The sequence below is a fragment of the Neopsephotus bourkii genome, unplaced genomic scaffold (assembly GCF_033783945.1).
Source record: "Neopsephotus bourkii isolate Nb327-2 ecotype Australia unplaced genomic scaffold, CSIRO-AGI_Nbou_v1 NB_1749, whole genome shotgun sequence".
Lineage (NCBI taxonomy): Eukaryota > Metazoa > Chordata > Aves > Psittaciformes > Psittacidae > Neopsephotus > Neopsephotus bourkii.
The window spans coordinates 3,518,005-3,776,665 of record NW_026902223.1 but is presented as its reverse complement, the minus strand read 5'-3'; the positions used below and the strand labels follow the sequence as shown (position 1 = coordinate 3,776,665).

The window sequence follows — 258,661 nt, the reverse complement described above, 5'->3', positions numbered from 1 at the left end:
CAAAAATTACCTGCTACCGAACCAGCGAGGCCAGGAAACACACCGTGCCAGAGGAACTCTTATTTTATCCTCGTTTCCCAATTTGCAGCAGACTGAGAAAGAAAAGAAATATCTCTGTCAAAAGGTTGGTTCCCCATTAATGGTCTGTGCAATAAATTACAGCCTTACCACTGCTTTCACCCTTCACTTAATTGCTCTTGCTTCCTAAAACGGTTAATAACGAGATTACAACATTTGCACTGGGTTAGATGGATGTTGGCCTTAGCTAGGCAGGTTTCTTCAGCCACCCCATGGATTAATTTGGCCATGTCACTTTGTTCCTCTTTAACAACTTCAGTTCAAATTAAAACACAACGAATCCCTCAAAACCTTTCAGGCTCCCTTCATTTCACACCAGTGTTCAGGTTTATGACACTTTATGCGGTGATGAGACAAAAATTAATTTATTTACTAGCTGACATTTAGTGGGATGTGTGTGCAGCATTCAAATTGCTCCAAACTAGCTAATGTTAAAAGTTAAATATAGAGCTACAGCTCAGGCAGGGGCCCTGTTACTCTAAGCATTGTATAGGTGGTAGGTAGTAGGTTTTGCTGTCTAGTTCAGAAGTAGGTGCAAGTAGCACTCATCCTGCTTTTCTCTTTACATTTCAGGGACAATTCAGTGCTGTTTTATCAGACGGCATCTTGGAGTTCTTCAAGGCCCCTAGCTGGCTGGTTTTAAAACCAGGATTCCTGCCTGTGGCTGTAAAACCAGAGGTACTGACAGTGGCCAGCACCCACCACAACCTGCTCCAGCAAGGAAAGGTCTGAGCTCACCAAATGGAGTGCCAGAACATTCAAGCCGTTGGATATCCAAGCCGTAAACTTGGCAGCCTTGAGTCTCTACAACCTGAAGGAACCCAACAAGAAGCTGCACTGTGTGAGCATCACTGCATCACCTTTATTTATCCTGCAATCTTTTAATTAAAAAGAACATAATTAAAATATATATGAAAGTGTATTCAATCATCTAGCACAGGCTTCTTTTCCTAGCTGTCACTGTATATAGGCAGACCTTTGAATCATTACACAAAGATGATGTTAGTGTTTCCAAAGGCTGAGGATAAGATAACGACTGGTTTCTTAACAACAGGTTTTCCCTACAGGAACAGGGACTGTGGCTGATGATTTGGTTTTAGCTGTGTTAAACCATAAACAATTCACTGGAATTTCTGAAGCTCTTCCTGCCCTGCATTTGCACCTGACTTGGACAACATGTGGCCTTAAAGGCTTGACCTCAAGAGGAATATTTTTGCACCTAAATTTAGGTGCTCAGCAGAAGCTTCTTCCATAGAGGGGTATGTGCTGAGCAGAGGCTGGAGCCAGCCACTGGGAAAAACTGGGCACAAGCTGTGACTGACCAGGTTACCTGCCTCTGAGCTTTGTGGCACATACGGGAATCCTCTTCTAAAGGCAAGTCTCAGTCAGATGGAAGATGGAAAAAGGAAAAATCTCTGCATTTTTGAGAGAATCTCTTCCACCCATCCTACAAAAAAGACAAGAGAATAAAGTAATGCATGTTTACTTTTAACATTTCAGGATCCAACATAAATATGCAGTCATTCTGAGGAACAACAGGCCTGCAGGTTCTAGAAATAGGTATCTGTAGTCAGGAGCTGCTTTTGAAAAAAATTACTTTAATCACTTGGAATATGTGAGGCAGACATTTAAATGCCTTTTAAAAGCAGGCTGTAAAATAAAAAGTAATATTTCTCTCCCAGAGCTGCTGTGAGGCTCAGTTCATTTCTCTCTAATGCCCCCATCAGAATTTCACAGCTCAGGACAGTTTAAAGCTTGTGCTTTTGTGGGTAGAGAATATTACACAAGATTTGGGCTTCCAAATAATTTCCACAAACCTCTCATTGCCATCAGATCTCCTGGGGAAGACCTGAGAACTGCAGGACAGACCTGCTTGCAATTTAATGCTGAGAAGCTTTAGAATGAATGAGGCAGCAGCTGTGCCTGAACGTGTGAATCCTGGCATACGTGGTCCTGTGTGCATGTCTGAGAACAGCTTTACTGTTGTTTGTTTCTTATCTGTATAATATTAAACGCAATGGAAAGATGCTTACCACAAAAAAAAAACAAAAAAACAAGTCCCCCAGGCCACTCAATGCGTGCAGCAACCCAGCAAGCACTTGCATGGCCAGCGTTTCCCAGTGGGCTCCAGCTGGTTCTGACTATGGGTACCGAGGAGAGCATGAGCTTCTTGAATGCCACACTCCTTCCTGTGCTTGTGTGCCTACCTTCTGCTTATCAGACACTGCAGCAATAGTATCCCCAGCACCTCCCAGTTCTTCCCCTGCCCAATGGTTCACTGCTGCCTTTGGACCTGAGTTCAGTAAGTTGCACATCTTGGCCTCCAACCCATCACTTCTCCCCACCAGCTGAGCCCAGTTGCTGATCAGCAGTGCTTCTGCATGGCTTCTCGCTGGCACAAAGGAGCACAGCCAGGTCATACTCTCCTTGGGTATATGGGCCTAGCTTCAGCTTGACTTCTAAAAGCCCCTGGGACCTTCAAGGGGTTGGACTAGATGATCTCTTCAGGTCCCTTCCAACCCTTGGGATTCTGTGATTCTGTGATTCTGTAAAGCACAGCACTGCCCAGAATACACAAGAAGCTCTGAGCATTTGTTGCTTCCTGTGCTAAAGCACATGATTCTGTGGGGGGGGTTTTTTTGTATTGCTGCTTCATTTTTAAAGCTGAGCTGAAGATAGATCCTCTCCTCCTCAATTGTCCTTGTGATCTTCCTCTTTCCCTTTGTCCTTTATTTTATTTTTAATTTACTAAAGGTTTCTAGATTGCCAAGTATCTGTGGAGAAACAGCTACACGCTACTCAGAAAAGACACATTTCTAGAGCTGGGGAGGTTCTAACTTCCACCTATCTCTCTGCAGCTGTGGGCTGAGCTGCTGGGCAGCAGCACAGCCTCTCTTGTGGCTGCCCAAGTGGCTGTCAAGTGGTTTCACAGAACACGCTAAAGCAAGGTCAGCAGGGCATGCAGAGCTAGAGCCGTGCTGCTGAGGTGTCACCCAGAGGCAGACCTGTTCCCAGGGAAGGTGCTTTGCAATGCAGCCTAGGTCAAACACTGAATGCTGTGAATTCACACTGGTTTCCCCATACCTGCAAAAAACCTTCCTGATGCTTCTCACACAGGCCCATCTCCCCCCCCCCAGCACTGAACCCACATAGGGAAAATGGCTGCTGCATACCTACAGCAGCGATGCCATCCATCCCTGAGGAAGAGGTAAGTCTGTCTGCCCTGCAGAACAGCCACGTGCACGCTGCCAAAGTCACATGAAGGTTGTGAGAGCTGGTGTCTGTATTTCAGTGTACCTGGCAAAGGCACAAAACTCTAAAAGCCTGAAATCTGATCTGCACATGATGGAGAAGTCAATACCCCTCGCTCCACAGAGACCTCTGTGAGTTAGAATATGTGCTGGCTGAGTGCTGGAGTACTTCAGACCACAACTGTGACAAAATACAAAGCTGGGGGAAGGTACTGGGGATACACTGGCACTAGTCTACATTTTGTCTCCGCATGCATTACACCAGAAGTCCTTGACAATAACATCAGATGCTACAGACAACTTTCTATTAATCAGGAAAAGCAAAGGACAAAATAAACACCACATCCTGACCTTTCAGCTGCGAACTCATTCACCTATTTTAAATCTGCAAGTAAATTTAGTACTCATGATACAGAACAGCTGAAGCTACATATTTAAACGAGGCACATACACTGCAACTTTTCCACATGCACAGCTCTACCACAGGAACGTTAACACCAGCCAGCAGTACCCATCTGCTCTTGCCTGGACAGATGCTAAGGTTCCACACGGATGTTCCTAATTTAACTGGTTAGTAAGGTGAAAAGAGCATTGACTATAGACTAGAACCAAACAGCAACCTTCAGATCCAGAACTCCAACTGTCCAACATTCAGCAGGAGCTAGGTCCATAAAGTTCTTCTGAGGGGAGAAGCAGGTCATCTATAATGATTTTACTTTCCCTTCACAGGGGAAGTCAGAAATATTAATGACAAGTGTGACTTGAGAGTGGTTAGTGAAGTTACACTGGAGTCCTGCATGAGTGCTGTTACTCAGAATTAAAGTGGTCTTCATTTGATTTAGCTTTCTTCAGTTTCAGAGTGAAGTACTCTAAACCCAATTAACAGCACTTAATTCTGAATATAAATATCTGCGTGGGGTTTAACAGGATTTAACTAATCTATTTTAAGAGATAATTCAGGTAGGGTTTCCTGAATGTCCCCCTTTGAGGAAAGACTCACATCAATAGATTTAATGGGAATCGTTCCTGGATCATGCTGGCATGAGGTCTAAACATCACCACCATAAAAATAGCAATCTTGCTCGGGTGTCCTTGTTCTGAGAGGGTTAACATTTGATCCAGAGCTGAATGTATACCTGGTAAAACAGAATCAGAAATTGCAGCATGAAGTGAATTCTTAGTTACAAAAGAGGGATAGAACACCGAAGAGACTTTGCTTTCTCAACTGAGATGGAGAACTGGCATAGATGGATGCCCTTTCCCATGTTCTGAAGGTGCAACATGCATTGTTTTCATAAGGCTGATCCCATTTAGGCTGTTGTGCAGATATAGACAGTGTAATTTAAAATCTGGACTTTGCTAAAACCTTCATTTACATGAACTTTGCCATGGTGTCAGGAACTGCAATCTCTGTAACAGTAATTAGTAACCTTTAACTGAGCAGCAGCATCACTGTGGCCCATATCCACATGTCATAGAATAAACAAACCCAAGTGTCTATGCCAGTCAGTCCAACACTTTGGAATAAAACAAGTGGCAATGTCTACTTTTAAACAGGGCAAGTCAGACACTGAGCTTTGCTGAGGAGACCAGGCTTAAACAATGGGAACACAAAGGTGCAGTTACACCCTGGAACAAACAAGAGCACAACTCTGAAAGCAAACACAGGACTGACATTTTCCCATGTTAAAGAACTGCCTCTGACAGAGCATTAACTGCTTGTCTGTTCACACAGAACAATCACAGCCAAGATTCAACCCTGCCTTCCTCTCCCTACAACCAAGCAAACACCAGTGACAGCTCCATGCTGGCCCATTTCTGTACCAGATTTGGACCCAGCCTCCAAAGCCAAACGTTCTCAGTGCCCCCCCCCCCCAACTGAATTCTTGTTCTGGACTTCGTAATTTCCTTCCCTCCAATAATATTAACTGTACACCACTCTAGGATAAGATCTCAGCTCAGAGATGTATTAAATACAATCTCACTGCGATAATCATTCAGGTGGCTAAATAAGGTATCTATGCTCCTTAGACTATGTAATTATAGGTAGTGAAAAGGACCAGGCAGCTCCAAAGGGCAGTTCCTAATAGGACTCTCAGTACTAGAGAGCAGGGTAGCCTCTTAGCTCAGACATCCAAGGCAGATGTCTAACATCAGGCATTAAGAATCCTCTGCTCAGCCTCACTTTGTGATTTTAGTGACCAGGTGCATAATTCAGTCTCCAAATAAGCCCTGACCCTTCTGCTCAGCTTCCAGAGTCATCTTACATTGCTACCTACTGCAGATAGAATCACACTGTGCAGGGCAACATCTGTCTTCATATGACCTTGGTTTCCTTCACATAGAGGAGCTGCTCCCTGTTGGTTTAAGAATGAGTCATGTCCTGTTCAGAGTATCATTAAATCTTTCAACTAAACATTGCTCAGTAATCTTTCACACCAGAATCCCCGAGTCAAAATTCCAAGTACTGATAGATAACGTCATATATTTTTCACATAAATCCAGTGAGATTCAGTAAGGAATCTGATAAGTACATGCACAGTCTGCTCTGGGAAAAAAAAGTAAACTAAACCCAGTCTTAAGGTTTTAGAACATCAAATCCAGATTCCAGACAATATTAAAACCTTCCAGATCTGAGTGCGACTCACCAGTCACTGCTGCCTTCTACTGCATTGAGACAGAGAATTCATCTGGATATTCAAAGCCTTCCAAAACTTGCATGTTTTAAAAATAGCAAAATTTATTTCTTTTGAAGGATAGGCTTGCTGCAGCTATTTAGGAACCTCTTACTGAACTCAGATGGATCCTGAATCTCCCCTGGGGACGGTTTAGATGTCAGTATTCATTCATTAAGAGCCTGGAAACTATCCAGGAAAATATTGCAAGAAAACACACCATCTCCGGGATTTCTCTCTATTTCTTCCTTTCTTAAGCAGGACTTTCTGTACAGTTCTCTACAAATAAATCCAAGGTTAAATATGATAAGTAGGGCAAGGAACACAGAGAAATTCAACCAGTATTAGCAATGCATACAGCTTATTGATCAACAGGGTATTTCACAGCGTGCAAACATCCAGCCCCTGATCCCACACCTGAGGTCCCAGGACAGAAAGCTGGTGCTAGGCATCACCTACACACGGTGAGCTCCGGAACGGTGCCACCAACATGGCAATTCACCCTTGCTTTGCCACCCAAAACTCCATCTGTGAAAATGCGCAACAGAGAGGCAGGGGCAGGCACTCTGGAATTTGGGCAGTGAGAATCTCACCAGGCCCCAATTCCATCACATATTGCTGTTCCTCACAGACAATTTGTGTGCAAAGTCTTACTCTTCATCAGCACAGGGACACATGCAGAGTATCCAACCCCAATGCCATCCAGACAGTGCTCAGACAAAAGCATATGACCCCAACAGGATTAATGTTGGCTTTCACTGGATATTCTTTTGTATAAGGAACAAACACACTCTCGTGCAGAAGCAGGCAGCTGAAACAGGCAAAAGGGCAAACCTGGAGAAGCTGATGCATTCAAGGTTTCTTCCTGCTGAAAAATGTTGAGCTTTGAAGATGTGGGGGGGAGGGCAGTGCTCGGAGCAACTGTGTGCTCCTGTGGTCTGACAGGAGCAGCCTGCTCTCAAAACCAGGCAGAACCAGGTAAACTCTGCAAGAATGACCTTGAGAAAAAAGGCTGGTGGAGTGCTTCTGAGGAAAGTGCAGGCTGAAAGGCCTGAAATTGCATGCAAAGTGTCTCCTATTGTCTGAATCCTCCTCGCTTCAAGGAAACAGAATTTTGTACTTTCTTTGTAAATAAAAGGGCTGCATCAGAGCACCTGAGTGATCAATTTGCCTGCTATTAGAAACCATCTACTGGGCCTAAAACCACCTAAGTGCTTTGGTCAAAGACAGGGTATAAAAGCTCCATTCATTTCCTCATGGAAAGGGAACAAATTCATCCTTTTGCAATGGCACAGCACTTGAAAAGTCAAGGATGCATGAAGTGTGATTGCTCTGATTTACAAGGTGCATGTCCACAGCACAGGGAACATGTGCTGTGGGCATGATGGCTGCTCACACCCCTTTGCCCTCAACCTTGCCTTTCACAGACACAAGTACAAAGTAGGCATGAAGCAGCCACCAAGTAAAACCCGTGATTTTTGTGATGGTGGAAATGGCTCCAGAAAACGCAGCAATTAGGAGAATCAGTTGGTGTGAGCATACAGCCCTATCCATGTTTGTATGTGATGAAGAAAACACAGATGTGACCTTTGTCAGCCACCCGGTGCACTAATTAGTGTCAGAGATAATAACCGTTAAACATTAAAATCTGACCTATATATGCTACAGATGAGGAAAAGGCAGCAATTTACTTAAGTCTCTATTACACTGCTCATGATTATAAGCTGAAAAACTAGACCATATGCAGGAAACTTGTAATTAAAAAGCATCAATCCTCATTCTTGGCTTGTAGGGGAGGTCAGGTCTGCTTTCCACAGTCCCATTCAGAATAGAGACATGTGGGACAGTGATTCATCCTGGAGCAGCCAGAAAGAAATCAAGTCAATGGGAAAGGATCAGCTTCAGAAAACAAAATAGAAAAGAAAGAAAAGGAAGGGGAAAGGAAGTAAAGCTAGTTAAAGCAAACCCTTCCAGGATTCTTGTTTGACAAAGCACAGGTGTGTGTCAGGGTTGTTTTCCAGCGGGGCAGCCTTGCTTCCAGCAATGACTAAACTGGATTTAAGCAGTGCACACAATGTTCTGAGGCTCCAGGGCTGAGCCAGCTAATACTTTCAGTCATGCTGAACATACCATCCTTGTGTAGAGATCAGCTAGTCCCCAGGGTCCCTGGGAGGAACGTGAATCTCTCTTCATAAGCCTGCATATTTCCCGTCTCTGCTCCCTTAAGGTCTCTGACTTCCAGCCAAGGAGGACAGATTGTCTAGAGGGTGTTACAGGCTCAGCACCCACAGGTGGAACCAGTTCTTCAAGAGTGCCAACACATGCTGTAAGTACATTCAGATTTGTCCTTCCAGTCCTGAGGAATGCCCTGAATCAGGCTGAGCTCTGCTCACCAAATTTGTCTGGAAACTGCAGAGGGAGTTAGCTCATTGCTGCTCCTTTGGTCTACACACAGGCACTGCCAGGAGTCCAGAGCAGTGCAAAATGGTAAATCCTTACCTAGAGGCCACTTGGTGAGAGTTACAGAAGTATCATCAGGCACAGCAGGTCCAGTTTGCTTGTGACAAGTAGTGGCCTAAGTAATTGAAGCAATTCAGGCTGTCCACTGCTGATCACCTGACAGTGTGACAGGGACACAACCGGTGCCTGGAAAATTTGATCTGTCATTTTGCATGCAAGGACTGCATTTAGACACACTCTTGCCTTTACCTGATTTCAGCCCTGCCATGGATCACACTGCAGAATCACAGCTCATCTCCAGCCACCTCTGAGCTTTGGCCTCATACCAGCTTTTGGCATTCCTAAATAAGAACATCTTGCTCCCTAAAGCTCCTGTTCCTTTAATGATCATGAAGTTGAAACAAAAATATAAAATACCAACTGAAACAGTAGTAAAATCAAAACCAAGTTTTGAATTAATGGAGACTGACATTTGCACTATTGCCATGCTTTAAATAATTTAAAATGATTCCAAAGCAATCTATATTTCTTATTGACAATCTCATGTTAATTTAATAACCTGGTGGCTGTAATTATCATTAACTGACTTACACTCTGACCGCATCTTAATACACTTGACAATTTTTTCTTCCATTAGCTCTCACAGCCCACCATCAAGCAAAGTTCACCCCTTCCAGTAATACCATGACTCAGCCCACTTAAGACAAAGCCTTCACCTCTGTCCCACTGATGTCAACCTCCCTGTCCCCACCACCCCTGAGGACTGACTAGCAGCTCTCATTTTCACTGCCTTGGAAGCATTTACCCCAAACAGAGCAGAGAGTTCCCTAAGGAAAAGCGAGGGCTGGAAAGTGGGGATTGCACTTGGGAGAGGACATTTCCACAACTTACTGCTGTCTGGAGCCTGAGCTACCACAGAAGGTCCCTCTAGGGAACAGCCTGGGTGGGTGGTGAGAGCCACAGGTTGGTTCCACGAGTACCACAGTCAGTCAGGGCCATCAGTTTGGCTGCTCTGAACAACATGAAGCTCACAGGTGAGGCCCTTGTAGCACTGTCTCATTGATTTGCAAAGTGAAACTGTGTCAGTTGCGGTAGAGACTTGGCTCTGCATGGAGTTAAAAAATGAATAAACAAAAAGCCAGTGCAGAGGATTTAAAGCTGAGCTCTCCCTGTGTGAGTGTTGATAAGTGCTTTGTGGAAACAGGCTATTTCAGCAGCCACAGCTCCTCTGCAAACACCGAACAGGGCTTGGATTATGCCAACAGTTTAATATGATGGTTTTTTTGGAGATGCGCATTCCCAGTGTCGGTATCACAGTCTGTTAGACCAGGTGGGTATCAGACAGGCTCCTCAGTGCCTCACGACTAGATGTTCCTGTGCAGGATGGATGCGCTGGCAGCAGCACTTGAAATTAACCGACTGTCTTCTTGGACAGATCAGTGCTACTGCAGACCCCAGGTCGACTGGAGCGTATTCTGAGCGCCTTTGCAGTGGCTGCTGAGACCTTTGCTGATTTGGGCTACATCTTTCATTTCAGCTCCATGCTGCTCTTCTGTTTGCCTGTCATCAGACTTTGCAGGTGACTCCCTCCCCGAGAAAACTGTCATTTCTTTTGCTATTAAATTTAAAATTTAACTACAGTGATTATTTCCTGCAGTGGTGAGAATTCTTTCAGCCTTCCCACTCAGCAGGTCTGTGGCTGCTGAGAAAACAAATTACCTGTATAAATATAAATGCATTTAATTGAAGCCTCCCAGGCAATCCACCTTCTCCTGATTGCTAGACTCTAAGCTTTTTTTAATGGGAGCACCTGTGATTTAGAGTGGAGATTTCAAAAGCAATAAGCCCCATTCTTTGTCATTCTTCAGACATGACAACTTGCTATTACCTCCCAAATAACAGTAAAAGTGATGCTTTTTCTGCTTTCACCAGCCTATTCAGAAAGGCCTTCAAATACCAAATAACAGAATGTGCTAGCATTTTAACTCTGTGCTGATACTTTATTACTCTGTTTGATTTCTAGTTTGATTGGTGGGTTTTTTTTTTCACTCAATACCTCTGTTTTTCTCAAACTCTGTTTCTTTTCCCTGTAGCTGACCTCTCCCTCTCAACAGATCGGCTGTAGCCAGTCTGACAGCATTACTACCCCTGCCCCCAAAAGCTGGGGGTTTATGATGCAAGACAGCTTAGTGATGAATTGCAACATTAAGAACTTGAACTGAACCACGCTCACAAAGCAGCAGTTAGAACAAGCACATAACAGCCCAGAAAAGTAAATAATCTCTAAGGTTTATTCACTCACCGGTGAGCAGGATATTTACTCTGCACAGAAGTAGTCCCCCAGCATTTATGAACTATTCACTAACCTAAGAGGGAAAGAAGCCAAGGTCAGTTGCCACCAGGGGTCAGCACCGGATCAGTAGCAGTAAGGATGGGCTCCGGGCAGGATCCCTTTCGCCTGGTGACACCAAAGCAGGAGCAGACAGACGGCCACGCTGCTCAGTACCCTCAAGCAGTTTCCAGCACGAACCAGACAGTACATCATCATCATCACTGATATGTCCACGAAATGGCACACAGAGATAAGTTAGACAAGAAAATAAGCAGCAGTTAGTTTGCTGGAAATGAAAAACAAAACAAAATTAACAGTGGCAAGGAGAAAGAGTCTGCTGATTTACAGCATTTCTGTATCTCATCCCTAAGACCTGTAACGGTAAAGATAGCATAAAGATAGCGTAAAGTTAAGCAAGCAAGGCTGCGGGGTGAGTAAGCCTCTTCCTGAACCTGCTTAGTGTGAGCAAGCACTTCCTTGAGCTGTAGAAAGGTTTGTGGAAGAACTTTAGCACACTTACATGAACACAAGCACTCCCATGCTCAGCTCTTAAACCAAGTGAGTGCATTTACCTGCTGCTAAACTGGTTCCTGACAGCACAGATAAGTGCCTGCAATCACTTGTTGCAGAGATGACATCTTCCATATGTTAATTTACACAACATATCTATAAAGTTCGTCACTATCAAAAATTTCACAGGCACTCATTTGCGAGCTGTCACCAACATGAACATGCCACATCCAGTGCAAAGTTCAATTCAAAGTTTTCTTTATTAAAATACCTTTTCACATTCCTTATACTAATGCATTTTGTATGGACACTCATGGGATGCTGGAAAGAACATTTGTCAACAGAAGAGTCAGTCATTTGTCAAAGGCTTATGATACAAACAACATTTGCATAGGAACAATAAATTAGAGCTATTAGCCAGTAACTGGAGCTTGAAAATTTAAACGTTTGAAATGAGGATATAAAACCCTTTTGTATTTCTTGCTGGTTCTGTGCCTTTGATGCAATGCTGAAAGCAGTAACTATGTAAGTATACACAAATCCACATCCTCTCTTTCACTATTTTCTAATTAAAATGAGAACCTTCTTACCTGTGGCCCAGATCTTGTAGTGATTTAATCAGCAGTAAGAAAAGGAGAGCAATTGTAGTGTCAAAGACCAGCTGGTTAGGGGCTGGGGACAGTACTTCTTTCTGTTTTGTTCTGTATTCTTTTTATAAACTAAAGCAACTGAGATAAACACGACCTGCAAAGATTAGATCCAGGTTCAAACTGGATCCATGTTAGTGGTTTATCATACCATACAGAAAAAGGATAGGTATGGAGTTCCATACTAGACAAACTGGACACAAATATGACTTCAAATCTCTCCTAAAATCAAAGGAATAAGGATTACACGTAACAGGATTTTCAGGTACAAACTCACTGACCTGGGTGTAGCACATCCACCCATCTGAAGACTGATATTTTGCATCATCCAAAATAACTGTGATGGGCAATCATTCCTCGAAGGCCCGTCACACAAACTAATCAACAAGCATCAGAACATCTAAAGGGGAAAAGTTATTTAGTGAAGAATAAAGAATATTTATGCCTCTACTGAGAGAAGCAGTTGGTAAAGTACTGAACCTCTGAACAGTTATTCAAGTTTTTAAGAGAGCCCAGAGCTCGCTCTTCCATTAGGCCCTCATGGCAATGTTACATCCAAGACTGGTCCAGCAGTCCAGCTGCTGCAGCACAGGGAGTTCAGCGCAAGCTGCAGGATCATGTCAAAGCACATACATGGTTGGGCAAGCTATGCTGAGCTCTGTTCTGCCACAGTAGGGTGTTACTGATAACCAAGTTAGCTAGTTTAAAGCAAGTTTAAACATTTCTACATCCTACTGGCATCACAGTAGTTACTGCACTGTAAAGGTACTTCCTCAGATGTAGCTTCCCCTTTTATTTCCTCAGAGCATGATGAATTGGAGGCTAGAAAGGAAAAATCGCATTAGCAGGAGAAATTAAAGATGAGAACCTAGGTCAGTGGTTTCTAGAGCCACTTTCCTGTTAGAATTTTTATTTGTCATTTTTTCCATTAAATGCTTTAGGGACATCTCTATTGTTCCCTCTAAGGAAATCAACTCTGAAGAGAAGAGCCTGGTAAACTCATAAATAAGTGCTGCAGAGCTTTTGAAACTTTCACGACATTTTCCATCTTGGCTTGTTTTCTTCTCCCAGCTGATCTTTGAGATGACAGTTCTAAGTAGCATCACGATGCCCTTGTATTCTCTGTTGATGACAAGACCAAAAAAAAGAAAGAAAGAAAAAATATGAGTATACATGTCTGCCTGCCCTCTCCTGTCCTTTTTGATCAATACAAAAACATTAAATATAGTAACATATTCCTTAGAGCACTGTACAATGAACTAATAAATACCCTCAGTTCCCTGGGGAGATATTAGTATTATCTGCATCTGACAAAAAAGGAAATAAGACAGTGGGAGAGTCAGGTTAACAATTACAGGCTACAATGCAATACTGTTAATCACCAACATCTGCAACTGGGCACTTACTGATAAAAGTTGGATTCTTAAGGAATTGCTGGCACTCAACAAATCTGAAAGTCAGATCCCCTATTTACTAACCGATGCTCAACTTCAGTCTCACAAGAATGAAAACCTTTTCCTAAGAAGCACTTGGGTATCTCAACAGTGAGCAATGCAGTGTTCATCTTTGAGACACCATGTTTCTGCAAGAGACTGCTCCTTCGAGTAGGTTATTTTCAGTACACAGCAGGGACATAGAAAGCTGGCACTGAGAACCACAAAAGGCAGTGTGAAGACAGAGGAGTCCTCTATGCTAGCTAATGGGAAGGGCAGAGAGAGATTCCAAACTTCCTTGTCTTTCCATTATGTGACAGAAATAATTCTGTCCACCGAGAATTCACAACTGTCAAGTTTTTCCTGACATCAGTTGTCAAAGCAAGTCTTCCCCCAACAAATACCTGCTAAGGGTACACGGTGGCCTCTAACCTAATAGTTTAGACTGTCAGCACCGAGGCGCCTCATTCCTTTTGTGGACTTACCCCCAAAGGATTTGCCCCATGAGTCAGAGGCAGGAATTCCTGGTTTATAATTCAGTGTTTATTTCACCTTGTTTTTTCATATCCTGACTGCCTGAAATCCCCCCCCCCCCATTTTAAATGGACACATCCTTCATCTTCATTTCCTGTCTGAAACTATTGTGCCATGGTGCTGTGCACAGTTAAACACATGCCAGGTCCCCCTTCAGAACTGGGTATGTTGTACCGGCAATCTGAAATAACACCACTGAGAACTTAATGAAATACTTCTGAGGTCAATTGAGTAAGATGAAAAAATAGCTGAAAAAAACCCAGAAATTTCTCCAAATAGATTTAAATTGCACAGGTTTCTGTCTCAGAGGGTGCGTTCTCAGGCTGAACAAATAGACAGCTAAAAGTACTCTGTGTTCTGACCGAGGCTGCCAGCCTTCCGTGTACCCCTAAAACAGAATCAAACAAACAAACAAACACCCATCTGAGAGGTAACAGGAGAGGAGGAGGTACGAAGTCAGAACATACTGCTGAGGTAAATTTGACACAATACCAATTAGTATTTGGCGAAGGGGCTATCTCATTGTTAAGATATTTCCTTCAATATGTTTTCAGAAACTGGGACCATTAAATAACTTAGAAAGATTGCCAGCTCTGATTTCAGGAAGGAAACCTCCTCCCAGTTCCTCTCTAAGCAATTCATTTCTTTTTGCAAATACTTCCTATGGATGGCATTTGAGATACAGATTTCTGAAACAGAGGAGAAAGAAGGAAGCAACCCCCAACCTCAAAACTTTAGGCTCCTTACTAAATGACCTAAAAGACATTCAGGTTCAAGGTGCTCTGGACTGCAAATCAGTCAGAACCTATACTGCTATTGGGTCTTCATACAATTCAAGTAATTCAAGCTTGAACTGATTGTTTTTCTAATGCACCACCTTTCTTGACATAATACAAACGCTTTCAATGCCTCTGTGTAACACAACGTTTATTGTCAGTACACAGTGTTACTAAAGCCCTGAGCCCAATTTTGTAATGGTGTCTTAGTGAAGATGAAGGATTGTTTTTATTCTGACAGAATTTATGCAGGGGCAAATGCACAGGAGCAGTGCTAGCACTCACTAAAATTTCCTTCAGTCTTTCTCCACAGCATAGTACTCGGTTTTGCCTGACTTCTGGAAGATCAATGCAGAATTCAGAGAGCTAAAACGACATCAGGATCTGACATCAAGCCTCCACCATCATTACTGAAGTAGTTGTAAAGGTTGCATGTCCTCCTGTCTCTGAAAACACAGGTCTTAGCCAAACACTCCTCTCTGCTGTGGTGCCCCCTTTGTTCCACCCTTCTGGAATACCTATTACTTCCCAGAGTCAGATTCTATGATTTTTTTTGACAGTCACTATAGCTAAGTGATCCATCTGGCATTTCGTGTGGTTAAGATGCCAGCTGACCGGCCTGGCTCCTGAAGGCCTTTTCCTCACAAGTTAAGGGAGTGGCAGATCAAAAGCAACGTCACCTGTGAGCCAAATCTTTCATTTGGCTATAAAGAAGCAGAACAGCTGGGAGGAAGCTTAAACCTCTTGATCACTTTATAAGGAGCATTTTCCTTTCCAAGAGTGGGATCAACAACTCCTCATTTGGACTAAACCTCTGAGACACATCACAGTTAATCACTGTGTCAAAATGAACTGCAGAAAAAACACAGTTGCAAGAAAATAATGATAGAAAGCACCTTAGTAGCTCCCTGTTATCTTCTGAACTCAGTTTAGATTGGATGTAAGGAGGAAATTCTTTCCTTAAGGGTGGTGAGGCACTGGAATGGGTTGCCCAGGGAGGTTGTGAATGCTCCATCCCTGGCAGTGTTCAAGGCCAGGCTGGATGAGGCCTTGGGTGATATGGTTTAGTGTGAGGTGTCCCTGCCCATGGCAGGGGGATTGGAACTTGATGATCTTAAGGTCCTTTCCAGCCCTAACTATTCTGTGATTCTATGATGCCTGAAAAGAGCTGAGAGGCAAATAGGGGGTATAGAAAATCCGTAAAGAACTTTATCTGTCCAGTCCAACTTCAGGTCACTTTTCTGGAAAGTTCAAAAGAGGGATCTTTTTGTCACAGGCTTTATTGGGAACAGAAGGGAGAATTTAAAAAGCAGAAGATGGGGATATGGGTTTGGGTTTTTTGCTATGTCCTTTAAAGCACTAATAATTCAGAAAAAGGAATAGTTATCACATGAAGAACAGCATCTAAGGAGTGGCTAGTGTCACGGATGTGAACTGAGTAAGGCTAATTCTAGGAAAATTCAAGTAAGAAGTGCAAGTGTTATAAAGGTGACTTCTCTTTGGGGTGGTTCTGCAAATGGGATTAGTTTTACAGAATAACTGGTTTTATTACTCTCCTATTGTTAACACTGCCCTCAGCTGACACTTTTCTCCCTTGAATCTAACATTATTACTTCATAGATTGTCTGGTTTATAAGCTTTAACAGCCCAATTAATTATGATGAAAGTGATCCACATGGGGCAGTCAGTGTGTTTTCTCTCAAGCAGCCTCATTATACTTCCATGAAGAGATTTCTTTTCTCATTTTTGGCCACAGGAAAAAAAAACAACAACAAAATCTTCACAAAATTTTAGTCTTTATCCAATGTCCATTATAAAATACGTAGGGTGGGGGGGAAAAGGACAAAACCTCCTCCCTGAGCATACACCAGACATCTATCACAGCCACTCTTGACCATTTTCCCCTTTGTGCAGGACAGGGACACACTTTCTTCTCTGGGTCTCCCCGAGGAATGCCTGGTGCAACCCACAAGAGGGTCCAGCTCCAATTACATTTAGAAAATAGAGAGCAAAGACTAAAAACAAACCGTTAAACTAAGAGAGACAATGACACCATAAACCTGACTGGCCTGTTAACATACGTCTGTTTATCGTAACAGAATCTGTGACCTTCAGTGCACTGCCAGTGTCTGTAAATAATACAATGGGCTGCCTTTTTATCCCATGGGGATGTGAGTGTTGATGGAGCCTTTCAAAACTCAAATGGATGCCATAAGCTGACGTAGACTGTGCTATTGTGATTCTTATTTATGAATCTGTCTTTTTCTGTTTAAGTACAAGTTCCAAAGTCCCAAAGTGGATGGCAGAAAAACACCCTGTCTGCATGGTTTTAGGTTGGGTTAGACACCTAACATTCATAAAAGTATGCCTGAATTGTAAGTTCCCTGCCTCTTAGATCTTTTGAGAGAAGACTAACAGCTCATTCAGGACATTTATTCTTTTTTTCTTTAAATCCATCTTTTTTCATTGGCTTCTTAGCCCTATAAAGCTGGTCACCACCTACAGAACCCTCACAAAACTCCTCATTGTTTAGTTGAGATCCTCCATGGATGGATGGTTTTATTCTCATCTCCTGGTTACAGCAGTACAACTGGCATAGCTGCGTACTCCAAGGTAAAAACTTCATTTCACATCTTAGGAAGGATCTCACTTCTCTGGATATTCCAATCACAGAATGTGTGTGTGTGTGCAAGAGAGCAGGCACATCCCAAGGAGATTCAGTGCAGACTTTACAGATGGGACTGGAACTCAGCTCTGTCCCCAGTGATACATCAATCAGCTTAACAGGTGCAAATCTTGACTGCCCCAGGTCCATGAGGACCTGCAGCAAGCAGCAGCCATCCCCAGCCTTGTACCATTCCATCAGCATGAATATCTGTGGCATGTGTCCAGAGCTGTGCAGGTGTTCAGCACAAATGCTTGAAGATTATTATTTATCATCTGCCTCCTGTACCAGCACTACCAAATATCAGTCATTCCATGGACTTTTCAAGCTGACCATTCTATAAATGTCACACTGAAAGCCTCATCAGTAAGAACCTATATGAAGGGATTGCCCAGTAGCTGTCCAGTAAAGGTACTCAACAACAAATAAACCATTAAAAGGTAGCAACAGTTGAACATTATCTCACTAGATACACAATAACCTTGATTCAATTTCCCTATATTTGACTGCTTGCAAAATAAACTACAACATATAAATTACGAAATGGCCCATTGCAGAGTCATTGGTTCTATGGTCCAGAAAATAAACTTTTATGTTTAATCTAACATTTTTGGTTCACCTTGCAATGATGTAAAATTGCTGCCTGCAACTAAGGTTCAAGCTCTGGTCCCAAGAAGTATCCAAGCACTAGCTTAATTCCAGTACATGGGTGGGACCAGTGTCCTTGCAATGACCACATAGAACAGTACATGTTCGACAGCTTTCCTGATTATGGTTTAGAGCAGAAGTCTCTACAGAGAGGACAAGCTGTTACTGGACAAGAAAAAAGTCTTCCTTTTAGAGGCAAGTTCTCATGAGCATTATATTTCCCCTTCCAATTCCTTGCCAGGAAAATAACATACTGCAGAAATCCGGTATAGGATACAATCTTCAGAGCCAAGTGAGAGCCTGCAAAGACACCTGAAGTTTTATTACTAAAAAAGAGCTTGTTCCCAGTGAAAGCCTGAGAGCTGCTGAGCTGTTTCCATTTAGGATCAGTGAACCTTAAGATTGGATCTTAGTATTTTGGGAGCTGGGGTGAAGTAATTTATCTATTCAGATGTTTCACGGAATACTAAAACATAACTATTTCTTCACCCTCTGAAAGTAAGGCAATCTAGAGACATGAGGAAAGTAACTCTGCTTTTAGAAGAGGACTTCAAGTCTTGTTTAAAGTGCTCTTTTGTCCGGTCTATTAAAGATATTTCATATGTGACACAAATAAGTGCCGATTCTTGAAGGAAGAGTACCTCAAATTCAGTGCAGAGAGATTGTGTCAAGGAAATTCATCTAATGCTCAGTGCAGAGCATTTGGATTGGGATTCTGGGTTAATTTGCTAGCATTTTTTCCTATAAATGTGGGATAGTTTCTGAATCTGTTTTTTCTTATACACACACCACCTGTGTGCATTCAAAAGTTCTCTGAAATCATTAAATGAAGGATATCATAAAAAGTACTTCTACCATAAATAGATGCTAATAAGGTCTTTTAGAAACCCCTTTGCCAGGCAGCAGAAGTAATGAGAAGCTGGACACAGGTGAATGTCACTTTGCAGATGATAATGCCAAAGTCTGTTTCTCTCCTTCCTCTATGATTAAAGCACCTTATACCAGTGCATAAACTTCAGTATAAAATTGATCTCACTGTTTGGCAAAATTAGCCAGTTTGCTAAGAAACAAAAAACTACATGGGAAACATATAAAAGCTTTGTGAGTCCTGAAAGCTGACAGAAGTGAACAAAACCCCTGCTGACCCAGTGCTACATCAAAGCTTGACTTTAAGTGGACAAAACTCTGTATAAGGTTTATGAAGTGAGGTATTAATTAGCTGTAGTTAAGTCCTCTGTCACAATGTATTGTGCTTACAGGAAGGAGGAAATGAGGAATTCTGTATAAATTCCAAACTTCAAACAACGGGATGTTTGCTACCCCAAAGCCACTAGGTTACAATAACAGATATCCCGCCTCCTTGTTATCTGTCACCCAGATCCAAACTAGTGTGGCTTTCTAGCTAAGTGTCAGATCTCTACCAGGAGAATCTCATAATCTGTGTCCTTTGAAAGTGCTGCTGAAAGACTGTATGACTTCTAAAAGGAACCAATCAAGCCAGCCAGCACACAGACCCCGATGAAAGCACAGTGTATGGTGCTTTTGCTCATTCTTTGCTACGTAGATCTTTTCTCAACCTTTTTAGTTCATTCCTGTTAAAAATATGAGGTTTTTTTTTTACCTGAAACACACTGGTTTTCTTGTGATGAAAGAGAACAGAGAGATTTTCACGTAATTCCCTTTCAAAACCAGGTAAATGGGATATTCTGGATTCTAGTCATATATAGAAAAATTGGTCAGGCTTTCATGGCAGGGCAACTGAGAAGCTGCAGGTTTCATGAAAGGAATTAGAGATGAAGGTTTTGTGCTGGTGATTTCTAAAAGGTCCCCAAGTGTGATAATGGTAGGTGTTTTTCTGGATCCCTGATGCATTGAAACTCTTGCTATTGCTTTTAGTTGGTGAGGGTTTAAATTCAAGGAACACATTTTTACAAAAGAATATATTAATGGCAGGAATTTAAGACACTGTCATCCCACCTGCTCTGCCCCTTCTTCCTGCTGGAGGTTATAGAGGAAAGAGTATGTGCCTAAAACCAGTTGCAAGACATAATCCACCTCAAACCCAACTCCAGCACCAGTGAAAGGTGAGATGCTAGATCATCAGCTGAAGATGCTGAACTACAAACACATACTACATTCTGCCAAGCCTTTGACTGGAGCAGTAGCTTTTAACAGAGAATCTTGGCAGGCAGCTTGGGAACAGATCTTACACAGAGGCATGCACGCAATTCAGCTTTGAATCTGAGGTTCAGGCAAGGTCAGAAGCTCCCTGCATATTTGTGCTTTACTGAAGCCATCTGGTTTTGCCTAATTTTTGGCTGAGGCTATTTGGCTATTTTAAGCATTTTAGTCTGTAGTCAATGTCTCACAGATCCAGGCTTTGGTCTAGAATATGTCTTGAAATCTAAAGATCCAAAGAGGTTTTATTTTGGGGAAGGAACAGGTTATTGGTATGACTTCAGACTGCTTGCAATTAGCATGTGCTTATAAGGCCTGAGTTTTGAATAACGTAACGAATCCTCAGACCCTGTGAGTTTTCTTTATGCTGGAAAAGGCTTTCAGTGGGGAACTCTGGCTCAGTACAGAGGTGCTAAGCCTGAGGCTCAGCAGCAGGAAAGTATTTGAGCAGATTTCCTGATTGCTAGAGCTGATTTCTGATAGTTTGTTCCAAACCACTGAATGCAATGGGGATTTCTCATGCCTCTTTCCACTGGGATATATTTATTTTTCCATAGTACATTGTTGGTTGCAATAGGATTCTTACAATTTCCTGTCTCACCACTGCAGTTGCTTGCAAGTGACCAATTCATTTTGCCAAACTTAGCAGCATAGAGGCTGGCTCTGCATTTTGTTCACTAGATTTTCATTTTCCTAATAAGAAATCAGAAGTAGCTATCTTGCAATAAGCCACTATGAGTTCAATTCAGTGCACATCAAGATCAGTGCAAAGCCTGTCACTAGCTTCTGTGAGCTCTGGATCTGATACGGACCAAAGGCAGAGTTCACTGAAGGAGCAAGAATGCACTAATACGTTGTCTTCCATGATGAGTGCCCTGAGAAAAAAGTAGGGAAATCTGTGAACTGGAGTTGTCTCTAGGCTTCTCAGCAATATCAACGGAAATGTGCTGCCCCAAGAACTCACATCAATGCTGAGGGAAGGGATGGAGTTAAGATAAAGAACCAGTACGGAGATGCTTGGTCCTCCTGCCCCTACTGCCTCTTGGGAAGATGAAAGTTGTCATGGAAGTAAATCATGCATCTAAAAGAGCCTCCACCCATGCAGCTGAACTTAGTATCTGACACATCCTGACCCTTCCCTCAGGAAGAGCATCAGCTGCCAGCCTGGCCTGTTGGGACTCCAGCACAGGCAAAGTAGGCAGCAGAGCCACAGACACTTTATCATTCTTGGCAGTCTGTTGATTTAGACAATTGCCTGTTTTGCTTAAGTTTTGGACTGTCTCAGTTCTTTCTGAACAAAAAGCAACAACTCTGGGACTGGCTGGATATTCCTGAACTCCAGTATACTCTGGCCTTTTCATAGAGCAACTGGAGAAAGCAGTATTTAAGGAAACTGGTTCATCCTGGTAGGTGTGAAGGACATTTAGGTAAAGCTGTTATAGACCTTACCAGTACCAACTGAAACCATCCCCCAAACTGCCATTTGAATATAAGGTTTGAGTTAAAGCTGAGGCTTGAAGCTTTAGGTATTTTATGTAAACTATTGAAGTAGCAGCCTACTGGTCAAGAAAAGGTTTTAAATCAGTATGGGGGTGAGCTTCCCAAACACTAAACCTTTCTCTGAATTCAACTAACCTTTCACTAACAATGCAAGGACAGCTTCATGTCCTTGATCTGCTTCCAGAGACAATGCTAGTGACCAGCATCCTCCTTAAACCTCTCGTTGTATCAGAGGAAATCTAGTGTCCAAATAAAGAGGCTGATATTCTCTATCTGTATTTTATTTGCAATCAAAATACACCTGACTAGACTTGAATGTTGCAAATATCCTGCTTTTCCTACTGTTAACAGGTTAACTGTACTTAACCACATGCAGGTCTTCTGGGGTCTGAAATGTGCATTTGACAGTTTGTTTTTCTCTGTCTTTACTGGAAGAACTCTTTAGGTCTGGTGCTCAGAATAAAGAAAGCGGTGCAGCAGACAGGATGGAAAGTCTTACCATAGTGTGATGGAGAGACTGAAATGACAGTGACAGGAGATAACATACGAGGAAAATAAGAAGAAAAGGAGTAACAGCAGATGCTCAGCACACTGCCAAAGGCCTGGAGCTTGGGAAAGGTCAAAGCATTATCTGCATTATGGGTTCATGATTTGGGATAAGGACAAGCAATTGCTGTAGAACTCAAAATACAAGAGAAGCTGGTTGCTGACATGGCATCTGCCTTAATGGGGACAGCAGTCAGACCCATCAGAAAATGAAGAGGAAAAGTATTCTAGCTCAGTCACAAAGAACTGCATCAGACATAACAGCTACTGAGAGCTCTTCAGCTTCCTCCCTAATGGACACAACTTCTAGAATGCACAGACAAAATTGTTCATGAGGCACTCAATTCTAGTTAACAAACCCAAACCACAGCAGTTACCCAGAAACAAATCATAATAAAATGTTACATAGGTCTTAGGTGTTAACTCTGTCAAACCGTAGCTAACAACAATTCCCAAATTCAGGTAGTTACCCCAGAGGACACATTTGTCTGAACCATTAACTTCCCAAAGCAGATGGTACTCTTGGGCATTTGCTCAAAAACCTTAAAGAATATTCAAACACAGCAAAGATCATAATGGTAAACCAACTTCTTCACCCACTAGTAATGTTCAACATCTTTCACAACAGGCCTTTGGTATACTTACATTAATATATATGAAAGTACTGAAGAAGTTAGATCTATTTCCTAGGGATTCTCCACTGCATTTATACTTTCCCACCTTGCAATCACACAGCCTATCAAAAATCAAAGTAAATGTTACATTTAAATAGCCTGTGATGTAGCTATCCAAAGCAACTGCACAGTTATGTGATGCACTGCTTATCTAATTGAAACACTTTTCCTGTGTATCAGTCAGGAAAAACAGACGTGATTAAAACAATAAACTGTTACTGTGTTTCCAAGAATAACTGAAACGGTAGAACTTTATGCATAAAAGAGCAGGTGGACTGCAAGATTAAGGGGTGTTTGCATATCATTTGGCTAATTCACCTCACTCTTTCAATCGTATCTCATTTTATTGCAGTTCCCACTTTAGGCAAGTACAGTCTTGTAAGTGCTTTGAATTCTATCTCTGCTGTACCAACCCTGAGTTTACACTACAACTCACAAAACATGCTTCTGGTGCATAGCACTTTCCATCATGTCAAAAATAGGAGTGATGAAAGGTGTAATAACCAGCTTCACACCCTGGCAGAAAGCAAGGGGGGGTTATACAGCCAGATTCTGCCATTTGCTGTAGGTGCATTTCACACTCACTGGGAAATGTTTCAGAACACTGGTGACCTTTGGGCTCAGCCCTAACATGAGCTGGATTTTCCTCATGATGCTGCCAGGTTACCCTGCATGAAGTGCTGTGTCCTATTCTTTAGTGTAAAGGGTATTCTGCTTTTAGCTGCAAGGCTGTTACAAATGAGCCCAAGGCACAGGCTCAGCACCAAGCCAGGAGTGGGGATTCTGAATTTCTGTTCCCAGTGTTGTCACATTCTAAACACATTGCCTTAACTGAATGACCTAATCTGTTTATTCAGCTGCAAAATTGAGATAAAAACTGCTTTATAAGTCCCCACAAGGGAAAATTAAGTAATGTTTTCTGAAGTAGTTGGAGACCCTCACATGGAAGATTCCCTAGAAACTGTGTCAGAGCAGGTGGGAAAGCCCTTGGAAAAATAGCAAATTAAACCACAATGATCCTGAATTAAAAATGGCACACAACAAAGCCACTTGGTAACGTGGATGGGGACAAAACCTCAACAGTTTGCAGCCCTAATATTTACAAATCTAGACTTCCTAACACAATGAGAGGAAAGGAAATCCTTTCTGATTTAGTCTCTGTCAAACTACGAAGAAACGCTTTTAACCTACTGTCTCTGAACTCATTAGTGCCAGAACATTTATAGTCAATAATTGCTAGTAAGCTGCTAATGCCCTTAAACAAAGTCTGTGTTACAGGAGGTGGAAGGGCAGAGTAGCTGGCACATAGAGCTCAGACAATTTTTCATGGCTCTTAAAACAAACAATCCACCCTGCTGAAGTGATCAGATTGCTTTAAAGGGTTTTAGAGTTTGTTGTGAGAGGCTTTATAGATATTTGCTGGGGCTATACCAAAAGCAGTGTAATATTTTATAACTCATGGCAAATATGCTCAGCTAAGAGGGGAAGTGTTGTTCTTGAGCAGTTTGAGTAACACAGCATAGCATCTTATTCCCTAAGAGGGCATGTTCAGCTTTGGACTCAGACCAGATGTATGGCCTAACTACATGTCAGATACAGTACAGATGGGGTGCTGAACTAGATGTTACAAATATTAATCTCACTGCATTAATTATGATTGGTTTATGGGAAACCATGGAAGTGGCGTACAATTAATCAGCACCTGTGGTTTTGTAGCTGCATTTCAGCATGTTCCTATGTGACCTGCATCTCTGTTTTATGGCACATATCTTCTAAACTCACAATTTTACCCCTATCTCTATACAAATACTTCCTTTATGTGTTTAATTTTTCACTAGCTTACTTACCATTATTAGCTTTTCTGATTTCACTATAAACTGTTTCAGTCCCCTTCTGTACAGGAGCTGGAAAATGTATTGGCACAGAATCAATTTATTTTCCTTTTTTGTCCTTTTTTAACTTTCTTTTTTTGTTTGCCTTATGAAAAGCTCCTTACACAAACAGAACACACTGGTTTACTTTCAGAGGAAGTAGTTACACAAGCAGCAACAAGCCTGTGGAGTCTGTATTAAAAGCAACCACACCCCCTCCCCAAACCCAGCCTGTAAGGTTCTGAGAGGGAGATGTCTTTCCCTCTGCATAAAAATGACAATGAAAATTGGCTTCCTTTTCTACATTTGACTTTAACATTCTTATCATCTTCTCAAATTGATACTGCCTTAATTTTACTGAGACATCTGCTACTAGAGAAGAGTTCCTCTGGATCACTTGGAAGACCTTTATTTTGATCTAGGGATTTAGGGATCCTATACCTGAGGAGATCTACCATTTGGAACACTAACTATATACACTTTTGACAACTAGCCTGGGCACCCACACACAAAAGTCGAATCTGCTGTTCTCTGTGAAGTGTCTCAGAAGAATGTTAGCAGATTTCACACTGTGCAGCTTCTGTTTAGGTGCTATCTGGGAAAGGTCTCCTCTCAGTTCCTCAGGTGGTAGACTATTCCCTTAGTGCACTAAGATCAAGCGGACATAGCAAGACTGAAGGCTAAGAAGGCTTTTGGAAAAACAGAAAGATAGAAATTAAGGAGAAAAAGCAGACAGGGAGGATTTGTGCCTCCAAGGACACAGCTGAGATACAAATGTAATGTTAGTGTCAGACACTACTTTTCCATCCCTTAGGTTTACGAATAGACCCCTGTAAACCTCTGCTTTTGTATGAGACAGAAAGCCAAAAGCTGTTCCCTTTTTGCTATCTGAGTTTTAATTCCAAACTGCAGGCACTTACCCCAGCAGGGAAGGTGCAGAGCTGTGTGTCAGTTTATCTATGTCATTCTAAACACAGCTCTGGCTGGTACGAGATTAGAACAATTTCCTTGATTTCTTGCATGTTTCCAGGTACAGAATCCCTGGGCCAGCATTGTAAAGCAAAGTGCTATAGAACTCTGTGCATTTAAAATCATTTTCTCCATTTGGTATAAAGCCTGTGCAGGCAGGGTCTAGGAGCTTGCTGTTCAAGGATCTCAAAGCAGTTTAGCCATGTTCATTCATTTCAGTTAAACTGAGTATCTTAGACAACCTCAGAATTCTATCAATATCATCTCCAGTTTCTGTGGCTCTTCAATAAACCAAGAGGTGAGATTTTTCTAGTTAAAGTGAGAACTAGAAAAACTGCAAGAAACTGGAGAGAAAATTCACATTTCTGGAGACAGAGCCCTGTACTTTAGCTATTAAAAAAACATTTAAACAATTCAGGCAAACTGATCTGCAGCCGGTTCCAGAATCAGGACTGTTACTGCTCTGCATCTTGCTGAAGAACCCAACATTCTGATTTCCTGAAGCTAATTCCATTTGTTTTAATTCGGTTAAGCATCGTTAAATGCTGGGAGCTCACACATCAGAACTGAGTTGCAAACCTGTGATTAATTTCAATGACAGCAGCAGTTACACTTCACTGCGGGCCTAATCACAGCTCCCAAACTCAGTTTTGGCACTGACTTTCTTTGCAGATTAGTCTTAAGAACTTGCAGCACATTTCATGTGCTTATGGGCTATTCCTTAAGTCATCAGTTCACTTCCCAGTGAAGGAAGAAGAAATCTTCTCAGAATGTTAACAGCTCATTTTGTTTGGAATACATTTGTTAGCAGATGACAGTCCTAAATCTGCTCCTATTGGCTCTGTGGGAAGCGGTAGGAGGAATTTCCTCAGCCTGCCTGTTTTGTTTTTTTTCCAGACCATTTCATTAAGTTGTGATAAAATGCCATTGCCCACGGTATTTTCTTTGTTAATTTTCCACACGGTGCCTCAGCACCGAAAAAAATGAGCTTGGAGAAATTACTTGGCTGATTTGACATTTTGTTTCCACTAACTTTACAGTGTTGCCACCCTGCAGGTAAGTAACCAGCCATGAAGTAAAAGAAGGAGCATGTTCTTACTCAGCCCTGATGAGCAGTTTCTCTCCCTTCTCACTTCAGGGATGTTTCCTGATCTTACTTTAGCACCGGCCTTTGGTTTTGCTTGGATTAACAATAAATGGTCTAAATCACTTTTTGCACAACTAGGTTTTAGAAAAGATAAGCACTATATTTTTTGGCTAGCATATAATCTCCTGAAGTATTCAGTTAACCATTCTCTAGAATTGCCACTCTTCTAAATATCAAGCTAACATTCCACTATGACTACCCCAAATAAGAGCTAGACTGAGTGGCCTTGGATTTGTGTGGCATCTTCACCCCTACTTCAAACAATAGGTATCAAGTTATTCCCACATGGAAGTTTTAAAATGAAACAGTAAAACTTTGTTTCTACCAAGCTTACCACTCACTATCTGTAACACTGTAAGGAACCCTGACAGTGAAGAAGCATAGTATATATAAAGTTCTTGATGCAATAGCCTGTTCACCATTACACTGTCTTAAAAAGGTACTTCAGAAATGAGCAGGTAATGCAGACATGGCTGGAAAATCGGGGTGAAAACACTGTTTTCAAATGTAAGTAGTTCTTTACTGTCAAAACCAAGATGTTCACCCTTCTGCAATTATTGTAAACTTGTTTTGAGGTGACATTCAATTATTCCTGATTCCCAAAAGTGACATAAAGGCTACGGTAATAGCTTAGATACTGCAGCATTTATTGCAGTAGTCTTTCACAACACACAAAATAGGACTCCTGAGATGAACATTTGTATTAACTTTGACAACAGTGGCAGGAGGAACAAATGACTGCGAAGATAAATTAAGTTAGTCCTGAGAGACCAAGGAAATCTGGAGTTCCTCAAAAGGCAGAAGGAATCAGAATGTATGTGCAGCCTGCCAGGGGAGAGATGAATGCTTAGAGAAAAGGTAAGCGTGATATACTTTGTCTTCATTCAGAAAGTAAGTGCAATCTAAAGAGGTGTGAGAGGGTGACAATTTGACAGACCTATTCCCTAAGAAGGGTTGGTCGTAACCCACAGACAGACATGAAAGATTATGATGATTTTAAACAAAACTTGCACAGTCACAACAATGTGGCAGCAGGACCGGAGGCAGTCCTATGGCTGAATTCTTTTTCTGGGTACACACGATTATTACACAGGTATATAAAGGAACTTGGCTTTGCTTCTCTTTTCTCAAGACTAAATCTCACCGCGTTCTCATTGTGATAGGCAGTGCAGAGCTGAAAGAATTAATCTTGCAAATTGGTCTCATACAACTCCTGTCATTTAAACAGCACCCTCAAGATGCTCTGAGAGATTAACACATTAAATACTTGCAGTGCAGTTGCTATTTACATATCCAAAGCATGCATCTGCCAAGCATTCACTTGTGTCCTGGGTGCCACAAAGGAATAGATGAGGGAGCTATCATATCTCAATATACTTGAGTCTTACAGAATCAATTAATGTTCTGTGTGTCAGACATAGGTCTGTAACATGAGGCAGCATTCAGCTAAAATAATCTGATATCATTTACACACTGTCTAATAAACATTATTTTGCATCTTAACAGGGTTCAGGCTACATAGTATAGATGCTATCTTATTAGGCTGGCATAGTGGAATGGTGTTACGTATCAGGGATGGGATGAAAAGGCTATTTTTAGAGATGCTGATCTTATATTTTATAGGGCTTTTAATTTAAATAATCATGAAGTAGCGTATCTTTACCATTCTACACCACTGTATTGTATAGTGCCTCCTCAGAAACAGTTGGAACAATTCAGTATTAGCCCTTTTCTGAAAAAGAGTACAACAACTATGGCATCTCAGTGTAGAATTTAGCAGAGGTGGAAAAATAGCACGCTCAGAACATAGGGAAAACTCTGTGATGAATGATAACAGCGAGTATAAACAGAGAAAGAATAGGACTGGCAGTTTTGGCACAGCTTTGCTGCCAAGCAAGAGTGAGCGCTTCTGCCCAAACATCTCTATTACTAACTAAGCAATCATGCCTTTGGTCTCTGAAATAAGTGAGTGGTCTCCTTCCTACCAGGAAAAAGCTACTTTTTCTATTTCTTCCTCAGTCTGCTTCTCATTTGGCTAAGGCAAAAAAGCCAGAGCACAGCATAAATCCCCCTCACGGGTTTTAGTCACTCACAGCTACTTGAAACCTTTTATAAGTTTTGGAAATATTCAACAGTTTTCAACACAATGGTACATGACAGAGGATGACTGAAGTGTGCATTTGGGTGTTGAGAATAAATGTCAGTGGACATTCCTCCATCAAGGTTGCAGAGACACATACCTTAGCCTCATGCTATGAGGTGTCATTACTGTTACCAAAGAACTACAGGTAAGATCCAAAGTGGTCTGGACATCAGTATTCTCATTTCTGTGTTTAATGTGCCACAAAATCCAGGCCTTTCCAAATGGAGGGACTAAATCTACACTGGTCTATCTTCCTTCTCTGTCACAAGTGAATTACAGCTTTCACCCTTCAACCGGTTCCTTTATAAAGGAGGAAATTCCGCTGCTTTCTGTTCTCTCCATTATCCTACCCCATGGCTAACTTCAAATGGCTCCCAATGAATTTGGGTTCTATAACATGACGATTCACAGCAAGCTGCCTTCTACTAGGAGTTCCAGCTGGGAGCCCTGCTCTGCACAGCCTCATGCAGGTGAAAAGGGCAAGTTCACAAGAGAATCCCAGGGGAAGAAGGGCTGCAGTGAACAATAGCTTGGTTGCCACAGCATTGAGAAGCACTACTTAACATGAAACTGTCACACAGAAAACACAACCTGCTTTTACATTCACAAGTGCCAGTACCAGACCAGAGTCAGAGAATAACAGTATGCCCATAGTTGCTCCCAAAACATAACCATAGAGGCCAGAATGTTTATTACCTTTGTGAGGATCAAGCGTTGATACTTCAACTTCAGTGTACTCCACCTCAGCACTCTCAAGGTCAGGTCCTGCCCCAAAAATATCAAGAAGATGTTTCTTTGCAGGACTGCATACTTCATTTGAGCTGTGGGCCTGATCCTGCTGCTGCTGAAATTAATGGACAAGTCCTCATTGACTTTGATAGGTGCAGGATCAGGCCCTACTTATGGCAGATGTAAGTTACTCTGCTAAGAGTTGTAAGACCAACCCACTCCTAGGTCATTCCAATCCCAAAGGCAGTAGACCAACTCAAGCCAGATTTCTGAAACTGTGGGACATGCAAATTGTGCCTAAAACTCTTACTTTCAATTTAACACCTTCAGAAGCGGTGCAACATGAATGGAGCAGGGAATTATCTGAGATTTTCCCATAGTTCTGCTCCAGCTCCTCTCTTCTGTTTTCTCTTTAAGTATAAAATTAGCTTTACTCTCATCTGTTGATTTCATATAATTTTCAATATCTTAGTGTAACCTGAACCTAAAATAATCAAAAGTTGAGCTGGCAAAACATTTACTGTAGCCAGTCAAATTAATGAGTTACACAGCTGCAATTCCTATTGTCATTATGGTTATTTATATATGAGAAATTCTAGTTCTAGATTCACACCCAAGACATTAATAAACACAAGTGAGAAGAATAGGGGGTTTTAAGCAATCAGCTAAAAAACACCCAGGGGGAATTGTGTTTCTATCAGGTGCTCTGCAACATGTCCACCCATCTTTGTGAAGTGCACTGTAATGAGAGTTGCCCAGTCATGGCAAGTTGATATCACTGTACTGTGGCCACATCACAGGTCCGTGTGCCACAACTTAGATTTCCTCTCTGAAATCATTTTCTTGCAGCTGTGTTAAAACTGTTGATAACAGAACCTTGAGCCCTTCATCTGAAATATTCTGAACTGACTGCCTGGTAGAAGTGCCTGAGCAGACTTATAAACCAATCTTGTATAAGACATGCTCATAAAAAACTGTACAAAATGATACAAGATACAGAGGAATATCAGTAACTTTCTGCCAGGTAATCCCAAAACACTGGGTCCTATCCAAACAGCAACCATGTATGTCCAAAACTTCAAATAAGTGTTTAATTAAGCCAACCCACTAATAGTCTTACAGCAAAATATCTCACCTGAATAGTAGTCTCCATCATTATGCTGTCTCGTCAGTTTTTCACTTGCCGAGTTAGTAGCCAAGGCAGGACTGAAAAGCAAATGAAAGTTTATGGAATTATCCAACAGCAGTCAACAAAAACATGATGCTAAGCAAAGATCAGTCATTGTCTATGCTAACTACCACATAGTCTTAACTATTAAACCTAATTAAAATTTTGCCTTTCTCTTTAAGAGAAGCACAAGCAAATTTTAAGGCCAAAAATGTTCCCTCTTCCATTACTCTTAAGAGCTCTGCATTTATAATTCCATACCTAAATGCATTCAAATGCAAGCCTGATATTCTTCTATTTCTCTAAGCTGTTTGGGGATTTTTTTTTCACCTATTTTTAGAGTATTTCCTCATCCTGTTGTTGTTGTTAGCAGGTGGTACATGAAGCACAACCATCTATTGTTTGCAGGTGTGTGCCATAATAATCTATATTCATATGGCGGAAGGCCTCCAGCCCTTTAAACAGAAATACTTCACCATTACTATATAGTAAGTGGTGTCGCTTAACCAGCCAGCAACTAAGTACCACACAGGCTCACTCAGTTCTCCCACCTTCCCCAGGTGGGTGTGGGGAGGAGAATCAGGAAAGGGTAAAACCCATGGGTTGAGATAAGACCAGTTTAATAATTGAAATAAAATATAATAACAATAATAGTAATGAAAAAAGGAGAGAAAGGGAGGGAGAGAGGGATAAAGCCCAAGTAAAACAAGTGATGCTCCATACAATTGCTCACCACCCCCTGACTGATGCCCGGCCCATCCCCGAGCAGTGATCAGCACCTCCTGGCCACCCCCCCCAGTTTCTATACTGGGCATGATGCTCTATGTTATGGAATGTCCCTGTGGCTAGTTCAGCTCACTGTCCTGGCTCTGCTCCCCCCTTGGCTTCTTGTGCCCCTCCTCCCTGACAGACCACAAGCAACTGAAAAGTATTTGACTCAGAGTAAGCACCACAGAGCAACAATTAAACCAGCAGTGTGTTATCAACATGATTCTAGTACTAAATCCAAAACACATCACTGTACCAGCACTAGGAAGAAAATTAAGTCTATCCCAGCCAAAACCAGGGGGGTATGCACCATTTACATGCTCAGGTTCCACACTTTCCAGTATATCCCAGTTAACCACCATCACCTTTCTGGTCAGTTTCTATACTGCTCTGTATGGAATATCCCTGTGGCCCTGACTCTGCTCCCCCCCAGCCTTTTGTACCCCTCCTCACTGACAGATGACAAGCAACTGTAAAGTACTTGACTGAGAGTAAGCACTACTTAACACACTGATGGTTTAGTTGTTGCTATCAACATTATTCTCATACTAAATCCAAAACACAGCACTGTACCAGCTACTAGGAAGAAAATTAAGTCTATCCCAGCTGAAACCAGGACAGCAAGCCGTCTTACCCAGACATCTCCACGGATGGTCCTTTAGCTTGACAAGAGAAAAATAAAAGCATCTATTAATAGACTGTACAACTAAAATAATCTAAAAGTAAAAAGCAAAAGTATAGTGATTATCTACCTAAGTCAGAATCATTTCTCTTGACTATCACAGAATTAATTACACAGTGGCTTACATCCCATTTATTACCCAGTCCCTTAAATGTCTCTTGCACAGAGAACCTGAGATCCCAAACCTGAGACTTTAGCCTGGCCAATTTAAGCAGTCTGGGAGATCCAGAAACCCCAAATTTTCCCTAATATTTTGCAATGTACTGTGTATCACAGGATTAACAAGATTTACTTGGTTTTTGACAGAACAAGATCTGAAAGAACACCTTAATGATAAAAGACAAATCCCTATGTGAGAATGTATTGCAGTTGTAAGGAGAAAAAACCCAACAAAACAACAAGCAAACAAAACCCCAACCAAAAATGGACTCCACAACCCAATATTCTCAAATTTGTTTCCCGAGGATCAGAGAAGCACTGCAGTAACACCTGAGCTAGGACCCCAAATCAAATTGTCACAGCTCTATAAGGGATCTAAACCCAAAAATCCCTCAGGCCCCTTCTGTTTCTACATTGCACAGGACTGAATTCCAGACCTAGAACTGCATCAGAACAATGCAATACTGGCCTGTCTCCAATAGCCTTTGCTTTACTAGTGACTTCCCAGTACCATTAGTTAGATGCTCCCATTTTGCCCAATACACTTGGAAAGCTTCAGCACACTTGTAGCTGAACTCAGCCCACCCAGCACTTTGAAACAGATTCTAAGTTAAGTGAAAATTGTATTTAGACATCTCCAAAGCCTCACCCCACAGCCTTTGCTCCTGGAACAAATGCAAGTTTGGCTGTAATACATGTGTCACAAATAGAAGGGAACCATTCATTACCCTTTTTCTTCTTACACAAAAACCACCATAAAGCGAGAGTCACGGCTCCTGCGATGGGTATCAGGACAAACGCAACAATGACTCCTTTCTGCCAAGATGCTAAGATGACTGGAAATAAGAAAGACACGTTGAAGAGAGTATGTACAGTGACAGGTCACCATGGCCAACTTCTGCAGTTCCTGACCTTTCATTTTCCTACAAATTGGCCTTCTTACACACTGGGGAAGAACTTTACAGAGATTTGCATGCAAAATTCATTAGTCAGCCACCCCTTTGTGACTGAAACCTCAGTACAACGGGTTGCTTTCAGCTTGTATCTGTCTCCTTCAACTTTTGAGCTTCCTTTAAACTTTCCTACGCAAGTTAGGCAACCTCTGTTTATAAATAGATCTGTTTTAACTTCTGACAATGGTGGAACAAAAGTAACGGAGTTACACTTAGTAACATACCAGACAACATAACCTCAACCGTTATGATGACATAGCATGCAGCTTACCCTAAAAGTCAGCTTACCATTGATGGTTATTGGATGGCTTTTCACATCCACATTAGCTCGATTAGAAGCCACGCAGTAGTATGTCCCAGTGTCCTGCCTGCTCATCGTGCCTTTGCGCCACATGACTCTGTCAGCGTGTTCACTTTGCTCAAATACAAGAACATCACGATCAGCTTTTCTAAAAATCCTGAAGTGGATTGGCCAAGATCCTTCTTTCACAGAGCAGAGGAAAGCGGTCTCACTGCCTTCCTCCACTTCTCCATACGGAATACTGCCCAGGCTGGCATTCCTGATTGGCACTACAGAGGAAGGCACAAAGGAAACAAATATTAGCACTATTAGGAATAACCCTGATGATAAAATGCAGTATTGTAGAAATAGTTGCTTTAATGCTTGTAAGTGTTATGTGCTTTAACTGTCACATGAAACCTCACTATCATCTTCTTTTTAAAGCTTCAACTACCAACTTCCCTCATAGAGGAATGTTCCTTTTCTGCTTCACACATATTTGCAGATCAGAGACCTTGCTCACATATAGTAACTATAAGCTACTAATAGGCACAGTAATAAACTGACTTTCAGAGCTACTTTGCCACTGCAGCTTCTGGCGTCAAACACATGCTCAGTGCCTCTGAAAAGAGCAGCTATTAACAGAGGCATTTAGGAATTTACATCAGTTATTTCAGTGACTGAAATCAGACTGTCTCTAATATCATTAGGCATATATTTAATCCAGTCCTATGAAAATCAAACATGAGGAAACATCTGCTCTGAAATTCTGAATCATTCATTTTACTAAAACAGCTTCTGTAAGATTTCAAGTCAGAGCTGGTTTTAGCATTAACATAACCTCAGTTGTAGTTAACTTGATTCAGACCACTATCAAGGTTTTTACTCCAGCAACAAACGGTTGGAGATACCAAACTCCAACTATTTTTTATTCAAGTGAGCAAAAATTTGTAAACATTTCACATCCATTATGTTTAGTCCATCATTTTCTGCTACAATTTCAAAACTCAAAAAATGGCATTAGACAGAATAAGAATTAAACAGATTTACCTACTACTGTGACGTTTAGAATATTGCTGGTTTTCACACCACTGGAGTGATTATTTCTAGCATCACATTTGTATCCCTTTTTGTCATTTTGTCCAACATTTTCATCCAAGAACATAGCATATGTATCGTTAATGACTGTTTCCTTAATTACGTTTCCTTTGTAGAATTTGAATGTTATTGGTGGTGTTCCCCTGGCTGAACGACAGATTAACTGCAGAGGCTTCCCTAACACCACCTCTGGTAAACCACTGACAACAGAAAGAGTTGGCTTGGAGACTGGAGCTAAAAGGGGAATAACAGAAAAAAAGGTTGCAAATTACACTGCATAAAGCTGAAAGATACACAACATTATTTTATAGAAAACATATAAATACACAATATTTAGCTAGTCTGCGCACACAGTTTATATTGGGAAGCTCTTCTTCATTGCTAGAATGGAAGCACGGGGTAACTTGAACAAAACAAGAATATAGATAATAGAATATATGTAACAGAATAAAATAGCATACGAGGAGAACATAAAGGAAGACAAGAGGATCAGTGACACAGCTATGGATCATCCAAACTCCAGAACTAGCTCTGACCCAAGGAGTAAGTCTGTAGAGCAAAAATACATGTAAGTATCAGTACATGTATTACCTGAGATAGATCCTGCAGCACCTAATCAGGGACCTCTGCTTCTGCAGCACAGCAAATCACAACTGAATGGGGAAATTAAACCCCCTTTAGACTTGAGAACTAACTGTGCTTGTTCCATGAGAGGGAAGGAAACTAGGGTGTTTGTAATTAAGTGTGCTGGTGAGGGGGTTGTATTGATAGCAAAAACCTTGGCTTTTCTGGAGTAGAACTCTCCAGATGACCTCTGGCTCTCACGGCTTTCTACCTGGAGGGTCATGGGGAGGGATTCAAGGCAGACACTGACAGAGTTTCAGATCAAACTGATGAGTGAAAGGTTTGAAGAACATTCCCAGCTCCTGCAAATGGTAATGAATGCCAGCTTATTTGGCACCTAGCATAATCAAGGGAAGAGAAAGAAGACCTGGAAAAGTCTGACTTGATTAGATCATGATAAGCCAAATCCTTTACAGTTACAGATGACAAGCACATCTCACAGAAGTTAATACTTCCAGAACAAATAGACACCCTGCTAGTTCATGGATTACAGACTGATTCTGTCAATTGATGTGCTTATAAATAAGCTTATAGTTTTGGTTTCCCCCCATACCATTGGGTTCTAAACCTCTGTATCAACTCACCATAAACATTTATCCTTACAGGTTTGCTCTCCTTGACTATTCCTTTTACTTCAGCTTTACAGATGTAGGATCCAGTATCATTCACACTAACTCTCATTGTTAAGTTTCTAGAAGTTTCCAACAAGACATCTCCATTTGAATTCCTCCGCAGCATGGAGAAGTTGGCTTTCTGAAAGCCACTAATGCTGCAGCTCAGAGTTAACTCTTTGTTTTCATCCAGCTTATTCATAGAAGCAGCCAGTGTTGGCTTGGGGAATAACTCTGTAAGATAGAAAAAATAATTTATTCTTTCAAATTGAGCCTAAAAGAATATGACTACCTATGTCAAAGTATACAGAATCAAGGACATAGTGAAAGTTTAGAATTAGGGGAAAAATAATCATGTTATTTTAATTTAATAATATTTTCAGGAAAACATAACTTAGCAATCACTTGAAACCACTTTTTGTATGTGTTATTTGAGAATATTATTTCAGTTTTTGAGTTCTACTGAATTTAAACTTAAATGTTAATCCACTGAGTGAATAGAGGTGTTACCTGACACAACAACATTCACTTTGGTGGACTTAGATGCTCTCCCTTGCTCCACTTTACACAGGTATTCACCACTGTCCTCTAGAGTAGCTACTGCAGAGTACTTCAAAACTTTCTCATCTCGTACACTGTTCAGTATTGTTTTGTTTTTCTGGAGTATGATTTCGATGTCACGCATTCGGGCTACCACAGTTGAGCATTCAAGCTGTATTCTGTCTCCTTCTGTAATATTACGTGAGGGCCTGACACTCAGAGTAGGCTTTATAAATGGTTCTGCAAGAGAATACATAGAAACTCATAACCCAACTTCTTAATTATAGCAAGCAAAGACTTGTAAAAAGAAAAGCTAAGCAACTTACCCCTGACTGTAACAAGTGTTTTGTTGCTGTGTTCTGAGCTGTCAAATTCCCGTTGTACATGTCTCTTACCAAAGCAGTCAAATTGTAAAATATTATCTCCTTCTTCAACAGAAAATTCCACTTCAGAATAATTTTTGTATGCTTCAAAGACATATTTTTCTTTAGGTGTTGAATTCATCTTTATCTTTCGGAAATAGAAGTATAAAGGAGGAACTTCTTCTGGCAGCTCACAACGTAATTTCACAACTTCACCCTCTAAAACTTCTTTTTTCTCAGCAGTGAGGATTGGCTTGGTCATTCCTTAGAACAGAAAAGAAGAAAAACAAAACAGAACATTGCATAATCATGAAATAAACACTACGTCTGATGACTCTGGTAGTGATCTATGCTAATGAAGACGTGCAAATAATTTGTAAGAACTGAGCTTTTGAAGACAGTTCCTTTGATGTGTGGGTATATGCCAAGGCACCTTCAGAAGAACAAAATGTCTCTTCAAGAGGGCAATACAATCTCCATACAATGCATGAAAGTATGAAAGTTGGTGTTTTGAAGGTAAGACCACTTCCTCAGTGTTTCCTATTGCTATTAAGAAATGAGCAAGCAAAGAAACTAAATGCCATCCGAGCTCCTGTACCTAAAAGTACAGGCCTCTGAAAAAAAAGGTTACAAGCCCTCCACAACCCTATAACTAATGCTGAGCGAGTTCTTTCTGTGTTGCTTTTCCATGGGGAAAAATGTCATTTGCAGTCAAGAACACATGGCTGGAAATAGTATAGATGGAGCTGGTCCCTGTTTTTATAAGAGATGAAAGGACAAGACTGATATAACATTACTACATTAGTCCAGAGTTGATAATAGCTTTGGCAATGGCTGTCACAAGGTGAGAATCTCAATGCATCTTAATACATTTCCAGCTTTTCCAGCAAACTACCCAGCCCTCCATCATGTTCATGATCTGTGGGCACAAGCTTTCACACATAACACTTTCTCTAGTTTAGTAACAGGTTCAGGGCAGAGAGCACAGGTTGCGTTCCTGACTATCACTGCTCTGCCATGTAGCCTTGGGATCGTTATTTCATTTCTGTGCCTTACCATGAGGATTTAGTACTAAAGTCTTGTAAAGTACTATGAAGTCTATGGATAAAAACCACTTTGCAAGATATCCTATTTAGCACTATTATTACTTTCCAGGTTCTCTTTTTGTATCTTAAGACAACTGCCATGTTTGAAGGAATACTCACCTTTTACCCAGACATGTAAGGAGTTACTTGATTTTGTCTTCCCGCCTGCTTCCACAGTACATTCATACTCTCCTGTATCTGAAGATCTAGCCATAGGTACTTCATATTGAGCATCATCTTTGTCTGATACAGTCATGAACACAAGCTTGCCATCCTTAAAAATTGTAAAGTTATGCTTCAGCTGGAAATCAGCACTTTTGCTAATATCAGCATGGCAGATAATTGACATGGGAGCTCCATTCTTGACTTTGACAGACGGCTGAACATCGATTTCAACTGTGTTGAAAGTAAAAACTTGATGGAAAATTAAAAAAAAGAAATAAGATTTATCTTTATTTTCAATTAATCCAACATAATACTGCTATCTCAAACTGATGCATTTTAATAACGAACTGCTTAGAGCTGTATTAAACCACAAGCCAATTCATCCCCAGTTAGCATTATCTCAGTATTTTTCCCTTTAAAATAAGGTTAGGGGTATGTCATGCAGCAAATTTCACTTTAAATGTAGCTCACAAGCTTGGGATCATCTTAAATCTCTAGTTTAGGATAACTACAGCACAACAGAAGATACTTGGGCTCAAGTGCTGCAAGCAAACATGTACGTGCCTAACTTGATGCTGTTGGAAGTCCAGCAATCATACTCTGAAGAGTCCTTAGCAATACCCTGATTAATTCAAACCCAGAGTCATAGCCAGAAGCAATGCTTTCAATTAATTCAGAATTTAGATGTGTTAGTCCCTATAAAACAAAAATATACCGAATACAGCATTCCTATTCAAAAAATAATAACATAGATAAGCACCTTATGAAATAATGTTTAGAATAGCATTAATATATATACATAGTGCTTCTGTGTTTAGACCACATCAATAATAATGAATTTGTAGCTTCAGTTTTTATAATTATTAGAATCCTGCTATAATTAATATTTTTATTCACACAACAAGAAATAGAGAAAGAGAACCCACAGCTTTTGGGTATGCCCATTTCAGTCAGGATTTGTACTGGAAATTTGCTTCTAAAACAGGAAAACTCCCGCATCTAAAGGAGTCCCTTGCCATGTAACAGCTATTTATAAACTGTCCTTGCTAGAGAGAGTTTTGGGCATAAAACCAATGCAAAAATAGTACATTTTTTTTGCATGTGAATAGACTACATGACAACAAGAACCAGCTTTTCTCTCTAGTGATGGAAAAAGGAAGTATGCAGAATGTACATGCTGGAAGTCAGCAAGATGATAAAGCACAAAGTAAAGGCATTAGTTTCAGAACACAAGTTCTGTACTCTGCTCACACACAGCCTTTTCTTTTGCAAGAAAAAGGAGCAAGAGAGAATTCTCTTAACTTACAGTCTGTAATTTTATCCTACCTCCTTGCCTGCGGGCATGAGAGGGGTTTTTTCAAAGACCAAACCAAAATGCTAGTAACTAAATATCCTCTCCCATCTCTCCTCAGAGTAAAGCAAATCACTCCAGGAAAAATATCACAAAGTACATTTTTAAAGTATGAGCAGCACATCTCTCATTTAAACACTACAGCAAGAACATCCCCAATAACACCTTGTTCAGCTATTCACATGGCCAAGTTTTGTACTGAGCTACAGTACAGCAAATTCAGATCAACTCTGCTATGGATACACACCAACCACTGAACCATTAGTTAAATTACTTATTTACATGTTGTAGGAGGAAAACTCATGACCTACCTCTGTCCTGAGTGTAAAGTTCTGAACCTGGGGAAAAAAAAAAGGAGAGACGTGGTATTTTCAATGCTTACAGATTCAGACAGTAATGGGAAACAGTAAAAAGCCCCAAGAAACCCCCAACAAACCACAAACACATGTACCCACCCAGATATTTAGTTATCAAACTTACACTGCAAGAAAATCACCAGAAGAGCAAGATACATCTCGTTCCTGAAGAACACACACGCTTAATTCCAAAATAAAACAATATTCATCATCAGAGGTGATGCCTTCAGGTACCAAAAACAGGTTATGGGTTTTTCTGTGGCTGTTTTATGGAAACTGATAAAATTTTGCCATTAAAATGCATAAATATTCCCAGATCTTCAAAAACTGGCTGGATCAAGTAATCGTTCCCATTACTGGAAACTGGAAATGGCAAACAATGAGAATCTATCTGCTGCTCACAGGCAGATTACTGTTCAGGAAGTGACTGGACTTTTCCTGAGGGCGCCACCAAATGCATTTGCTTTGTTTAATTTCTTAAGGTGTATTAAAAAAACAAGAAGTTCCAATGACATCTATCCTGCAGTTCCTGTCAATATGGGGGCTTTTAAATCACGATTAACCATTTACAAAGACAAATTACCTTTGCTATTTCACCTCAGCGGATCCTTGAGTAAATATTTCCCTTCTTCCTGACACAGAGAACTCTTTTAGAGCACAGATGTACAGAATTACTCATTTTTCCTCTTTACCTCTGTTTCCAGGTCTCTCATTTTTGCTATGGCAAAGAACAGCTTTACCATAGGGTGCACAATTAATTCAAATTATATCAGGAACCACAGCTACTGTTGTATTAGACTAGAATATTGACAGGCAGACTTTCATGCAACCAGTATATATCAAAAACATGGAACTGCACAAGTTTTTCTTTGATGTAGTTAGTTAGAACAGTGTAAAACAAGAAAAGAACCGGTTGGAGGTTTATTCTTCAGCAGAAATCTGCAGCAGCAGTGGCACAACCTGAAACAGAGAATACTCTGGAGCAAGAATTAAATCTGCTAGCAGGCATTCCTGAGAGATCTGACCTTTTCTGTCTTAATTCTTTTGCAATGGGGCAATAAGAGAGCCAGCCTGAAATCAGGGATGATTAAATCCACATCCAGAACACCGAAAGCAGAAATTGAGCAAATGTGATCAGAGGAGGAAGAAAAGTTGCAAAACATTCTACTTTAGCATTCAGCCCTCAGTTTCCACTGAGGTTTATCAGTCCACTGTCAAATCAGACTTAAAGTCATTCCACTTAAGACCTAATACTGACTTGGTTTATACTCTTGATAGAGTGATTTGAAATCATGCCCCTTCAAAAAGTGCTTCTCAAGTTGTGTGTCCAGAACTCCCTAAATAGTGACTTAGTTGTTCTTGAAAATTGAGTGCTCAGCACTTAATCACTTAGTTTCTTTCCTTTGTAGACACACTCAGTGCTTTCCTTTACTTGCAGCAGCATTTTCCAAGCTTGTTAAAACACTGCTGAAAACAATACTAAATACATTCACAGAAGCCTATAAACGAGACTTACAGTTCTCATAAGCTTCTGTGTTTCTCCCTTTTTTTTTCTTCGGAGGTCAATGAAAAATGTATTTTTTCCCCCAAAAACAATAGTTTAAAGCTGCATGTGTATCTTAACACTTGTATTACACACAAGCAGGGTGTTTTGCAAAAGGAAACAGAAGGGAAACACTCATCTGTTTAACAATGTATAGGCAATATGAACAAGCATCTACATAGCTGTTTCGCAGGGAGGAAGCACAATAGTCAGAGTAACTAATGACCAAGAAGTAAGCTGTTTGACTAGCAGTAGTATTTGTTCTGCTTAATCCAGTTTGTTTGAAATACACCACCAACAAAAGACTGGTGGCCTGGCTGGTTGCCAGCAATGGTCTCCAGAGCCAGGTAAAGGAAAAGAGAAGGAGGACATATGGCAGGTGGAGAACAAAGGTAGACTAACTTTTGCTATTGATAACAAAAAATAGGAAGGAAGGCGATTTCCCCCTTCCCCTCTCCCCCATAAAAGAATTAAGCAGGACATACAAAGCTCAGCAAAGCCACACCAGTCTTTCCCACAGGGGACAAAGGTTCTGCTCTGAGCCACTGCGAGGGAAGGGGAAAGTGAGTGTGGGTCAGTATCCTTCAGAGCGAGCCAATACGGAACCAGGCTAGTTTCAGACTGTGGTGGAAAGGCCAGCTTTTAGGATGAACTAGGTCAGGAGTAAGGTTTAATGGTGCCAAAAACCTGAGGCTGTTGTGAGACGTCACTCCAAGGAAAGTACGTGCCATAAGATGTCACAGGCCAATTACACTGGCATGTTCTTGGTAAGCCCTCAGCATTGCCCTGGAGAAGAAAATCTAGCTGGTATCAACCAAATTCCAAGAAATAAATTCAACTGCAGGAATTTTTCTGAAATATGCAAGACCAAAGTTATTCTGATACACAGTGTATAAAGAAATCCCTTCTATTTGTGGGAAAAGTAGGATTGACCTCAAAAATGCAACACACTTTCTGAAGCAGACAGAATAGTCATTATAATGTGACACAATGCCCTTGGAGACCTATGGGAATAATTACATTTAATCTACTGCCCCTTGAATCAGACCCTTAAACATTAAAGCTGTGGTCATCTGGGAATTCACAATGCTGTTCCTACCAGCTGTGTCCCTAGCTACTTGCTCACATATGACATTTCCTAAAACCCACCGGCTCTGTCATCTGAGCAGAGCTTTGCCTACAGCCAAAGGCCTATTCTTGGAATTGAGGGCAAAATGCTGAATAAGATTTTCAGCTTTTTCCCTCTGCAAATACAGTGTTTCCAGCCAGTCCCTTATGGCAGGGGAGGAAGCTGGGAGTTCACAGCATGCTTGAGCTGTTTGTTTTCATTTGCTCTCCAGCTGGCTGGCAGGACAGTGTAGAGCGCAGCACAGAGGCAGTCTCTAGGACTGTCATCTTACTTCCTCACAGAGCACACGCTGATTCTAGCAAATCTAAACTTTGTCTCCTGATCTCAAATGCCCATTCCTGATGGGAGTTTCACTTTCTTCAGAAAAGAAGTCTCTGCATGTGTTGCCTTCAAATTCCACCGTGCTGATCTACTGACAAAACATTTAACGTGATGTTCTGGGGTCATCAAATCTTGATCCTGAGAATAGAGACTCACCATAACTTCTTGTATAAGTTCATTGATTTTAAAACCAGTTAATGGCTATAAAGGTGGATCTACAAATGCTTGGGATTTTCTTCGTTTCATTTTAAAAGTGATAAAAATTCAGAGCTCTGTGTTTACCTACACTGATCTCAACATGAGCTTCCCAGTAACTAAAGCAAGGATAGAAAAGCAGCTCTGATTTCTAATTCCCCAATCCCAAAAATATTTTGCTTAATTATCACTTCCCGTTTCAGTCTACTCATAGATAATGGAACTGCAGTAAGCACTGCTGCTTTCACAAGTCTAGCCAAATCCCTGGTAAACTAGGAATGAACTGACTTTTTACTACATATGTTTTCAGGCTATATTGTCTTCTCTGGAACGTGGGACATCTGTATCATTTGCCTGTATTTTAGAAGTGTGTCTTTATGCCTCCCCAGAGAAGAATGAACATGAATTTTATCCCTGGATTTGAATATTTATAAAGAACATCAAAGAAATGAACATTGAGGGGGGTTTAGAAGTCTATAAATTCCACAGTTAACAGAAGCACTACACTGCAGAAAGTTTGTTCATATCGGAATAAACTGCATTTCACAATGGCACCATCTACTGGGAGATGAGCACTGGAGCAAAGCACATGTGGTTCCCGCACTTCTCTTTCGTGTGATTCCTGATCCCCAACACCTCCTCTAATTGGCAATATAAATAAGATCTGGAAAAGTAACTGAAAAAAACAAGAAGCTGATAATGAAAGATCACCAAGGCTTTCACACAGACATTCTTCTTTTGAATACAGCAAGAGCTGATTGTTGCTGTTTGGCTTTACGCTTCCTTACCAAACACCAGGAATCTGAAGTCTTGGCTTGTATTTTATGTAGCACACATACCCGTGTGTGTTAATTCAGACAAAAAGTAATAAACTCCTTCTTTCAGAGGTGTGAAATCTATTTGTTGGTTTACACTAGGATCATGGTTTCTGATAGCACCTCTCAAGCTTTCTCTACTTCAATAGTGGGCATTAAGTGACTGATTCTACACACTGAGGGCATTTTTAGCTGCTTTCATTTCCTGGGTTAACAAGGTCCTCAAGTTAGAAACAAACATCACAGACTGTCACTATCACACAGCGATTATCTAGCAATACATCAGAATTTGCACTCATTTTGCTTAGCATCCACCATTTCTGCATGCAGCAGAAAAACAGCCTCAAGCTCTGCAACAATATTCGTCGCAGAGTATGGCCTGTGCCAGAGAAAAGGTCAGAACCTTCTGGCTGGAGAGGGAATCAATTCCTGAAATGTTTTTCCTTCTCTGTACATTCCCATTGTTTCTGTACTGCTTGATGATTCTCCAAGCACTATCCCACACCAGTTTCATAAGTGAAATTCAGTTGGTAGTAACTCAACAAGCTGATCCAAATTGACAGAAAATCTTTCAGCAGACTTTACACAAACCAAGAGGAATTTATCTGCTTCCTGATCTGCAGCTGGTGTCCACACATGGACATCACTGCTGTAACTTCTGGGTAGGATGCACAAAGGGGCAGATACTTCTCAGAGTACACAAACAGCAGTTTGAAAAGGGCTAAAAACCAGGCATAATCCTGACAGGTGTATTTTTAAACACTTTCCATCCAGTATCTTAAATACTCAAAATTGAAACCATAAATATTAATTTTTATCAGAGGTTAAAAAGCAGAAAAAGTGAAAATTACATCAATTTTTAATGAAGGCTGATTAAGAGAGTACTCTGTATTTTTCAACCTATGATATTCTTACAGCAATTCTTGAACACATTTGTCTGGAGCACTTTTCAGACAGTGACGTCAGAATTCGTCCCAAGAGAAATGCATCAGTAACCCCAGTCTTTGGGGTCTCACCAAAATTTTTTCTTTCTTTTTCCTTTACTTTTGGGGAGAGGGCAAGAGGAGTCAAAGGGAATACAGAACATTTAAAACATTCCATCCTTGGGGTTTAGGAGCTGCTAGGTTACTCAAATTGGGTACCTAAAATCTCCTTTCACCTGCTGACATGCCCTGGCAATTTGCAGTTCATTGAAAAGCATTCATTACATTCAAATTCTCATTCAGGATCTGAGGATCATTACCAGAAATGTAAAGATATCTTAAATGTGCCTATAGAAGAGATCCTTTCCTCCTGTACTGTTACTTATCCTCCAGAAAAAACAATCTTCTCACAAACACCAAGTAGATAAAATAAAGAGCAGACTTGCCACCACAGCCATTTTGAGTAGGAGTGTTAAAATCTGGTGTTCAGTGATGATCTAGCTATATCAGCAAAAGCTTTTTGCAGACAAAACACAAGTGCTTAATTTAATTCATCACCAGACATAACTGTCAGTATATGGTGATTTCTAGCAAACCTTCTGCAGACACTTACTATAGCAGATGGTCTTCCAGAAAGAAGGACCTCTGGGATGAGAAACAGGGACTGGGAATAACTTTTGTAATCCTGCTGAACCATGCAGATATCCCTGGAAGCCTCTGGCAGGGCAGATACAGTGTGAAGTCTTCACAGCCTTCCTACAGAATGCTATCCCACACTATTTTCATTCTCAAGTCAAAGAATGAACCTTGTGAACAAAAGCTCAGTTTGGTTTTTATTGTCTTCACCTGCTTGCTTGAGGCAGAATATCATCACAGCAGCAAGAGATACACATCTCCCTTTCAGGCTTTTTAACTTACTTGTTTGGCTGGAGGCCTTCTGTTCATTGCTCCTTGTTAAATTTATTCAGTTCTTTTTCCATGTACAACCACATTAAGTCTGGGCAGCACATTTGTAAATCTAATCAAAAGAGAACTCCAGGCTTGCACAGTATCTTACTGATGCTACAAAACTCTAGGTATATATGCTGAACAAATCAACATCACGCTAGTCCAAAGTCAATAGCCAACTTTGCCAGCAAAAACAATCATCACGGAAGTAAACTTCGTTTACTACTATTCAGGACACTCTTGAAGAGACTAATGAACTACTCAGCATTCAAAGTTAAAGTCAGTATTCAAAACATCACAGAAAGGTAGTGCCAAGGGCTAGTGCTGCTTTTTTTCCCTGTTTCACATTGACAATATGGCCAACTGGATGCCATATGGACAATATGGATGCTGATCTACTTGCTGAAGGGCAAAACAAGACAGTAACATTTTTTTCTCAGAGCAATACAACAGGATTTAATGAAGCTCATTCTCATCATTTAGGAATTACTTCCAGCACACGTAGAAATATACTGCCCTAAAGCCTATTACAAAGCTGCCATAAGCATGCTGTCCACCTTCGGATCTGTTGAATACTCATCACAATGACATCCACATAAACCAGCAGAAAGTGGTATTCCAAGAGTAGTGCTTGAGAATAATAATGCACCATTGGCACACACAGCTCCCATGAGTAGAGAGTCCATCGGATTATGGTTTGACCAAATTCTTGCACATCATAGAATCATAGAATAGTTAGGGTTGGAAAGGACCTTAAGTTCCAACCCCCTGCCACGGGCAGGGACACCTCGCTCTAAATCATCTCACCCAAGGCTTCGTCCAACCTGGCCTTGAACACTGCCAGTGATGGAGCATTCACAACCTCCCTGGGCAACCCATTCCAGTGCCTCAGCACCCTAACAGGAAAGAATTTCCTCCTTATATCCAATCTAAACTTCCCCTAAGTTTTAACCCATTACCCCTTGTCCTATCACTACAGTCCCTAATGAAGAGTCCCTCCCCAGTATCCCCTTCAGATACTGGAAGGCTGCTATGAGGTCTCCAAGCAGTCTTCTCTTCTCCAGGCTGAACAGCCCCAACTTTCTCAGCCTATCTTGATATGGGAGGTGCTCCAGTCCCTGATTATCCTCGTGGCCCTCCTCTGGACTTGTTCCAACAGTTCCATGTCCTTTTTATGTTGAGGACACCAGAACTGCATACAATGCTCCAGGTGAGGTCTCACAAGAGCAGAGTAGAGGGGCAGGATCACCTCCAGGACTACCTTGCCATGTAGGATCAAGCAGTCAATTTTTTCCAGAAGCTTCTTTATATCAACCTAACTTAATCATTTAAATGATGAGCGCCATCTAAGGGACAATCTAACCACCACCTTATTACTCCCCTCGTGGTGATGTAGCAATTGCAGCCTGGCTTTTATACAAACTTCATCACTCAGCTACCAAATGCTATCATAATAGTTAAAGAAAATCCTTCCACGTGGTAAGTGTCGCTATTAATGCTCTGCAAAGCAATTGTAGAGTGGGAAAGTAAGCAGATACGTGAGCAGATGGAAGTATGGGACAGCTGAAAGAAACACTGCTCTTCTCGGTAATCTACATGTAGAATTGAGATGGATGAAACAGGTCAAAGAAAACATGTTCCCTATTGCAGACACTAAAATCAGATTTCAGTGAAAGCAAAACAAGCAAAGCAGAACCCAAACCCCTGAGGGCACAGATGCACTGAACTACAGGACCTCCACCCAGGGGAAGAGACAGAGCAGCGTTGCTTAGGAGAGTCCAAAACAAGACAGCCAAGAGCCAAGAAAGGCACAAACAGTTCTGGAAGAGCTCTTCTCACTTCCCAAATAGGAACCAGTGCTTTGAACCAGCACTTTTGTTCCCTAGATACCCCTTAGGCCACACACCCTGAGGGAAGCAAGCAAGCTCTTCTGCACACAGGCCATTTAAAGCTGCTGTAAAGGAGGGCTCTTGGTGACAACTGACCTCTTCTTTTTTACAGGGCACATACAAATGCACAGCTCACAGCAACAATTCACCAATCCCCACACGCAACACGAACCAGCTCATTGGCAACAGAAAAGTGCTCGCTTGTGGTGAGCGACATCGACCTGTCCCTCAGTGTCTCCACAGGGCGGGAGTGACAGACTGCAAGCGGTCCAATGGCCCCACGCACTCTCCACAGCCGGTTACCCACAGCCCTGCCGCCTTCATCGGCCTAGGAGCGGGCTCCGTGTGCCGGGCAAGCTGCCTGGGCCTGCTCCTGCTCCTGTTCCTGCCCGCCCGCACAACCGGAGCGCTGCTGAGGCACCGGAGCCACCGGCGGGCGGCTGCGAGCACGCTTCCCACCTCTGCCCTCAGCATCCTCCCGCTGGGCTGACAGGAGTGCGGCTCGGCCCCGCCGCCATCATCGGCCTGCGAGGGAGGGCCGGGTGTGTGCGTTTGTTTGTTTCCCACCACAGGAAGTGGCGCAAACGCTCCCGGTTCTGCTCCTCATGTGCGCTCCTACACGTGCTTCCTGCCAGCTGCACTGCAGCCCTGTCCCGCCCCTGCGGTTCGTTAGCGGTGTTTCGACATCGGACACGGTTGCGAGGGGAGGCTGGAGGCTGGCTTACATTGAGCAAGAATAAACTGGGGGGGGGGAAGAAAGGAGGAAAGTTGTGCATGGAATTCTGTGAGGAAACAGCCCTGGTGCGACAGGACATGCTTTGGGAGGGATTTTGTGACACAGCAGCACAGACCACGTACAGCCTTGTCACGTTCATAAACTGCGAAGAAGTAAGATCAAGATCACAACACTTTCAAGCTATTCTCTGTATAGGGAGTTACTGCCTCAAGCAGAGCAGGCCCTGGAGTTCTTCAAAAGACACTGTCCATGTATAGCTAAAGATTACATCTACTTTGCCCAGAGGATGACAAGTAAAGAACATCTACTTGCTGTCATTATGTGTTACTGATTAGATCATCAACTTAGTCATCAAATGTGTTCCTGCAGGGGTGCTGAACTCAAGTTCATGATGAAATTTGTACCTTCAAGTACAAGGTCTTCCTCACAGCTTCAGTATTTGAAGTTTGGCCTTAATGTCCTTAATGAGCTGCCTAGCTCTAAATAGTTATTAGTGTCTGAAAAAGTCTCTAGATTTCATACTCTCTTTTTGGACATTTTTTCTTAATTATATTACTGCTAAAATAAACGCAGTACCCCAAACCCCCTCGGTCTCAGCCATATGATCACTTGTATTATCTCCAGCAAACCTGGCTAGCTGATAGGAATCAGTGATCTCACTCCCTTATAGAACAACGCTAGAAAAACGATACAGTTTTGTATAGTGCATAGCTGCATGGTTCTGTCACACATCTCTCCCTATGGAAAACTGCTCCTTATGCCAGCTACACCACCACTATGTAACATTTAGTTCTATCCTAAACTGCTGTTTCTCCCTCCACAGCTTTTTCTTCTACCGCTGCTCTGTCTCCCATCAGATAAATGGAAGTGGAATATGACAAGTGTTTACACAATCAGCACAAATCAGACCATTTCCGTATTGAGGACTTCCTCAACCCCTAGAGTCACTCGGCAAAGACCTCACTCCTGTAACTCCACCAGCCAGCTTGCTCAGGATCAAGAAAATGCTTTTTCTCATGATTCTGCTGTTTGCCTACCGTAAGCCAAGGACATACTTCTTACATATTACAAATCCTTCTGAACAAGAACAAGTGTTTCTTGACTGAAAGCTTTTTTCCCTTCTCTTAGTTCAAATGTCTCAGCAGATTCAGAAAACTATGGTAAACAGCAAAGGTAGGTTTTCTTTGGGGGGGGATTGGGATATGGGCTGAAATTAACTTAAAAAATACAGGGAGCAGGGGATTTTAAAATGTCCAAAACCTTCATATAAAATTAAAACATATTTTTCCTCTCTAGAAATGTCATAATTTATCTTATTCATGACTAGTTTATTACTGTTTTGTAATGAAAACACAAGTTTTCATTCAAATTTACTTGTATAATATCATAAAAGCAAAATAATTTGACAGACTGTCAAGGCTCCTGCTGCTACTATCCAAAAGTTCAATCTACTTACACAACGTAATTTCTGCCTGATACAGCCACATATAAAATACTGCTTTTACTTGTGGGTTCACATGCTACCTCTCAACTATCCCATAGGGTTACCTTCTCCTACAATTAACATCCCATAAAATTTATATTTATCTTTTATACTTGTATTATTTGAATTCCTTCTGTGGTTCAAAAGTATTTTTGTTGTTTCATCGGGATACATCTCTTGGCTTTGTATGTATATGCGCTCTCTTGCATGAAGACATGCACTTGTCATTATTTCTATGAGTCATCAGGTGTTTGAAGCTCTAGACTGATTTTGAAGCACACAAAGCTGTGTTGCCTGCGACCAGAAGATGAGAAAGACCCTATAACCCCCTATTTCAACAGAAATGAGTATAGAGTGGTCTTCAGCATATTTTGGGAAAAATCTGGGTTTCTTGGATGAATGGTGCAGTGAACTCACTCAGGAGTTTCTTCTTTCCAGAGATGCTGTCCAATCCCAGGCTCAAACCTGTTCAGGGGACTTTGAATGTAGTGATGAACCAGAACGTGACCCTCTCCTGCAACTCAGATTCTGGATCTCCACCTGTCAGATATACATTGTTTAAACATAATCAGAAGGTATCCACCTTAAATAGGCCAGACCTGACCCCCAGTTTGTTTAACTTGACTATCAACTCTGCCAGTGATCTGGGTGAATACAAATGCAAAGCTGAGAACAACAACACCAGTGGCGGAAAATACAGCAACAGTCTCAGCTTCACCCTTCTAGGTATGTCTTGCTGTATTCCTTCTCAGCACTTTCATTTTAGGGGCACAGAGGCATGGATCTGCAGCAGCAGGAGTCAGGATTTTGCTTGCAACAGGTACTGTTTTAGACTGCAACATGTGCCTGCCTTGACTGTAGAGCTGAACTCTACTGTAGATCGCTGTTACTGTCTTAGGAGTTGGCAGTGCTATTCTCATCTGGCTCACCAAGACCCCCATCCTTCAAACTCATCTCATTTGCCAATGTTGCTGCTTAACTCCAAGCCTTGCTTTGGAGCTTGTCCTGTACTCAATGATGCAGTCTTTTCAGTTTTCTTTTTACAGAGCCCATTTCCAAACCAGTGCTGAGTTCACCCACCTCTCAAGCAAAGAAAGGCCAGAATGTGACCCTGTCTTGTCTCTCGGAGAATGGCTCTCTTCCTATCACGTACATATTCTTCAAAGGAATACAAAGCATCTCTTCCCAGGTGATGATGCAGAAGGAAGCAGCTGAGATTGTTCTATTCATCAATTCCTCTAGTGACTTTGGAACCTATAAATGCAGAGCTGAAAATGGTTTTCGCAGAAATGCAAAATACAGCAACGCTTTCAACTTCACGTTAGCAGGTAAGCCCGTGTGAAACTATTTGCCACTGTCGGTAAACAGGGACCACGCAAAACTCAATGTTATAACACTGCAAGTTTATAGCCAGAAATTTTGTTCCTGCAATTTAATGTTCAAAATACAATTTTTTACATTTAAAAAGAAGCTTTTAAAGTGAATGCAAAAAGACAGAATTCCATGCAGCTGAGACAGCATCAGAAGTTGAAGTGACCATTACGGATGACTGTAAAAGATTCACCTTTACAAGAAACCGCTGGCCTGCCCTGTGTAGAGTCCAGTTTCATTTTCTCTCTGGTCTTATGAAAGAGTCCACTGGCACCAGCAAGGTCCTTTCCTTCTGCTGTGGCAGTGTGCACCTGGGACTCTCCTGACGATTAACCACAGTTAAATCCAAAAGCTGAAAGAAATGCAAAGTGTTGATTTTAATTTACAGAAGGTACTTAGAATATGAAAGCATAAACACCTTTTTATTTCTTTCTTTTTGGCAGAAGAGAGAAGACTTTCTCAGCCCCTGATAATTTCTCTTGGGCTGATCCTGCTACTATTCGCAATAGGACTTGCTTTGGCAATTCCGTTTTTCGTAATTCCTTCATATAAAGCAAGTGAGTTATTTAAATGTCTGTTTCATTTTCCAGAGGTGCTCGTTTATGCTGTCAATACATTTTAGTGTGTAAATATCATGTTACAAGTGGAGTTAAGCTCTTGGTATTTTAAGATGTGGTCTTAACCAGCACAGGCAATGTAACAAGACACTGATAAGGCAAAACCTCTGAGCTATGTTCTAGATGGCAAGTCTGGGATGGGAAAAGCAAAACAACATCTAATTTAATACACATAAACTCATAAATTCACTGGAAGGAATTGACCTCATTGTTCTTAGTAAAGAAAGGAAATACTATTAAAATGCCCTTGGTTAAGGGTGTAATTTTTATCATGAAAAGAGCATTATCGGGAACCAAAAAATATCATGAGGCTGTTTATTTCCCTCTGAGAAACTCTCATATACTTATATAGGCATGTGTTTGGTTTTCTTCTCCAATTTGCAGAAAAATTTAAGTGTACTAGACCCTCAACTGGCTTTACTTCAACACCAAATGTAGAAGAGCCTGAAGACGAGGTCATATACTCAGAAATTGGTAAGTTCATGTCACTCCCCAAGCGGTCATGAAACTTAATTGTTGGAGTTTGGTAGAAGAATGCTGTTACGCTGTTTGTAGCTAGTATGGGCAAATTTCTTCAGATACTGCAAAAGCTGTGGAAGGAGACACCTACTACTACTCAGGGAGTAAAATAACTCTGCTGCTGACTCTGCCTGCCAGAGGCACAATTCGAAGTCGCACAGGATACGATACATATTTGGCACTTCCTGTGTGTCAGCCACGCAGCCAAAACCACAACTGTTTAAACAAACTGAAGTTTTATATAAAAATCTACCGTAAACAGAAGTAAAATGAAGAATTGCATTTGGCAACTCATGGTGAGGGTTCAAATAGCCATTACAGAGGAAAAGCAAACTAAAAGACAGTAAGTAGGTCAGAGGTGCAGTGCCCATTTACTAAGAGACAACAGTGGCCTGGATGCAAGTTATAGCAAAACAATGTGTCTCCTGCATACTGTTCAAAATTGCTCAGTGCACAATAATTCCCCGTTCCATGTTTCCTAACTTTGACATGAGTCAGAGTTAGTTCAAACTGAAATGATGTAATGCCAGATAACAAAGCAACTGACCAATGTTAAGAGATTGTACTACTTCAGTTGCAGAAAATACACAATAATGAAGACATTACATGAAAGCCACAGTGGTATTAACTTACAGTTTTCTACATTTGAGTTCTATGTGAATGTCAGTATTTTCAAGGGAAAATGAACCCCCCCCCAACAAACAGCAAAGGTGTCATGCTTCCTGTTTCTAAGTATCACAAAAGGAATCATTCTCACCAAAGAAATCTGCCTTCCTGCTCATGAGTAGATAGGTAGAACTCCAGCTGCTCTGCTGTGCTAGCTGAGTGCAGTGCAAGATACCCATCAGCATAGCCTGCAAGGACAGTGACAGGAGCTCTATTAAGGCCCATGAACACTGCAGAAATCATGGCAGATTTACACTCAATACAGAATCTCACTGCTTTATTTCAAGATTATTTAAAGAAACAAAGTCTGGTCGGTCTCAAGTTAACTGCTGTTCATCCTCTAATCCAGTGCCTGTTAAACCAGAAGAAGAATACGTCAACTTTTCTGTTTTAAGAAGAGAAGATGAAAAAGGTGAAAACCTCAAGCTATAATACTGGTGTTTTCTGGGGGGGAAAGGCAGGGTTTACCCAGCAGCAGTTACAATACTGGAATTGCTTACTTTCTGTGGAGAAATTAAAAGTAACTGAGATTCTTCTGAAGGGGTTAAAAAAGCAAACCCCAAATAGAAAGCTTATCACCATCCTAATTGTAAAAACTCACCAGCCCATTATGAAACCACGCAGGGGATGTTAGTAGTGACCAAACTGCTGATGGCATGAATATTAATTCTTCTGCTGTGTATATGTACCCAGAAAAAGCCACTAAGAATTCTGTTATTCTGCCTTTTTGCAGACAAGAGGGTGTGTGCCACCGTCTACTCAAGTGTGTTGAGCAGAGACTGAGTATAAGGTAAGATCTCTTTTGTGATTAACTTAATTGTGTATTTTGAAATAATCTTTCAGTCCCTGGGTGTGGTTAAGTATCACCAAGGCTACACAGAAAGAGATGGTATTGAGATACTAGTTTCCTGGCCTAATGATTTGGTACAGACAATATTGCTTGCTCTTTACAAACACCCCAAAGTCATCACCTCTAAGGACTTGAACTTAAAGAACAAGCAGAAAACAAACAGATAAAAATTGGAATTAACAAAGAGCTACATAACAATCCCATTAGACAAACAGTAGCTTATTGCCCAAATAGCACCATAAACCCAAACCGACTCAATGCAATCAGTCAGGTAAGATCCTGCTGGACACAAGATATAGTCTGGCATTATATGCATCTGCTGAATAACCAGAAAGGAATAAATGATATAAACTGTTCACCCAGACCCAAGTTCTGTACATTTAACAACCCTCCTGCAGCAGAAACTGGACTGTATAAAAATGTAAGATAATCAAAAGGCTCTAGTTAAGTATTTAACATATATATATATATATATATCCAAAGTGTGCTGTTCTCTTAGGCACATACTAGAACATCCATCCATATGTGGCCTCTACCTGCTGTCACCTAGCAGCAAGGGTGGCAATTTCTCAGTTCAACGTTACTTCAGCTCTCAGAGTAGGGAAAGGATGCTAAAATTAACTTTTTGGGACAGCTAATTCCAAAACAAATTCTGCATCCCACAACAGGCTGTTTCATAGATGTTTCTGGGTTGTTTTCATGTTGTTCTATGGCCATTTACATTGAACTTCATGAGTTCAGTAAGGCACAGATCCATAGGATGCTAATCTTGCTTTATATCTGGCAGTTACAAATAACCCATTTATAGTTAAATGAGCACCATGTCAATAGAAGAAACGTTTAAGGCAAGTTATTTTGCTTCATGGCATTGATGACCACCGGGGGCCACATGCGTTGCTGCATACACCTTAAAGGACTTTATTAAAGTGACTTAAGCTATACACACATTGGAAATTACTGAAGATCAGAATAATTTCATATCTATGCAAACACTCATATCTAACTACAACACTTCAGCATAGATAAATATTATCACAGATTAATTAATCTTTTTCCACCATTTTCTAGGTACATACATTTTTGTCCAAAAAAGAGTGCTTGTCAAAAACTGTTTACAATCTATTTCCTCTCTTACTCCTGATAATGTATTTTTGATTTTGATGTTTATTAAGGGGAAGACGAAGTAGCTTAAATGCTGAGGAACTGATGCCATGTGATTAAAATACACCCCTACAAACAGACATTACAAAGACATTTACTGATGTTATTGGAACATTCAGAATTTGGAGGTCTTTTTTATAGAACACAATTTTCCAGCAGAGACCTTAAGTGTGATGGCAACACACGAATTAAAGATTTTTAGGTTAAGATGGAGTATTTTCAATAAGATAGTATAACTAGAGACATGACAAAGAATACAGTTAGCCCTGCTAATGAGGGACAAGTTTGTCTCTTCTCAAGGTAAGCTGGAAGACCCAGATGGTCTGGAGTTGATAGAAAAGAGATGCACTGCCAAGTTTTACAGGTCCATGACACTGCAGAAGCCAGTTCAGGCACAGATGTTTAAGAAATTCCTTTTATTCAACACATATAAATTCACACATTTTTGGCTGATGTTACATACTTAGTTAAAAAGTCCGTCAGCCTAGAAATATGCATCATTTCCTTCATGGTTGTATCTCTGCTTCTCAGCTGGATCACTCCATTCTCTAGAGTGGCATCAGTTATCAAGATCACGAAGAGAACACCCATCTCATCATACCTGCAGAGAAAAGAGCACTCCTGTTACTGCTTCTGGTGTATGAGAAATTCAGATAAATTATGTACAAATGACCATCATCTGTAAGTATTTATTCCTGCAATACTGCACGAAGTCCAGGATGAAGACACCAGTCTCCTGTTGCCCTTCCTTGCTTTCCTGACTATGGTTCTTTAAATTATTTACTTTAGTACATAAAGAATGTTATTTAGTGACCTACTACAAGAGTATTTTTGTAAAAGCAGAATATATCTTTCTGACTTGCTTTGAAGACTACTGCACATGAACGAAGAGTTGTATTTATTTTCTCTCAGCCTAAAATATTCACCAATATGCTCAAAGTTCACTCCTGATCAACAAATCGCATATGATGTCCTGAAATGGAATAGCAGATTTATCTCCACAAATAATTCCATCACATACACTAATGGTTCCAGACTTGGAAGAATTTTTAAGCTCAAAGACTAGACACACGGTGCCATTTGAAATAGTACTTAAGAATGAAATGCAGAACCAGCCCAGATGCAAAAGTGGGGGTTGAGGGTAGGAAACACTTCTCGGGCTTGTAACTCATCTCAAGAAGTTTATTTTCAACTGGAGAGTCTCTAAAGGGCATTTCACAGTTCCAGAGAAACGAAAACACCATGTGAAGGCTTATACTTAATTTTAGAAATGAACTGACATTGCTTTCTGTAATAAAACTCATTGATGCCAGGTTCATGGTTTGGATGCATGCCTTCAGCCACTTGGTTACTGCACTCGATGACTTACTGAAAACAGGCTTATTTTCTCTAGTCCACAGAAAGTCATCTGTCACCTTCATAGTTTAATTTATAAAAGACTGTTTCTCCTTACTTTGTATAAAGCTGTTCCAGAGATACCTGCACAGTTTCAAGGTAGCCCGGCCATACAGAAATTCTGTTTTCTGACAGTTCATTGAACAATCCTTGACAAACCTGTGTTTATTGAAAAACAGGAATTAAAAGACAGATTTGAGGGCTTGAAACTCTGAACAAAAACCCATTAAAGCTCTAGTATGTGAGGTATTAGCATTCCCAGCTGGTGTTAATTCTCTGGCTAAAATAACCTCAAATCAGAAAGCAGCCCAGTAAATACATCTCTGTTTCTATCTGAAAACATGCCAGTGCAAGGTCCCTCCCTTCTGTGGGGACCAACTTAATGACTGACTGAAATAAAGACCTTTAAAAAACCCTTCTGAAGCTGTGACCCACACGTTAAGATAACCCTGAAAGATCAGGAATTTGAGAGGGATTGTGTTATTTATTTTCCTTAATTTTGCATGGAATAAGTATCAACCCTCTAACAACAGTAAAAGCAGCATGTTAATGTAAGGAAGGCATCTGCTACTCATTATCTGCAGTATCCTCCAGCTACAACTCACAACCTGCTCTGTGAAACCTCTACGACCACAAACCTCCATGATCCAAAGCAGCAGCATGATTTTCCCCAGTGTAAACAGTGTCTGAATGGTAACAGAATGTTATGTGGAGTCAGTGTTCAGAATTAAAATACTTTCTTACAACATACCTGTCTCAGCTCTGTTGTTGGACCTTTTCCTACATCCAAGGCCACTTTCAGAGGTGCTAAACAAGGATGAAGCTTAAGTACCTAATAATATTACAAAAAGCAACAGATTACTACATATGCTTAGTGTGACATTCTAAACAGAACGAGGAAATTGTACTATTTTTTCACTGAAATTAAGGTTCTAAACATGCCTGAATTTTGTCACAGCACAAAATCCTGATTAGAAGCATGCTGTATGTTACATCTAAAGTAGCACACAGGGCAGCTAGGTGAGCATGGCAGAAACTACTCCATTTTCTCTGAGCCATGGAAAAGACATAAAGCTTTCTTAGCGGAGCTCAGTCATCTTTAATGGAGGAAATGATCAGAAAGCCCAGCAGACAGTTATCATCCAACCTAATAGATCAGACTGATTTCTGGCTGTGTGAAAGCCAGAAAACCAGAGTAAAAGTGGGAAAAGTGACGGTCCTTAGGGGAATGCCCCACTACCACTTGGCACCCACTTTTCTGCTCATCTCAGCAACCTTCAAATGCTGCTGCAAGAGATAAACTCCTCTCTCCAACCACAACAGCGTCATTCCAACCACTCTTATCACCATCACCTGCATGACAAGGGCCTATCTACTCTTAAGAGGAAAAGAAGGTAAAACAGGAAAGGTGACCTCAGAATGAGAGAGAAGTTGCTTATGTGGGTGAGAAGGATGGCAGAGGCAGTCCCATGGGGCCATCTTATACCAGTGAGGAGTGTTCTGAGTGTGGCTGTTTGGGATCAGAGGATGTGATTTGGAAAACGGAAGTATCCCCCCATCCTTGAATTTACTACACCATCTGTGGGGTTTGTACTTAACCTTCCCTTACACTTTCTACAGAAAGTTACCTTTCTCTGTGCAATTTTCTTTTTTGTTAAAGGATTCTCAGCTAGCTGCAGGGAATCAAACAGATATGCTAACACTCCTCGGTCCAGGTTTCCACTCACAGACAGAACATGGGGAATAACATTCTTCCTTCCATCTCGACCCTGAAGAGAAAAAACCCACAAAGCAATACCTCAAAGACTGTCCAGAAAAGCCTTTTGCTTACTTTAATGTCTAAGGAGGCACTGAGCTTGAGCACCTTTGCTACATGTAAAATACACTCAGACATGTTTTAAAGTTACCAGCCATCTTAAAAGTGTAACAGCAACCAGGTAAGACTGTAACACCAGGGGAAGAAGGGGATGGAGCAGGATGGGATTACGTCCTTGTCCTGCTGCTCTGACTGTAATTTTAAATCTACAGCAAATGCACTTGAAACTGCATTTTCTTTTGCAGCTTTGTAGATTACTTGAGTGACCACAAGAGTGTGTCCCCACGTTAAGAAATCCCTATGTAACCATTTCTGCATAGAAACAGACTACAAAACCAGGAGAGACAGGCAGAGTATCAGCTGCACTGCTGGTACATGCTAAGCAACTGGACCACCAAAGAAACCATTTCTCTCACACAGTCATCTTTATCAGAAATGACTTTTAATAGAATAAAGCTTACAAGTAATTTTGAATTATCTCCTGGATACATCTGTAACAGTTCAGTATCTCCAAGGTTCTTCAATGTTTCTATTGTTTCTGTCCCCCAAGGAAATCTGTAATGCAAATTAAATCCTTTTCTTCCTTTTTCATCCTGAAAGTCGCTGCTGCTGAAGTTAGATGGGGCTACAGCAAACTGAGAAGACAGAAGAGGGGATTACTGCCAAATCGCTTTGCCATTTCACAGCATCTTGATCTCAAATCACTTACAGACACAAAACATTTGCCTTTCTGCAAGTCAAGTTATAAACTACTTCACAGGTTTGTCGTCAACTTAAGCAGTTTTGCAGTTTCTCACAAGAAATACATGTACATCAGACACAAAACCAGGCTAGCAATATAATGCTGAGCAGGGTGTTTATGTATCTCTCCCTAAGATACAGAGGAGCCAACCAAGATTCCCCCCTGCTACTGTTACCTTTCTCCACCATTGAAGCCTCTGGCGTAACCAGTAATCCAGCCACTGTCCTGTAGTTCTGGGAGAACTAAACCATGCAAGCAAAGACGTGGTCCTTTCGCCTATTCTTTAAACAATAGTAAGGTCAGCAAGTTAACTCCTTCAAAAATAACAGGGAAGAAACAAGAAACAGTATTCAAAAATAATTAAAGAGTGAAACAAGTACAAAATAGTTGGTTTAAGGCTGGAAAAGGATCAATCTCTTTCATACTCTACCTTACACGGTTTTTGTTGTGTTGTTCGCTGTCTGGAACAGAGTGAAAGCACACTCCAGTTTGAGCAAGGCCACAAGGCAGTCTTCTGTTCACCAGCTCTAAGCAGCTAGCGTATTGTGCCAAGGCACCTGTCAAAGGACAAACCACCACGTTCAGCAGCCGCAGGAAAAGCGTTTATTTTTTAACTAAGAGTGAATGTAGCGCACACAACACACGCTGCTCATGTGTGAAGCCCCACTAGAGGTCCTGTTTCGCTGAGGTGATCTGAGCAGTCTGCAGCCCAGTTCCTCCGGGTAGCTTCACAACTGTGATCTTAACGTGCCTTTTTCCCTAATTAAAGGGAAAACACCCGATGTGCACCCCGCCATTCACACCGCTGAGATCCTTGGAAAGAACCATGCCCAGCGCGCTGACACAACTGCAAACTCCCCTTAAACACAGCTGCTTCGCTCGCACGCGTGCGGTGACGGATAAAGCACCTACCGGGGAGCAGACTCTCACGGAGCATCCCTGCGGCCCGCAGCACTTCTTCCAGCGACAGGCCGCCCTGCTCCTGGCTACAGGGGCCCTGGAGCGCTTCATGCAGCGCCTCAGAGCGCAGCAGCCGCAGGCCCTGCGGAGCAGCGTCGGCGGGCGGGCCGTGCAGTGGGGCATCCACCGCCAGTATCTGCTCGCGGAAGGGCAGGGCCGCTTCCCACCACTGGGACACGAGGTTTCCGCGCAGCGCAGCGCCCAAAGGCCCGAAGCCCCGGTGACAGCCGCTGAGGTAATCGCGCCATGGCAGCGCCGGCCGCGACTCCGCGCCGCCCCGCAGGAAGTGCCGCCGCCAGCACACCTCCAGCAGCTCCTCCCCATTCACCTCATGGCCGCCGCCGCTACCCGCCACCACAGAGTAGAGCCGCGCCGAGGACGCGGCCTCCACCCACCCCACGACCCCCGCGGCGGGCGGCCGCCGCCTGAGCACGGTCCGGCCCACGGGAGGGCGGCCGCAGAACCGCCCGCCGCGGCGGCACCTCAGCGCCATCTTCCCTTCCCGCCTCCTGCCTCATGGCGGCGCCAGCACTACGCATGCGTAGCGTCCCGCGTGCGCAGGAAGCGGAGCGAGACGCAGCGGCTGCGCATGCGCACTGACACTCGTCGGGAGGGGGGGAGGCAACATCCCCCTCAGTGTGCCCGCGGCCCCGCTCCGGGGGGCAGCGCCTGGCCCGGCCCTGCCCTATCGGACCCGGGAGCCCGGAGCTCGGCGGCACCATTCTGTGCTGTGTTGTGCAGTGTTGGAGCAGACCCGACCCCCATGGCGGCGGCACAGGGACACTGCTGGGGGCAAAGTCCGTGCAGAGCTCATGGGGACGGCTCTGTGGTGGTCTGGAGGGCCTGAAGCACCGTAAAGGGTCTCCGAGAGGAGCTCGGGTGAGCGCGATACCGCCCACAGCTGCAGTGGAAATTTCCATGCGCGCTTCACCGCGGCGGTGCCGGGAGGTGGAGCTGGAGAGGAACCATCCTGCAAGAGAGAACTGAGACAAACCCCTGCGAGCCGGGATGATCCCAGCGGGAGCTCAGTGCTTCGCGACCCCCGGCCCCAGCCTCAGCCCAGGGGCCTGCGAGAATTGAGACCCACGCCCTAGTAGGGCGCTGGGTCAGCTGGAGGAGCTGCTGCTCCTTGGTACGAGTTCACTGCTAAGGCAGATTCGCCATGAGCTCGGATCTGCCAAGAGAATCCTGTCAAAGCTGTCTTTTATCATCATTTTAAGTGCGATGTTGAGCACGCGCCTTACACTGAACAAGACCCTTCTCCCTCAGGGAACACCTCCCTCAGGCGCCGGATAAACACCCCTGGGCAAAAACCCCTCAAAACTGGCCTGGTGGAAGCTCAGGTCTGTGCCTTACTTGGTTAATGACCTGAGCAACAGCACTCCCGTCACATGCATCCCGTTCCTAGAAACAACTGTGGAGCCCAAGTTTAAACTCACTCCATATTTTAAAGGCACAGATTTGGCCATATAATTACACTAAAGTGCAACAATCCACCACCCTGAGAAACCTCAGGAGTCACAAGATAAACCTCCCCTGATCTCCTGATTAAGCTTCCAAAGCATTTTCAACCACTTTTAACTCACAAGCTTCTGTCTGGGTTTCACTTTAACAAACCTGGTTGGTGCCATTCCCCAGAACGGGGCTATTGGGAAAGGCCATTCGCCTTTCCTTCACTATTAAAGACCTCCACTCTGTCTTAATTCACAAACTTAAGTTTTCTACATGCACCCTTTTTATACTCAACCCCCTTTATACTCAAGGTTTTAGAACTGTTTTCCAATGCCTTTTGTTTCAGGTAATTCACCTGGAAGCACTGCAGTTAACATGCCAAAGTTAGAAGGTAAATTACCATCTGCTTCCTCATTTTCCACTGGGAATACTGCAATGCCAATTAAAAATGTCTTCCCCATGGCCAACTGCACCTTTTGGACTCCAGAGTTGCAGGACTGCAGGCCTCCAACATGCAGTTCTCATAGCATCAGTGAATGCTCACACAAGTACTGTCAGCTGATGGAACTCAGAAGGCAGAAATACGTAATTGAGAGTAGACTGTGGTTAAGAACATCACAAGCTGAGCCTCAAAGGAAAACAAGTCACCAAAGACCTAAGCACGGAAATCATCTGACTTGGGTTCAAAATAACCCAGACAGAATCTAGCCGTGATTCTTGCAGTCAACTCTTAACTAGGCATTATTAAACTTGAAACTGATAAACAAGTGAGAGGAAGGAACTGAGTCAGTATTAACTGGAATTCTAATACACTATACTTGGAAGGATCATGTATTTTAACCCCAGGATCAAGTGCTGTTCCAATTATAACTGTCAAGGAAATGTTTGCTTCACTTCCGAGGTTACAGAACCATTTGCATGTACTCCAAGTCTTGAATAACTCCATGCAGGATGCCCATGGATCAACAGCCCATTTCCCTCCCCTCCCTTCCATAAAGAAATCACCGCTCAATACCAGTTTAAGTATAATTTGAAATTTTAATACTAAGATCTTCCCATTTCTCTGAAGCTCATAGTAAGCCTGCATGCTAACTCACAAGGCCCGACAGCTGTAGATACATCACACTCAAGCCTAGTCTGCACATATGCTTATGTGAAGGCGACAGTTACGGTGCTGCAATAGCTTCCTACGCTTGTAGCAGCTCATCAGCAACACCACAGCAAAGACTTTTAGCTATACCATTACTCCAGTGGATCTTCTCCAAAAACTGGCCCTACGCTAGCAAGATGAGGAAGAGCACTGCTGTTTCCAAGGGATACTTAGAAGCCAGCTTTAGTTGTCTTCCTCATCGGAGCAGAGCCTGCCGTGCTAAGCAATCTAGCCCAATCAAGGCAAGGCTGGTTTTTGTGTAAGCTTAAATGTTTTAATCAGACACAGTTGAGAAACCTTTCTAGAATTTCATATAAAAACATTTGACATTCCATTAATGTAAAGTTGTGCACATGTTGAGAAAATTGCCATCTGAAAGAAAATTCGGTCTTCAAATATCTTTATTGGAAGGCCATGCACTGCCTCCTGGTACTGTATTTCAAATCACTGTACATTGACTTGGAAAACACTGTCTGCATTTTCTAGTACAAAAAACTAAAAATTGTTTCAGGAATGTAGAGAAATATTCAACTTAAATAGCGAAAAAGTGCACCATAATTACTGCTGCACTGCAGTCATTTCTGCATTTCCCATTTCTTAAATAACTATCCTGTTCTGATAACACACAATATAAAGAGCAATTATGAAAAAAAAAAACAAAAAAAAATCTGAGACATTTAAATACACTAAGTTATTGAGAATAACTTGTGGGCATTGGGTAACCTATCATCGGAGCAGCACCAGTGGCGGGGTACGCGTACTGCTGCTGGTTCATGCCATTGTGCATATTTGCAATGTTACTCCCATACTGCTGCTCATAGCCATTCTGGTAAGCTCCTGCAGGGTTCCCAGCCCTGAAGCTGGCTTGCATGCCTGCAGCTGCAAAGCCATTCCCAAAAGGAGTTCCATTACTGAAACTCTGGGCGCTGTAGGCCCCGTTTTGGGTTTTTGCTCCAAAGTCTCTCTTGCCTAGAGCACCATAGGTTCTCTCAAAGTTCTCCCTCTCTCTAAAACTACTAAATCCACCCCTTTTGCCCGCAGAATATCTGTCACGTCGATCACCTCGGGAACGACCTATTGAAAGAGACAAGACATAGTTATGTATCATAAAGACTGCATTTTACTTACCACCATATGAGCTCACCTAATCAAGAGAAAAATTCTTTCCCTGACCCAGCAGTGCAAACTTATTCTTCCCTGTTGCTAACTGGAGTCTTGGTGAGATGAAGAGTGTTTTCAAATCTAATCTACAAGGAGAGTCATCTACTCTCTTCTGTAACAAAGTGGCATCAAGGCAAAAAGCCACCTTCATCTTGCCAAGAGGACACTTACATCCACCTTCCCCAGCTGTCAAGAGAAGGCAACAAAACCAAGCCCTATTTTGTGTTCTGTTTCAAGGCAAGAAGTGCATCACTGGCCAGCATGAACCACAGGTGTGCCACAGGACATGTGGGGAGCATTGAGGGGACTGTTGGGTTTTGTTACTGGTGTTAATACCTTTTCAGATCACCATAACTGGTAGCTAAACCACCTTTCATATCCATTTTGGAGAGGTTGGATGTGAAATTTAAGTTTCCACTTTGTTCTGAGAGAAAAAGCTATGCACTTTGGTCAAGAACAGTACTTACCTGAACCTCTGTCTTCAATGAGCTGAAGCAATTTGGGGTTGATGGCTTGATTAGCCTCCCGAAGCACAGAGATGAGGTCATTTACTTGCTTAATATTGTTAGGAGTAAAGAATGTGTATGCTGTGCCTGTTTTGGTACTGCGGGCAGTTCGTCCAATTCGGTGGATATAGTCCTCTGAGGAGTTAGGGTAGTCATAATTGATGACAAATTTCACATCTTCCACATCTGTAAAGTGTTGCAGTGTGGCAAAAAGCAAGGTACGAGGTTTTGCACACCACAACAGCCAAATCGAAGATAAACATTAGACAATTGTACTTTAAAGAAAATAATGGCTGCAAAGAACAGTGTTAGAGTCATCCATTTCTGCATGAGTATTGTGGAAGAGAAAGTTATGCACACTCCGTCTGTTCCCGGCTTATCACCCACCCTGTGATCCAAAACCTTACCATAAGGAGTATGCATTTGCTTGTCATTCCCAACTCAAGAGTCCCCTTTACAAATCATCAAGTGACATCTGAATGCTTCTTGCAGTAGGGCCACTAAAGCTCACAGCAGCCTCTTCATGTGCTCATTTGAGGACCTTAGAGTAAAAACATACAAGGTCCTTCACATACACACTCATTAGAAGCTCAAAAAAAAAGGGGCCACACTGCTCGTCTTGCCAAGACCTTTGAATCGCAGCTGCAAGAAAAACATACCTGTCCCCCCAAAGTCACCAAGTTGTTTTTATGCACTGTGTCTCGTCTAGGCAAGCGCTGCCAAGAAGCCAGGGTTCACTTGAGAATGTGTCTCTCTCTGGCAGGTCTCGACATGACGACTATGTATAGGTGGAGGAACTCCAACTTTGGAAGGCATTTGAAAAGCCTTCGCTTTCCTGCCCCACTTGCTAAAGTGAGAGGTGGGCTTTTTCTCAGATTTCATGTGCCAGTACTCACCAATTTGTACAAGGCTTTAGTGCATTTTAAAGCTGCTCTCTCCATTTCATGGTTGAAAAAAAAATTTTCATTGAAGTTTGAAATTATTTTCTTCGACATTTCAGCAAACTCACTGAAATTCAAAGACCCACAGATCACAGCAGACACTATGCACAAAACTAACAGTACTGCACCATGGCAAATCATGCAAAGCATGGAGAGAAGAGAAATACCAGGGCAAAGTGAACTGTGAATGAAACTGCTTATTTCATGAGAGAACAGTTTATGGGGTAGTACTTTAAAGGATGGTCTTTGCCTTTTGAAGATTACTGGCACACAATGCTCTCAGCTTTCACCTCTCTATTTGACTGGAAGCAGCCAGCCGATCACTTCCACTAGTCCTCCATCCCCCTCGAGTCCTCCGATTGTCATGCCTAGGCCTTGCCACAAAGACTGCACCTTTATGTGAAGAAAACTTAGAAAAATGCAGAGGTTAAAGAAAGCAATAGACTTTCTTTAAATAGCTTTGGGCAACTGGCATTACGAGTTGTACTAACCTAGACCTCTGGATGCAACATCTGTAGCAATCAGGATTGGTGCCTTTCCGTGTTTGAATTCTGTAACACAAGCAACATGAGCCACTCAGTTTCTTCACAAGCTAACACAGGCCACTCACCCTTCCAGAAACTGCTGAAGAACTCACCATTTAGAACCCAGTCCCGCTCCTGCTGACTTTTATCACCATGAATACCCATTGCTGGCCACCTGCAAGTAAGAACTTTATTAACACAACCCCATTCCTCTAGTAGTTTTATTAGGCAAAAGACAGGGCTACATGGTGTCACTGATTTGACAGTTCTGACACCACAGTTAAGTGGTCGCCCATGAAGAATCAAGAGCAAACCCTGGGGTGGCCCTCGAGTTCCAGCTGTTACTCACCCATCTCTCCTCATTTTCCTGGTAAGATCATCACATCGTCTTTTGGTTTCCACAAAGACAATAGTTTTGTTTTCCTTCTCGCTCATTATTTCTTCCATCAAACGAATAAGCCTGTTGTAAAGAGATGCTGGTAAGAGGTGGGATTGATTTGTAGCACACCATTTTAGCAGTCCCATTTTCCACTACTTTTAGTGGTCTCAGACTGCTGTCAAAAATCCATCCAATTTCATTTCATAATTCATAAACTAAACCCAGTAAAACCACCACCAAATGCTTTGCCTCCAGGGACTTACTTGTCATCTTTCTCCACATCGTGACACACATCCACAATCTGAAGAATGTTGTGGTTTGCACTAAGCTCTAATGCACCAATGTTGATGTGTACATATTCTTTCAAGAAGTCTTCAGCCAGCTGCCGTACCTCCTTTGGCCATGTGGCACTCCACATCAGAGTCTGCCTGTCAGGCTGCGGGAGGAGATTACATCAGTACAACACTAATAGATAGTAAAATGCCCAACCTGACCCAGGCAAGCCTAGAAATTAACTGCACAGTCCTTGCTTTGATGAGCACTGTGACATTTGCGTCTGCAGCAGTAAGAAATGAATGAACCATTTATACTCACTCTTATCTGATCCACAATTTTTCTGATCTGAGGTTCAAATCCCATGTCAAGCATCCTGTCAGCTTCATCAAGGACAAGGTAAGTACACCTCCTGAGATTGGTCTTTCCAGCTTCTAAGAAGTCTATAAGTCTTCCAGGTGTTGCAATGCATATTTCCACACCTAAAAACCAAGCAATCAAGTCAGCTCAAGTAGTTTTCATTTGATGCAGAGATGCATCAAGGCTCATCCATACCTCTTTCCAAGTCACGAATTTGTGGTCCCTTTGGAGCACCTCCATAAATGCATGTAGACTTCAAGCGGCATGCTCTGCTGTATTCTGCAGCTACCTGCTGCACTTGCTGAGCCAGTTCACGAGTTGGTGCCAGCACAAGACACTAGAAATAAAAATGCCCAGCTTTTATTTCAATACCTATTTGAAGCTTGTAGTCTGACACTGATTTTAAGTGCCAGAATGACTAAAATTGATTTTAAGTAGCTCAAACCAGCAAACTAAATTAAACCTAATACAGGCCTATGCAGTGCAGTAAGAGAACCAAAAGCTACTTGCTTTCATGGTACAGCAATAATCCAAAATGTATAAGCTCTGTACAATCCAATCAAAGCTTACAGAATGTTCTTCAAACACTACCAAAACATAGAACCACTTTACTCAGAGAGAAATACAGCAGAGCCATGCACTCTTGGGAACATGGACAATTGGACTGTAAAGCAAAGCACTTTAGAAATTAAGATCCCCTTTCCTTTAAGAAATACTCACAATAGGTCCATCTCCTCGCTCCAGGAATGGCTGGTGATTTATATGCACAATGGCAGGCAGTAAGTACTGTTTGGAAGAAAGAAAAATCTCATTATAACCTCTACTTAGAAGCACTCAGCCTGCATCAAGCCAGGCAGTTCTTTCAACTGCTGCAATGTAGCCATATTCCAGGCTACAATCAAAACTTACAGACAGCGTTTTCCCTGATCCAGTCTGTGCCACTCCGACCATATCCAAACCACTCAATGCAACAGGCCAACCTTGTGCTTGAATGGCAGTTGGTTCAGTGAAGTTCTGCCTCTGAATTACCTCCATAACATTTGCTTGAAGAGAAAATTGAAACTTATTAACTTGGACTTTGTCTTACTCAAGCCTGGGAGAAGAGCCAATGTGCCAAGTCTTCACTTACCAGGAAAGTTAGCTTCATAGAAATTAATGATTGGTTTTGGACAGTTATGGCCCCTGACTGTGACTTCTTTGCTTGCTCTGTACTGTTCAACTTCTTGCTGTAAGACACAAACCCCCCCCATTATTAGAAATAAACTCATGATACCAAAGCCACCCTTTAAGTTACCCCCATCCATGTGTGCTGGGCCCCATGACCCTCAGCATGTTTGCACTTATCTATTTACTTTTGCAGGAGTTAAATAGGGTACATACCACAGTACGCCTAACTACATCAGGATGTTCTTGATAAAAGTTCTTCTCAAATTTGGGCAATTCATCTAAATTCCATTTCTTTTTTGTGAGTTTTTCCCCAGGGTTTCCAAATTTCTTCCCAGAGAGAGGTCCACCTCTACTTCCTCCAAAACGCGGGGCTCCAAACCTAGAGAAGACAATGGTAATATAGAATCCCAAAGAAACATTCTGGTCTTTCTCTTACATAACTGAATCATTACACTTGAGGATCCACCCTGTAACTTTACAATTCAAGTGTATAAACCCCACCTACAGGATACAGAAACTTCAAAAACCATACTCAAGTTGCAGATGCCACAATCCACGGAGCTACATGTAACATGCAGAAGCTAAGGTAACATGCCTTTGGAAATGCTGGAATTTTCTCTTAGCAAATTACAACGAAGTAAGGCATTAACATCTTTGTATTGCCCCATGACTAAAATGGTTTCCCACCCAAGAGACACTCCCATTTTGTATCCGCCTGCAGAAAGTGAGCAGGAGAGGTTATGAAACCTTGGGGTAACTTTCCCATAAGCCGTTTTTTTGTATCCTATAAAACAGGTTTTTCTAAATAAGGAGGTTTTATAAGGCCACGCATTTTACGTGAGCGCTTTAGGTTCAGTCCCTCCGCTCAGAAACGGCTTATCTCGACAGCCTTCAACAGGCCGCCCTGAGGCGCAGCTCGAAGCGCCGCCAAGCCTCGCTCCAAGGACCGCTAAACTGGATCTGAGCGCAGGGCTCCCTCCCCCGCCGACTGCTTCCCAGTTTTGGCCGGGCGCTGGGAGCGATCCTCCCCGCACAACACAGCGCGCTCAGAGTGGCCGCTGCTTCCTGCCAGCGCTGTTTCCTTTGTCTCTCATTTCTGTCTACGCCACATTTTCCAGCCGCTGCCATTTTAGAGCTTGAGCTGGGCGGGGGGAGGAGGAGGAGGAACAAAGGCAGCAGCAGCAGCCGGCATTTTGATTTCCCCTCAGTCACCGCATGGCGGGGCCGGCCATTAACATCCGCTTACACAACACAAAGCGGGAGCCGGCCGGCTTCTACCAGCAGCAGCTAGAGCCGCCGTCCCTTGTGAGGGGGAAGGGACGAAGAGGGAACCGCCCTACCGAGAGCTCCCCAACGCTCCGCCATCGACGAAGCGCCCGGCCAACCCACTGACCCACAAACCTCCACCAGCCCGCCACTCCCAGCCCACCCCCGAAGACGGAGAGGGGAGAATCAAGCTCTGCGGGAGCCATCCGCTCCTCGGGGTACGTCCCCGGAGGGCTAGGGAACGAGTCCCTTTCTCCCAAGAAATAAAACCCCATCCGTGCCCATCTTTAGGCGGTCAAACGCAAGCGGGGGCTGCACCGAGGCGGATGGATCCAGCCCCGTCCCGCACTGCACGGGCGGTGACCGCCTTCACCGCTGCTGAGAGTTCCTGAAGCCATTTCCCCTCCCTCGGCTTCCCCTCACCAAGCCCCACATAGCAGGAGCTGAGGAGAAGGGCTCAAGCCCCGCGACTCGCCGCCATTTTAGGTGCTGAAAAACAACCACCACAACCCCACGCTCGGTATGAAGAGTCCGGACGCTGGCGGCGCTAGCGCCAGCCGGGCCCCCGGACTCACCCTCTATCCCTGTCGCTGGAATACCCTGGCATAGCGATGGTGGCGGTGGGCGAGACGGTCCCGGTCACTTAAAGAGGAGTAACGAAAGGTAGCGCAGGCTCCGGCGCGGATGATGGGGGGCCACTGACTGTGGGGCGCGCGGCCGCCCGGATGCCGGTTATATAGGGGAGCCGCGGGGGCTGCTGGGAGCCGGCCGTGACGCAAGCGCAAGGCCTGCCCCTCGCGTTATGTAACGGCCTGAGCTGCCCCTAGGCCCCGCCCACAGCTGCGTGGGCGCGACCACGGCTCTGCCGCCTGACCGGCTGCTGCGCTCGAGGGCCGGAAGTTACCGCCCCCTTTTGGGGTGTGGCCTCAGTTGCGTCACTGCCCGCAGCGGCCCGCCCGCGCGAAGCAGGGCGCTAGCGGCCGCGCCTGCGCAGAGCTGCTGGCTGAGCCCCAGGCCGCGGCCTAGCGGCGCCCACCCTTGACCCCCCGGCGTGAGGGTAGCGCCGTTTCCCGTTACCCATTCCCGGTGTCTCTCCGTTTGCCCGCGCTGCCGCACGTGCGGGGACTGGCGGGCAGCGCTGTGGGAGCACCCGGCTGCTTGCAGCCACGTCCCCCGAGCTCGGCAGCTCACACACACACTGGTGAGTGGTGCATGGAGAGCGTCTCCGAGCGCGCCCACGGGTGCAGCCCGGGCTCAGGCGGAGTTGCCACGTTTAAACTAATGACCGGTACTGGAAGGAAGGGTACATTGAGGCACACACTGCCCTGGAACGCTACAAAGACCAGAGCAGCTGAGATGTGCAAACCCTCATGCTCACAACTGTTGGACATGGTCACAACAGCAGACTGTTAAATGCTACTTTCACCAATGCTTTCAAACTGCTATCCACTGCTTTTTATAAACACACGACTGGAAACAGTTGCTGCTCCTTTCAAATTCCACCACAGGGCCAGTTCAGCAATGCAAAGGTCACAGCAGCTCAGGGAAGGCCAGGGCTGTCCAGAAAGCAGTTATAATAAACATCAAATACCTGCAGTGGGTGCTGTGTTGCCTTGCTTTGGTGGGGTGAGGAGTAACCTGAACGTGCTGCTACATGAGCCTTTAAGCACACAACAGGAAAGGTGAAGCTGGAAGCACAAAGCCACGCAGCCATATTGCCACACCACCTGTTTCATGCAGTGGTGAACACAAATGAAAACAACATAAGGAAGAGGAAATGCCGTAACACCACTCTGCTTATATCCTCCCACCTCCCAGCAATCTCAGCTTTAAGGCTTTTCTGAGACAAAAATAACTGTATTTGATGGCCATTTCTTCCCATTCTTGTTCTATTTATGCTCATAGCTTCTAAAATACCATAGCGATGTGTTCTGCAGTTTAATTGTATGCTACCTGAACAACTTTTCACTTTCCACACACTGCCTGGTGAGAACAAAGGGCACAGAAAGAGCTATTAGAAATGGTGAGTAATAACCATGTTTATTTACACCCTTTTACAGACACGAGCATCTTCTAAGTCACCTTTGTTAATGGAAGCTGTAGTCTGTGTAATTCTTTCTGGTTTAAAAGCAGTTCCACACTTCTAATTATCCTTTCCATTTTCTCTCTCTTGACAAGGAATGTACAGTATTCCCGAGCTGGGCCCCACACAGACTCACATACGGAAGGCACAAAGATGGTTTTGATCTGTTGTGTATTATTTCCTACTGATTCCAGCCCCCTCTTTTTTTCCCCTTGGATTGTTGCCAGGAATGCAGCCAGGGTTTCAGAGACTATTACTACATGTTTCTATGGCCTCTTCCTCAAAAATAACACCTCAGTCAGGATTATCTGTGTTTATGAGTCGACACAGCTGTTCCCCCCTCAGCAATTTGGAACAGCACCTCCATCAGTCACCTTATTATTAATCTGTTGCTTTAGTAGCACTTCAATCTGACCATGTTTGTTAATACAATCCCTGCAAGTTTCTGATACAGGATCCTCCTCAGATTTCTTAGTATGGGGTTACTAGTTTAGTACAGCTTGTTAAAAGATTTTTTCTCCCAAAATAATCCTTTTAATGCTCTATATGAAGTGACCCGGTCAACCTCCTGCTTCTGATGAGTCTGAGAAAGGTGTTTGCAAAGGTTGTGAAAAGAGCAAGTCGATCCTCCCTTGCTCTTGCCTGTTACACTGAGCTTAACACAGCTTGATTTTATTGTTTGTGCATAACTTAGCGCTTCCTGTTTTGGGGTTTACCATTGCTAAGGTTGTGAAGAACTGAAAAGACTGAACAAACCCCTCAGTCTCGCCAGCACACACATGTACTCTGCAAGTAACTCCTTTTATTTCCTGAGACAAACTTCCGCATTTCTGCGTTCCACCCTATTAAATATCGATGTTTTCCTGTTTTCTTACTTTGAGCCAACATATGTGAAGCTTTGCAGAGCTGCGTTATCTGTGAAACCAAAACCCATGTTCTTGTATCAGTTTCCATAGTACTGATGTGTGCTTGCTTATATGCACAAAAGCTGGTTTAACGAGCATTGTGTGTGCATTTGGATTATGTATCCACAAACTGTGTTTGCAGGCTGTTAGAGCAAACATCACTGCTGATGTTTACTTGCTGCCAGCATTGTTCTTACAGTAATAACTGGGATCTCAGCTGCTCCAGAGGTTCAAGGATAAGCAGCACCATTTTTTTTCTAGTTTTGTGTAACTTGATATTGCATGGGAATTCCAGAATTCCTGAAGAGCATGAATACTGTTTGTTGCTCTGTAAGGAAGAGGATTCACTTTCACCATCCAGTGTCTCCAAAACCCTCTTCACTAGCAGCTAATCAATCAGTAAGCTTCACTAAACAAAACCTTTTAAGTCTCTTAATAAAGGTTCCAATGCTGTTTTCCCGCACAAAGCTATCACGTCACCCGCCTATCTGCCCTACCCCGCCCTCCAGCTTAACACGCACCCTCCACCCCGTTGACAAACGCCATTTCCAGCAGACACCCCCTGGCCGGCCCGCAAGGTCAAGTGCTAGAACATTCCCGCTCCGCCCTCCCTCCGGAGGCCAGCCCTCCGCCCGCTAACCCTGCTTGAGGAACCGTGAACCGCCTCCTTTAGGTGACGAAGGCGGAACCACCCCAACGCCACCGCCGCCATTTTCCGCCAGCAGCCGTGCTCCACAGCGGACACACTGCCCGGCTGCACCCCGGTGCTGCCCGGGGGAGCTCGGCCCGCGGGGCCCGGGCTGTGGTGAGGAGGACCCGGGCCGGCCCCTCACGGCGCTACTGAGGCGATCCCTGAGGGTGGGGAGGGGCCTACACGGGAGGGGAAACCATCACATGACAGGAAGCGAGAAACACCACGTGATCCACTCTGTGGCGTGGCTTTGAGGCTCAGGCTCTTTTCTCTCGCCCCCTCCCGGTTTCCATGGCGACCGGCGGCGGATGGCGGAAGCAGACCGTCCCTGATGGGACAGCCCCGCCCGTTCCGGCGCAGGTGCCCAATCAGCGAGCAGGACCCCGCGAGGTGATGTTTAAATCTCCCGGGTCCGTTGTTGCCTGAGGCGCCGCACCATGGGCACTGCCGAGGATAGAGGTAGGGGCGGTGCTGCGGGGGGCGAGGGTCCCTCTCCGGGCCCCAGGCGCCTCTTCCTCCTGAGAACGTGCCCTTCCCGGCGCGGTGCTGGTGGGTCCCCGCCGTCCTGTGGGGCCGTGCGAGCCGCGGAGCAGCCGCCAGCCTTCGTGCGCTGTAGGGCGGAGGGGGCGAGGTGCACAGAGCTGCTTTTGCTCTCTCTGCCTTGTCGTCCTCTTGGTGCTCATCGCTGACACCGTCCATCTGTTTCAGGCGTGCTTCTCCTTAAAGCTGTTCCTCGTGTTGTGGCTTTCTAAGCTCTTTATGTTAATCTCCCCATCCCCACCCCCCTCCCGTGACACTTTTACACTGATAAAGCTGGAGATAAATGTGAACTTACGTTTTTTAAGACATTAGTCTCAAATATAGGAGATGCTCCTTTTAGCTTCTCGTGCATGTGAAGCTATTAAAATGTTAAAGTGATTTCTGGAACGAAGGGAAGAGTGATGGAAAAGTAATACTGCCTCTGTACAGAAGTGTAAAAACTGCACAAATTGGTTTCTGTTGTAGCAGTTATGTACTCTGTTCCTTCTAAAGATGGCTAGTCCGTTCTATATGAAACTTGAAGCCCTTGATAGTAACTGTTAAAATGCTGCTTTATTTGCAAAAGCAATGTGTAGGGGGGAAATCTGACCTCCAAGAGTGTAACAAAGATAAAGGCGTTTGCTTTACCAAATTGGAAAATTGGGTGACCAGGAAGACCAGAAATACACGTACTTCAAAGCACTTTGAATTTGGGACTCAAAGTTTTGGGAGAATCAGGCTGTTTATAGATGCATCTCGCTATGTTCAACGTGCAGAGAAGCTGATGGGACCAGCTGCATATTCTTGTGTTCCATAAAGATCAAGTTAGTGAAAGTAGTCCTTAAATTTTACTTTTCATGGAGGCTGTTCAGCCTGGAGAAGAGAAGGCTGTGTGGAGACCTCATAGCAGCCTTCCAGTATCTGAAGGGGGGCTATAGGGATGCTGGGGATGGACTCTTCATTAGGGACTGTAGTGATAGGACAAGGGGTAATGGGTTCAAACTTAAACAGGGGAAGTTTAGATTGGATAAAAGGAGGAAATTCTTTACTGTAAGAGTGGTGAGGCACTGGAATGGGTTGCCCAAGGAGGTTGTGAATGCTCCATCGCTGGCAGTGTTCAAGACCAGGCTGGACAGAGCCTTGGGTAATATGGTCTAGTGTGAGGTGTCTCTGCCCATGGCAGGGGGGTTGGAACTGGATGATCTTAAGGTCCTTTCCATCCCTCACTATTCTATGATTCTATGCTTACATTAGCAGTGTTGTGATTGTGTGAGAGTGTAAGAGAAATGGGGTTTGTAAAGAGAGGAGCTCATTTATTTCAAAAAAGTATATGTCATTTCTGATTCTTGATAAAAAGATGTATCAAAGTTTATTTTACAAGTCTATTAAGGTTTGGAATTGCTGGCTATGCAGCCAGGCCAAATTTGCTTTCCATTATGTGGAAGAAAAACCAGCAATCTGCCCAACCTGTGGTACGTTGGTATCCTTCAGGTCTCATGTCCAACTGTGCGAGATGCTTGCATTTATTATTCCTCACTCTCTATGTTTTCATCTGAAAGGAAAGGTTTCCTGAAAGGAGGTTGCAGTGAGGTGTGGGCAGTCTCTTTGCCCAAGTAGCAAGTGATAGGACAAGAGGAAGTGGCCTCTAGTTGGGCCAGGGGAGGTTTAGATTGAATATTAGGATAAAATTTTTTCACCAAAAGGGTTGTCAAGCACTGGAAGAGCAGCCCAAGGGGGTGGTTGAGGTCCCCCCCCCCCGCAGGTGTTCAAAAGCTGTGTAAATGTGGTACTTAGCAACATGGTTTAGTGGGAGTTGGCAGTGCTTGGTTAAGGCTTGGAGTTGACCTTGCAGGTCTCTTCCAACCTCAACCTAAATTCTAGCTGAAGTAAACATGGCACAGAGCAGGAAACATACAACATGTTCGGTATTTTGGACAATTGGGAGTGACCACCTATGCTGGCATCAAAGACATTTAAACAGGTTCCATCCTGCACTCTGACCATGTCTTTGTTCCTGTCTCTTTCTGTTCTGACATTATTATGTTTTACTTCTTAATAGATTGGGTCAGTGTTGCCAATGATCTTCTAAGGAGCTGTCACATAAACCAGCACATAAAGAATCTCTCAGAATGTGGTGCTGATGTGTTTGTTCATCTTTATGAGTCCATCCTGAGAGAAAAAGTACCAGGTGGGACCAATAATCAGTCATTTCTAACCCTGCTTTTCTTTCTTCCCCCCGTTTTCTTTTTTTTTTTAATTTTCCTTGTCCCTTTATATTTTACAAATTCAAGCTTGCAAAACCCTGCTGCAGATGAGGCTTCTAAAGACAAACACATAAGACTGTCATTGTGTAAGAAGGTTTAAGTACTCTTGCTTTTTTATCTGGTAGGAATGGCAGCTGTGAGGGGAGTTCACTGGCATGGCTACAGCAACACTTTTTCTAGTGTAAATTAGGCCTTGAAAGACATACATAGGCACAATGCCTTGGAAGGGTGGGAGTTGGCTCATTATTAACACTTCAGTGTTAACACTGAAGTCTGTGCTTATGTTTAGTACTTATAGTCTGCTGAGAGCTGTGATTTAACCCAACTCCATTGCACTTCAGTGACAATGGTTAAGCAAGGGCTACACAATTATCTGTGTTTGCTTTATGGCAAACTATTTTGTTTGGGAAGTGTCAAGACTGCTCCTTGCAGAGGATTTTAATAGCACTGAGGTAACTGGCAGCTACTGGAGGTAGAAGTCCTGTTAAATATAAGCCTGGAACTAAAAATAATGCTGCTCCCAATTAAGTAGAATACATGGCAGTCCAGCTAGTCTCTGACAGGGGAAGAAGTGACCTTAACACAAACTGCAGTTCTAGTGTAATGAGCTGAACTAGACGTGTGTGCTGGGAGTGAAGGAAGAAAAATGCTGTGTTGGTCTCTATTCTTGAATCCAATGCTTCAGCTGATAAAATCCTCACATCTCCCAGGAGTGTTCTAAGCTTGTACTCAGTCTGTATAAAAATTCATACAACTGTATGATATTTGGGCTTTCCACCAAGTAGACAAGGTATTGATAAAGTAGTTTAGTAGTTAAACATCTGCAATAAGCTGTCCACTTAGCCTAAAACCTATTACTTATTTTGAATAGATCTCATAGCTACTCCTAGAAGCCAAGAGGATGATGCACATAATGTGCAAGCAGTAATAGATTCCCTGGCATTGGACTATTTGCAGGTCAGCTTGTCACACATCACTGGTAAGTACATATTTTAATGTAGACAAACACCAGCTGAATATATTGATTTTAACAACTTATAAGAGCCACGTTATAAAGCATACTTTCAAACTTACATGAAAGGTCTTTTTCCTGTAGTGAATGTCATCAAAACACTGAACCCCTGTGTTGGATATCAGGTAATAAGTTTAAACAGGAAGCAGAGAGTAAATAGGACCTGTCTTTTATGAGACAGACCTGTAAGAAATGTTGAAGTTAATGATCAGTCACACTTCACTCATGTGCTAAAGTGTTACCCAAAGTCTGTTACTGACTGGCTCAGTGTTTTTCTGTGTTCAGTTAAAGTTTGGAGGCTGGGTTTGACATGAGCCTTGAGTTCCAAACTTGTTACTGCATTTTAAAAAGCTGGTGAGTGAAGTCTTGAACCGTGTTGTGTCTGTCCTTTGTACACAGATAAAAGCTTTCACTGAGTGTTCACAGGTACAGCTTCACATAACGTAGCCGGCAAAGAATGAAAACTGCTTGCCTGATACCAAGCATCTCTTTCTAATTTGGTACCTACACAGCATGGCTAGCGTTTGTAATCCTGCCTGTCAGCCTATAGACTTAGTTCATGCTGCAGCTCCAACATATAAGAAAATACACAAGGATTTCCAAACATTCTTTTCTGGAACACACCTGCTTTTGAGAATTTTTGTTCTGTGAAGTACTAAATGTGGCAATGCCTTCTCTTAAGGTGAGAACATTGTGAAAGGAAAAAAGGAATCTATCAGAAACCTCCTGGAAATATTTGATGGCTTGTTAGAGTATCTTACAGAAGAAGACAGTGAATCTCAAGATGGAGGTGAGTAGAAGAATATCCTAGTTGTTATGTTCTGCTACTGTTGTATTATGGACAGCTTACTTTTTCTGTTTGTCTGCTATCAAGTTATCCTGCTGAGAGCTTAGGTTCTCATGACCTTGGTATTCATGGCTGGAAAAGAACTCCCATAATAGGCAGAAACTGTTTTCTGTGCTGTTCTCCTCCCTAGTAGTTCTAAGGAATGATATCTGTTGAAAGATGTAAGCTATGTGAAAACTTTTATTGGGATACCCAAAGTATTTCCAATGTAGCAAAGATTTAATTCGTGTGGTTGCCTTATTTGTAACCTTGACAGTGCAGAAGAGAGAGACTGAAACTGGCCATGGAGGGGTGCGTGAGGGGGGGGTGAGGAGGTAACTTCAGTGGCCAGATTGGGTATTTACATTCCTTATTTTCATAAACAATATTCATAAAATAGATAATTTATTTTCTCCAACACTTGTTAAAGGGGAAGAATTGTGGAATGTAATCCTTCTGCTTCATTCTTGTGGCAGAAACCTCCAGACAATTCATCCTCTGTTAGTATGTTGCTTTTTGACTTGTCAGATGACATGGTTAGGATTCAGGGAGGGGAATACTGACCTTAATTAGAACAATGAGCAAATGTGCCTTTTACTTACTAGGAGACAAATGGGGTGTGTGTGTGTGTGACTTAAGCTTTCCTATGAAGCGGTTCTGAGCAGATCTATAGCAGGGGCTATTTTGAGGAAAATGCTAAACAAAAGAGAATTTACTCAGCCCTCCAGAGACATCATCATTAGTGCAGACTGAGTATCCCTCTTACTATCTTAAAGCTGATAAGAACTGTCATCACTGGCTGTGGCACCCTGTGAATAAAGGGGAGAGCACTTGGTGGCAGAGACAATGGCCTCCTGTCCTGGTTTGCTGTGAATGGCAGAAAAAGCAGTAGCAATTTTCAGTGCTTTCTACTTTTTCCTTCTCTCGGACTGCTGCTGCTAACCCAGCAGGTGCTAGTGGCTGCAATTTTCTAGTTAGAAGTACAGGATTTAATTATTTTGAGGAGGAAAGAGCTATTTATAATTGAAACAGAATATATGATAGTTGTAGCACTGTGAAAACCTACCATAAAAGTTCCCCCCTCCAAGTGTTCTATCCCACTTAAACTGTTTTGATGATATTGGCAATAATACCTGTTAATAGGTAGAAGTAATTTTCCTCTTGATTATTAACAGAAGAGGCCAATGTGCTATCCAGTCATGAAATTCAAACTGCACCTCAGGAGCGGCTGGGAAGCAATGCTGCTCAACTCACACCACCTTCAATATTCTCATCAGATGAAGGGTAAGAACAATTCTGAGTATTTACATAGACACAAAGATAGTGACTGTGGCGATCTGTAGAGAAACTAACAGGTTTTTAACAGTGTGCAAGTAGGAAACATACTGATTACGTATGTCAGATGGAATGTGAGGTGACTTACTCCTATAGGCAAGCAGCAAGAGGGCTAAAATTAGATCCAGTACTTCTTTGCTCTTGAGGAGTGCTGATGACATTTTGTTTCCCTTAAATTTACTTTGCATGTGGAATGAAACAAGTTGAAAACTTTGTCTTTGTGTTTTAGTTAAATGATTGTGTTTTAGTTAAATGGGATTCGGTTTATCTTGGTGACTTCTACATTGGTTTGTTTTGTAAAAGCTTGTCTTTCACGCCCTATGCTGTAATAGCCAGCTCTCAGAAGCAGAGTTGCCACTCTTCTGCAGCTCCATCTTGTGGACTGAAGTGGCAAAGCGTTTTAAAGTAAATCCTGGAATGGTTAGGGTTGGAAAAGACCAGTATTTCATGCTTTATGTTCCTCTTAGGTCCCAGTCAGAATGTTCTGTTCCATCTTGTGATGTAGATGGATCAGAAGCTACCAGTGAATTAATTAAACTTGGAGATACAGCTTATTCGTTTTCCAGGAGAGAGGAAGGTGAGTGTTTTGGGGAGGGAGGAATGCAGACTACTCTGGAGTAACATTTCCAGGCTGGTTTTGTTGTTGTTTCTTTTTAAAAAAAAAAAGTTATTTCAGACAAATACTTTTAAACTTTTTTTATAAAATAAGCGATACCCCAGGCCCCCCATAAGTGAATGTACCTGTAGCTGATCTTCCTGAAGTTCACATTTCTGAATGTAACTGGTCCAGGTGTTGTTTTTTGTGACTCTTGATCTCTGTCATTTGGATAAAAGTTTGTTGTTTGACTTCTGATTCAGTTCTCCCTACAAAAGCATGTTATTCTGTCCAACAGAATATGAGAATTTGGGAGACTTTAATTTATTTCATTTACTGCAGTGTAAAATGTATCATTTAAGCTGTAAAAAGACTACTAAGTTCATTCTTACAGAAGACTTGTTAGGAGCCTGTGCCACTTAAAACCATTTTGGGTAGCTCTGGAACGAGAAATGTGCAGATTACTTAAATGGAGTCCATTCTTATTTTCCTATGAAAATATTCCTACCTCTCCAAGTAGAGGCATAAAGTTAAGAATTATGAAATTTATATATAATAAAATTATGAGTAAGAATTCCAGATCTATTTTGATCATAGTATGGATTGCTTGGTTAATAACCTACCAAACATGAAAACTGTCCATCTAAGCAGTTCATAGCAAGATGCTTTGTAATTCTTAATTTGGTCTTTTTTCAAACCCCACTTCTAGAATTCAAGTGGCCTGAATTGTTACCAGCAGGAAAGGACAAGGGAAAAGAGGCATCTAAACGCTCAGAAGCTTTTACAACATTTCCTAGACAGTTCTCTGAAAGTGTGACTGTAAAGGAAAAGGAAGATGGTAAGTATTGGATGTGGAAGATGGTGATATTTAACTGATAGTTAAAATCGGGTAGATGAGCTAAGAGGTGCAGAGTACTAAGGTAGTGTGAAGAACCTTATCACTGAAGGAAATACTTCAGCTATGTTTTCAAGTGAATAAATCCTTTTCAGAAACTCAGTGTTTCAGAGTATGCAGACTCCGTTTCTGGGGTATTTCTGCTTAGCCAGGATTGAGTTTCAGCTAGGTTTTTTCCTTTTGTAGTTCAGTAAACAAAATACTAAGGAATCATGTTCTCAAGAGGGTTTTCATGCTGTTCTTATGGCCAGATTGTGTATTGGGTGAATCATTCTGACAAGCAGCAGCCATCTTTTCCAGTTGTCCCCGGCCTCTGCTGGCTGTGGCTCTGTCACTCCTTAGAATTCTTGCACATGAGCAAACATTCCCAGCATGTGGCTAAAATGACTGTGGGGAAAATAACAGCTAACTGAGAGCTATTTACTGTGTATGCACCATGCAATGTATTCATATACATACATAGCATACATACAGCCATGAAAAATGTGGTGCTCTTAGAGAAGTATTGAGACAGGGAGGGGCTGCAGGATGTATCTGTAAGCAGAAGTAACATCAGGCATAAAAATGTTACAGTGCTCTTCTAAGCAAACCAACAGAGGATGGCTAACAGGTGATATTTAAATATTGCCCTTTAACATATATGGACAATGTGAAAAACCCAACATTACTGTTAAGTTCTTCCTATTTGTCTCTCAAGGATCAATGGAGTCTGTTCATGCTACTGAACCTCAAACAGAGATTTTGAGTGTCAGTGCTACAAAACTTGGGGAGCCAATACAACAAGCTATTCCTCTGCTACCACCATTTCAGCCTTCAGAAGGCAGACCTCATTATCCTAGATGGAAAGATCTTGACAGCTCAGCCAGCCAGTCAGCTGCTTTGGCTGAGAGTCAAGGAGTGACAGCTTCTACTGTAAGTAAAAACCTAACATTTGATTTATATATATGTATTTTTATATACATATGTATTTTAGTAATCAATATTGCTTTCATTTTAAAACCTTCTAGTATACTTGCTGAGTGGGAGAAGCTGAACACTTGAACACTGTGAACACTTCTGAGTGTGTCAGATTTTATCTTCAGTACAAAGAATTTTGGATTGTGGATTCATTCCTCACTGAATGTCCAGAGAGGAAGTTAATTTGAAGAGTGTGTTTCCTTTATAGCTGTGCATATGCATCACCATCATCAATGTAACAGTTACATGCACAGTTTGCAATACAGTAAACAAAATACCTGTATCAATTCTTACTTATCTGTATGTCATATGGATATGACATATAGTGTATGTCATATCTATATGTCATATCATATGGAGACTAACCTAATATATGACCCTTCATGTAACCACTCTCCTGTGAATTTATAGAAAACATCTTTTTATTTCAGCTTGAAAAGTCACTTACAGAAAAAGCTGATGATGTTTCTGGTAGTCCTTCTCTGTCAAGGAAGATCCCTGGTGAGAGAGAGTTTTGCTTTCTACAGGGTAACTCTTAAGTGTCAAATGTTGCATTATTTTTATTGGCACTACAAGGACCATGGGTTTGAAACTATGGGTGCATTTTTTCAAATACAGCCACCAGTTAATATTTCTGTCATATAGAGAAATAAAAAGGAGTTACTTTTGAGCTGTTCATTGTGCTGCAGAAAAATAATCTGTGTTCCCAGTTCAGCTCCTGTCTGAATCCATTTAAGATGGGCCTGTGCTTCAGAAATCCCTTCTGGCACGTAACTCCCATGGCTGAGCATTCTGAGCAGAGAAACATGGACCAAACCAGCCAGCTTCATCTCTAGGAGAAAGCCATTAACTGCTTTTGTAGAAAAGGTTTACAAACCAGTTTTCAGTACTGAGTGTTCCTGTTGCCAGGGCAACCCTGCTTACCTTGCTAGTTTCCATAGCATTCCCATGACACATTCAAACCTTGAGAAATTACCAGAATGAATGTCACAACTGTGTAACCACAGTTGCTTTGTCATTCTGTTCTCTTGGAATAATTTGGATTCAACAGCCATGGATCACATCTTTTTTCAGTTGTTCTCCCCATTAGTAGGCATGGTGCAGTCTGTACCATCCACTAACACCTGTCATCTGCTTCTGCAGTGGGAGAAGTGGTACCAAGTGATGCTGAGGACAATGTGGCAAAGGTAGAAGTTCCATCTTTACTTTCTCTGTGCAAGTTAAGTCAGTATTTTTGGATTTCTGCTTAATTCTCCTGATGCCTTGTGGCACTTCTGGGCTTTGTTCCAAACCTGCCTTTGGCTTGCTTTGGTCAATATAAAATCAGTGATGGAATGTTGTTAGACCATGTACAGTTTATAGTTCATGTCATTTCTTTCCAGAAGTGCTTGCTCCAAGAAGCGTAAGTGCCAGTAGCTATGGAGTTCTGATTCATTACAACCAAGCAGTTACCAGTTATACTGCTTTTAATCAAACCAGGATACATTTAATCAAACACAAGAATACAGTCATGTACCTTCTCTGAAATGTATCAATATTCTAAATTAGGAAGAATTTTGGGTTTCTGGGGTTGTTCAGACTCCAATAAGATTCAGATTTTGCTCCTTCCTAAAGATCACGGAGCTGCTTGGCTACTTTATTTGATTTTATTTCCTTTCACTGCCCTTGGCTTTTCAAAAACTGAATCATGCAAACCCCAGGGACTGATCAGCAGATGCCATTCTGCACTTGTAGAAACAAGTCTGAATGGGAAGTTCTTCACTCTAGAAAACACTTTTTTTTCCCTTCTGCAACCACAAGAGGTACTCGCAGGCTTCATTTGTTCCAAGTTTCAACAGCCTTTACTTCTACATTGTCTGTTTAAAACATTGCTTAAAGCTCGTTTTCCATTGGTGTATTTGCAAGTATGTGCATGCCAACCCTGAATTATTGCTCTTTGAACAGACACATTACCAGGCAGTACTAAAGAAATGTAACTAAATGGCATAGGGACATTAGTGTTTCATCTTTGTTTGCTGTGACTTGCAGCTTAGTCCATATTCAGTGAGGTTCACCTTACTTGCATTACTTGGCATTAGTCCCAGGCTAATGAGGTAGTATTTATACTACTGCTACATGTAGTCATGTAACTTAACCTAGATCTTGTTCTTCTGATTCTGTGGTTTAGCTGCAGATGATTCTTGTGAACTGGTTATATTTTTGCTAGCTTATTTCTTTAAGCATCTAATTCTCTTAAAGCACATTATCTTCAGTCAGGGGTCTGGACCTGTAACTAATTTTATATCTATATAAACATAGGGGTTTAAATTGCTCTATAAAAGCTCTTGTAGGATCTTTCTACTTACATGATTTTTGAGCATTACTGTGAAGATCTTAAATCTCAATTTACTTGTATTTTCTTAGGTTCCTCACATATATGAGACTTCTGCATCTGCTTCCTCTTCACATCAAACCCTCTCACTATGTGCTGAACAAGTAGAGCATGCCCCTGAACCTTGGTACCTGCCTAGAAGCAAAAGGCAAGTGCATTTTTCAGTACTGAGCTAAGCAAGAACTTTTGTCTATGTGGCCACCCAGGCCCCCCATCTGCCACCCTTAAATAAGATCTCTTCTTCCTTTACTGCACATCAGTGTAAGATTAATCTTGACAGAGATTTCCTGTTTCTCCTGGCATGGATGCATTTTCTTGAACACAGGTATTTATACATTCAGCTTCTACTTAATCCTATAAAAATGTGCTCACACAATAAGTGACCTGGGATGGTTTGTATGAGGTAATTCTTATCTTCAAGGCTTTTAGAATAGAAACAAAACCTGTTTTCTGTTTTAGCAGATGTGAAAATTCTACTACAGATTCGCTTGAAGAGTCTCTTTCCCACAGAACAACAAAGGAAAAGCTATCTGAGCAAGAGCTTCATCAAGTGTCAGAAAACATCTCCCGCAGGCTAAATGAACTAGATCTAGTAAGTGAAAGCTATTCTTTGCTGTATCTGAGTTGTGGGAGTGGAGGGAACAAGAATATAAACATAATATTGATAAAATCTGCAACTAACACCTGACTTTAAGACATTTCTTAACTTTGAATTATTGAACCTGACCTCCCAAAAAACCTGTCCAACAGATGTTAAAGAGAGCTTTGGGTGGGCACACGAGGGAAGAAGTGTTGACAGATGAAGACAACCTATCTCAGCACAGTGACAGTGTCATGGATTATCGCCGGAGGAAAGCTGAGCGAGGTAATAATGATTCTTAGGCCAACTGAGTAATAGGATGAAAAAATATATGTAAGAAATACCTTCTCATGTAAAGCTGCTACACTGAACTACTCATAGTCACTAAGTTATGTCTTAGATCTAAACCTGAGCAACAGTAACAATTACAATTAAGTTCTTATTTAATACTTAAATACCTATGGTAAAACCTTACTAAAAACACAAGGCAGACACAGCTGCAGTAAACTGTACAGGAAGTGGCAGAGGGACAGAATACCCGCTCATGGGCAGGACTGTGACTCTGAAATGAGGGCTGAACACAGCATGTATGTCTAGGTGACTTACAAACATGGTGCAGCCACCATATATGTACACCAGGCTATAAAGCTATCAAGTAGCTTGATCTAATTCGCATGTGCATTACATTGCAAGATGAAGCTGTTTGTGACTGGCATATAGACAGTCTCTCACCTTTAGACTTCATGATTAATTGGTGCTAAACTTGTTGACTCTTAGGCTGTGGAAAGATTTGCCTATTCTATGGGTGTGTTGGGGGATGTTTGGCTTTTCTTCTTTCAAGTTAGATACTCAATGAATCACCTTTCCTTACAGACACACCACATTTAAGCAGGCCACGATCCCTTTCTCCAGCCTCACCCTCATCTCAGCATCAACTCTTTTCTGATTTGGGAGGTAAACCTTCCATAAAGGGAACAAGCCCAATAGGGAAAATCCGCAGCCAGCTGCAAAAGGAATGGGATGAAAGAACAAAAAATGCAAAGGTAATTTCTCAGTCAGGCATTTTGGTCATTCTTACCAACAGTTATACTGGAAACATTAAAACTGAATGCTCTTACTTAATGGGGGCACCTGGCCTGCTTTAGTAGTTTTGTACTGTTATAGCTGTTGACTACTGAGGAAAAGACTTAAACCCCAGATTTTGCAAAGAAAAGAATTCAAAGTGCAAGAAGCTACTTTGACCCAAACAAGCAAATAAGGTGGTCACATGGACTGATTATTATATCTGTAAAGTCCTCTTATTTCTGTTTTCTAGATGGTTGCTAAAGCTTATGAAGATGAACTAAGAATTTACAAAGCCAGGGAGAGGCTCAGACTTTCCAAGCTCAGAGAAGTCACCAAGAAAATGGTATTTGATATACTCTGCTCATGGTGATGTGTCTAGATGATCTGAGGTAGTTTTGGGTACAAAAACTCCTTGGGTTTGTGCAAGGATGATTCCCTAATGCTATGAATAAGACAGAGGGGTTTTTGCTACTCTCTTACATGCTACTGGATCAGCAAAGGACCTAAACTGAAAAGCTTTGTCACATCAATGTCACAACAATGTAGGCTGCACTGGCCCTTTCCACAGCCTTTGCAGAAGCAGTCCATAGGCTGCTGCAGGAGTGTTAAGTGCTGCAAAAGAGCTGAGGTTATGCAATAGCAAAATTTAACCTTTCTCTGAACCCTGACCTGCATTGGGTGAATTCTGTCCTGGAGAATCCAGTGCAGTATGTCCAAATTCTCCTCTTGAAGTTTCAAAGACCTTTAACTTCTGATAGCCACACTCTGTGATCTGTCAGTCTTTCCCTTCTCATACCTGTTCTCCATCTGTTTTACATCTGCTCCTAAGGAACAAGAATACAAAGAAAACATCTTTAAAGAACCTCCAAAAATGCCTCAGCCAGTGAAAGGTTATTCTAGAAAAACCACACCTCGGAATCCCAAATACAGCCAGTGGATTCCAAAACGAGGGACTGGGAAGCCAAAGAAAGCAGCTCCAAGTAAGAACTGCAAAACTGTACTTGGTGGAAAACTGGCATCTTTTGAAAGCATGTGTTGAACTCCAAGAATAGAGGCATCAGTCCAACATATACCAGTCAGCTGTTGCATTTTCCCCTTCTTTTGACCTCTATATGTCTGGATTTTTGTTAGGGAAGATAATGCTTTAAGTAAATGTAAATCACCACTGCACAATCGAAATGTGACCCACTTGCTGCTACCTTAAAATCCCCTGGGATATTTTCAGTGCTTGTTTCCATTACTGCTACTCCTGTGTCTGCTCCAGTATAGTCTGAGCTCAGGTTCTTTGGTGGTGGTTATTTTTTCCTGAGCATGTATCAGACTTAAAATTGGGCCTTTAGTGGGAGTGGGCTGGTGGAGAGGCATGTACAGGTCATAGAGCAGAAAATGTCAATGGCCTTTCAAGACCCTGCCATTAGGGTATTAACACTGACACTGGTTTTGCTGAGCAAGTGATGAGATCAGAGATGTACAGGTAATGAGGTGGCTGCAAACCAGTTTTACACCTGTTTGTTTAGTAACAACCTGGATGTGTCATTGCTACTGCTATATTATCTTAAGCTGTTGCAACCAGTGAGAGAGAGGTAAGAAAAGTCACTGGTTAGCGATGGTCAGAAGCATTTGAGGGAAGAAGGGGATACCCATCTTCATGGGATGTGGTGGAGGGAAAGAAATAATGCCTGGGCTATAAAAGCAATTTTCAGCAGGGGAAATAAAACCCCACCAATAAAACCATGGGATTTCTCTGCTGCTGTACTGACAGAGAGATCTTGTGTCCTGCTGGGTTTAGCTTGACATCATAGCAACAGCATGGTAGCTTTATATGGTGTTCAGTTGAGAATGTTTTGTAATTTAGCCTGACACTGTCTGGAAGAATTTACCACTAAATGTATTTTCCAGGAATTTATTGCTTACATCTGTCTTTACCTTGTAGTAAAAGGAAGGGGTGGTGACCTCCTACATCAGCTACTGGAAGAGCTTCCCCACCTGCATATTTCCCACCATACTATGAATAAAATGTGGCAGCAGCAGCTTGCACATACTGGACAACTTAAGGCAGCTTCTGACAGAAACAGAGCAACACTCCAAAATGAAGTGAGCATTCTTATTCTTACCTCAAAGTGTCATCAGTGTGTGCTGCATAATAAAACAATAATAAAATCATCCTGACTCTTTGTATGCAGCATAGATGGGGGTGCATACACATTCAAAGCACAGTATGAAAAGATGTATACCTGAGCTTAGTTAATTAAATAGGGATGTACATATCTAGACTTGTGAGCAGAACTTTTTATCAGCTACTTGAATATAAAGTTCTTTTATATACTAGATTGTCTAGTGCTAGCTGGGATTGCTATTGCTTTTTATGTAAGCATTCTGTAGTTTTGAGAGCTATTTCTGAACAGTCTTAGTTTAAAACAGTTGTAAGATACAAAACCTGATTAACTTATGCATGGTAACTAAACATAAAAACCAAATCACAGCAATGTTTAGAACTCCTACACACAATGCCTGTCCTGCAGATGGATGAAGTAATGAACTTGTTTTAAACCTCCAGGTTCAACAAGCCCTGAAGAAGCACCAGCTTCTTGTTGCAATTATTAAAAAAGATCAAGACCATAACAAGAGACTGGTATGTTCTTTGAAGGGTATTCGTTACACAAGAATCTCATGTTGTGCTGGGTACTGCCTATTTTCTTGCCCAAGAAAATGGCTTTTTACCTTATGACGATTTTATGCCTCTTGAGTAGCTGTGGTCTCAAAAGCCATGTAATGTGTTTGCTCTGAGGCTGCTGAGGTCATGGGAATGGAATATTATTATGATTACACTGTGCTGTTGCTTTAAAAGTGCAAGCAAATCCTAAGAATGTGCAAGGAGAAACTTGAGGCTCCTGGTGTTGCTGGTAACACCACCAGCTACCATGGCAATGCTGACTCCTTAATTACATAGTGCTCTTGATGCACTCTGCTAAATCAGCAGTGACTAAAGCTTTAAACTGTAAATGCAGTGGTAGGGAGAAAGTCATTAGTAAAGGCCCCTATTTATTTATCAATTATTAACAGCCTTGCCTGCAGCAGTATCTATTGGAAGCTTGGTCTTACAGCTACTGTTCTCCATTTAGCAAGAACTTAAGCAACGTATCTACAGGCAGAAGTGGGCTCAGAATAAAGTGAGAGAGAAACGCCAGCAAGTTGCTCGAGCCAGGAAATACTATGAAGATTACCGGGTTCAGCTGCGTGCCAAGATGATGCGGGCTAGGACACGGGAAGAAAGGGTAAGTACAAGATGTCTTGCTCTGCTAGTGCGGAATTGTTTTTGTTCAACTTCCCGTGCTGAGGATCTATAGTCTTGGTAGTTCACAGAATTGTACAAGTAGGTGGAGAGCCAGTGAAGTGAACCAGGATTAAATGGTTGGTCAGTTAAGGCCACAGAGGAAAAGGCTCGTTGTCTGGAAACACTTGTACAGTTTAGGGCAAACCACTGTAAAACAAGAGAGGATGCTTTAGCGGTTAAGAGAAGGAGAGAAAGGGTGAAGTATGGAAAAACAGGGCTGGTAACATGAGAAATTAGGGAAATGAGTTTTCAGAAACAGCAGGATTAAGAAGTTGTTCCTACAGTTACTATCCAAAGAAAACAATCTAAATCTTCAGTTAAGAAAACTGATAAAAAAAACTTTGTTATCCAGTTATGTTCTTTAACTGAAGTGGCCTTTGACAGATACTGTCTCTAATTAGGGTTGGACATCAGAGCTAAGATTAGACTGCAAGAGTAGATACACAATTCTTGCCTTTTAAAAAAGAAGGCCAGAAGTTTAGTGCATAATCCACTATTAGTGATTTGAGAACTGTTTGCCTCAAGTTGCACTGTAGCTGGGAAGTGTTCTTGTGTATAAATGGAAAGCCTGAGTACAGGCTAGAGTTTTTGCTGTTGGAAATCTGGATGAAGATCATGATGTGAGATAATATAATGCAGGGTAAGATCCTGGCTTGCATTGCTGGGTTGTCTGAAATGATTTTATAAATGTAACGTACATTTGCTGTTCTAGCCCCCTTCTTAGTCATATGACTAAACTGTCATGAAAAAACTATTTTATCTATCAATTTCAGTTAAGTGAGTTATACAAATAGAGCTGAGCTGTATCTGTCTGACCATTACTAGGTATGTAACTGTACTTCATGGGCAGGGACCTACCTTCATGTGACCACCCTTCTGTCAGGAGATAAAGCAACTATAAATGTATATAATGTATGTAAGTGTATACTTAGCAATTTCTGGTAAAAGTCTTAGGTTTCATTTTTTAAATTGCTGACAGATATTCAAAAACTTATTTGAAGAAGGCTTAGAAATTCAGAGGCAAAGGCTGAAGGACCTGAGAGCGTACGCTAAAGAGAAGCGTGCTGAGCAAAGGCAAGAGCATCAAAATGAATTGGAGTCTATGGAGAACTATTACAAGGATCAGGTAAAGCTTGACCTGCCTCAAAGACAGTATTTTTTACATTAAAAGTCTTTCCCTTAATTGCTTCAACTCAAACACATGTTATGTTTAGTTCTCCATGCTAGCAGAAGCTTTATCTCAAGAACGCCAAGAAATCCAAACCAGAGAGAAAGCACAAGCACAAGTAAGTATATGGAATTTTCTATAATGATCTGTTCTTTTCACATGCTGTAGCTAATGTCTGTATTTTCTTTAGATGCTACAGAAAACAAAAAGAGAACTGAGATCAAAGATGGAAAAGGAAATACAGCAGCTGCAAGCAGCAATAATGCAAAGTGATGATGACACCTTTTTTCAAGAACTGGAAGCAGACAGACTGAAATCTAGACTTCAGATGGTTTCCTTTCAGTACAGCAAAAGCCATTTCTTGTGAAACTTATGGAAACTGTCACTGCAGTTCTTTCTGGCAAAGGGGATGTAAATCTGAGAGCTGCTGTAACAGGAAGATGGTGTGGTGGTCTCTAAAGTACCTGCTCTGTCATTTTGACATGTCAGAGATGTAGCTGCTCATATCTGGGATGTTGACAGCACTTTTATGATCACAAATAAAGTTTTTTAACTACTTTCTACCTTCTTGGCAAGGCTGAACTAATATTGGGCTCCACACAAAGGAATTGGAATGAAGTCAGTGTGCTTTAGTGAAATTCTCGTAGTGGAACAGTTGAATGCTATGTCTCCTCTAGGCTTGTGCTGGTTCTATTGCTGCTGGAGTTAAAAAGCCACATTAATTCCATTAGCCACAAATTACTGGATTTGAAAGAACAAGGAGATCCTTAAAAGAGTATCAGTGATTCAAGTGTCCTGTGCCAGGACAACTTAGTGAATGTCTGCCATAAATCTGCTCTAAACATCAGTAATTTAAATACAGGGCCATTCAGTATACACAAAACTATGTTTGCAGTTTTGGTGTTGCTGGCTTGTTAATGGTAAAGCACATGAAGTACTGTGTGTATGCTCCACATGTATTGAAAAGGTCTGAAAGAGAAAACAATGCAAATTCTTCTAAAGCGGTAAAATACAAGTGTCTGTGAGAACTGAACCCTGGGAACAACCTGTGGACAGCATTCCTAATTAGTTTCAGCAGGGATATACAAGTAGGGGTAGGCTCTGTATGCTTTTCAGTTGCTGAATTTCACACAGCGGTTGCAAAACCACATCAACACATCTATAAACAAGTGAAGTTTTGTTTCAAATGATCTCTTTCAGAATGGAGTGAAGAGTTCTTGCTTAAAATTGCAGGTGTGAGAAGTGATATAAAAAGACTTGAATTAATTGCCTCATATATATAATATTTAAAGCTTACCATGAGATGGTGTCTCTTATGAATTCATAAGATACATGGTGCATTAAGACTCAGGCATTGGAAGAAGAAATGTTAAGCCGGAAAAAAAGCCCCCAGCAGCTGGAGGTGCTTCCTTTTCAGATTAAATAAAACAGGCAATAAAACAGGCAGCAGTTAAAAACCACACAATGAAAATCCTCCAGCAACCCACGAACTGACTTTCCTAACAACCCCTTCCAGGGAGCTGCTCTAAGCTAAGTTGAAGTCTTTGTCTAAGAGACAATGTTTATCAGCTAAGTTAATCAAATGTAACAAGTATTTACCTTTTTTCTTCCCTTAAGGAAGATGGTTTAGCTTTGCTGAAGAGACATCTATTCACCAAAGCTGAGATAAAGTCCTTACCACTACATAAAAGCCAAAAGTAAGATCTTCTTGCTCAACCAGGACGCTTAGTACAATTCTTACTGCAGGTAACAGCACACAGCAAGGCACCAAGTTTTAAGTATTTTCTTCTGAAGCAAATACTGAGTTACTTAAAAATGATGTTGTTACATTTTAAAGTAAATAATTAAGAAGAACTTAAAACTTTTAAAACCATTGATGCTGTGACAGTGCAAACAGCATACAATTTATTGCTCAACTTCTGCATGGGTACATACATTAAGTACTTAAAAACCATTTTATACAGATTGTTTTTTGTTAAAGCTCATGTAACAGCTGGGTGAAAATACAATGATACCAATGCTAAAACACTCTGTAATAAATACAATGGAAATGATAAACTAAGAACTGTCAGTTTGTGGAGGAGTAATTACACTTGTATAAACTAATTACAACTACAGACAAAGCTCTGAGGATGAGGCAGAGCCAGAAACCTACTATATAGTGTAAAGTACAACAAATGGCACCTGTTAACTATATGGTGCTGTTTAAAATCTGAAGCAGTCAGAGCATGCTACATTTAGCTGTATGATGCATACTTATGATATAGAAGCAAAGCTTTACTTCCATCAATGCAGCCAGTTTAAACGCACCAGAAGTTGAATACAGATGTAGTGTTGTAGAACAAGGATTTAAAAACAGGTTGTGTGCTCTGGACTTTAGTACAACACAAAAATTTGGTACAAATAAAATCAGTTCAAGGAAACTGAAACTATGTGCAAAAAAGGAAAAAGATTAGAATACATACTGTACAAAGCACCATTACAAAACTCTTTACACCGAGAAATTAAATCCTCTGAAACTCACCTGTGTAACTGTATATTTGAAATCTACAAAAGTCACTGTTCATAATTAAACATTCATCATGAAAAGCAACAGCATAAAACCATGATGTGACATCTCTCTAAAACAACTAAAGACTGGATAAAGTAAAACCCAGTAAGAGGGACACACGGAAATAAATATTCACATTAATCATGGGGTGAAAGTCCAAGGTTAAAATGCTGTATTAGGCTTAGCACCTTTTTGAGGGGAAAGTAGCTGACATGACCTTAAAATAAATTTTGCAAAGGATGTTCAACCCTTGAAGGTTTTCAGATAAACATCTGACTAGGTGATGAGGTGCTTAAAGCTCTCAAGTTATCATGAAGGTAGAAAGGCACTCAAAATACTTGGTATGTTCATCCTCATCTGTCAGCTATGGAAGTCAAATGTAGATTTGTCTAGTTTTGCCTGTAATATATTAAATTTACAATATTTAGATGTGGCAGTTAAAAATAATTCCCTATACCAAACCAAAACGTTTGGTAGAACAGACAGATGTACTGCTAAGGCTGCTGTGAAAGTGAATGGTGTCCATCAGCTGATCTAGAGTCCATATTCTGCAGAGCTCATCTCCTCCCTCCTCACAAATGCTTTTATGATATAAGGGTGGCCATAACCGGTCATTCAATACATTTACCAGCCTAAGCAGGCTGACAGGGAGCAGGTTCCTGGGAGGTGGGTAAAGATGATGGGAGTGTGTAAAACAGTGGTCCCCAACCACCAGCAGCAGTTCCAAGTAAGGAATGCGCTGCTCAACAACCTCCTTTGCTCTCCCTGGCAACCCTGAAGATGTAGTTGTAGCTTCTCTAGTGACAGCGTTACCTGAAGGGACCCCAGCTGCAGGTGCCAAAGTACCAGCCATTTTACACGAGTGCAAGAGTCCCTTGAAGATAAAAAGGGATCTGATGTATTTCAAACCTGGCTGTCAAAACAAGTTTCTTGGCTTTATGTCTGCATCCCTAAGTAGCCTCATCTCTGCAGCCAGCCCCAAATGGGAAGCAAGTCTCTTAGAACAAACCTTCCAGCAACAGCTGTATAAAACAAAATATAAAATAATCAAATGAATATGTGGATTTGGCTCTTACCACAATTCTACAAAAGCAGTCCATTGCCTGCTATTCCAACACACAACATCCAGTAGTAGTTTACTCACTGTGGCAGTCAGATTTGGCAGAACAAAATTAAGTTCAAGCTCCATAGAACAGACAGCAAATTAGCCAGTTCACTCTGTGACTTCCACTGCAAAAATGGAACAGCTGTTTACATCCCATTCTTTCAGCATTTTCAATACCCTCGACTTTCTTCTCATTGGCAGTGTAAAAATAGTGCAGGTCTGATGATTAATTGTAACCTAAGTTACAAAAACACAACACTGATTGGGAAAAAAACCCACGCTACTTACTCCAGATGCTCGCACCGCTGAGAGGAGAATGCCACCATCTCTTAAGCAGACTGATTTATCTACAGACCATGAGCAGATCATACACATCTTAACTGAGAATTTCCACACTAACTTCAAAGTTCAGTTCCCTCTACTGGTAGTGCATTTTATTCCCCTTTGAAGAGATCAACCCATGTTATAATTCATATATATACTTACTTCCATCCCTACAATCAATAAATTATGTGCTTTTAAAACCTCATTTTCTGAAGCACATTACATACATTTCAGTTAAAACACCATTTTTCCTTAGTTGTAACTTAAACCCACGTGTCATGAGCAGCTGGACAAAGATTACAACATGTTTTACCTGATAAATCTTTAGCATCAACAAATACATAATGCAATTTGGCTGCATTCAAACAAACTTTGGTTGACTGGACAGGATGGGTTCTGAAGCGAACTGCTGACAGGCTCCTGCTGTCAAATACCACCTCATCAGCATGCTTTAAAGGTTGAAAAACGCAGTGTTTAAAGTCAAAAGCAACAAAAAATCCTCTTGACAGACTTGTTAGAAAAATGCTGGTTTAAAAAAATCAAAACATCTACTGTTCATTAAAAAAGGTCTATCCCACATGGCAACACAAGGGCTGTACCAGATCCAGCATGTGTCACTCACACTAGAAACTTTGTTTAAGGAATCTGACAAGTGATATAAATAGGACCCCAAAACATCATATTTGTAATTCATGCTTGAAAAATATAAAAAAGCCCCCTGTGGTAACATTTACGTTGAATTTACATTGCAGAATATAATGGTTTTACTATAAGAAAATGCAGTTAACACGTAAGTGGCTTTAATTAAAAAGAGTAATGATTCTTTCAGCCAATTTTATGCAAAGTTAGAATAATCCAAAATAGGGTTTTTTTCTCCAAAAATAGCAGGTATAGATGCTGTTCAGTATCATACATTTAAAACAGGCTGAAACGTGACTTGTACCGACTGCTGAAGTTGTGTCTTGGTATCTGAGAATAGAAATCAGGTAGGCAAATATAATAGATTACCTTTTACAAAAATAGTAGTAGTCTTTAAGTATAGAATACTGCTTAACTGTTGAAATGTAGGAAAAGTCAGCATTCTGTATGTTCAAGATATTAGTTTTTAATAGCAGCTGAATGATCCTATGGCAGGAGCCACAGAACCTATTTTCTTGAATAAAAAACAACCTCAAAAATTAAAAATAAAAACAAAAATTCCAAAGTTGTCCTTTCCCTCCCAGTGTCCGAGTGTAGAAAAGGGAAAGGTTTCCTGTATTTCAAGCATTTCTTGAGTCTTGGCTGAGGGAAGGGCTTTCTGGCTGACAGGAGTATAAATAGTCTCGGGTAAGGCTGGGAAGGGTCATTCCACAGCGAACCCACATGTTTCTTCAATGGCAGTTAGCAGCTTCTCGTACAGCTTGTCGTAGCTTTCATAAGGAGGAATGTCTATTCGGTTAAAGCTGTGGAGAGACAGCAGGAAAGGTTCAGCTGCTGGCAACTTAAAGCATCACCTAGAAAGTTCTGTTACACTGGAAGTGATGGCAAAGCAACACTTAGCAAGGCCAGCAGAGCTTCATCTAAATAAAAGCAATCTCTACTTTTCACATCTTTACTACTCTAATGGAGAGCATTTATTATGTCAGAAAAGGAAGGGAGGAAAGAAATTCATGGAGACAGCAAACTGGCCCTACTCTACAGATCACAAGAGAGCCTTGAAAAAGTCTTACCAGGTGTGAGCTTTCGGCAAATTGTTAGTGCTGGCATCAATCTGGTGTATTGTGAACAGTCGTGGGCCTGCAGCACCTGAAAATCCAGAAAAGAGCTCTACTGCTACTGTGTTGGAGAATATGCAATGTCTTTGCTGCAGTGCAGCATCAAAGTAACTAAAACCACACACAAAAAAAGGAGAAGCTACAAATTGAAATCATAAACAGGCAGGAAAACCCCTTAAACTTGCTATGTTTATCAGAGATTCCTCCCCTCCACCCACCCACGGTAACCATGCAGCTACTGCAACCACTGAAAGATAAACAGCAACAAAGCACCCATAAGGAGGAATAAAACACCTGGTTTACTCAGTGCACTATGTAATTCTAACAGTTTTCCATATAGCTTCTCTCACCCTTCCTTGAGAACAAAACGTATGCAGCTGTATCTGTCCCCATTTTACAGCAGGTCTTGAGGAGTGGCCAATTCCATTCAAATTCCATGAAGGAGTCACAATACCAACTTTGGCAACTTTTGTGTTCAGGCTTTGTTTGCCCACAGAAATAGTTATACTAGAAAAGCCATATCCAAATTTACAGGTCAGACGATGTTAAACTGGTATTACTTCGATTACCCTTCTCCAAAGAGCTCACTCCACACAGTAAACAGCACACACAACATTAGTAGGGTGAATATTACTTGTAACTGTTCTGACAAGGGTAAACAGGTACACAGTTTGACACAAGTCCAAACACTTATCACCACGAGTACCACACTTTGCTTAAAAACCTCAACATTCCTAAGCTTCCAATGCTCCTGAACATTTTAGAGCTCAGGACAGAGGAGACAGAAAATGAGGGCTTCTATCTGATAATGAAGGGATTATTAAGAGGAAACAGGTTTCTAGAGCAACTGGTTTTTGCACGTTACAGGTGTTACCATAGTATTTGTGTTCTGATGGACTCTTCTGGGTTATGATCAATGTTTTCCCTGGCCCATTTTCTCTCACCTAGTGAGAGGGTGAAACAGGGTAACTGCAGTGTTAATAGAGCAGCATGGGTTACAGACAGAGCTGCTACAACAGAGACCCACAGGACATTCAGAAGCCAGGTAAGTAATTAAGGTGACTGCTTCTGATGCCTGGGCTGCCCTTGGTTATGTCTCTTACAACAAAAGCAGTCAGAATTGAAGTGCCTCTGCTGCCAGAATCACAAGCACTCTGCATGTTGGTGTGTTCTGGTCCCAGAGCTGTACTGGTGACAAGGACTTTTAAAAGCCTGAAATTAAAAACCAGGCTTCTAGAAAAAACAGAAGGAGAACAGCACCAAGATCTCCACCGATCAGAATTTCCTGCCAGAGAACGAAGTGCATAATTGAAATAAAAGAGCCATTAACAGCTGAATGACAAGGTGATAACAAGCACACAAACCCCACTATTTGTGATTGTTATTCACCCTTAAAAAGCCAACCAGCCTCTTTTGCAGCTGATGTTTCTGGGATGTGTCCTATTGCTCCCTCCAAGTTCAGGCATTTGCAGTTGCTTCCGGAGCAGTTACCTTGTAGTGCCTTGAAGCCTTGCAGAGGCACTCGGGATGAGCCAGTCACAAACTGAAGCAGTCGTGCTCTCCTCTCTTCATCAAAGAACTCCACAGCTTTCCAGAACCATTTCACGATGTTGCTGTCTGGGGTACAGTGTTTTAACCTGGTATTTGCCTTCCAGTCATTCACATCGATTTTCCCCAGTCCACAAATGATGAGCTGGAAGTTTAAAATATAATCAAGTATTTCACCATTGATCAATGTAAAACTGGGTTTGGAATTTGCCAAATGATGCATTTTGAAACATCAACAGATTTTATACCAAAGGCAAATTATAACCTCCCACTAAGCTTAAGCAATGCTGGAATATAACTTTATTTTAATCTCACCTTTCTACAAAATGATTTTTCAAATGGCCTCAATTAAAATTTAACAATTTCATAAGCTTTATATGAAAATGTCTTTATCTGTCAATTAAATAAGAAGCACAGATTCTACTCAAGTGTGAAAGTACATGCATAATTCCTATTTGAACTCAGTATTTCTTTCTGGAGCATAGCTAAGGGCATAGTTTGGCTGGTCCAACCCCAAAAGTAATCTTGTTCTTTTCATACCATACGCTTATTACAAATCACTTCTTTCCTGATGAAGAGCTTTCAGCGCTTCTAAAATGGAAACCCACAATGGATCAGTTCAAGCTCAAACAGGGATGTGATTATGAAGACATTTTCTCGTGACTAAGAACATTGGACCTTCCCCTTTCTTATTTTGCATCTGCAAAATGATTCTGGGTTAACAGTATGGCTGGTTCTCTGTACTTGAATGTGAATATCAAGAATAAAAGAAGAGCAATCACTGACATTCTAGTGCAGAAGCCTGAATAATTTATTTTGTGGACATTTTATATGGCAAATGCCTCACCCCCACAGCTAACAGACTATGTAACAGATTTCCATTTTAACAAGTTTAGGATTTGCCTTCAGAGGATATTGTTTGGATGCTGTGGATCTTGACATGATGTAGCACATTTGTCAGAGACAGCACCAGACAGCACCTTTCCTCTTGCTGTATTTACAGGGCAAATTTAGTCTGGCATAACTCGGCTCTGCAAAACCACAGAGCTGCCTGACAGCAGAGGCAGTGCAGAGTGCTGGAAGGGCTGGGAGCGAGCGGTGGGAGGTGGAAGGCACTGACAGATTATTTTCCTGGCAGCACTGAATTTAGCGTCGTGAAACTGCACTGTGAGAAGCACATCCACCACCTCTGCTGGAGCAGCACTCCCAGAGGTCACTGCAGACACTCCTGTGCAGGTTCAGCTGGGCTTCCAGGGACACGAGAGGGTCTCCTCTCCTATCACTTCTGCAGTTGCTATGAAATGTCACCTTGAGAAACACCCTCGCAGCTTGCAGTGGAAGGCACACTCAGGCTCAGTGATGGCCTGACCTGGTAACCTCTTATGCTAATTGTATGTCTTGCAACAGCACACCTGCAGCCCCCTAAAGCACTGGGGACCCAACTCTGCATGTTACTCAGTCTCTGAAGAATGCCTCAGGCTTTTATTGTTACACTTGACGACATAACGTAACATTAGTGGACTGACCTCTAACTCCTTCTCATCAAATGTCTTCAGCAGATGTTGTGGGATTACTTCATTAAATCCCTTCTGTAGAGCCAGAAACTGAGCTTCAATTCCTCGTAAAAAACGCCAGTTTACATAAAGCCTGCAAGCAAGTGCAAAGTGGTTTTGTGAGAAATGTGTTCAAATACAATAAACCCAACAATTTACCCAGCCCCTAAAAATGGCCTTGCTGACAGGAATAAACCAACCACCACACCTGCACCACCACTTAGAAAAGAGCCAACCAGAAACTGTCAATTACTTCAAATAAGTTAAAAATAGATAAAACATAAAAAACTTTGGGAAAGGCACAAATGTACCTGACATATTCCTTTTTGTTGTCCTCTGTCACAGGGATGCTTTTGCCATTGGGTTTCAGTTCATGCTGAATAATTTCTCCATATGCATTGTGTTCTACACAAAATGTATGGTCCAAGACTCCTGTGATATCATTCTCACTGGTGGACAGAAGTAAGCAAGTGACTCAGTGAACATATTCTGCAAACATATTACAGCCATAATTTATCTGTCAGACTTAGTTTTTTCAATAGCATTTCAATTTACTGCTTGGAAGCAAAAGGTGAACGTACATTTTCACTATGGTGTATTCTTTAAACCAGTATCAAGGTTTCAAATTTATATTTTAATAAACTTTATGTTAATAATAGGCAAAATTAATAAAATAAGATTTATTAACTTCCCCCTGTGCCCTCAAAAGCCTTGAGCATGTTAAGACTTAAAGAAGCTGAATTGTGCAAGAAATACATTTCTTAAATCTGCCTGAGCAGGAGATGACAAAACACTCAGATTTCTTTTCAAGTAGATTTAGGAACATTATCACATGGTTAATCAAGACACAACTCTAACATTGTAGGACATAACAGATAGTACATACAGTATCCAGACTAAGCTGTTATGAAGATCAGGGTCAACCAATTCCATGTCATCCAAAGTAATTGGCTTCCCTAGCAATTGTTTATAGAAAGGCAACGTGAAGCCCCCATCGATATAGTGTCCATGAAACACAGCCATCCCCATGATCCGTCCAACAAAATGGAAATAGGATAAGTGTTCCTAGAACAGAAAGAAGAGACTGAGCCATTCAGCTAAATAAGACCTCCAGGTTATAGCTGCTGAATATGAAATGTAATTTCAATACAAAGAAAAGACAAAAAAGAACTAAAAAAACAACCAACCAAGAAAACATAACCAGAGCTTTTTGGTTTGTTTTGTTTTATGCACCCATTGAAGATACTGCTTCCAGCCCAGAATCAAAGAGGAAGAATCAAAGTAAGCTTAATTTCTCCCAAAGGAAACATAAACTGACATCTTACACAAAATTAACAACACATTTCAGAAGTTTCTTTGATCAGTATTAAATAGAAATTATCGTATTATTGCACAAATTCAGTCTCTAGCAACACTAATGTGAGAACTGGGTTCCTAAGCCTAGAACACTCTCCAGTTGTATTGAATTTCTAGTCATAAAATGATCATTACAGAACTCATGTCACCAGTCGTACCGGGTTGACTGCAGAGTCCGGGTTGATTTGCAGCGTATAGATATCATCTCGGGAGTATTGGAAGAGACCATAATATGGATTCAACATTTCATGTGACAATAGGTAGAGCCACTCCCTGAAGAAAATAAAACAATGTATTGTGTACTTTCTGCAAACGCATTCTTACACTGAGTTTTTTCAAAACCGTATGATTTTTCTGATCTTACTGTTAAACACAAATGTGGAGGAAGTTCTCTCTGAACATGCTGAGATAAGACTGAAACCTGAATTATTCTTACTTGCTCATACAAGGTTGGTTTAGGATTCAAAGGATGGGGTTGGGGTGCAGGGGAAGAGACAGAGGACTGACTGTTTACCTGGCAACACCTCCATAATCAAGGCCTTCCTCCCCACGAAACTTTATCATTAATCGTTTCCACAGGTCTTTCGGCCTCATCTTCATGACTTGCCTGTAGGATTCCTGTAAACACAACATTCATTTTATTAACTTCTATTTATAGACAAGAAACTACTGTTGTTTATTAGAAATGGACTCTCAGACTCTGAGTCTGATACTGTCAAAGAGGATGCTATTTTCCAAGACACTAACCAGTTTCTCAAATCAGACTGCTACTTAGATTTCTACAACCGTGATAAAACTTGTCAAATAAAACTGATGAGGACATGAGTAGAAGCACCTCCTGTTAGATTTCCAGAGGTGCACAGTGATCAGAACAAGCTCCTTCATTCCCACATAACTTACAAAAAGGTAAAATCTGGGTCAGTATACTTTTGTTTTGCCATAAGAAAAGCCAACAGTGGAGCTTCTACTCTGGGTATAACCCATGTGCAAACCTTCAAGAAGCATCTTTAGAACAGAGGCATTAATGCCATCCCAGTAAGTCTACAGAATTATTCCTCCATCAGTAAAACTTCACCAAAACACAAAGAGAAAGCTGAAAGAGGCAAAACAAATGCTAATTTTTAAAATGGAATTAAACAAAACATGTTACTTTTCATTTACGTTTAATGTTCGTGCCCCAATCTCTGGCTTTGTAGAACAGAAGAGGTAGGTGTGCTGGGGGCCCAATGCACTCAATTCAGTTTTCAGAACAAGAACATAATGATTTTCACTGCTGTAGAGCAGCCTTTCCTTTCTTTCTCTCGCTGATTATGAACTGATTTGACTGCCTCCAAAGGGAAGACCAACACAGATCTTTCTTGGCTGGAAAAAGTGTGACAACACAGCGGGACTATCCGGTTTGTGGGTGGGGTGAAAATTCAACAGGGATGGGTGGGATGGGTGATAAAGTTCTCAGGAGGACAAACTGTTCTCCAGAAAGAGCCAATGTATTATAACTATGTTCAATCAATTCAGCAGAATTATTCTGCTGAATAATGACACCAAATAAAATGCAGATATCCCACTGTGGACACCCCTGGCATTCAGTAGCCTAGGAAATGCATAAAATTGGTCTGATTTGGGGGGATTAATTGAAAACAATCAAGCAGAATTGAGACATGCCAAGTAATCCAAACTCCAAAGATGACTGCTATTCAACAGTCATTTTACTTGAATTACAATAGATCAAAGATCATTAAGAATTGTTTGGTTTTCCATTTGTAACAGTCCCTCTGTAACAGACATTTGTGTTCTTCTATTCTAGGAAGAAGTGAGACAGTATCTTCAAATACGTGAAGTGCTTGAACTCATTCCTCAGTCCTGACACAGTCACATTTCCAGCCACAGGGAAAGCTTTTCCTCTTCCCATTCGTCACTGGTAAAACTCCAGTTTTAACTCCAGAATTCAAGATTTCATCTAACTGAATGACTTCTTTAGATGGTTATGAACAACCCTCCTCCCCTTCCCTCAAAGCTAAGAAATGGGTCAAATTCTCAAATTACCTCAAAGATCTCTTCCCTAGAGACCTCAATACGACAATGGCCAGCTTGAGGTTGCTGCTGTGACAGCTCTTGCCTCAGGATCTTGAGCTTCTGCACTAGGTCTCGCTTGTACTTGGGCACAGTCAGACACTCTGCCTCATCTGGAAGCTGACACAGGGACACTACCTGCTGCTGCTGCTGGTGCTGCTGATCTTTAAGTTGATTCTGGCGGCTAGAAACAAACACAGCTGTTTGCAGATATTCAAGTCAAACATCCCCTATTTTCTTCTGATGTTTCTTAGATGTTAGGTCTTTGTAATTAAACTACTTTCCATTTACTATGATTATTACTGTGATTACACTAAAAAAAAAAAATCTGGGCCCAGTAAAAAATAAATTCAGAGAGATTTTACCCTGACCAAAGACATACGCTTCTGTCTTTCTTGGCAACTATCAGGTTGGTTTTAGGGTTTGTTATTTCTATTAGTACTACTCTACAAAGTATGTAAAAGGTTACGGCACTGTATAATAAGGTATTATCCATACAATTTTACTACTAAGCTGCTGACTCTGAATTTCTCAGATACCATTTCCATATTTCCTTTGCGTGTTTTGCCTTCCTCCATTTTAAAATCCAGGGATCTGCCAAACACCATGCCTCTAATCTACAGTCAATACCATAGTCTGTTTGAAATGGCTTGTCTGAAAAAGAGTAAGCTTACAAAAAGATGTTTGTACTGGCAGCTTGGCAAGGACCTTGTCCCTTGTACCTGGCCTAGTCTGGACCACAGGAATGTGGGAGTTCACATGTAACTAATTGGCACAGATAAACAAGTATTTTTACTAGCAAGTCTAAGAGATTTTGTAAATCTAGCTTCTGACCAGGAAAAGTAAATGAACAGTGTTGCAGAGATGTCCTCTTGTGTCGTTTCTTGTGGATATTTTTATAGCTTTTTAGTATGGCATTTCCAAACACCGCAGGATAAAAGCTGTCTTTTACCTAAACCACAAGGAGAATATCTCCCTGTGGAACACACGAGAATACCCTGAATTTACTGGATAAATAAGAAAGGTTACAATTCAGAATGTCTTCCAGTGGGATGTTAATAAATTGGTTTTTCTACAAAGACCAAAAATATGGAAGCAAATGCAGTTTTAATGTATTTTAACATTTCAGGCTATTGTCTGCTTTGAAACAAGGTCTACCAGAAAGCTCTCCTGGCCAACCACAACTCACCTCCAGCAGGCTTTCCCCACAGGGGCATTCAGAATTGGCAATTAAAAGGGGTGGGGGTGTTCCCAGTTTGCCTGTGGTTCTGAACAGCTATTCCCTTATTTGCAAACCTTCTATTTAAAGCAATTTTGCACAAACTGAAAGGAAACTAAAGCAGGTGACCAGGAAATCTTTATCAGTAGTCTTACAAGCCTCATATTTAGAAACCCCTGCAATGGCACACACTGTACATCACTTCAGCAACAACTCAAAGCTGAAGATTAATAATACCTCTTTACTCCTAGTCTTTAGAGAAGAAATAATGTACAGAAATCCTATTTGGTTACTATGTCCTAGGATGCAGAACTTCAGAAGTTAGCTTAAACAAAGTTGTTAGTTCCATAGTGTCTTGTTGTTTGCTTCTGTTATTTAAAAAATAAGAAAGCCCAAAACAAGGATACCTCAATGTTAGTTGCAAGCTGACCACATTGGTCTTACAATAAACTAGTTATTTTAAGTCATTCCTGAGAAACGAAGTCATTTTAGTAATTTAGAGACACATACGCGATGTGGTTCTAGAATAGGACTCTATGTCATTCGTGCTACGTGCACGGTAATTTCATTCCACTTGTGATTAGCTGTAAATATAAAAATCCCTTAAAGTATTTACTTGATATACAAACTAAAGCAAAAATAATTGTTTTATCTTCTGAACTTTCAAATTCCACAACAACGAGCATGTGAAAATAGCCCCTGTATATGCCTATCAGGGAAGGTCAGAACTATATACTGAAGTGTGCACACGTTCATATTACCTTTAGGGGTAAAAAAGGCACAGTCCCAAAAGCACAAAGCTCAGGCTTAAAGAAAATGTAATCCCTGAAAGGAGGACGAATTTAAGATCTATGCATCAAATGAAACCAATCTAAACAGGGCAGTACTAGAAGGACAAAAATAAAATGCCTTCCTCCATATTAGACTAAAAATAATCAGCGTAGCATTAGCAAAATTATCTGCAGTGCTTAAGAGTGATTAAATCTAATTTCTTAGTTTGTTTTCACAGCTGAAAGATTCCACTCCACTGTACAGTGCTTTAAGGAAGCAGCTAAGTACTTTTCAGGTGCCATAACCATCAAAACCTATCACAAACTCTTGGCTAGTATTTTAAACAGAACTGGGTAACAACCTGATTGTTTTCATAACCTATAATGTCACCACTGGAGAAACAAACTGCTCTACCCAGCTCTATAGGAAAACCAGTAACACTGAGAGTGAACTTTTTATTATGCCTTTGAACCTCAACCACTATCCCACCCAAACACTGAACTTATTTATCTGATAATTTACAAAATGAGGGGCCTAAATCAAACTGGTTTTCTCTTTCTGAAAGAACAAATAAGGAGGTGGGCTTAAGGGGGTGGTGGGTGAAGCTTTCACATATCCTGTTTAGTGCAGTAAAAGAACAGATACCAGAAAAGATTTATCAGGGAGCAGGCTTTGCTGATGACACTGTTGGTTGAATTTCTGAAATCCTTCCCTAATGAAAGACAGATGTACAAATCTTCAACACACTCTAGCAGTACTTTAACGAAATGCAGGAATGGTTCTGTGATTCTGGAACTTGAAAGTCCAATTGGATTTTACAGGTAACAAAGCTAGATATGGATTTGTCCTCCACAGATACATGCAGAACTAGCCACTATGACCCTACTGCCATTTAAGAAGAAACCTATCTGTGAAGGACAATTATTCAAATATAGTCAAATTAACTCAATTTTGTACAGTTTAGGAATTGCACCGTTGTAGCTAAGAAGGTCTTAAGTTTTCCTTTGGGTAAAACATCTAAATCTGAATTAATTTAAAGAACTTTCCTGTGTTTCAAACATGAAAATGCTCCTCCACTGGCAAGATTTTTTTTTTTCCAAGATCATGTTCACTTGAAACTACCAATCTAAATGCAGCTAAAATTAGCAGCGATTTATTTAAAATTAAAAATATTATTATTATTTCTAATAATAAATACAAGAACTAGAAGTGTCTGGACAAGGGGAGCTTACTTAAGTCCTGTAGTATACACAGTTTATAACTAATGATTTATCTAAACAAAATACATATTTGTCAATATTTACAGACTCTCCTCTTGGGGTGTTAAGTTCAAATGTATATTGGGCAGACAAAGGCTAGCCAGCTTGTACCTATTACACAAATATATGTTGACCTCCTGGATCCTGCTTTCCATTCCCTGGTTTTGTCTTTTCAGTGCTTGTTCCCATTATTTCCTTCAGCTTTTCTTCCCAATGACTCATTTCCTTAAAAGGACTATTGCTCCTACTTACTCCTTGCCCAGGGCTGCATGGCTTTCTACCTAAGCAACTCTTCATTGTTTCTCCCACTTAACACCTACTCAATACTTTACAGGTGTTTCCCAAGAGTATTAAAAGGTGTTAGTAGGAGAAACAATAGAGTCAAACTCCCAAACAGGCTGGACAAAGCAATAGCCATGTCTAGGCAAAAAGAAATGTTTGTTTGCTTTTTGGTTTCCATTTTTAGTAGAAAATCTCCCAGTGTGAAATGAGTGCCAAGGGAATAAAAACAAGAGCCAGAATTCTTTTCAGTTTCCCCTTTTTAGAAATGCAGTATAAAAAAGTGGTATCAAAAGGCAAAGTATTTTATTTTATTCATTTTGTTAAATATCAGAGTTAAATTATTGGAGTCTTACTCTGAGAACATCTCAACTGGTCTTACTCTAAAACTGCAGGTAGGAGCTGGATTATTTCTCCTTTATTCCAGGAGAACAGTTGGGTACTTGTGCACCCTTGCCTAACTTGTCAGTATTTCACACCACTGGCTAATGAATGCAACCTCATATTGTAAAACAAGTTCCCCATAACTAAAAGTAATATGAAGTATAAAGAACAGAAAAGAAATTGCCTCTCTTGCACTTGCTGTCCCCAACTCCAGCATCACAATAGCCACATTCCTGCCTAAATGCTGCTAAAGATTTGTTCCCCCCACTTCCAAGAACAATCAAGCCTGTCTTCTTTGTTATGTAACAGAGTAAGGTGAGAGTTTGGTAAAGAACACCCATACTATCCTTTAAATACTATGTATTTAAAGGCAGCATATGTCTTGATATAAAACCCAGCAGCCCTCAAGAGTCACTCTCTTTCCTCTATTACACTCAACATGCGCTGGAGACTTTAACTTACTTTAAGACTAAATGCAAGTTAGCAGATAGCCGTGGATCTGTAAACTGCGTTGTCCTGTTGTTATGGTCAACAAAATAAACTCTCCCTGTTGCTGTATTTCGGATCTCCCATCCAGGAGGCAGTGGACCAAGCTCTTCACAATTGATGTTGCTAAGATCCCTATGAAAACAAATATAAAATGAAAAATACCTCAGCATTTGGCCTCGGAGCCAAACAAGCATAAATGTAACAGAACAATTCCATGAAGTCTGAGAAAATGTATTGTTTCAGAAACTTGATCTATTCAGCTGGAATCTCTACTCCCAAGGTGCTAGCCCACCAAAGAAAAAAAACACACACCCCAGAACACATGCCGTGGGGGGAAAAGTTCTTATCAAATAACCTTCCCTTTTACAGACTAACTTCAGATGTTAAATTAATACAGGCTTAAAACAAAAATAAAGGCCCTTGCCATTATTTGCCAGAATGGAAGTGCAGTTCTACACCACTTCTGACAGAAAACATTTTAAAAACAACATTAGTCATGTAAGGAACTCTGAATCACGCTTTATAAACTCCTACAAAACAAAACTATACTTCTGAGGAGTTATACTTTCCATGAAGAATTACGCATGGGATATGTGTGTATGGCACAGGCGGGTTTGCCCCAAACCCCAAGCGCTGGTGGGAAGCAAACAGCTCTCTAACAAAATATTTCAACTAAAATAAGATGAAGGATGACTCAAGCTCTGCACTGAGCAATGCAGGGATAGTGGGTCTCAAGAAAATCGAGTTGATATTAGGAAGCTGCAGATTCATTCCAGAGGTTCACTGAAAGCAAACACTGGTGTTTAAAAATGTTCTTATGTGTACATGATTTTTCACGTATACAATTCACACCTGAGATACTTCACTCTGTCAAGTGCAGTTCTCTTTACCAGTGTTGAGTCTCCAGATCTCACAGTATCGTGAGAGCTGAGGGGACGAAAGAGCTGAGGGACAGATTGGCTTAAAAAGATGCATCTGCAGAGACTCAAAAGGCTGAGAAGCCACTAATGGAAAAACCAGGCTCTGGGACTGAACTTGTGCTGCTATTACCCATACACACACTGTTGCTGAACTGGAGGGCTTGCTTTTATTAAATTACTGTGGTGTATTAGCATAAAAATACAATTTCCTTAGAAATGACATGAACTCCATCCTCATGCAAAGAGCTAGATTTTGTTCTGAGACACAGTTGTGCAAGTTTCTGCTGCCACACCTAAGAGCAGTGCTAACTTAGGTTTCATACAACACCAGTACACCACCAACTTAAAGATTAGATCTTAAAGTAAATAAATACATATTTTAGAGAAATCTAGTTTGTAGCTTTGTATAACAGACAAGCCTCAGGCTTCCTAATGCACAATGGCCAGCTGGATCACACCCTCATGTATACAGATAATCAAAGCAAAGTATATTCTTGTAACACAAAAGTAAAAAAACCAAATCATTTGAAAATGCAGTGAAGTGCATAAGGCACTTTATCTTTCCTTGGATAACCGTTTCCATGGGAATTAGCACCAGCAACCGATAAAGTTGCTATAGTTCTCATAAATGCCAATTTCAAACTCCACACACGATTTTACAACATCATACACAGACTGTAGCAGGCAATCACTTTCAATAGGATTTCCTGAGGTGTTTTAAAGAACAATCGGAAGCTAACAATAATTTTCATTATGCTTCTTTAAATACATTAGAAATAATCATGTGTAAAATCATGCACAGTATGTACACACATGCATCATGTAAACAGACTTGTATCATTGAATCATAGACTTGTTTGGGTTGCAAAGGATCTTAAAGCTCATCCAGTTGCAACTGCCTGAAACAGGCAGGGACACCTTCCACTAGAGCAAGCTGCTCCAAGCCCCGTCCAACCTGGACTTGAACGCTGTGTTTGGTAGTCTGAACATGGGACAATAATTCTCACAAACAAGTATATTCAAGCTAATTCAATGATGAGGCTGTAGTTCACTATAGTGTATCTACACATACAAGGGGCATCGGCAAGATTTTCCAGGTTTCTTCTTTGTCTGCTCCTCCAAAAACGATCACATATGTCTAGTCTATTTGTCACCAAGTTTGTTCTTCATAAATACATACTGCCGATTTTCCAGGTCCTGTTAACTTCCAAAGCCTGAATTAAAAACCAAAACCAATCCAGTTTTCACTGAAGCATTTTGGATAAATCTGAATTTTTGGAAGTGCTCAGATCCTGCTTTTTCTGTTTCATTATTTTGCACAGTATTAAAAGCTGGACTTGGTTATAACTCCTATGCAGGATCTTGAATGAGTTAACTACACCCGTTTTCCGTCTTTGCATTAAAATAACATCTTGAAGAACTGAGGAAGAGCCTAATTTATTTTGATAACTTGTTAAAGTAATACATTAGGGACCAAGAGTCAGAAATATAATATTAGGCAGAGAAAACTCTGAGGAAAGTACTACTTAAACTCTTTTGTTTTGACACTTTAAGGATACTTCCATTATTTCTTACCTAGGTACTCTTGGATCGTGCCACGTGCTAACACCAGTCTGAGTATGCAGAAAATAGACCTGACCTTGCTGAGTTGTCCTTTGCTCTGTGAAATCAAGATAAATTAATAAGAACATAGAAACCCGCAATACAAAACCTCAGAAAGACTGCTTTTCCCAAACTAAGGGATCAAAAGGATCTTACATACAAGGCGACACAACCCATTTCCCCAGTTTATTGGGAAACCCCCAACTAAAAAACCACATTAATTTGCATACCATATCCTTCAGGTAAATCGGGAGGAGTGTGCAAGTGTGTCCTGCTCATGTAGTTTCTGTGCCTCTGTGACCTGACTCTCCTCTCTGCCAGCCGGGGATCTGACGACTGCCCGCAGGTCGCACCATTGGTTCCTGTAATCGGAGTGTTCTCATCTGCAAAACAGCTCAGAGGTCTGCCCGGGCTGGAGTATTCACACGCTGGCCTGTGGGGAAAAATGTGAACAATGTATTGCTGACTAGACATGGGGTTACATGAGAGTCACTTTGTAGTAGCTTCTTCACCTTAGGGCTCTTGGGATGCCTTTGTGGATGGCAGAACTGACTTGTCATGCAGGGTAACTCAACAATGGACACAAAGCTTCTGCTTGTGTGTCCTGTGCTCACTGGTTCATCCCAGAGCAACTAGTCAACCTGTCATTCCTTCTAATTTTTAGGGAAGGTTATTATGCAAGGATTGTGAAAAAGGGCTAAGCAAGATAAAAACAGTCGCTCTTGAGAGCTTCACTGCAAGAGGAAATACTGAATTATGTGGTTTCGTGTTCTCAATACTGTTTTCAAAAGGATTTAAAAAGGGGCTAAAGGGGGGCTGACAAGGGCAGAGGAAACCCCTGAAACAAATTATATATTTTGTATTTGTTTCTCTACTGTACACGTGCCTAGAGCTTAGAACAGGTATTTTAACACACCACAAAAAATATGGATAAAGAAGTTACAAAGCTGTTCAGTACCTTTGCTCACTTGAAAAAAATCTATCAGAGCTGGCAGTGTTAATGGTACACATTAAGTCAAATACAACCTTACAGAGACTGGAATAATATTTATTGGGGATGGAAGAGACAGTCTGCAGGCACAGTCTGCAGAAGACTGAAAAATATGCCATGACAGTGTCTGCAATTCAGGTAACAGCAAAGCTGGTTTAAGGAACAGCTTCACAACACAGTTATTACAGTTATTAGAAAAGGTGATTGTAATGACTTCAAAACATGCTCTGTAACAATCAGCTTTAAAAGTTCTGGATTACACAGTCATAGCATGTACATAGACAATGCCTGTCAGCTGTTCTTGATCTCCTCATCCCTTTCAATGTCTGTACTTAGAGAGCTCTACCATAGCAGCTCAACAAGAAAACAACGATGCTAGTATTTGGGGTGGAAAAAATTCTAATCAGAACAATTCTTTCAAGTTTAATATTAGGCAGACTGAAGGAGTAGGATGTTAAGAAAAGCATATTGCATTTGTGGAGTGACTCAGAGGAACACTGAATACCCCTGTGTTAGAGCCACGTAGAACGGCTTGTGCTCAGCACTCCTGCTCAGCATACAAACTTCATCATATGCACAGTCTTCTAAACAATTTCTTACCGCGTTGGTCGCTCCCACTGAGTTGTTCGTGTAATATGATTTAAATACTGGATCCTTCCAGAAGCAGTCCTCCGTTCCTCCCACCTAGAATTTAGACATGGAGAGATAAGGCAGTGAGTGGTATTTCCAGGAAACCAGGGCACAAAATGTTTCCAACATAAATGCCAACTCAGGAAGACTTACACTATTATGAATCGTGTTAGCTGAACGAGGTAACAGGAAACAACTGAAAGTTAACTCAGAATTGATTTTACACATTCTTCCCTTGGAACCAGGCATATCATTAACAATATCACACCTTTGTGTTTGATACCTATTTGAATTCTAATTAAATCCCAACAGCCACATAAAGAAACTTCTTGAAAACATCATATTTAATAACGCATTTAACCTCTTTTGGCCACCAATCTAGTAAGTGCTTTCATAGCATCTTCATGCACTACTGGCTTTCATTAAAAAGTCACCAAATAACATGACTTTTTAATTATTATTACTTTTGCATTCCAAATTACATCAGGCTATTCAGCTAGTTTTGCAGTTACACAAATAAGTAAGCAATATTTATACAAGGAACGTTCTGAAGTGAAAACTTAAAAGCATTGTCAGAAGTGTTTCTGACTTCTTCAGACTCCCAATTAACAGAAGAATGCTGTTTAGGACTTCAGATGGTAATTGGTATTTCGAAATTCATAATCTGAAAAATCAGTTTCTCCTGTCTTTACCTGCCAAGAATCACACTCAGAAGGTCTGTGTTTGCTCTGAAAAAGTTGATGACAGCACTAGAACCTAAAACAGAACATTTTTCTGTACACACAAAACTGGTTTAGGTGTTAATGATGTCATTAACTCTCACAGGGACAAACCAAAATCCTAAACCCAGCATCTGGCAGGTAAATACAGCAAGAACTCAGGCTCCACTGCCTTTTCCAACCATGTTTGCTTCACTATAGTTTGCACAGAAGAAAAAGTGGCACCGTAGAAGGCAACCAAGCTCTTACCTTGCTACAGAACTACTGCTGGAGGAAGTCAGTTTGCTGTGCTTTAACACTGGATTAGTTTAGCAGTTCTATAATTTGACGTATGTTTTCTTAGAAAAGTATCTTTTTAATGAATTTACTCATATATGCCACATACGCCACCTCCCATTTTCCAAGAAGAGACAACGCAAGGGTTGTATTATTAACTGCTCCTGTGTATCCCAGCTGGCTTATCTCCTGCTCCTAAATCCAAAATTGCAGAACTCTGAGTACAAGAATAAAAGTAAGTTAACCTATTTGTACACTGACTTCTCACTACTGCAGCAGTCTGTTGCATGAGCTGTGTCTGTATTTACATCACAGTGATGTCAGCTTACCCATCCGGTAAATCATTGTCGAATAACCGGCTGCAATCCACCACCTGTCCTCCTGTGCCTATTCGGTCTCTGGACTGAAGACTTACTATTAAGATAATAAAAGAATTATTAATTATATGACATCTGAATGCAAATTGCAGTTACATTCGAGATAGAAATGGTACATCTTGGAGGACAAAGCTGAGCCATGTTCTGGGTATTTTATCCTTCCCAAAAATCAAAGAGTTACACAGACAAGGTGTATATTCTCATACACTTAATTCTCTACATCTTACTTCAAGAATATTATTCTTTCCTGTTAGGGTAGTGAGGCACTGGAATGGGTTGCCCAGGGAGGTTGTGAATGCTCCATCCCTGGCAGTGTTCAAGGCTAGGTTGGACGAGGCCTTGGGTAGTAGGTTTAGAGCGAGGTGTCCCTGCCCATGGCAGGGGGGTTGGAACTTGATGATCTTAAGGTCCTTTCCAACCCTAACTATTCTATGATTCTATGATTCTATAACATGAACACAAGTTAAGGCAGAAAAAGGAAGTTCTTTCCGATGCTGTAATTAACTTTTCTCTACATGAGATAGAGTGTGACACTCATCTGGCGGCAGCAGGGTGACAGGGACAGCGCTACTGCCACTACTACAGGAGAACTGCTAATAGAGGTAAACAAAGAAATTCCTGTCTGGTTTTGACTCCTCCTTATGTATTTTCTGTGAACATGGGATTCAACACACATGTACACACATAAAACCAGGCAAAATGTAACTGCTAGAAGCACTACACATCTGATTTATTGACTACTTGGAAACACTGGTGGTAAGAAGTCAAACGCAACTCTCACACAAAGCAGTTCTCAGCACCCTGAAAAGCCTTTACTGCCCTCAGCAAAACTGTATTACTGCTTTTTAAATTTCATTTTTATTTTTTACATGTTTCATTGGAAAGGATATTTATGCCTGAAGCTGTTGTACTAAAATTATGAAATCAAAGATTAAAATCTTTTTTAGGCAGCTTTTGTTCCCAGTGTCATAATTTGCAAGTGTCCAATCTGATAGTTTATGACACTTGTGCCTCTGTGGGCTTGTTGGGGTTTTTTTGATGTTCTGGTTTGCCTTTAACAATAAAACGATTGCTTAAAAAGCTAAATACGTGCCATGGCACACATTTCTTGGGGTGGCATTTCTGCACCTCTGGACAACTGTCTTCAAGTCCTATTTATGTATGCAGTGAAATAAACCTACAGACCTTAACCTAGACACAATCACACCTTTTGCCAAGATCACAGTTTAAAAGGTGTAGTAGTGCTGGCAGTTTTTGCCAGTGGCCAAATGTTCGACAACAGCATGTTTTGAAGCTTTGGATTTTGAGTCTTCAACAGAGCAACCCAGGAAGTACTGCAGTACCTGTTTGCCTTATTCCTTATCAGTATTAACTCCTTGTCTTCCATGAAGATTAACATTACAAAGCTATGTAAGGCCCAAAATTTGTGTATGGTTTCATTCTGTAATGAGTAAGGGCTTGTTTTTTTCTGCACTGCCACATCAGCAATAAAATGGTGGCACAGAAGAGAGCTGCAAGATTAAGACACTGTTCAGGTGCCCTCTGCATCTACTACTCACAAGCATCCCCTTTTCTTCCCTCCTTTGAAGAGAACCCCAGATATTTAAGTTGAAGCTCCCCTTGCTCCCTGGCCCAAGTTAAAAGGGCATACCCACTGTGCACTTGAGCTGTAAGGTTATCAACTGCTGAAGGTATCAATTACATTTTAATATTGTTTTCCAATCTTCCACAGCCTCTTAATTTAAGCCAGTTTATCATTAGAAGGACTGAGAGTGTATTTCTAACTTATTCTATCTTCTTGCTTACTTTTCATCAAGATTTCTCCACTATGTAACTACTGCAGTGGAATTTTCTAGTTTTATTCAGGCTCATTCATCCATTCAGCAACACTGGACTAGTGAAGAAAGATTAAAATATAAAGAGATTAATAGAGACAGGAGTCTCCAGAATCTTACCAAGGATGCATTAAATTAAATCAAGGCCATGACTGAGAAAACCTGACCTTTCTAATAGTAACCCCAGAAAGCAGAACATACAGATTTGTTTTCAGCCTCTACTGTAAGCTAGGTACAACACACAATCCAGCAGCTCCTGCTAATGAGGGACAGCCCCAGCAGCATGCCAACAGAGCTGATGCTGCTGTGGCTACACAACTTTTCAGGATAACATCAGGTTAAGCCAACTGGTCAGTCTAGTTTATGCCCACACTGCTGACTAGTTATCTTTGACAACCTGAAGAGTATCTGCCATGCCCACACTGCTCTGTATTTGCCCCAGGCTTCCCAACTGGCATCCCAATTGCTTGGAGACCTTTCTACTCTGGGGTTTCTTTTGCTTGTTTAATTAACACCAACATTCTCAAGCCATGATGACAAGGATGCGTGTTGCATACTCTGGAGGGCAGCATGAGAGCATGTCATGGTGTGAGGGTACAGTCCCTGCAGTGTCATGTCTGAAGGGCTGCTGTGGGCAGGGGATGTCTGCTGCTGGAGGAGACCTTCAACAAGCTCCTCTTAAAAGGAACTCCACCAACAAGATTGTACGATGAGAAGGGACTGGTATACTGGAGAAAAACCAGAAAGCAAACCACACCTCCTATATATGCACCCTAGAAAAATGACTTTTATCCTTTACTCTTCTGTGCAAACTCACATGGAAAATTTAATATTCAAGAACAGTCTGAAGTGTCAGCAATGCACTTAGGATTCCACATTTTTACCATCATTTGACTCTCCTGTGCCACCTAACTTAATATAACACTTGAAGATCAGATGCTAGACAGATGGTTAAAGCAACATGAAGAGGTGAAGTCCTAGGTATTATTCAACAGAACATATTGAGGACAGCAAAGAAATGCACTGAAGCCCTTATTTGCTGACTGGTATTTCAACAGTTTCCCTGGCTGACAAAACAAGAATGCTGCTTGGATATTATTTGAACTAGGAACTGAATATAAAGCTGAGCATGCAAATTGACTTTTCTTCCCCTCCCCAAGTCCAAATACTCTCATTAACATCTTGTCATAAAAATAAAGACCTCCTCATCCTGATCAGCTATATTTGTTTTTTCTTTTACTTCCTAAGCTGCCTTCTGAAACAACTTACAATGCACCAAAAAGAGAGTGCTTATGAAGCTGTTTGTGGATACTTGTTTTTCAATTTGCCAGCTTCTTTTAAATTCTTAAGTTATTTAAGGTTTATGAGTTTGCAGAATGACAAAGAACAGCCACTGAGGCTGGTGACAGACTTGTTAATAACCCGTGAAAACACAAAATAAATTGAGCAAGTCATCCCAGACGGCAATTCACTCCTGTTGCAGCAAGATGTTTCATCCTTTCGCAAAACCTACAGGAAGCACAGCTTTGCTGGAACTCTCCATGGCCAAGAATTTGTAGTCAGTTTTTCACAGGGAGTTCAGGCTCAAACTCTCACCATTATTTACAGTGAAATTAAAAACTTTCTAAATAAATTTCACATTATCTATAGCCTTATCTGTCTCAACACTTATGATATGGGGTGAGGGGGGGAGTGGGTTGTTTGGGTTTTTTTAGTGGTTTGGGGTGTTTTGTTGTTTGTTTTCATTCTCTACATACACACTTCTAGCCTGAGGTCCAAACGGCTCTGGCACTAGACACTGAACTTGGAGGGGGGAAATCCAGCACACAGAATTGACATCTAGGAAGGGTATCTCTATAGCTACTATTAAGCTGCAAGAGAACAAAAAGACAAACCCCTTACTCACCTACTATCTGTCCTCTAACAGTATCATTGTCATTTGGCCCAAGCTTGCACAGATCCAATCTCTGATCTACGGAACAAGGACACACAGTGTAAATCACACAGCCTTTTGCTGCTTTTGAAAGGCTCACTGAAGTACCATCAGAACAAAATTCAGCCTAGTGTAAGATAGTTAAGAACCTGTTACAGAAGGTAAAAATCCCAATGCTTCTCTACCAGAACGTCACTTTCTTCTGTTTTGATTATCTAGATAGCCAAGCACTACGTTTCCATCACAGAGCACCAAATTTTGTTCAGCACTAAATGGCACCCATTCAGATAATGAGAAAACAGCATCTTACATGTTAATTAACTTTTGAAAAGTAGATACAAAGTGCTCAAAGTATTATAAAACACTTAATATGATAACATTTACTAATTAATTTTGAAGGCACATTAATTTTTAAACTACAAATATGGCTTTAATATAAATTTGTCCTTTTGCTTATCCCTTAAGACTTGCATTTTTGAAGGTAATAAAAAAGATAATTTGAAGCCAATTAGAATCTGTCTTCCTTTGGAATTTCAACACACTAAGTTCAGTGTTGACAATCCACAACCAGACTGTGGCACTGACGTTACCAATGTCTACGTAACAGGGCAAAGGCACTGAAAAGCCAGTAGTGATTTACCTTCTCTATCCTACTTGTATTATCCTTGGACACAAAACACCATTACAAACTACCAAACCCATCAGAATATACAAGCTTTATAAAAAACCCAAGTAAGTGTCACTCTTCAAAAGCCTGTGTAGTATGAAAGTTTGGGCTGAAAGAGAACAAACTCTAGTCTTTAGCTTACTTACAACCAGTGTCTTTAAGGCGGTTGATTGCATTTGAAAGAAGTCTCACACAACCCAGAAAACCAGCTCCCTGCTTTTTATGAATTTTCTTGTGATTCCACACGCTGATTGTTATTGAATCTGACTTCCCAATGTATCTGAAAAACGTGGAAAAACAGAACTGTGAATGGTACTTACTGAATACTTTGAAGATGCTCCAGAAATCACCTTAGGGGGAAAAAAGATAATCCACCATGACATTAAAATTTAACACACACTGTATTGGCAGAGAGAGCAAGTCATCTTCAGATAAGATGTACACACTACACTTGAATGAAAGCATGTCTTATGAAGGAGTTTACTTGAATACAAGCTAATCTAAAATCCTGATTCTGGAAGAAGGCATTCACATGAATCCAAAGTCTACTTAAATCTGTTTAAAACAGTAACATGAACAGACCGTGGGCTGGCCCAGTGACCGTATCTCTTCAAGCAGCTAAAAACATGCTTAGGTTCATGCCTATGCTCAGCCTAACCACAGAGAACAGCAATGCTCATGGCAGCATGTTTGTGAGCAGCACTAGCAGGCAGAGCAGTTCAAATGCCAGGACAGAAACTATCAGTTCAGGATTCTTGTGCAGTACTTCATCTACTGCTGCTTTTCAGGCTACTCTTCCAACCACTAGCAATGCAAGTCACTCTCTTTTAGAGCTATTCTGAGCACTCAGGGAAAATATAAGGCAAACCTAGTCACACATCTGCAGTTAAGGAATCTTTGGGAAGCTAATTTGCTATTAAGAAAGCCTCAGAAAGGCCCTGTTTGTAACATACATTATATTAAGAATGTGACCCATGACAACAAGTTCATATAGTATTTTAGGTGAGATGTGCCACATTCCCCTCCTGGCCCCTGCTCACATGTGGGCTGTCTCCTCGCAGCATCACTATGGAAAGGCTTTGCAAAACCTGGATGTGCCTTGCATGGACCTTGGGACACCTGGACACTGCAGGCTATTTTATCTTTGCTTTTTTGTTTGAAGCTTTGATCTTCACAAAGAATTAGTGTGTGAGGTAGTTTTTATTTTCAAAACTTCCAGAGGACAGCTTCAAAACACACAAAATAAAGGAGCTATTGTCAATACTGAATTATTACAGTTATTTCGAACCGAGGAAAATGAATTTGTAACTATGGATTAGATCCCAAGAAATGCTTTTAGTTCTCCCTTCCCAGACCGCAAATTTTGACATTCTGCAGTATAGTTCCAAGTGGGTTTTCTTGGTTTTGAAGCAAAACTGATCAAACTCACTCAACCAACATCTAAAAACAACTCCCCAATTGACTGAGGCTTGATCGGCTTTAAGACATCTTAATAGTTTCATAAAGATAGAAATGATACTGTCAAGGTTGGCAAACCAAACAAGTGAACTAACTCTCATGGTTTAAAATTGCAGCTGTGATGAGGTAAGTTCTCAATTAACACTTCTCCCCTTTTTCCTGTTTCAAAAAGCAGAACTTAGCTTCTTTTTCCCACCTGCAGACAGGGACTGACCCAAGAAGAGAGAAAAGCCTAACTGTAGGCACATACCCATGAGCATAGTTTAAAATAACCAGTGCACATGTAAAACAAACCCAAGCAAACCACAAACATCACACCCCACCCCCCCAAGTTTTGTAACAGTAGACTGATTGCATTATATAGGTCAGATTTTTGGCCTTACAACCTTGACAATGCCAGTTTTGCATAAAGAAACGAAAGATGAAGATGGGAATTCACGTGCACAGTCGCAGTCTACAATGTTTTATGTAATTAAAATAAATTCTTATGAGAACAAGTTAGGTGCACTTAAAAATAAAGACTTATGACCTGTCTTGAATTTTCCAGTTTTCCTTGTTGCTTTAAAAAAGTCAAAGGTATATGGTTAAACACAATTTCATAACAGAACAATCTGAATAATATGCAGAACAGCTGAATATACAACACAGTTTCCAAGAATTACTGTAACATTTCAGGGTGAGGTTCTCATGGTTGAGATGCAGACAGTAAGCCATCCATACCAAACAGGTGAGGACTTCTATATGACTACTATAAGCTGCTATGATTTTTGCACCAGAAAACCTGACTGGTTCATGCATTTAAAAGAAATAAGGAAGACAAGCTACATTTTCCAAATAAAGATGTCTTGGGGTTTTTTTCCAAAGGAAGAAAAGAAATAGCTCAGTAACTGCTGGTTGGCTTTATAGCAGCATGTTTCATCTGCATAATTTCAGGCATGAAAATACATGGTTGCATTTCAAGAGTGACGGTAGGACAAGCTGTCATTTTCAATTCATTCGCTGGAGAAGTTACATTTGTTTTACATCATCTGGCAATAAAGCTCCAACATAAAAGCCTGCACTAGGAATTGTGTTTGTTATTAAAAAAGAATGTTCCAAAAAATAAAATGAGTTTAGAAAAAAGAAACCAAACAGAAACAAAAATCACATCCCCCTCATTCTGATGGATGCTCTCTCATAATTCCTCCTCACAATTAAAGTTCTTGGAGCTTTTTCTTTTACTCAACCCTATCAGCAATGTCTATTTCACAGCTTTGTTACTTCAGAGATAACAGGAACTGGATTAATGAAATGGAAACCTGGAAATTCCATTTCCATATGTGTTTTTTGAACTCACATATATCCTGAATCTATAACATTTGACTTTGAATAAGAACTGTGTGTTTGGAAATCTTAAGGAAAATTAGCACTCTTAGCACTTTTAAACAAGAATCAAGTACATGCCATACGGGAACCCCCTAAAACTTCAATCAAAATTTAAAGCATAGAGACAACTGGTACTTTGTCTAACTAAAATTATCTTTGCCAAGGTGGTATTTCCTCCTGAGCCAATGTACCACTCAGGAAGGTTTGATATCGAGTGACTTTTCATCCCCATGGCATTATACATGCATTATATACAAGAAAAGTGGAATGAAGAAAGTGGAAAAAAATATTCCTGAAAAAACACACCTCTTCTTGATCCCAAGCCAGATGTACTCCCTCCAGAAAGAGAGAAAAATGCAACATCAAGAGGTATGAACGCAGGCTTGGATGCCAGGAATTCCCTATTTCTAACCCATGCTGTCCCACAGACTCTCTTCACAACCTGGGCAAATTACTTCATTTGTTTCTACATACTCCCATTTCTGAAGGTTTATAATATAACGGTTATGCTTTGAGAGATGAGCTCTTCAGTCTGAAGGGGAAGAGGGTGTGAAGAGACAACAAAAAATACCACCCCAATTTTTTTCTCTTCTTTCTCTTCCTTCACCCTGCCATGGCTCTCATCTCTGGTAGCAACTGAAGAGTGCTGGAGCATTTGGACAGTCACAAGAGAACCAGCCAGAGGTGTGGCTTGGACAGGAACACAGCATAGACATGTGGCACTGACTGGCTGCTCCTTTCTCCAGTGCTACACAGTCCAATGCTGAGCTGGGCCTACAAGACACTGTAAAAGCAGCTGCATCAAGCAAATGGCAAGCAAAGCAGGCTTCTACACCAGATGCTCCTAACAGACCCACCTAAGAAGTTCAGGAGAGACTTGTATGTCCGATGTGCTTGAGCTGGCATGGCCAGATCTACAAACATAACCCAGTAATGCTTTCAACCTAAATGCAAAGGGCATCATCAAACTGGTTTAAACAATCATGTCAAGAAGGCAAAGCTGTTGCAAAGAGCTGCCTGACAGCAATTTAAGAGTCAAATCTAGGATGGGATTGTCTAATCCAGCACTAAGCAGAGCTGTTGCCTCCTCTCCCTGAGAAAAATCCAGGATCATTAGCAAAGCTAGGCAACGTAGAGCTGGAAGGTTAGGGGAGAAAGGTGATTCTGCCAGGGCAGCACAGGGACTTGAGAATGTGAAGGTACCAAGCAGCACTAGAACCTGCAGTGAGATTCTGGGAAGAGGAGGAGTTATAGGAGTTGCGTGAGATTATGTGTGAGAGGTATAACACAGCAGGAAATGCCAGAGCGTGGGGTGCAGATCTGAAGGGCACAGAGTCAAGACAGGACCAGGACCAGGTTTTGGTGGAGCTCATGGTACAAACATCTTTTAAAAATAAATAGACCAAATGACTTGCTGTGCCTTAAGGGCAGAGGGTGCTGGGGAGGACCCGAGTAGGCCTGAGGGCATAGGTAAGCCTGGGAAGGCTGAAGCAGATCTAGGATATCAGAACAAAAGGAAAGGGAAAGAAGAGAAAAAAGGTACCTATTAAGTTTCAGAACTGACGGTTAGGTAGTGTTTAAATGCTCTGAACATGAGAAAGTCTGTAAATGTGTTAAGTCTGGTTATCCAGAGCTTTGAGGAAAAGCCTGAACAACAGGGAAAACACAAACAGGACTGAAAATAAGGAAGGGGAATACATCCAGGGCAAGCATGGTATTCTGACATTAAACTGCATCCAGACAGCAACTATTTGGCAATTTCTTTCTGGAAAGCCTCCCAGATTCCCACTCCCCTTCACACACCCATCTAGGCTGAAGAATCTGAGCAACTAATTCAACTGCTTCCTTTCACACTACGATCTGAACTCAGAACCACGTAAGGCAAAAGCAAAACCTTTTTTTGTTCTTTGTAACTGCAGAAGTCTTTAAAAAAATCTTATACAACAGACTATCTATTATGCTGAATCAAGGTAGTAAACCACAAAATTCCTTTGGAATTAGCAACTTCATTCAGACATCATTGCATAAATACATCACAACAGATCCATCATAGTGTGCCATTTGCATATGTTATCACATGATACATGAGACACTTAATTAGCAGCAGTGTTAACCTGCTGTACAAATTCCAGGCTGGGGGACATTTCAAGCAGCCCCACACAACCAAGAGACAGTTTTACTGCACACAGGCCTGTCAGTTATTTAAAAGCTGACAGAAATCTTCATGGTAGGAAAAAACCAAGCAGGATTTTTCTTTTAATAAAATTCACATAACTGCACCTTCCTCTGGTTGCTTTCCTACGCTGTGTGATGGCAGGAGCAGGCACACTGCCACTGAGACTCCATCTGTCATGCTTGGTGTGCAAAGCATTTCCTGTAACGGTGGAAGCGTCATAAGGCAGAGACCAGAGTTCCCATGCAATGGTGTGTTGTTAGGGTAAACACTAAGAACTTTAAAACCCTAGTGGTTCCTAGGTTTGATGAGAAGACCAACTTCTGTAATCTACGAGGTCTGCCATCAGGTGCTTATTTTATTCCTCTTCCCCCCATAAAATTTGATTATCTTAATATCTTGTGCATATGAAAACCTGAGACCTGACATCAGGTAGACTGCAGTAAAAAGCTACCTTATGCGTCAGGCAGTGAGTTGTTGTATCAAAGAGATCTAATATTTTACTGCTGTTTTAAATAGGAACTGAAGACTAAGTGAGTGATGTTTATCAATGGAAATACATTTCCACAGAGTAATGAGTAACATGCAAGACAATAATAAAGGTTAAATTACTATGAAGAAAATTTTGAGAGGGAAAGGATTATTTTTAATAAATAATTTTTAATAAACTGGGATATTTTCCTAGCTGTAAATAGGACATTATTATGAATATCTGACAATTTCTGTGTACTTTAGAGGATTTCACTTCAAACCTTTGGTTATCACTGTTACCACCTACAGGTCATAATGCTGATTCCATTTTGGATCAAGTGTATTCTTCACAGTATCTGTAGAATGGCATTGGCCAGATCCGTCCACCACAACCTTAGCAAATGGATCAGGAAGTCCTAAGAGGAGGAAAAGAAGAAAATTAGCAAATGGATCAGGATGCTTTAAAGTCTCGTATCACTGCACTACTTCGAAAAAAGTAAAATATTTTATTTGAAATTGCGTTTATTCCTAAATGAGGGCCATGTTTAATGAATGGGAATAATGTAACGTATTAACACAGGAAATTACTAAATTAGCAACTTATTTTGCTGATACAGAGTAAGCTGTGCAAGTCAAGCATGAAGGAAAAAACAGTCTGAACACCTTAATCTTTGTGATTTAGGACTGAGTAAATTCTCAGCACACAAAGGCAGAGAAAACAGATTTATGCTCTTCTTGTTTCTAAGATGAATTAAAATCATGATTTTGGGTTGTTACTAGTACTACAGAAAATCACCTATAACAGGTTATTCTTGCTTTTGAGGTCCACTTTGCTTTCTACTTCTTTTTCTGCCACCTTAGTACCTTGGAAACATGGAACACAGGTTCAACAAAAATTGGTGTAAAGATGGTGACAAACTAGGCAACTGAGGGAGGGAAAGAAGCAGGACCAGAACAGCCTACAATGAGCTTGACTGCAACTGCTATTCTAACCGACCCATTAACTGACACCAAAAGGGATGGTCCCAACACTAATGCCCCTAAGTCATTTGGTCCTATCCTTTTTTCCCCTCATCCTAATTCCTTACCCGAGTGCCCAATGAGTCAGCTGAAAGAACTAAGGTGGTGAAACATTATTCACACTTTCTGCAGCACAAGTTTTGCACCAGTTCCGCTTCCTCAGGTGACTCAGATGGAGTCAGTCAAGCAGCAGTGGCTCAAGACAAGTGTCAGACAAAGCATGTGGGGATGAAGCCAAAAAAGCATGTGGGGAAGGGGAGGAACAGGACCTTGTGATTTGTGCTTCAGTACAGAAATGCATCACAGATTCCAAATCTTGAGAGGGTTTTTTAGGTAATATTAAACTGTTAAACACCTGGAAACTTACACCAGTACAAAAATCCAGATATAAAGCAAGTTTTAGAAGTATCACAAACTCCAATATAAATCTGTATCATCCCTTCTTCAAGTTCTTTTCCATATTCTGGTCTGATGTTCTGAATTTTGCCCGATCCCAAGTGGGAGGCAGCAGGCAGGTGATGTGTGTGTGCATGCTCACACAGCCAATAACATTCCTTTCTGCCTCCTTCATCCACCTCTTAGCACTTCTTTCAAAACATTATTAAAATTAATTAAAACATAATGTCAGAGGAGGTAAGTATTATGACATAATATTTAAGATGTACCTCTGTCTGCTGGACAAAAAGTTCTTGTATGAAAGACATTTTGATAAATATGTGTAATTGAAAAACATGTAATTTGCCTGAGAGAGCAAATTTGTTTCCCACTCCCACCAAAACCAGGGAGAGTGTGTCAGGGTTTTAATTATTATTATGAATCTGTGACAATTGTCACCTAAGAAAAAATCAGAAGCCCTAAAATAAAATGATGTGAAAACTTGAAAGCTCCCACCCCCTTAATGCAGATATCTTAATACAATGATCACGTGCAAACACTTATGTACAGAACCTGCAGAATATATATCCTGTATACAAAAACTTTAACAGCTACTTACGGAAAAAATCCTTTTTCACCAAGTTTTTTGCACACAGTACTGCAAGAAAAACAGAAATACAAGATTAAGCCACTGATTCCCAACTTTAAAAATGACTTTACCTGTCCAGCATTCCAGAAAATCCTGTCCAAAATGACTGAACATGAACGAATTGTGCTCCTACATCATTAATATTGTCATGTAAAATAAGCCCTAGAAGCTGAGCCAGAATGGTCCTCTTTTGGCAGCTCACCTTCAGGTAGATTACAGTACAAGTGATATGGTGGTGCTATCCTCAGGCAATAGTTTCACACACAATTCTCCCCCCCCTCAATTCTTTTGCCAACTCTGTGTTTACACCAAGTGAGGGAACTGGACCATGTCTAACTAGCCCAGCAAACAGTGGCACAAAACATTGTGCTAGAAAAATTAATGGCATTACACAAGCAGGATATTATGTTCAGTTCTACAGACCAGCAAAAGCTTCCTTGACCATAAGAAACAGTGCATCAGGCAGTTCAGGCTTTTCTGTTCCCCTGAGTGGTGACTAAATAAACATTTTTACCTGAAAAACATTTGGGTGGAGCAGACTAACTTCCAATGTGAGAGGTTTGATGGCCCTGAAGATAATGTTTTATTTGTAGAAGCTAGTAACTATTTCAGTCTTTTTTGTTTACAATAAAAAGGGAGGAACATTTGTATTTGTCAACTAAAAATACCAAGGGGAAAACCATCTCTATGAGAACACAGTAAGTAATAAAGAAATAAAATAAAATAAATCAATAAATAAGAGGTCAAAAGGACAACTTTGATACAAGGATGCCAAGGTACACATTGAAGACTTCTCACAAAACACACCACTGTTCGACTACATATGCTTATCTATTATCACAGGTTTAGTAAGTAGGAAATACCAGACTCCCCTGTGAAACATTAAAATATTTACTGATAACACACAAGGATTCTTGCGTATTGAGTGAAGCATGAATTCCCACAGCTAGCACAAAAAGGAAAAGAAGGGAAGGAGGAAAAGGAATCTGGTTGGGATCAATGCTGCAAAAGGCTCCTCACTGTAGGATCCCTGTGGATATTTTTTTTCTATGAGATTGCCAGTATTTATTACTACCAGGAAATGCAAGGACAGAAAAGTGCATCCAATAACCGCATCCCACAGACACCGCCTCAAACCAGACAAAACTGCTCATGCTTTCTCCATAGAACATCCTCACAGCAATCCTGCAGTGCTGCACATTCTCCAGTTTCTTTTACAGCATCTGCCCAAATGAGAAGTAGAGCAGAGGTTGTCCGTGAGCACTCTGATGGAGATTTCCAGGATCAGGGCAGAAGGCACCACCCTGCATCGTTCTGCACGCTAGCACAAAGCTGCATATTGTCCTAAAAATCAATTGGATTACTTCCCCAATTTTTATGTTCATAAAGATGTTGATTTTAGTGAAATTGCTTTCCACAGGAATGCAGCACTGTAAAACCTATTTAAAACTGTAATGAGTTTTAGTCCTCTGTAAAACAGAAAGGGACACCCATTCGTGACTTATAGAGAGCGAAACATCTCAGGTATTTCTGATACCTGGAGTTCAAGCATGTACAGGAAACAGACTGTCACATCATTGCCTACTCCACAAAACATTCAAATAAGGTCCTTAGAATGGTGTAATAAAAATCCACAGCTACTGAAAACTTCCATGTGCCCAGCATTTGAAAGTCTACCCTACCCATACAATTGATACCAGCTTAGAGTACATTACAGAAACAGATAATAAGATAAACTTAGAAAAATGCTTCTGCAGTTAAGATTTTATTATACCAAGAATATGCTCAGCCTGAGCTGTCAACATGCACCACTCAGCCCAAGAACTGAAACAGGTTACAGCTCATCAGCCAACTGTCATCTAGTGGTGAGAAACTTAAGAGTAAAATGGATGCTTACATAGATGGCCACTGTTTGAAAGATCCCTAAAGATGTAATTATTTGCACAATTTCACCCATTATAAGAAACAGGAAGCGTCAAGTGAAGCTGAAGGCTTTAAATCCAATAGTTAAGTCAGAATTCATACAGCATGTTTTGAAACTGTATCATGTCCAAAATAAAGAGGTTTGACTAATCTTTTGAGAAACAAATTGCAAGGTTAACTAATTATAAACACTTATTTTCAAAATAGAAAGCAAGCCTGCCAGTGGGATTTAGCCAAAGTCTCATTTTTATAAGCCTGGGCACACACACCGCATACAGACTAATAACCGTTTCCCCAACAATTAGCCACGAGTGAACAAACTAGTATTTTTGGCTCAAGATTTCTTCTCTAGTAACCGCATTTAAGGGAAGTCAGATGTCAACCTACTCTGGCTTTGTCAGGTTAACAAAACAGGAGAGATGCTGAAAAATCTTCCATTAACAACACCCTCTCTGCCAGGTATTTCTAGGTGAAAAAGCCCAGGTCCCAGGGGCATCAGCTCCGTTCAAAGGGAAACAATCTTGTCCATGCACGGAACTCTGATCTATCTCAAGACTCTTTTTTGGTTACAAAACTTTTCCCACTGGTGCAAAAAGTACCAGAGTTTATGCTCCACTTTTCTAACAGTTTCAACACTGTATTATAACCTATTCTGAATATTCTGATAACCAACTGATTAATAGTTCCTTGAGAATAAAAACTAAGGAAGTTTGGTTTCCTATGGATTTATGTTTTATGGTTGACTGAAAGCTATAGCTGAGGCTTTTCCCACTCGTAGGGCCTTCAGACAGACACTCTCCAACGCGGACTCTCCAGTGGTCTTGCAACATGGGGTTTCTTGCTGCAGCTTTTTCCTCCCATTTCAGGTCACTGCTAGGGGTCTCCTCTCTATCCAGGCAATGATTCTCAGAAAACTCACGGGACCTAATTATCTCTGAGGCCTCTATCCTATGTCAAATTTGAGCTAAAGTCAAAAACCAGAAAGAACCGTGGCAAGATTTATTTCCCTTGACAAAGCCAAGTTGAAACGTTAATGGTTCTGGCCCCAAACCCACATCACTATCAGATCTACGCAGTTGCACCATTAATAGATCCTCTAGAGGCACAAGGGCACTGACAAAGGTTATTTGTTATTTGTATGTGCTTGCCTTAAAACTTTTTTTAATTTAAATTGTTCTGAAAACAAAAACTCTTAAGGTGAATTTGCACAAAAGATTTTCAGAAACAAGAATACAAACCAGTGCCTGGCATGTATCAACACTGGTTTGGAACAAAAAAAGGGGTGGGGAGCATTGTACCATAAGTGCATCATCAAAATACATCAATGGCTTCTAGTACAGATATGTAGATTAAGTACTTGTTACAAAGTATCACTGAGTCAGTGGATAGCTATGTTTTGTATTTGTTACAGACTTCCTGGGTAGTCTACACAGAAGAGAACATTAATATTCCAATATGAAAGAACAATATATACGTGCCAAGACAAACACGCACATCACTTTTACATACTATACGTTCATTAAATCTCTTCACTGTGCCTCATGATCTCATTCAAACATATGCTACTCAAGTCAGGCCACAGAAACATGAAAAGAGCATAACGTTATAAAGCTTCCTAGTCTCCTTCCTTGACAGCTTTGCTCACATAGTTCTCAAATACTCAAAACTAGGAATGAAGTGAACCACATTTGCCAAGTTCCTTTTTCTGATTTACTACTCCAGTGACTGACACAGAATGAAAAATGATTTGACCATTGCAAGTAAATGCTAAATATTTACTATCCTCCAACTCCTGTAATCTAATTTATGTGTTAGCTATTGAAATTTACACGCAATTAGAGAGCGGTATGAAATAATCAGTTGAACCCATAAAGTGAAGGGAATGTGATTGCTGAAAATGTGAATTTTTATAGGAAGATAAATATTTCTCTCATTTTCTGAACTTTTCCGACTCTTTGCTGGCTACTGAAGAACTCACTACAACTGCTTCTTACTTTGGAATCATTTTTTACAGAAAAATCAAACTTTTTATGACATCAGACTGTTGTCATCGAAGGTATTCCAGGTTACACATTGCCACTATTTATGTAAGTGTTAAACGAGTATGTTTAGTTCAGACTAACAAGTGTATCTATAACATAAGGTCTGCATTCTAAAGGGAAGAAGAACGCAAAGAATATGAAATAAAGCAGAACATAATTGTAGGAGGCCTGCGATGAAAACAAATAAAAAGTGATAAAGACCCATGAGATTTCACGGATTCACCACATCTTAAGTATGTGTAAGAGACTTCAATGATTCACCTTCAACTGTTGGATAACAGACCTAGAGTGAGTGCTGAGGAAGGCAACTTTAAAAAAAAGAAAACGTTACCTCAATTTAAGGAACTTAATTTAAGGAATTTAAGGGTAGTGATTTCCAACCTATATCAAACTGTTTATTCAATCTATATCAAACACATAACCAACACATTAAAATTCAGTAAGTGACTTAAGAAAACACCCAGCCATCTCATGTCCCACATCCATAAGGAACCAGTACTGAATCAACAGATAGCCCGGAGTTCATAGGGGGGGAAGAGGACTGGTCCAAAGCTAAGATTATGTTTTCTAATCTTCTAGCTTTTCATGTGTCATCACTATAGAACTAGCTCAGCCTTCTGCATCCAACCAACAGTTTGAACATTATAATTCCTGTTGTTCTTTACTTTCCCCAAGGGGTTCTCTCCAGAAAGAGTGCTTGTTCCAGAACATATGTAGCACATGGGATAGCGAGGAGAAAAACAGGCTGCCTATCAATTTTTACCACAACAGTTCATTTTGAAGACAAGTCTTTCTTCCCCCTACAGAAACACCATCTTTTAATGAAAGCCATTAGCGTTGCTTTTTGTGATCAGATCCCAGTTGTTTGCATGTAACACACAGTGCAATACAATCACTAAAATAAGTCCCAGCTGTAGAAACACAATGCTATGCTGTTGCTAATGTGTGTTGTACTGATAATGAATGGTCGTCTATGCTTTAATCTGAATAAAGCTCCCAACTGCTCTGCCTCTCCTTGCCAAAAATTCCCCTTCCTCCTCCAGACTGTGGTTGCATTCCAATTACACTGCTGATTGGAATGAGCCTGCTTGGGGGAGGGAGAGGGAGGGAGACAAATGAACCCACACACACGCCCCTCCTCGCCTTCGGCTGGCTGCCCCTGGGACCCAGGAATCATTTGGGGTGTTTGAACCCAGCGCTGACATGACGTACTTTTGTCCACCTTGTATAAAACTCTTCCTAAATTTATCTATTTGGTTGAGAAAAACATTTACGACAGGCAGGCAGCACACCATGCACAGGTTCCAGCAGGAGAGCTCAGTACTTTCAACCTTTCTAACAAATTCCTACTGTTTTCTTCCATTGTTGGCACGCTACAGAGAAACGTGTATTTTTCGGCTTGCATTCCCTCCTTGGACCTGCCTAATTCCCACATGGAAAGATATAAAACAGGAGGTCCTCAACTATTCATCGAACAAAAAGCTGTAAATAACACCATGCACATTTGCAGATACAGCTGTTGAGGTAATAACTTCCTCAATCAAGGGTTTGGAATAAATTTCTTTATCCCAACTACTCACGTTAAATTTTATTTTCCAATTAATCTCTCTCAGGATTATTTTTTTTTTAAAGCTTTCATTTCCTTCCAATTTTCATTTCCTCTGAAGGTGTTTTTTCTGCAGATAAACAAAGTGACAGAACATGATCATAAACTAAGAATTTACTTTCAGTTAATGAAATGTATAAGTTTTAGAACATTGCAACGATTATCGTCAAGAAGGGACACACAAAGGCAGGTAAACCCAACAAACGTATGTTTTACAGGTGTGCAGGGTTTTGAGTGAGGAAGGTATTGAAACGTGAAATGGGGAAGAAAGCAGCAGCACCATTATACACCACAGTCGCTGATCAATGCGAGCTGGAAGGTTTCATATTGCACCTAACAATAAGAGGCCTGCAGCTGTTCCTCTCTCAAATCAGGTCTAGCAATCAGATGGATGCGTGGTAGACCAGGAAGCTCAACTGGCTTAACAGAAAATTAACCTTCTGGGGACATGGATTAGTTTGCCACTGGCTCCAAGATCTGCGCTGACTTATCCTGCAGTCACACCATCCATAGATGTAATGCAAAGTGGCAGAAGCACATGGCTGCAAAGGAGGGAGCATGAGCCAGACTCCTGTTCTGATGGCAACCTGCAGCTGCATTGGAAAAGTGCACCCCATACCTGAGACTTTTTCAGCTCTAAAAACAAAACACACCCCACAATGTTTAATTTTAATGCAGACAGGTAGTTTTCCTTCTGTTTTGCAGTTCCAGGTATTTATTTTATTAAAACTAAAAATTTTCCATATATATAATACATATGAAAATAAAAGCAGATTTTGCCATCAGGACACCAAAGTAACTAGGCTAACACCCTTCAGGTTTTCAGAGTCTTAACCCTTAAACACTGGGATGGAGTTTTTATTTCCTATTTCCCAAAGCATACTCAGAAGCACAGAATAAAAACACTGAAAAAAGAATCTCTCTTGCAAGTATACACAACTGCTTTCAGACTGCTCTGTTACTGACAGCTGCTGAGTCTCACCAAGCACTAGAAATCTGGAGTAACCTACTGAGCTCTAAACTAGAGTTAGTCCCAAACACGCACACACACAGAGGCTGCCATGCGCTTCTTTAAAAGGTTCGATAATTTCCCCCAATTCTTCACTGTGAAAATTCAGTGCTACCCAAATTGAAAGTCCAAACACCATCCTCTTCCAGGACCAGTATATTTGCAGCACACACAGAGATGCAGGTGCCATATGACATACAAAAGCAAGCTCAGTTCACCCAAGGACACGGGACAAACTGATGCTCATTTCAGACATACTCTGCTCAATTAGATTAAACCTAAACACTCTTCACCATCCCCTGCATCCATGGCTCTGCCACAGGAGAGAGCTGCAGCATAAGCACTGCCCTCTGGAGCAGCCAGAATTTTTTTAAGTGCTAAAGTGCTGTTAAATACTAAATTCCTGTCAGGTTGGAAAAAAGAAAAACAGTGTTCTGCAGTAGTTCGAAGTGACATATAAAAGCATTATTGCTAAGGCTGCCATCCAAACACAAGGCTGACAGCTTTAAAATAAACTCTTTTAAAGTAAGTATTAGGATAACCTCAGCACTAGGAAAGCACTTTGAACAAGAATTTCCTTTAATAATGGTTAAAATCCTAAATTGTCCCATAAACACATTTCTCCAAGTTTAACTTCCAACACAAGCCAGATGCTAAATCCTCAATACACTGCATGTAAAATGAAACCCATTTCTAAGGGTCACGTGCACCTGCTTGTAACCATTGTCAGTTAGAAATCTGTGCCTCAACAAATCACAACTACTCCTCTGGGACTAAACAAACCAAACCACAATAACCTGTGTTCAAACACCAAACAGCAATATGGATTACCCAGAAATGAAGAATGTCCTAATAATGCAATATACTTTAAACCACTACAAAATATGCCAGAAACTAACACAGCAACAACACATTTTTCTTTCCGACAGATTCACTGCATTAAATTCTGCCTCTAAGAGGAGGTTGTGCTTTGACTGGATTTAGAATTCTAGACTCGTATTATTTGTATGTAATATAACTCATAGAGATTAACATTCAAAATGAAAACATCAAACATTTATCAAGGAAGAAATGTTAATGAAGAGGCACTGCATCACTGAATAGCAGTCAAGGCACTAAATCATTCATCTCATGCAACAATAAAATTCTGGGACAGAGTCTCCAAGGCTGTTCTGAATTCCTGCAAGGGGAGGACAACACGACAGTGACTCAAGACTCCAGCAGCCTGTGCTGGGGATGTCTGATCTGACCGACTTGTGGACACAGCCAGATGGAGTCTGACTAGATTTGCCATGTTTAGACTCCTGTTTAACATCATGATGTCTACTTCACAGTATTGTTTTACTGTAAACAAAAGGCTTCCTTTTCCACTTCTCCTCCCTTATTCCACTCCAAGCCAAAAGTAAAACAAAACACAAAACCCTCCACACCACTGAATTCTTCCTTCAAGCAACCAATGCATTCACATTTCCTAGATTCATTCAGCGATGGGCTTACTGCCACACACGTCACCAGCTCTATTCATGTGTTCAGTTTATTTGATATGCCTGTCAAGGTAAAGGAAAGAAACTGCTCCCCAAGCATTTCACATCTTACCATGAAAGTTTACAAGTGTATTTTAATGGAGATTCCTGTTGGAACCACTGAAGTTGAATATGTACATGCAAAAGCTTCAGGTGTTTTTTGCTTTGCCTTTATTTTAGCTATGTACCAAATATGTAAGCGAAGCCTGAATGATACAGGATGAAACCATCCCCACCAGGGCTCTGTGTAAGCGAGGGTATCACTCACAGCTCAAACAGTGCAAAAGAAGCAGAAGTAACATATGGGAAATTTTAAGGAAACAAAGGCTATTGCGAATATTTGCATTTCCTGGTTTAGTGTGGATGGAGCCTCTCAGACCAGCCAGGATGTTTCTAATGCATAACTTTCATACACTAGAAATTCCACTTCACTTCTCCACCCTACTCCAAAATGGCCTTACATCTTGTCCATTTTCCAGCATCTGAAAAACCACTATTGTACCATGAAGTCATCATACATACACCACTTACAAAGACTATTGAATACTATTCTGGTCAGTTGGGGTGGGGAGAAACAACATAGCTGTAAATTAATAGCTATTAGAATGCTTAAAGGTCAGCAGTCAAAGACCAATTTTCAGGCCAATTTCAAAGTTCTCACTTCTGTTTCTCACACTTGGAGTAAGCGTAAAATTGTATGTCAGTAAGCAAAATCAGGGTGGGAAACAGAACTCTATTAAAGAGAAATGAACCCATCACCGTCACTGTTATCTTTGCTGTACGATGCTATTTTTTTTAGTCTTCCTGCAATATTAAAAACATAATTACAATTTAAAAAGTTGACATTTAAAGTAGCATTACCAGGATTAACTAATCTCAAACCTACAGGGGTGGTTATTATATGCAAGTGTGAGGGACATAAACTCTGTTATGAGCATTAACTCAATTATCCTAGAGACACTGGAATAAAATAGTATTTAAGAGCTCAGGCAAAGAAAAGGGGGTGCTCTTATCTCAAACTCTGAAATCCCAGCAGGTAGTCTTTAATCAAGACCCAATTTAGACAGAAGTGATTAGTTCAACTTGATAAAGTTGCAATATACTAAGAGAGCACAGGATTCTTCCTGTGAGGATGGGTAAATAAAACAAGGTAACATGGAAACTTACCCATGTAATTCTCAGCTTGTTTTGACAGCAACAGTGGACAGGAAAAAAGCTAACACAAGAAACAAATTACAGCTCTGTTCTGCCTGGTGTATTTGATGCACTTCTGAAACCATTCTGGGGAAAACACACTAACAAGAAGCAGAGCCCTCAGACTTGTTTCACTGCAGAGAACCTCTTCACCCTCTGAATGATCCAGAGTAGGTGAAATAACAAAAGAAATTCATTACCTAATTACCAACAAAAATGCCTTGAATTTTAAAAAGGGCTCTAGACAAGAGGCACCTGCAACTAACCCAGACTCCTGGGTGTAAGGAACTGTAGATACCAGCAGCTTTCCAGCCTGCAGGACCGCTGCCATCTCTGTCAGGCCACAGCCACACACTTGATTTAAACAGGAAGTCTTCAAAATTCTGTCTCCGCTGCAGACATGATGATGGGGGGACACTGCTATTGCTGGGGCTGCTCTGGGACGAGGTGGAAGGGAGAAACACAAACACACATAAAGAGCAAAAGCATGCACATCATTTACTCTTCATGGGTAACTCTCATGCCACCCTCCAGCCAAATGCTGTAAGTATTAATTCGATCATCACTGCCAAAAGGATTGTCAGGTGCTTTATAAAAAACAGTTCCTAAACCACAACTGCTAGGGTGGCAACTTTTGTTAGGGGGAAAAGTAAATTCTAGCATCTCAAATATGCAACTGAAGTATTTGAGTAATTTTACATAGAGTATTCCCTAGTTAATAAAACTTTAAAAGAGTTTATAAGGATCACGATTTTTATACTATCACCAGCAAAAATCACTAATTAAGCATCCTCCACCCTTAAACTAAATGCTTAGTTCAGCACAATTTTGTTTTACTACTCCACCTGATGTACTGAAATCACATTATATGGGGGAACATGGATGAGTGATGCACTCTTTATACACTTCTGCATTATCATCAATATCTGCAACTTCACACATGGATTCTGATCTGTCTCCCTGATAACATGTGGATATCCATCCTGCCTTTTCCTCCTTTAATGTAGTTGAAATACTTCAGCACAATGTTCCTACATTGATTTTTGGGGGGGAAATTGTTTTTTCGGGGAACGCTTTCAGCCCTGGAAACTGCCTCTCTCTGGAACTTGACAGTTGGGCTTTTGCCAAAAAAAACAGGGTCAGCAGAAAGATGTGTGGTCTCTATACACACCTTTACCTGGTTACTATGCTTATGCCTCTAATGATGCCTCTACCTGCAGAAATGCAATACCACAGAAACAGGGAAAATGCCAGCTGTTAAAGAGAGTACATATGGAAAGCAAGACAACGTCACCATTTACACATTATTAAATTTCTCATGTACCTCAGTCCAGTCTTTTTTCCCCCATCAGACAGCCACAAAGCCTCATCTGCAGGAGGTAAGTATATCAATAGACTATACAATTTATAAACTAATTTAGTTAAGTTATTGCAGTCCTTTAAGATGAACAGATTCAGTTTAGTTTCTCTGTATAAACAGATGTGCTCTACGGAACAAATCCAAACAGTTGAAGCTGCTGCTGTTAAACAGAGATGAGCTAATTGCATGAGCAATCCTATTTATTTCCACAGAAGGAAAGCAACTTATATTAAAGCCTCATTTTTCTCATTTTGCTTTATTTTTACACAAGTTGCTTAAATTATTTAGTCCAATCAGTATGACTTATATACTACTGAAAGAATTAATATAAAAGGGGTTTTAAAGAAACAAAACATCAAGAGATTCCAATGAAACAGCTTGCAAATATGTGAAAATAAAAAATCTTGCCAAAAAAAAGCAGCTTACCATGCAATTTAAAATACTACATCAGAAATCCTTTGGGAAGATGAAATGTTCAAGCAGTGAAAAGTGAAGGTTTTTTCTACAAAGAGTAGCACATGGCAGAAGACAATAAGCAGCAGAGACTGAAGACTAGGATAGATAATGGGAAGCAGGTGAGGCTGAAAGGAGGAGCATAAAGCTGATGATATTAATGTAAAAAGTATAACACTGTGAATCAACACCCCCAGCAGTACAGCAGATGAATAAAAAATCAGGAAGGTATTTCCAAGAACTGAAGAGGATATTTTGTTACCAGGCACCTACAAAGGCAGAGCAGCTTTCAAGCATCATGAGCATGCAAGTATTTCCATTGATCTCAAATACCAAGTTATGAGCTTCAGAAAGTCTGAGTGGACACAACAGGGATTTTGAGGGGACACAGAAATGAAAAGCCCCATTTACGCTGGTGCCTTTCACTCTGGGAACTCTCAGCCTCTTGCAATTCTGCTCACAAAGCATTATACTAAATATCACTTCTGATTTCTACCATTTCTTACATGGTTGCACATACGAGGTAAGAGCAGACCCGGTTTTCCAGAGGAATCTTTATATTAATTTCCTACGCACACTATTCCCTGGATATCTCAAATGCTGAGTGCCACCCCAGCTCCCCCCCAATACAATTATTCGCTAAACAACATACTAGCTTACCAAGTGAAATCGCATTTTCCTCTCACAACTATCCTCTTGCACCTCAATTATTAAACACCTTCCTTCCTATGACCTAATTCCTTTAGTTTCTCTATCATCTATGTATCCTAGAGCCAATTCAACAACTTATATTAAAACTAGACCAGAAACATGCTAAAACTCTCATCAGCTATACAACGGAACAAGGACACAAGCCTTTTTCCCCCCTTATATTCCTTCAATGAGCTTTGCAAGCTGTAGCTCTCTTTTAGGCATTGATTATTAACTAAATTTAAGAAGTTACAAATACATTTCCCATTTATGTCTGTGTGCTATAGACTCTGAATGGCATTGTCAATAATAAAAGTATACAAGTTTTAAAAATACTCGAAGTCAAACCATAATGATTGCCTTGGAACTGGCATGCTACATTCAACTCCACCTTCAGCTGATCATGTATTTTCACTAAATACAAGAAAATGAACTACACTGAGTCAGTTCACCAGGTCCTGCCAGCATCACTCGTGTCAGGCTTGCATTCCAGACACGTAACAGGTCTCACTAAGAGGTGATATTGCCAAAGGGTCACAAGACAGGAGCGATTTTAGGATTGCAAGCAAACATTTTAGGACTTAGCTAAAAGTCAAAAAAGTGCCTAAACACATTTAAATTTGCAGAAGAGAAATTAGAACAAAGAAGTGAGTCTCACAGATTCTGATCCTAAATGTAGACTGCTGTTCAGGAGACAATAAAAAACACGGCATTGGAGAAGATAAAGTGTTAATCGCATATTTGGTGGTTTATGAGCCAAAGCAGTCTGAGGTTTAAACTGCTTCTGCTCAGTGCTCATCCCATTCAGAGACGATGAATCATTTCCCATTTGGCAACACTTCTGCCTACAAGGCTGTCTTCTGTGAGATTTCTCCTGTATCCCTGTAATAGATTTGCTAATTTAGTACACCTGACTTTGAGCAAAAGCTATTGTTGCCAGCTGTCAGACTAGACCTCGTCCTGTTTATCAGACACATCTAAACCATCCTGTTCTGCCCCAGTCATAGAAACAGAACACTCTTCACTAATCCCAGCTCAGTAAATTACTTTCTAATATCCTTGTTTTTCTTACTCTGCCAAAATACCAATACATCATAGATTTAAAGCAACAGCAAAATCAATTTATCCACAGCATCTGGGCTCATACCAGTTTATCCAATAACCACATTTTTTTTGAAGTCATATTTGCTGTTCTAGTCATTCTGTCCACGAATTCCTGAGTTTCAGCAGTAGAGGTCTGACTATTTTAAACAAAGGTAATATAAGCACACAGGGAGTGTATTCTAGTTTTTTCAGCAGGCCTCCACAGCTCTTTGAAAGATAAATCAGAGCAAAACAAAGTATTAAACGCCTCACACACACTAAAACATTTCCTCATTTTCCCCAGGGCTTTGTGCATGCAAAAGAAACTGCTTTACTTTCTGTTTATAAATATTTGTCTGGACAGCAGCTTAAAAGGGTAGGGGCAACAAAGAAAATACGTGGGCTTTTTTTAGTTTGGTGTAGGTTTTTGGTTAGGTTTTGGTGGTTTTTTTTAACCTACCTACAAGAATGTGGGAAACATATGGAAAAACCGATTTATGTCTGACATTTTTACTCCTAAACAAAATCTACCAGAACTTAATTTCTTACATTTCAGATTACAGAAATCAGTTATATGGATGCAAGAAAGCAGACTTGCTGTTCCTTGGTTTTATACACTGTCCAGAACTCCTCCTGCACTTCAAAAAGCCCACTGTAGTCACAAGAAACACATCCTCACACGAGATGCTCTTTTGATAACTTTTACTCTTCCATGTATTTTAAAACTCAATATAATCAACATAAAGCGCATCCACCCCGCTAACAAAAACTATGGAATATGTATATTCCTCTCTTCCTTTCTGCCAGTTCTGGGGGACTGTGGAGCTGCTTACCACTAGCATTCAAACCTGGCTTTAATTCATGCTGAGCAGCCAAGGCAGCACACCTGGGCTCTTTAACTTGGGACTGATTTGGAAGGCCAGTCAGAAACTGTGATTCAACATGCAAAGGCCATTCACTGTGAGCCTGCTGTACACCACCCTATGGTTATCTTCTGCTATATCTTTTTCCAAAATTGAGTTTAACTGTATTTGCCTACTTGTAGATGAGCACAGGATCCCTGTCTTTCTTCCTGACAATACCCATATAATATTCCAAACAGGCTGATGCCTTGACTGGCTTCAGGTAGGAATAAAAATTAAGTAACTGTACAATAAACAAATTAAGAGCACAAACTCCTCATAGGAAGAAGCTGGAGACTGTTTATGCAATAGGTAGCACAGACTGCTTTGAGAATTTAGATATAGGGAGGACTGCATGAAAGGCACAAACAGCATTGCTGACACATGGTATGAATGAGAAAGTTGTAGCAAGTTCCTAAAATAAGAGGAAGTGAAACACAATAAATTAATGAGTGCAGCAAAAAAAACAACTTAAAGCAGTTGATAGTGACATAGCAAACCTCCGTGAGAACACTGCTATGGTGTAGTTACACACAGGCAACCAGAGCAACTCTCTGGGGCTTTGCAGAGCATCCTTTCCTCACCCCAGTAACTGCTCATCTACTGCAACCACCCTGCCCTTGCAAAGGGAGCACTGAAAGCAGAGCTGCCTGCTGCAACCTCAGCTACAGAACCAGTACCTTTTCTTCCAGGTGGGACAGGGGAAAGGAACCTGGGAAATGGAACAAGATCTTGGGAAATGGAGAACAAATAAGAGAACTGAGAAGCAGTATTATTTCATTGCCCTACAACAGCTACAGAGCCAGCCTACGCCTTTTAGGTGTTACTGCAACTAAAAGACCTATGTGTATATATATACATATACACACATACACACACACACAAGGTTTTTCATTGTATTATTTGAAATGAAGAATCAGATACTTTATTTCAATTATTATTCATCTGTGCAATTCAAGCTAGCCCTGAGTAATCATTAAAGACAAATATTTGCCAGGAAAAATGATTCATTCACAATCCACTTCTGAAACAATAAAATGGTTCACTATAACAAAAATAACTGTACTGTACATGCCTCAATTTGAAAGTTAAAAACCAGCCAACTACAATGAAGAATGCATGCCCTTAAAAAAACCCCAAGCAACCAACATGCCTGTGTGTGCAAATAACAAAAACATCTTGCTAGGAATAAGTAATTCCATGAAATACAGTTAACACCATATCTGATGGAAATTGTACTCTATTCTTCAGCTATTTAATAGTCTTAAAACAACAAACATACAGCCCACCTCCCAAACTTTGACAGCTCACTATAAAGCTGATAAACAAATCTTTATTTCAGCCCAAAGCTGATGCATTTAAGTGTACATCTGAAACAGCAACATACTGCTGGCTCTGGAAAGTTCAGCTCAGGAACATCACAGGGACTCCCTAACAACTCCCTTGGATATCGTCAGGGCTTTCACACACCTTAAATCACAAACAAGGGGATCAACTGAAAAAAAAAATATAAAAATCAGGCATGTAATAGCTTTATAATGGCCCAAAGCTCAAGAAGGTGTGAAAATGAGCAGCTTTTTGGAAAAGTCTTCATAGGAGCAGACTTGTTTCAGCCTTGTATCAAATATGGGGGGGAAAGAGAAGCACTGTGAAGCACGAACAAGGAACACTATACAAATATGAAAACAGGTTTAAAAGCTCAGTTTTCCTCCTGGTTAAACAATATTAAGTGTAAGCTTACTTAAAATGAAACCCTGCAGTTTCACACTGCATCATTCATTTACTTTTAGTTCACAAATTAAATCATACATCTGACAGTACTCATACATAGAGCCACTTGCTGAATGGGACTCTAAAAGAAACTTCCAACAGAACATGATGCCATTCTCTTGCTGGAGATACACCTGTGACCACATGTGATTTCTGATTTGTTTTTTCACTGGTTAAACTCCTCTGCAGACTCATGTGTGTGTGTTTAATAAGTAGAGTGAAAAATCAAAGCTTTTCACAGCACAGGCAATTCAGTATAAACAAAGCATAGTACACCATATCACTCCACTAACCCAGTGAAGTGTTCCTGCACAAATCCAGTGGTGACAAACTGTGTGAAATTAGGGACTCCCATCTGCTATAAGAACATCTTTACATACAATGAAAGATCAGAGCACACAAATGATAACTGCCAATGCCCTCTCCGTCCATTTCTATTAAACATATTTGTATCAATCCTACCTAAAACAAATCAAATCTTTCATGCAACTAACTCACCAGTAGCCAATACTACTTATCTGAAACAAGTATTAACTCCAAAACCTTTGTGAACAGATGGCATGTGAATTAGCCAAGGAAACATTTAAAACTATGTAATTCAATTATTATCACATATTACTTAACAGAAAGTCTTCTGATCCTTTTAAAGCAAGAAAAATACTAGCACTGATGATATCATCACAGCATCACAGAATAAAATACTTAAAAAAATAATGTAATTTCAAGTTTGTTAAAAGCTGAAGAATTCCTTTTGCTCTACATGTAAGGAGTAATCCCAATCTTATCTACAAGCTTTATTTAGAATTCTGTTATGAATCACAGCCACTTAGAAGCCAGCCCTTAATTCCCTATTCCTTCTACTTAGGATCAAGGTGGGCCAAAGGAACAGACAGGAGAAATTCTGGGGTGTTTTTTCCTATTTGTTTTTAAACTTCTGTTCTTTATCCAACAGTAAGCACTTACACTCTTTGCATTTGTTATACATCTTATAAAACACCTTTGCCGTAGATGATGACTTCCTCCAAGTAACATACTCAACTCACAGACAGTAACATAACACATGCAGCAATAGCATTCCCTGGTTTACAAAGCCAAGTGTTAAAAAGTTTGGAAACACGAGAATCTGGGCTGCCCGTGTGACCCTGTGTCACGTTCATTGCTACACCACCACAGTCTGGCCACTGAAAGATCTGCACTGCATTGTCCTGCCAAAATTCAGCCTCCACCACCCACCCATTTGTCCTGGAGAGTTCCTTGTTCCAGGTCATTCCCTTCTTCTCCACCCTCATCCAACTGTTGCGCCCTCTGCATTCTAGTTAACGCCTCTCTTCACACCAGGAGCGCACAGCCTGGTCAGCATCTACAGGATGAGATCAACTCTTGTCCCCAGCCATTTGTTAAACCATGCACTCATTCTTACCCAGCTGATACAGAGGCACCTGCCTATTGCCATGGCCCTGCTCACTCCTGCCCAAGAATGAAAGGATTCACAAGAACAAAGGATTTTCAATCTCCTTCTTGAAACTGGTTGAATTTTAACAGAATCTCCCCAAAATAAATTCAGCCTGATTTAGCTACTCAGCATGAAAAATTTCCACATTAACAGGCTGTTTAACAGCAACCGAAAAGACAGTCTTGCAACGGGAAGCACTAACTATAGCTGCTGCTACCAGCTCCAACTTGATAGTTCAAGTTCAACTATAAATTCCACTGACAGCGACTAAAAAGCAAAGGTGTTCAGACAAAGTAATCGTGTTCAAATCACATGAAGTAGAAGCAACTGCAGGAATGAGTGCTCCTACTCACCATGCTGCTGATGTGTGAATGTAACACTTAAAGGGGTCAGGTTGACAACGGACAGTACTTTTCATTTACCACTCCTCCACCGCAGTGATGGAGAGTGCATGCAAAACAAGTGCATTACAGACCTGGACAGCACTAGGAAGAGCTGTTTAAAACGTGGAGAGTGAAGTTTCTAAATTTCAATAAACTTACAAAAAATATAAAGCTTTTGAATAGGTCCAAAGTATCACCCAGTGTAGATTAAGTTACATTATGCTGATGCACAGGAAATAGCTGACTTATTCTACAGGATGAACAATTCACCAGAGGAAAGGAACTTTCAGGAAAAATGATAAATATTGTAATGAGGAAATCCGAGGCACGTATTCACAATGCAGCATTCACAGTTCACAAATGAACACTAATTTCTTCATGATCTCTTGGCCAAAGAGGCGAGATGCAGCAAATACAAATATATAGGACTTCCCGCAGCAGAACAACCGCTTGCTGTTAATCAGGGAACCAAAACTTTATTGTCTGCCCTTGTCCTACAAAAATTTGGACCTCCTTTTACCACCTCCTTGTAAGAAAGGTATTGAGAGAACATTATGAACTGTGGGAACTGCGTAAGGAAGGGAGGGAAGACTACACAAATATTTTTACTCTATGCCAAGCGAAGCACGACACATGTACTGCTGAAAATTACTCTAAGTCACTTTTTCCTTAAAGGCTCTCTCTTCTCCTGTCGCAGAAGAAAGCAGAATCCAACAACATTTAAAATCATTCTTCAGCCCAGTTCTGAAGGAGAAATCCCAAACATGAAAGATGTTCACAAAAGGGATAAAATGACATCACAATTTCAGGATAAATCTTGGCCACCCCTGCACTAGTACCAGCACGAAGATTTAACTTGACAAAAAGCACATACCCAGCTACTTCAGGCAAACCAGAATTACTGCATGGCATCTCGAATTTACAGACAGCATTTCCTTCTGGTAAGAGCACAGGGGCTGCCCCTAGGCAGCATTAATTCACTTGAACAGAGGTCAACAGCAAGTTCTCCCCATTCCATACAGTTTATTACAATAATGTTATGTAGGCATCTGAAGATTCTGCTCACCAACACCTGGTGCTTTACCAAACATCCAAAATTGATAGCTAGACGTTCTGAAATGCCACATACATGACCTATTTGAAATTATGAAAGATGGAACTTAAAATTACTGTTATTCACAGGCTTCAATCGCCAAAAGCTTCCATGATAGCAGTATAAAATATTATTGAACTTTCTCCTAGAATCCTCTAGATAAAAGTCCTAGAAAAATTCTACCTTAACATGCATTATACCCTTTCTTTAAAGTTTGGTCCATTAATGTGTCATATACTGTGAACCCAGGCTTAAATAAACCAGTCATTTTTAATTTCATAATTAGTAATGCTGAGCAACTGCTCTCCAGCATACATGAGGATGAGGTCCTTCATGCCCATTTAAGTGCTTAGCAACACATATTTTATGTCTCTTAAAATATATGTATTAATATTAAGATAAGGAAGAGAAATGCTCAGTATCCTCCTATTTTCACATTGAAATGCAATCATTACTCCTTGGCTAAGGACAGTATTGTGATCAGCAGGATGAAGTAAAGGAGATTTCTGTATCTTTTAGCCCAAATACAGGAACCCATGTTCATTTTCTGCTTCTACTATGAAGTGACACAAAACCTCATATACTTCTAGTCCCTTCACATTCCTGTGTCAGCTCTGCTCCTTCAGCCAGCTCTTCAACACTTCTGATGCACTCTGTCCTGTTTCACCTTTATAAACAACCCCTTTTGCCCCATATGCCACTGCCTACACCAGCTTCATCCTACAGAGCTGGATGAGGCCTTGGGTAATATGGTTTAGAGCAAGGTGTCCCTGCCCATGGCAGGGGGGTTGGAACCTGATTATCTTAAGGTCCTTTCCAACCCTAACTGTTCTATGATTCTATGATATCACTTCTTATAAATGAAGCCAGAAGTACTTACTGTACTGCTAAACAAAAAAACACGATACCTTAACATTACCTAAGCACAGTGCTACCGCTCATTTAGTCTTGCATAGAGTCTGCTATACAGAGCTATACACCATTAATGAATCCATCAGGGAAAACAATGAGCAAGAGCTTGTTTTTTTCTTTTTTTCCCCTTGAAATTAAGTATTTATACACATTATAAATGAATCATTTCAGAAGAATACAAGGTGAAACTTTTCTGTTAAGAGTTAGATTGCATAATTGTCTGTCATAAGGATACCTGAATGCTCAGCACAATTAATGTTATGAATTTCTATGCAGGCAGTTAAGCATGAATGTAATTCTATGCATTTTATCTAGACATGTTTGGTTCCTTTGCATGTTTAAGGACTTAATCAGCCATGTTTATAAGTACTCTAACATAGATACATCTTTCTTCCACCACTAAGAATTAAAGAGGATTCATTTTAGTACATTTATATATTTTACATGAAAAATACCCGCATATAGTAGACTACCTTTTACTAAAATGAAACAGCAATCTTACTGAGTACACTCCACATACTGCCTTCATGTCTTACAACATGCACAAAGCAGCAGTTTTACCATGTGTATTTTCAGAAGTGCACAGCCTGGTCTTTATTTGTATTATAAAGGAATCACCAAATTGGCTCAAGTTGTCATAAAATGCCTCTAGGATTACCAATGCAGATTCCCACCTTCAATTAAATAGCAGCACAACTGCATCTATAATTGAATTTATGTATGTATCTATATATAAACTCCAAATCAGGTAGTTAGGTATGCTAAAAAGGAGTACCATTACAGATATAATTAGTTATGACTCCATTTAACTCCATCGGTAATACTAAAATGTGGGTCAAGGCAGAATGAAAACGAGCACATGTCACTTATGGTTAAAACTATTTCATATGATCAAACAAGATACACCCCTGCAAACACACGGCTGACTTAAGCCACCACTACAAACTCAAACACACAGAGTCCAACCTATACCAGTCCTCCTCTACACCCAGTTAAAAGAAAAAGAGAAATGAGAGGAAGAGGTTGATTTAAACTTAGATATATTGCTCAGTCAACCCATCTGACAGCACAGGAAGGAGCAGAGAGATGCATGCATCCCAAAAAACAGTGCTGCAGGTTGGAAAGCTTCACTATGGCAATGTTGCTCTTAATGTTAGTGGCAAGATGGCATCACTCAGGCCAATTTAAACATGAATGGTAGAATCTGGGTATGTATTTTTATTGTGATCTGTAAATTACATAGTCTGTACATGCTCTGCATATCTGAAACAAGTTGAATGGATTCATTACAGAAAGGACGCATTGAACCAGATTACACTAACAATACCAAAGCCACAGTTGCAGTGACTCTCCCTTTCTGCAAGAAAACAACCCCTGAAAGTTGTGTTAAATAAGTACTGGCCAAGAGTCATTCCACAAAATGAACAGGATACAGCCACATAAACTCACATAATGCTACTTTTCTTTCACTTTCAGAATTTTGACAATGTGACTAACACTTCATGTAAGCAATACTTCTTACTCACTTTGGGCAGTCTCAGCCCTCCTGATTTGCCTGAGCAACAGCAAAAAAAGTATTCTGGAGTAGAAAAACTCTGACTGACAAGAATCTGCAGGGTCCTAAAATACAGCTGACAGTGCAACACAAACATGGTATATAAGAGAGAACTGAACCCAAATCACTCCATGCTGTCTCAGAAGGCCCAAAACATAACCATGTTTTCTGTGGATTTAAAATCAGCAGAAACAATGGCCATGGGCAGAAAAATCAAAAGATAGTGGCTCTAAATCCCAGCTTTACCTGGTTTATCCTTTTTATGATCTTGAGCATGTCTATTCTCTATTCTGTATCAGTCTCTCCATGTAAACTCAGATGATAAAGTTTAGCCAATTTTGTCCTGAGCTTTGTTATCTACACATTAAGTTTTCTTTAGAGTTACAAGCATTCTTATCTATGCCTTCATTTAATGCATTTAAAGTTTAAGTAGCAAGACAGTAAACAGTTTGTTTCCTTGGATATGCTATTAGTAAATGTCCCTCAAGATCCTGATCCTCTTTCCCAGATAGGAACCGTGCTTTGCTAATAGCAGACACACACAGTAGCTACTTTTATATGCATTGTCTAACATTATTGAGATTAATCCTTACCAGCCTCTCCAAACTCACAAGAATGATCTCAGATAGTACACGTGTTGTGAGCGTTTACCTTTTATACATTAAAACATGCATGTAATAGCCTGGGTAGCAACGCACTCATGCCACTAAGCTAAGTCAGAATCAGGCCATCTCATTATTACGATGAGAGAAGGGAAGACACCCAAACAAATCATCCACCTTTTTAAACACCCGCAAGAAAGGTCTGGCCCAATGGTGAGATGTCATTTTAAGTAAGATAGCAAAGCAAGGACACACTTCAAAGGCCATGAGATAAAACAGAACAAAACATTCAAAGCCACCTTCTTTTAGGGATCAACACATTCACCTTAAGGACATTAAGACAAAATGTCTTCATCTGGGGCCTGATCAGGTTTGCAGTGTGATTAGCAAACAAAAAAGGAAAAAGAAAATAGAAAGTAATGTCACTACTAGCTGAGTTACTCAGCTGAGTTCAGCTACACAGAGAGACGTTATGGAACAGCTTAAATGCTTTAAATGTAACCAAAAAGTGCAATTCTAAAAATTAATCATCATTTTTCCACCCCCAAGATTTATCTTCTATTTTCCCCCCCAACAGTTTTATTTTTTTAAACATTAACATTAGGACTGTCAGCAGATTTCCCAGACATCTCCTACATATGTCCCATATGTTACCTACACACATAAATCCTGTACTCAATGCTTTACTGATTCTGCAACCAGAGATGAATATTGGGCCTTTTTGCTCATTTAATAGAACTGTCTTTCTACTATGATTTCCTTTTCCAAATCCTTTCTGATCTTTGTTTTCCTTACCACAATAACCCATTACATATCCTTGAACACAAACACTTAATTTTATACTCAGATGAATAAAACTTTGTCACGTAAGTTGATCCCATTAAAACAAGCTCCATACAGCTCCTCAGTTGTTTATTACCATTCTCTGGCGTCTGTGCAATCCACAACTGATTTATATGTATATAACTATATACTGTATATATAAAAAGCATACATATATATGAACACTTCATACTTTGATGGAAATATTGAGGGCCAAGCATCCATCAGTCTCTGTACAATCTGATTAGACACATGCCTATTGACTTTGTTATGACTGCACCAGTTTAATCCACCTACTATGTAATTTATTGAATCTGATTTCTTAGGTACTAATTTTTGGTAAGTCATGTCTCATTAAGTCAAATACACCTTGCATGAAGGAACCCCATTGTTTTATTGTTGATGAAAGCCTACCTAACTACGGGCTGCTATTAAAAGAGGCAGTCCTGCCTTCTTTTTGGCTTCCTGTGTGCATCCCTTTCCTTCAACGCAAAACCCCGTTTTTTTCTTGGGAGGATTAACTTTCAGCTCATCACAGCTACTCAGTTGCTGTAGTCATTGTAAGGGAGGACCCAGAAAAGTGAAGCCAGGGACTACAAACAGAAAAGAGAAACAGCATTCAAATTTTAAACTGAGCTAAAATTGCACCGTGATTTAAGTCGCCTATGAAACCGTAGCCTTGCTACTTAACAATGGAGGTAGCTACTTCACCAATCAATCATTAATGCTGTTCACACAATGAGGTTCTGCTATCCATACGTTTCGGTCCTGCTTCCAACAGCACTAATGAGGATTTAGGATTTCAGTTAACCACTGGTTTTAATTGTAATAATTTCACTGGTACACCTACCCACTGCAAAAAACAGGTGTGAAGATTCCACATTGTTTTGCAAAACTCGAGAACATTCTCCCTTTTTCTACATAATATGTATCTTTCTTGAGAAATAGTAGCATCACAGCAAGAGTTTCTATGAACTGGTTAGAAAGAGTAGCACTGTCTTCCTTCAACACTCTAACCTTTTAGTACAGTACCACCTTTGTACTGTAAGGAGTGACTAGACAGCAAAATCAGCAAGAAAGCGAGTAGGACAGATGAGATGTTGTCCATCTTCTGCAATACAGGACCCAGTGCTTTCATTTCCCTGATTAGCAAACCCTGCAGGAAACCTGAAAGCCTACAGTAAGGAGGAGGAAGACCAGATCTAAGAACTCCTCAGGCCTACCTCTGATTCTTTACCAACAAAACTCTTCCAGCTCATTCCAGTTTTATATTTATATTTATTACCACCATTCACGGTACATTGTAACTGTGCTTTGGGGCTACCAAAGTGTCTTTACTCATTAACTACTCTGAAACACTCACTCACTGTAACACATGCACTAAAACTGATGTGCTAACCTGTATTCAACTCCGTATATTCTAGTGCTCATGTAGCTTTGCAGGCTTCAAGCTATTTTAAAAAGTATCTATCTTTCTCATAGATAAAAAGAGCTTTATGACTTCACTCAGATAACCGACATTGATCTCATAGGTGAAAGCATCAAATGTAACCATCTTAATGGTAGAAAAGTCACAGATTAGGACATAAAATATTAAATGAGGAACTGAAAGCAATGGTATTTTTTTTTTAAGACTATAAGATCAATGCAATTCAGAATGGGGGTGTAAGAATAGTTCATTCTGTCACCGTATCTAGTACGTCCAAATCCACAAATTCAACAAAACACTGAGGAAAATCACAGTGAGAACAGAAGGGGATGATTGCACTTACAGCCTCCGTAGAAGTCAAGTGTACTCAGCATAGGACTAGATGAAATAGTGGTAAAAATGTCAGAGTTGAAGGAACTTTCCTTATGTTACAGCTTCCTTGGATAACGTTATTCCAAGCTGCTAAGATAGATTTTGAAGAAGACTAGTGCAGCTCTAGACTTTAACAAGTTTAAAGTACACTCCCTGTATTAATCAGAAACAAGCATACTTGAAGTGAGGTATCATCAGAAGGCATCACCTCTGGATGTAAACAATTATCCAGTGGTTTTCTAACTCAATATTGTGAAAAATGCATTGACATACGTATCACTAAAGATCCAACTGATATTTACTTCACACAACTAAACTCAGGAGCAAAAGAATAACATTTTGTAAGAAATTTATTACACAGATGCACGGTAAGCTAAATAAAAACTTACTAGAAGTATGCCACCGCTGTGGTTTTTCTCTGTTATGGAACCCAGACCTAAATAAACTGTTAAACACTTAGTGTAAAGGTATGCCAAACATTTCTCAGAACTTTCTTAAGGTCCCAACAAAGAATCAACCTTTTTTGCAAAATGAGGCCTAGGTTAAATATTTTATTTGGCTCCTCAAGATGGCCTGAGAAGTTGGGCACCAGCTCCAGATCAGTTCTTGGACTCACATCAAACATTACCCTGTCATTTATCCAGTCAGTCAAAACAATGTTTTCCATCTAAACCTTTAATGTTTATGTCCTGAAAAACTGCAAACTGAATCCAGTTCTTGACATGCGTTTTTTAATCTATATCATCTAATTTAGAGATAATGAACAGCAAAGATAAGCATTATACAATGATTGCAGAATTAATCCTATAAATATTAAAGCCAAAACAGAAGACTGCTGGTTTCATATAGCCAAAGAAAATTAAGATTAAACTGCATTTGTCAGTTCAAGAATAAACTTTGAAAAACACTGGATATACAGATTCTTTTAATTCCAAACAGTTTTAGAATTCAAGAGCCCTCAAACTGCTTTTCCAATCAAAAAGGGTAATCAAAACCACGTAGAACACTTAAAACTATTCCTAGGCAAGAACTAACAATATATCAGCTGAATGAGCAAAATTCAGTGTTTAACATACAAAGCTTCCTTACAACAAATGACCTTACATGAAACAACTCACACTTAGCTAATGCATAAAACACCTCAAGCATTTTTAACTCGAGAAATAAGACATTGTTTCACATCAAGTACCAGAATCGGCAGGTACTTTGCAAGAGCTGCTAATCCTGGAAGGGTCCCTAGAAAGACAACTTTGCCTGTGTCCTGTGCTCTGCATATTCCCTTCCTAAAATACAAGGTGACAGAAAAACTTAGGAACATTCCTCAAGATTGTACCTGCTTCTTTTGGGGGTTAGATCGCACAGCTAAAACTTGTATGTAAAACTACTGCCTACTTCTTGCTCACAGTAACACTGCCGTTAACATATTTCTATTGTCAAAGACAGTCTCTTTATGTGCTTAATCCTCATTAAAAGTAAAATAAATATGGAACAAAATAGAACACAGAATCCAAAGGTGAGAAAGACAACTCCCTAAACAGTACTTTCCATGTTTTTACACACGGCTAGAGACCGTTTCGGAGATAAGCAAGTCTGAGCACTCACTGCTCAGGAAAAGAAGTATTAAAGCACTGCATCAATAAAACGATAACCTGAAGAGAAAGCTACAAAACACTGTATAAAACTAAGGCAGCACTGTTCCATGCTACACTTAGAGAGTTTTATTTCTAAGCGTAATATACAGACACAAAGCTCCACGAAAACTAGATTACAAATGTAGTCTATTTCCAAAGTAAAACATAAGTAGATACATTTAACTTTCCTCGTAAAAATAACACACTTTGAAAAAGAAATATGAAAACACCTCTCTTTACTGGCCATCATGCACTTACAGTAAATGTATCAACTCTTTTCGTATTTTTAAAACCATCTGTTTTGCAACCTGGTTAAACACACTGCATGCAGAGAAGAGTATTTACAGTGTTATCTATTTATTATTTTCTAATCTCTTACCTGCATGCAGTGATACAAAATACCGTTTATCTGTGGAGAGACTTATACCACTCTGAACTAACTCTTTTCTTGAGTGTCTCCTGTATTTTGTTAAGAAAACTAGCAGAACTTGCAAAGTTCTTTTCTCTATTTACCTGGCTCTTATACAGAAAAGAACATACTTTTAAGTATTTAAAAGCAACTTATTTTCCTTCCCAGCATGCAGGTGAACAATTTTTACGATATTTTAAAATATTAGAGGTCAAGTGGTCTTCTGAAAGAGGGCAGCACAAGGCACTTTATCAAACCAACCGTGCACAATCCCAACTGAGGAAGTTGGTTTCAAAGAGAAAAGAAGAGAAAAAGCCCAAACAAACAAAGAGATCAAAACAAAGAGGGTGACAGTTTATTTCGAGCGGGGATGCGGCGGGGCAAGGGAAGCTGCCCAGTGCCTGAGCCTCACACCGGCCCCCGCCCGGGGACCCCGGCGGCTGCGGGGCCCGGCCCGGCCGGCACCACCGCCCCGCAGCGCCGCGTTGTTCGGAGGCGCGGAGCCCGCGGCGGGGCAGGGAGGCGAGGGGAAGGACGAGCTCCCCGTCTCCTTCTCTCCTTGACCCCGCGCTCCTCCCGAGGCCCGAGGGACTCCCCCAGTCCCAGGTTCAACCTCAAAGACACATGGAAGGAGCCCGCGCCCACCCCTCCGGCCGGGCTCCGCTCTCCCCGCGCCCGCGGGAGGCCGAGCCCCGAGCCCCCCCAAGACCCCGCCGCTCCTCGCTTCCGCCGTCCCTTCCCTCCCTTCCTGCCCCCTGCCCGGCCGGCTCCCGAGCAGCCCCGCCGGCGGCGGGCGGGCGGCGGCAGGCCCCGTCGGAGCCTGCCCGCTCAGCCTCACCTGTCAGTCGCAGCTTGACGGGCCCGTTCCGCCGGGCCCCTTGGTTGGACATGTCCCCGGCCGCTCCACGGGCTCGGCGCTGCCTTGCCCGGGGCTCCCCCTGCCTCTGGGTCCGGGAAGGGAGACGAGGGGGAGGGGAGGCGCTAATGGAGTCGGGCCGGGCGCTCAGGGCAGCGGCGGCCGCCGGAGGAGGAGGAGAAGCCCGGATGTGCCCAGCGTCGCCATGAGCGGGGCCGGGGCCGCGGAGGAGGAGACACGGCCGCCTTCCCCGCTTCCCTTCCCTCCGCTTCCCCGCCCCCTCACCCGGAGCCCGGGCGGCGAGCACAACAAAGCCGGGGACGGAGCCACACGGCGGGCGAACAGACAGACAGACAGACGGCCGCCGCCGCGCCGCGCCTCCCCTCCCCCGGCCCGGCCTGCCCTCGGGGGAGCCCGCCCCCCCTCGCCTCGGTCCGCTCGGGGATGTCGAGGGGGAACCGCATCAGGTGGCGGCGATGCTTGGGGTCCTCCTCGGGAGAACTGGGGCCGGGAGCGCCGGGGTGAGGGGAGGGACGCGGGGGAAGGTGACAGTGAAGTTGTGGGGACATTGGGGCAGGAGAATTAAAGGTACAAATGGGAGTGAACCCAAGACTGCGGGTGAGAACGTGAAGCCAGGCTCAGATGTAGTCACACGGAGGAGTGCTGCTGATGCAGGGCAGTATTTTGCATGGGAAGGGTGTGACAGACAGGGTCACAGAAACTCTTAAGCTTTGGACCAATTCACTCCTTATCTGCAGTTTATAGAAAACATCGGCCCAGTTCTGTGGGCTGCCATTGTCAAGATTAAAAAGAATAAAATAATAAAAGCCTTGCCTCGATGCTATGTGGCCTAATTTAACACCCATCCCAAAGAAAAGGTGACCCTTTCCAGAGTTTTCCCATGAGGGCAGCTCCATGTGTCAGGGCAAAGGAGCTTCTTTCTAGAGGGTGGGAGAAGCTCCCACAAAAGCTATGAAGGTTGCCACAGTGAAGTTAACTTTGGATGATCGAGCTAATAAATTGCACACCTGTGCTTACTAACAACCTTACTAATATTCTGTACTCATTTGGTCATATCATTGCAGTGGCTTCTTCCTGTTGAGGCAACCTGTAAAGTGTTATCATATGGGTAGTCATAGATCAGGATCCGGCCAGTGGATTAAGATCCAAATGTGTGATGAAAAGATGACATGAGCTTCACAGAGTTTATGATGTAGCTTCAGTGCAGCCCAGGAGGTTGACTGTCTGAAGTTACACACAGAACAGTGGTAAGTGTGTCTAGAGTTCCCATACTGGCAGAGCTCAGAACGTGGGCCTCATTAAACCATATCTCGGGCAAGGAACTGATGTTTTTCCCAATGAAGGCCTTGGAAGTGCTATGTGGCTCCTAAAGCTTTCCTCCCTTAAAACAAGACCTCTCCCCACCGCGGGTTCGTGTGCACTCACATCTCTTTCCTCCCAGAGTGTCTCTTCTTCCAGGCGGAAATTTTCAGTGTTTCCTGCTGTGGTGGCACTGCTGTTCCAAATGTCACTTCACCTGGGAGCAGGCAAGCGCTGGGATCAGGACCTGGGATCCCTTCCTCACACGAGACTACACTGCCTGTGCAATTCCCTGTTCAACACAAAACCACCAAGGGTTAGAAACGACCCTTTCCTTACAGGATAGACAGAGCACAAGAAAAAAAATGCTGATTCATGGCTTAGTCACTCTTTCAAGGAAAGAGAATTTGAAACAAGTCTAAATTTCACTTACTACAAAACAAAACTATATACCTGCTCATTTGATGTCTTATATGTGGCACCAAAACAGTTAAAAAGTTCCTTTATAATGGTTACATAAATTCACACGTACCTCAAAGACATTCCATGTGTCCTGATTCCTGCATTAAAAAAAAAAAAGAGAAGAAAAAAGCAGCCTGCATAACTGAAGGTCATACTATTGAAGTTTCAAATTCACACAGGCAAGTCATTATCCTTTTCTAAAACAAACTATATAAAGCAAATGGCTGATGCTGTGCAAATATTGCAACATTCAAGCCACTGCTAAGCTGAAGAGGATATCAAAATATAAAGTTACTTCTCACATACATAACAGATCTCTAAGTTACTTTATATTTTTTCCTGACATGATGGTGCTTTGTTTCTGGGCCCTGCAGTGCACTCTGGACCCAGTGTTCAATAAATCTGATACAATTTAGTATTTAATGTTATGTTAAACATAGTGCTCTTGCTACACAATCTGTTTTCTAATGGGTAACAAGTGTGTCAGGCATTAATTGCATTGCTAGTATTTAAAACAAAACCTATTGGGATTAAATATGGTATCTCATTGCTCAGTAGGTATATGAACATTTTAATGCTTTCATTACAAGTTTCTCTAAGATCTTGAAGTATAAGTAGTTTCATGCTGCTTTGCAGCTTTAAAGTCTGAGATTTTTGGATAGGCTGCTCACCTTTCAGTGGAAATACTACAATAGATTGCAAGTGTTAGAGCATTCACTGACAGTTTGCACATTTGGGTCACTGTATAAAATGCACTGTCTGCAGGATTGTTGCTGCTGCTACGCATTTTAATAGGTGCAATATTTGATTGTATTTATTTATTGTTTTTTAAATAACCTATATGGCTTACTAATACATCCAAAAATGCATCCGTGACATGTAAGAAAGTCCTATATGGTAGGAATGTATTTCACAGAGTGAAAGAAGAGAGGCTTTAGCCCTTGTTATCACCTGCAGGCACGGTACGTGTCCCATTTAGGTGAGGACTATGTCCTCCCTTGACTAACATAGGTAGAAATGACCTAGATCAGGTTGCACTTGGATAGACAAATGCACCAGCTGCAAACTGCTCACTTCTGCCTTTTTGGCTTTGTATAAGCATAACGATGACTGCACTTTGGATGTTCTACAGATGTTTCTGTCCCATCGTATCTCCCAATTCTGTAAGGAAATCAGGAATTTTATTTATTGCTCTCCTTCACAGAGTAGAACTGCCAAGCACAATTTAAGACAAGCTGCTCCATGAGGGATCTGTGCAAGATCTGCAGTGAGCAGAGGTCAGGATGCCTTGCAAAAGCGCCAAGAACTGCAGTGAATGCAAGACACTAAAGATACTGACAGTGCCTGATGATTGAAAGTACTATTTTGCCAACAGAAGAATTCCACACAGATGTTATGATCCAGAGTTTCTGGTGCCAGTGCTATCCCCCAAATTCTCAAAATATTCTCAGATTAATGGAACAGATAGCTCGTAGATTGTGCATTAGGTTTGGAAGCCAACAGTTTACAGTAAATGTTGTTTTTATGCAGTTCCATTTCAAGGGTGAGAAGAGGTTTCATGCTTCAGCGCTGATCTTGTGAGATAAGCAAGCAAATATCATCATTAACTGCTGACAAGTGATCCATGTTTCACTCTAGGCTGATATCACTGAGCAACAAATCCTTTCAAGATGAGGTAGCTAGCTCAGATCCGGAGGGAAGGGAGTGCCTTGCATCACCCTGCAACTCACTTTTGGATGACAGCCTTGCTGCTGGACTCAGGAGGGAGTCCTATCCAGTTGTCTTCAGCCAGAAGTTTGCAGCTGAGGCACAATCTCAAGGGTTGGAGGAAATATATAGAGAATGGGTAAGCTCAGGCATCTTTAGGACACTGACAACGTTGTAGAGGAGTACATAAGGACAAAATAATTTAATAGTTGGTATCATATTAGTGAAACTTTTGAAGAAGCATTTGTAAATACAAGAACTTCCTTTGTTGTATGGATGCATAAAAAAGGACTTTGGTTGCTTGAATTTCCCAATGGGAAGAAAAAGAAAACTTTGCATTCACAGATATTTCTCAAAGGATATTGTGGGTTTTGACACTGGGAATTGTGAACAAAAGTTTTTAGCCAAATAGTATTCATTTTCAGAAGAGGACAGTTTAGTTAATTTGTTTTTGGAGGTGAGGTCCTCTCCATCTTTGGAACAGAGGAGCACACTGGAAACTCCTTCCTCAGCATGTGGTTTGTGCTCAAAGCAAATCAACATTTAAAAATTACATTCCATCTCTTTCTCTTTCTTTATAGAGGTTTAATCACACCATTCTTTCAGCAGTAATGAGAGCTGGCTGGTGTGATACCGCATTCTTCCCCAGCTTTTGTGATGATCTCAAGAGAGCAAGACAGTTCAGCCCCTATTACTAAGCTTTTGTAAGTAAATTAAAAGCTATTTTCATGACTTTTTTTTTAAATAAAGATATTTTAAATTATCTGGATTGTATTTCTTTCTACTAGTTGTCATTTACTAAATTTCCTAGAGCCTGTCATAGTTGAATTATAGACACCACCCACAGAGATCATGGAGTTAAAGACAGAGTTGATCAGAAGAGGATTACACATCCATTTCCTTTTTCTCTATGATATATTGCCATTGTATGTGCAACTGTTAAAATAAAATGCCTGGTTTTGCCACCTAATGGTGTAGTATTGAGAAGAATAGTATTACAGCAGTAGATACCTAGGCAATAATCACACCACCAGTGTTCCCTGCCTCTTTCTTAATTTGCCTGATAACTCATCCCCTTTCAAAGCATTCCCATTGTCACTTGGCTAAACATCACTCTAAAGAAGCCTTAGCTCTCTTGCCTGATGTGTACTTTTCATTAGACTGTACTATCTGTCCCAAGCTGATTTCTACCATTAACAGCAAGGAGCTTCAAAGAAAGAACTTCCTCTTACCATGTTAAAACAGTGCCTTGTAACAAGTAGGCCTCACCTAAGCTGATGTCCCAACACAGAACTCAGTAAAATCTAGTCATTAGACAGGATTAGCAGCCTTGACCTGTTCCATCATCTTCCCTTGCAATGGGCATCATTCTCGTAGTCTGCCTCTTTGGCACAGGTTTTTCTTCTAATCCTTCTGTAAGCAATCATTACTTCTTATTGTAGTAAAAGCACTTCCTAAATTCATTGCAGCTCCATCACGTTTTTGTCCTGTTCCTGCATGGAATTGTGTCCTCTATGAGGCTTTCTGTTACCGTCCCTGCCACTCTTCTGTATAGAAGGATCAATCTCCACTGAAGACATGTATAAAGTTCTTCTGCATTTCAGGAAGAAAGATTAGAAGTGAATAGTCTCATTTTGTGAAAGATTCCTAATTTCCCTTTGCAGAGTATGAAAATTACCAGACCAAAGCATTGTTTGCATTGCTGTGAACTGGACAGACTACATTAAAGTATTCAGATGCACATGCTCGTTTAATAGTGTCAGTATTACTACTCAGAGACAGAGAGTTAACCCAGCGATAGAAGACATACCTATCAGAGTTATATGATGAAGAAACATGTCAGTGGCTCTGGTTCTCATGAGACAACCTTTGGCATGGAGAGACAAAGTATATGCAAGAGGTCAAAATTCAATCCATTTCTCATGCTGGAGCTTGAAATGAAGCTTTTCAGGAGAAAAAAACTAGGAAGGAAATCTCCACCCATATGCTGACTACTGAGAAGGGGGACAGGAGCCTGGAGCAGCAGACACCGTAGCCCTCTGAGACAGGATGTGTCTTGGGGAAATGATGTGTCTCTGAAGGGAAATGACTGCAGCTGTGGCTACAGAAAAATGCATGAGCTCCCATATCACAGGATTTTCCAGTGGTTAGTCACTAAGATAACTTCTAAGTCCATCCATCCAGAACAGATTAGTAACTGATGCACAGATATTCCATAATTCTTTAGCCATGCTGTTTCCTCATTGTGTCCTGCAGGACAGCACTTCCTAATGTGACTTTAGAAGAAAAAGGAAAAAAAGGCAGATTTAAAAGAGACAGGCATTGAACACAGATCAATAGATACATTGCATTTTATCACAGCTATCAGAGGCTAAAACTTACTTTCTGGAAGAGTTAAATCTGTCATGAAAAGCAATGTCCTGGCACTTGGGTAAAAAAATGGAGATTACATCCCTGTTCCAGCCCCAGCACAGGTATTCCATGTCTAGTATATTCCGTTGTCTAGTTCAAGTCAACTGTTCCCTCTTGTTGGATGTACAGTGTCTCACAAGCCGTAACCTAAGGACAGACTTCACAGAGCATTTTTAACAGCCCAGCACAAAGGGCAGAGCTGAGCTTTGGTCTTCAAGCATAGAGAAGTAGCTTAGGCTGCTGAGGCAAAGTACAAACTAGGTCTTCAAAAGTCCTGGACCAAAAAGGTGTCTTTCTGAAAAATATTTCCTTTATTCTTCCATGATTTCTGCTTATTTATCTATGAAATATTACTGATGATACAATTTCTTTACCAGACTCTTGGAGAACTGGCTTTGTCAAGTGCTTTGAGAGCTACATACTAAGTAATCCAATTGAAATTACAAAGGTTTCCTGAAGAACTACATGTTCCCTTGTGCAACTGCTCTGCAGGACTTTCTGACGTTACTTGGTGAATGAAGAAACTCATCCTTAATTTATTTGGTTGCTATAAATAGGTTCATAAAAGACCTTACAGAATCAGACAGTTAGAAACAGTCTCCTCTGAGTGACATGTTTCAGGAATTTACTGCTGTACTACAACATCTGTCTCTAGATATTGTCTGATTCAACTTGACAGTGTGTATTTGTCCCAGTGGTATTCAGCTTAGACAAATGAAGTGTTAATAGGAAGACTGTCAGCCCAAACAAGTATCTAAAAGAGTTGACATACAGCATTAGTTTTGACCATATCGTATTATTTAGCCACTCAAGAAAAACCAAACTTTCTCTAATTTTTCTTATCCCCTGTGGCCCAGCATCAATCTCAAATAAGCATTTTGTTGCCTGCAAAAGATGAGCTGCAAAATACATATTTTAAGTCTCTCTGAGTCTTAATTATGCTGATGCTGAGAGCGGGGTGCCACTGACAACGATGCTAAAAGCTGACTCAGTCCTGCTGCTATAAATTCACCCCTTAGATACTTAAACCAGCCCTCACTGGATAGTTCTGATTTTCTATGTTTCTTCAAGCAGGTGGAAGTTTTTTCCATGTATCTCAAACAAATCACTTCCAAAGATTGTAATTCAAAAGATAAAATTAATTCCAGGAGATTTATCGAATTCTAACAGTTATTGTGTACTTTTACAGTAATTCAGTCTGTAAGTTTCATAGACAAAAATAGCTAAAAAGCCTTAACCCCATGAGATTATTATTTTCTGCCATGGGGAAGCAATGACTGATTCAGAATGAGCTGTTGCAAGATGTGCATAGCACATACAGTTTTGTGGATTACTAAAGAGAACCCTGGCTAACTGGCTTTAGAAGCTCTCTGCTGTGTCTTACATTAACAAGCCTGTGGAGATTTATAAAAACGCCCCATGAAAACTAAATCTATAAATAAGATCAATCATGACACAAAAGCATTTGTAGATTCAATAAAAACAATAATCTTTTTTTAATAATCCAATTCCTAACATTTTCTGAACTGCAGAAATACTCATCCACAATCTGCACTAGCTTTGTCATGCTTTAACAGAATCACCCACAACTTCACTGTGAAATCAATTTGAGAGGATTTAAGAGAAAGTTATCTCTAAAATAATTTCATCCCAAAAATTTTACAGCAAGGTTGCATGCCAGACCAGAACAGCACAGATATTTAAGTAGGTTAGTGGGTCTAGTGAAGTGCTGAAAGTAACCTGAAGCAAAATCTGTCACCATGTGTCTTGAATCATTCCTCTATTCCACTCTTGAAACCCTTTAAAAATAGAACCATAGGAAAGGTGATGGGTTTTCTTTCTTTTCTTTTTAGCAGCAGAATTCAGGGGCAATATAGCTAATAAAAGATGCCATCAGAGGTAATCATCCTGCAAGCAGATACATCCAGCCCCTATTTGCATATGTACTGATTTATCAACTGCAAAATTATAGGGGTTTTTTTGAGCAAATGTGACATCTCATTTGTTCTGCAGTGCCTTGTGCAGTTTGGTTGCTACAAATCTAGCAGTTTGGATTATACTGCTAGAGAGACATTATGTTCCAGTTTGAATCTAATACACAGTTGTTAGCTATGAGGAAGAAAGCTTTTGCTTTAGTTAAAATGTTCTTTGGGGGTTTTTGTCTTGTTTATTTATATTTTTGGAACTGGAGCACACTGGATTCTGCTGACAGCTGCAAATCCACTGTGCAATACAGTAGATCAAATGTTGTACATAAGCAGCAGTGTAAGATATCTGCATATGCTATAGGTTATACTGAACAGAAACTTTTTAAAGGTAGTCTGGACAAAAGCTGGTTGCAGACTGGGATTAATCTATTTTTTTCTTATGTAATTTCTAGGATTATATGCTATTAAAATTGGTTTTCTTAGATTCCCATTGTGAGTCTTCCTCAGTCATCTCTGTTTTTCCTTTCTAACCCAATTTAAATCTTGCAGAGTTGTTACTATTCCTCCTCTACTTACGCTCTCCTTTTCTAATCTATGTCTGGCCCCAGAATGCAGGTGTTGATCTACACTACAGTACAGATGGGGAAATAACTTAAATTTTAGGAACTATACAAGAAGAAAGAGTTCTGCTTAATCCACGTCAAATTTTGCCAAGCAGTTATTCAGCAATGGAATGTGGATGTCCTGTCTGTCCCATCCCCCCGCCTTTATTTTCATAGATTGGTAATGTTCTCTCTATTGTAAGCTATATGATTGCAGTAATGGGCTTTTTTTCTTTTAGCCATTAGGGGAAAGGAAATGACATATGGAGAGAATTCAAGTCCCTCCTCATTCCTAGAGAGTCTATCCAGAAAGTTAGTATGCAGAGCTCCATCCAAGTGTCGTTTCCTGCTCACAATTGGGAAGGGGAGCTGGGGGTGGGAGGAGAAATGGATACGTAACATTAAATTGCTGCTTCTGATTAACAGCAACATTCTGCAAATGATTTCACAGCATTGCTTTGAACAGAATTGAATGTCTGCAGCCCAAGTATGTGTAGCAATCCACTGATGAAAGAGCTATTTTTACATCTGTTTCATATAGTGGGTAAAATGAAGTGATTTGGGTGGTGGAAATGTGCCTTGGAGATTATTCAAGATTTTCTGATAATTCTATACCTCAAATCTTCCACATGCCCAGAGAGCAGTATTACATACTCTTGATATTATAGCTATTTTACTACTCTGAACCTGTATACAAAGCAATCTGCTGCAGCTAAATGAGGCAGCTTTCCACTATTTTTCATATCAAATCACTCCTTCAGAAGATGATCCCATGATATTCATTTCACATTGCAATGCAAATTAAGTTATGAAGTAAAGTAGAAGGCTGTCTCTTCTGTTGAGCGCATCCAACCTCTTCCACAGTGAAATAGGTGCCACTGATTTTGCTTTTAATATGTCAGTCAGTTGAAACTCTCTTCCTGATATATGTATGATTTATACATCACTTCTGGATTAGTGCCATTGTTTTATTTAAATGATTAGCACAACATTTTAATATTGTCAAGCAAGTTCTGCTTAATAAGAATTAAAAAGATTCTTTTCCACCCTGCTTTAATTTTTCCTCTCCTCACCCCTTTAAATCTCAACTCCACTTCCCTCCCACTAATGACACTCCCTAGGGCAGTGGGTGAACTGCAACCTGGAAACAGGCCATGGCTCTTCCACGAAATCTTCTGGCTTCTGCGGAAGAGCATCCATTTCCTGGAGCCAGTCGGAGACAGACAGTGCTCTGCAGTCAAAAACAGGACTGGAATCCAGTGACCCTTAGTCCATATGAAGTGCTACGAAACTCACAGCAAATCAATTCTTTCTTAGCTGTCTACATGCTGAGTTCCTGCCCGACTCTTATCAGTGCCATGCTGTGGATCGATGAGGAAGTGTTTTCCGAGCACAATGAACAACATTGTAGCTTGAGTGTTCTTGTGAATGCTTTTTCCCCCTGAAATTTGCAATTGGGTTTGGTACATCCCTCCCAATCTCAGGAGGGGTTACCCAATTCCCTCTTAGACTCTTCTCTTAGCACAAAAGGCACACTTGCCCTGAAGAAGAGTCAAGAATAAGCTTTTCACTCAGGCCAAAGGGTTAATGTATTTCTTAATCAGGTTTTAAGTGAAAGTCGCAACATTTTTCTCTATAGGCCAAATATCACCTGTCAATGAACCTTCCTTAATTACTTCTGTTTTGAATAACAGTGTTTTCAACAAATTGTACACACTCCCAACATTTAGACTTGTGCTTAAATGTTATATCATACCTTATCACAAAAGAGACTCAATAATCCTGAGATTATCCTTTCGCTGAATATAGGGTTATCATGACCAGAGGTGCCATAGGTTAACTACAGGAATGGAGATCAGGATTCCCAGGCTTCAAGCTAATTGCGCCAGCTACTTTTTGAACATCTATGGATAACATTCTTGTATCCCAGTTAGCTTTGCTGTAAAATAGATTTAGAAACATAAGAGATCAGTAAAATATCGTTGGCTAGAGAGTTTCTTTTCCTGTACACTTACAGCTGTTCCTTTTTGTTCATATACCACTGCAGTTCTGTGCAATTTAAATCATTCTGTATAGAGCAGCAGGAAGCAGCTTCGCTTAAAAGAATATTTCAATCTAAATCACAGGGAAATAAAGAGTAGGTTTCTCTTAATTTAACCATTTCTAGCTTTTCTAAAGTTCTTTCTGTAGAAGAAAGTGAGCAGACATGCTATTGAACAGGACTGCAAAGCCTCTATTCTTTTTACAGCACATCTGGGAAGAGCAGGTAGAAGCAAGCACACAGGCAGCATCTCCTAGCAGCAGAATTGCAGAGGTGGTTATGTTTGCTGAGATCTTATACTGAAATCTTGCCATCACTCTACAGATAAAATGGCATTAGCAACAACTGCATTCCAAGCCAGTTGATGTCAGCAGGGGTCTGTTATTGTTGCTCTCAGCACAGAGGAGTTGGCAGACTGACACATAGACCACCAGACATTTATTCCAGCCCTTGTCCTGAATTAGGCGTTTGCCAAATAACAAAGGCTAGCTCTTAAATCAGGCTGGGCAACACACACACAAAACCACAAAACAAAACCCCAAACAACAAACCAAGAACCAGGAGCAACAACAATTCTCTCCCTTTTTGCTTCTACCACTTTTTTAAAGCTAGAAATGCAGCCCAATGGGTGACTGTGATCCTAACCTCAGAAATAGTTTGCATTTTCTTAGAATAAGGAGTGACTCACTCCAGTCACTTACTCATAATCACTGTAGATTGTTGCTTGTGGAAATACATGCTGCCAAGAACAGGGCTCATTGGTGGATAGGCTGAACACATTTTTCTTGGATAAAAACAAAGTCTCAGTCCCCAGAAAGTTAATTATTAAGCCACTGAGCTGTCAGGCATCTACAGAAGAATGTGCAGTGTTCTACTGTTAACTCTAAGGTATTAAATTCTGAAACAACTACTTCAGAACAAAAAAAAAAAAAAAAAGGTGGAAATAACACTATTAAACAAGTGTTATGCATTCTTATCCCTACAGAAAGTCAAATTAACTGCATATATGCCAAAAAGCAATTAAAGCAAGTTTAAGGTAATAGTACCCTGACATATCACTTTTATATATTGTCATATACCTTATATTCAGTATTTAATCAGAAATTATCACATACTATGCCTTATATTGAATATTTAATCAGAAATTAGCACATAGACGTTTCCTGTTAGTATAAGAGGTGCCCCAATAGATTTTACCTCACTATTTGTTTAATAGGAAAATTAAGTACATCATACCTGAACAGTGCAGGCTGGCTGAAACTCTGCATCAACCGCCTAGAACCAAGGGAGACCTTGAGGCTGCCTGTAGCACCCTCTACCGGAAAATGCCATATTTTACAAAGTGAAGAAATGACTCAAGAATTGTTTCACAAGTCTTTACCCTTATAGACCCACAAACAAAGTATGTGGAATCAGAGGTTTCATTTGTGAAAGCTGAATTTACATATTTGCATTTGTATAGGTTAATTCTCTCAGTTCTTTACAGACACCGAAAAATCATTATGTTAGAGCTGATGCTTTGAAGTTAAAGGGCACACACAACCTCACTGGAGATGGCTTAAAAGCCCTATTTGGTTCGTTTTTTGCCCCAGAACATCAATCAAAGGCTTTGGCAGTGCAAGGCAGATGGTTCTTTCCTCTTTGCAGGGGTAGTGCTAATACCAGAATGTGGCCCCAAGGGTGTTGCAGAGACTGTGGTGTCAGACTTGAGGTCTGCTTCTCAGTCTGGCACCGTCTACAGCTTTTTCTGCAGGTGCTGATGCCACCTGCAATCTCTCCCATTAATACAGAAAAGGCAGGCAGGGCTGGGAACATGCCACAGCCACAGTTCAGTCTCACCCTTCATTTGGCAGCACAGGCACAAAGACAGAAGGTTAGTCTCACTGATATCATCTGCTCAACCAGAAGATGCAGTAGGGTTACAACAGCTAATGGTCCAATTATCTTTAGAGATTCCTATAGTAAAACTTATTACTTATTGCAGCTTAGTTCAAATAGTATAGTCAAAAGTATAAAGTCATCATTAATCAGTGATTGTTGCAAGATGCTATCTTTAGTGGCAGGTACCACACTATTAACAGCAACATGAGCAGCTTCAAGGCAGTTTTCCAACCTGGACAGAGGAAATACCTGGACTCATACAGCTTAAAGAACTCGGCAGAAATGTGCTTGTGCTAGTGCGTTCACAAGTGATTGCTCTGCAGGAAGCATTATTGCTGCTTACCTAAAGAAGAGATCAGAATATACATGCAGACAAGTTATCTGCTACCTTTTGTGACATTATCATCACCTAGCAGCACCTAAGACCCAAGCAAGTTGCTTGCACAGAGAAGTTATGTGGGTGCAGATGTAATTATCAGCCTCCAGTGAGGGAAGGCACCATTTTTGCCAGCAAGTGTAGTAGACTTGCACCATGATAATGGAGGCTAGAGCAACATCTTTGACACTAGCAATAACTTAAAGAAGTCTTTGGTAACAGTATGGGAGAAGGATGTAAATTTAAATTCTTCATTAAGAATACCTGATCTTAAAAGGACACCAAAATCCACTTATTATATGCATATGCACTTTAAAACAGACTTGAAAGCACACAATAAGCAGATTAATGCACACCACCAGATTCCTTCATTAGATTCACTATGCAGAATATAAGGGTTTTTTTGGTTTTCTTTTAATTCCCCCTCTATAAAAGCAGAAACAAAGCCTGGGGGAACTCTGGGAGAATTACCTACTCCATAGTTTTATGCCCTGCCTTCAGTTTTATAAAGGTGACATTGACTTCTCCTGCAGCACCATAACAGCTAGAGGACCTCAACAAGCCGAGTCAATATAGTTAGACACATGGACTCTGGGGAGGTTCCAGTTAACAAGATCTCTATCTAAGGTTTCCCAAAAAGCTGAAAACCAGGACTACTACAGTCCTTCCTCTCCCTGCACTACCTTCCTCTCTCCCAAACCCCTACTGTGCACAACCATACTTAAAATCAAAGTTACTGCAATTAAAGGTTTCAGAAGTAACAGGACAAAGCCTTAATTTTTGCCCCCTAGAACAGGCAACTGCTTCAAAGCGTTTACTATGCTCTATGCTAAGACTACGTGAGCATCCTTACAGTTGGATAACTGCTGTACTTACCTCTCCTCCACACTATTACTTACAGTTTAGTACTACTACAGTCTTTAAAAGGCAGAAAATAGTTTAGCTCAGTTATGAACATGGTAGAACAAATCAGAGTTCTGTAAGAGATATCTTGAGAGAAGCAGCAGTTTGTTTGTTCTGCAGTAATAGATGACTGCTATATACATAAGTGGGAGCTTGGAGTGACCAAGGTTAAAACCAGTCTTGAGAGCTGAATGGTTCAGACCTGCATTTTTGCAATTCTAAGTTTTTGATGAAGAATACTTACCCTATAAGTCACCTTCTGAGAAAGCAATTGCCAGTTAAATTTAATGTTTTGATATCACTTTATTGAACTTCAAATATAAACCCTCTTTAAAAGCCTACTCAGTGTATTGATTACAATAACGGGTTATGTAAAACATAACAAAAGGTTTGCACAGTAGTGGCTTGTGCTTTGCAAGAAGCCTATATTGCCCACTCACTTGCATTCTTCTCCCCAACAGGAACAGTAAGACAAAAAGAGAACAAGTATTTACAAGTATATATCAGAAAGAATGAAGTTTACAGTTAGAGATTCACATATGTACAGTTTTGAACTGTTCAAGTATGTTTCAGTTGGACAAAGTGCTACAGGCCACAAAAAAACCACAGTAAAAAGAGGAACTATTAAGACAAAGAGGAGGCAGTCACTTGTGTGCCAAACAAGTTTTAGGTGGTTGCAACATACACACAATCTAGAAGTTGAAAGTATCCGGAGCATTGCCCTGAACTTGGAAAGTGTAGCTAGCAGCAGTAGACTCTGGTACAACATTTTGGTCTTCCTCCTCCTAGAAGAAAGGGAAAAGAGTTTTGAAATAGCAGTAGCATATTAACCTAGTAATCACTGCTACAATAGAGAAGAAAAAATTGTCCTGCAGACACTTACCTCTGCTGAGAAATATTTCTCAATCAGGGTGGACGAGGCTTTGTATACTTGTTCATTTTCATGTGACTGGAGAGCTTCAATTTTGTCTAGACCCCCACACTCCTCAATCATGAGGCAAAGTTTTTCAGTCTCGTTAATCTTCTCAGCAGCCTGCAAGACAAACATGGAATAACCTCAGGAAAGATGTATGGCATCAGCTACTGGGGAACTATTAGCAACAGCTTGAACAGTGATTGAGTATACTGCATCCACTTACCAAGAAGACATTAGAAATAGCATCCAGGATAACCAGCACAATTTTGCTGTCTTTAGCTGACAGGAGATTCAATAGTGGTTCAACAACACCAGCCTGAACAAGGTACACGATCTGCTCAATTGTTCCACCACTTGTGTAGTTCGCCACAGCCCACACAGCTTCTTTTTGAGATTTGAAATCCCCCTGTGAAGATAAATGCAGTGTATTTGAACACAGATAGTAGTAGCAATAGCAAAAGCTTCAGAGTAATAAATACAGTCTTTGTTTACCTTCCTCAGAATACCAATGAGATAAGGCACAAGACCATGGTCTATAACTCGCTGAATCTGATCCTGGCGCCCAGCAGTGATGTTGGACATCGTCCATGCTGCTTCTTTCTGAATGTTGTTTTTATGATGAGAGAGGAGACTTGGGAAGACAGACAGTGCTCCCGAGTCAATAACAATCTGTGTCTGCTCATCAGTACCAGTGACAATATTTCCTATGGCTCTTAATGAAGGAGTCTGAAACAAACATGAAAATAGGAAAATTGGGATCATTGAATCCATGTTTGAATACAGCCATACTTGATGTCCCTATGCTCAAGCCTGCTGATTTAACAGCACAATATGTTATTACTGATGAGTTTTAACCTCCTTTAGCATACTATAGGCAGACATTAAGCATACTAGAATTGCAAACCTTCCAAGGCCAATCTACAAACAACTACTAATTATAGAGCTTAGGAAAATTATCTTCCAAGTATTAATGCAGCTTTACTGTATGACAGTTTTAGTGTTCAAACCCACTTCCAAATACAGTCCCTAGAATCTGGATTTGTAACAGCAGTTTAGAGTTAAAAGCAAGCTTTAAAGGATGGCAATTGTGCTGATTTGTGTGTTAAATCCAATGATTATGTAAAGAAGCTCAATAGGCATCAACAGCAGTAGTTTGTCTCATGCAGGGCAGTCTCCAGGAAAAATAACAGTTCAAGTCTTACCTACACAAAGCCTAGAACCAAGCATCTGATTTATGTATAAAAAGAAGCATTCAGTCACATGAATGCTAGTCTAACTGCAGCCTTATCCATTACCCAAATCAAGCAAGAGCAATCTGCATGCCTGATAGCTTACCATTATTGGCAGTTCACTACATCCCAGGAGCTTCACAAGTTGTGGCACCAATCCAGTTTTCACTACAACTTCTATCCTGTCATTGGAACCATCTGTTAGATAGGAAAGCGCCCAGCAAGTGTCTGCTAACACCTCATGGTCATCATGGTGCAAGAGCCGAACAAGAGTTGGAAGAATCTGCTGAATGGCTTCTATGGGTGGTGCAGGATTCTTATTACGACACAGGTTTGAGAGGGTCCAGGTAACATTGCGTAAATATCCAGACTGCAAGGGTTGAAATAAATGGTTAGCAACTGTTCAGTTACCTGAGCTATTTTACCCACTTATTAGTAACTGTAACTTCAATCATACTGCACACTTACAGCTAAGGAAGAAAGATCAGGAACAGCAAGTAGACTCAGCAGTGGCTCTATTGCACCAAATTTAATAACTAGATCTCTATAGGTAGAACCATCCCCTGGGAAAAACAGAAAAAGAGACAGATGAATACCAAAATAGAGGGACATGTGCACATGGTTGTGTGTTAAAGAATGAATTATTCTACTGCTAGATAAGAAGAAATAGGAGGGAAAAATGACAATTGCCATGGTTAAGTCATATGCCAATCACATGTTTTTCTAGCCTCAGTGGCTTGACTTTTTTCTCTGTTGGAAAAAGAGGTAGTTTAGCATACGTTCTCTATACAGCTTTTCTTGGAGTTTTTAACTAAGCAGGGATTTAGGCATTTCTTTGAAAATATATCTAAGTCCTACCACTAGAACAGAGCTTTTCCCATAATATGGAACTTAGAATCCATGATAATCATTGGTTGCATGATTGGGGTCTATAGCATAATGCTCATGGAATGCCAAAGTTTGACTGAACTCTTCTATTGCAAGGTACAAAAAAGTACCTTGTAATTAAGTTTAAGAACTCTAAGGAGAAACTTTAAAGCTTCAATCAAACAAGACTTCTATGAGCTCATTTCCTCTGTGTTGAAGATTCGCTATTCTCTTTAAGGCACAGATGTTAGAAAACATCATCATACACCAAACATATTTAACTATATTATTATTTACTTTTTTAAAAAAAGGCTGGGAGCCAATACTGGCAGATGAAGTAATCCTGAAAGGTGTATGAGGAACTTCAATATTAATACTCTCACATCAGTAAGTAGCTGTTTCAAAGCATGGAATATTGGCCATCACATACACAATTATGTGTGCCATCTGGTTCCTCCCTTCCTCCTTCTAGTCAACATACAGACCAGAGCTGACTGGCAAGACACAAAGCCAACAAGATAAGGGACAAAGCCCTATGTTGTAGCATGGCTATACAGCTCTATCAAAACTGAACTGAAGTGTGGAAGCAGCCCACACAACACAGCACAACCCATAGGTTGCCAGGCATTGTCTGAGACATCTTATACCAGGTCTGAAGATAAACTACTGTCTGTAGCATACTCCACATTGCAGAGCATGCCTTGAACACCATTAAGGCAGTTTCTCAGACACTCAGCATGCTGCATGACATGTCAGTAGTAATGTCCTCCTATTTTAAATAAGGGAACACGTCTGAAATGCAGTTGTGTAGCATACTGACATACCTGCAATATTTCCCAGTGCCCACACAGCCTGTTCACTGATGTGAGTATGTGGAGAGGCCAGCAGTGAGATAAAGGCTGGAATAGCCCCTCCATCTACCACTGCCTTTGTTTGTTCTGATGTGCCAGAAGCAATGTTGGTAAGCGCCCAGGCAGATTCAAACTGAATAGGAATACAGTCTGCTCTACCCAAGAAGGAGACCAACTTTGGAATCAGACCAGCCCGAATTATGCTGTCAATTGGGGGCTGCTGCTCTCTTGAGAGGAGTTTCCTAAGGAGGAAAACAAAGCATTATTTTTGCTGCAAAGATCTGAATAACAGATTAAACAGTATAAAGATCTATATTTTAAAAAGGAAAAAGTTTAACATTGTCCTAACATTCAGGAAGGCAACACAGCATGATATGAAGAAATACAGACAAGCTGAGTGCTAGGTTCCTAAATCTGTGTTAACATTGGTTTTGGCATGTCCTCACTAAATGAGAGGTTCTGCTGAGACTCTGAAATAAAGCAGACTTACAAGAGTCATAAAACATCTGAATTGCTAGAGATTGCACAGCAGAAAACTTAACGACTGCCAGAAGCAGCACTGCAACAGTATATAAGCTTGCTAAAGTTAAGTTTTAGATTTGGAAAGAGAAAGAAAAGTTTGCATTCTTCAAACCTCTGTCATCATCCTGTTCATGTAATTCTAAGGTGTATCACTGCACTCAAACATCATAGTCAAGTGTTAAGACAGTTTAAAAATATCTTTGCTATAACAAGGGATTTATTATTGTAACTCCTATAACTCCAAGATGGACTACTATTTATTTTGACACTTCAAAACCACTAGAAAGAATTTCTATTTCCTAGTAAAATATTCTGGCTCTTTTAACACTCAAAAGCCGTATGGCTTCAATAAGGCTACGACTAAGGTAAGCATACCTATACATTGTACATAAAGCTGACTCAGGTATTTGTTGATCATAAGCCAATTCTTTTATGTTGCCCAAAACTGGCTTGTGCAGCTGAATAGGTTACCTCTAAACTCCTTACCTGGCAGCTTGAGTAGCCTGTAGCTGAATCTCTGTATTATTATTATTAACTCCTTTGACTATTTCTTCAACTGACCAGTGTGCTGAAACCTGTACAATAAAAAGATACATGAATGCTTTGTTGAGAGAGGCATGTGTCTTAAGCATACCTGTTCCACATACCCACTTACCTGATTGCTTCTGTTTTCCTGAAGGGGAGAAGTAGCTTCATCTGGAAAAGTGCTAACATTTCTTCTTTTAAGCATCTGGTCATCTTTTTTAGCTTTCCTCAGCTCTACATTGACTTCAATACGCCGCCTTCTCATTTCCTAGAGGATATATGTTCATAATAAGTTCTCGGCTTTTACAACTCATGTTTAAAGAGATAATGGCTAGCTGAAGTATTAATGGCATCAAAATACTCACTGTAGCATCCTTTCCTTTGTTCTTGAATCTGTTCAGTCGAGCTGATGGTGTATTGGCGTTTTCATTAGTAGACATCTTGCTTATTAGATTTTTGAGAGAAACAAGTAAAACCAAGCCTAGAAACAGAGCAAATAAACAGCAAGTTTACTCCATAAGAAGTGAATTTAAAAACCAGGATCAGTACTTGATAATGAGACACTTTTCCATATTAGATATAATAGCAGCCTCTGACTTAAACACCTAGATGTCACAATAAGCACTAACAAAAAAAGCAGTAGACCCACATACATTGTTTTAAGACACAGCCACAAACACTAACAGAATCACTGTTAGAAGCAAGATTGCTATTGCCTCCCGCAGACAGCACACATACTTTTAAGCACTATTTTCACTGTGTTGTATATCTACAGTGCACAGGAACCCCATCCAATCCCACCTCGAGCCTTTTTTATGGCAGCTGCAAGATCCCTCACTAAGCAAGTCCCCACCGGGGAGGGCTTGCAGCCAGCACCATATAGCACCAGCTATGCCGGTAACGACTCAGGTCCGTGCACCATGGGCCGGTTCCACCGTGACCCACTGCATAAAGACCTAGCTTCGCTTTAGTCACAACTCGGCACACACAACCCGCTCTGAGAGGCACTGCCAGGCGGCAGTCTGTGACCACGGAGACCTGATAAGGTCCGTAGGGACCACCAGCCTGCCCTACCGGCAACAGAGCTCAGGCCCCTCTGACAGACCAGCGCACAGCCTGCACCCCCGCCGCCCCACCCGGCTTCTCGCTCCGCTCCCGTCCCCGGGCACCTCCACCGCAGAGTCCGCACACAATCCGCTACTGCACAGCAAAGCACCGCTCCCCGCCTGCGAGCACGCTGTACTGCCCACGACCTCGCCAGGCGGGATTTAAATTTCCCGCGCCCTCGCCCTACCATTGGCTAGTTCGAGCCATAGCAAGTTCTCGATTGGCCAGTTTGAAATGAAGCTCATAACGCGACGAAGGGGAACGAATCTCCACCGTGCTCCCGGAAGGATTGACCCGACGTCACGTAGGAGGGCACCCGTCCCCGCCTCAGCACTACAACTCCCAGCATCCAACGCGCGGAAAGGCGGCAGCTGCATGAGCGCGGCTGGGGCCTGCGGACGGCGCACGGCATGCTGGGAGTTGTAGTTACACAGAGCCCGGTGCTGAGCGAGTAGCGGGGACCTACAGCCGGGAGTCCGGGGGGCGGGGGGGCACCGGGGACCAAGAACCAGACGGCCGGGGGGTGCTGTACCCCTGGATGGGTGCGAAAAGGGAAGTTTTCACGCTCTTGAGGGGTTTGCGGCGTTAGCGTGCTGTTTCCTCACATACAGCCCAATTTCTACCTCAGCAACCATCAAGTCACCTCAGGCTTTTCTTGAGCCCCCCCCCCGCCCCCGCCTTTGTCTCCATAAACGCGGTGCTAAGAATTTAACGTTAAGATTGCAATTGAAGGCAATTCAACAGCGATCAGGGCGGATCGAAAGTAAATCATTTGCTAAACATATCTAAAAATAAATCTGAACAACAAAAAAGCCCTATACCCGCCCTTGTGTCATGCCCAGAAAATCAGCAGATCTGGGATTGTTTTCCAATTCCAAGGGATGGAATACAAAAGCACACTTTGTCTCACAGATAAAATTCAAACCATAAAACCTGGGGGAAAACATGACTCTGTCAGGAACCGTCATTTCAACATCCATAATAGACAATTCAGAGAAGCGTCAGAGATACACTTTTGACACTTGCGTGTGGTAAAACACTGCATTAAACCGTTTATGCTGATCTGCAGACGCACACAGGCTGACAAAGATGTATGCAGAGGAGGAGGAATTGTCAGTGTCTTTTTACATTGCTGTTGTTGGGCCTTACAGTTCTGAGTTTTGTAAAAATGAAATAAAGATCAGGAAAACATTTAAGCAAGAGCAGAGAAGTCATGAGAGGAGAAAGTGCGTCACAAGTAGAGATACTGAAAAGGCCTAGTTTAAAACGAAAAAGGCAGCTCAAGAGTAGAAACTGAGGTAAAACACCTGCTATACAGAAGGACTGAAGGGCCTCTGTGAAGAAAGTCCATAAATGTCTGGAAAATCTGCGGTCCGGAGCAGCGAACCTGGGCGAAGGAGTGCGCTGGGATGGGTGTTCCAGGGCAGGGAGAGAGCTGTCCCCGATCTGGAAACTCGAGGTGTCTGTGGGCCGATATGGGCTGCACATGGTTTGGGGTGGGAGGTGCCACAACTTGAAAGGCTGTTATCAATGCAGGAAAGCGATAAGGAGGTGAAGGAAAAGGGTGCGAATGGCCCCACCGAGGCTAAGCTGCTGCTGAGGCGATGCAGCCCCGACGCGGGTCTCCTCAGGCGAGCACGCGCGCAGGACACCGCCCTCGCGCCGCGCTGAAGGAGGCTGCCGCCGCGCGTGACGGGCCCTGCGCGCGAGACGGGAGGGGGGGGGGCGGGGCTGACGGCACGAGCCCAGCCCCTGCCGGCGCTCGCGCGACCCTAAAAGGCGGGGCCACGAGGCTCGTGGAGGAAGGGTTGCTCCCTGACCAATGTGCTGCAAGGAGGCGTGGCAAAAGGATCGCCCTGCCCAATGGGCTGCAAGAAGGGAGCGTCTGGGGCGGGGCTTTGGTAAATGAGCGGGTGGGCGGGGCCTCCCTGTCAAGAGCAGGTAGAACATGGAAGCCCCCTCAGGGGCGGAGCCAGCGCCGGCCGGGCGGGGCTCTTACCATGCAGCGCTCGGAGCTTTTGCTGGGTGACCCAGTGGCCTAATGGATAAGGCATCAGCCTCCGGAGCTGGGGATTGTGGGTTCGAGTCCCATCTGGGTCGTGCCGCAGATGTTTTGTGGCGCTGCGGTAGATTCAGCACAAAGGATGCGCGGGCGCTCTGTGAGTATCTCGTCTAACACTTTTATCCGAGGCCGGTGGGGAAGCCTCGGAGCGGAGCCAGAAGCCCTGGAGCTGCCTTAGATTCCCTCAGCCGCGCCCTCCTGCGGCCGCAGCAACCGCCGCCCTGTCAGCGGGGCGCCTGCCCTGCCCGCCGGCACCGTGGCCGTTCCCCGGCGCCACCGAACCTGGTGGTGCCGCCGCCGCCTTCCTCCTTCCCGCGGGGGTACTGCGGCCGTGGAGCGCGTATGCCCGGCTGCGGCGGGAGGATGAGGCGTCAGGCGATCGGAGCAGAGGTGAGGGTGAGCGTCCCCGGCGGGCGGGCCTGAGGGCGGGCTGGGCCGTGTCCAGCCGCGGGCCCTCCACAGCCGTTGTGGTAAAAGCGCGGGGGAACCGGAGCCGGGGGAACCGGAGCCCGGAGAGCTCCGGCTGCCAGCGGAGTTGCCCGCAGCGTCCTGGACACGGCCATTGTGCCGTCGGTCCCAGTTTTCCTCACCCAGGGAATCCGGTCCGCAAAACTTCCGCCTCTCCGCTGCTGTCAGCGGACCTGTAGCTTCTGGAGAAGCAGAAATACCCCAAACACCACTGCTGTCCCTTTGAACAGGATCCTGTCCAAGTGCAGTCTGCAGAAACTCATTAACAGGCACAGCCATACGTGAATATATTCGATTACACTACCAGCTTAAGTTAAACAGCAAACTCCCTGGAGCACAGGCTTTCAGGACACTGAGGTATCCGCCCGTCCTCAGCACAGCCCTCAGCAGCGAGCCTGTCACACTCCTGACAGCTCTCCCTTGCTGCAGGTACACAGGTACATGGACTGGTTGAGCGGGAGATGAGGGACAGCAGGAACATACGAGCTCATCCTTACTTTAAATTCCTATTTCCTTTATAGCTGTCTTGGGATACTTCTGCAATGAGCATGTTCAAAATAACAGGAAATAAGGATCAATAAATGCTGCAATAGAATCATAACACACCGAGTAACAGATGTGTTAAAATTTCACTCATTTTGCACATCGTTCTGGCCAATTTTCTGTATTTTCCCCCATAGCTACTTGAGGAAAAGCCCTGAACTTCTAAGGATTCTATTAAACTGCTTAACTAAAGCAGCACAAAACAAACGGTGTTTAAGCAGTAGCAGGGCCACATGGCGCAGGCATTAGTGAGGGGCAGGTTTTCTGTTGGTGGTTTTCAGAGCTGGGATATAGTGCTTTTACATGGGTTTTAAATTGTTCACTGCACCTTAAAGGCATGAAGGACTTCACAACTTTCATGACATCCAGTAGCAGCTAGTGAGATAAACTGTCAGAATGGACACCTTTTCCAGCAATAACATCACCCCTTTCAACTGGGAGCACAGAAATAAGCCTACTTAGTTCAGTAATCCAAATCGGGTGGCTTGGAGTGTGAAAATTTGCCAAATTCTTTATGTTAGCAAATACAGATTTAAAAATAAAGCTGTATCTAAGGTCAGCAGAGCTTTCCCTTGGACTGGACAGTAACTAATGCATTTTCCAGGCTGAAGGGAATCACTGAAACTGGGTCCTTAAACTAAAAGACATTACCAGCTGCATAATTGGAGGTGGCCAGAAATTCCTGAATCGGTTCCATTGTAATGCACACCTTTTGCATACGCTGAATCGCAGAGGTGATGCATGTTCCAGCATCTCTTATTTCCACTTCATAATGTAGTTCTCCATATCCAGTAAAACTGTATTTGTTCTGTATGATTCCCTTTACAAAATGCCAAAGGAAGCAGATAAAAATCTGCTGCTAAAAACATCCATCCATATGTTATTCCCAGAGATACAGGTGACTGCAGGCAGTATGGAGCGGTGTGTCTATGGGAAAGGGGATGTCCTAGGCAGGGGCAGTGGGAGGCTAGCAGGGAGGCAGCAGCTTGGTTTTGCTCCAGTGGGTTGTCCAGTGAGTGATTCCTGTTTCCCCTAAGGCTGCCTCTCATTAGCATGAATCGGGGGAAGGGCATAAAAGACTCCAGTTCATTTGGAGTCTGGAAAATCTTTACTTCAAAATGACAACCAAAGTGTTCTGGCTCCTCTGCTTTGCCATTAGATCATCTTCCAGCTTTGTGGCCGGTAAGTCTGCTAACATTCGAAGCAGGGCTGGGGCATATTTGCCTTTGGGATCAGGGAAGGCTGAATACGTTACTACATTTCTTGCCCAAGCAGCCGTCTATAGCTGTGGTCTTTTCAGCAAGTGGTAGAAGTAATAAGGTAAGGGCTCAAGAGAGAAACATTTCAATGTGTTTGTGGGGTGGGAATGTAAATTGCAATGTTTGATTTGTGTTTGAAAGAATTAAGAACACCTGCCAAAAGCAGGCAGGCAGCCAATGCCATGAAGCCTGCTAGCCATCAGTCAGCAGCTGGAGTTTGACTTGCTTCTGCTTTGGGGATTTTGATGTGTATTTGACTTTTCCCTTTTAAGCTTCCCTCCCCTCATCTGTAAACTCCAGGTTTCTAATTTATTTCTACATGCTCTGTGCTTATGCATGTCTGCAGCAACCTGTCCTAAAGAGATTATTTAAGTACCTGTCCTAAAGAGATTATTTAAGTACCACATTGGTAGAATAGAAATATCCATCTATTCCAGTGGGAAAGAGCTGATTATGTTGCAGTTGTATTGCTTAGGTTGCAAGACCTAGACAGGAGTATGCTGGTGCAGGAGAATGATCCTCAAGGTTCTGAATAGATTGAGTAGAGAAAAATGAACTATTTTTTGTTACACTCTATGGCAGGAGGGTTGGAACTGGATGATCTTAAGGTCCTTTCCAACCCTAACTATTCTATGATCGTACGAGAAGGCATGATAAGCTGGTAGAGAAGTATACTGATAACACCAAATCCAAAACACCTGTTCAGAGATCACAGCTTCATGTTGAACCATCTCCAAAACACCCTTGCCTATTGCTTTCTTTAGCTTGGACTTCTTCCACCCCGTTCTTCATGAACATTCTTTTGACTTTATGTGTGGCCAGCCCAGATATCAGAGAATCTTTCCCATGACAGCAGCTGGTGAGAGCAAAGGGGGAGAAGTGGCAAGGTCAGCAGTTGAGTCAGTTATAGAAGATAAACCAGGACGTTGTTCATCTGTGTATGTCAAATATCTCTTTTCACATAAGGAGTTAGGATCAGCCTCCCACATGATGTTAACCACAGACAGTGAACACCCAGACAGTGGCTGTGTGTGGGTGAATGGTTTTAAAACTCTCTGGCTAACTAAAGGCATGCAGTGGAGGACTGAAGTAAAAGGAAAATGAACTGCAAGAGGGAATTTCTCTCTTCCCAGGCTAGGTGGAAAGTCATTTTGCTTTGTGAGATCCAAGTGATCAAGGTGAAGGTATAAATGAAGGCCTAGATGACTGCCCAGCTTGTGTGAAGAGTGTCATTATGCCTTTCCATCTCTCACTAGATTCAGACACTTCCTCTCTTTCTCAACCTTTGTCCTCTCAACTTAAGAAAAGCCTTACAATAATGGTTACTCAGCAGCAATAGCCTAGCTACCAGTACTGCTGCTGCACAGCTCCGTAGTGGAAAAGTCAGAGATCCAAAACTGTGGATAAAGATCTTTTCAGTAGTGTTCAAAGCCACTGAAGAGACCAGATGACATTGTCAATAAGGCATCCCATGGATGGGAAAACCAAATAGTTCTGTTGTCATGGTCTTTTAAACAAGCATCCCAAATGGCAATGTGAACCTTGTTTCCTCAGATGCTCCCTGGAGATTCAGGCTTTTGAGAAAAGGGTTTGTTTTTAATTTGCAACAATAATAAAGTAAAAATGCAAATCTGTGTTTTGCTCACGCAGCTGCATTCTCTGTGCTGGGCTTTCCATTTCTGAGCACAGAACAACAAGGAGCTCTACTATATTTTATCTGTTGAACTATTTATCAGTTGTATTGTCTTATTGTTGAAGGTCTCATAGACTAGAGCCTCCAATCCACCAGGCACTTCCCATTCATAAGCACATGGAATAGAAAATTTAAAGTGCTAATTCTCTGTCTCAATTTTTTCATGTGTAGGATCCCTGCCCTACGCTGAGAAACAGCATCAGACTCTCAGCAAAGATGCTTATAGCTCAGCAGGCACTGCACCAGGCCACGTCAAACTGCCAGCCTGGGGCAGCAGCAGCAGCACCAGAGAGAACCACACAGAACACTGGCTCCTGCCTCCCGCTGACCTGCAGCGGCCAAAACCTCCTGAAATCACCTTCCTCTCCTCAGAGAAAAAGAAACGCACCAAACCTGCTCTAGAGAACAGCACGGGGCTGAGGAAACACCTCCTGCAGTATGGAGGGGCCCTGCCACTGGAGAGCACGACTGAGGGGCCTGCTCCTGCCTCCTTTGACTCCAACCATGCCAACAGAAAGCACGCGGACAGGCGGCTGGCTGAGGCTGCCAACAGTGTCTCGGCTCACTTCCACCACGCAGCGTCTTCCTATCACAAGATGACATCCTTAGTGGAGGCTCATCTCTTTCCAGACTCTGGAGCAGTGGAAGCAGGTGATCCTAATGCACTGGACCACTTCAACCGACCAGGCAAGATCATCCCCTACAAACATACTGATCCCTTCCAAAAGATCACCAAACCCTCCTGGGTCACCAACCGCCAGTCATCCAGCTTGCTGTACCACCTCAGTGCGCTAAAGAAAGGTAAGAGGATAGAGTGCTTTGGCAAGGGATATCGTGAACTTTATGAAGGTTGGGGGGCATAACTTGGATGAAATACCCTGTCCCTCAGCCCATGTGCCTGTTCTAGATGGTGATAAGGAGAAGGCATGTCTGACTGAGTGCAGGAAAGAGAGAGATGAAGTAGAGGCCTACTGCACGAGTGAATTTGGTAAGTTGTGTCCTCCACAAACCACACAAAACAAAACACAGGCCGTCTTTGCTCATCTATTGCTGACATTTCACTTCTGCTTTTAAGACACTGTTTCACTGACTGTTAAATAATGACTAAATACACTAAAAGGACCCATCAGAGCTCTTTGCAGATGTACTAAGACAAACGCAGTCTTACATTGCCCTTTCCCCACCTTAGACTAGTATTGCTCTTTCAGTGTTTCCTCCCTTTCCACTCCCAGGAGGAAGACAGTGTTCTTGCTGCTGGTCAACAGAACTAAAAAGACCAATTGCTTTAGATACTCTAAGATTAAGCATTGTAGCCATGTTACTTACCTCTTACTATTGAGAATGAGTTTCTGATTTTGGGGGCTGAAGTTTCAAATGACAATAAAACGGTAAACCAAACAAAAATAAAACTGAGATCCTCTCTGTATAAAGGGTCCACCTTAAAGTTTGTTAGGATTCCATGTCTTTAGTCCTTGTAGTCCTTGTGTCTAAGTTGACGTAGTTGAAGATGGTAGAAAACAGCCTGGCATTGCTGTACTGTGTAAGAAGCATGTTCTGACTGAAATCTTTCCTTGTGCTTCCGAAGTTGTGAAAGAGATACCAACTTTTTCTCACAGCATTTTAAGAGATAAGCAAAATACATGCCTAGTGGTAACAGATGTTTCCATTTGTAGAATATAAACACGTTATGGGACATCTGTTTTCCCTAAATGGAGAAGTCAGGAAGTGCTATCTACAACTGCTACATTCTGTATTTTTACCACTCTCATGCATTCCTGTCAAACACAGGTCTGACAGTGACCTGGCCTGTGTGTATTCAGCCTTCAACACATGGCTGTCTCATGTCTCTTAAACTGAGAAGGCCAGGTTGGAAAAATACAGGTCAGCCACACTGTCATAGGAGTGATCAAAAGGAGCTTTTCATTTCCTTACATTTACAGTGCAGATTAAAGAGTAAATATGACTGAAGTTCCTGCTCAGTGAGGCGGGTGTAACACCAGAAGCCCTGTGTGCCTTACCTGCCTAACACGTTTGTTGTTTTCTGACTCCTGTAGTCAGCTCAGCACTTGTCAAAACCAGGAACTGGGTGGAGAGCATGATGTGATTGAAGGTAGAACATGGCCTGCTTGGTGCCGTGGCCTCCTGGTATGACAAGGGTCTGTTCTTTCAAAAGCTGAAGTGTTTCATTAGCAGGTTGTTGAGTTTTACATTTGAATATTTTACTTTGTTAGGTAAATACATGCAATTTTTGTTTGAAAAAATGTACTAAAAACATCACTTCCTTTGAAACATCTTATAAATTCCACTAAGAAACATCTCAGACCTGTAAAGCACAAGGTTAGTAACTCACCAAGAACTAAGGTGATGATCTCACTGAATGGGCTGATTTGAAGCAACTCCTGTTTTCAAGACTCCCCACTACTGAGCCAGAGAATTCCTGACACTTTACAGTGTTTTAAATGACAGCCTTCACATGTGCTCTGAGTTACTACCAAGATACATAACCTGATGCTTCCTTTTTTCCCTCCCTTCCACAAACCAGCAGTGAACGGGATTGTTCATAACATGGAAAAACTGGGGAACGGCATCCACCTGATCACACTGTTGGTTAACAATGATGGACTCTACAAGATGAGTCGCCTCTATACTACTCCTGACGCCTTCTTCTTTCGAGTTCACATTCTAGTTGTGGATACTTTCAGCTGCAGTAAACCCTGTCTGGACTTGAAAATTGGTAAATAATTCCAGCTAAATCCATTGCACTATTCCTCCTGCATGCGGGGCAGTTTGAGCCTGCCCTGGTTTAATAGGCTTAACCTAGCTTGTTCTGAAAATTTGGGAAGAGAAAGTATTTACTCTTAAACTGGAGGGCATTTTCCCTTCTAAACTTTCAGAAGAGAAGCAGCTGTGTGAAGAAGTCAGGTCAACAGCAGAGTCCTTTCTTAACTTTATCCAGTTGCAAAATGATTGCAAGAGATTTCAGGATTGACATCTAAGTAGCCCAGTTTTCCTCCTAAATGCAAGTTTATCAAATACCAGTATTTTCCCCCCAAAAGCTTCTAGTTGCAGTACAAGACAGCAAATCATTATTTCCATGCAAGCACAACCCATGAGCCACGCTGGTGTTCAGGTGCTGCTGTCCTAAGCCACACATCCAGGATCTATTTCTGCAGGGTACAACTTCACATCTATTCCTAAATCTGCTGCCCTTAGCACCAGTCCAGTGATGGAATCCATGCTTTCTCCAGGGCACAGAAGTCTCGTTTGTTTTGCAGGCAGCAGGTACATTGTGATGGGTCAGATCTACCACAAGAGACGACAGATCTCTGCAGAGCTGCTGCCTTTCCTGCGAGGGCGCCTGAGCCCGGGGGATGGTTTGCTTCGGAGCGGCAGCAGCTACGTGAAGAGATTCAACAGGAAGAGGAACCACAGGGTGCTGGCGGCTCACACCAAGTGCAGATAAGGCTTCAGTAACATCCCTCTGACAGGCAGCAGCAGAATTCACCAACCAGACTACACCAGGCCGTGGTTTAGCAACAGCAGAAGGTAGTTATATACGAAGCTGGTTGTGATGGGACACTTGCTCTTGTGCTTTAGCAGACACTAATGGATTATCTTGACTAGGTACCCATATATTGTGAAGTTTAGCACAAAACTCCATTTAGGGAACATTCATTTGCTCCATCTGTTTTCAGAGCCACAGGGTGTTACTGCCTCCCCCACTCTGATGTACCCCTAAATAACCTGTAGTAATTGTAAAGTAAAATTCTGGAGGTACACCAGAAGTAACTGCACTTTGAAACCCTTAACCTTGAACAAATGTTAGATGATACCACACCTTTAGCTGTAGAGGATGCCCATAGTGTTTTCACACAACTCTGCCTGAAGTATTACAAGCATTTGAGCCAGAAGAAACCAACAAAACCAAGTACCACTTGTATTGTTTTGGTATCCCTAAATGTCCATGCTACTTGTAAACCCCACATTAGTTCTTCAAACAGAGCTGGATTTTCACATGTAGCATACAAAATAGCTATGTAACTGTATGAATACACTAACTGAAAGCAAATCAAGCAACTGCCCAACACAAATGCCCAATTAGGCTTACAATTAACAGCGTTAGTTCATGCCAAGGAAAGCAAAATGAGCCCAACTGCACGCCTGGTTACGCTGTCAGTTCCTTAAAATCTCAGTCCTAGAGCCATGCACTGAATGTCCTTTTCCCATGAGAAGTATTGCTGAGTTTGTACTTTCATGTCACTAAAGTTACATTTTGAATCAAAGAAACGATCTTTTAGGGCCTTTAACGTGGAGGGATGTTAGAACCTATGAAACCGCTGCAAAGGGGATCGTGACGTTTGCTGTCCCAAGAGTCACTATTCACAAATAGTGAAGTCTTTAAAAGAAACAGTAAGATGTTCTTGGGGTTCTCGAAGATCCAAAAAATTTATGTAATGATATTAAACAAAGGCATCTCCTCACTTTGCAAGTTGGCTGGGGATTTTGAGATATGTATTTATTTATACAAATGGGAAGATGCAGTCTAGCTAAACCAAACCCTAACCATATAGTGCTATATATGATGTGACCTTGAAGAGGAAGCAGTGGCTTCTGCAAGCATTTTGTTTTGAAGCAAAGGTAGCTCTAACAATTCTACCCGTTAACACACATCTGCAGCTTGATTTAACATTGCTGAAAAGCTATGGAGCACTGCATGCGTGACAAGTCACACTGTGTGTTTCTATGCAAGACAAATACCAAGAGCAAGCGCTATAGATTTTGGGACCCAAGAAGCTGTTAGGACAGAAGTTTACTCGTAGCTTGTGTCTATCGAAAAAATACACTCTCACTTTTATTACATGAAAGATTTTGCATGGCGCGCAGTGTACATAGATGGAATGTTCCTGAGAGACTTTGAGGGGGCTCTGCTTGGCAGAACAACTGTCCCTGGCAGTGAATCAAAGCGCTGGAGTGGGCTGGGAGGGACAGGAGAAGGAAGGAGGAAGGGTTATGTGCGCATCTCAAGTTTCTCTGTTTCTGTTTTCCACTGAAGTCCAGGGACTAACCAGCGAGTCCTACAGACATCCCTTTGCCCTGAACAGCCATTAGGCACCACTCCCCACCCCTGAGACATTACTGTAATCTAAAACAGGCAAAGCGTGGGTACAAGAATAACATCCACGGCTGTATCTCATTTTGATTGTCTCTTGGAAGAGATAAATAGATCAGGGCTAACGACATCCAAAGCCTCAGTAAAATGCCAGTAACTGACACATTGTCTGCACCACTATCCAATAAACAAAACCCCAAGCTGGAATAGTTCATATTATCAAAATCTCTGTTATATATGTGACCATTTGAAACGACTGTTGCAGTAATTCATAACAATACAAAGAGGAGTATTACAGAACAGAGATGACAAAACTTTGGAACTTACCATGCTTTTAGGGAAGTGGCTATTAATGACAAATGATGTATTTTCAGTGACACCACCATCAAAGATCATAATTAATAAATCAAAAAATGTAACTCCACACACTGGCAATTGAAAACACTAAAACCAGGCTCTTGGCACAATTACATTGTATGTATGGATTACTTCTCTAATCAACCTGATTCACTGGAAGCTGTACATCATTTGGCAAAGCCAAGACCTATATACGATATCGTTATCAAATGTTTCATTAGAAATGCCACCAAATCCATGTCAAACACATCACTTTATTTGTCTAGGATGACGTGTCCTGTAAGGTACAAAAAAAGTACTCTTCAGTTTGCCACAATTTGTTAAAAACAGCCATTTAATGCCTACAGGTAGGAAAGTTTCAAATCATGTCATAGAGCTTTATAGGTGAATAAATAGTACAGAAATACTGTGATGTTGTGATGAGATGCAGGGTTACGTTCAAATGCTGTTCAAAGTGGAGAATTCCCCTTGTTGCATTAAACCCACAATGCATACAATATGCACCATTTCTGTTAAAATGCCAAAGGACAACAGAGCCTAAATGCAACTACTCTTCTTTAACTCCAGGACGCATAAATGGATTCTTGTTTTCACATTGAACAGTTAGTTTCCATTTTCCACACAGAGGTTAAATGACAACATTTGTATGTACAAAACCATGTGGGTTTTTAGTAGATAAAATTACCCAGAAGAACCTGTACACCTGAGCCTGGACGTCTAAGAAAGTGTGGTCAGTAGCAATGTCTTTTTAAGAAAGATAACAGAAGAGGTTCTTGCATAGCAAGGTGTGAGGTTAAACCCAAAAGGAGCTTATCCATACATCAGGCAAATCCCATGTCACTGTAGAACAGAAGTCAGCTGTGAATTAGTGCAAAAGCTAGTCGAATGGTCCAAGAACTTCATACAAACCGTGGCTGGTAACTACAGACAGGCCAAATGTGCAGACATCAGCAGTAGTTTGCATCTTGTGCTGCCTTCCCTCTGCCCCTCTCGGTGGAGCAGCCCCGAAGGAGATACAATTACACATGGTGCTTCACCTTCCTACAGCACTTGGCAAAGCACCACCAGTGCAGTGGTGGGCAGTGGCATTTCACAAAGCACTTCCTCCCATGTGATCTGTTACAGGAATTTCAGCACCACTAGAGATCTGCTAGCGGGATGACAGCTGCTTTGGAATGCAGACGTAGTGAACGCTCCCCCTTGGAGCAGAATAAAGTCGAGATCTCCCTGGTCACCCCCACCCCTACCACTTCGCAGTGTCTACGCTTCCGAACACATCCCCGAAGCATTACAACCACATTAGTGCACACGCAAAGACACCTACGTCTGTGGGGAGAACAACGATCTCCATTTATTTTGTTTCATATACATCCATATTTTGAATTTTAATACAAAAGAAAAAAAAATTAGAATCTGACAAATGTTTACAAACAAGATACCTTCAAATAGATTTTACTCATTTCAGTCTGGTGCAGAGTAAATGACAAATTGTACTGTTATATTCAAGGCAACAGAGTCTGTAGTCCATGACCACTTAGCCCAACTTTTATGCAAGCTTAATTGTTTTTATCTACCATGAACGATAAACTCCTTGTTGATTCCCAGTTCTGTGTGTGTGCACATGTGTACATAGCAGCTCCTTTCATAGAAAGAAAAGACATCTAGAGGTCTTCTTGTACTTTTACCTACAGGAATCATGTTAAGATACAGAATGGATTACATGTAACCGGGGCTGGATTTTATAAGAAAAAATAATTAGCTGACAAATGAGGGCAGCAATAAAAAAGCGTCTTTTTTGCAACAATAAATAAATACAGTCAAAGTTTTCTGTGTGGACTTTAAACCAGCTTCTTCACTGAAGAACAGACGTGGCATTTCCATGGAGTTAAACGTGACCCCATTTACTGTATCTTTTTTTCTTGCTCTCTTTCTCTCTCTCCTTCACCAAAACCAAGTTTTCCTGCTTCTGCCACAATAGTACAACAATTTGATCTTGACAAGAAAGTGGTGCTGCTGATTTTTATCTCTTTGTCCTTTGGACAAAAATAAGCCGAGAATATAATCTGACTGTTGTGAGCAATAAAAACGCAGTTTACATCAAGTCTCGTCAGGATAACCTGACTAAAAACATCTGGCTTCTTAATTAAAACCTTTCAGACAACCAGATTCTTGCTTGGGTGTGTTAGGTTAAACACGCTGAACTCTAAGAAGCTGTAGACTGCAGTTTGTTGTTATGGGACCTGCAGAATGCAGAAGAAAGCGAAGAATTAAGCACCCTTCGGTTTGGAGAACACAGTTGCTGCAAGGTGTCACCATGGGCAAAGCACAATGAGGGGATTACCACCGTGCTGCTTCCATTTGGTTTTTTCCCCTTCAGAAAAAAGGGAACACTGCAAATAGTTCTCTCTGAATTTTAAGCACAATTTTTCCTCCAGTATACAACTATTTCAGTACTTGTAAAATGCAGTTTTGGAATACTCCAAAATGCCTGAAATCAGTTTTCCTCTCATATTTCCACAATAGTAGTTCATCGAAAGGGAAGGCAAAAAGACCATTGCTAATTGGGAATATATATAACAGTGTATTGTTAAATTTATTCAGGAAGTCTTTGGATTAACTTAATAGAAAGAACTGAAGAGGCCTGTTAAAAATCACATCTTTGCTAATCAGAGCTCAGCAAAACTCCTCTTGGACATTCACAGTTTTATTAGTGACTGAAAATAAAACAATAAAATACATGGTTTCAAGATGAATTTTCCACTTTTTTCAATACAGTATTTGAGGAATGGGACATTAGTTTTTGTTAATACAGTTCTGCTCACCAGTATGACTGCTGGTAACAAAAGCCCAACAGCATTTACTTTTTTAGACAAAGGATCTGGATTTTTAGGGCAGTTTTAATGTCATTGAATTGGACAAGGAAAGAAAGTGACCCCAACATCCAGTTCTGATTCCAGTTAAAAAGTTCAGACTAAAGATATCACAATCTGCAAGAAAAGAAAGAACACGGATGGTATAAATGAAAAACAATAACAAATCAGATGCAGCAATGAAGGTAGTGGATGCTGGGTAACCAGCTAAAACAAGGTGACCAAAACATGAAGTGAAAGCTACCTGATAAAACCATTAATGCAGTAATAAATGGGAAAGAAAAACGGTGGAGTGATGGATTTGAACTCATCACTTCTTACCAACCCTACCTTCATTGTGTATAGAAAACCAAACAGCTTCACAACAAGGGGTGTAGAAGCAGTGAGGCTTTCAACTTCGTTAATTACAGAGGGATGTAATCCTGCATTAGTACCTTAGACTAGCACTCTGCCGTGGTTTTGGCTGCTACAGCTGGATGGACAAAGTTAACTACTACATACACAGTTTCCAAGTAATGCTGAAAGGCATCCAACATTTGTGACTCAGTCACAGCTGGCTTGTGTTGGAATACAGCAGTGATCCAGGGGAAATCTGTTAGTGTTTGGAGTAAGCTGGGTTTAGGAACAGCTGTAGTAAATACCACATCAGAATTTGACTAGTGCTGTACAACTCCCATGTACGTGCCACTAGACAGAACATGCAACAATGGGAAAGTGTGTAGTGGAGTTGCATGTTCTTTTTCAGGCATGTCTATGTTAAGGAAAAACCTACATCCATCCTTCCATAGAAAAATGTTAAAAAAGGAAGTTTAATTTTAAATAGCAATTTTGCATTGTGCTTTGTTTTCCATATCCTACATTAAACCTTACTTATTCCACCCATTTCAAGTAAGTCATTAAAAGGTGAGAGAAGTAGCAAAACCTAAAGTATTTTAATTTCTCTCATTGGATTATAAATGTCATGGAAGGGTTGTCTCTTTTTAGCAATGAAAAGTATTTACTGCACATTAGAACATTATCACAACTCAGGACTGGTCCTGAGCAGAAATTATCCCCATTCAGTTTTCTGTGCACAGAGACACAAATCCCTGCATCAGTGCAAGGTAAGCTTATAAAAGCATTGAGGAGATTGGAGGGGACAACAGGACATTTGTGAATAGGAACACTTCAGCTTACCTGCTTGCCTTAAATCCTTTTAGTTTCTGTACAAAGAATGATTCGAGAACTTCTGCACATTGGTAAAAAGGGGAGTCACTTGGATTGTAATAACGACAGTTATCAAAAATTTTGGTCATATCTGCCACAAACTCCGTGACTTTCTTGTAGTAACGCTTCAGGATCCTCTCCTCCATAGTGGCAAGATCTTGAAGGAAAGCAAAGCTGGTTAAAATGGCACATTGTCATCCTCAACACAAGCTTACGTCGTCAAGCGAGGGGGAAACAAAACCCATCGGGGTTAGCTGCTTTTCCAGGAATGCTGCTTGTGACGAGGTGACACTATGAGGTCTCCTTCAGTATAACCAAACACGCATGAGTACGATAAGTGCAGCTGAATTGAAATGCAAGTATCAAAATGACCTTGGAAAGCTGGGGTCTTCTGCAGGAGCTATTTGCTGTTTCTGAAGAAATTAATGGAGGAGCAGGAGGAAAGGTCAGGCAATCTGGATTCAGTTACTTGTACTTTATTGACAGTCCTCACTGAGACCAAGAGTCGTATGTGTGCATGTAAGAGCTCTCTAAACCTTCTGATCATGACTTGTTTTGAATGAATTATCAATTTGCAAGGGCATATGCACATTATCATGTCCCAGATGAAGGAGATTCAAGTGCTGGATCATGCAAAATGCTAGGGCTCTCATTCTTACTAACTAGACACGTTAGCAGGACCAGAATGGTGAAGTAAGCAGTCATTGTCCTATTTTAATGCAAATGAGGGAGAGGAACAAGATCTGCCAGTTATAAATATAGCTGTCTAAATGTATAGTGGCACTTTTAGCTGGAAAAACAGTGACCTGCCCTTGGAAAATGCCCTTAAAGTGCTTATTTTGAAATGCCAGTAATGCCATAATGCATGAAAACAAATGTAGATGGGCCTGGACCACCAAGTGTATTTTACAGGTATTTACTTGTATACTTAACAAGTCTATTTTCCCTCTGGTTAAGCCAGAAAGGACTCAATGCACTTTCATTTACTTCATTCAAACATCATATGCTTCATTACATTATTATTTGAACTTTCCTTACAAATGATGCAATAGGAGCTGTTCAGCATTTTCCTAACAGCCCAACCCAAAACTCTGGAACAGAGAAGGACACAATTTCTAAGCAAAACATTCTTTTCAGTCAACACACTCTGACTTTGCCAGGATACTAAATTTAACTTTCCTATTTCTAGGCTCAGTAAGGAGTAGGTGGGAAAACTCAAATGATACAGCTCTCATTCAGACATATGTAAAGGTATTGGTTCCGTAAGTGTAAAGGAATAATATTTAGTAACACCATTTCTGGCAGGAGGTAGATATTCCCAAGAGGTTTCACATTTAAGTGTTTATCTAGCATATTCCTAGCTAACTGGTAAGACCTGCTGAGGTCAGAGTTAAACACTGTAAAGCTGCAGCATCTCCTCTTCCACTTTCCCCCAAATCCACAAAATCTGAATCAATTCTTGTTCATACAGCCTTAAAGACAAATTACATATAATATGAAATTTAATATACTATCAAGTTAGATGAAGATAGTTTTAAACTCCATCACTTAACTGTATTTGCACCACGTCTTCCTCAAACTGCAGAGCAAATACTCTGCAAATTATAGGAGGAGCTGACGCATAAAGACAGAAGAACCCCAAGCAAAGAAAACCAAAATTGTCCTCTTGAAATAAAGTAATTTAAACCCAAGAATCCAATCCTACTGCACCCCTGAATTTCACATGTTATTATGTTAGACTGGCAGTATTTGGGGTTAAGGAGTCAGCCTAGATGCAGATATCAACCCTCATGAACTTCTAAATAAATCAGTGCTAAATCACATTGTTTCATCTGCAAGAACTGTGTGTTCTGCAAAACATGTCTGTAAGATCCTTGGCTGGAACTGGTCAGCAGGTTACTCATTTGATATTCAACCCCCCCAGTTCACTCCCTCAGAAACACTTACCCATTGGTTCTTTAATAACACCATAATAATCTGGTGCATCATTGGGATCTACTGGTTCTAGGAATGGCCATGCCATTTTGTGAGCCTGTCAGGAACACAAAATACAACTGTGTAAAAAATTAAGTTAAATGAGCACTATTTAGTAGCTAAATATTTTCATTATACCTTTATCAGTTGGGATCTAGAGTTGGACTTAAGGAACTAGTGCAGCATTGTATGAAACGCTAGCTAGTGCTCATCTGATGACTGAGTAAAGTCTTAAAGCTCAACGTCAATGGGAGTAGTTGGTCTTCAGAACAGAAAACTGAAATTCAGACAGAATAGGACACTGTGCTGGCCTGGCTGCACCGAAAAGTGGGTACTGAATTTACTGAGTGTGCCTGGCGCTTCACACCTAGAAATCAGCTGCTGATTTCACTTCCAAGTGCTCTAAAATTGCTTTGTTTTCATGAATATTTGCAAAATGCAAGGTAATGCAAAACGCTGAGGATTTCTGTTACCACACAACTATTTTACCAAAATTCTTCATAGTTCCAGCAGAACAGGCATATGTGGGAGTGACAGATAAATGAGAAATGTAATTGATGTAATTCTTACTATCAGGATGCCATCATTTACTTTCCATGAGAACACCACTGCAATCTGATACCTCAGAGATTAAAGCACAGAAGTGTAGATTAGAAATCATAGAAAACTAATGTGAGAACTGAACATTGCACCTTCTACATCCTGCACAGCTGGGCTTCCACTCTGCCTCTTTTGGTATTCTAAGTAAACCCACTTCCTCTAAGAGCCTTCCACTGAAGAGACAGTTCAGGTTCATTAACTCAGGAGCAGTGCTATATAAGCTGTTGTAAATATTCCCCAGCACAATAATGCCCATCAAGTTTGCAGCTGACACAGGGGTGTTTCTCACAAAAAATACCCCTTTTCATAAAGCCTCAAAGCTACAAGAAATCCAAACTGACTCCAAGACTCACAGAGCTGCCCTGTACCCCAAAGCATTCCTCTTTGCTGCAATCCTTATTCTCACCTGTAAGGAACGCAGTACTCTTCTTAAACCTTCATAATCTTTATCGGTTAGTGGACTGAGGACAGTCATGGCATCTTCTGTGGACTGACATTGAGGACACACATACTCATCAATGAGATCTGCCTCACTTTGTAAGATGCCAACACAGCGCCCGTGATACCAGTTCTGACATCGGTCGCAGCCAATGTAAAATCTGTGAGATCAGAACCAATGTTAGTGACTTGATCCGCTGAATGTAAAGGTTACATTTAAATACATAAACCTGCAATCCCTGCACACAAGCAAGATACTTGGCACGATTAAACACAAGACTGTAAAATGATCTTTCAGACAAATCCTAATTACGCTATTCAAACCGCTCTTGTATTTACAAACAGGCTAAAGCACAGACCACGTCAAAATCAGTTCCTACATTTTACACTAGGCACTTTCGAGCAATCAAGATATCAAAAGTCATTCCTCTGCTTTGGAAGGAACAGGGTAATGCCAGAACTCTCACCCAACCAGTATCCAAACCGATTCAAGATACGTGTTGCACAAACTGGACTATAGCAAGGGCTCATTTCACTCTGTACAAACATTTTGCATATGGAAGCTTCAGTCTTGTAGCTGCACACAGAAGGAGTATTCTGTGCCACAAAGCCTTACTGTAAAGGATACAACCATATACCCCCATACGAAAATGATGCTTTCATCCAGATCAGATTAAAGCACAACAAAATCCACTAAATACATTTGTCTTTTAATCTTTCTAACCATCCCTTGTTAAAGAAATAAAGAAAAACCAAATCAACCCCCATTTAAAGCACTTATTTAAAGCCCAACACATTGTGACCACCCTGAAAACTTCCCTTTCCCTCAACATTTATGGTACACAAACATTTTGGAGAGGAAGACAGTTACTGAAAAGCAATTTGTATTACAAACGAATACAACATATGCAGAATAACTTCTGTGTTTTTTCTTTGCAAAGAACAGGTAACCACAGTTTGCTACCTAAACATTAAATAAGAGGTTCTTATCAGAACTCACTGTGACTCATCATAAGGTGTTCTGCAGATACAGTACAATTCCTCACTGCTGCCCTCTTGTGCCCGTTTACAATCATTACAGATGTACACATCCATTTTCTTAGCCTCCTTTTCTGTGATGCCAACACATTCTCCATGATACCAGTTAGTACAAAGATCACAGCCAATATAGAACCTAAAAGTATTCACAATGAAAATGACAATGTAATTGTCATTTCAAATGGCATGGCACTTTTCCCTGCATTTCCCTCTGATGCACTGTCTTTGCTGGCCTACTTTCTTCAATTGTCACAGTTTTCCCTGCTTCCTAGCATTCTATCCTTACAGACTAACATCTCACGCTGCAGCTACACTGTCAGTAAGGTCGCATGGGTCAATTTTAAATTGACAGTTCATTTAAATGCACAGCAATTTGTAACCAGACTTTTGAGCAAAACTGGGCTAAAAAGGTCTGTCTCCAATCTGCGTGTGGAAAACTGTAAAAGGCACAAAAAGACAAGGCCAAAGGAAAAGATTGACATTTTCAAAACCGCAGCTCAAAAGCCACTGCAACGGTTCCTTAAGATTTGAAAATGTAGCTCTCAGTTAATTTTAAAAACAAAAGCAAAGCGCAAACACCAACTAGGAGTTACAAGTACGCTACAAAGAACATGCATACCAGCCATGTGGAGGATACATATTGGTATAACATGATATGAAAGAAAATGGGGTCAGGATATGGGCACAATCGAATTCTTTTTTGGGGATGGGGAACTTGCTGAAAAACAGATCTTAAACTGCTCAAAATTGCCACAAATTGGAACAGGGACCACTCTTCAGAGAATAACACCTGCTACTCTCAGACACAGCTATGTGACGGAACCAGATGTGGTATGACACAAAGTGAAGGGAACCAGGGACACAACCATGTGAATGGGACCTTGCACAGAATGATGTGACAAAACTGTAAAATATTATGCAAGGATGTTTGTCATTTTGTGTATGGAGAGCTCAAAACATACCTGTGACTAGTGACAACCAACCAGATGGGCGGAGTTACACATCCATTCTCTCTGCCTGAGCAAAAGCAAGCTGACTCAGAACCTTGATCTGCCTGGATTCTTGGAGAGCACTGACTGCCTGCCATGTGCTGCTGTAGGAATTACTGCTGTCCTCGTCCATCAGTCTGCAAGCACCACCAACCAGCACGGTGTACTAGCAACAGGACCGTAGCTAGTACATACCCCACAAAACAAGCACCTCTAATTTCTTGGGCTTCTGCAAACACCCCAGAAACTCAGATCCTGCCTTTTCTCTTAATTTTCAGTCAGACAAATCCTTAAAAGAAAACAATCACAGAACCCAACCTTCCATAAAGAACCGACAGATACAGCTCCTTCTGACAGCCACCAATAGGGATTCACCCTGCCTCCTCTTCCCAAAAGGGACAGTGTCTGTTTGCTCCCAGTGACATGGAACCACATTCACGTTTAGGTGTAGATGCTAAACCCTGCCACTAGAATGTGTGACAGGTGTCACATTATGCTTTAACTTAGATTCTAACGCATTAGTTAGAGTCTAAGTCAGATTAGTAAGAATGTAATCTAACTGACCATCCTTGAAAACCACCTGAGCAAATCCCTAGAACCCTGGAGTACCGCAAATGAGAACGAAACACGTGTTACTGCACATCTCCCACAACACAGAGCGGCTTCTGAGGATTTATTACATCCTAAAAAATCCAGAGGGTATTCATAAAATACCACAAATCAGCACCTTTCTCTTTTCTGAAGTAGAAAAGAGACACCAGCACAAAGATGCCTGTGTATGTGTTTATATACATATATATATAAATAAGATTTAAAAAAGTCTACCAGAAAACTGTGTTAGAATTTGACTATTCCCTTTCCAAACAGTGAAAGGCCAATGGAGCTCAACGGCACACTCATCATTGGTAAGAACATAAAAACGTGGAATTCACAAAAAGCAAGCAGCAGAACTCAATCACATTGCTGAGGATACTACTAAGTTATTAACATCCCATTTTCTTCAAGGTTTAGTCTGTGCATTTAAGCACAGTTTTCTGTTCACGCTACCAAAATTCACTCTATGTGTCATCAGCTTACTCAAATGCCCACTAGAGTCAACAGAACTGCCAATCAGACCCTTTTGCTCACAAAATTTGCTCGTCTTATGTTTGTGACAATTCTTTCACTTAAATAACAGTGAATTAACAACCAGGGCATCAAACTCTGGTGTTTCTATAGTAGCGGTAGCAAAGGGAGCAGTCCAGTATCCCACACTGGGGTAATGGTCAGACCTACTGAGCAATCCAGGTAAAAAAAACCACCAAAGACCTCAACCTCCTTGAAAACAATAAATTAACACCCAAAAAAGGCTAGAAGGAACCTCAAGAGATCCTCTAGTCCTGGCCCTAATTTTGCAATAAAGAACCATTACTGGAGTGAAAGCACTACTCCACTTCTATGGTTACCAGCACTTAAACCACAACACCAAATGGCACCAGTTAATACTTTTTGCTATTGCCACTTGTTAAGCAGATACATACTCACTTGGAATTCCTCTGAAGTCAAATTTGACTTACATGCACCTCTACACAGCTAACAGAAGTTAACTACTGATGTTAGTCACTTCCACCTAAAGCAATCCACCGAGTCTTCCACTGCATCACCGACTAAATGTCTTCGCTAATTTTCTACATAGCATAAGCTTTATTCCTCTTTCACAGTCAGAATTAAACCACTCAGAGCTGCAGTTTTCACTTTGTCAAATGCTACACATTCACTTTTTTTATCAACTTTGGGATGTAAATTATCACACATGGAAACTGTTTCTTCCTGAAACATTGTCCAAAGTGAACTGCAGTAACTCGGAACCCCCTTTACTGGCTACTGACTCACAAAAATAGGTAATTTATTAAAAGGCGGCACCAAAGGTACTTCTAAAGAACATCAGCTACTTGTCCATGAGAAACTGCTCAAACCAAGTTGTCACTTGCTTCTGAGGCAGAGGCAAAACAGCAAAAGAAGGAAGGAACAGAGCGGAGGAAAAAAGAAAAGAGTATGTGCATGTGAGACAGAAAAGTCATACAATGGAAACATGCAAACAAGTGGAAATATAAATCACATACATGGAGAGTATCAATCAAGTATGTTAATAGCTTTGTAACTGCTAGTGGAAACAGAGACTTGATTCTTTATACCTTAGTGATCTCTGCAATAACACCTGATACTCTATCTCCAATTCTAGAGCTGCCTTGCACTAACAGCTAAACACTAAACCTGCAGCTAAGAATTCAGAGTAAAAGGCTGTGGTGTTTACTACTCACTTAGACTCGTCATAAGGCGTTTTGCAGATGCAGTAAAGCTTCGTGTCCTTCTTTGTTTCCTTTGAGGTAGTAGAAATCATTTTCTTTTTCTTGGACTTGGACACTGATGAATCTCTCTCCTCCTCTCGCTTTCTCTTCTGGGAGGATACTGGCATTGGGACTGTGGTGGAGGAGGAGGAGGTGACGCTGGCTGTGTGGTGCTGCGGTGGCGGTGGTGGCAGTGGAGGTGGCGGTGGTGCCGCAGCGGCGGCAGCGGCTGCAGCAGCGGCGGCGGCTGCAGCAGCAGCAGCTGCCTGGGCTCTTTCCTTTTCTCTCTTAATTTTAGATAAGTCTCTCTTTAGCTCCTCCTGAAGTGTATTAAATAGAGAGGGAGGCACTTCATACGATTATTCCAGGACAGCATCAAAATCTAGACATAAATCCCCATGTTCACCACAAGAAAATAACTAACAGCACTTAAATACACAGATTTTTAATGTGCTTCACCTACAACTCACAGAACAGTAAGGGATGACACTCCTGGCCTACTATGACACACTGGCTGCAATTTGTCAGAAGCTGTTCCAGGAAACAAGGTAATTCCAGCCCAGGTGAAAACCAAGAAGCATAAAAAAGGACATGTACCAGTTTCACAGAGACCTGTGCATCTACAGCCACATCCTTCTTGCTGTGTTCCCTTAAACTCTCACTGAGCAGAGATAAAACACAGAAACAGTCTCCCCAGCTTACAACCTTTGAGAGTAACAGCCCTTACCTGCACTTCTATTTGCAGTTCTTTGTCCAGAAGTGCTCTTTTCTTCAATATTTCAGCTTTCAGCTGTTCTTTATGCTTGAAAAGCAGAGCCGAGAGCTTAGAAGCATTCTGTTTACTACGCTTCTGTTCCACACTCTCTTCTCGCTTTCGTTTCTTAGCTGCCTGTTTTTCTTCTTTGTCTATCTTATCCAGAATATATTTCATCACTTGGTTGCACACAATCATCCTGGAGAAGAAAGAGAGAACAAGGACATTGTGCTGAGCTGCCCATTTATCTCCAGTTGAGAATGCAGAAACATTGAATTCTCCAGTCTGCAAGTTAAATCATTACATTTCTCAAGATGCGCAAGGTGAATTTAGTAACACACATTGCTCCCACTCACATTTAGTTACTAGAATACCACTGGGAGGGATCAAGTCCCTAGTTAGGCTCAAGAGGGCCAGTCCCATTTTCATTTAACTGATCATTCCTCCCCTTTCCCTATAAAACTCCTAACAAAGCTGAAGCTTTAGCATGATGAGAGATATTTTCATTCAGTTCAGTTTCCACAGGCATGTCTGAAAGAGCTGGATTTGTTTATTCTGATGGAGGATGAAAGCAAGTCAGAAGCCTATTAACTTCTGAAACATACATTTCTATGCTCCAGCTTCTGTGTTTGGGCATAAGGGCTGACAAATACATTTCATTTTACAGAAATCACTATAAACCAGTTCCAGTTTCTTCACTAATGACAACTCAACATCTATTTTTCTGCTGTTTGTTGTATGCTCAGCTACAAATCTCTTTTCCTGCTCACTTATTCTGCAATTTTCATGTATTTTACGTTTCAATTAGACAATGAATGCATTTTAGTTCTTCTGAATTTCCTTTTCTGTTCCTGTTCTATGTCAAGCCCACTAGAAAACTAAATGCTTCTTGTTGCCAGAGTGACCATGGGAAAGAACTCCCACTGACAAATGAGCTGAAAGCAAACAACAAACCAGCAATGGCTGAGACAAGCAGCTGCTTCAACTCTGCACTTGGACTCAGACATACTGTCTTTTGATACACATTTGTATTTTGGTGACATATGTAATATACTAGCAAGTAGCACCTAGTGTTACTGTTGTAATCAGCTGAGCTTGTACTCTGATTTGATGATCAAAATGTTATAGAAAACACTGTTATTTTTCCTGCTATTTGACAACACACACACACTTGTGATTATCCAATTGAAGCAACCGCATGAGGGAAAAGGAGACAAAATAACCCCACACACTCCAAATTTGTGTTCAGCAGCTTCAAGTGTTTGCCCAATAGCACTGCCTTCCAACTCCTACATTCCTTCTGTAGAGTGGACAAGAATGGAAATACATGGCTATGATAAAGGACAAACAAAAATCAGGCTCCTTTTTTTGCATCAGAACCACTAATTCTCCACTCTGTGCTCCTTTAAGGATGGTTTTTATCTTGAATTTAAAACCGGTGGCCAGCCCCAAACACATGGAATACACTTAAAAACATAAAATTGAGAATATACAGGATTCAATTACTTAAACAACATCGTTACAAAAGTTACTTCCGAGTGTTACTTTAACTGATTTTAAAATAGCAAACTTCCTTTAAGCTGGGTTTTACAAGCCGGTGTCTTAGTATGACATCATTTAAAGACATTATAAATGTAAAACTGTCACATCTGAAGTGCACATTCACCTCTGGTTTTCTTCCCTCTCAGCTGGAGTCAGTGTCTTCTTCTGTTTCAAGTGCTCTATGACAGCATTCTGTTTCATAACCACCTGTAGGATGATGGAGAACCCAAAACAAAACATGAAAGCTTTAGCCAGTATTTCATGTTGTCACTGGGAGAAGCAGGACATTTCTGAGGTTCAGTAAGTGACAAAAGAAAACTGGTTTTATCAGGGGGGTAAGCGCTTGTTTAAAGCCATTACTTGAAAACTGAATTGAAAGCTAACACCACCTCCCCCCCACAGAGTTGGGTATTCTGTTTATGTCAAGTTTAAACCTAGGGACTAAATGCAAATTGACAGTATTCCTTCAGTGACTGGTTGTTTCATTTAAAAAATGGTAAGAACCTATTATATATGTGTATTTTTAAGCCCTGCAGCCATCCAACAGCATTACATTTCAGATACCTCTTTGAAACCTCAGTTTTCTACAGCAGGCAATGAAAGTTTTGTACATGTGTTCTGAACATCAGTTCTCCTCTCTACACCCTGTCTTTCCTGAACTGATAATAGATTGTCCCAGCAGCTAGTGGTAGGTTGAATCCAGGTGCCAGAAGACTGCAAACATGGTATAATGACTTGATGTGCTGAATTAAGCTAGAATATTTACTTAAGTTGCCAAAAGCAATCGTGCACCAACTTGGACAGAATCAAATTAACTGCCTATCAAATGTATTAACATGGTTAACAAGAACAGGCATTTAAAATGAGATTGTTTTTCATTCATTAAGTTTTAATTTCCTTCTGTTAACTTTACCTGTTTCTGGATAATGTCACTTTGATTAGAAGCCTGAAGGGTGTGCTCACGTTTAAATTCTATCTGTTGCTGCTTTTTCTTCTGTTGCTGCTCCCTGAGCTGCTGAACTCTCTGCAGCTGCTCCTGAACACTAGCTGCTTGAACTGTTACCACATTCTGAATCTGGTGAGCCTGTACTGGGCTAGTTTGTTGGATCTGAATAGGTAACTGAAGCTTGATCTGCTGGGGCACACTGCCTTGTTGGGCTTGTATCTGAGCCACAACATGTGACTGAAGCTGAGAGAGAACTTGGACTTGTTGCTGAAGCTGAGGCACTGTAATAAGTTTTGTTGGAGGCTGCTGAAGTTGCAGCTGAGGACGAGCTGGGGATTGCACAGGAACCTGATTTAAACTTTGAGTAGTTGCAAGGGTTGAGACCGAAGTCTGAACCTGAGGTTGTGATTGCTGCAGCTGCGCTTGAATTTGTATGGGAGCATGGGGCTGCATCTGAATCTGTTGTTGGGTTGTAGTCTGCACCTGAGCTGGTTGCTGAGGCTGGACTTGGGACTGGCCTTGTGGAAGGACTGCAGTCTGCGGCTGACTCTGGACTTGCACTGGAGACTGCCCTTGAGCCTGGGTCTGTGCTGGAGACTGAACTGGAGATTTAGATGACTGTGCTTCAGGTGTGACTGGAGAGTCAGCGGATGCTGGAGTCTGAGCTTCAGGCTGGGGCTGTGCTTCAGGCTGAAGGGCTGGCTGCGGTGCCTGTGGCTGGGCCGGCAGCACAGGCTGAGTACTCTGATTCTGCACTTGAGGCTGGGCTTGCTGCTGACTCTGAGGCTGTGGCTGAGCTGGTGGCGGTGCTGATGTTGGCTGTGCCTGTGGAGCTTGCTTCTGCTCCCCTGTAGCTACAACAGATAAAACCATGCATTCCATTAATTTCAAATGACACATCTACGAGCCTTACTAATTTGAACCTTTTAGAACTACCATAAAGCTCTATGCAGAAATTCAACAGATTTCTAGGATTATAACACATTTCTAGGATTATAACACATTTCCAACCAATTTACCCTACTAACAGACCATCTCTAACTGCATAAAAAACTCCCATGCAAGTGATACTGAAGCTTTTTCTATTGTAGAATAGAACAATGGTTACCTGAGGTTGAAGTAGAAACTGTTGTTGTTGTTGTGCTAGCTGTAGTAGCAGCTGCTGGTAGGGGGGTGAAAAGAAATCTCTGAATTGTACCATTTGGCATAGCTGCTTGCATAAGCTGTTGTCCTGGACCAGGTATTACAGTCACACCCTGAGGGATTAATTGCAATTGACCAGTAGTTTGACCTTGTCCCTGAATTACCACAGTTAATCCTTGACTGCCACCCTAAAAGAAGAGTTAAAATTGATGTATTAGTGATTAATTCTTAGACAGATTTTTGCTGAAAAATTGAAAGAATTAGGGTTTTGAGTTTCAGAATTCAGTACTTCTACCAATGCACTGAAAACAATTCCTAACCAAGCGTCAGATCTGTAACTCACAGGAGTCTGTTTTTCCCTATGCTTCATTCTAAACTTGTTTTTGTCAACAGATCTCCAGGATCTGAACAGAAGCTGCAAGAACTTTTTCCTCTCCCAGTTCCAGATACTGTGATTTTTCTCCTGAGACTGTGGATAATATGAATGAAAACTAAACCTTCACACAAAGTCAAACAGACAAGGAACAAGCATTACGTTCTGAAGGCCATACAAAATAATTACATCCCTTACTGCTATTAATGAAAAGACTTTTTTCCATACTGCTAAACTTCCCTGATACAGTTACATTATTGGGGAAAACAACAGGAAGCAATATTTAAAACTTTAAATATTTAAGCTCTTTTCAGGCTGTAAATACGCTATCAGTCCATGCTAAGGCCAAACCATACAGTTATGAACGGATACACCACACTGCCGAAACCCAAAGGCTCGGTACGTATTAGCACATTTCCATGCCTAGAGGCTGTAAAACATTTTACCTGTCCTTGTGTTAACTGTGTGAGCTGGGCCATAGTAAGCTTCACTTGTCCCTGCTGAGGGCGAGTGGGCTGGGGTGTGGTCTGTGGCTGTGTTTGTTGAGGTGGTGTTCCAGAACTTGTGATTGTTTTCTGGCCAGCGCTGGAAGAAGCTGTGCTGGTGCTAGAAACTGCTGTTGAGACAGGCTGACCCCTGATGATCTGAGTCACCACTTGCTGTGTCTGACCTGTAAGGGAATGATCTGCGATAAGAAACACGTTTCCAATATTGTAACCATCAGGCATTCCAAACCTCCAACCACAGTAACGCGCAATTGTCAGACATGTGAAGCAAGCACCGCCGTTTGCACACAGATTTTCTTTACAAACCATTTGTCTGTGTGGTTGACTGAAAAATGTCTGCAAAATGTTTTCTATTTTCATTTAATCCATGCACTTAACACACAACTATTCTAATCTTTTTTGGCTTTTTTTTTTTAATGAATGGACGGATGGACTTAAAAACATCAAAATGAGGGATGTGTGTATTGGGCCATATGATACAGAAAGCATGAAGAGACAAACCATGGATTTCACACTGGAAATTTAAATATTAAAGTGAACCTACTGGCTGGAAGGATACCTTGTTGCACCACCACAGGCGTTCGAATGATGGTCTTTCCAAGTGTTGACTGCTGCAGTGGTGTTCGTATCACCGTCATACCAGGGCGTAGCGGTGTCCCTTGCACTACCTGCGTGCACCAAAACGGACATGTGAGACAAGCCACTGGGATATGTCCTCCAGTTTGGTGGTGGTTTTGTTTCTTTGATTGTTTAAATACAGTAAGAAACGACAACATGCAAGCAGATCCAACATCTTGTCATCTAGATCCATACCATTAACCTTACCAAGCTCTAAACTATCAGTTTTTCCAATTGGAGAAAACTGTACCTCCTTGGAACAGAGGACTGCTGAGATGAGCCAAAAACATTGAAAAGTAACAGACAGAACTTTCAATATCTGCAAAAAATTTAAAATACATGCACTGTATTTTTTTTTTTTGCATTACATCATCAGAAAAACGTCTTACTTGTGAAGTGCTTGTTGTTCCTAAGGTCCCTGTGGTATTTGGCCTAATGGTTACAGTTGCTGTCCTTGGCTGGAATGAAGTAAATGTTTGACTTGCACCTGTAGTTGATGGAATGATACCCAATACCTTTTGCTGAACTTGAACAACACCTAATTAAAGAAAAATGGAGAGTTCATTAATGATGTGATTGCAGCAAAAGAAGTAAATGCAGCTCCAGGATGGCATTTAGAAATCGGTCTCCAGGTTTCTAGAATACCTTTGAGCCTTTCAACATTTCTTGGGAGAGCCTTTGTCATATTGTAAAAAGCAGCAGCATTACACTCTGTTGACAGTCCATCTACATTTTAAGTTAAGAAATGGGTATTTTAGACAAGATTAAGGAAAGAGTGACTCTTCACACAGATCAGTTTGATGGTAACTGCGAACAAGTCCTTGCATTGTCATGGTGCCACAAATTAATATACAACCATTAAGAGCTATAATCTCATTAATTTAAAATGTAGAAGACCACTTTAAACACCTTTCACCTACAAGCTTGTGGTGCTGAAGAAACTGGGCAATGCTTTTCCTCTCACCTAAGAGATTTCAATACAAAACTTGTAGCCTTCATGATTTGCTAAGATGCTAAGTATAACGGAGACAGAGAATTAAGCTTTTCTGTTCAATGTACATTCACAAATCTCAAAATATTAAGTTCTCTTCTTCAGGCAAGAAGAAAAATCCTGATCTTAGTTTGGAGCTAAACTCTCGTTCATCACTGAAGAGGGGATGCAGGTATTACTCACTCGGAACAGCAGCCTTTTTTTTCCTTTCATGAAGAAAGTGGTTTTGTTGATGTATGTTTTAGGTTAACAAAAAAGCATGCTTCATTCCACATTATTAAAAATAAAACTCCGAATTTTGCACTATGAAATGCAGGATAATTTACAGGCAAAAAAACCCCTTGCATTTTCCCCTTACAGACACAAATATGCAACACTGGGGGAACAAGTTCTAGAAACTTGTGTGTATATATATACATAGGTATTTTTTCCCCCTTCAAGTCACAGTTTACTTCAGTGGGAAAATCGTGTCAATGGAGAATGAATGAGCAAGCTGGAACACATGTTTAATTCAGTTCCCTTTCCCCTACCTCCTTGAGTTGATGGCACATTGACGGCAACAATCTTGCTGTTTGCAGGGAGTGGCAGCTTAGTTATCACTTTCCCTGCCATCGTTACTGGACTGCCTGAGATCTGGAAGGTCTGCCCTGTGCTGGCAATGGTTGTGGCTGAAGTGGCAGCTGTGCTAGTGGCTATTGAGGCACACAGAACAGTCAGTTTTAGAGCAGAATAATCAGTCAATGAAATGACTTTTTCAAGTATGAAACAGCAAACTATTTTTACAATCATTTCTGAATGCGTCATACTTTCTTTGGTAAAGAGTCTTTTTTTGGATACAGTACATTACAGCATAGAATGCTTTCATTATCAATGATTGCTAGTACAACGACTGTGAGTAATAAATGAGGCAGGTCAGAAACAAGACTACCTAGCAAGTCTGAACAAAGGAAAATTAGACAGGTAATATCTCAGAAGTGTCCTGCTGACTTAGCAAGAGATTAAAGAGCAAAGATAACAAGAAATGTAATAATGATACATATTCTGAAGATGTAAGCACTATACATAGGATGAACTCCAGCATGTGTTCTTTCCATGATAAATGGCTACTTACCTGTTGAAGATTGGCCTTGTTTAACCCAAGTAGCAAAAGTCTGATGGAAATTCTTGTTCTGTTGGAATGTTACTGTAGCTGGAGAACCCACTTTTGTAGTAAGTACTACTTTGGTTCCAGTGGGGACTGGGCCCGTTAAAGGGCCTACAACAACTTTCTGTGGTGCTGAGACAGTAGTTGCAGTGCTGCTGGATGTAGTGACTGCAGGGGACATGCCTACTGTAGGTATCTGCTTCTGCTGTTCCAGACGTTTCTATGGAATTCAGGAGAAAAATGAACAAAGGCATAATTAGCATTTTCAGGGTTTGGAAAATAAATGCTGTCTTTCCCAGTATTGGAAAATAAAGAACTCTGGCAGGATTTTAGTTCAGGTTGTAAAGGGCTGAAGAATAAGCTGTTTGCACACACTACAGCATGAGACTCCTCGACACAGCCACATATTTTGCTTTATAGCGTCTTTAAAATCCTCAGTTTATGTTAATTTCAGTGCATATTTTACGTTAAACAAAACAGTAGTCTCAGATTAATCTGAAAGGTTAAAAAACTTTGACAAATATCCATCTGTTTGGCTTTGACCGTGTGCACGCAGCCTGCGTCTCTGCCAGTAAGCAGTACATCATTGTTAACATAGTTTATTACTAGCATTCCTAGGTTCAGAGCTGCCGGCACTGAGATCCTGCCAGTTACAGAAAGAAGACTGTATCATTCTACTTCACTACTAAGACTGATTTTAAAAATCACTCTTTTAGCTGTAAATCCACTTTGCAGCCTGCTTAAGAAAATTAGGTTCAAAATCCTTTACCTTACCCACCAACCTTCTGGGCTGTAACTGTCAAGAAGGAACACATAATATAGAGAGCCACTTTGTGAAGGGATACTGTCAGTAAGCTCTTTTCAAATTCCAACACATCTAGCATTATTCCCCGTGCTACTGGAATCATCTCAGTATTCATTAAATTAAATTCCAGTGACTGATAAGCATTACATTGTGGTAATGCCCACCTATCAGAAGTACTTATTGATTAACAATGTATTTTCTTCAGGGAAGATGAAATGAAAATGGACTAAGTGGGAAAAAAGCAAAATTCATAATGTACGTGAAACACCAAAATGGTATTTGGTTTCCTAATTCCAATTGCATACATTTATCCATACATACACACATCTATATATAATGACATAAAATTATCAATTTTATTCAACCAACTTAAGATAGGATAAAATCAAAAGATTGAATTTGAAGCATGAAAAGCGAATGCAGTTGTATTCCCAAGTCAGCTATATACCAAGGCAGCTTTCCATTACACCACAGGAACACCTTACCTGGGCACTGGTGCTTCTCAGCCTTCTTTTAAAATGGAAGCAAACTAAACCTTTTTAAGGTGTAATGAATTAGATGGGGAAAAAAAAAACCCGCAAAGGCAACCCCAAAGCAAATCTTCACTTTAACCCCATTTCAAAATAACAGATGGACACAGTGTGAGCAGCACTGTTTGATGGTTTAGTTTGCACAGGAAGCAAAATCTCTTGAAAAATGGTGCAAGATAAGGGATAAACTGTGTTTGCCATATTTTAATGCATGCTGCTGACAGGTGGGACTACCAAGAGCTCCCCCACCTGCTGGGCAGCCAATCGTTGGTGTTTTAGTTGAGCCTCCAATTGGGCCTTGAATTCCTCTGCCTTCTTCTGTTCACTAACCTTAGCCTGTTGTTCAACTGCCTGTGCCTTTTCCTTCTCCACCCTGCCAAAGACACAACCGAAAGTAAGTTAAACCACCACATAAAATCCAACCCTCAAACTGGACTTCATTTTATCCAGTTTAATCGCTCTTATAAGAACAAACACCAAAACTGAAAATCATTCAAAAACTGGCCATGGCTATACAAGTATTTTGTAATAAATTACTGAAGTTATATGCAACATCTCTTAAATATCCGGATGCTGCACTACTGTGTCACCTTATAGGAAACTATTAATCAACACTGGAATTTATAATTACACCTGAGATTGCAAACAATCTATGCAATACCATTAATCTAAAACAATTCTTTCCAAGTGACTCTGAAATGTTGTTCCAACTCTAAGCCTGTAATACTGAAAATATTCATATATGACTTGAATATTTTCAGGCTGAATTTACCTTTACTTTACTTGCACACATTCATTTTCTTTGTATTACAGAAGTATTTAAACACCTAGTGTTTTAAGTCATGCTAAAAGTAGCCTAAAGCCTTTCCATGCATTACCGTAATAGCCTTTTAGCATACGACAGTAACTGGTTCATAACCATGGTAAATTAATATTGGTTGTAACAAATCAGTAAGATCTGCATAAAATGGTTTTGGTACCAGCAAACAGTTTAGCTTTACAGCTTTGAGCTTGATTACCATTACGAAAGGTGCAGTGAAAATGCAACACAGATACGCTTTCACCGATTGTAGCTACCAAGTTCATGTTCTCCAGCAGGAACTCTGATTTAACATACACACACAAATTAAAACTGCTTTCTTTAAAAGCTCATTTGAGTTTGTTTACCTTTCAGCAAATGCCCTGATCTCCCATAGTTCCAATTCCTCCTCTGCTACCCAACTTTCGATTATAACAGGGCCCGTTTGCTTGGGTGTTTCCGGCCTTTTTGGCCTTAGTGCACTTGATCGCAGTCCCTTCCTCTGAGGTGTTGGAGTTTCTTTAGAGAACAGTCAAAACACACACATTAAGCTTGACAGTAAAACAAAATTAAAGTGTAAGCCAAGATTTAGTGTCTTTTTCAGTCTCATTTTATAGACAGGCAGGCTTTTCAGCTTGAGAGAGATCAGTTTGTTAAATGCATCACTTGTTTCCCATAGGTGAATGAATAGTTCATGTCAAGCTGTATTTGCTCCCTTAATGGTCTGAATTAACATAAAGATCCAGTTACCTTCATTTCTGTAGGAGCTTATGGGAAGGAGAAAAATGTATAAACAAACATACCTTTTGGAGCCTCTGGTACACCAATGGGACAAATAATTTTTCTTATACAGTACTCTGACCGGATTCCATATGGACCAACATCTCTTCGCTTTATTATTTCTGTTGTCGTGATTTCAGTTTCAGATGTTTCTACAACAAATTAGTCCCAATGCATTAATAAGAGAAAGCAAATAAAGCTAAATCGCCAATCAACCCAATATAATCAAGGCAAATATAGAGCAACTAGTACAAACTGTTGACTACAAAATTCAGATGCCATAGCTAACATCAAGCCTTTACAGAAATGCTTGCAATGTGTCTGATATTAAAAACTAACAGCAAGAATTTCTGCATTAAGGAAATAGTCATACATTTGAGGAAATAATACCTGTACGTGTAGTTCCTCCCCCAGGTGGAGCTTTTGCTGCCATATCATCCCATTTGAGACATGCCCACAGCAACCGCAGCATGAGGCTCACTCCAGCCAGTGATTTCACTGTTTGAAGTCGGTACCTAACAATAGACCAGGAATTATATTTTCAAATCAAAATCTATTCAAAACACCTAACCAAACCCAAGGGACAAAGATTTTCCATTCTACCATTACTGAACAATGTAGATAACTATTGAATAATAAATAGCAAAACTTAATTTCATCACATCCTAAACTCTTCCTCAAAAATATAAAGCACGTACCTCCAAGTGATCCCAAAAGTTGGCCTTGGGGATGGATATGGCCAGATATCCAAGGCAGGCTTTGCATTGTAATTGAAATAGGGAACTTCTCTGATCCCTCCTTTCCTGGCCAGCTTTTTCAAGTCATCATTGGGTAAAACAAAGATGCTTTTTTTACTGCTTTTGGTAACAAATTTTCTATAAGATGGTAAGGCAGTTCCAGAACGGGTTTTTTTGGGTCTTGCAAATTTCATTAACTTCACTTTGTCTTTTGTAGAATATTCTTTGCTGACAGTCATGGAAGTCACCAATGTGCCTTCTGGGGTACTCAGTGAGTCAGTTACTGTTGTTGTAACCACTGTTTTACTATGCTCCTGCACAGAAACAACATCAACATTACTGTCTGTAGCTGGAGTGGTGAGCTTGGTCACAGTAGTGGTGGTAGTGACAGTGGATATGGCACAATTTTCTGTAGATGACACTACTGTTGTTTTCTCATCATTAGAAGCTACAGTCTCTGCAACTTTGTACACAGTTTTGGATTCTGTAGACACAGTCGATGTTGTGGTTGTCACCTCAGTAATAACAGTTTTTATTTTACTTTCTCCATTAATATTCTCCATTTTGTATGTCTGTACACCATTCTGATCAGCAAAGTGACTCCTCAAGCTAGATTCCTCACATGAGGTTACAGGCGACGGAGTAACTTTTTTCTCCTCAGTTACATCAGTTTCCATGGATTCTGTTTCACTATTCAGGTTATTTTCTTTACAGGCAGTGCCAAAAGCAGATCTCTCTGGAGAAAGACGTTTTTCTTCAGTTTTCTGCACATACTTGGGAACTTCATCTGGTGGCTGAAGACCCTCCCCGGATTCCAGCCCAGGTGAACCCTGCAGACGTGACTTAGCATCCACGTTGTTTTTGTCCTTTGTGCCCTCTACCGTGATGTCACCATTCATGAAGGGTTTTACTGAAGATTCCTTAAAAGTCAATGGGTTTATTTCATGTTCCTGAATGGATTTATTAATATTATTAACTTTTGGTTCAGTATCACCCCCTGCCTTTGTTTCACAAGTATCTTTAACTGAGAAGTCATCATTTGGTAATGCTTTAACATTGCTGTCTTTTCCATTCATTTGAAATGCTGATTTTTCTTTTTCTGTCTCTATTTCTTCATCTTTATTATTCTTTTTGTCAGTAACACTATTTAGATTTGTCTGATCGAGGTATTTGGTTATGGTCCTTGTCTCCATTTTCTTTTGACCATTAGCCTCAGTTAGTTTAGAGCTCAGCAAATCCTCATCATCTTCTACCCCATCCATGTGTTCCAGCGTTTGACTTTCAAGGTTTCTTTCAGAAATTAGCTCTGTTTTAAATGGTTCTTTACTAACTGATTTTTTGTGCAACATGGTCTTCTTTTCAGATTTTCTTTCACTTTTTACTGAAGTAATTTCTTCCCCCGTTTCACTTTCTTGAGAAGATGCTGGTTCAATATGGCTTTTTAGCATACAATTGCTTTCTGGGTCTTTGCTCTGCTGCTCAGAATTTCCCTCTGAATCTGTTTTTTCAGGGGTGGCCAGAGCATCTTTTCTACGTCTGCTTTCAGTTACCACCGGCTCCAAGTCCTCACGTTCACACTGAGTCACTCTGGTAATAGGTAGGTTTTGTTTCAAAGGTTTTTTGCTGGTTTCTGAAATATCCCATTTGACTCTGCCTTCCGCATTTGTTTGTTTCAAGCCATCCACAAAGGAACCCTCAGATTCTCCAAGAGCCTCTTGTCCTTGACACTTATCAGCAGTCACAGGTTCAGGGTTTTCTTTACTATCATTCTGAATGGAGCTTTCACCTTCAGAGGACTGACGTGAGTCTTCATCCAGTAGCTGGCCTTCTCTTTTTGACAGCCTGTTTGTCAAAGGCAAAGAGGGTTCATCCAGCTTACCGGTTTTGGAACAAGAGGTGCTGCTGATTGGCAAGCAGTCCTGTTCTGCATCTTCTGTTCGGGTCTTATCTGAAATATAGGTTTGATTTTGGGAAGACATGTCAAACTGGCTTCCTTCTTTTACTTTTCTCATTTGTAGCTCATCTGTGTTTTTCTGGGGGCTTACAGATCGAATGCCTCCAGTTTTAGCACTAGCCTCCAGTTTCATCCTTTCTAGTCGTTGTTTTTCTTCCAGTGTAAACTGTTTTATTCGCCTCTCAAGTAGTCCATCTAATTTTGATGATTTTACTTTCCTTTTGTAGCAAGTCCTTAAATGAAATCCCTCACTGACATTGATTATATCCAGCTTACAATGACTATCCTCATCTTTTACGGGGGATTCAATTTTCACATCATCTACATCCATGGGTTCTTCCTTGATGACTTTATCGTTTTCACCATCGATTTCTTTTTCCACTGTGAAGAACAAACTCTGCATCAGTGATCTCCCTTAACAACAAATATCAAGCTATACTTTTAGATTAACAACTAAGAAATAAATGGACCTTTTAGCATATTAATAGAGTTCAAGAAAAAGGGAACAAAAGCTTCAGACATTACTACAAGGAACAATCAGCAATCATTTAACTGAAACATTTTAAATGTCTTGACAAAACATGTTAGCTTTTCAATAGTTATTTATGAGGCCCTATCCTTTTACACATGCAGTGCTGTAATGAATAGTTTTACATAATTTCAATATAGCATTACCTTTGTCTTTTGCACCATCCAGGCTTTCAGAAATTGTATCAACTTTTACTTTTTCTTGACGTGACTTTTCTTCTTTCACTTGCACTTTCCCTGACGTTTCTGAAACGTCTGCTTTGTCTCTTGCTTGCGGATCATGAGAATCCTTTGTTCTGTCTTTTTCTAGTTTTACCTTAATTGGACCTTTTCGTTTATCCAAACTGCATTTTTCATCTTCACTCTTTGCTATTAATAAATGAATTAAATGGGGTCAATGATTCAGAATATCTTTTCTATTCTGCTACCTTTTAATGTATGTTATAGTTTACCTCTCAAATCGTTCATCATTAGCGAAACTGAGAAACAGATGTAATGTTAATTATACGATGGTAACACTATTACGCTTACTGCACTACTGAATTAAACCCTCATACAATCTAAAAGCCCACCAGAGGTAAAACTGTGTCATTTACCTTAGATTTTTGGGAGTCTATGCTCAGCCTGTCTTACTAACACATACCCCAAACCCAAACCCCACCCATGTTTCAGGAAAATAAATAGCACTTTCTGAACCCCCAGTCTATTGACAGCGTATTAATTCAGGCTCTGAAAAGTCACAATTATCATAATTTTCATTTCCACAGTGAAACCAGAATGGACATTAGTATTCAAATGAATTTGTGCTTAGCACAGTAGTGCCTATTTATTGCAATACACAAGGCAAAATAAATCCAATTTATCAATCATGGAAAACACTAAAAGCAGCAGCATCCAGTTTGTCTTTGAGCCAGTGAAAAGCAACAGGGAAAATATTACATCAATATGTGGGGAAAGAAATCATTTTGATGTGTTAACACAGGGTGGGCCACCATTTTCTAAATTTTAAAAGGAAACTAGGGTTAAATTCATTATAAATAAGACTTGCACATTTCAGGATGTATTCTAAAAGTCAACTGTACAAAACTTGCCTTTTTAAATATAAATTCTTGGAACAAAAAAGCGAGAAGATGCATTTCAAATTTCCTAGAGAAATTAATTCCTTTCCCCTTAGGAAACTACTGTTCCCAGACAAAATTGCTTAACAGTTTTCTGTCAACATGGGGTGTAGATAAGTGTACCTATATAATGTACACACCCCAATATTTTAGATGTTACTTTTGCTTGTGATTATCTACATAGTTTTATGTACCTTTAATTTACACAAGGCTCTATAAAGCTGTACAAATATTACACACAACTTTGTAATTCAAACAATTTAATGTAGCTTAAAAAAGAAGAGTCTATGAAAGCAATGCAGACACCTACTTGGTAGCAACTTCCTGTAGTTTGCATTAGTATTTCCAGGCAGTTTGGGCAGAAACCTGTGGACGTGTGTTTTACTAATCCAGCTCCAGCCACCATACCCTGTTACTCTATATTCCTCTCCTTTTTGCTTCCAAACCTGTCAAATATGTTTAAAATAGTATTTTAATTTTGCTATTTCCTGCATTATTAAAAACCTTTTATTTACAGCCTTTTTAAAGCAAGTTGAAGTATATTTGTGAAATACGCTATCTAAAATTAAGTATCTGACGATAATTACATTGATTCCACCATAGTAACATCTAAAAGCATATTTATTTCCTCTGAGAGAATCTATTTACCTAAAAGCTAAAAGGTTATACAAGGTTTTGAATGAACCCATCCAACAAAAGTATCTAATATTTACTGTAGGAGAATACCAAGAGGCTACTATAGTGCTCCCATCATACTATATAACTTGCCAAAGTAAAGGTAGCTAAGCTAGATTTTTTTGGGGGTGGGAATGGGAGGGCTGCACTGGACAAAGACAGACATACAAAGATTCCAGTAACCATCTAGAATCCCCCCATTAGGAAAGGCTGCATTTGGTAGACAAACATCTGTCAACTGAGGCAGTGTCACTGAGAGTATAACACATAACAAGTTTAGTTCAGATGAAGATAATGTGCTTGAACACATGGTTTGGTTCCTATCCTAATGGCAGGGCGTAAAGCAATGATAACAAACTAAGTTTCAAATGAAAGCAGAAAGAATAAGTAATCAACAATGCCTGTATTTTGTTTGTTCCTCACACAAAAGAAAACCTCACCTGATGCTTGACAGGAAATGTGTATTTCACCCACGTAGCTTGCTGCATTGTTTCTTCTTCTTCTTGTTTTCTCTCTTTTTTTTTCACTTTCTCCTTTTCTTCTCTTTCTATTGCTGTCATTCTGCGTAATCTAATACATATAGATTGAAGTGCATTGAAGGACAGGATCTTACAAGCAAATAAAAGAAGTCAAACAGCAGCATACACTACCTCTTTGAATAACTGTAAACATCTGAAGTTAAGAGGAATGCCCAGTATCAGGTTATATGCATTACTTGCATCAGAAACACAACTTTTTTTGGCTATTCCGGTAAGGAAACACAGCTGCCTGCAACCATGTCTGACATCAGACATATCTTGTCTGTGCTGCTATGACACAACGAGAGACAAAAGACAGACTCCACTGAACTGGGTGTGTTGAAATTTGCTCTTGTAGGCTCCCAGAGCTTTATCACTTTGGGACTGTGGCTCAGGTAAAGAAAACAAACTGGCTTTGCAAGAGCAATGAGGCTATAAAAATCTCGTCATGTATTTTCAGTATCTCTGGTTGAGAAAAAACACTTCCAAGTGCTGAATGACTGACTAAACTGAACTGTAACTCTTAGAGGCTTAGGAGGAACCAGTAATTGTAAAACAAAGGCAAGTTCTCAGAGTCAAAAATATTGTGATGTTTATTTATTTTACCTAGTGTGCCCCAAGGACTCTCGCCAGATTGGCAGCATGACAACCGGTTTAATTGCACACTCCAATATAGCCAGCGCTAGTGCAAATTCTCTAGGTTTGCTGCACATCTGAACAGCCTTAATCCAGTTAGACCTAAATTGGAAACAAAGATTAAAAACCAGAAACATACACATGCACTAATACAGCATGCTCTGTTAATAAGATTTAATGGCAGGAGAAAACCTCTTGTATTGTAATACTTCACTCAAATGTGCAATCCTTTCAGCCATCCATCACAACACACACGCACGTTAGCTTATATTTTAACATACTGAAGCATGGTGCTTGTAAATCACCGATCTAATAAAGACCATTGCTCATTAATTCTGTTAGCCAAAATACAAGTAAAACAAGAGAATATGTATTTTCATTTAGTAATTTACCTGTGGGAAGCCCAGTTAGGGTGAAGGAATGATGCCGGGATGTTGTTTTCTAGCTGAATGATAGTTAGCCTCAAAGTGGAAATGGTAAGAACTTTGGACCCATGTACAGACCCATTCCATTTGAACTCTCCAGCAGGAGTCAGGCAGAATTTATGCGAGAGATGTCGTCTCTTGTCATGGTCCTCCCTGTGCTGGTGCTTGTTCAATGCGAATGAGTTGGTGGCATACTGATTATGATAAACACGATACTTCCCCTCTTGCCCTAATTTGAAATAATTGTTGATATTTCCTTTCATCACAACTTCCTTCTTTGTGTTCATTCGGGAGATTTCACCTTGAGAGTTGACCACTATAACCTTGTGAAACAAAGAATAATTTTAAGGGTTAAGTTTCAAGTATTTCTATTTATTTATTTATGATTTAGGCTTCAACTGTCTATATATAAAACAACAAAAGCCCCTTTGCATCAGTCTGTAGAAGCAAGTAACTGTTTATCTGATATACTACATCTGTGTACTTCATTGCTGATGGATAGAGTTTGGATATTCCCAAAGATCAACTTTAACATTAAAAAAACACCATCCAGGCTCCTCAAGAAGTCAAACAGGAACTCAAGTTGTTGCCCTGAATTACGCCTACTGGGGAAGCACCTTTGGGAAAACAGCTCCACTAAGGAAGCTTTCTGTGAAACCCCTTGTTGGCAAATCATAGCATTCATACATGCAGCTAAGCAAACAAGTGTCTTTGAGAACATGGCATGGATAACATCACTGGTGTAATGATTCATTAACTGAGTTCCAAATTTGAGAGCTCTGTGAATAAATATGCTAAGTACTAACTTAGAAGGAAAACCAGCTAACAAATATAAAGTGAGTATACCAACCACTATGCAGAAAACCAAGTGCAGTGAATTCCTGGCATTCAAACACTTCTTTCCTGGAGAAACTACTTAAAAAATCAACCCAAACCACCAAAACCCAACAAACAACCTACAGCCATACAAAAAACTTACCACTGCACTGAGTCACTGTCACACCTCTGTAGACAGTAACTAAGAACAAAGGAGGAGGATAAATGTTTCCTATGATTAAATAATTTTCTATTATTGCTACATTTTTTTAAGCATCTTCATAGTCTGCCAAAATCACTTTTTTTAGTTTTAAAATATCAGTTTTCTACAACATTTTCATACTTCAAGATGTGCACAAACCTCTCTGCCTTCTTTATGCAACTTATTTGCTTCGTGTGCTGCAGCAGCAACCTGCTGGCTTTTCATCTGGCTCAGCTTGCTATCTGGATTCCGTGATCTCGTGAGCATTCGTGTCGAGCCTGGTGTGCCTCTTCCTGCACCTGGAGAATCACTTCTTTCACCATTAGATTTCTCTCCTGCCCAAGGGAAAAAGGCTGTTAAAAACAAAACCTGGAAGTCTTCTATTTGTGTATGGGAATTACAAAGTAAAAAGATGCATAAAGTTACAGATACAATTATTATTATTACCTATGTCCTCTGAAGTTTGGGATCCCCTCTCTGCATTTTCAGCATCATCAGGTGTCCTAATGGAGTCATTCTGTCCAGAGCCCAGCTCACTGCCGTTGCTGTTTTCAACATCTGACTGTAGAGGTGCAGCAGACGCGCTGCTGCTGTTGCTAGGGATCATCTGACCAGTTTCTTCTACAAGAGAACAACTTCATTTTCAGCTCTTCTTTTAAATTAGATCAAGGGAATCTTTTTGTGTTTTGAATTTTTCATCAAATAAAGGCCAGATGAACGTGTTTTGCTGGACTGGAGGGAAACACCTATAAAATATTAATTCCCTCCAGAGCACTGTATCCATGAAAATATCTTCAAGCAGTTTCAACTTCTATGGCTCTGAAGGGCTGAAATTCATATTTACATGAAGTATGAATATGTTTTAACTAGGAGACAATTTTTTTCCTATAGATGCACACACAGAGAACTCTCTGCTGAGAGTCTGCTTTGCTTTCAGAATGCAGATTTCATGAAATCTGGTCTTCCTGCAGCTTTAACTTATTCTCTTGCTCTTTAGCTTACACCTTTCAGTTGACCTCCAGTTTTCCACCAAGACTTTGACTGTCTCTTCCTTAGCACAGTAATTCTGAGGAATCCAACAGATTTCAGGTCAACTGGCACTACTCTGCATCTAAACTCTGCAAACATCAGATCAGCCTCTTTCTTACAATCTGATCCATCTAAGTGTTGCTTCAAGCTCAGTAAAACAAATGGGTTCTTGGGCCTCAGTTGTCCTTGTTACTGTCTGTCTTCACAGCTATGGACATCATTGCCACCTCACACTGTTGATTTTAAGAAAGGTGACAGAACAAAACTTCCCTTTTGTGAAACACTCACTCCTAGCAGAAAGACCACACGGTAAAGTATGCTGGGGTTCTTAGAAGATCCCAAACCTGCATGCACCACTGTTCAGCCCATTTCCCTTCCAACTAAGAGAAAAAATGGAACCATTTGTGGTGCATGTTGTCTGGAAGAGAGTGGAAGCACCCATCTAGACTTTTAATAAAAGACTAATGCTCAAATTACATTTAATAAGGTGGTGACAGACAAGTGACATTCTCGTGTAGCTTTGCATTTTACTTCAGTTCTCCCCCTCTGGGGGTAGCTACCTCACTGATACTGGTTCAGTATCCCTCCCTGCGTCTGAAACGACAGTCTCAAATGGAAATTTCATCACAGGAACAGAATTATCACTATGAACATGGTAAATCAGACATAAATGAGAACCTTCTCCACACACATACACTTTCCTACCAAAACCGAAAGCCCGTTCATTTTAAAATAAGCTAGAAGCTTTGGAATGAGAAAAGTACTTGTGGAAGTATAATAAAGAAATAATGATAAATATACAAGTGAAACATTAAAACAAAATACTAACCCATGAACGTGTCTGGAACAAAGCTATAGGATACATAACTTTTCCATTAAACCCTTACGCAGTTATTTTAACTTTAAAATGGAATAAAAACCATATGAGAACAGAGATATATTTAGCCAAGTATCTAAAATGTATGCTTACTGTCCCATGCACTAGGAATCTATTAAAAAAGTGTATTATGAAGCTTCCAGATTGTGGATTAATCTTAACATTCACTATCTCCTCCTTTGAACAAAGTTAATGACAAGGTTTGGATGCATTTACATTTGCAAGTTCAAGAACTGTGATCTGTATGTGAATGGAGATGTATTTCTGTAGGAGAGGAAGCCTTTACTACTGTGTTCTGAAACATAACACACTGAGCATCACTACATCACAGATATTATAGAATGATAACATTATAGGATTATAATGTATTTGTTATAATTCTAAAACAGTACATTGATATCTTATGCAGTTAAGTCCCATTTATTTCTAAATCAAAAGTTTGGTGATTTTTAGAATATTACTAAATAGTGTATATTACTATTTTTGAATCGCTGACATGGTAGAACAAGACACATTAAAACACAAGAGCCCCTATGCTTATGATTCTGACATCTGTTTAAAATTCCTAGCATGACAACTTCGACCTTGACATTTCTGTGCAATGCTTTATTCACTTGAATGAAAATGCTTCATTTGTTAGTAATTCATACAGTAAATGAGAGGTTAAAATAATAAACAAGCCAGCAGCAAATTAGAATTTGAAATCAACTTGATAGGATGCTAAAAATCATTATGGATCAATATGGAAAAATAAAATCTACAGAAAATAGAACATAAAAAGCTTAGCCATAGTCATCTTTGGAAGGCATGGAAACAAATGCTAATGTCACAGAGGACCACAAATTTCAAGCACTAGTTGCAAGAAAATTAACTTTGGAATGTTAATGACAACGTAGCAGTAAAGGATGGCACTGCAAGCAAACAGCATGGGTGATATACGCTGTGAATGGTTTTAGTGGACAAATCAGAGAGAAAAACTTAACAGATTCCCCAAATTACAGAGGCATTGGTAACAGTGCCTTCTGTACCTGAGAGTTCCTGAGGGAGCTCTGATGCCACCTTCTTCTCTGCCACGTTGTTGCTCTCAAGGGTTTCTGACTGACACCCCATTGCGTTCTTCCCTTCAGAGCAACTAGTCTCTCCTGCAGAAGGATTTGTGTTGTTGTCATCAGTGCTTGATGTCACAGAGTTACTTTTATCCCCAACGACTGTTGCCTCTATAGTAAAATGCACAACAAAACTTTAGGGATATTCTTTAGTATGTCTTAGGATGTCATTTGGCATCATCCATAGAAAGCAACTTCAGCAGCTTGGTTTGTCTGTTTGATAAAGCTGAAAAACATTGAGCTTTCTCCTTCTTTTTTTTTGTCCTCCCTTCTTCTATGAGACAGTATTGTCTCAAAATCAAAGAACAAACCAGTTCTGATGCAGAAAATAATGTCAAAAATGATGTAATATTGCCTACCACAAACATGCTGATCACAACGTGCAAGTGTCACCTGTACCTCAAGCTTCCTGTATCTACAAGCCAGCAGTATGTTGAAAAGTAGGAAGACTGGTGAAATTACTTAACAAGAAAACCAATTACAATATACAACCCAAAAGAACTGACAAATAATCTATTACTTACAAAGTAACTTAGAGAATCATTCCCCTCACCTCTCAGTTCACATTAATACTTAAAGAAATGCGAGGGTCTCAACTAAAGATTCACTTCAATGAAGTTGTTAAAGCACAGGCAGTTGCTTTACCTTCTGTTTTCACTTTTTCTGCATCTTGCTCAGTGGGCGTCTCCTCATTTTTATCTTGGTCTCCAGATTCTTCCTTGCTTCTCTCAGCATCTGTCTGGTCATTATCGACATCACTTTTGGCCTTTTCTGCTTCATCATCTGCTGTAGTTTTATCTTCCACTATTTCTCCTTTTCTTGCTCTGATAATGTCCAAAATTTCATCTACAATAGAAAGTATATTGTCATCAATAAACAAAGGAACCACCACCTACAGAGCCACAGAGCAGAAATAATATGACATAAATGCTGCTTCTTTTCAATGAGACAAAAGATAGCATCCATCTTCCTGCCACTTTTTTCCCCACACTTAGAAGAAACAGTTCCACAGATTTAATAATTCATTCCTCAGAGTTAATGCATTTATATAGTGATGACTTACATCCAATTTTAAACCTGAACATCTAATCTTCATCTCTTCCCTAAAAACAAAGTTCAGACCTTCACAAATTTATATTGCTATTTATTTATTGCCTCAAGGTATATAAATTAAGTTGGTGAAGAAGTGCAGAGCAGATACACACGCTTCCACGCTTTCCATAATATTGTAGTAAATACTGGAGCTCTAACACTGTTCCTACTCCAACTCCCATAGGATTGTAAAGTGGTTATGAAGAGATTTATATATACATATATATATATATATATATATATACATACACACACACACACACCAACAAACATATGATGGCTAACACAGCTCCACCTCAACACCTGGAGCAATCACAGTCTGGCACACCCTAACCATATCAAGAATCCAAATCATTCAGTACATCCTAGAATACATGATACATAGCCCTACAATAAGTCAGCACTAAATAGCCATGCTGGTACACCTGCATGATCCTTCTCCATCAGTTTCTATAGGCTTCTTATAATAAAAGAAATATGAACTAGCATTCAATTCAAAGTGCAACATCTACTGCCATAAAACACTTACCATTTGCTGCAGAAAGGAAAGACTTGTTGTTGCCCCTTGCTTTATTAGTGAGGTCTTCCGTCACATCCATGTGCCGATGAATTTCCTCACGCATTTCTTCCAGAGTTTTGCATAGGTCAGCTTCCCAGTAATCTTTGTCCAGGCATTCGATCAACTCTGCCAGCTGGATCTTTGTGCTAAAGTACCAGATTTTCTTATCTTTCTCACTTTCTGAATCTTCTTCTCTGTAAGAGTATTGGAAAAATATGAATTTTCAAATATCTAGATAAATCACAAAAATTAGTATGGGCCTACTTTCAGCAGAGAACTCTTAAATGCCAACACCTGAGTGTGAATAACAAATCACATGAGGACACTCACATGCACTCAATTTAATACACAAATGATACTTTCTCATTACCATCCCCTCAGAATTTCTCATTACAATGTGCTCAAGAAAGCTTTTGAAGTGTCTCCTTAAAACTGGTTTGTCCAATCTGCAACCAAGTTTGTTCTCTTTATATTTACTATCACTGTAACCAGTAATCTACTACTGAGTCTCAAACAATTTGCAACAAAGGAGGTATGGCTGCAGAATCCATTAAGGGGAGTGTTTCTGACTGCATCTTCAGGAAAGGGCATTCCGTTGTGGAACAACTGTTGTACTTGCAACTCGATCAGAACACTACTAAAATAAAGTGGTTATGAAGTTAATAATTACAATACCACTCAAAATTCAACTAATAACTCATCACAACCATTACTACAAACCAGACTTGTTTTCTGATAACAAAACCTGGTGTACTGCAATGTAATACTACAATTTCTTCCATATTTTCTTCCATAAAGGCCTTTGCTCATGAAAAGCAACTAATTCTACCTTACCATTTACTCCTCTAGGCTACCAGTAACTTCCCATTAGTTTTAACAGGTTAGCATGGTTAAGTTCAACACGTTCTCTGAGAAAACAGCTCATTTCAGGAAGACATCCCATATACTACACATCAAAAAGTAACAGCTCAACACTGACAACCATTGGACTCTATAGAATATTCCATACCTGCAGAATTCCGTGTTCAAGAAAAAATGTTTAAACCAAGGAAGTTATCTACTAACAATAACAGGAATGGCAGCACCTCTATTACTGATTGTCAACAAAAGCCATTAAAAAAGATAAAGGAAAATGCCTAAAGCATAAGTCAGAAGGGGAGATGAGAATGCAAGGATTCAGCTTTACACAGCAAGAGGAAAGAATAGGGTGAAACAAAATGCTTAATGACAAAGGACAGGGCCTACTGAATTTTTCCCTGGCAAATATCCAGTGGAAGCAGGAAGAGGAAGACACTAGCAGAGCAGTAATTGTAAAGATGCTCTACTCCTTACAAACACAACTGTACAATATGATGCTGTTGCTAAGTTTATACTATAATATAAATATACAAGCAGTTCAGGCATAGAGCCCTGTACACCTTGATTAACTTTTGACAGTGATCATCCAAGTATGTTCTTTTCCCACATTCTCCCCCCTTTTAGCAAACCTGAAACCACTGCAGCTATGCTAATGCCTCCAGGATATGTATGTATGTATGTCACCTGAAAATCCCAAGCAGCATCTCCCTTTTCCTTTCCCATCAGTTCTTTCTATTCTTGTGTTACAAGGTTCCATTGGACTGTAAAGCAATTAGCTGTTATCTTCAATTTCCCTATATAATCAAGAAAAAGCCTGCAGTACCAGGAAAGGTCTGCTGTATTACAGGCCAAAAAATCCCAGAGCCACATTGTGAAGAATCAAAACACTAGACCGCAAAGACTGTATTCTGCAAAACACACCTACAGCTAAGTTTTCTATGTGCAATTCAAGTCCCACCCATTAAAGACTTGCACAGATAATATTGTAGAAATAGACAATGAAGTTATCCAAGAGTATTTTATTTCCCTTCTGCTTCATTTATACAGGGTTTTGAGCACAGAATTTCTCTTGAACTGAAGGCTATCACAACCTTAGTAACCAAAGTTCAGGAATTAGTGTTTTCTTTCAACAAAAGCACAGACAGAAAATGAAAAGGGAGAAGCTTGCTGTTACCTTTATACAAAACTCATGTTTGCTCAGACTTCTTCCCAAGATTCAAGTGTGTGCCAGTGGAAGCCCTGGAATGCTCATAACCAACTTGCTAACAGCCAAATAGCTACAGCAGAAATCGTTCTATGCAATCCATTTGGCAAAGCTGGTTAAGATTTAAACTAATGATTAAAATATTTGAGCTAACTTCCCCTGAACACCTTCTTCCATTGGCTAAAGGGACACTACTTTCATTCTCTGAGAGGCTATCATAAAAACAAGATGTAAAGATGCAAGTTTACACAGGGACCGATTCCCAGTGTTTTCCTCTGACGAGGCTGACTTGAAGCCCGACAGGTCTACTTTGTCTTCAGGGGACGTGCAAGTGAGGCCAAGCAAGGGAGAGAAGAATCACATGAACATTTCCTACCTCTTTCAGCCTCCTGCACTGCCAGGAACTATTCACTGGCAGGCTTTTGAGACAAGTTTTAAGACTGATAAAACTGACAACACAGAACATGCTAGAAACTTTCAAGTAAAGTAATAACAAAGTAGATACACCCCTTCCTGAATTCCATGATGATACAATTAGACACAAGCATTCAGTCACCTGTTTAGAGTAACCTACTCAAACAAAGATATAAACCCTTTTTAATTAATAGGTGAAAATCGAGCAGGACTTGTTGAGAATATAAAGGGACAACAAATCTTGCAGACAAAAAGCTGAAATTGGTTCTTTTGACCATCAAGGAAGATGTATGCAACTCAGCAATAACAATTTGTGTCTGTCTTCTGCTATCAAAATGAAAACCGAACAACGTTTCATCTGCTTTCATAAACATCTGACAAATACCAAGCGTCTCAGCATTTCTAGAAAGAGAACCTGTTAGAACACTGCAGCAGTTTACAAGGAGAATGCAAATCAAAGTCCTAAATTCCCTGACTTTACTTGAAGAAATAACCTTTACAAGCAAAACAAAGGCATTGACCCAGAGACATCATCCTAAGTTTGTTAACAGCTTGAAACTAAAAAATCAGACATTCTCTTTCTCTTGACCACAAGAGTTTTTTAAACCTTGTTGCTATTTGCTCCTGGGGATGTATGGGAGGAGACCTCCTCAGTGCCCGCTTTTCCATCTGTAAAACAGGAGAGGTGGAAAAGAAAAACAGAACCACAACGATGGGCTTAAACAAGGCTTACTGCCCTCAGCAGATGATGAGTATGGAAATAAAAGTATTGGTGATCAAGAAGAAACCTACAAAACCCTTTCAAAGATGGGAAAACCAGTGGTATGAGGGATTTATAACATTTATAAGGAGCAAAGTAGTAAAAAGCCCTAAAACCCCTCTGAAAAACAGAAAAATTCAAGAATTTATGATTTCAGTCCTCCAGTCCCCAACGGCAAGGATTCCAGTCAGTGTTTGTGCAGACTGGTTTTAGATCTACTAATTTCCTCTGATAAATTTGATCCCACAGTATTGATGAATACACTCTATTTATTTTAATAAAGTTGATATGATAATATCAATTAATTAATCTCAGCTTTTAGCATTTAGCAGTTCTCCTTTAACTTAACCTGTTATCCAAACAGGTGTAGTTTAAACTTGTTCCATATATATATACATACACACACATATATATGTGGGAAACTGTTGGGTTTGCAATACAGCATGCTTACTGAACCTAAAGGACATTAAAACCTGAGAGTTTAATATCTTTGTGAATTATTATATTTCCCTGGAATTTAGTTATGCAGTAAATACTTTTGTGCCCTTATGAAGTGGCTTTGGCAAGAAGCTTCAAGGCACATTATGCATAAATTTAATTATGCATAATTAAATGCATCAAAGTTCTGTGAAAAGTCCAGTGGAATTGCTTGGTTCTGTACATCCCACACTGCTGTTAAAGAGAGCTGCTGCTGCTGCAGATCCACCAGCACAACTGACCATCTGTTTGCTCTTCCAATTCCATCAGGAGGATTTGAAATATTTTTAATCCAAACCACATACTTCATGAAGAACTTGTTTTGGAAGCAAGCACAGACACATTTGTATTAGCAGAAGGCATGATACCTAATGACAGCAAGAAGGACAGGGACGAGCAGGGGAAGTGTATTTCAACCTTGATGAGCAACATAAGAATACAAAAATAAGTCAGGAAACAATGGCTGCACTGCATTTCTTGCCTTCGTAAACATCAAAATACTGCTCTATTTACATTTTGAACTATTTTGGTCACTAACAAAACCTCAGTAAAATGGAAAATCCAATAAAGTTTTCCTTTTGCTGTATTGTTTACAATTCTCATCTGTTTTGATTTGAAATGGAATACTGATGTCTCTTTGAATAAATCCCAAGTGAGATATAAAACTTAAATTCATAAAACTTGAAGCAAGTATTTTGCCCACTGAACTCCCAGCAGGAATGCAAAATCACTGGGGAAAAAAAATTCATTCAACCTTTGAAGGTATCTTTTCTAGTGCAGTTAAAATTACTACCAGCATGCCAAAGAACTTTCACACATGCAGATTTCAAAGGAACAAGAAGCACCTGCATGATTTACTTGGTTTAAGCTATATTGAAGTACTGTCTGTATCAAAACCTCCTGAGCATCAAATATTACTCTTCATTAGGAAGAAAAACATTGTTTCATAGATCAAGTTTAGTCAAAAATAATTACCAAACTGTCTACACACTGGGGGCCTATTCATCTTAAAATAAGCTCCTGAATGACACTGGGTTTTTTAATGCTACTTCCTAGACCTCTAATGGCAGGCAGAATGTAATTGTTCTGCCAGTACAGTAGGGCAGTGAGGAAAACTTCTTCTTTAGAACAACCTTTTCCTCAAGAGCTCAAAAGAGAGAAAAATCATGCCCTATAAGTCATTAAAACACAGGTTACTAGAACAAAAAGGGTATCAGTTACATGTCTTTCACAACCAAGCTTTTTGCAAAAAGCAAACTTCCAACTCATTTTCTGGAAACTGAAGGAAGAGAATTAGATATGAGAAAATGGAAGAATTAGGATTTCAACAGCTTCAGGCTGACGATCAAGTCCTGCTGAACCATAAATGATACACCACACATTGTAGAGCATGTGATTGAGTATAAAGCAAAGGTAAGAGTGGAAAAGATTCCCTGCACCTTTTAAAAGACTGCTTGATACTACTGTGGCATTTATAACCCAGAGAAACTAAAAACAATCCAACATGGATTCTTTCTTTACAAGTGTAAAAGAACACACAGGAAACAAAAAGTGGCGATAATGAATACTTCAAGCACCATTAGAGAAATTCACCATTAAAGAAAGAGCACTGTATTTTAAAAGACTAAAATGAGTCCTTAGAAGTGTCTTGTTTGTAAGATGTAATACTACCAACAGTCATCACAATTCCTTTTAAAGACACTGGGTAACATCTTAACATTCACCATGAAACATTTTTTGTGCATTGCTGGCAAGGTACTCAGCGGTGGCTTATATTCTCCATAATGCTGAATGGAAAACTGTATTTCAAGAAATCCAGCAAAATACCTTTATCTCTTCAAAATTACACTACTACTGATTTCACTTAAATACAGTTTCTCTGCCACTATGAGAACAATTACATAAGAACAGTTTTTTGTATGAAAAAAACCCAGTCTTTAGCTATTTTCCTGTGACAAATGTACAAGTATTTTTATAATTTTAGATTCAACTTTTCAGGTGAAACCAGGGCACAACGCCCTCACTAACAAGGGTCTGATTATTATTAATGTATTGAAATACATTAGTATCTCAAGGCCAACCACTAACAGGAAAGTGTTAAATGTATAAAGGAGATCACTTAAAGACAGGCATTTCTTAATGTTTTGATTTTATCTTTACAGAAGTGTTCGCATACAATATTTGCTGCATTTCTAATACGCTGAACACATTCAAGTGCTTTGAAAGTCTTACCTTCAAAGGCAGACCATCAAACCAGTACCAGCAGCTAACAGCCAAATACTATTTAAGCAGGTGAAAGTATACAAAATGAGCATTCTATACATGTGATCACCAAGAGAGTTAAACTGCTTTTCAGTAACTTTTACAAAAAATGGAGAGCTCTTATTAAAATTCCCTCTCTTTTCCTCACATTCATGTGTTTTAGGCATACTAATATTAAGCCAGAGACCCTGGGGTTTTTCCCCTTTTTATATACAGATTATGAAAATACTTATTTTGGAGAAAATCGATGGATTAATTACATGGTCCTTAGAAACTTCCTTGCAAAACAGCAAGCAATAGTCTTACCAAATGAAAGAACAACTTCAAGATGGCAAAAGCAACTTACAGGATATCCTAAAAATGCATTCAATGCGATATCATTATTCAGAAAACACTGATTCCTTTATACTTACATAATGATTCTTCTGTTCAGGAACCAATATTTTCGCCTATGCCTGTCATATCCAATAGGTTCATGTCGAATGTATGGTTTATTTTTTTGGATTTCAGCAACACAGTCAGTTACTCCAGGCACCTTATGTGCTACGCAGACCTCACACTGCCATTCGTCTTCTGGTACCTCTTCAAGAGGTGGTTTCACGCATTCCAAATGGTACACAGCTGAACAAGTTTCACAGCAAAGCAAATCCCCAAGTTTGTGACAAACCCTACAATGATCATCATACTGAATAACACCTTCTGACATTAACTCTTCACGTGCAATGTTTGTTGTAAGAAACTGATCCACTAAGAACTGCAGAACTTTGATTTTATTCTCTACTGGTCCATAAGGATAGTCCTCTGTCTCTTGGTAAGGAAGAACATGATGGTATTCCTTGTCACTCTCACAATATACCCGCAGAACCTCTGGCCACGTCATTCCATCTATGAAATACAAAGTGGAATTAACGCTATCTTTGAGGTCAGCAGGTCCAAAGGTAGTATTTGAAGTGTCTTCTTCACGTAAAACTGCTTTTAAAAGCACTATATGCATCTCTGCCATAAGTGTGCACTGCTCTTGACTTACCAGAGCAGCACAGAAGTCCTCAAAACGAAAAGGAGAGAGGCGTAAAACAGTGCCAAAGTTCCTTAGTACCTCATAGATGGCAATAACATTCATTATATGCTCACTAGGCACCATTAAGTCCTCTGAGGATTTAGGAAACTCCAAGGGTGGGATATCTTTTTCTTCCAATATTGGAGAACGAGGACGATGCACTCTTTGTCTTCTCCTACCTGGAATAAAAAGCAACAATAAGAATTTTGCCATTCACTGGTCAACTTGTTTAAACATCCATAAACAATGACTGCATCAAACTTTCTAAACCACTGTAAATTATGAATTTACATCTTCAGTTACACAATGTGATAATTCACCTAATAATCTTATCCTTTAACAGTATAAAAATAAAATTCACAAGCTATCTGAAGTTTTGCTTTAGACACCGCAAGCAGTCGCATTTCCTGTGTAATCTGATGAAGCTTTAAAATGACAATTAGAATTTTAATTATTCAAATTACTTAAAAGAGACGTTTTCCTCAGCCAAAATATTTAGATTTTTTTCCTCATTTTTACTCAGCATGACTTGTTTATCATTCCTTCCTGGAAATTTAATTTTAAACTTAAAGCATCCAGCTTCAAACAATAGACATTTTGCATTTAAATCCCGCAAGCTGTTCTCCTGTCCAGCAATAGCACACAGAAAGATCATTCCAAGCAGATGTCATAGGACATCAATTTCAACCAATTTAGAACATAAACCAGAACCTAAATCACTTTCTCCACTGCCTTTTAACTGGAGTATTTATCCTGGATACTTACAAGCCAGAAACAAAAGTTAAATGTGATATTATATGAAAATGCTTCAGGAACTCCCAATCTTTCAAAACAAAACACACAAAAAACCTCCCCCCACATGCTTCAATAAGCCAGGAGATATCTCCACAGAATGAGGAGGCGGCAGATTTAGGGAAGGACAAAGCCTAACACAAAAAGCTTTTCTGAAGAGCTGTTTCACTACCTAAAAGAATAGATACTAAGCATAATTAATTCAGACTCAGATGCTAATTCAGATGAGATGCTACACCTTCTCCTATTTAATTCCACTATCCTTGATGCCAAGCAGAAGGCAAAACAAAAGACGAAAGCCCCTGTACCCAGCACTACCAGAGAGATGAAATATTTCCATCTTCTATCAAAGTATCCAGCTACACTCAACTGTCTTGCAGCTATCAGTTGAAGTATTAATATGCACTCATTAAACTTCCTTTATAAAAAAACCCCAACAAAATCAAGTTTAGACAATCTCATAAACTAATCATAAAACCAGCTTCTTGTTTTAAAACCAAGTTTCAAGTCATCTTGGATGTTACCGTGAAGAGGAAATGGTTCTCTGTGGTATTTGTTCAACCCATCCAACTCCCTCCAATACTCCCACAGATACAGGAAAAAAGTCTAATAGGGAGCAAGACCTGCTAAGGCAGGCAAACACCCAAAGACAGATCCTTCTGAATCTAAATACACCATCACTGAAACTTTAATGCACTGAAAAGGAAAGAAAAAAGTTACCAAAAAGAGAAGCTACCTTTCAGAAACATCTTGACACATAATAGACAGTTTGCCAAACGATTCCAGAAGATAAATAAATCAATCATTGAGTTAGATGGGCACGATGGCACCAGATACATCTCTGCCTCTCAAACTTTAAAGAATAAAATCTTACACAACAAATTAGACACTCTAAAGCAATATAAATATGATCAGCCAGATGTTTCCATTACAGAAGTAATGGGTCAACATCATCTGCATATAAAAATAAATTCCCAAGTTTAGTGAAGTTTGAGTTCTGCCTGTGGAAAGCGAAGGAATGCCTGTATGACTGTCTTCCAAGATGCTCTTACACAAATAAGTGGAAAATGTTTAATCATGGCAAACACACAAAACCACAGGAGTTTCACAGCCAGACACAAAGCAAGAAACATCTAGATTAAACTCAACTTTCCTATCTCCATGATCCAATGCTATCACCAGGATACATGCATAAACCAGAGTTGGTTTAATTAAAAGACCCCAAAGCAAAGCACACACTTGCACGCTCTGATTAAACTGTTAGGGTCCTGAAGCTTCCTTCAGTATTGCAGGATGGTGTAGGATCAGTCCTAGTAGGTGATCATGCAATACAACTGCAACACAAACCAGATACTCTGAAACTACCGATGGTCTTCACAGAGTCCATATATCACAGAAAGTGGCAGGGCTACAAACTAGGATTTACTGCAGTGTTTGCCATTGCAGCAGCAGAAAAACATGTCTGTCACACAGTAAAGCCATGAAAGAAACAGCCTTTCAAGAAAGCATGCAGCAAGAATGATAACCCTGGTTTACCTAAATCAATCACAAGTGACAAACCCCCTCAGTAAAGATAAGCTAGAATAAAGGAACACCGCTCAAAGAGCAAAGACTCCTTATTTCCTCCCATTTGTTGAGATTTCCTACTCCAAGAACAAAATTACTATTGTCCTTTGCATTGCTTTTATCCTCCACTGAAAGAAATCCCAAACAAACAAACAAACAAAAACCTGACTTCCCCTAGACCATCTTTGTTGATATCTCTTTCACAAGAGAGAAACACTGGTATATTTCTTACATCAAATTAACAGGAGAAGCACAAAAAGGAAGCTTAAAATGGGCATTCCTAACATTTTCTGAAAAAGTTTAAGCCCTCTAACATCTCACCTTACAGAGGAAGCATACTTTTACAGTTAGAGGTCTAGAATAAATGTGTTATTGGGACACAAAGATTGTCACACCACCATCATAAAGAACTGATTTTTGGCGCAAGTACAGTGCAACGGTGTGGTTGCATTATTCACACCACTCTTCATCTTCAATTTAAATCAATTCACATATTTTCATGTTTGCTTTAGCATACAGCACAGAAATTTCTGAAGTAATTGTAAAGGTAGTTTAGACAATAACGAAAACCATATTGCATTATAAAATGTATGCCCCTTTGCCCACTGCCTTGTGAACATGGTAAGCAATTTCACGGTACACAGCCCAGTTACTGTATCGTACCACTCAGCACTGCCACAACCCATACTGTAAATCACACACCACATTTCAAGAGCTCATATAATTTCTCTTTTTGGACACTGAACTGCTTTGAACAATTCTGCACTGCATAGAATCCATTTTCCAGAGCTAAACAAAGAAAGTATTCAAAGATGTAAGAAATGGTACCCAGACATATTTCCTTGAGTGGCTTTGTGGCATGGTATTGAAAATCTTTCCATGTTTATTTCAAATTTCACTTTCAATTTGTTATTGATTTTTGCTGTATGCAGCTTGAACAGAACTTGAAGCCAAGAAGGGAATCACAAAGTCTGATTCAGAAATTCACAAGTTCCAAGCCTATTCGCGCTTAAACATATCCCTGTTCAATGCATCAAGTACAATCTCAAGAAACACTCCAAACAACTTTAAAAAAACAACCCCAAAACCCCAAACCAACACAACCAACAGTCTGATCTCCAGTGAAAAATATGAACATCCTCTGCCAAGGTGCTCATAAAATTTGAAGTACTCTAAGTGGCTGTTGAACTTAAATTACAAGTGTAGACCAATGGAATATAACAATGACAAAGTCCTATGGTCTCTGTTTTGGGCTGAAATGTTTGTATTCTGCTGGTTGGGTGGATAACCCTCTCCCTCACAACTAGCCTTGACAGCTGAAGAAAGGCGGTTTGGTATTCCAAATAAGGACTCCAGCCTTCCTTGTGATTCTGATAATAACAACTTCCTCATTGCCAGTTATCTGAAGCACGCTGACAACCTGCACAGCTTCACGCTCTTTAGAAGCCATCTGAACTTCTGTGAAGGTTTTTGAAGCTCACAGTTCATGTTTACCCAACTGCTCTTCATACACACCCTCAAATTCTGAAAACCAGTCTTCCTACAATAAACATATACAACTTTGCTAGCTTTTCACTTTCAAGGAGAATCTTCTCCTCTCCCCAAGGCCACACATCCAGGGCCTGAATTTGGTATTCACTGGCAGACACATCCACCCTCCAAACCAAAAACCAAACCCCAGTACCTTAATATGCACTTAAAATAATATACAGAAGTGAACTAGTTTAACAAATCAGTGCAATGACCACACTGAGGCAAGAGAATTACATTGCTGCTCTTAACTTTGTTTTACTACATCACCTACTGCATTACTTTCTCTTGTTACAGTTTAAATAACTTTGGATAAATCATTTCTATGATGTGCCCTGGGTAATTTCCCATTTGTGGAAATGTCATAGCAGCAGGGCTTTTTTTAAGTAAAAAATGAAACTTCCTTCTGTACTACTTTGTCTAAACCAAAAGAACATTAAGAGGATTCCAGAGCAAGCGTTCAAGCAGCAGGTACTTCACCTTTAACCACCTGACTAGACTTCAAACTGAATCTAGATGTACCTGCTGTCAATTAAAGAAAGTCAATTTACACCCTGAAGATTCCCCAAATGGACTCCAGCTTTATTACATGTAAATTGTATACTTCTAAGATTGTTTCTGCATATTAACCAAATCCCTTAATCAAATTCCACCTTCAGGTTTGAGCCATTACAAAGAAAGAAAACGTCCACCTCTACACCATTTAAATTCCACAGCTTTATTTGGCACTAAAAACTCATCTGCCAAGAGCCTCCTGCTGCCACGACTGGACTATTTACAGGATCCAGATCATCCTGAGCATCTCTGCATTATACTTCTATCTCGCATACACTTCTTTTAAATCACATTCCCTCACTAGTTGTCTCCAAAAGTGATGAAGTCTGCAATGGCTGCCTGTCCCTATTTTGAATTCTCTAATGGAAGAGCTGCCTGTAATTAAGATTAAAGAGTAAACAATTTTATTCACATGGCACATTTAATTATAGATATTGATAATTACAGTCTACACTTACTATAATCTATTAAAATAATTTATATTACAAATATTTAAGCAACACACTAATGATACTTGCAATAAAATAAAGTTACTGAAGTAACAGGCTGAGCACTCAAACCCAGAATTTAGTGAAGCACTTAAAAAAAACCAAAACCAACAAACCCTTGCTTTTTTTTCCTTTTTAATTTCCATCTATTCAACCTATTCAGTCCCTATGCTGACCCTCTCAAAATTCAGAAATAGAGTATATAAAAGAACCAAAAAGCTTGTCTCCGTTTTCACTGACAGACTGAAAGAAGAAAGGGGAAAGTCACATCCATTCTTTAACTGTTTAGCACAGGAGAATATGGAACTTAAAAACATTTTAACCATCTTTAATATCTTCTTGTTTATGTAGCTTCAATTTTAAAGCTACACATTCATGTGGTTTAGTTTTAAAACAGAGTATCTAAACCAACTATTTACGTAAGTGTCCAGAATACAGAAAAGGTTACACCATGACTAAATATGAATTTCATGCTTTGTGCTTTAGTTGTATTCCCATTACCATACACACGTAGCCAAACAGAAAGGACAAAAATCCAGTTTTGCCTTGTTTAACTTGTTACATATCCCTTTACTCCAGATGTACAGTGCTAGTAAACACAGCCTTTCAGCCCAATATTTCAGGTGATGGACTGGTGGATGGAGGTCTTACATAATAAATACTCTGCCAGAACCACTGTCTTGTTTAAACAGGGAGACAGTGGTAGCTGTACTGGTATGACCCGAAAAATAAACACTGGTTCCAGTATTTCTTGATTAGAAAGCTCACAACTGGTCTCATTTCTCTAAAAATTTTCCCTTCCTCTTGATTTCTCAGCATTTGGGCTCTAGGACTCCAGCTTAGAGCTCCTGTTCACAGCTACAATGGAGAAGATACATTTGGTAGAATATAGGGGAGGGAAAAGAGAGATGGAGGAGTTTCAGGTATTTTGGTCAGGAGGGAGGAAATAATTATAGTACAAACCCGCAGCTGGCAAACTCCACAAAACTGACCCCAGCGAGTGAAAAAACTTCACATTTTCCCCCAGCAAGAGATCAGTTTTTGGTTTCAAGTTCATCAAGTCAAATTACACTAACACAGAGGTCCACCATTAGTAAAACAGGAGTGGGTTGGTTTTGTTTTCCAGATCATGAGTCACTACTGAAACTTCTCAAGGTAAAGACCAACTGGCAATTATATGATGTCCTGGAAGCATGAGTACTCCTTATAGAGGATGCCCTCTCCTAGGTTTTCCTTCCTCCTGGAAATCTGGCTTTTAACTACCCTCCTAAACTCATTAAGACTCTCCTTTTTTTGTTTGGTTTTAATAAACATACAAGAATCAGACATTTGCTGTCCCAAATTGCTACACTTCACCAGGCAAGATTCAAATGAGACTGCAGAGCAACACGTAAGTTCTTGTCAAATATCTCTGATAAAACTGAAACCAGTTGATGAAAATGCATGAGAGAACTTTTTTCTGTGTGTTTTTCTTTTCTTTTTCCCCTCACAGCAGAATGCATGAACTGGATATAGCTACTTGTTTGCCACAGCAATACCCAAACTGGTTCCTTAATTAAAAGCCAACCTCTTGGAAGAACATTTGTTCAGCTTACACCAAAGAAGAAAAAGCAGTAAAATGAATCAGTTTAACATGAAGTAAGAATATATTATGAAAAGCAGTACCAAACCTGAAAAATTTAAATCTTTTTCTTGGGACAGGACAAAATTAAAGGGCCTGACTTATAGAAAACACTTTTTTTGCCTTTTAAAAAGCCAACATGACAACATATTTCTAATATTCACAAGTCTAAATCTCTTAGAAATTTCTGAAACAATAAGATGCATTTGTAGCTACTTGTAAGTGCAGCTCCAAACAGTTTTGCTCTGTAATATCCATACCTAGCCCAAATCGATTTATTTTGCCTGGAAAAGTAAAAACCACTGTAAATCAAATAACCAGATAAAACTTAAAACCTAACCTGACATTAAAAACAAGCATCAAAAAAGTTAAAGGGAAAATGAAAAAATAACTGGTTACTAGACTAGAGCCTGAGAGCACCCATATCACAGAAACTCTCAACACATGCTGCTAACTTTGACTACTGCTTTGCACTGTACAAAACCAGGTCTTCCTGTTCTTTAACAACTGCCTGAAAATCTTAAAACTTCTGGCTGTTTATTTTTCACTTTGTACATCTGGCTGTACTACACTTCTAAATCCATTTTACATTAACAGTTTAATTTCTCAGCATCATGGCCATCAGTACAATCTCCGTAGGAGCCAGGAATACAAACCCCCTATATTCTAATGCATCATTTTAACATTTGGATAACTAGTGCAAGACAAGAAGCAGATGAGATCCCACACTAGCATTCCAAGAAGTACCTGGAGGAACAACTTTTCTTTGCCTAGAGGCCAGAACGCAAAAAGGTAGCACTAACATAACAATCTTCAGGAACATTCTGACAGATAATTTCTTAGTTGGGACACACTCAGGATAAGTTGCAACTAATTTCAGAAGTTAGTAAACTCTGAGAGACAGCCCCAGTCTACTAAAATCCACATCAATTCACCTTACGCTGGTTCTATGCAATACAACGGTCAGCTATGGAATTTTACTGCAGCCCTACAAAGTTTGCACAATAAACCCAGCAAAATATTCTACCTTTCACAACATACAAACTTTGATAATGGCACGGTAATTGCTGCACAGAGTTTCTTAGATAGATGACTGAAGTGACAAAGGCTCTTAGATAAACCGGAAATTTGCATGTCAATACAACAGAATCAGCTAGCAATTTACTCCTTCTACACTATTTCTTTGCTAGGACTCTTCTATGTTTTTCATGACTGGCACGATGAACTGGTGATAGTTCCTCTAGAGTAAAATCCAAGTTCAGGTTACTAAATGGTAAAATAAGAGCATGACAGATTTTGAGAACAGGGTACCCTGGGTAATATGGTTGGGAGGCTGGTAAATCTTCTCACATGACAGACAAAAGAGGCTGCGTATCTTACTGTTCTATCTCAGTGTTTCCACTTAAACTATTCTTCAAGAGCATGAAAACAGGTTAAGAGATATAAAATTACTACAGACACACAAAACACAGTACCTCGTTTCCAGTTAAATACATTCACAATGAAAACAAAAGCATACTAGTGAAGTAATTGGTTAAGAGAAGTGATGGACAATCAGTGCAAATGCTCAGACTAGCAAAAGCCATCTAAAAAAATTCATATATTTAAAGACAAATATTTTGGCTCACAACTCCACTGCTGTGCATTTGCTTGTTAGAGAGTCTGATAATTATCTCAGCCAAAATCTAGATGTACAGCTCTTCCTAAAACTAGTTCTCCTGGTTTTTGACAAAGAAAATCAAGAAACAGAAAATGAAGGACTTATAGACATGTTAAGTCCTCCTTTTAAAATGCTGCAGCATATGGAAAATACTTGATACACGCAATTATGACAAGCCTAAAGCAGAACTTGCAGTGGACAGGTAATGGCAAAAATGTTTAGTGATACAAGACATATACAATAGCTATTCGAAAACTACATCTACCTTCTGGGGATACAAATGGATACGAAGAGGGACATTACACACATACAGTCCCTCTACCAAAACTCTGTCCAGCAGAAGAAAAAGCAGTGATGTCATATACACTCACACAATAAGCTTTTACTGTACCATTATTAAGCATTATATCAAAGGTGTTTTACCATTCCTAGGATTTTGTTTCTTTAAATACTTTAATAATACAGTAAAAAAGCACTCCTGGTGGATTCCAGTTCAAGATATATCATAAACTCCCCAGCATAAGCATAAAAACTGAGCCTTTCTTGGCTACAGACATTGCACTGTGATCTTTTAATTCGTTATTCAATGTAAGCTTGAAAAAGCTGTAAAAAGTCTGTCACTCATTTAACTGGATGTGATTTATGTGTAAAATCTTGTTTGGTAGGAGAGTTTGATTGGAACTGCAATTTTTCAATACTCTGCTCGCAAAAAATAATCTCTTCAGCTGCACATGGTTAGGGAAGCTAAGTAGAGAATAATCATTCATCATCATTTCTAGTAGAAAAAACCTAGCGGGCACTGCATGACTCTGTTTGGGGCCAGTTTGGAGAAGGCAATTCTTCAAGCTCTCCAGTTACTCACAGGAACTTTGCCACTGTGTATTACAACTTGTCTGGTTTGATGATAAATATACGAAAGAAAAACCCCTGTATCTAAACATAGCTAAAGACCAGTTCTGGCTCAGCATGCACCTGAATCAAAGAGCAGAGCCCACAGAGAACTCTGAAGACAGATCACTGCATGCGTGCCCTACCCTTAAGCACTCTTCTCTGCGCTGGCCACAGTAAGATAAAGACATGCTGAGGTTAGGTGAATCTTTTCCTCACCTATTAATTCTGTTCTAATTCATGTATCTCTTCCTGAATAAGACTAAGATTTCAATGAGTGCCACAACTGTGTAGCACCACTCACAATTTCGGTATTTGTTCAGCAGAAATAAGCCAGGCTGAGCTGACTGAATAAGAAAGTTTTGCACTTTCATTGCAATAGGGCAACAGCATTTCTGGGAGAGAGGGAAGGAGGAGGAAGACCTCTAGGCAAATACTGAGCTAATGAGAACTGCCAGTAAATTGCCAAAATAACAACATAGATGTTTTAACTATGAAACACTCAATATAACAACCCCAAAAAAGCACATAAGGATGAAAATGCTTACTTAAGCTTTATCTTATAAAAGTTAACTGAAGTTACCCTGACCATGTGAGAAATAAACACATAAATTATCGAAATGGTTTCTGATACACCTCAATACCACACAAAACCTGTCTATGCTTGTACAACAATGCACACAGAAGTATCTTATTTGCCAAAACTCTTCAGCACATTTCAAAAATTGAATACACCCATACTCTGCAGAACTCATTTTAAACCTGGATGCTCATGTAAAAAGTACTTTCCTGAGCAGGCCAATTAAAGTAATCAAAATATTCTTTCCCTGACAAAAGCACTCCCCCAAAAAGTACTAAAAATTGAAGTTACGACAAGTAAGAAGAGAATAAAGAGTTAAAAGTCAAGAGAGTACTGGAAAGGCTTTTTCCTTCTGTGAAGCCAGACCTCAATCTTTAAGGCAATAAATATTCACAAAATATAAATTTGATGGCAGTTCATCCCTGCAACAGGTAAACTAATACCTTCAAAATTATCTCTAAATCAAATTCATTTAGTATTGTATGTACTTGTTTTGATTCATTTAGGTTCCTGAGCATATGGATATGAATTAAATACATATGTATTAGACAGACACACAGAGATTTTTAAGGACTATGATGAAGTCATATAATGAGCTGATACCATTAACTCACCAAAATAAAAACAAATGACACAGTAACCAGTACTTCCCCCTTTTATAAAGTCAGCTAACTACTCTGAACTACACTCCTTTTTTAATTAAGACGCAGTGCATTTACACCAACAACCTGTTCCTCCCTCCTTCCAAATTGGTCAAATACTTGTACAACAGCAGCGTCTGTGACCCTGTAGCCCAATTCAGAAGCACTCCTGGGTTATCCCTGAGTTTAACTACTCTCCTGGTTCAGAGACTTTAAAAAGAACCAAACAAACTTAAATAATTCCTAAGCTTGAACTCCATTCTGGAATGAATTCAAATAAATCTAAAGTGCTTAAGTTTAGATAAAGGAATATTTGAAGCTTGAAACCCACATGGTTAAGAGCCAATTAAGCACAAACAGAAACACAGGCCTGAAAAATCTGAGCCCAAATTTGCCACTAGAGATTAAAAAAAAATAAAATAATCACAATGATGTTTAAGGAGTTTTAACACCAACATGAGTTTTAAAGGTTGCCATATCTTAAGATAAATGCAGTATTTAACACCAAGGCTTCTGACCCAACCTCCACCTTGCAATCTTTGTGTTTAACTAAAAGTAGGTTTACACCCTTGCAAGGAGGCCCTATGCACTTTTCCCCAAACTATAACAATGCAATCTCCATTTTGAACAATGCACCTCATTTCCCTCCTTGGAAAGCGAGTTTTGTCTTAAAGCCAGTAAATGCTGGATCCAGTTAGACCTCTGACTTCAAGAGCCTGAAAATTTTCAGTGTTTATGGTTTTTGGCTTTTTTTCTTTTTAAGACCCCTTCAAGTTGCATGTGCTTCCTCTCCTTTTAACATCAAGTTATATTTGCAAGCACAAGCCACCCTTTCCTGCATATATTTGAAAGGACCTCTTTGCAAGGCATGCATCTCCTTCCCCTTGTTTCTAAGTGAATGCTCCATACACTTTTGACACTGTTTGCAAGACGTTCTGGTGTATCATGCATTTCTGCAGTCACCAGAATCTCCATGCATATTTGCAAAGCATCCCCTTGTTGCAGCATTCCCTTGTTACAGTACGCCCTCCCTCCTCCCAGTACATGTGTTGGTAAGCATCTTCTAGTGTTCCCTGCATCCGTGGGGTTGCCAGTCGTTAATTTGCATACCCCTCTCCCTGTGAGTGCTTGCAGGCATCCCTTACATACACGCCTGGGAGGAAGAATGCGTGCGGACTGTATTTGCAAACCTAGAGGGAGCATGTGGGGTGCCCTCGACTTGTTTTAGTTCATCCCACTGACTCTCTACCTGGGGTGCTGCTGTAGGTGCTGTGGCTCCTGAAGCTGCTCTCAGTGCAATAACTGGCATCGTCTTCATCCTCCATCTCTTCAGGGTAGTCAGAGTCGTCGTCGTCCTCTTCCTCCATTATCTCCTCCTCCTCTTCCTCCTCAGAGTCCTGGTTATCCTCGGGGTCTGCCTCCTCTTCCTCCTCGGACACCATGCTCTCCTCCTCCTCTTCGCTCTCATGATCATCGTACACCACTTTGCTGATGCTCCTCCTGGACGAGGCAGCCCTGCCTTGGCTGTTGCAGCTGCCTCCTCCGCCTCCTCCCCCTGCTCCTCCAGCCCCAGCCCTGCCCCTACCCTTACCGCTGCTGCCTCCCCCACCAGGGGTGCTGCTGCTGCCGCTGCCTCCCTTCCTCTTGCTGCCCCCCCTGGGGGAGGCGGTGGCGGGGGAAGAGGCCTGGGCAGCCGCGGCTCCCTTCTGCTTGGGCCCCGCCGTCTCCGCCTGGGCCGAGGTCGCCCACCTGCCACGGCTGCTGCCCCGCTGCCGGGACCTCAGCCCCCCGATGGGGCCCGCCGGGGCGGGCGGAGCCGGGGAGCTCGCCTGAGCGGTGGCCGCCGCCGGCTGCTGCTGCTTGGGCGGCCTGCCTCGCCGGCCCCGCATCTCTGGGCGCTGGCCGAGGGGGGGAAGGGAGGGGAAAGGAAGGCTCGGGAGGGCGCTCGGAGTCCGGACAGGCGGCTACAGGGAAGCTCCCCCCCCTGCGAGGGATCCGGGCCGGGGAGGGGGGCCGCCGAGCTGTGAGGGCCGAGGGCTCAATCCGAATTGCCGGCGTCCCGCTCCGGATCGCCACCGGCCGCCATCTTGTTTCTTCGTCTCTGCCTCGGCTCGCTCCGCTCTGACTGGGGGAAGCGGCGGCGGCAGCAGGCCCCGAGCGCCTCACGTGACCGGCCGCGCCCGACAGCCGCCGCCAGGGGGCGCCGCCGCCCTCAGCCGCCAGAGCCATGTTGGAGCCGGCGCTCTGAGGCGGCTCCGCGCCCTCCTCCGGCCGCCCCCGCCGCTCTGCGCGCCCCAGCGCCGCGCTCGGCTCCGGTCCGCTCGCTGCCTTCCCTTCACCGGCGCACAGCGAGCCCCGCACCCGGCTCACCGCCACCGGGCACCAAGCGCTGCTCCGGCGCCACCGCCTTCCACGAGGCTCCCTCCAGCCCCGCCGACGGCTGGAGCTGTCCCGTGTCACCCCTCAGGCTCCCCGTCTGCCCACACCCGAAGAGCGACTCCCGTCACCGATTCTCTCCCAGAGCTCGACCCGCGCCCTAATGCGAGCCCCTCGGGCTGCCATCCCTCGGCTTCAGCCGGCCGCGCACCCCTCAGGGGTGAGCTGAGAGCGCAGCTAGGCACCGGGCAGCGGCTCTCACATGGGCCCGCCAAAACCAGGTCTCCCCTCAGGAGAGGCGCCCTCCCTCCGTGCGCTCAGGACCCCCTTCACCACTGCGCCTCTTTCGGCTGTAAACCTTCACCCACCTGCAGAAAGCAAAACCCTCTCACAGCTCGCTATTATCGATCCAGGGTCGGTATAAAGCAAGGTAAGCGAGGAGAGCACCTAAGGTCCCACCACGTGCATTTCTGCCGGTCTTTCTCCAGCCTGCTGTGTGCTTGCAGTTCACTGGAGCACTATGAAAAAGAGATAGGCTTCATCTATTTCGTATTCCCTCTTGTTTTCCCATTTGCCAGAGCCCCCAAAGGGCTAAAAATCTACATAAACCAATAGCACTGGTGGGTTTCTAATGGCACCACTTGAATTCAGGGTATCGGTTTCCTGAGCAAAAGCAGTACAAATTGAAAGCCAGCCCAAGGCACACAAACATCTTGAATTTCTTACAACCAACCTTCTTTTCACGGCTATATCTACAGCTTTGGGATCCCAGGGTGTCTTATCATTAACAAATAAGTGTTTGCATTTTCATTTTCTCTCAGTCTCTTGCTTATGCTTCCATGTGATGTAAATCCCAATGTTGGTCATGGCATAAGCATGCTAGCTCTATGTCCAATGTGTAATTTAATTTGCATTCGTCTACAGTAATTTTTGAAGCGCCTTTTGTTCATTAACTTGTTGCTCAGGCTGAGCATCTCATTAAAGCCACAAACCTGCTGCAGTGTCAAGCATGCAACAATGTCACAATGGCACCAGGGTTTACCCAATTTGCACTCATATCCAGCTTTTTATCTGCATCTCTTTTATATTCAGTTGCACTCTTCTTACATTCACTGTTATATCTGCAGAGGCTCAGGGCTGTGGTCTACACACAGTACAATATACACAGCATCAGCAGCAGACAATATTGCCTAACCCCATTCACACCTTTATCCTCCCTTTTGCATTCTGAATTGTTCAAAGTTAGCTTTAGATTGCTTATGTCAGGCTAATTTTTGCAACCTCTTACAAGGTTACAAAGGATTGTGATAACTCTTTAAACACATAGATACACAGCTCCATGGTTGGAGGTAGGTTATTTCACTATCTTCCTTTGTGATGTTAGGAAAAACACTTGTGAATTCTACCATCTACATGCTGAAAATCTAGAAAAGGTATCTGGCATATCTACTGCACTAATATTCATGCAGCCTGTAGCATTATGAGAGTATTAGCTTCTCTAAAATATTGTAGATTTCATAGAATCATAGAATAGTTAGGGTTGAAAAGGACCTTAAAATCATCTAGTTCCAACCCCCCTGACATGGGCAGGGAGACCTCACACTAAACCATGCAACTTGGCCATGAACACCACCAGGGATGGAGCATTCACAACCTCCCTGGGCAACCCATTCCAGTGCCTCACCACCCTAACAGTAAAGAATGTCTTCCTTATATCCAACCTGAACTTCCCCTGTTTAAGTTTTAACCCGTTACCCCTTGTCCTGTCACTACAGTCTCTAATGAATAGTCCATCCTCAGTATTCCTATAGCCCCCCTTCAGATACCGGAAGGCTGCTATTTCTTATATTTGTAGTAAAACCAAAGGTGGGAAGAATAATTTGCATTTGAGTACTATGAACCAGAATACCTCATCTCTTAATCCCATCTTGTATTTACCAGTTGATGTGAAAGTGTTTACTGGATAGGACATAAAGAATTTTAATTTTATAGGTGAAGAAACAGATGCATAGAGAGCTGTATTAACTTTCAAAATCAGGACTATAAATTAACCCTTTCCACCACACAGCTCAGTACAAAGAAGTCAACTGTAACCCCTTAACCTACTCACCTACCCATGTCTATTCCCAAGAACAAAACCTCTCTACATGAAGTTCTGAGTCTGCTCGTATAGTTAAATGAGCATATTTATAAGTGACTTGAATACAGCAGGAAGAGGAATTTTTGCTAGGAGGCCCCATACTGCCTCCATACTCAAGACAGATGGAGAGAAAGATTCCTTTCAAAGGGCATTTTGGATAAAATGAATAGCCTAGTTGTTCCAAGCTGTTGTCTGGATGGGTTCCTTTCTCCAAGGGTGAGAGAAAGAACTTAAGAGCTTAGAGCTGGATGGCATGCATAACACATGAACATATGCTCTTGTTTAAATTACTGAGCTGCTTTCGTCCAGCTCATCCCTCCAAATTATTTCATAACATGTATTAGGCACTGAATTTAGGTATTTAGCTCTAGAATCAGTTACATGTATAAGACACCAAGTAGTTAAGACTAGAGCTCAGCTATGAAATAAATAGTCAGCCTTAGGAAGCAAGGGCTTACATAGAGTCATAGAATAGTTAGGGTTGGAAAGGACCTTAAGATCATCTAGTTCCAACCCCCCTGCCATGGGCAGGGACACCTCACACTAAACCATGTCACCCAAGGCTCTGTTCAACCTGGCCTTGAACACCGCCAGGGATGGAGCATTCACAACCTCGCTGACTTCCGCTGATGTAATTCAGTACATTACCAACTACCATTTTATTTAGTATGATGAAACCCAAAGTATATCAACATACTGATATACTGAATTATACTAATATTCAATCACATTATTAGGAAAAATAAGTTAACAACTTATTTGCTGTTCTGAACATCAACCTATCTTCTCTGAAGGCTTGTCCCCAAACCATTTATTTTATACTAGACTTCAGCATTATGTTTATCTGCCTCATATTTATCTGCCTCATTCTCCCCTATTCCATCATTTAGCTGAATACTCAGTCCAACAAGCACCTTATAACATGTCAGTTTTCAGTGAATCAGTAGTGCAATTCAATAGATACCTATACCTGTAACACCTTCAAAGACTGGTGCTTTCATACAACTTTAGATCACTACTTGTTTTTAAAGATAGTCAAATTAAATCTAAAGCTAACACATCATTTGAAATGCTAGAATTGAAGCTGTATAGAGCAAGCACTCTACAGGAGGTTAACTTGAGGTGTTCAGTGCTTGAAAAAGTACTTGGAGAAAACAGATGGTGATGTAGGTAAGAATGTTCTTATTTTAAACTGGAGATGAATTTTCTTGTCCAGAAAATAAAAAGCAACTACTGCCAGTGCCAGAAGTACCCCTACATGATTCTTCAGCTGCCCATTGCAGTGGTTTAAATTTACTTCTACAAACATTTGGTACTGACCTCCAGTAACTCCATATACAACTAGAACATACCAACTTCCAGAGGGTCTTCAGTTATCAGTTGCACGGTCACTCTGTTAAATTTTACCTGAATGTTTTTATGCTTCCTTTCCCCCAAAACTTCATTTCAAGAGATGAATATTTAAAGAGCAGAAACCATCTTGGATACAATCTTTCAACATCAGAAAGCTTCAGAAATTTCTAAAGCACAAGTCTTGAAGTACAGCTGATTATGCTGAAATCCAGGAACTTCATTCTGCAAGTCTGTGCAGGAGAGCATGCTCCAGAGGACCAGTCTCTGCTTGAGAAAATAGCTGTCTTCAGCTGATGCCAATCTTTGAGATAGAGTGTAACAAGACATCTTAGTAAATAGCTGCACTTTCACTTGAGAGAGGAATCTAGATCCTGCTGTGTACCTCTTCGACCTCCCTAGCTGTAGGCAGCTTCTGGACGCAGGTGGTCTCATCAGGTATGAGATGTACCAAATCAGCTTTAGAGTATTGTCATTCAAGACTAACAACTGACTGCCACACAACTCCCTCCCTTCTGTTTTTTATAAAGCAGCGTAAGAGGAGATGGTTGACTGGAAAGGAGAGCATGAAAGGGTACACTACCACACTGTGGTACCATGACACACAGGAGAGAGAAAGCAAGGTTAGATAACAACCCTATACCTACACTTAAGCTCCCTTCCCTGTTTAAGCTAAATCTGTAAATGTCAAAGTCATCTCTGGACAACGTAAAAACCAACTTTAAAACAGAAAAGTCGAAGAAGCAAACTCGAGTTCATCTGTACTTCAACCTGAGTGGAGATAAGAGAACTCCAAAGAATCTAATCAGAGGCTTAAACTATTAAGTAAAAAAGAAGCATGTAAAATAAAAATGTCAATTCATTTGATGAAACATCTGTTGAAGTCTTACTGCAAATATCCTATTAATTCTTTGCCAGAAGTTACGTGGTATTTTAGGATGTTCTTATCACTACGTAGAAGTATAAAAATTATACATGAAAATATAAACAAGCATCCAGCTTCTCATCCAGTTAAAAAGAGGGCTTTTAATATATGAGTTTCAAGCTTAAAACTCCCACGAAGTTACAGAGTAACTGCGCTCCTCCTATGTAGAAAACAACTTTTCACATCCCCAATATGGAGTGCTAATACATCCTCATCATAAAAGGAATCAATAAAAAATGTGTTAATAATTCATTTCAAATTCAAATAAGTTCCAGCACTTCAACAGAATACGTATGAGGGTCCTTCTGGTGGTTAAGTCTTTGTAATTCTCGTAAACTTCCTTCAATCTTGTTTAGCTCAGAGTAGAACCGCACCTAAAAAGGAAGAAAAACCAGATACTTACAGTAAAAGAAATTTTCATTCTTTTCATACATCATTACACTGTGAAACTATGTGTGGTTCTGCACAGTTTCAGATATTTAACCCTAGCAAATATAACAGCTTTTGAAATCAAAAAGGAAGAAATATACAGAGCAGAACAGTCATTATTTGATTCACTATATAATTTCTTGTTGTCTGCCCCCCTCCTTAACACCCACATTCAAAGTCTATACTAAAATGAAGTAAAATGCAACTTACTTGGGCTCTTACAAACTTATGCAGCTTTGAAAGTAACTCTTTCGCTTCTGGTAGCATCACCATAACTGAGAAGTGAGCATCAAGTAATAGGCACAGCCAATCCATAATCTGAAGACAAACCAGGAAAGGACACTTACACTTTATGATATGCAAATGACGCAGATTTTGCTTTAAAAGCTGAATTCTACAACAGTAACTTTCAATGCAAAATGCATGGTTTCATATTCTAAGACAGTACATTTATTTTCTGACAGTAAAAAGTGTCGTGTTACATCTGACTTCATAGAGGTTACACTAATAGACAATACTTTGTAGAATGAATGTAGATCTCAGTTACATATTCACTACTTACGAAGTTACACACCACAGAAACCAAAGGAAATACAAATCTTAGAAGTAGCTTCTCACCTGATTTACAGTTGGAGGGCTTGTTCCGGGAAGAGTGGTGGTTATTTTTTCACTGCATTTCACATACAGGTAGTATAAATACCTAAGAAACAGCTAAAAGTAGAAAAGCCAGAACATTTTTAGGCTAGGGAGTTTAGTCCTGCACGCAGTAATACTCATGAGGATTTTTGAGTTTATTTTTTAAAGCAACAGAGATGCCTGTATACTACACATTACAAATAAGTTTTCTGGTTCTCTTACATCATCTATAGCCAGATGTTTGAAAATTCTCACTAATATTACATTCAGGGTTAATCACTGTTCCACTGATTGTTTCACTGCAATTTAATTTAGACATGGACTTTTCTAGGAACTCTGCTAAAAACTCTGTCAACATTAGTAATTTTAGTCCCAGCTTCACTTTCAGTAGCCAGCAATAAATTGGTTAACAGTGAGAATCAGGTCAACATCATCTTGTGCTGAGCACAAGTCAAAGATTTCTTTCTCTTTCTGAAAAGAGAAATCAAGGAGACAGGTCAGTGCTAAGATCAACTTTCTTCTGACTGTATGGTTTTTCTGAATCCCTGGAAAACCACATATACGCTCAGGTACTATGGTACAAGCAGTTCTGGAAGTTATATTTCAGGTGCTGAGGGACCAGGGAGATGAGGTTTTTTTATACTGAAACTGAATGGGTCCGAGATCATGGAGTGTGATGTGTTTTGAAATTGGCTTTTTACGGAGTGTACAGTTTGTTTCTCAGATTTTCTAAACTTCTGTTTCTGATGGATCTGACTAATTTAGGATTGATCCTTTCTTAGAGAGCATCCAAATCAATAAAGGATACTCTACTTGCTAAATGTTGCTAAAACCACATTTTTCAAGTAGACTGGGTCATAAAGAGGGTTTCTTTCTTACATTTTCTAAAGTAAGCGTGGACTAAAAAGATTAGCAGTTCCATATGCATGTGGAAAAACATAACATTTGTTAACATTAAATCTTATTAGCCATCTTAATTTCATTTTCATGTCTTAGTTTGTGATTCAGACTCCAGTAAGATCGGCAAGTTTCTGATACGCAACTGAAAAACTTTCTTCCCTTTCCTCCCCCAGAATAAAGGTTCTAAAACTTTTAACATACTTACAATAGCTTGCTGAGCTGGAAGGTTTTTCAGATGAGGCAAAAGGAATGTCTCACTGTAAGATGAATGGAGAATAGCATTTCTGTGCAGGACTATTAAGGAAATATAACAGCACAAAAAAAATACCACTTTCTACAAAGCAAAGTGAATTCTAAATAAAAATATTTCTCTAAGTTTCTTAAGACAGGTCCTATTTGAGCCTTTTGAATCTCCCTTATTTCTATCATGAAATACATACAGCAACTGAATCATCACAGTGCAGTTAGCTTGAGCAGTTCTGTTTACTACAAGTATGTAACTGGCTAATCTGTTTCAACAAACATCAAAATCAGTGATGCTATTTTCTCTTGAATAGATTGAAGTTTTATTACACTTTTGTAATAATAGTAGTTTAACCTGGTATAGGTGCTTTCTAAAAGTTGTTTCTATTTATAGCCTAAATAATTTTTCTACTGAGTAAAAACTTATTTTATCAGAACTTCTCAGAAACTTTTAATAATAGCAGAAGATACATCTTTTAGTAATACTAAACCTAAACATCTGTGTCACATATAACGCACTGACTTTCCTCCATTAAACACAGAGGATACAGTAACGCTGCCTTCTGTGGTCCAACAGGGCAGGATTCACTATCACTCGTCACATGGTGTTTCTTGGTGATTTTAGTTTCCCAGATGTCTTGTTCCAGCTCCGTACTGAAACCATTTTCTACAATTTCAGCCTTAACTTCTTTATTGTTCAATTCAATATCAAGGTAACAGATAACAGATTCTAGATTCAGATCTATTCTTTGAAGATAGGCATCACTAAAGCTGTAAAAGAAAATTCCAGATGTTTAATACTTTTAATTATGTACTTTAAAATCAGCAATGCCATCAACTCATTAGTACACACTCTTTGAAGTTTACTATAAAAGTAAAAAAAATATACTAAAATATAGTCTTGCGGAATGAATAAATACCATGAGAGAACAGTTAATATTTTTTAATTATTAACCTTGAACAATACATGTACTGTTCTTTTATTTCAACGTTAGTTACTGCATTATTAGACATTATGTCATGGGCTGATTTTAAGGTTATACATCATTTGAGACTGTTGTTGTGTTCAGACTGCTTCAACCCATCAGTTATGATTTTCTCATTTAGTAATAAAATATTTGACAATACCAAGGTATGAAATTAATAAGACCTGGTGTTTCTAATAGAAAAATAATCCTTTTTGCTCTGGAAGCCTAGAGCAACAGTTACAACAGTAACCAAAGTCTTCTCTTTTGGTTACAGTGCCTGCCTAAGACTTCATCCTTTGGGGATATGAAAGCTGGTTTTGTCACGAACTTACAACAGTTGTACTTTTTTGTGGGCTTCTTACCCCAGGTGAGTTCCCAATTAAGTCTGTTGCACAGTAAACAGATCATTCTAACAACGTATGTAGAAGAATGTAAATGCCATTCAGGCCAGCAGTGTTACCAAAAGGCATGTTCTTTTAATTACCATTTACATACTTTCTAGAATTAACATATGCAACAGGCGTCTTGTAAAAAGTCTGTCAGTCTGCAAGACTCCAACATGAACTGTACTCAGAATTATGAATTTAATGCACAGTGTTCACTGCTCATCTATAAAATCAAAGCCATTCTTGGTGACACACAGCTTTTAGTAAGGGGTTTGATTTAGTGAAGAAGGAGGGAAAAAAATAATGATTGATTCCAACTTACCTCAAAAATGCTTTCAAGCAAGCATAAGTAATTTCTTCAGGAATATCTGGAAACCGTTGTAAGCAGATTTGTAAGAGATGGAGATCTTTTTTCTCCAAAGCAACAACCATTAAATCTGGACATAAGCTGTAAGAATATGAAAAGAATATGCTGCATAGTTCATACCCACTGAAAGCTACATCAACAACTAACACTGAAGTACTAAACTTTACACAAAAATCCATCCGGGAAGTGTCAGCTTCACAGAAAATAAGGATAAGAAACTTTAATAGTAAATTCTGGTAATTCAAGAATGCTTTATAAGGAACTGGATTTCTACTAAAAATAATAATAATAATTATTATTATTATTATTATTATTACTACTACTATTATTATTGCCTATTCCTTACAATAAAAAAAAAATTGAGAATCATCATTACCTGTAAGACAAGTCTTGGTTTTCAACTATCTGTAACAAGAGATTTCGAGGGTAGTACTTTGGATTTGCTTTGCATCTGTTTATAAGGGCAGTTACTACACATCCAATAGTGGCTTGGAAATCTGGCATCTGTTCTTTTGACATCACTTGTCTCAACTCATTTTCAAATACAGTTGTAGAAGCATCCTGAAAATGACAAATTGAGGTTGACAAATAGGTTTGAACACTGTACTGGTATTAATTACACCAAGTAGAACCAGACTGACTGGCATTCAAGCTAAAAACGATTTACAAAAAAATCCTTAGCACTCTGTGTTTCGGTATCTCTCAAGCATGAAAGAGCCAAACAGGGTAATTTCTCACTCTGAACTCAGGCTCATGGATTATTCACCTGTTCCTTCAGTAACATTACCAAGAAGTGCAGCCCCAGCTGAACTATAGGTACATTCACACAGGAAAGGCTTCAACTTCAAGCATCACAACACTTGCAGCAGATTTTAGAAAGGAACTAAGCAGCTCACTCCTGTATTTGCAGTGGAATTCCTAGCAATTCCACTTTCTAGATCCAAAATATCTTTAACAAAATTAAAGCCGTAAATAAGAATCTAAAAAAACTTCAAACCCCCCAGAGTTCAGGTGAAATATCCTCACACCTTATCTGCTGCAAGAGAAGACTGTCATTAAAAATGAACAAATTCATGCAAGTTTTCAGAACTCGGTTATATCAGCTTTGTATAGTACAGTTCTCAAACATTCTCCTATGACAAAACTTTAATTTCATCATGCTCAAATACTGTTCTTGCACAATATCCACCAACTCACCTGTTGAAGGCAGCTTTGCCAACCTGATATTTGCAAGAGGACATGGAAAAAGATAATAGCTTCAGAGACAACTAGAATATTCTGAGAGTGTCTAAACCACTACTTTAGGATATCTGCTTTACTTACTTTCAGATTTAGTAAGAGCTGCCCAACTGATAAGGTATCTGGCTGTACTTTAGCAACAGTGGTCTTTTTTGATCTTAACTATTACAAAGAAAAAGGAAACAAAAAATGTTATTATTCAGCTCAAAAAAGTTCATATATATTTAAGGATTTCAATCAAGGTAACTAGGAACTTTGTGTATCAATTTGCTGCACAGATTATGATCAATAACTGGGTAGTCCAATTCCAGACATAGTGTTAGAAATAATGAGTAACAAATACAAAGTGAAAATGTTTTCTGCTACAACACCTAAAACTAAAAGGAGCAGCATTGGGGAAGAGACAAAAGAATGAAAACAAAAACCTTGCATGCTCCTAATGCTAACTTACAGTCATTCCGGACTCAGGTTTTAGAGCTACAGACTGCTGGGACTGAAAGGAAATCACGAGCTCTTCATCTCCAAGGGTATTCCAGTCTACAAACGAAGACACATCTGCGAACACAGAACAAAACTATATGAAGGTAGCACTTAAAGCACATTTATTCAAGTTTAAATGTTACTCAGCTTCTCATACTAACAAGTATTTTCTGAAGTATAATCCAAGTCACTTTATGAAAAGACAGTTTCCAGGTTTATCTCAGCAGGAAGTAATTTTGTGGCCCTTTTTACATACTGTTTCTCCATTTAGCCTCCTGGATGAAGATAAGTAAATTATTACACAATCTACTGTGAGCATTACTTGCAACAGCATTTTACCAGTGCAGTGCTAAATTAAAGACACTATGACAGTGCAATGTAAAACTAAAGTCTACAAACTACAGTTTTATGTTACTCGACCTAATCAATTATTTTCAACTCTTTGAAAATAATTTATAGCAGACAGCACTTCATTTTGCTTTCAGTATTCAAAGCTGGCATTCCAGCATTTTCAGTAATTCCAGTTATTTGAATGACAACCAAGGCACAAGTAATTCAGACATTTGCATACTTTGGTGCTTTCAGCAACAGTAAATTTAACAGTGAAGAAAACAGGGCAGTGTGACGTTACTGCAAGCTGTTTTGAGTCAACTGATTTTATGGGCATATACTAAAATAATTTCTATACAATTCCAGAAGTTTTCCTTTTACAAGGTCTTTTCACGTAATTGGAAAGATTCTTACCAGGGGCTTGACTGTCCTTGAGCTTTCCCACAGCAGCTGCCAAGGATGATGTTTCACACTTGTATATAACCACTGTGAGCACTTTCCCATGAGTAAAAAAGAATTTTTTCTCATAACACCATATCTACAAAATAGGAAAACATATTTTTATGAGATGAGCAGAGAAGTGCGTTCCTGCACAAGCCAATGTGTAACTCCTTACTACAGAGTTCAACTACAAGTCACTGGTAAGATGAAATTGTTTTAGGTGGGTTTAATACTTGTTAGCAGACCTTCCTTAACTGTTGATTTTAAATGCACAAATAAGAAGCAGCTGCTCCAAGACATTAATTTCCTCTTGTGCAATTATAAGACAAAAACCAGCCAACAGCTCTATTGCACTAGTAAGTTTGTTATTTAGGTGTCAGTTGACTTACCATTAACAGGCAGCTGAACATCTTGAAATGCTATTTAGGGAGATGCAGGCATCATTTAGACCATCAGTTACAGATTGTCTAAACAGAATAGAAACTGCTGGGGTTTCTGGTTAATTTTCTATTTAATTCTCAAGAAATAATCAAGTCCATCAAAAGTGAGAAGGTACTGAATTATCAAAGAGATTGCCACAGGGCAGCATTCTGACAAAAACAGCTCATGAACTGTCAGTATTAATTTTGTCTCAGAACCTGGTATTCCCTGCTCTTCCAGACAGAAGCAGAACTCTGAAAGTCAGCCTCTTCATTGCTATCATGCCAAATGCACAAAGCTTACAGACCACAGACTGAAGACTTGTCCACTTACTTGTCCACTCGTTCCCAGGGGCAGCTCCTTTGAAGTCTGCAATGTCTGAAATTTTGTATTCCATATGGTTAGGCACTCTAGGGAAAGTAGGAGGTAGATGTTACAAAGCCACAGTGCAACAAAAACGCTTCATTTACATTTGCTACTTTCAGCTACAAACAACTTGAAACAATAATTGTTTCAAAATAGCTCAGTCAGTAACCATTCAACATTCTGGTTAGAGCTCAAGTCAAGTATTTAAAGGTGGGTTAGTTTTCCAGACCAGCCTGAAGCAAGAAGCTGTGGCAAAACAGACAACAGCCACTGCGGCTTCAAGTCAGGAAGAACACTGCTATAAAATGTTCAGTTGCTTAAATTTCAGTGATCCCACATTCCAGGAGTTTAGGCATGGGACTGAAGTGTTTGTTTCACTTACTGCAGACACTGATTCCTTAGAGGACATCAGAGCTATTTCCCTGCATAGGTCCTTTTACATACGTCCAGGCCCCTTTAACTCCCCTCCATCCATAAGTTCTCTCGCTGCATCTTCTCAACTCTTGTTACCTTTGGATTCTTCACCAGCTGTAGCTAGACTTCCTAACACTGCAATGTGGTCTTTATCAAGAACAACAAAAGAAGTTCCTTTTAGAACACTTCCAGATACCGAAAGGTTCAGGAGTAGTGACTTGGGCAAAATCTGCTCTTCCTCTTCAGTGTTTTGCTGCAGAGGTATCAGAAATTTGTATACACAGTCATTGGAAGCTGTCAAAAAAAAAAAAAAAAAAAAAAAAGAAGAATCATTACTGTTTTATGATCTGTTATTGTGGAAAACCTGTTTGATACAATATGGCAAACGGACATCCACGGAGAACAAAATCCAGTGAATGCAGGAAGAAGAAATAACACAGCATGTTTCTAGGACATGTTACAATGCAAAGCAACAAAATGAAAGGACAGCTAGCACGAGGTCTGTAAGATAAAAGTCATAACACGTATGAATTTATACAGCCATTAAAGCATCAGGAAGGTTAAATTACTACTTCTACCACTGGCTGTTTTAGGAAGTTTGAAGAGCTGAAAATAGTAAACAATAATTCGTAAGTATCAACATTTTATGTCATTCCACACAATTCTCTGCTTTATTATCACACCCCATTAGAAAACGTAACTTACACAAACACAGAAGTGTGATGATTCGATTTTTTATATATGCTGTGAAACTCAGGGCCTTAGATAATTCCTGTTGTTCAAGCTTATATTTATGTAGATTGTTCATCTTAAGTTTCTGTACGTAGACAAAACAATCTCCATTCTAAAACAAAAAAGAAAATAAAGTTTTCCTTTAATTTGCACAAAGAAGAAATAACAGAAATTCAGGTATTAGAACTGCTTGACTTGGGATGTTATGCAAAGTTAGGAATTTGGCTTTTCTACATACAGCCTAATTGATAAAAGTTTGCAGGCTCAAGCATGAAAATTCTAATTTTATGCAACAAATAGATTAAAAGAAAGAAGAATATGAATAAAGACAGATCCATCTGTAATTCTTTTCTTAAAACATAAATCATATTTAATAACTTCTTCACAATGAGCAAGTATTTGAAGGCAACAAGGAATAAGACAATGTCTCCTATATTTAATCTTAATTATTCTCTTCAGTTTTAAGAGCCACACTCCTCAGCCCTGAAAGCAACACAACTGCAATTTAACTGTTGTATAGGGATACTGATTAAATCAGGATAATGATTTCAATAAAAGCTCTTAAAATCCAATGAAACAGGTGATAGATATCAGAAAACGCACTTAGATTTTGCTGCTAGTAAAGTTGCTTTAAAATAAGTATTTAACTCACTTTCTCAGTAGCAAAAATCAAGACAGGTTGTTGACGTTCCATAAGGGCTTCACTCCACCTAAAAGCAGAAACTGTATGAACATCTTCCATATTCCAGGCCTACACCTAAAGTGTCACCCACCATTCCTTAGGCAGCCTCTTAGTTTTTCAGTATTTATGTAGAGTGCTAAGATTTTAACAATAATGTGTTAGAAAAAAACAGCCACCCCCATGATCTGTGTCTTCAGATCTCTCCCCTATCCCCTCAAAAAAAGGGAACTTTCATCACCGTCCATTCCTCTGAGCAAGAAACAAACTTCATAAAGTTGCATCACTTACTTGATGACTTCATCTGAGATAATGTTTTCAATCTCTTGTTGAGGGGCTTCCAAAAGGACATCTAAAGTTCGAACCGCTCCTCCTTTGAACAGTACCACTGGCCCTCCTTTGGGTAGTGAATGTATTCTGTACACATCAGCTGAAAGCTGCAGAGAAAATACTAATAATTCTATGTTCTTTGGTACATTACCATGAAGTGTTTTATCCATCTTTTTTATTTTTTTAAGTTCCTTCAATAAATGAGTAACAGACAAATGATGTCTGCAAGATGCCTGATAACATACCTAGTAGTTGAAATAGTAGTTGCAATTTGCCAAAATGCTATAAACAGTGCAAATCTCCAGGCAACAAAAAGCCAGGAAAAGCATCCCAAAAAGCATCACACTTCTGAATCACATCAGAAGAACCATAACTGAGGGTAAGGAGTTCAAACTGAGGGCAAGGAGTTCAAACACCTGCTATACAGCAGAACAGAAAAATCTGTATCTGAACATATATATGACTCTTTATTTGAACATCATCTTTAAAGAAAGTCCTCTGAAACTCTGAATTTGGGATGCCAGTCATTTTAAGATAAACAGTCTCTCAGCCCAAGGGGATTCCTTACAATACTCCAGAATATCATGAAGCACAAGTTAAGACCATGGCCAGCTGAACTGTAATATTACCAGTACTATGAAAATGAGCATCTCTTCCCTCCACCAGGATTCAAAACGTTAACATAAAAGTAAACACATATGAGAGACTTACCGTTGCTTTAAACGCTTTGTCCAAGTTAACATCTGTGTTCTTCCATATTCTTAAAACCTTTAAGAGAAGCATCATTTTTTAAGCACTGTAAAACAGTAATATACACACATCTCAGGATGCAAAATACTAGAAATTGCATGTCCCTGAAACATAGGAGGAAAATATACAGAAAGTATTCACAGTAACCTTAATGGAAACTGAGACTGGGAAGTTTGCATGGGAAGAAGCTGAAGAAGAAAGAAGATGAATACAAACTAAGCTCATACATCCTAGATTGGAAAGGAAGGAAAGGGAAGAGTGAGGTTAAGGAAAAAAGATACAGCAGAATTCTAATAGATCAAAGTGATGGAGACAGATTAAGATATAGACAACCTGACCTGGAAGAGAATCCTTCAAGGAGAACAATGAAAGGTCAGGAAAAGATATTTCATCAATAACAAAAAATCCAGAAGTTCAGCATGTGCTGAGCAAATACTACACACACGAATAGGAAATGTTTAACTGTAAAACATGAGACAAGGACACAGGTATGAACCATTACAACCACTTCAGTACAGTAATCATGCAATTGTAATTGCCATCTGTCTGCAAGAACAGAAATAACCTATCCTTGGGGAACACATGCATGAGAATCTCTTCCTAAGAATGAGGCAGTTTTCAGGAGGCCACTGCATAACCTGTGCTCATCAGAGATGATCTTCGTGTTGCACAACACATACTGTGCAGCTGCAGAACTGCTCACCCCATCCCATCAAAGAAAAGAGGGGACCTGAACTGCAAGAGGGTGGCAAGAGCTCCACGCATATACACTGAACCAAAAATGCAGCACCCCTGACTTCTCCCCTATCTACATTCCCACAGAAGACTAGCCCCATCCTTTTTCCCCTTTAGAAAAGAATAAGGATCTCACCTTGTCATCATGAACTGCTATATATTCACGAGTCTCAAAGTTGCATACAACTGGACAGGTGATAATCTGCCCGTGTTTAGCAGACCAACAGCCCAGTGGCTTCTGATCTGAGACCTGGAAGAGTCAGAACAAAGACACTATGATTAAAATTTACTGTGGTACACCCTGGGGATTTTCCTCACAACAGCAAGGAAACGCAAGGCAGCCACATCTGAACTGAATGAGCATATTAAAGCACAAAACTGCTATACTCAGAACACCTGCTTGTGCATCCCTGTTCTTGATTTTGATACCAAAAATCTCAGAATAACATGAAATAATTCTACATTAATTTGAACTACTTCTTTTCACATAAGAAATCCCTTTGAGCTGTAACAGTCAGATGGGTTTATGCCATGAAACACAGATAGGAGGCACAGCTTTTCCAAAGTGAAAACACTACTTTTTATCACTTAAGTCAGTTACTTTTACTCACTAATACAATCAAGCACAGAACCACACTTTTTCCTCTTCCAATTTCAATGTAAGACCAAGAACAATGAATATCACTGCCTAAACTTACGCTAAATATGACTTACATCTTGCTGCTAGAGGGTACTCAATCCCCTCTCCTCCATCTGCAGCCACACTGGGCAGGTTTACCAACTTATTTATGTTCTCACTATGTTCTTGCCAGTGGGACTGACCAACCCATAAGAAGGTTGTATCATGAAACCACTAAGACACAGTCCCTAGTGCCCTGAATGTGAAAGCCAAATGTTTTGCTTAAGTCTTATTATGGTCTACTGAAATAAATGCATACATTAAACGACAACAGAGCATACTTCTGGTTTCAAATTGCAAACTAAAACCTTTCATCCTCTGACCAACAGGAAAGGTAGCTGACAGAAATCTGACAGCCGGATAAAACACGTCACCCTGGCTACTGGGGAACAACGTCACGTACCCTGCTGCTTCGGGACGGAAGCATTGCTTGGAGCCGAGAGAGAGAATCGGCAAAAGGAGAAATGCACAAACAACAGCCCAGGCTGACACCTGCTCCACTGGGGGACAGCAGAGGTGAGCTGAGCAGGGCATAGCAGGGAGAGATGGACAGAAGCGGGACAGGGCCCGGTCTGGGGGGCTCCCCGACCCCAGGGAGCAGGCTGAAGCCGCGCACCAAGTCCCCGCTGCTCCGGCTGCGGGATAGCTGGGAGCGGGCGCCCAGTGACAGGCCGGCCGGGGCAGGAGAGAGAGCGGCTCCGAGGCCCAGCCCGGAGACCCTCCCACAGGCCGGGGCTGCCCGGCAGCAGCAGCACCTCCCGAGGGCCCAGGCGGTTACCTTGAACAGCGTGGCCGTCCTGCCGCGGTCGGTGAGCAGGACGTGGTCGCGGTCGGGGCCCGGCTCCAGAGCCAGGAGACCGCCATCGAGGCCGACACCGCTGCTGGGACCCAAACCGCACAGCGTGAAGCTCTCACACAAGGCCGCCATGTTCGCGAGCCTCTACCTCTCGCGAGACATGGCATGACGCACGCGCCGCTGCCCGAGGCTGCGAGTGGTGGCGGAAACGGTCGAGGCCGTTCGGGGGTTTCCGGACGCTGAGGAGGCGTGAGTGTCTGTTGGCGTCTGCGACAGGAAAACTTTGAGTCGCGACTTGGTTCACTGCTGTCGTGCGGCCGTGCTCGGCCAGATCGCGACTGGCAGTCCTGCCACTTACTCTGAGGGTGTAGGGAGGCTTTGACAGCTGTTATTTGCAAAAGACATACAGATACAGCGGGGTCTGATTGCTTTAAATCGTGTTAAATCATAGAGTCACAGAACGGTTTGGGTTGGAAAGGGTCTTAAAGCTCATCCAGTTCCAACCCCTGCCACGGGCAGGGACACCTTCCACTACAACAGGTTGCTCCAAACCCCGTCCAGCCTGGCCTTGAACACTGCCAGGGATGGGGCGGCCACAATTTGGTTAAGAGCCATTCATTTTAGAGCACCCTCAACAGCAGCTTGGATTTCCACTGTTCAGTTGTTTCCAGGGCATTTCATGCATGGTCTTAAGCGGGCCATTTCCATTTTCCTACAGTATAAAGGTGTGATTTATAAGGAGATTAGCATGAGGACATCAGATACAAGGCTTCTGTAGGTTTGCATCCACACAGTAAAACATTGCTGATTTTAAGACTAGTTATGTGTATTCTTGCCCTATGTATGTAACGAATACAGGGTGGTGTTTTTCCCCCTGTAAGAGTGTAACCTAACTCCACCAATTTTAACAGCAGTAGGTTCAGGTTTTTAACCAATCTGTAATGTATATTTATGCATTCATATTTCTTTGTGCTCAAATTTTACTGAAGCCATAGCAATAAAAGCCTGAAGTGTAAAAAACCATCAAGTCAAACCAAAAGAAAAACAGAACAGGTTGTGTCCCACCATTAGGTGCTTTACTGGGAACACCTCTTGCCAGCACTGTGATTCTGGGCTCTTGTGGAGGATTGAGCCACAGTTTTTCCTCATGGATTCAGTTACAGCCTCTCATTGGTGGCAAAGGCTTGGGCAGAGTTCAATGTCCACAGGGCAGAGCCCTGCACCCTCACCTCAAAAGGGTCTCCATGCACTTAAGCCATCTGAGAAGCTGTTACTGCAGGCTCAAAGCCACAGAGGACTGAGTGGTTTCTGCCTTAAAACACTTTCTGTGCCCATATTTGTTCCTTGTGCCTGGCCCTACACTGTTGTGGAGCATTTCTGTACTGAGTATGTGACTACCGTTCCTCTGGTGCAGAGAAAGCTTCGTTTCTATGGAGTAAGCCTTTATTTAACAGCTTGAAGAATCCTTGAACATGCAAAATTGCTGTTGGCTAAAATTAAATAACTTGTCTACAAGTCTGAGAGGTTTTGAATGTTCTCTGTTCCAGTATGTACCGCAACACTGGGCTGCCAAATCCTGCATAGAGAAATAGATTCCCTACTGAAAAACTTCTTGGTGGGCCAAATGTTCATTTACAAATGAATGGGTGACACCACAGTGACAGGGCACCTGCCCAGATAGCATCTTTAAAAAGCTGAAGCACAACAACTAGGTTTAGTTGTTGTAAGTGGTTTAAATTTTCCTTACAAATATCCAGTTCTTTGTGCTGTTTAGTTTTGAGGAAGTGACTTGCAGAGCTGGGGGTAGAAATGTTACTGGATATGTACCTTGCTAGAAGAGACCGAAAGAAAGAAAATAGCCACAACTGTAAAGAATAATTGTTGGTAGTTTATTTACAACAAAATGCAAGGAAAAAATACAATATTAAAAATAATAAATAACTTGGAAAAATCAGAAACTAAATGATATGAGTGAGAAATATGACGATCAAATTCTCCTGCTGAGCCTTGCATTATTTAACATGCACAGCGTTTCAAAACTTGGTCCTTCTTTGATGGTGGTGATGTATTGACCAATGCAGCCACCATAGCTCTAAATAAAAGAAATACTGGATATTGAATCTCAGGTGGAATTATCACAGAAACAAAATAAACCAATGAAACCTGTTTCAGTGATAGCACAAAACTACTGGAGATTGTAATTCAATGACCATGCTGTTCCTATAAAGAAAACATTGTTAGACTTATTTAGCAATTTCAAGTTACACATATAAACCCAAGACCAAACAATGGAAACAGAAAAGCTCCTATTGACAAGATCATGAATTCTCTCTTACTGCACTCACTAATTCATAAAAAGCATATACATGTGCCTTGTTTCAAAGGATAGCAGGTTGGTTTGAAGTTACAGTGCAGCAAGCTTCAAAGCAGTTTTAACAAAATACAGCAGTCTGGTTACAAACTGAAACTCAAGGAACAAATATTTCCATTTCAAAATCTCTAGAGCAGCAATTAATGCAAACTGGCTACTAGATGGTCACAAAATCACCTTCCAGAATAATAAAAAAAAGCTAAAGAATAAGGTCAAATAGTTTCTTTCCCTAGGGTTTATCCAGTCATTTACAAAATTAACCATTACATTCATAAGAAATCCTTGTAAGTAGGTGCTTCAGGAATGTGCTGCTCCTCATAGCCTTCATGGATACCTCCCTTTTCTTGGATCTACCCCTCTAAAGACAGGAATGAATTGTCAGTTATTTTGTAATGATTGTTCCATATGAAATACATAAAAATAAAGCTGGGAGGAGGTTTTAATAGAAACCCAAACAAACTCATCCTGTTATTTGCTCCAAACTGCATTCTCCTTGGCGAAGAACTCCCCTCAAGCCCTAGCAGAGCTGCATCATGTAAGTCTTCTGTCACTGTGGTGGAGAACAGGAACAGGCTATTGTGCCTATACAGCTTTGCCCCAGGGCTCCATACTCTAAAGATGGACTCACTAAATAATCACATAATTTACTTTCACAGAAGTGATGAACACCTGCAAAATGCTATTTTTCTCCTAATAAACATGCTTGAAAATACAACAGAAAACACTGTGAAAAAATCAGTAATGAAAACCATCCCTTTGCTGAAAGATACACACTTTAGTATTCAGGCCTTTCTTTTTGCTTAGTTTTGTGTGGGTTTGAGTGTTTCCTGGGAATAGTCTAGAAAAACTTGTCCTACCTTAAGAAAGAAAGAAAGAACCTAATAGAAAAGGTTATTTAAAGATCCTATCGACCAAACAGGTCATGACTGGTGGGAAAAGCAAAGCAGAACACAGCAGAGGGTACTTACATAGGCAGTGAAAAGCCTGGCGTGTTTCTTATCCAGGACAACAGAACACTACAGATCCTTTTATTTGCCTTCATTAGGAAGCCCCATGGAGGCAAAGTGGCTGATCGTGATCCTCGTGGTGGCCAACAGTGAATTCAGGCTGTTGGGTCAGTGAACTCTCCTCAAGAGCAGCGCTGCAGGAAGAAGGGCTGCAGCAGCAGCACAGAGACATAGCACTGAGCATCCTGTCATTCTCCTACGTCTGTGTCATACAGCTCTTAAGATGTGCCCTACACAGGTATGTTCAGAATTTTCATACATGCCCTATCCCCAAACCAAATGAATATAATCAATATATCCACAAGGGATTGGAAATCAATCTGTTAAATATGAGTAAAGGTATGACTGCTTTTCTCTAATCATCTCTGTAAAACTCAGATGTCAAAACTTACATAGAAACATTTATCTGTAAGCACAGGAACATCATGGCTTTCTTCGACAAAGAAAAAAATCACTGAAAACCAGACTTTCCGGTGGAGCAGACCTAAGCTATTTCTATATAGGTCAAATTCAGGAAATAAAACCGCAACCAAACAATGCTTAATGTTTTCAAAGGTTTCCCTTCTCTGCCAATGTTCCAATCTTGCTACTAAATAAATAATAATGAGATTAGACCAGTTATAATCATGAATATATAATCTGTACACTCTTGAAGCTGAAATCATAAACTAATGTAGGAAAGTTTGCTTGCATTATTACAGCAGCTTCTTTTTAAGCAAAAAAAGCATCACTCATTAGTTTACTAATCACGCAGAATTAGTAGCTCTGAGAAGAAAAGTGAAGCAGAACATGGACAGTAAGTGGGAGAATGCAGGTAGTCAGGCCACAGCTAACCTACGAAGAGCTCCTGGATTTTGCTACCTACAGGATTAGAACTATCAAACAAATATACACTTGTTGTCAGTGCATGTTGGCAGTGGAATTCTCCTGCTCCTAAAACTACCCTATAAATATCACGCACTCAACATAACTTTGTAGATGGACAGCCATTGAGAAGTTCAGTGCATTTAAGCCAGTCAAATCACTGTCTTGTGCTGAGAAGACAGCACAAAGGTCCTGCCTGGTTAAAAGGCCTCCCCAGCCAACACTCAGTGATAGTTCAGCTCTCAAGGACTGTCTTTTCTAACCCATGTCCCATGTCATCGGTGGCACAAAGTATCACTCACTTTGATTGTATGATTCAGGCAATGGCTGTCATTCACTGGAATTGAACAGAGCCTTACTTAACTTCTGCTACAGCTAGCAAGAATGATGGGTACTGACAGCAATTTGGATGAAAGGGACCAAAGTGCCCCAAAGTCTCTCACTGAGCCTAGGGAAAGTCTCTCACTGAGCCTAGGAGACCCTTTATTTTTCTCCTCCTTCCACAGTCTTCTCCACTGGAAAACATCTTTTCTACATTTTAATTCCTGAGCCTGAGGAGTGATTTCACACACAGACCAGGAAGGGCACTTCTGTTTCCTTAATGTCACCCTACACAGAACTGAGCAGTCCCACAACTCATTTGCTTTTCAAAGACTGATGTTCACCTCTTCCCCTAGATGATGACAAAGCCTGGGAACAGCTTCCTGTTGGCTGTTTAGGAAAGATGGGAGGCAGAAAAGAAAAAGGAGTCTCAAGTTTTCTTTCCTTTACATTCAAGGTCTTAACAGCATAACTACCACTTATCTTCCAGTGAGGAAATGACAGAATTCATTGGGTTTGCTTCTCAACTGGCTCAATTTAGCTGCTTTTTTTGCAATCTTACACATGGAACACGATTGATGAATGCCAAGAGGGGTTTAAGAGATCACAAAAGGACAGGGGAGAGCTATTAAAATACATTATCTACAAGAAATAGGTGGTTTCTTTTACAAATTCTGTGCAAGATAGAAATAGTTCAATGGCCTCAAAGTCAGTATAATTAATTACAATTGGGGCTTCAATACAGTGATATTTTAGGTTTGAAAAATTTTCTTTGTTAACTAGGCCCCAAATCCTGAGTCATATTAAGCAAAATATGAATCTTGAGT

At 40.7% G+C, this 258,661-nt stretch overlaps 10 protein-coding genes, 1 long non-coding RNA gene and 1 other non-coding gene across 33 annotated transcripts; 4 read left to right on the top strand and 8 right to left on the bottom strand.

The window, feature by feature from the left end:
* Positions 1-12,826: 12,826 nt before the first annotated feature.
* On the bottom strand, positions 12,827-40,795 carry PECAM1 (platelet and endothelial cell adhesion molecule 1). 5 transcript variants are annotated; one of them, XM_061377075.1, is made up of 15 exons: positions 40,093-40,794; positions 39,924-39,950; positions 38,217-38,510; positions 36,976-37,275; positions 36,620-36,889; positions 36,083-36,343; positions 34,827-35,108; positions 33,785-34,066; positions 33,272-33,379; positions 32,337-32,364; positions 30,902-30,972; positions 29,734-29,802; positions 24,755-24,811; positions 22,879-22,969; positions 12,947-13,075 (listed from the first exon to the last, which is right to left on the bottom strand). In XM_061377075.1, the coding sequence occupies exons 1-14, from the start codon at positions 40,124-40,126 to the stop codon at positions 22,920-22,922; spliced, it is 2,133 nt and encodes a 710-aa protein (XP_061233059.1). In that variant the 5' UTR covers positions 40,127-40,794; the 3' UTR covers positions 12,947-13,075; positions 22,879-22,919. The 5 variants fall into 5 exon arrangements, 4 of the variants coding, with proteins under 4 accessions (XP_061233060.1, XP_061233062.1, XP_061233059.1 ...); XM_061377076.1 differs by lacking the exon at positions 22,879-22,969 and having other exon boundaries at positions 12,827-13,075; positions 40,093-40,795; XM_061377077.1 differs by lacking the exon at positions 24,755-24,811.
* Positions 40,796-49,016: 8,221 nt separating this feature from the next.
* Positions 49,017-53,944, top strand: MILR1 (mast cell immunoglobulin like receptor 1). Of its 4 annotated transcripts, XM_061377096.1 has the most exons (8): positions 49,017-49,505; positions 49,596-49,640; positions 50,389-50,676; positions 50,997-51,278; positions 51,765-51,878; positions 52,323-52,412; positions 53,473-53,535; positions 53,857-53,944. In XM_061377096.1, the coding sequence occupies exons 1-8, from the start codon at positions 49,472-49,474 to the stop codon at positions 53,904-53,906; spliced, it is 966 nt and encodes a 321-aa protein (XP_061233080.1). In that variant the 5' UTR covers positions 49,017-49,471; the 3' UTR covers positions 53,907-53,944. The 4 variants fall into 4 exon arrangements, with proteins under 4 accessions (XP_061233080.1, XP_061233083.1, XP_061233081.1 ...); XM_061377099.1 differs by lacking the exon at positions 51,765-51,878; XM_061377097.1 differs by lacking the exon at positions 53,857-53,944 and having other exon boundaries at positions 53,473-53,571.
* Positions 50,352-51,771, bottom strand: LOC133225069 (uncharacterized). Its single transcript, XR_009729014.1, has 3 exons — positions 51,515-51,771; positions 51,031-51,204; positions 50,352-50,490 (listed from the first exon to the last, which is right to left on the bottom strand). It is a non-coding gene; the product is annotated as an uncharacterized LOC133225069 (long non-coding RNA).
* A 1,589-nt stretch (positions 53,945-55,533) lies between the features above and the next one.
* Positions 55,534-60,573, bottom strand: POLG2 (DNA polymerase gamma 2, accessory subunit). 2 transcript variants are annotated; one of them, XM_061377089.1, is made up of 8 exons: positions 60,000-60,572; positions 59,518-59,644; positions 59,263-59,368; positions 58,807-58,980; positions 58,158-58,298; positions 57,281-57,361; positions 56,588-56,688; positions 55,534-55,735 (listed from the first exon to the last, which is right to left on the bottom strand). In XM_061377089.1, exons 1-8 carry the CDS (start codon positions 60,538-60,540, stop codon positions 55,570-55,572), a joined length of 1,437 nt encoding a protein of 478 aa, XP_061233073.1. In that variant the 5' UTR covers positions 60,541-60,572; the 3' UTR covers positions 55,534-55,569. The 2 variants fall into 2 exon arrangements, with proteins under 2 accessions (XP_061233073.1, XP_061233074.1); XM_061377090.1 differs by lacking the exon at positions 56,588-56,688 and having other exon boundaries at positions 60,000-60,573.
* A 1,944-nt stretch (positions 60,574-62,517) lies between these two features.
* DDX5 (DEAD-box helicase 5) lies at positions 62,518-69,960 on the bottom strand. The gene is made up of 13 exons (XM_061377236.1): positions 69,802-69,960; positions 68,174-68,339; positions 67,923-68,019; positions 67,703-67,836; positions 67,514-67,579; positions 66,989-67,130; positions 66,755-66,915; positions 66,424-66,596; positions 66,131-66,241; positions 65,895-65,956; positions 65,749-65,808; positions 64,278-64,502; positions 62,518-63,723 (listed from the first exon to the last, which is right to left on the bottom strand). Exons 1-13 carry the CDS (start codon positions 69,831-69,833, stop codon positions 63,341-63,343), a joined length of 1,812 nt encoding a protein of 603 aa, XP_061233220.1. The 5' UTR covers positions 69,834-69,960; the 3' UTR covers positions 62,518-63,340.
* A 3,279-nt stretch (positions 69,961-73,239) lies between these two features.
* Positions 73,240-90,389, top strand: CEP95 (centrosomal protein 95). Its single transcript, XM_061377385.1, has 22 exons — positions 73,240-73,364; positions 75,484-75,612; positions 76,560-76,667; positions 77,383-77,490; positions 78,702-78,810; positions 79,329-79,438; positions 80,166-80,294; positions 81,049-81,263; positions 81,740-81,809; positions 82,452-82,495; positions 83,712-83,827; positions 84,139-84,271; positions 84,430-84,544; positions 85,133-85,302; positions 85,575-85,667; positions 86,154-86,304; positions 87,258-87,418; positions 87,882-87,956; positions 88,447-88,599; positions 89,638-89,784; positions 89,873-89,944; positions 90,017-90,389. The coding sequence occupies exons 1-22, from the start codon at positions 73,343-73,345 to the stop codon at positions 90,191-90,193; spliced, it is 2,607 nt and encodes an 868-aa protein (XP_061233369.1). The 5' UTR covers positions 73,240-73,342; the 3' UTR covers positions 90,194-90,389.
* Positions 90,390-93,837: 3,448 nt separating this feature from the next.
* SMURF2 (SMAD specific E3 ubiquitin protein ligase 2) lies at positions 93,838-151,272 on the bottom strand. Its single transcript, XM_061377230.1, has 19 exons — positions 151,004-151,272; positions 123,920-123,958; positions 122,213-122,321; positions 116,585-116,718; positions 115,745-115,810; positions 111,956-112,040; positions 110,602-110,685; positions 109,241-109,443; positions 108,984-109,068; positions 106,462-106,620; positions 102,061-102,271; positions 100,532-100,635; positions 100,176-100,290; positions 99,548-99,726; positions 98,973-99,110; positions 98,635-98,755; positions 97,052-97,253; positions 95,516-95,591; positions 93,838-95,248 (listed from the first exon to the last, which is right to left on the bottom strand). The coding sequence occupies exons 1-19, from the start codon at positions 151,053-151,055 to the stop codon at positions 95,149-95,151; spliced, it is 2,262 nt and encodes a 753-aa protein (XP_061233214.1). The 5' UTR covers positions 151,056-151,272; the 3' UTR covers positions 93,838-95,148.
* A 13,664-nt stretch (positions 151,273-164,936) lies between these two features.
* KPNA2 (karyopherin subunit alpha 2) lies at positions 164,937-172,250 on the bottom strand. The gene is made up of 11 exons (XM_061376912.1): positions 171,978-172,250; positions 169,929-170,044; positions 169,694-169,831; positions 169,525-169,613; positions 168,490-168,758; positions 167,267-167,361; positions 166,905-167,168; positions 166,062-166,295; positions 165,793-165,975; positions 165,537-165,686; positions 164,937-165,438 (listed from the first exon to the last, which is right to left on the bottom strand). Exons 1-11 carry the CDS (start codon positions 172,156-172,158, stop codon positions 165,346-165,348), a joined length of 1,812 nt encoding a protein of 603 aa, XP_061232896.1. The 5' UTR covers positions 172,159-172,250; the 3' UTR covers positions 164,937-165,345.
* Positions 172,251-172,697: 447 nt separating this feature from the next.
* On the top strand, positions 172,698-172,770 carry TRNAR-CCG (transfer RNA arginine (anticodon CCG)). The gene has a single exon. It is a non-coding gene; the product is annotated as a tRNA-Arg (tRNA).
* Positions 172,771-173,085: 315 nt separating this feature from the next.
* CUNH17orf58 (chromosome unknown C17orf58 homolog) lies at positions 173,086-180,240 on the top strand. 2 transcript variants are annotated; one of them, XM_061376924.1, is made up of 5 exons: positions 173,086-173,128; positions 176,867-177,496; positions 177,603-177,683; positions 179,238-179,429; positions 179,971-180,240. In XM_061376924.1, exons 2-5 carry the CDS (start codon positions 177,292-177,294, stop codon positions 180,156-180,158), a joined length of 666 nt encoding a protein of 221 aa, XP_061232908.1. In that variant the 5' UTR covers positions 173,086-173,128; positions 176,867-177,291; the 3' UTR covers positions 180,159-180,240. The 2 variants fall into 2 exon arrangements, with proteins under 2 accessions (XP_061232908.1, XP_061232907.1); XM_061376923.1 differs by lacking the exon at positions 173,086-173,128 and adding an exon at positions 174,700-174,925.
* Positions 180,241-183,489: 3,249 nt separating this feature from the next.
* Positions 183,490-236,289, bottom strand: BPTF (bromodomain PHD finger transcription factor). Of its 12 annotated transcripts, none has more exons than XM_061377392.1 (32): positions 235,410-236,289; positions 223,196-224,018; positions 216,778-217,001; positions 215,802-216,002; positions 215,079-215,267; positions 212,592-212,765; positions 212,304-212,479; positions 211,094-211,449; positions 210,672-210,803; positions 209,988-210,117; positions 209,183-209,318; positions 207,902-208,123; positions 205,234-207,607; positions 204,926-205,050; positions 204,559-204,687; positions 204,124-204,274; positions 203,206-203,329; positions 201,589-201,841; positions 201,008-201,169; positions 199,876-200,024; positions 199,413-199,536; positions 198,809-199,032; positions 197,955-198,177; positions 196,814-197,700; positions 196,025-196,107; positions 194,332-194,557; positions 193,578-193,924; positions 190,251-190,424; positions 189,219-189,411; positions 188,186-188,270; positions 186,209-186,395; positions 183,490-185,149 (listed from the first exon to the last, which is right to left on the bottom strand). In XM_061377392.1, the coding sequence occupies exons 1-32, from the start codon at positions 236,047-236,049 to the stop codon at positions 185,143-185,145; spliced, it is 9,630 nt and encodes a 3,209-aa protein (XP_061233376.1). In that variant the 5' UTR covers positions 236,050-236,289; the 3' UTR covers positions 183,490-185,142. The 12 variants fall into 12 exon arrangements, with proteins under 12 accessions (XP_061233376.1, XP_061233373.1, XP_061233384.1 ...); XM_061377389.1 differs by having other exon boundaries at positions 183,490-184,402; positions 235,410-236,288; XM_061377400.1 differs by having other exon boundaries at positions 183,490-184,402; positions 197,330-197,700; positions 235,410-236,288.
* A 4,743-nt stretch (positions 236,290-241,032) lies between these two features.
* NOL11 (nucleolar protein 11) lies at positions 241,033-253,442 on the bottom strand. 2 transcript variants are annotated; one of them, XM_061377351.1, is made up of 18 exons: positions 253,254-253,442; positions 251,933-252,046; positions 251,023-251,079; positions 250,273-250,418; positions 249,955-250,012; positions 249,276-249,414; positions 248,667-248,864; positions 248,124-248,200; positions 247,344-247,467; positions 246,571-246,674; positions 246,204-246,281; positions 245,257-245,441; positions 244,836-244,961; positions 243,709-243,930; positions 243,122-243,200; positions 241,999-242,091; positions 241,591-241,698; positions 241,033-241,325 (listed from the first exon to the last, which is right to left on the bottom strand). In XM_061377351.1, exons 1-18 carry the CDS (start codon positions 253,401-253,403, stop codon positions 241,212-241,214), a joined length of 2,172 nt encoding a protein of 723 aa, XP_061233335.1. In that variant the 5' UTR covers positions 253,404-253,442; the 3' UTR covers positions 241,033-241,211. The 2 variants fall into 2 exon arrangements, with proteins under 2 accessions (XP_061233335.1, XP_061233336.1); XM_061377352.1 differs by lacking the exon at positions 246,204-246,281.
* Between the last annotated feature and the right edge of the window lie 5,219 nt (positions 253,443-258,661).

Coding starts and splice junctions, on each gene's coding strand:
- PECAM1 (XM_061377075.1), bottom strand. CDS start 40,126: ATGTATCTTGCTCTTCTGGTGATTTTCTTGCAGT. Junction 37,276..38,216: donor CTTACATGTCTGGGTAAAAG/GTGAGTATTCCT, acceptor TTCTGTTCTAAG/GAATGACCAAGCCAATCCTC. Junction 36,344..36,619: donor AGTGAATGTTGTTGTGTCAG/GTAACACCTCTA, acceptor TCTATCTTACAG/AGTTATTCCCCAAGCCAACA.
- MILR1 (XM_061377096.1), top strand. CDS start 49,472: ATGCTTTTTCTCATGATTCTGCTGTTTGCCTACC. Junction 49,641..50,388: donor AACTATGGTAAACAGCAAAG/GTAGGTTTTCTT, acceptor TCTTCTTTCCAG/AGATGCTGTCCAATCCCAGG. Junction 51,279..51,764: donor TTTCAACTTCACGTTAGCAG/GTAAGCCCGTGT, acceptor TCTTTTTGGCAG/AAGAGAGAAGACTTTCTCAG.
- POLG2 (XM_061377089.1), bottom strand. CDS start 60,540: ATGGCGCTGAGGTGCCGCCGCGGCGGGCGGTTCTGCGGCCGCCCTCCC. Junction 59,645..59,999: donor CCGTGAGAGTCTGCTCCCCG/GTAGGTGCTTTA, acceptor GTCCTTTGACAG/GTGCCTTGGCACAATACGCT. Junction 57,362..58,157: donor AGAAAATTGCACAGAGAAAG/GTAACTTTCTGT, acceptor TAATATTATTAG/GTACTTAAGCTTCATCCTTG.
- DDX5 (XM_061377236.1), bottom strand. CDS start 69,833: ATGCCAGGGTATTCCAGCGACAGGGATAGAGG. Junction 67,837..67,922: donor CTATGAAGCTAACTTTCCTG/GTAAGTGAAGAC, acceptor TTTCTCTTCAAG/CAAATGTTATGGAGGTAATT. Junction 67,580..67,702: donor GATCAGGGAAAACGCTGTCT/GTAAGTTTTGAT, acceptor TCTTCCAAACAG/TACTTACTGCCTGCCATTGT.
- CEP95 (XM_061377385.1), top strand. CDS start 73,343: ATGGGCACTGCCGAGGATAGAG. Junction 81,264..81,739: donor AAGGAGTGACAGCTTCTACT/GTAAGTAAAAAC, acceptor TTTTTATTTCAG/CTTGAAAAGTCACTTACAGA. Junction 88,600..89,637: donor CTAGGACACGGGAAGAAAGG/GTAAGTACAAGA, acceptor AATTGCTGACAG/ATATTCAAAAACTTATTTGA.
- SMURF2 (XM_061377230.1), bottom strand. CDS start 151,055: ATGTCCAACCAAGGGGCCCGGCGGAACGGGCCCGTCAAGCTGCGACTG. Junction 115,811..116,584: donor CCGCCTTAAAGACACTGGTT/GTAAGTAAGCTA, acceptor CTTGTTCCGTAG/ATCAGAGATTGGATCTGTGC. Junction 110,686..111,955: donor GACAATGATTTACCGGATGG/GTAAGCTGACAT, acceptor TCTAAATTCTAG/GTGGGAGGAACGGAGGACTG.
- KPNA2 (XM_061376912.1), bottom strand. CDS start 172,158: ATGTGCAGCCCATATCGGCCCACAGACACCTCGAGTTTCCAGATCGGG. Junction 165,687..165,792: donor CTATTTCTAATGTCTTCTTG/GTAAGTGGATGC, acceptor TTTGTCTTGCAG/GCTGCTGAGAAGATTAACGA. Junction 165,439..165,536: donor AGAAATATTTCTCAGCAGAG/GTAAGTGTCTGC, acceptor CCTTTCTTCTAG/GAGGAGGAAGACCAAAATGT.
- CUNH17orf58 (XM_061376923.1), top strand. CDS start 174,862: ATGACAACCAAAGTGTTCTGGCTCCTCTGCTTTGCCATTAGATCATCT. Junction 174,926..176,866: donor ATCTTCCAGCTTTGTGGCCG/GTAAGTCTGCTA, acceptor TTTCATGTGTAG/GATCCCTGCCCTACGCTGAG. Junction 179,430..179,970: donor CTGTCTGGACTTGAAAATTG/GTAAATAATTCC, acceptor TTTGTTTTGCAG/GCAGCAGGTACATTGTGATG.
- BPTF (XM_061377389.1), bottom strand. CDS start 236,049: ATGCGGGGCCGGCGAGGCAGGCCGCCCAAGCAGCAGCAGCCGGCGGCG. Junction 209,319..209,987: donor CATTTCCTGTCAAGCATCAG/GTGAGGTTTTCT, acceptor CATATTTGACAG/GTTTGGAAGCAAAAAGGAGA. Junction 189,412..190,250: donor ACACCTTATGATGAGTCACA/GTGAGTTCTGAT, acceptor CTGATCTCACAG/ATTTTACATTGGCTGCGACC.
- NOL11 (XM_061377351.1), bottom strand. CDS start 253,403: ATGGCGGCCTTGTGTGAGAGCTTCACGCTGTGCGGTTTGGGTCCCAGC. Junction 249,415..249,954: donor TGATTTTTGCTACTGAGAAA/GTGAGTTAAATA, acceptor TTTTTGTTTTAG/AATGGAGATTGTTTTGTCTA. Junction 243,931..244,835: donor TGCTTGAAAGCATTTTTGAG/GTAAGTTGGAAT, acceptor TTTCTTTTACAG/CTTTAGTGATGCCTATCTTC.